Consider the following 247,006-nt stretch of genomic DNA (forward strand, 5'->3'; position numbering starts at 1 on the left):
GGGGGGGGGGGGGGGGGGGGGGGAGGTGGGCGGTGGGGGTGGGGGGGGGGGAAGAATGGGAAGGGATGGTAAGGGGAAACAAAGGAGGAGGCAACAATGCTTGATAAGAAATGTACTCATTACCTTGCCCATGTAATTGTATAGTATTTTCACAATAAAAATTTAAAAAAAACAAAAAACAAAAAACAAAAAATATCAACAAGAAGAAAAGAATGGGAATATGGCTCAAATGGTCCAGTGCCTACCTAGCAAAGGTGACTCTTTGAGCTCAAACCCCAGTACCTCTTCCCCACCCAAAAAAAATAAACTAAAAAGCAAAAGAGAGGCATTCATAGTCTCAATATCTGTGCAAGCTGCTAATAGGAAAGAAGGCCAGCAGTTAGTACGTGGCCCCCGTTGTAGTGAGAAAAGAGGAGACCAGCAAGGTGGGAAATGCTCTCTTTCAAAAATGGTGATGACTGGTTCAGCTACCTGAGTCTACCTATCCCTCAAGATACAGCTCATGTACCATCTCATGGTGGAAGATCTGAGGTCAGATGATCAGGGTGGACACTGTGCTGCGCAACCAAGGACAGGGCCCTGCAGAGGTATGATGGGCTAGGCACCTGCTTTCTGCCTCAATGACCTGCTGCTGCTTCTTCCTTCAGTGTCACCTGAGACTATTAAGGAGACAGCCCAACTTTCCCACTGCCCACACTTGCCTTCCTTTCTGTATGCTTATCCAGCCCATCTCTGCAACAGCTATCCTTCCCTTAGAGATACTGCAAGGTTCTGTCTGTGTCTCATCACCAGTAAGATACTATAAGAGGGGGCCTCCTGCAATAAAGCTATTATTTTCCATTTTAAAAGGGGGCTGTGAACGTTGATCTGCCTTGTGCAAAGGCCTGGTACATCCTGCTGCGGCTACCAAGGACCTTCCTCTGTAAGCTGCTGAAAGAGCCTCCTGGAACTCACCATTTCACTCAAGGCTTGGAGTGCCACCCAACTGCATGGATGCTTACAGTAGCCCATGTGTACAAGCTGGAGGGGAAGCAGGAGAAATAAAGACTATGGTCCTTGGCTGAGAAGAATGCTGGCTCCTCTAAAGGATCAGCAGTCCTTCAGCAGGGGGCAGTGTTGTCACTGCCTGGGTAAAGAACAAGAAGGCTCACCTGGTGTGTTTGCAGATGACATGCAGCCAGCCCATCCAGCTTGGCCCATGTCACAAGATGTGTTCCTTACTGCATCATCATCCATAAAGCCAGGCTGACACACATCACGACAGGAGGATGGGTCCCACCTGTTATCTTCACTCAAATTAACAAGGAGCTCTGATTAAGCCAGTGGGAGCTTACAGGACCAGTTACAATGAGAGCTGTGATGAGACCCACTTCCATGGGGGAGGCAACTTTCTGAATCCAAAACCTGTAGATCACATTGACAAGTTGGAAAAGGGCAGAGGCCAGAAGAGCTTGCCACTACACGGCATCAAGTGTGCAACCTTGATTTCTTTGTACATGATGATCAGGAAAACTATTCCCCTGCCCAACTCCAAAGCCAGCCCTACAGGACTGAGATCATCTAGCTCACCTGCAGTAGGAGAGAATACTCCTTTGGCTGAGCTGTCTAGAATAGGCCAATGAATGTGGGGAGTCATAGAGAAGGTCAGTTCTTTTGTAGAATTTTAAGAAATCATGTCCATTCTAGTGAACACCTGTGCCGTTCCTCAATTCTACTGCCTTTATGCGGTTTCATCTGACAAATCATCCACTGCTGTTGATTGTGGGGCATCTATCTTTGCTTTTAATGGAAGAGTTTTGGAACACTGGGGAGCTCCATGCAAAGTCCCTGGTGTGCAAGTCCCCAGAGATACTGGTTTGGTTGGTCTGGGGTGTGGCCATCTTAAGTTTTTAAAGCTCAGCCCCATCGCCAGGTGATACAAATGGGCCGCTGTACAGACAACCTCCTTACTCCACTGCTCAGGATGTTTTCTCTGAATGCAAGAATTTTACATTAGGGCGGGGAGTCCTTGTCTCTACTGCAGCACTTTTCCTGACTTGGAAGGAAGAAAATGCAGCCCAATAGGCAAATCCTGGCTGATTTGGCAGTTTGGGTGTGTTTAGCATTTTTCATGGGAAAACACATTTTCACGGTATCCACCTAGACAAAGCTGTGGAACAGCCCTGTCTGCTATGACACAGACTACCAACTGGAACCACTTGGGACATGCTACATGTCCTAATAGCTCCAGTAAATGAGCAAACAGGAAGAAGTGAATGCAATTTTCATCATAGCTCTTATTAACCTGACATACTACAAATATTACCACTTCAGCATGTCATCCAATGGACAAGTTATCCCTAATGTACTTCCATTCACTTCTGTAGTATGTTTTCCAAATCTGGCGTGTGTTTTATACCCATACCACATTTGGCTTCAGGATAGGTTACAGTTCATATGCTCCGTGGTCCCAGTGTTGGTGTAGCATTAGTGGCATGCATTAGTATTAACACTATCTCAGGGGATGACAATGTAGCATAAAATTTATTTCCCACTGGCAGCATGGAAATAATATCAAAGCCCTGAGAATGTATTATTTGTTTTCTCCTGTAATCCCAGGTAACTCTGTCAGGGTACAAATAGTCCTGTAATAGCTGAGTAGTTCTTTGGGACTTAATAGAAACCTTGCTTATCTCTTTTTCCCTTCAGAGAAAGGAGAGGATAAATTCAGTGTAGGAGGTGGCAAATAGAATATAAAGTATTGGCAATAAAACCTAGGAAAGCAGACCTACCTTCAGTTAGACCAATTAAGATTATTATTGTTCTTTTGTAACCCACTGTACTAGGTAAACTGTATGATCTTGATGACTAAAGAAGACACCTCTACTTCTTAACACAGTTACCAGACACTTTTCTGTAGTTCAAGAAGGAAAATTCCACACTCAGTTGATTAGACTTCAGTGTCATTAGACCTTTTATAGATGAATGATATACCTGCACATGCACAGGCCATTTATGTTGTAATTCCAAATACTGACAGTGAGAAGAAATATGTAGATGATACTTAGGTCCACTGTTTTCTTCTCCTCTCACAATGTGGAGCCCAATCACTTCTCTAGTCACCTCTCTTTCCCATGTTCCAGCAATACTGGGGTGTTGTCTGGGCTGTTCTTTGAATGAAAATATCCTTCTCACAAACGTCAGGCTTTGGTACATGCTGTTCCTTTTGCTAGGAACACTCTTCTCAGTGCAGGTACAGAGCCAGTCCCTACTCATGCACCCAGTCTCCAGGCAGAGGAATTTATTGATATTTTTCTGGCTCCATCGGGAATCACCTCAATCAAAACCTCTTGTTAAATTGACAGCCTATTGTTTATGCCATTTTTTCAACTGGTGTACTACAAATTGTAGTATTTTTTTTCCTGGTACCACAGTTTGAGGGTTTGAACTCAAAGCTATGTGCTTTCATTTGGCTTTCTAGCATTTTGCTGGCCAACTGGAGATGGAGACTCACACACTTTTCTGCCTGGGCTGGCTTCAAATTATGATTCTCAGATCTCAGCTTCCTGAGGAGCTCAGAAGAGATCTGGCTGTCTTGGGTCTGGCTAGTATTACAAGCATGAGTCACCTGCACCTAGCTACACACTGATGTAATTTCTAATATGGCCAAGAGGCAAATTGAGAGCTGAATTGAAGTTTGTAGAAATTGCTTTATTTTTATGGTTATGGGAATAATATGTATTTACCAATACTCTGAAAATGAAAATGCATTTCACCTTGAAGACATAGCCAGTCAATGTATTGTTTGAATGTAGCATAGTCACAGCGCACTTTGAAAATACAAATATTTCCGCATCTGGAATTAAACTGGAAATGAAAGATTTCTGTATGCACCACTTCATTTTAAAAGAAAGTATATTTTAAGTACACAGGAGAGTTTATTCCAACAGAGAAAAGGCCTCCTAGAGCAGTAGCTCCTCCACTACTTTGTTTCAATTACAGAAGAGGTCCATGATAGTGGTTGCATTTAATTTTTAATATTTACTTTTTATTACCCATAAGTGGTTATTCAAATGGGTTTCAATTCAATGCTTTGTTTATGGTAGACGGTAGGAGAATACTGACAAGGTTACTTTGACTACAGTGACAGTTTTCTGTGATCCTGCTCTATAATTTACAACATTCTCATTACTTTGAAAAGCAATTGCCTGACAGACACTTGTTACTGGAGAGAACGGCAATACCTGTCCAATGCTCAGAGGCCTGAAACCTTACAGCTGGGTACCATTGTTCTGAATAGTTGGGCCACATTCCATTAAAAGGTCCCCTTCCCTGGAGGTGATAACAGGAAGCCTTTCTTCCTGCTGCAGTGGTAAGGATGGTCTTGGAGCACCACTCCAAAATAGGAATTGTTCCACCCTGTTTTGTTTCTGTGAGTGTTATTGCTCCTGAAAACCTGACTCATTAACTGTGGAGTTGAGGTAATTAAGATCAGAAGCAAACTGATAAGAAATTAAACCAGTATGCATAATGCAGATGTCTAAGTGGGATGGTATTTCCGGGGCTGTAGGAAGCAGGCTAATCAAGTTTCAATCAGGAACTCATCATTCAGAGAGAGAAAATTAATTCAGGACAGAGGCAGGCAGGCAGGCAGGCAAGCAGGGAGCAAAAGTATAGGCAGAATCTCCAAGTCTGTCTGGATAAATATGCCTTCCTTACAAAGAGCAAACTCTGCAGCAACCCTATATGAGATAGATGGTGACTTACCATCTGAGTTGGAGCACAGTCTGGGTGGAAGTTTTATGAGTACCTGCTATTGAGATACTGTTGTGTGCTGCTATAGACTCATTGAAGGTGCTCTGAGTTCTGAAATAGGCTTAAACCAGCACTGTCTGAGATTTCCTCAGCTGCCATACTAAGGGACCAGAAGTGAAGGCATTCTGCAAAGCAAGTTTCTGTAAGGCAGCAGATTCACCATTTTAGCATATCCTGGGGCTAGTCTACTAGGGATGGTCTGTACTGGAAAAGAAGAGATTGGGTCTGCTGAATTTCCAGCTCTACTCCAATCTCTGCTGCTATGAAGTACCTTTTTCTTGGGAAAAAAATAGGTCCTTCACTTATTTGTAATGTATAATCAATCATTTCAGAGTGCTTTTTCAGCTATGCTGATGTTCATAGAAGATATATTTTTCTTCTAAATTACTGTTAGTTTAGGAGGGGCTAGTGTGTTAGAGCACAGTAGGGTGTCTGTATTGCATTTCAAAAAGGCTAGAAGAATGTTGAATGTTTTCACATACAGCAATGATAAATACTTGAAGAGATAGATTATATTTACTCTGATTTGAACACTACACCTTGGGTACATAGATCAAAACAAAACATGAATGATTTTTATGTGTCAATCAGAATTTTTTAAAATGTACAATCTCCTGGAAAATGGAAACTCTGAGAAACACTATCATAAAGAAATAAGATCTATCTACCTCCCTCATCCATGCAGTGTAAACAGCTGACATAGGAAATAGAAGGAAACTACAGGCCCAAATATTCATTAGGAAGTATTTGAGCCTAAAATGGATATCCATGAAAAGGAATGACACACTTTTCCAGCAAACATTTCAAATTTATGTTATTAAGCTATTACTCAGTACTAATATCATGTACAGTTTTTTTTCTCAGATAAATGTTTCAGAAGCTGCTGTAGTTCACCCAGCATTCATGGAGAACTTAAAACTTATAATTTTAAATAAGGAGAAGCCCATAGAAGAGACTTGACCTCATTCAAATGGCTGAGGAAGCTCTGTGAAAACAAATGAAGTGTTGGGTACAATTGTTAAATGTTAAAAGAATCCTTGGTTAGCTACAAGTATTATATTGATGCTAAATACCCTGAATTTGATCATTATATGAAGGCCATATAAGACCTTAGAAAAAATATACAACATATATAGACAAAAGGGTTGTGATGGCTTAGTATAATCTCAAACATTGAAAGAGAGAGAATAAGTTCTTGTTGTTCATAGCTGTGTTTTACATAGAAACCAGTGGTAGAAACCATGAGGGAGAGGGAAAGAAGGTGATGGGGTCAAAATTATTAAAAAGTTAAAGTACAATATATATGTATGAAAACAGCATAACAAACCTCATTAAAAAAACAGTAAAAGAGAGGTGGAGAAGGGAGGTCGGGAAGGAGTGATATCAATGGGGTGAATTTTATCAAAGCACATTGTATGAATGTCATATTGCAATGAAACACCTCTATACAATTAATTTATGCTAATTTAAAAGGTAAAAGAGACAAATGAATTCAGGGAAAAGTAAAAACTTTTACACAGAAAATGTACTTTTCCATGATCATGGGAAAAGGCATCCATATATTTCAGTGTTCTTTGATTATTCTACAGAACCATGGGGGCGGGGGGAACACTGATCAACACACAAATGAACATGTTGAATTGAAGCCCTTTTATACAACATGTAAAGAAATTTTTAAAAAGAATCAAACACTTAAAATTATTACAATACCTCTGCAGCATGTAAAAACAAAGGATGAAATTTCTTCATGTATTTTGTTCTTCATAAGAAAAGATATCACCTCACACTTGCTAAGATGATTACTACTACAAAAGATAAATGTTAGTGGGAATGTGGAGAAATCAGGACACTTGTATACTGTTGCTAGGGATGTAAAATGGTGTACCTACTATGCAAAATAGTGTAGGCTTCTCATAAAACTAAACATAGAATGATCATATGAATTTTCTGGGAATGTATCCAAAAGAGAATCAGATCACAGACTTCTGCACTAACATGTTCACTGAAGCATTAATCAGAACAGCTCTGATATGAAAAGAATATAAATGAATAAAGAAAACATGATGTAGATGCATATATATTTATTTACAACCCCATAGGATATTAATATTTCACAAAAGAAGGAAATCCTGTTTGTGCCTACATGGATGCATCTGGAGATTATTATGTATTATACTAAATGAAATAAGCCAGGTATAGAAGGACATGCTGTCTGGTGCTATACGAGGTATCTGAAATAGTGAAGCTCATAAAAAAAAGGAAGTAGACTGGTGGTTACCAGAGGCTTAAGGTAAGGTAAATCAACAGTTGCTATTTATTGGGTTTAAAAGTTCAGCTGTACAAGATTAATAAAATCTAAACATCTTCTTTACAGTATGGTACCTATAGTTGATAATATTTTATTGCACAAATTTGCTATGTGCCTTTTTTCATATCAATTATACCTCAATAAAGCTGTTTTTTTTTAAAGAGTTACCCTATAGCTATGTCTTTGCAGATTGGAAGACTACCTTGAGAAGCAAAGGAGGTGTTGAAAGAGAATGTCTCATACTCTGAAATGATTCATTGAGTCATATTTTTTTCTAAAATGGGCAGGCATTTGATTGTTTACATTACTGCAATGACATACACTGGTGTGTACTTAGCAGTCAATCTTGAACAAATGGGAGTAAATTCTTATAAAAACAATCCATATGATTGGACAGTTGCTATTTGGTAAAGCTGATTCCTAGAATTCTCAAATATCTTATTCTACAGAAGAATTCTATGGTGATGTTACTAAACTCCAATCATAATAAAAATCATTTACAAATTTATCTTTAAAATAGTCTTTTTCATTTCAATGAAAAGACCATGTAGGATTGTATAAGGAATGAAATGCAAGAAAAAATTGAAAAATTAATTTATTATATGGAAAACATACATAACATTTGAGTCAAGGACTTGGAGAAGCATTCTATAAAAGCTCACATCCACAACACACAGGCTGAGGAGTATTGGTACATGCACTCATAACCATAGCACTAAAATTCTAAGGTTGTTTCCAAGGAAATGCTGTATCCAACAAACAATTTCAATACTTATTTTCCCATTTACAAGGCTGAAAAGATTATACTCACATCCAATAAATGATTTCAAACAGCCATTCAAGTTGTAATACACAATTATCAAAAGATGTCATATCCTTTATGAAAGACAATATAAGATAAATTCATCTGCCATACTTTCTCAAATTCATTGGGTCCTTTTTCTTCACATATCATGGATTTGTGTGTTAATTTTTGTAAACGACTGGTTTTTAAAGGGTAACTGCCATGAAGGCCAGAAACACACCTGTTTCATGTGTGTGGATAACTCTACACATTTTCAAACAACAAGAAAGTAACAATAACCTGCTACAGGTTTGAATAATATAACTATGCATGGCACTTTAAAATATTTTCAAAGCATTTTCACATCTATTATATAGTTTGATCTTTCTGATAATATCATGAGGTAGGTTGGACAAGTATATCATCCTAATTTGGTGGATGAAAAAACTAAGGCATAAAGCAATTAAGTAAACTTGTGGGGCTGGATAGGGAGATGCCAATCTCTATACTGGGTTGTCTTTAGTAATGACGAGAGAAAGTCTGAACACGTTTAGTGATCTTATTTCAACATGTTTTGAGGAAATACTTCACACCATCCAACTAAATGACAGTGATTCTGTTGGAGTAGCTACAGGACAAGTTATGGCATGTAATTCACTATACAAAACACTGAGAGTCTTACAAACTTGAATTATAACTGAAAAGCACAATTAACTCCTAATACGTAGGAAAATGTGCTGGTTTCTTTTATGTCTTTAATACAATCCAGCTTCACAGTGTGAAATACACATTTTTTTTGGCTCTTGCAGAGATAAAATGAAAAATTTCAGTTCACCATGCAAAAAAAGAAAGTTGAGTTCTCTCTCCCAGAGTGAATGGACATACATGTCAAAAGTTGGTTCACCTTTCTATCAAGAGCTAATATTGAGAGAAAGTCCAGTTTAGTTACCACACATGTGTCTTTATAAAAAGGTGAAGTGGGCTTGGGAGTCTGACACTGTTAGTTTGATTTTGGGTCATTCAAAATGCTTAGCTATCTCATAAATTATAGATTTACAATATGTTTTGAAAGTAATACTTTGTAATTCTTTTGGAGACAGGCTTCTAAACTGAAGCTAGAAAGTAGTCTCTGAATCCTTGTACAAGTCTGAACATTCCTAGTCAGAGGCAGTCTGGTGGTTGCTCCAAGGCCTTGCTTCCAAGGCATGACCTGAATAAGGCATTTCAGATGGAAAAGGGGCTCCATCATCTCTACCCTTAGCCACTGCAAGGCTTCAAAGCAGCAATTTCTATTTTTTGTTCTACTTGGAAAACTTAGCAAGTCTTAATATGTTAGTGTTTGATATATGGCCTTAAAGTTCTATCCAAGCCAGCTAAATTGCATAGCGGAACAAATTTTATTTATTTATTTTTGTTGGTCGTGGGGCTTGAACTTTGGGCCTGGGCGCTGTCCCTCAGCTCAAGGCGAGTGCTCTACCACTTGAGCCACCGCATCACTTCCAGCAATTTCTTTCTCATGAAAGATCTTGAAAATATCTGGTGTCAAGAAACATAATGAACTGGTTTGACAGAAATACTGGAATGACTTGAGTGACCTTGCTTCTCTCCTAACCATTACAGAACCTCTCTGTTAATTAGGAAACAACCAAGAAAGGATGTGTTAACATCTTGTCTATTTTAGCTGTGGCTTTTAGCATCATTATGTTTTTCATTATTACAATTTTGTATATATGCACATAGAGAGTTCATGAAAATGCATGTCATATAAAAGAATCCTTTTGGTTATGCATGCTCACTGTTCATTGAGGCTTCTTAAACATAGGGCAAGTGGTAGTTAATGGGATAACAAGAAAAGCATAGACAATATTAAGTGTTATTGTTATTTGATTATAAATATGCAAAAATATGATCTATTTATTGCCTAGTCATTCCCAAAAAATTAAACCACAGATATCGATAAACCAGGAGAAATTTAAATGAGGAAAAACATTTCATAAAACTAAAATTTAGGGGGGCTGGGAAGGTGGCTCAGTGGTAGAGTGCTTGCCTTGCATGCCTGAGGCCCTGGGTTCGATTCCTCAGCACCACATAAGCAAAAAGAAAAAAAGCCGGAAGTGGTGTTGTGGCTCAAGTGGTAGAGCGCTAGCCTTGAGCTGAAGAGCTGAGGGACAGCACCCAGGCCCAGAGTTCAGGCCCCATGACTGGCAAAAAACAAAAACAAAAACAAAAAAAGAAACCCACTAAAATTTAGGATCTATAGTTTAGGACCATATTGATGTCTATACTGGCATATATGAAACTGTATAAATATTAATATTAAACTGTATAAAATATTAATAACTCTTTCACTGGAGACCATGTGAAAGAATATTTAGTTTTATGGATCCCTGTATTTACCAAATCATGTTTTTACCTTTGTGTTTGAAATTACTTATAAATTTGTTATCAGTAACTATTTAAAAAATTATTAGAAATGTTACAACCAGTTAATTATGCTTTGTGTGTGTGTGGGGGGGGGGGTCCATACATTTAAAGATGTGGATCCCTGTTCCCTCTGGTAGATTTCATAAATAGAGCCTTCTTTGGAAGTTTCTCAGATTAGTGTGATTTTTTTTTTTGATCATCTGCTTCCAGGTATTTCACTATTAAGATTTTAGTGGTTGTAGTCATTTTACTTTAGTTGATTCTAGTCATTTCCCAGAATGATTGAAAATATGCTATCCATTCCTCTTTAATGAAACAAATAGAATTCTTCTATTTTCACATTAATGGAGAAATTATACAGAAGATAAAAGAGTATAAGAAAATCATGATGGAGATTTTGTTCAAATTAATTCACAATTCTGCTATTCAAAATACATTTCAAAAAAGAAAGAAATCTGGTCATCTCAACTCTTTATACAATTTAAAAATTTTATGAAGGCAATCTCTAAGAGTGCTGATGAGGAAAACCTTTTCATGTCAAATAATAAAAATTAAAATGCTTTATATGCCTATGCTGAGAGATTTCTGTAGAGTTTTGTTGAAAGTTTTAAATTGAGGTAAATCGTGTCTAAAACTCTCCTAGCAGGCAATCAATGAGGATGGAAGAGGGAAGACTGAACTTTATTTAGCTCTTTCCTCAAAAGGTGAATCCTAGGGGCTGGGAAGGTGGCTCAGTGGTAGAGCGCTTGCCTTGCATGCCTGAGGCCCTGGGTTCGATTCCTCAGCACCACATAAAGCAAAAAGGAAAAAGCCGGAAGTGGTGCTGTGGCTCAAGTGGTAGAGCGCTAGCCTTGAGCTGAAGAGCTGAGGGACAGTGCCCAGGCCCAGAGTTCAGGCCCCACGACCGGACCCAAAAAAAAAAAAAAAAAAAGGTGAATCCTAGTAAATTCTACTAGAAATTTCCCAGAATCCTAACATAAGAATAAACTTTGAAGAGGTTTAAGTCTACCTTCTAACTAGTTCACAGCTTTGAACTGAGTAGGTAAGAATTCTACCTATATAACCTTCAGTCATTTCAGTAACAATTCTCTTGTTCTAAATTTCTTCACCATACAGGAGGATCACGCCTATCAAAATTCTAGGGCTTCTTTAACTACATTTAAAATTCAATTTTACAGCTATGGATCCCAGGAAATAGTCTCCAAATCAATTCCAGATAGCATGCCACAGTAACTACAGTTGGCTATGTACAAAAAGACATAACAAGATGAAAATAGAACGTATGTTTATTTAAAAATCAAATTTGAGCAGTCCTCTTTGTAAGCAGTGACAAGAATGATGTTGCTGATAGCAGAACTCCAATAACTTTCTCTGGTCAACAGGATGATACTTCGATGAAAATAATGTTCAGGGATAAAAAATCATCAGGTTACTAGACTAATAGTCCAGAAAACTATAAAATTAGTAAGCTCTTCACATTCTGCCTGATGGATCTAAACAACCCAGTTCAGACTTTAGGGGTGAGTGAAAAAAACAACACAAAAACAAAACGTAAGACCCACAAGAATGTACCATGGTTACTTGTGAACTGTGGTTAGGATACCAATTCATCTCTTCACCCCTCGAATTTCAGGTTTCTCTATCCCAGTTCCCACATACTCAAAGGCCCTATAAAGAGCAACAGCTCACAAGGAGTTGACAGCTAACGTCCTGCCTTGTTCCCAGTGCAGGGCTCATTACTTACAAAGAACAGGTATGAACTAAAAAACAAAAAAAAGCCTGTGGACTGGGAAACTTCAAGGTTCATTAAGCAGAGCATATATCATCAGCACTCAAGGTCTGAGTGGGATCAGGACTCATTTTGCTGCTAGAAGGTGTTTCATCTTGATCTGTGGATGACTTTACTTCTGTTTTTTCTGCTGACTCACAAGATTCCTGCTTCCTGCAGGCCCAGCAGAAACACCTGAGCCATGCCCGAAAGCTTTCAGAAACACTGGATGAGAAGAGCTTTTTGCAAGGGTGGAAGAACTGATAAAATACGAGCATGAAGAGAATGGCTGCACAGTATCCAATGAGCAGCTGCAGAATCAACAGAGGTGCACACACATATATGTAGATGTCAGTCTTGAAGAGATACCACAGGAGCAGGAGGATGGAATTCTCAATGAACCTCATCATGTAGTATACCAGCAGCCGGTACCAATTCTGGGATTTGCTGATGAGTTCAGGGTTGTCAAGCTTCAACTGAACAGCTGACCAGCAGAACATGTTGATACCAGAATAGAGTAATGTGAGGAAGCACAGTGCGATGGTTGTGCCCACCCGGCTGAAGGCCTTCTCTATATTCTCTGGAAATGGAGAGCCACTGAACCAGAAAAGGATCCAGGGATACAAGAAGAAGCTGAAGAAGTTGACAAGTACGACAAGTACCACCCAGGTCTTCATGACAGAAGCAAAGAGGACCAGAACAATGACACGAATGGCAATCTCAAAGCTCCTCCAGAGGAAGATACAGACATAGGCTAGAGGTTTTACTTTAACCTCGTACTCATCGTATTTGATTTTGATGGCTAGGATGTTGCAGCGCAAGGCTCCATACACAATGGACAGCAGGGACAAAGTCATGAACACACCTGGGGAGAGAAGAGAAAGAACATGTGAACTCTCAGCTCTCTTTGGATATTCCTGTGGCAGATAGACACTCTGTCAGTCCTCTTCACATAGATCTGGATCCTTTCATTTTACATGCTCAGGCTGATTTTCAACTACCTATATTTCCTTCCTGATGACTTTCTCTAGAACTATAGGCTAGGCTGCCTACATTCCTGTAGCCCTGAAAGAGTTCCCAGTACCTGAAAGCCATCCCTGATACAAGCTGGAATACAAGTAGCCTAGCTTCCCCACACCTTAGATATAATGATTCTGAGGCATATATCATGCACCATTTCCAAGGGTCTCTTTGTATGATTTAACCTCTAGTTTCCTACTGTGATACTTGTCTAATGTTATAATCTCTTTACTATCTTTCCTTCTCTACCTCATTTTCTTCTCTCTTGTTCCTTACATCTTTCCCTTTAAAACGCAGGGACTCAAATGATTCTCCCATAACCTGCTTCAGAGACAACTTAAACTAAAACACTTTTCTGATCTCTTCCCTTCCCGTCTCCCTTGGTCAGTGTGAATATGTAGTCTTTTACATGGTATGCTTTTTATTTCTTTTTATTTTTTCAGTTGACCTATAAGCATCAAGGAATTGAGACCATATCTGATACTTACTTGCAAACTGAAGGCACTCGACAATACATTTCTGAGTATGTTCCTTGACTTGACTACAAGTATGTTTCTTCAAACTTGACTACAAAATGTTCATTTCACTTGTATTCCTAAATTTTGCAGAGATCTGAAGATGTGAGACTCTGTGACTGAGAGTTGATCTGTGTTGGACGGAAAGGCCTTAGCATTTCGAGGAATCTCAATTCTAGCTGTTTATTGTTTAAAATGATGTATGGCTAATGGATTGATCAAGAGTGTACAAACAGTAGTAGTTTGGAGGCAATAAGATGTGCCCCATTTTACTGAAAGATGGTATTATGTTCCAGTTAACTACTATGGCCTTGAGTTCTATTATCCAAGAAGTATCCACCATAAGCAGAGACTGTATGTTAAAAACAGAAATTTAATCACTTCCTACAGGCTGCTACATTCTCCAGAAATTTGCACAAGGAGGGATGAGAGGCAGTGATTTGAGTCAGAAACCAAGAGTCTGGCTCTGATTTGGTTTTTGGCCATACCAGTCCATATTTAGCCCAGAGTGCTAGCCTTGAGCAAAAAGGCTAAAGGATATTTTGCAGCAAGCACCCAACCATAGAGTGATGTGATTGAAGTCATTTTTTGATGTAGATATCTAGGAATTTTATCACTAATTTTTAAAAAGATCAAAAATTTCCATTATATTGCCTTTTCCTCCTTGTTGAAGATCAAAAATAGTTGATTATATTTAGGTGTGCCTATTTCTACGCTCTCTATTCCACTGATCTACTTTTTTAATTCTTTTGCCAGCACTGTACTGTCTAAATTAGTATAGCTTCTTAAAATGCACTTCCATATAATTCTATCCATGTAACAATATTATTTCTAACCTGACTTATAATACATCAGAATAAAATATTTTTTTAATTCAAAATTAGTAGGGGAAAAAATCTTGTGTTTGGGAGCTGAGAAGGTGGCTCAGTGGTAGAGTGCTTGCCTTGCATGCCTGAGGCCCTGGGTTCGATTCCTTAGCACCATATACGCAGAAAAAAAATCTTGTGTTTATGAGAAGTACAAGTTGTCATGTCCAAAACGAGCTTTACAACGTTGGTGCGGGGGGGGGGGGGAGGGGGGGAAAGGGGGGAAGGGGAAGGATTGGGATTGGGATTGGGGGGGGAGGGGGGAGGCTGGGAAGGGATGTGAAGGGTAAACAAAGGAGGAGGCTGCAATGTTTGGTAAGAAATGTACGCATTATCCTGCCCATGTAATTGTAACTCCTCTGTACAGTATGTTCACAAATAAAATTAAATTAAATTTAAAAAAATCTTTTGTTTGGCAAGTATAAAACCTCTGAAGCCTTGGTATTGATTTACCTGGAAAAAGCTCAATTTTACTGATAACATCAACTTTTCTCTTAGTGTTTGGCACTGATTTCAATGACCAATATCATTCACAGGAAAGATGGATACTTATTAATCAAATTTTAAAAACAGAAACATTATCACCAGAGTAGACTGCAAAGTAATTGGCCTAAAATACTTTTTCCTGAGGGGCCAGTTCAATGGAACATTGTCAAGCAGAACATATTAATGATGTACTTTTTTTATGTGATGTACTTTTGAAAGTGTGGTTATGAATTCTCATACCCTAAGGATCCTACCAAATATACACAGAACAAAATTAAGACACTAAGAATAGCCTATTACATTCCCTCTAGCATTCCATGACACCGGCAGTCCAAATCATCCTATCCACAAATGTCCGCATCAGCTAGGTGCCTACCTTCTCTCATCATACCCAGATAGATCTCTAAGTTCCTGCTACTCTGTGTAGCTCACGGGCCAACAGCATTGGCATTGATGTTAGAAGTACAAGCACATGCTGCCCAAGTCAGAATCTGAATTTTTACAAGATGTTCTAGGTTATTTGTATGCTTGAAGTTATTTTTCCCTTTTCCTTTCTGGTTCTATCATGTTTCTCTGATGCTATCCATCTTCTTTCTTCCTTTTCATTTGCCTGGTTAAACCCACTTTTTTTTGTCAGTCATGGGGCTTGAACTCTGGGCTTGATGCTATCCCTCAGCTCTTCAGCTCAAGGCTAGTGCTCTACTACTTGAGCCACAGCACCACTTTCTGGTTTTCCGGTGGTTTATTGGAGTCTCATGGACTTTCCTGCTCGGGCTGGCTTCTAACTGTGATCCTCAGATCTCAGCCTCCTGAGTAGCTAGGATTACAGGCGTGAGCCACCGGGGCCCAGCTTAACCCACTTGTTCTCTAAGGCTTAGTTAGTGCCCCCTCATCAAGGGATTCTTTCCACAGCCATTATTTATTCCTTCAGCTTTGCTAAAAGCTCCCATGACTCTCTCAAATCTAACTTAACTGGCACTGTACTGGGATCTCACATTTATCTTTATATCATCATTTGAAACCTTTGGGTTACTTTTTTCCCCAGTAGAATATAATCTCCTTGAGGTGCCTACTATTTCACGCAGACATTTTGTGCGTGTGCTTGTCCTGGGGTTTAAACTGAGGGCCTGAATGCCGTCCTTGAGCTTTTGTGCTTAAGGCTAGAGCTCTACTACTTGAGCCACAGCTCTCTTTCCAGGTTTTTTGGTAGTTAATTGGAGATCAGAGTCTCACGGACTTCCTGCCCAGTCTGGCTCTGAACTGTGATCCTTAGTTTTCCTCAGCTTCCTGAGTAGCTAGCATTCCAAAGAAGCAGAATGCTAATTATTGAATGTTAACTCCTTTGTACAACTACTTAAAGATAATAACGGTAATAAAATATACTTTTTAAAAGTTTCTTCATGTAGAGAAAAATAAAAGAAAACATCTTTAAGATTTTTTCAGTATCCAATCTAAAAATATTCTTTGAGGTATATAAGAGGTCTGCTAAATGGGGACACAGCATCAAGACAATATTCTCTGATCTCAAGAGCACAAAGGAAGCCAAGTGCTGTTTCAGAAGTTAAGACAAATTAAATTATCTTGGAAGTGTTGTGCTTTCCTGGACAGTTAACAAGATTATGGTTAGCTGGATTCTATGGCTTTCTCTTTGAGGTTAGACTTCAATACTCATTCTAGAACCTATTGGTATTCTGCCTTCATTCTACCCCAGGCCCAGACAACTAGTCAGCAAGTTGTTGATGAAGTTTAGTGATATCATCATCATGTGCTTATACTTAACCATCTGCCAGTCAATCCTCCTGGTTACTATCACAAATACTGCAAAGGGTTCTTAACTTTAACAGCTTTAGTGAGATACAATTCATAAATTTAAAGTAAATGATAAGGATTAGATTATTTACACATTATTTACCACTATCACCTGTTAATTTTTGTACATTTTGATTACATCACAAAGAAATCTTATGCCCCTTCAATGATGCATGATCCCTCTTCTAGCCATAAGCAGCAACTAATCTACTTTCCATTTCTATAGATTTCTCTAGTCTGAACTTTTAAATGAAAAATATTAATGTAACATACACATTATGACTGATTTCTTCCTCTTAGCACAGTGTTTTTGGGGGTCATCCAAATTATTAGATGTATCAGTCCTTCACTTGGTTTTTATGACCAAACACTATTCCAACGTATGAATATGAAAGACTTTGTTTATACTCATCAGTTGCTAGACATTAAAGTTGCTTTCAAGTTCTACCTATTGTGACTAATGCTGCTATAAATATCTATGTACAAAGGGTAGTGTGCACATACTTTTCTTTTCTAGGAGTGGTTGCTAGGTCACATGGTAACTTTATGTTTAACTAAGGAACTGCCTGACTATTTTTCAAAGCAGTTGTAGCATTTCACATGACAAAAAACAATATATGAAGATCCCAATTTCTCTGCATCCTCATTAACACTTTTATTATCCAACTTTTGATTTTAGTCATTCTATTTGGTGAGAAGGCTTTAAAATTGTGATTTTTATTTGTGTTTTCCTGATGACTTGAGGATTTACAGCATGTTTTCATGTGTTTATTGGCCATTTTTATATCTTCCTTTTCTTTCTTTCTTTTTTTGCTGGTCCTGGAGCTTGAACTCAGGACCTGGGCATTGTCTTTAAGCCTCTCTGTGTTCAAGGAAAGCGCTCTACCACTGGAGCCACAGCACCACTTCTGGCTTTATCTGTTTATGTGGTACTAAGGAAATGAACCCAAGGGTTTCATGCATGCTAGGCAAGCACTCTACAGCTAAACCACATTGCCAGTCCCTCCCTTTTATTTCTTAACTATGGATCAAAGTCATGGTAGATTTTACATTTTTCTGTAAGTATCCCAAAGTTTGCCAGAATTCAAAGGTTAGATCTCAACAGACTACTACTGAATAAAATACTATACGTACAGCTGGCAATAAGCATTTAAAATGAAAAAAAAAGACACCAAAAAGAAAAAAGAGGTTATATTCTGGCAGTAGCAGACCAGCTGGTTTTTATCTAATATTCCTTCAAGGAGCTGGACAAATAGCTGTTCAATCTCATCAGAAATCTGTCAAAACAATGAGTAGTTTGGGGGTTAAAATCTCAGGTGGGAGAAAAACCCTCAGGGAGTAGTTTGAAGCTAGTTTTCACATCCAGATATTTGACCAAATGAAAGCAGGTACTAAGAGACTAAGAATCTAAACAAAACTTTTCAGCAATCTCTTAAACTTCTGGGTGTGGGAGCAAATATTGACACTCAACCTCTATATACCTAAACCTTTCTGGTAGCAACCCAAAGGACACTAGAACCAAAGGTGAGTAGAAATGAACTAAACCCCCACAAAGATTATAGTACAGATTTCAAGCAACTCAAATTGTAATTCAAACAATTTTATCTACATCTAATTTAATTGCTTCCATAAGTAAAAGTGAAATGTTCTGGGAGGAAGTGACTTCATCCAGAGTCTCAATCATGTTTCCTTTTCTCAGAAAAGTATTTGTTAGTGAATTAAGTATGATAGGTTATTCCAACAACAAAAACAAAATACTACTGAAATCCAAGAAAAAACAGACAATAAAGAGACCTATATAGGTACAGATTTTGGAATTTTGATATATATTTAAAAACTATAATATGTGAATTGAGTTATAGAGTAACATGGATACTTTATTAGATATTAAAATTATTTTAAAATTCAAATGAAAATTCTAGATCAAAAAATACACAATTAAGAAATCAACAGACGGGTTTAATAGAAGATTAGAGAGAACTATAAAGATAATACCAATGAGAAGAAAAGTCAGAAGGAAATACTCAAATGGAAAAACAAAAAGCATGAAAGACCAGTGAAAATGATAGCATGAGAGAAGAGAGAGAGAAACAGAGAGAGAACAAGAAAGAAATTGAAAGAAACAGATTTCAAAGTAAAGCAATACTTCAAGCAATGGAAGTTGGAAATTTCTTATATTGCTAGAATATCAAACCAAAAATTCAAGAACTACTGTAATAGCAGATAGGATGAATACAAACAAAATCTTTAACTAAGCATATCATATTAAAGTTACTGAACATCAAAGACAAAGAGAGGGCTTTTAAAATCAATAAGAAACAAGCAAATATATATGAATATATGTTAACTTCAAAGGAACAACAATAGCTGACAGCATATTTCAATAGCAATTACAGAAATGATGAAACCTTGAAAACAAAGGAATGATATACATGAAGTAGGAAGTAAATAACTTCTAACACAATCCACATCCAAAGATGAAAGGGAAAGAACGCCATTTTCTGGGAAAACAAAAATGAGACAAGGGAATGTGTCACTAACAGATCTGCTCCAAAAGAGATATTAAAGATAGTACTTCAGATCCATGGGAAATTGTTGCACATGGAAATATGGTGACACAAAAATGTGCAAATCAGGATCAAGAGGGCATTTACAATTCAATGTTTTTTTAAAATTTAATCCTATTTTTGTGCTAGTACTGGAGCCTGAACTCAGGGCCTGTAACTTTTATTTATATTTTTTTGAGGCTGGTGCTCTACTATTTAAGCCACACATTTAGTTCTGGCTTTTTTTTTTTATTGGATAATTGGAGGTAAGAATCTCTTCAGGGGCTGGGAAGGTGGCTCAGTGGTAGAGCGCTTGCCTTGCATGCCTGAGTCCCTGGGTTCGATTCCTCAGCACCACATAAGAAAAAAGCCAGAAGTGGCACTGTGGCTCAAGTGTAGAGCGCTAGCCTTGAGCTGAAGAGCTGAGGGACAGTGCCCAGGCCCAGAGTTCAGGCCCCATGACCGGACCAAAACAAAACAAAACAAAACAAAAGAATCTCTTCAGGGCTGGGAAGGTGGCTCAGTGGTAGAGCGCTTGCCTTGCACGCATGAGGCCCTGGGTTCGATTCCTCAGCACCACATAAGCAAAAAGCCGGAAGTGGTGCTGTGACTCAGGTGGTAGAGTGCTAGCCCTGAGCTGAAGAGCTGAGAGACAGCACCCAGGCCCAGAGTTCAGGCCCCACAACCGGACCCAAAAAAAAAAGAGTGTTTTTTGGGGCTGAGAAGGTGGCTCAGTGGTAGAGTGTTTGCCTTGCATGCCAGAGGCCCTGGGTTCAAGTCCTCAGCACCACATAAGCAAAAAGAAAAAAGCCAGAAGTGGCGCTGTGGCTCAAGTGGTAGAGCGCTAGACTTGAGCTGAAGAGCTGAAGGACAGTGCCAAGGCCCAGAGTTCAGGCCCCACGACCGGACCCAAAAAAAAAAAATCTCTTCAATTTCTCTGCCTGGGCTGGCTTGAAACCATGATCCTCAGTTCTCAGTCTCCTGAGTAGCCAGAATAACAAGTATGACCCTCCAGCAGAAACAAGAATGGCTTTCTAAAGAACATCGTGAATACAGAGAAATAATCTAGTGAGACTTTTTTCAAGAAGTCAAAGAGAAAAAAACACTTTGCCATTTCTACAGAGACTCTACATTCAGGTGGGTGCAAAATACTAGACAGACATTTGGTGATACTGTCCAAGAAACATCTTGAGACCGAATTTTTAAAGCTGAAAGTAGAAAAAAGCACCTTTCCTTTGGGAGAGACTGCATATCAAAGTCATTCCCACAACTAACACTGGTAAAAGACAGGAAGACATAAGATTATGTGGTTGGATTTCCTGACCTAGGAAATACAGATGACTTCACCACAGAAACTTTAGAATGAGGGATGGTAGGGGGAAAACAAAGGAGGAGGCAACAATGCTTGATAGAAAATGTACTCATTACCTTGCCCATGTAACTGTAACCCCTCTATACAGCATTTTCACAATAAAAAAAACTTATTAAAAAAAGAAACTTTTGAATGGAGGCTTGGCTGTCCTGATATTCTTAATTACAGTGGAAATTCAATGGAGCCAACATTTTAGAGCCAAAAGAAATTTGGGACAAACTTCACAAAGATCTCAAAGAAAACTATTCAAGGAAAGAAATAAGATTCAGACTCTGATGATGACTAGAGCTCAATTACAAATTGTCTGGTTATTTCTATCTACATGTAAATGTGTTTTTGTAAATTCCATTAATTTCAATACACTGACCATCAAATACTAGTGTTCTACAATATATATTTTAAAATGAGATATTTTAATCTGTAGTTTTGAATCTGTAGTGTTAAAAGTCTGCTGTCTGGGCTGGGAAGGTAGGTTAGTAGTAGAGTACTTGCCTTGCATGCATGCATGAGGCCCTGGGTTCGATTTCTCAGCACCACATAAGCAGAAAAAGCCAGAAGTGGTGCTGTGGCTCAAGTGGTAGAGTGCTAGCCTTGAGCTGAAGAGCTGAGGGACAGCGCCTAAGCCTAGAGTTCAGGCCCATGACTGACAAAATAAAAAAAAGTCTGGCTTCTGAAGTGGCTGAAATACTTAGGAGGCTAAGGTCCATAGGTTGGCAGTTTGAAGCCACCCCAGTAAGAAAAATACATGAGACCTTGTCTCCAGAATAAACAGCAAAAAGGCCTTAGGGATGGTTCATGTGGCAGAGTGCCAGACAAGCAAACAAGCTGAGTGAGCATAAGACCCTGAGTTCAAACTCCAGTACCATAAATAATAAAAAAAAGTCTGCCTTCTGCTGAACTGTTACCATTTGGGGCAGAATGGTAAGGAAAATGCCTGAAAGGAGGCACAAAGAAATGCTTTCTAAGGGTGTGGGTATTCTTTTCTTTCTCAACCAAAACAGAGTGTTCACTCTGATAATTCATCAAGCATTGCCCTTATGATTATATTCTATATGCATTTTAAACCTCAATAAAATATCTAGTAAAAAAAAAAAAAACCCTGAATCCATTGTTATACTTACTTGCCACTGAAAAATGTTTATTAGATTGTATTTTGTCGGTGGTGGTGGTGGGGCTTGAACTCAGGGTCTGGGTACTCTCTCTGAACTTTTTGCTCAAGGCTAGCTCTCTACTACTTCGAACCACAGCACCACTTCTGGTTTTCTGGTGGTCAATTGGAGATAAGAGTCCAACGGACTTTCCTGCCTGGGCTGGCTTTGAATCGTGATCCTCAGATCTCAGCCTGCTGAGTCGCTAGGATTACAGGTGTGAGCCACTGGCATCAGGTTTAAGATTGCATCTTTAAAAACAAAAGACCTACTCTATTTCATTATTACAATGATTTTGTAGAGTCATAGTCCTTTTCATCCTGGCAAAATATAAAGTAGAAAATGAACAGCATAAACCACACCTAGATCATTAGAGATAAATTCACTCTACAAATGTAAAAAATATAACACCTTAGTGTCATAAAAACTTTCTCCAAGTCTTTGTGACTAAGATATTACTTCTACAAAGTCTCTCTTGAACATCTTCCTGTTTATCAGATGTTCAGTCCAAACTTGGAAACTTTTCTCAAAATATTTATACTTTGTTGAAGTCTCACAACTACCAGAACAAATATCTTGGCTCATTATTCAAAACCCACGTGAGGTGAATATATTCTCCACTCCCTTAAGTAATTTTTTTTGGTCAGTTGTGGGGCTTGAACTCTGGGCCTGGGTGCTGTCCCTCAGCTCTTCAGCTCAAGGCAAGCACTCTACCACTTGAGCCACAGCGCCACTTCTGGTTTTGGTGGTTTACTTGAGGTAAGAGTCTTCAGAAGTGGCACTGTAGCTCAAGTGGTAGAGTGCTAGCCTTGAACTGAAGAGCTGAGCGCCCAGGCCCAGAGTTCAAGCCCCATGACCGACAAAAAGAAGTCTCACGGAGTTTCCTACCTGGGCTGGCTTTGAACCATAATACTCAGATCTCAGCCTCCTGAGTAGCTAGGATTACAGGTGTGAACCACTGGCACCTGGCAATTCCCCTCAGTTCTTATGTGAGTTTGCACCTTTTTTCCCCAGATATATGAATTTTTTTTGTCTAAGGATCTAGATGAGAAGATACTCCCCAGCTCACCTTTTTAATTTGCTTATTTCATGCCAACAGATTATTCTAAGAATTTTATAGGCAATAATCACTTGATAGAGTAACAATGCTATAAAACAGATAATATTAATATCCTCATACTACCAATGAGGACAGAGACATGTGTTAAATAACTTTTTCAAAGATCACTCACTTAGCAGAACTGAGAGTCAATCCTAAGAAGTCTTGCTCTGGAATTTTGGGTTTAATCCTTAGGACTTTCTGTCTGGGTAAATATAATTAGGTCTATTTTCATAGAAGTAAGGTTAATCCACTATTTTTTTGTCTGAAACCGGGACTCGAGCTTAGTACTTGCCAGTTTCACTTATTGTCTGGCATTCTACTGAGCCACACCTCTAACCCCTCAATTCATTATTTAAGGATCGCTTTTATCAATGGGAGGCATGAGGTATGGAGAAATTCCCCCAGATTATTTTGGGGATTTTGTAAAATTGTTTCCACTGAGCTCACGTTTCCTGTTTGCCTTCTCATATATGAGCATTCAAAATATAAAAATATCTTCAAATCATACTGGTGAGGCACATGAGAGTATATAAGCCTCACTATGCTAAGCTATTTTCTGAGAATCACCTCTGAGAACACAATCAATGAGCAGAAAGAAGCAGGGTAGGGGCAGACCTATCTATCTGCCCTACCAACTTGTCCCCCTCCTTCCTTATCATCCTTCTTCAGGCAGTGAGAAAGGAGAATCAGAGAGTTGAACTAGACTAGTAAACCCTTTGACTTTGATAGCCAGACAAAGTACCTGGACTTGAGAGGGGCCCTCGTGCAGGTTAACTCATAACCACCCATTACCCCAAGGCAGAGAGAAGTTCTCTATTCTGCTCCAGATCCACAGCCTATGCTAAGACATAGCAAACTATTAAAATACAGTTTCCCATGCACAATGAACTTAGTAAATAATCAGGCACAGCCACAGATCCTCTATGACTAAAATAGTCACTTGTATTTTCTCTTTGGCAACACTTAGACCACACACACACATCCTTAACACCACTATATTTTCAACTTCTACAATATTCATCAATATATTTCCCCCTATTATCTCTCTTTCCTTCCTTCTTTGCAAATGCTTTGCTCTCTTTTCCTTACTGTAGAGACTTATATGTATATATGATTGTGGGCAACATGAAAATGTATAGAAATAAGTAGAATATAAAAAATACAAGTGGCCAGGTGCCAGGGCTCACACTTGTAATCCTAGCTACTCAGGAGGCAGAGTTCTGAGGATCGCAGTTCAAAGCCAGCCTGGACAGGAAAGTCCATGAGACTCTTATCTCCGATAAACCACCAGAAAACTGGAAGTGGTGCTGGCATAAATACAGTGTCTGGCACATAGTAGGTGTGTTAACCAGCATTGCATGCCATAAGAAAATATGTGAAATAATTAGCTTTAGAGAAGGAAAAGTTTATTTTATTTTGACTCACAGTTTTGGTTGTTTTTTTTTTTTTTTTACTTGAAGATATTGGGGTTTGAAGTAAAGGCCTTGTACTTGCTAATCAAATATTTACTTAATAACTTAACAAGGATTTATTACTAAAGAGAAAAATAAACTACAGGCAAACTGGTATTTCATGTCTTTTTCATTTACCAATAAAATCTAGAAATATATGAAAATGGTGCATTACTCCCAATCTCTGAAATTATTTCTAATATTTGCGTGAACTTCATCAAAGAGGGTTAGAAAGATAACAACTATAAGCCAGGCCCAAAGAAACACAGGTCCCATGGTTTCCCTTATTTGCAATATCTAGTATAGGTATGAGTCAAGCGGAAAAAGTCAGATAATGTGATGTTAGGAAAATGAACCCTTAAATATGTATTTTAATGTTTTCGTTTCTTTCAGGCATGTGTTTCTAACGCATTTATAAGATTATTTCTTTGTTGCTTTGTATGTCCCTCCCCCACAGTGTAACCCCCGCTTTCACTATATTTGATGTCAGTATAACATGTGGAGGAGATGGGGACAAACAAGTCGTTTAAGGATTCAGGTGGACCTGTTTAAGGATTCAGGTGGGCCTGTTGCAACAATGAGAAGTACAAAATGTCATGTCAAAACCAGCTTTACAATGTCGGTGTGTGGGGGGGGTATGATTGGGTGGGGGGGAGGGGGGAGGCTGGGAAGGGAGGTGAAGGGTAAACAAAGGAGGAGGCTGCAATGCTTGGTAAGAAATGTATGCATTATCCTGCCCATGTAATTGTAACCCCTCTGTACAGTATGTTCTCAAATAAAATAAAATTAAATTAAAAAAAAAAGAAAGATAACAACTATGTCTTCAAAAAGATTTTCAGAGCCAAGCACCAGTGGCTAATGCCTGTAACTCTAGCTACTCAGAAGGCTAAAATCTGAGGATCATGGTCCAAAGCCAGCTCAGGCAGGAAAGTCGATGAGACTCTTATCGCCAATTAAGGAACAAATAAGCTAGAAGTGGAGCTATAACTCAGTGGTACAGCGCTAACCTTCGTTAAAAAAAAGCTCAGGGACAGTGTCCAGGCCCTGAGTTCATGCCCCAAGACTCACCCCCCCACCCCCCCACACAAAGATTTTTAAGAGTAAAAAATGAAAATTACACAAGCAAAATACTGGTTTGGGTTGTCTCAGGATCACCAAAGAATCAAATGTCCAGAAATATCTATTCCTTCCTTTTAAACTGTTCAACTGAGTTTCATGGCAAATTTGGTAAATGGTTCTGTTTATTTATTTATTTATTTTTTGTCGGTCGTGGGGCTTGAATTCTGGGCCTGGGTGCTGTCCCTCAGCTCTTCAGCTCAAGGCAAGTGCTCTACCACTAGAGCTACAGCGCCACTTCCAGTTTTCTGGTGGTTTATTGGAGATAGGAGTCTCACGGTCTTTCCTGCCCGGGCTGTCTTTGAACCACGATCTTCAGATCTCAGCCTCCTGAGTAGCTAGGATTACAGGCCTGAGCCACCAGCGCCCAGTTTATGGTTCTGTTTCTTAAGGCTTACTTAGAAATACAAGAAGTTGAAGTGGTACTGTGGCTCAAGTGATAGAGCACTCACTTTAAGCTGAAGAGCTTAGGGACAGGACCCAGGCCCAGAGTTTAAGCCCCATGACCAAAAAAAAAAAAAAAAAAAAAAAAAAGAAACAAGAAATAAAAGGGATACAGATTGACCCATTGCAACAATGAGATATACAAGACACTATGTCGAAAAAGAAACTTTACAATTTAGGCGGGGGTGGGGAGGTGGGGGGTATAGTTGAGGAGGTGGGAAGGACCGGATGGTAGGGGAAAAACAAAGGAGGCGGCACAACGCTGGATAAGAAATGTACTCAGCCAGGTGCTGGTAGCTCATGCCTGTAATCCTAGCTACTCAGGAGGCGGAGATCTGAGGATCACGGTTCAAAGCCAGCCCTGGCAGAAAAGTCCGTGAGACTCCTCTCCAATAAACCACTAGAAAACCGGAAGTAGTGCTGTGGCTCAAGCGGTAGAGCGCTCTCCTTGAGCTGAAGAGTGCAGGGACAGCGCCCAGGCCCAGAGTTCAAGCCCCATGACCGATCAAAAAAAAAAATGTACTCATTACCTTGCTCATGTAACTGTAACCCCTCTGTACAGTATTTTCACAGTAAAAAAACTTATTAAAAAATAAATGGGTTAACAAATTCACTGTTCAATGTATCATCTTTTTAAAATAAGTATTAATTAAAATAATTCAAAAACTCATACCTTAATAAAAAAACTTTAATATTAGAGCTTCTATCATTCTTTCTAAATACTTATCACTGTGTGCTTATTAACCCACAGACCTTTGCTTTAATTAACCTTTGCTATTTGGGTCCCAGTCTACATGTACAAGATCAACTCAGAAAACATTCACATAATCAGATGACAATTGCATGAACTGAAATTTATCTCATAGTCACCAATTTCCAGAGATAATAAAGACACGTATTTTATTCTTAGTTTTTTTCTAAACATAATGTATAGGATGTATCATTCTAATAACCCTAGTATAAGAATCACTGGTTGTATGTTTCATATTTTTCTTAGAAAAAAAATCAATTCTATTCTGCTTATTGAGTCTATATTACTGTTAGCTCTCTTGAGGCCCAATTAGAAATGCCAGAAATAGCTTCTAATCTGAAACAAGCAGTAAAAACTACTTATGTGTGGAAATGTAAGGATTGGCTCTCTAAGTCTTCTTTCTTAGTCTTGCACATGCTGATTAACTGCAGAATCAGCCTTAATGAGGGAGACTTGTAACACCAATGACTATAATCGCCTTTATTACATCTATGGGATGGCCGTGGGTATAACTTGGTAGTAGGGCTCTTGCCTAGTATGCACAACTGGGTTCCATCCCCTGCACTGGAAAAAACACTGAAAAAATTACAGCTATGTTAGTTAGTCTAAACCTTCCCACCTGTGATCCCTCACCCATTATCCAGCCTTTCATGCTCCTGCTTGGCAGCCAGGGTGATCTTTGGTTGCACAGGGCTCAAATGAGCATGGCTCATTTGTGAAATAGTATGTCTACATGTCTGATATGAGACAAGGTATTACCATACATCCACTTAAAGTGTTAAAAAAAAAAGATGCTTAGAGTAATGCATGAAGGGTATAATTTATGTAAAAGCCCAAATGTGGGGCCAACCATCAAAGTATAATGCATGCCTGTTATCATAAAAGGTATTCCTTGAAAAGCTCCAAAAAACTGATAACTTCCACACCTGACTGGAGTGATCAGGAAAGTAAAGGTAAAATATGAGTTACTAATATCATAAATGAAACAAGGGAAGATATCATTATAGTCCTACAGATATAAAATGTGCAAGGAAACGTTGTTAATGATTTTGTCAACAAATTGAACTACTTAGGTGAAATAGGCAAATTGCTGAAAAAAATGCAATTTACCAGAAGTGATACAGGATGAGATTAAAAATCTTAAGATGTCAATCAACTTTTTCAAAAATTATCAAAAACCTTTTCACAAAAAAATCCATCACTGTTTCATATTAAGCCCAAAGAAGGAGGCAAATACAGAATCTAAGTTCACTTTAATCACATTTTTAGGGTTAAAAATCATTGAAATCCACCAAAATTACCAGTACTATGAATGTAGGTACATATTCCTTACAGATTCATTGTCTATGAAGTTAGCTTAGTCACACATCTAGTCAGTGGCAGAATAGACCATCAGTCGAAATCACCAAACTTAGGTCCACAGCATTTAAGCAAAGTAACAGCTGTAATTCTAAGCAAGTAATCATTTCTTAGGAAGAAGATACTTTGAAAGCAACCTGATATGTGAAAATTTGACAAAGTAAGCAAAAAGTATGTTCTTGTTATGTTATTCTTTAGCTTATTTAATGTCACAGTACCAACATTTTGAATAAATTTATAAAACTGTTTCTGTAATTAATAAGTAAGTGAATATTGTAGCTATTGCTATGTGGTTATCAGGAAGGCCTCCAGTAAACAAACAAAAAAAACTTAAAAAAATACTCCTGATATCCTCAGGGATAAATCAGAGAAATAAGGGGAATATGCTAATATAAGTACAGATAAATGGGATCACAATTGGCTTAGCAATCTGTCCTATACTCTTCAGGTTAATATATTTCAAGGAGTGAGCAAGACTGTGGTCTTTGGGCTTTTCTAGTGTCACAGTTGTCAACTATAGCATTAAGACAAAACTGATAGCTGGGACAAATCTGGGAAGAAATCCTAAAATTCCAAAACTTTATCTCAACAGGCTACTACCTTGGGCTTGAATTACCATAAAAAGAAGAAATATACCAAGAATAATATCAAGTCCTCCCATTAGATATTTTTAAATACCATGGATTAGTACAGCTATGATAGAAAACAGTATTGAAGTGCCTCAAAAAAAAAAAGTTTGTGAGACTCTTATCTCCAATAAACCACCTAAAAAAAACCCCAAAACCCAGAAGTAGTTCTGTGGCTCGAGTGGTAGAGCACTTGCCTTGAGATGAAGAGCTCAGGGACAGCGCCCAGGCCCAGAGTTCAAGCCCCATCACTAACAAAAATAAATAAATAAATAATAGAATTATTATATCCAAAAGAAATGCAATCAATATGTAGAAGAGAAATCTGAAGTCTTAGTTCATTTTAGTACTATTCACAATAGTAAAAACATGAAAACAATCTTAAATTTTGTCAACTGATGGATATATGAAGAAAATGGAATACATACATGCAATGAAATATTATTCATTTATAATATCCTATAATTTATGGTAACACAGATAAAACTGGATATTTTTAAGTAACATAAGCCAGACACAAAAAGACAAGTATAACAGGTACCTACGTGGAATCTAAGAAAATCAATCTCTCAGAAGGGTTAGCAGAAGTTGGGGAAGAATAGAGTGGGAGGAAGGGATGGGGAAAGATGGGCCACAGTTTATAAACCAAGTTACAGTCGATAGGAATAATAAGTTCCAGAGTCTTACTGCATAGCAGGGTAAGTATAGCTAACATAAGAGATATTTGAAAATGCAAGAAGAAAAAGATTTTGAGTGTTTTTACCATAAGAAATGGTAAGTGCTGTGAGTAGGGAGGAAAGGGAGAAAATGTGGGAGAATGATGGAAGGTGTGACACTGGCCAAGAAGTATTGCAGTCATAATCTGATTTATTGAATTATATCCCTTCGTACAAGTACTTACTAATAACAATTTTAAAATGCAAAAAAGGACAAGTATTTTAGGATAAATATGTTGGCTGTGATATGAACATTATATGATGTAACTTGCATGGAATTTCACATGATATCTCACAAACATGTAGAGTTTTATGTTTTATGCATTACTTAAATAATAAATAAACAGTTACTATGGTCTTAGTATAAGATAAGAAGACTTGGGTTTGAGAGAGTTTTTTCGGTATTAGGGCTTGAACTCAGTGCCTGGGTGCTATCTCTTAGCTTTTGTTGCTCCAAGCTGGCACTAAAGCACTTGAGCCACAGCTCCACTTCTAGATTTTTGGTGGTTAATAAGAGATAAGAATATCATGAACTTTCCTATCAGGGCTGGCTTCAAGCCACAATCCTCAGATCTCAGTCTCCTAAGTGGCTAGGATTACAGGCATGAACAACCAGCACCTGGCTAGGTTTGGGAGAATTTACTAGACCATCCTTCAATATAAACTAATTGTGACACAGCTTCTCCAGAAGCTACCACCTTGGGGTACATAAATAAAATCACAGGGTTCTGGGTCAAGAGAAAATAAAACACATCCCTCAATGCTTTTTGTTTTGCCATATCCCATTCAATTATGACTATGGTGTTTTATGAAAAAGGTGATGTCAGATTTTACAGTACTTGCTGTACAGTACTTCAGGCACAATAGCCTTGATAGTGAAGTCAATGAAGTATACTACTGAAGAAATGACTGGAAGATCTGGAGAACAGAAAAGTAATAGAGACAAGATAGCTGTTTGTGAATATTTAAGAGATATCCAAGTGGCAAGGGGTAGTGGATATATTAGTATTTCTTTTTTTGTGTGCTGGTCCTGGGGCTTGAAGTAAGGGTCTAGGTACTAGCCCTGAGCTTTTTTTTTGCTCAAGGTTCTGCCACTTGGGCCACAGCTCCACTTCCAGCTTTTTGATAGTTTATTGAAGATAAGAATCTCATAGCCTTTCCTTCCTGGGCTTGCTTCCAACAGCAATCTTCAGAGCTCAGCCTTCTGAGTAGCTGGGATTATGGGTGTGCACCACCTGCACCCAGCTTTCATGACATTTTCTTTTGAAAATTCAAGTCTAACTATCAGGCTGGTAATTAAATGAGGCTATATTCTATGTAATAAAAATGAAAATATTCTAATGTTAACTCAGTGCAGGTATTATCATGAAAAGGATTTTTTCAATATCTACTCAGTTTGTGCTTTGTGGAAATAGAATATTGAACAAGTGATGGTGCCCCTATTCTGAGTGTAGACCAAAGAAACTTGGCAGGCTTCCATGCTTTGGGCCTCTCAGAGCCATGCCACAACCAGGCTAGCCCACATAGAGGACAGCCATTTCAGGCACGGCCATGCTAAAGCACTCATTCCCAATCGGCCCACAAGATAACTGGGTACTACTGATCAAGCTTAAGCAAAATCACTCTAGCTTAGCAACAACCCATGAGTGAAATTCTTAGATATTTTGATGTTACCACTCACTCTTCATATTGAAATCTTACTTTAAATGACTTCTAGGAAAAAGAATAACTTGTCATCATGAATACAAAGATGACAGATGTTCTTATTCTATTCCATTCACTCCTTCCAAGGTATTTCCTCAAAGAATCTGGAACTTGAGGTGTGGGGAATAATTATGGTAAGGGTAATACGTCAGTCTTGTGGAATCCTGAAAGGATTCTGAAACTGATGTAATTTTTGAAGGAAAAGGAAAGTCTTCCTTATATAAGGAAGAATTTTCTAGTAACAAGAGTGCTTCACCAAATATGAGATTTCGTATGAGTGTGCACATGCACACCTGTGTGTGAGAACAAGAGCTTGAGCTCAGGGCTTGATGCTCTTATCCAGCCTTTTCTGCTCAAGGCTGTTACTCTTAACACTTGAGCTACACCAAAAGTCTTGGGGATTTGTCTACACAGGCTGGCTTCAAACCATAATCCTCAGATCTCAGCCTCTAGAGTAACTAGTATTACAGGCCTGAGTCACTGGAGCTGGGCAAAAAGTCAAATACAGTCACCTCTAACATTATCTAAGCTCTTGAGAAGCAATGTTTGTTAGTCAAACACTCAAAATTCGGTCTTGGTTTCGGCTTTGGTCCTTAAACTTCCTGTGCTTTAGTGTGACAAATACTATGTGCCTTTTCATTAACTGGATCCGTCCTCCTTCTTTAAAGAAGAGAAATAATTCATTGTGTGCAGACACACATGCTTGAGGTAGGATATCAGCAATGCACAGAATCTTTCACTATGTCTACATGGACATGTGGCTAAGAGTGGTCCAGTGCCTGATATTTGTCCCAAATTAAGCCCTACAGCCTATATAGCCATTCCTACTTCAACAGAAAATCTTCAAAATATTTATGTGTATCTCTTTTAGATGTCCAATAGATGGTCCAGCTAAAAATTCTGAAGAAGAGTTCAAAGCACACTCACAGATTTAAAGTCTCTGATAGCATTTACTGATGGCAACAGCACAGAGCTCACTAAACTGGGGAGTAGCTTTGTCAGTGGATAAGTTTGTGAGGACATCTTCCAGGCTCTAGAACCCAAGCATCCCCAATTATTCCTGGAGTGCGATATGTCACTAAGTATACTATCATTTCCACACTCTACAGGCTATACATTTTTTGTAGTTCTCACAGACCTTGTTGCTTGCCATCTAGGTTACAGACTGTCAGGTCATTAACATACATACAAAACTCATTTTCCTGTAGAAGTTCAATTGTCTGTCCTCACAAAATATGCTAAAATGAGAGCTGTTTCTAATCACATACTTATTTCAACATTCATCATCATTCATTTGTTCTCTTTTAAACTGGCTATAACATCTGTCCTTTCCCTCATGAATAAATAACATAGATAGATTTTCATGTACATGAATGACATAAGTTTGCCCTTTTCAGAAAATATCTTTAAATCACTTTGGAACACATGGGAAGATTCCCCACAGATTCATGTGTCTGAGGTAGGTAGACAACTGAGACAGAGAAGTACATCTCATACACAGTAAAAGGCCAAGAGCATCTTTTCTTGACTCTGTTAGGTGAATCCAGAGTGCAATAGGATTTTCAAAGTTTTAATTGTCTCTCTACTTATTTGGTGTTTCTGTCTTGTTTTAATTCATTAATTTATGGCATTAACTTATTTCATATGATTGGGAGAAATGGTTGGGAATTTCATTTTAGGGCCTGAACATCTGGAGAGCTCTAAAATTTGGGGTTCTGAATATTTGGAGATCTCTAAATGCATTCATGGTTTATAAAAATTGGGTCCTCGTTGGGTGAGAAGCAACAAAGAATCTGGCTTGTCCATCTTCTTCACTAGACATTTAGTTTATTTAAGTTAAAAATCTATTAAGCATTTCATGTCATTTGGAAAGAGAGCATTTATTTGAAATCTAGATGGAGGAAGTTTTCTGATTTTGTGTTAAAATTTGACCCATGACTGAAATCACAGGATTCGAGTTGGAAGCTCTACTCTGTGCCTATGTATCTCTGGGTCTAATTCAGAAGTCCTTACACCTTGATGGCACTGATGTATTAGTTTATAAAATCTCTTAACTAAAGGATCTTCTATTGGCATATCTAGATAAGTAATTGCTTATGTAAGTTAAATAAAACATAAAATTTCCTAAAATATTAAAACGGAACCATGGAACTACTGAATACTCCAAGTATGCTAGCTTAAAAGCATATGTGCCCTTAGAAGTGAATATAAAATTTTTTAAGAATTCAGATTTACATAATTTATGTAAATCTTTAGCAAGTAAAAACTCAGAGTTTTAGTTTAATGTAAACAAGTATGTCTTTTCTGATTTATCAGTGTTAAACATAATATAAGCATACATTTTTATGCTCCTTCAGGATGTTTTTTCTCTTTTTTTTTTTTTTTTTTTTTGGGTCCGGTCGTGGGGCCTGAACTCTGGGCCTGGGCGCTGTCCCTCAGCTCTTCAGCTCAAGGCTAGCGCTCTACCACTTGAGCCACAGTGCCACTTCCGGCTTTTTTTTTTTTTTTGCTTATGTGGTGCTGAGGAATCGAACCCAGGGCCTTGAGCATGCAAGGCAAGCGCTCTACCACTGAGCCACCTTCCCAGCCCCTCAGGATGTTTTTTCTAAACTTTTACAGGATTCTGATGAATTACCATAATGAGTGTATAAGATTATAAAAAATTTAATTTATGTTGAAGGAAATTGAATCATTTTTCTGATAATAGTGATGCGATTTTATAGTGTGTTAACCTTGAAAAATGTCCAAGATTCTTGGAAAACTGAGTTTAGATATGCAACGATCCTTTATATCACTTCTAACTAAGATAGAATATTGAAAATTTGATTAATAAGCATATTAGTTCATATACTTTTGCTTGTTAATTTGTACATGCTACAAAGAGGTCCTATCTTTGTATCTCTAAGTTACTAGGAGTATTTCTATCACATTATGAAACTAGATAAGGGAACTATGTGGTTGTATAGGGATGAACTAGTGGTTTCTGTAAGACCTGCTAGTGTGCTAAATGACTGAAATTCAATTATCTTCTAATTTTTCTTTATAAACTAAATTAATTAAGCAACAAGAGGTTGGGCTTGAGGTGTATGGCTCAAATGGTAGAATGCTGTTGTGAAAAAGTGAGCCAAGTGAGCACTGTCCCTGAGTTCAAGCGTCAATATCAGAAAAAGAGGAAAAAAAGCACAATATATGCGAATGAAATTCATGAGATTCTCTGAAGAATCTCAAGGGATTTACTGGAGAAAAATGAGGAAAGGGGTAACAAGGTTGACAAGAAACGTACTTATTACCTTACTTATGTAACTCTAATCCCTCTGTACATCACCTTGACAATAAAAAATAGTATGAAAAAACAAAACAAAACAAAAAAGAAGACATAATAAGATAATAAGCCACATAATAAGATTTATAATTTCTTTTTTTAGCATTGAAGCTTGAACTTGGGGCATGGATACTGTCCCTGAGCTCTTTGCTCAAGGCTAGTGCTCTATCACTTTGAGCCTCAGCTCCACTTCTGGTTTTCTGGTAGTTAACTGGGGATAAGAATCTCATGGACTTTGCTGGCTGGGCTGGCTTCAAACAGTGATCCTCAGATCTCAGCCTCCTGAGTAGCTAGGATTACAGATGTGAACCACCAGCACCTGGACAGATTTATAGTTTTTAAGGGCATACAAAAAAGGGAATGTTTCTGTCCTAAAGTATAATGACTTTTTGTTCTAGAATAGGAAAGAGAAAGAATGGTGAAATGGTGAATGAGTAAAGGAAACTGGAGAAGATTCACAGAAAGAAAATCTGAATAGGAACACGAAATAAATGTGAAAATCTATAAATTGGGCTCTGTTTTATTAGTTTATTTGTAAGACTGCCCAAAAGAGCCTATAGTTCCTCTGGAATCAAATGTTATATTGAAACAAATAAAAAGTTCAGGTTGTTCCCTATGCAAATGACAATTTGTACAGTATTGTTCTGCTCTTAATACTAGATGGTAAAAAGATTTTATATTTCTTATTGGTTTCCTATGACTACTAAAAGAAATTACCCAAATTTGGTGGTTTAAAACAATGTACATTTATTCTATTACACTTTCTGAATCAAGCTCCCTCTTAAGGCTCTAGTGGAGAACTCATTCCCTTATTTTCCAGCTCCTACAACTGTGTTCCTTGGTTCCTGGTTCCTTTCTCTATTTCCAAAGCCAGCAGTAAAGTATCTTGCTTCAGACCTCACCTCACCTTCTTCCTCAGCAATCTTAAGAGGCACTGGAGTAGCCACAATAATCTTATCTCAATCACTTTATCTGCAAAGTCCCCTTGGACATAACAAGTGACCTTCATATAGGGATTAGAATGTGAGTATCTTGGTAAGGTGTTATTCAATCTATCATATAATCTCAATCATCATTGCTCAAGAATAGAAATAATACATGTTATCACAATAACACTTTTTCTCTGACATTGCCATGCCTTTGATTATTCTCTTTACAATAAAAGGAACAACACATATGCCTCAATCATCAATATGTTAAGGACTTTTGTATGTTTACTTACATTTTGTACTGCCATTTTAACTAATAGCCAAGTTACACCATTCATGTACTACACTTGGGAAACCATGATCCTAGAATACATGTTTTGAAGATTAAAATCCTCAAATCTCATGGTAACTTTTCCATTTTACTTTCCAAACTAAAAACTTCACACTATCATTTGCATACAAAATTATCTTTGTGATTTTTCCAAATAAACCTTGAAATTTTTTTTTACCTCATAAAAAGTGATGTTAGAAAAATTAGCATTATTTTCTATGTTAGTATTGATAAGTTGCATGGGAAAAATACAATCTAAAGAAATGTTTACCCTTCTCTAGAATAATTCCAATAGGAAAACTATTACTATTATTATTGTTATCATTTTTATTACAGTCAGCTCTCCATATCCATAGATTCTACATCTGCAATTCAACTAACTTTAAAACAAAAAGATTAGAAGAATGTCCAGGCTACAGTGGCTCATGCCTTTGATCCTAGCTACTCAGGAAGCTGAAATATGAGGATTGAAGTTCAATGTCAACCCAGGGAAGAAAAGTCTGTAAGGTTCTTTTCTCCAATTAAGCAGTAAAAAGCCAGTAGATCTGCGGCTCAAGTGGCAGAACAACAATCTTGAACAAAAAAAATCTAAGGAACTGGCCTAGTCCTTCAGTTCAAACTCTAGTACCAGCGCACGTACGCACGCACACATGCGCGCGCGGCGCACACACACACACACACACACACACACAATTAGAAAAATGTATCATTATTGTATATATACTGACTCTTTTGTCATTATTCTCTATATTATCCAGGATAAGAACTATTTACATAACATTTATTAGGTATGAGAAGTCATCTAGATATGATTTGAAGCATAGGGGAAAGTCAGGTGTGGTAATGCCCACCTGTAGTCATAGCTACTTATGAAGCTGAGTTGAGATCACGTAAGCTCACAATTTTAAAACCAGCCTAGGGAAAATAGCAAGACCCCATTTGAAAGAAAAAAAATAAAAATTAAAAATTAAAAAATTGTTTAAAAAACTTATAGAGGAGGATGTATGTAGGTTATAGACCAACATAACTCTATTTTACACAAGGAATTTTGGCATCTGTGTGAGGCCCTAAAATCAATCTTCCTTAGATATTAAGGGACAAAATCTTTACAAAAATTCTAGGCTACATGGGAAGACCTAGATATTTGTCAGTGACCTCATATCATTATATTTTTCCAATTATCAGGGTCATGCTGATGCTTTCCTTCTCGACATCGCAGCAAAATTATAGTGTTATTAGTCAGAATTTCGGTATATTAAAAATGTTGGCCAAGCTGGATGCCAGGGGCTCATGCCTGTAATCCTAGCTACTCAGGAGGCTTACATCTGAGAATTGCGGTTCAAAGCCAGCCCAGGCAGGAAAGTCTGTGAGACTCTTATCTCCAATAAAAAAACAAAAACACCACCAGAAAACAGGAAGTGGTGCTGTGGCTCAGGTGGTGGAGTGCTTGCCTTGAGCTGAAGAGCTGAGGGACAGCACTCAGGCCCAGAGTTCAAGCCCCACAACAGACCCCAAAAAAATGTTGGTCAAAATCTTCCTTTTAAAATTTCATCAAGTACTTTCTATTGGTAACTTTTGATCATGGGCTCACATCAAACATTTTTATGGCTCTGGAATCTATTTTTGGCTTCTTTAAAAATAATCTTAATCATGGAAGTGGCGCTGTAGCTCAAGTGGTAGAGCTCTCGCCTTGAGCTGAAGAGCTGAGGGACAGCGCCCAGGCCCAGAGTTCAGGCCCCACGACCAGACCCAAAAAAACCAAAAAAAACAAAAAAAAAATAAACAAAAAAATAATCTTAATCATTATATTTATAGACATTTTGTCCAAAACACTTTCTATTGGTTTTGGCATGTTTTACATGTGACTATAAAGTTTCCTCTTCAGCTGCAGTCAATCCAACTGTCCACTTGTGAAAATTAGCACAAGTAATCAGTGAATCATAGGAATCATAGCTTCCATCTCCAGCTAGTTTTAGATATACACTGAAATGTTTCTGAAAGTCTACAATTAGCTACAGGACAGCAGTTTTGTCCTCAATCAAATATGATGACTGTCTTGGGGCCCTGTGAAGAAGGACCTGAGCTCAAGTACTTCAGAGAATAGGTGCTTGAACACAGGCTTGCTTGTGTCCTTATGTAACCACAGCTGTCTCAGTGGCAAGCCCAGAACAAATGAACTGAGAAGTTGTACACAACATTCAGAAAAATAAAACTTTGGCTTACAAAGTCCAACTCAGTCTTTTCTTTTCCTATTTTGTCTGGCTTTCCCCAAATAAAACACAAATGAAAGCTATTGAAAGTGAATTGTTGAGTACATCTCTAGAAATCGGAGAGACTGTAACACCTCAGTATTGAAGAACTTCATTTTCCCAGGGGAGGAGATCAAATATGTTCTCTCTGAAGGCTCTTTTTCAAGATAGAGAGCTTCAACAATGCGTGTGAAGGCCAAGCTCTTGCCCTAGCTCTGCCACCCACTGACATGGTACCTTCAATAAGCTAATTACCATCTCTAGACCTCAGAGGCTTCTAAGTGGAAACCTGACCTCTGACCCCCACTTACTCATTTCCAGTATAAAATATGTGATATTTTCAATAGAAAAGACCATAGCTTTGTAATTGGCTATGCAACATTTGACTGGGCCCATCTTAAATAGCATATATACCAATCTGAGTATTAAACTCAATGTCAAGTCAAACATGAGCTGAAACCACATACTAGTTCACAATCAACTAGAACCAGAAAAACAATAAAATCTTCTAGTAGTGGTCATATACCAATGGCAATTTGAAAAAAAAACTGCACTAGGGGCTGGGAAGGTGGCTCAGTGGTAGAGCGCTTGCCTTGCATGCCTGAGACCCTAGGTTGGATTCCTCAGTACCACATAAGCAAAAAGAAAAAAGCCGGAAGTGGCACTGTGGCTCAAGTGGTAGAGCGCTAGCCTTGAGCTGAAGAGCTGAGGGACAGCGCCCAGGCCCAGAGTTCAGGCCCCATGACCAGACCCCCCACCCCTCCAAAAAAAGAAAAACACTGTACTATTTCATGAAATAACATGATTGATTCTCCTGAACACTGATGGGGGTAACAAAACTCCAGTACTGTACTAGTCAGACAATTAATATAAATGAATGAAATGAGTCATATACAGGACCCTATAGAGAGGAGTGAGGACAGTAGCAAATCAGAGGCCTAGACTTAAGGAAGCAGCCTTGAGTACAGCCCCCTTTAGTACCAGCATATTTTAGAGGCTCCTAGCCACCTTCCTGGCCTTCTGAGGTACCCATGCAAGTTGTTCCCCTGAAATCACTGATTCAAATGTCCCCTGCTGAACACAGCTTCTCCATCTCCAACCCACTACTTCCAACTCGAAGTCATGAACTGAAATGATTCAGAACTGCTGACATTGGTTTAAACACTTAATAAGCATGGCTGGTGTGCATTTCAGAGGATGGTTGAGGCTGTTGAAATTCCACCAGTCTTGAGACCCAGATATTACTTTTTATAAGAAGAAACATCTTATAATAGAATATCTTACCATGTGAGTTGGGACATCTCACCACCTAGAAATTTGATATCATCTTGGAAGAAAGTGACTAGTTGTTTCTGGGTTTTTACAAACTCCTCAAATTTCTGGGGTGATACACATCCTGCCAGGATCTACTTGCCAGCCAGCTCCAGGATGTTAGAAGTCAGATACTTGAAAATGCCAGCCAAGAAAACAGGTATAGTAGGAGCTTCCTCACCAGCAGTAGTTACCCTCTCATAAGCGCTAGTGCACATGGCTAACTACAGCTAAGCTTTTATAGAGCCTAGGGCTCCAGAGGAGCCCTAGGGCTCTTTTCCTCCTTCCATGGTCTTACTAGGTTTTCCTCATCATCCCTAATTGATTTTCCCACCAATCTGGGCCTGTTAAGATCCCATCTTTACATCCACCAGTAAACTATATATAATGCTCCAGCCCTTCAATGATCAGCTGCTTTTATGACAACTTGGATCATGTTGTTATCAGTCTCCACTGACCCTTAGTCAGACCTTGCCTAGAAATGTCTGTGACTCAAATCTATTCAGCCTCAAGATTGGATCCTCCTTTTAAGGAAACTAACTTTCCACGTAAGTTTGACATTCTACCTTTTTTTTTTTTCTTAAAAAGAACATGTTTAATGGAAAGACTGTTGTCATCCAGACACCATTCCAGGTGTGGGTACTCTGGTTGTAGTCTTGACACTGTTTATGAGCTCTTTGATATCCCTTTGTAGCTTGTACATCATGGATAGATATATTCAATGTCTTCTACAATAGAAGTTCAATTGTTCACCTTTTCGTGATGTAATAAAATCAGTTTTATCTCCATTTATGCACTCATTTCAATATCTACTGTGAATATTCCTGTGTTTATACTATACATTCAACTTTGAACTAGTTTTAACAACTACATCTTCTCTCTGGAGCTAAAAAGAATCTTTAAAAATCTTTTAAATCTTTCATTGTTGCAACAGGTCCAATGTATAAATTTGAAAGCAAATAACAAAACAACAATACACAAACCTTCTCCTCCAGAATACTGTACCAGTACAAATATATCAGTATGTGGCTAGAGCTGCTCATATCTGGGACCTAGGAACCACTCTTTCCTTCACTTTCCTATCCAGTTAATTAGCAAAGCCATTACTCCGCCACAGTCATAGTATTCCTCAGTAATCCATTTGACTATTCCAGTCTAGGCCATTACCACTGTAACCTGAGCAACTGTAGCAGACAAGTTATTGACCTCCCTACTTCTCTCCTCACACTTCCAATCTTTTTTCCAGAATAATTAATTTCTAAAATGAAACAAGCTCGTGACATTGTGTTACCTAAAACTTACCAGTGCCTTCCAATACACCTAGAATAAGGCTTAAAATCCTGGACACTTTGTTCTATTTTTCCTTCACTGGGCTTTCCTGCCTCATGGGCCAGTTTTAAATATAAATCTATGTTCTGGGAATCTTTGCCTCACCTTACAGGCTTGGTTAGATCGCCCCAATATCCCTCTTACAAAGGCTCCCCAACTTACACTTTGAAGGATTTATCAGAAATAACATGAACATTTTATTAATATTTATGTCTTCATGTCTCTCTCTTCTATTTTAAGACAATAGAGAATTGTCTACCTTATTAACTACTTTATCTCCCGTAGGCCATCCCAGGGTCTTCAACATAGAGAATACTCAATAAATCCTCATTGTATCCATGAATGATGTCATACAAATCTAACCTTAAATCTTGGCTCCTCTGTGGACTCTTTCTAGTAGGAAGAAATGCTTATGATGTCCATTAGTGTGCCTGGTACAAAGGAAGCATCTGTAAAACAGTAGTAACTACTACCAATGTTCCAACCACAGTGGGAGAGAAAAGAGAGGTCACTGTGAGGTTCAGGTAGGCCAAATAGCAGGCTCCAAGATACTTCCTAGTGAAGAGTACCTCCAATGTCTTCTGGACTTCATTTTTACACAGCTTCACTGGATTTGATGAGTTCAGTGACTTGACCAAGGCCATACTGAGAACTGATTCAACTCAAGGAACCTCAGAGTCGACAAACTCATTCAACACTGAAGCTTACCAACACATTGTCCATTTTTTGTTGACTATAAGGAAGAAAACTTTCCAAAAGTGCAAGATACCATTTATATGAAATATATACAATAGGACAATCCATTGACAGAATGTATATTTGTAGTTGCCAGGAGTTAGAAGCAGGGGCAATAAAGAATGACTAATAGTGGGTAAGAGATTTCTTTGGGGCATAATGAAAATGTTCTAAAATTAGACAGTGGTAATGATGGTATATTTACAACACTGAACATACTAGAAGCTATGAATTTATACTTAAACAGTGAACGTTTCATTATATAAATCATATTACCATTAAAAAAACTGGCCAGTGACCCTGGCTCCACCTTTTTTTGTCCCCAAGGTTAAATTTATTAGTGCTGTGCAATAAGTGCAAATTAAGTGTTGAGGGTTATAGAATTTGAATTCTGAATAGGGTCACATTCTGATGGACTTTATAAATTTTGACTATCAAGAAGACAGACAGTTCTGTTGGTCTAGCCTGCATTTAGATGGCAAGACAGACAACTGTTAGGTACCTAATCAATCATCATTCCTACAAATGCCTTTTAAGAAAACTCAGTTTTGTTCTAGGTGACAACTCCAAGCAGGGAATAGCTACTCTAATTCAATGTTCCCCAACGTTGCTGATAACAAAATGATTGGCATTCCTTGTTTATATAATAAAACAGAAATAAAATAAAAAGATACACTCTGCATCCTCATCTCATATCCAATAAATCACAATTTCCAGACATGAGTCTTGTAAATTTTTCTATATAACAAGGCCCTAGGTAACTCTAATTACCATCAGGGAAGTTTGAGGAATACTGATCGAACACATGGGTGACAATCTTTTTTATGTCTAGCTATCCAAACATTCCTTGCAGCTGGGTGACCATGTGATCATTTTTGGCTAATGAGAACAAAAGTTAAGTCTAGTAAGGACATTTCTAGTAAGAAAATGTATACTTAATAAAAGGAGAAGAACATCTGCTTTCCCACTTCAGTCCCTATCCCTTCCTTGAATGCAGCTCTGATGACTGGAGCTGCAGTAACAACTCAAACAAAAGGCCAGCCAATGTGCAGGAACACAAATTTGAAATAATGCCAGCAACTGTGAGCCCTCAATTTCCTGCTAGATGATCAAAATAAGCTCTGAGTTGTTTAATCCTGTCATCAGATGTTTGTACCATGTACCAAATACAATCTTAAAGCATGTTCTAAACACAACATTTGCCTCTATGATGCACTCTAGCTCATGCTGTATTTATGAAGGCCTTGCCCCTTCCTAGGTGAGGAGATCAGATAGATTAGGGCAGTGATTAGAGTTGATCAAGACCTGCACAAACAGCAGTCATGTGTCTATATAACAAGATCATGGCTACTTATTGTTTAGAGGTCTATCACTTAACACGTACAGGCTTTATATTTTTCCAAATTTAGGGAGATATCTCACAGAATCTCTTGTGATATTGATATTTTACTAAATAGATTTTATTTTCTGAATGGAATTCTGTCAGAGAAACAATAACGAGGATTGGTAAACTTTTTATGAGGAATTAGATATTAAATATTGTTGGCTTTGTGGGTTATATAGTATCTGTTATATAGTATTCCACTCTGTTACTACAACCCTAAAACAGCCATGTTTTTCAAATTCGGTCTTTTAAATAATTTTGCATATCTGTAGTACAAATTACAAGAGTACCTTATCTAGTCTTCAAGTATACCTAACACATATTTAGGAGAGTTTTTTCCTCCTTTTTATATGAAGGTTTTTCACTATGTCCAATGTAGATAGAGGTTTGGGGGGAAACTTGAATTAACTAGAAGCTGCCCTTAAATTGGTAATCAAGACTAGTTCAAATGGGTTGGAGCTTTTTAAAGCCATGCCCAAAATGCAGAATTATAAGCAAAAAAAAAAAAAAAAAAAAAAAAAAAAAACCTGTTATCATTAAGTTTTAGGCTTAGTGACTATAACACAGAGACTAAATATTGAATGCACATAGAAATGAATTTCACTTGAAACAAATGCTTCTATGTTTTGCTTTCTACTTTGAGCTCCAAATACAGGCAAGAAACTTATTTGTTCAAAAAAAATATATACATACATCTTCCAGTATGGAGTTTCTGCTGTATGACGCTTATATACAATTGCAGGGTGAGTTGTGGGGCAGAGCCAAGGAAAGCTTGAATCACTGAGGCCCGACTGAATGCTGACCGGTGGGTGAATAGCTTGCCTTCTGCCTGGCCCACTTCCTTTTCGATCTCTTCCGATAAGCCATTTTTTGGCATTTGCCTCTTCTTGGTGATGCTGACATAAGGCTCTTCATTGTGGCCTGACTGACAGTACAGGCAGAAGACTTCAAAACACCTGTTAACAAATCAGCAAGTCATTAGGACCTCTCTAGAACAAAAGAACTGCTGATTTTTAAATTTGGATTTCTGCTCTGGGTAATGGTATGGATGCTGATGGGATGCGGATGCCCGTTATTCACTTTGAATTAGGCACATGTACATACAAGTTGATGGACAGAAGTATGAAACAAAATGATCTCTGTAAAATCAAGGTGGTAGGTACTTTGGTGTTCACTGCACATTATTTATTTATTTTTAATGATTTATATTTATATTTATTTATATTTAATTATCTATTTTTGCAGTCCTGGCCTCACACGTGCTAGGCAAGCACTCTACTATTTGAGCAAGATCCCCAGACATCACTGTAGTATTCTTTTAAAGGTGTTTTTCCCTGTATGACTGAAAATTTTCAGAATAAAAGGCTGTGAACAAATGGGTTTTCCTTGGAGTAACAAAAGTGCTCAAGCTTCAGATTTAAAAAGTGTTGAACAAGCTGGGTGCTGGTGGCTCAGCCTATAATCCTAGCTACTCAGAAGGCTGAGATCTGAGGATCATGGTTCAAAGCCAGACCAGGCAGAAAAGTTTCTGTGAGACTCTTATCTCCATTTAACCACTCAAAAACCAGAAGTGGCCCTGTGGCTCAAGTGGTAGAGCACTAGCCTTGAGACAAAGAGGCTCAGGAACAGCACCCAGGCCCTGAGTTCAACCTCCCTCCCCTTCCCTACCTCCCCGCCCCCACCGCCATGACTCATAACCAAAAAAAAGTGTTGAAGGGACATTTCCTGAACCATGTACTTGCACAGCAACCTTATAATGCTACTAGAAGCTTATATGGATTCATCTACTTTATGGACTCTTGTTAACTTTATACCCTTGCCCTGAGGTAACTATACATTTATGATTTGTCATAATAAAACAAAATCATGATGTAATAAAGAAAAAGCCAGAACCTTTTTAGTGAGGACAAAGTGGACCTATTTTTTTATTGTGAAAATACCATACAGATGGCTTACAATTACATGGGCATAAAGTGGACCTATTTCGTGTTCTTGCCTTTGTTCATTTGCTCCCAGAAGAAAGGAGTGTGTGTGTGTGTGTGTGTGTGTGTGTGTGTGTGTGTGTGTGTGTGTGTAAAGAGAGAGAGTTTAATATAGTATTACATGAAGACATGTCAAACAGCATGGGCCAGTTGGTTTAGAAGAAAATAGTACTAATCAAGTAAACGAAGATCAGGTGAGTTCAAGTTCAGGGAGTGCAAAACTCAGATCTATGACTGAGGACAGAAGAAGCCTAACCCCTTCAGGCTGTTGGACAGCTGAAAATAATGGAGTAGAAGGTAGAAAAAAAGATTGCCATGTTTATTTTTAATAATGTGGTGAATGCAGATATGCTTACAAAGTGTTCTGGAGAAAGCAAAGACAGCAGGCTACTGCTCATATAGAGGTGCTTGACAAATGGAGTAATGGGGCATATACAGAAAAAAGATCATATGTAACAAAACTACTAATATTGACATCGAAATTTTAATCTATAAAATGTCTTTCATCTATCATCTCAAAAAGAAGCTACTGCAAAAATTTGGAATCATAATATTTTTATAGCAAAACTGGAATACTCTAAAGGCCTTCCAAATGAAAGATTACATAAATCATAATATACCCATCTAATAAAAATTTATACAGTCCTTACAACTGGCATCTTAGAAGTACATCAGTTAATATTATGTGGGTATCTCTGTGTGTGTGTGTGTGTGTGTGAAAATGGAACTAGAAAAATTGAGGTGATGGGTGTGGTTAGGAGAGATGAGGGAGAATGATGAAAGAAGTGACTGATAAAGATGAATTGTACTCATAAACTGACATGTTGAATTGAAACCCTTTTGGACAACTACTTAAAAATAATAAAGAAGGGCTGGGAAGGTAGCTCAGTGGTAGAGTGCTTGCCTTGCATGCCTGGGCCCTGGGTTCGATTCCTCAGCACCACATAAACAGAAAAAGCCGGAAGTGGCGCTGTGGCTCAAGTGGTAGAGCGTTAGCCTTGAGCAGAAAAGCTGAGGGACAGCGCCCAGGCCCAGAATTCAGGCCCCAGGACCGGACCCAAAAACAAACAAACAAAAAAAATAAAGAAAGAAATAATGGAAAAGAAATAGTAATAATAAAGAAATGTGTCCACTAATAAGAAATTATTGGGTAGGGGATATATCTCATCAGTAAGAGTACCTGCCCAGCATGCATGAGGCCTGGGTTTGATCCTCAGTACAAAATAAATAAATGAACAAACAAAACTAGATTTTTTTTTTGTTGGTGGTAGGGCCTGATCTCTGAGCCTAGGCACTGTCCCTCAGCTCTTCAGCTAAAGACTAGAGCTCTGCCACTTGAGCCACAGTGCCACTTCCAGCTTTTTCTGCTTATGTGATGCTGAGGAATCGAACCCAGGGCCTCATGTATGCAAGCCAAGCACTCTACCACTGAGCCACCTTCCCAGCCCAAAACTAGAAATGTTTTTGCCATGTTTGATAAGTGAAACACCATACAATGGAATAGAGAAAAGTTTATCATTTGTGTAATCATATATATGTATATATAAACACACTACACAACTCATAAGTAAATAGTAGAATGATAGAACTGGCCCATACTTACTCAAAACAGCCTACTGTTAAAACACAAACTTTGTAAGCCAGGGTGATAGCTTGATCAGACTTGGTGGGGATAAATACATTATGGAAATCATTAAACACAAAACCAGGGCTCATTTTCCCTAAGAGGCAGTTTATAAGTATATTACTGTAGAAATATTAGTTTCATTGTCTTCATTGTGCAAATGTTTTCTGCTCTTCTGTAAATTCAACAACAAATATGCTGTAATTACATAATAAAATCAAGCTTAGACTTTGCAAAGAACAAAACAAACAAATGAAACACTAGTGCATGCTAAAAACAGGAGGAATGAAATGATAGCTTGGAGAAGACTGAGAGTCTCTTGTTGCTGATGAGAGGACTGTGTGAAATGGGAATCATATAGAATTGTTGACAAAATGAAACTTCAGTGATCAGTCAATGGAAATGAAAAAAAGATCCAGAGAGAATTAATGACAAAGGTAGCCCTAAAGGCCAGATGGAGCCTCTCAGAATTCACTGCATTTTTCAGGTAATACATTTGTCATAACATAGGTTAGTATGAGTGTTTGAGGGCAGGGAGAGAGTGCTAGCGAGGCTACCACTATAACACTTGAGCAGCACTTCCAGTCCAGCTTTTGGCTGGTTATTTTGGAGATGGAATCTAGCAAACTTTTCTGCCCAGGCTAGCCTTGAACTTATGACTAGCTGGAGCTCAGCCTACTGAGTAGCTAGGAATATAAGCATGATCCAGTAGTGCCTATCTTAATACTTTTATACATAGTAGGTAATAAATAAATCTGTGAACAGCTTCAAGTCCTTTTAACACTACTGTTTTAGGAAACTAAAAAAAAAGGTACATTTACTAAGTGCTTTTTTGTTGTTGTATTCTTAAATTTTGCAAGATCTACATAACTACTCTAATTCTGTTTCAGGGGATTGTGTTTCATTGTTTTGTTGTTTAAGAGGTTATCTAAAGAACCCACAAATTAAGCTGGGCACTGGCAGCTCCCACCTGTAATCTTAGCTACTCAGGATGGTAAGACCTGGAAGATTGGTGTTTGAATCCAGCTGTGTAGGAAAATCCTCAAGACTCCACTTCTAATGAGCAAAAAAGTTGGGCTGGAGGCATGGCTCAAGTGGTAGAGTGCCATCTGTGAGCTAGAAAGCTCAATGGAATATGGGGCTCTGAGTTCAAGCCAAAGTACTTGCAAAAAAAAGCCACAAATTAAATGTTTCCATCAAGTATGGGCTTAAGATGCAGCTCAGTTTTAATCTGCTTAATAAATGTGAGGCTCCATGCCCAGCACACACACACACACACACACACACACACACACACACACACACACACACACACACACACACACACACACACACACACACACACACACACACACACACACACACAGTAGTTTTTCAGTAACATATGGACCAGGGATCAGGAAACTTTATCCATACAATGTTTATAGTGAACATGTATTTTAGACTTTACAGACCATGTTTTTTTTGTTGTTGTTTGTTGTTTTTAGTTTTTGCTGAACTCTGCTTCTATAATGCCTCTGTGTTTGAATAATACTTAATTTGAAAAACAGGTGGTAGGGGCACTTGACAATGAGGCACAGTTTGGTGACCCCCTAATGCAGGTTATTATCAATAATTTGATCCATTCTTTTATACTTTATCTCATTTGAAATATATATATATATATATATATATATATATATATATATATACTTTGTCTCATTTGAATAGCTGAAAACAATGCAAGTGGGTGCCAGCATAAATAATGCATTGTACCAAGGACATTAATAAAAATACTTTTTCCCAAAGAAATACTATGATTTCCTATAAGCTATGTTATCTTTGTATGGCACACATGCTCAGAGAAGCTACACTAGAACCAAACTTGTTAAATATAAAATGGTGAGAGACCTTTGAAGAGCTGTTCGCTTAATCTCTCTGAGCCTCAATTCCTGGACTGTAAAAATAAGATAATGAAAGTTCACAGTGTTTTACTTTGGATGAATTAAATACAGTATATAAAAGCACTCTGCGAATAATATAAATGCTCTTCAAATGGATACTGCTATGTCTTTTGAAAGTTTACTATAGAAAGAAATAATTTGACGAATACTTTTGAAATGGTCTATAAAGACTTTTGGACCTTCTTAAAGTGTATTTTGTAAATTCAGATATTTTTATGTAATTTTTGTCATGATACTAGCAATATAAGTGGAAGATTTCTTCAAGCTTATAACTCATTTATATTTACTTCAAATTTATGAAAATTAAGTAAAATAATTATAAGTAGAAATATTTTAGGTTTTTTTCTGTAAGAGATAGCCATCCTCTGTTTTTCTGGACTATCTATTATAATTCAGAGGTTATCTTTAAAATTGAAATTAATAAATTCAGGCATTATCCATAGTTCATACTTAAATCTAGCCCTGATATAGAAACAACTGTATGAACTATAAGAACTACAGATTTTAATATAAGGCTAAAATACAACATACAATAAAATAAAATGCTAATGTATTACAAGAGGTTATTTTGCTTTTTTTGTAGTGCTGGAGATCAAATTCCAGGTCTTGAGTACGCTAGGCAGATGTTCTACTACTGAGCTAAACCCCAACCTTGAATACACTCCAAAATTGCATCTACTTAGAAAGAAAAGGAGTTTGGCAAATGCCCATCCAACGTTAAACAGAGCTAAACTATCCCCAAACAACTTAGAAATGTCACTAAGTTCAAGGGTAAGAGGTAAAGAGGAGAAACACTGTGACTCTTCTTTGTATTGTTTGGGGAAATAATTCTATTAATGTAAAGATGAAAAAATCCTGCAAGGTATTAAGTCACACTAATCTATAATAACAAAATGTTTTTCTTTTCATCTGGAAGCTGACTTTGAACCACATTTTAGATGTCTCAGTTCTAACATCATGGGTCCAATATCACCCTGAATTAAATTAGCTGCATCAGAATGACAGACTCTTTAATGATGGAAGAAAATGGCTTGTTATTTTGTTCTTCTACTGAGAAAACAATGACTCATTCAGAATTTTTGGAAATGGATTTTTTAATAGTGTTAAAAACCTTCTATATAACTGTAAAGGCAGCTCTTCAATGCATCAAACTATTTTTCTTAAATAGGTGAAAATATTTTTTGCTTTATGGAAAATACAGAAAAGTATATATAACAAAGGAGAAAAATGATATACTTTTCTGTTTTTCTGAATACTAAAATCACACTCTACCATCTAGAGACTATTGCTCTTAATACATTACCTTGAATTCAGGGTTATACTTGCCATCCAGTTTTTGTACATAATATTATTTTGTTAGCTTTGAGTTGCTCAATGTTTAGAAACATTTTAAATAACAGCAATTACAGAATATTCTCATTTATTCAGATGGTTATTTAGGTGGTGTTTAATATTTTAAATCTTCCTAAATGGATAAACTTTGACAGTTTAAAAAGAAAATACTGTTAAAATGTCCTGCATAATCCACTTTTTCTTCTACAGAACACAGGGAACCTACATAATCCAATTTTATTTTTTAAGATGTCTTGGGAACATGTTCTGAGTCTTCACTTTCCTTATCTAGGAAATAGGGACAAGGGCTAGGGGTGTATCTCAGCGGTAGAGTGCTGTTTCAGCATGGCACTAGGTTTAATCCCCAGTGTGGAGGGTATCCTGAGGACAATTGCATTTACCTTGTGGTAAAGTAACTGGGGCCAAACAGTAGCACAAGTAGCTTTTTTTTTTTTGCCAGTCCTGGGCCTTGAACTCTGAGACTAGGTGCTGTCTCTTAGCTCCTTTTGCTCAAGGCTAGCACTCTACCACTTGAGCTACAGCACTACTTCCAGCTTTTTCTGCGATTAATTGAAGAGTCTCATGGACTTTCCTGTCTGGCTAGCTCTGAACAGAGATCCTAAGCTCTCAGCCTCCTGAGTAGCTAGTGCTACATTCATAAGCCACCAGCACAAGCTCACAGGTAGCTTTTAAAAAATGTCATTTCCCAGTCCAGTGCCACTGGCTCATTCCTATAATCCTAGCAACTTAGGAGAGTTGAGATCTGAGGCCATTTGACGCCAGTCCCAACAGGAAAGTCTGTGAGACTCTTATCTAGGGGGGGAAAAAGCCAGTTGTGGCTCCATTGGTAGAATGCTAGCCTTGAGCAAAAAAGCTCAGGGCAAAAATGCCCTTGAGTAAAAAAGCCCAGGCCCTGAGTTCAAGCCCCAGGATTGGCACCAAAAAAAAAAAAGTCAATTCCCCATATCCCCCACTTTCTTTTCACAGAGGTAATCATGGAATGATGACATGTACCTTGCTCACATTTATTTATTTATTTCAGGCCCATAAGTCCTGCTTGGTTAGATGGACTCTTTACTAAATGGCTCCAGGTTGCAGTGCTATGTAAATTTCCCTCACTCTCTTTGTTTTGCATTTTTCTGATTCTTCCCTATCAAGACATAAATAGCAACTTCTCACTGCTGTCAGCATACCTGTTTCTCTGCCTTCTAGGATTATCTGCAGGATTGGAAACTTGTTTACCAAGTTTCCTGTGACTGTATAAATGACAAGTCAATATTATGAGTTTCAGCTAGAATAGATGTCTTTAATATTGAGACATAAAAGTTCATAGAAATGCTTTGTAAAAGGTATCTTACTATTGTTGGACTTTGTGTGTGTGGGTGAGGTTGAGTTCCTAGTTGGAAAGGTTGCTGGTTAGCTACATTTCTGGCAACTGAGGTTTGTCTCTGTTCAAACTCCTCTATCATCCATATCTAAACTTAAGTATTTTAAATATATTTTAAATGTAAAGAGATCTCTCTTTGCCTTGCTTTTTAGTAAAGGCATTAAAGATAGGAGAGTCATTCATTTAAAATTCCCTTTAAGGTCCTTAGATGAGTCAAAGTCGGCTTCGTTACCATATATTTCTACTTGCTTTGTGTTTTAAAACATCAATTTCCAGAAATGCCAGCAAGAGTCTTTCTTAACACACAGCACAATCGTGTCTTCCCGGCCTATGCCGAAGTTTATATAGTCTACGTTATAGAGACTATATTTATGGTTTTCGTGACTATGTGTTTATAGATAGGTCTGGTAGACATTTCTACTGCTAGAAATACATTCCATGTTTTTCACGCCCCAAAGAGAAAGGAACGGTGCATGGGTTTCTAGAATTCTGTATAAGAATTAAACAGATTAATATTTACAAAGCACTTAGGACTGTGCCTGATGCGCACAGTAAGCTCCCACGTGTGTGATAAATGACCAGTGTATGCTTTGGCTGTAACCATGGTTTAAGAACACACTTTGCAACCGTCTATGACCGCACAAGCCGAACGTGCTGGAGCTCATCCACTTGACCACAGAGGAAGCCATCTGTTTTATGAGACCCAACAACTGCCAGTGTTATTGGTCAAATTCAAGTGGAGGTGGCCAATGTAATATGATGGCTCTGAACAGCACTGCAGGGCACCCCAACTTTAGGATCCTTATGATAGATCCTGAGCTATTCCTGTGACTAGATTGGTGAAGCTAGAGGAGGGGGAGGGCAGGGCAGGCCTGCCATGGGCCCAGCCTTGTGGTCCAGCCACCAGTCCCAACCAGAAAGCCTCCCCTCCCCTCCACCTCCACCCTTGTCCTCTCTGGGGAAGATGGGGGAGCCAGCCAAGGGGCTGGGGCCTAGGGCTGGCTCTGGGCTTCAGCACGCACCTGAAGAGCGGCCCGAGTTGGAGCAGGTGCAACAGCAGCACTAGTGGGCGATCACGGCTGAGGTCGCGGTGCACGAAGAGGAGTGTGAGCTGCACCAGCGCGCAGGGCATCAGGGAGAAAAGCAGGGTCAGCGCTTGCCAAATGCGGTCCCCGCCCGAGAGGTACGTGCTGCTCAGGTAGAGCGCCGCCGTCGTCTCGGCTACAAACAGGAACACGGACGCTAGTACAGAGGCTGGGAATTTCATCTCCCCGCGTCACCGGTTTTCACCGGGGCCAAACAGGACAGGCGGCGACGGCGGCGGCGGTGGCGGCGGCGGTTAGCTGAGGGGCTCCGGGCATTCCCGGCCCTGAAAGGCTCTCGCGCTCAGCGCAGCCCGCGGAGGGCACGCGGGCCCCGCCGAGCAGCCCGAGCGCCGGAGCGGAGCCTAGGGGCAAAGGACCTGGCTGGGGTGGGGCGGGCAGCGTGGCCGCTGGGACACGCCCACACGCACTGTGCGCCACCCGCGCGCCAGAATGCTGGTGGCGTCTCAAAGGCGACAGTATCCAGGCGGGCCCCGAACCTGTACCGTGAGTTCCACCGTTGCCAGGGCTCCAGCTAGCAAGCTGCCTGCCTTGGGCACGGGACCTCTGGGTCCTAGAGTCCCTCGTTCGGTGCTGTCTTTTGGAAAACCTACAACATCCTTGAAAACTTGGAACTAATAGGGGTTCCAGATTGGGATCTGGATGCTTTTCACCCCAGTTTTTCTTTTCTGGGCCAATAAAACGCCGGTTTCTTCAAAAGGTCAATTTCCTGTCATTTAAAAATAAATGTGCCACACAGATTCTTTTCAACTTTCCAGTGTATTGTTATGTACCTATCATCATAATGAATATTTTTCTTATTTCTCACTGTGACTTGTCCCTTCATCTTTCAACTACAAGGCTGGGAAGCAATGCTGGCAATGGGGAAAGATCATTGGTAGGAGCTAAATAAAGTCTTCCCCTCCCAGAAAAACTGCCTACAGAATTTATTCTTCTCTTAAGTGTGACTAACTCAGGCAGGTCAAAGACTAGGGCCTAATAAGGAAGCAGTTTTGTAGCCCAAGGCATAACTCTGCTTGTTGCTGTGCCAATCCTAAGAGGAACACAATTACTTTTTACCTACTGAACTTTCAACCATGTTCTAGACCTCAAGAAGGACTTAACACTCTCCTTCACATCATGATCAAATCTGAAACCTCTCTGAAACTCCGTTTTTATCCTGTCTACACAGGGATTACACTTTTATAATTATAACATCCTCTTCCCTGCTTGGGTGATTTTAATTTTCAGGCATCACAGGGCCTTTTTCTATTTAGGAACATTAGCACAAATTCTATGTGAAGTTTCTGAAGGGATCAAGACAAGAATGAAGAATGGGGAGAGGGGGTGGAGAACAAGATAGGCTGTTTTCCTTGGTTGGTGCACCACATGGGAAAATCTATTTATAAGGGCTGAGGAGAGAGTTCAGGCAACAGCTGAGAGATACCAGGCCCTTTCTCCAAAAGAATTGCTAATGTCTATTTATAAAACCCAGCAGGCCACATGTCCTGGATCAAGATACAAACACTGTCACAAACACTAAATCAGCAGCAGCACTCGAGAGTATTTATATTATATTTTATTTGACACAGTGGTGAACTTTAAAAGGAAAATTAATTAGTAGCTTAAAATTAAGTGGAACTCTTAATTATTTAGCATTAGATTTTATTTTAAGGCAAAGGATTATCACAGGTTTTACATGATTAAGTGGACCATGTTGTGGAGCAGTAATAAGCCAATAAATAGCATCACTTTAAATACTACAAAGTCTAGTTTACGGCAACTTATTTCTACAGTACAAAAAGAATACAGAAAACGCGTTGGAAAGATCACAGTGTTTAGAATATTGTAACAGCAGGCTTATAAACAGTAAAGTGCATCTCTAAGCTTCTGACCCAATCTTGTTTCTTAAGAGATTTCATTATACCATCCCCCTCCAGGAAGAGGAAGCTTTATCAACAGACTGTAGTCTTCTTTCCAGGAACAACCGATACCAAAGGCTAAAATTTGATCAACATTTGTAAGTTGATTCTTGGTTGATCTATACACCAACTAACAATTCACTAATCATATTTTTCTGTATAATTCCTTAAGAATCATGTGTAAATTATAGCTTATGATAGTTTCCCTGTCAAACATCTAAGTGGATTTTCACAAGAGATCAGTGTAATATCATCTATTTTATTACACTTTCTCACTTGGACCTAAATACTCAATACTTTAAAAAAATATTATATACACAATAAACTTATAGAAAGTGATACTTTGGTTCAATCACATGTAACATATCAGAAATTTGAGAATTTGGTTTTATTATAAAATACAGTAGTAGCATTTTTTGTAATATAATAAAATATCTGGCAGAATGTTCTGCCCTAAATTTAGAACTAATTGCTACTGATATGTCTTTCAGTGTGCCTCAAAGGAAAAACAATAATTAACAAGAGGTCAATGAACTTGTTTTGGCAAAAGGCATTGTTTTGTTTTGTCTTTTTAAAAAAGCCTCTCATCTTGTATGTTTTCCAAAATTTTAGTTATATACAGTACATAATTGGTGTTTATGTTTACACAAGTTAAAAGGAACTTAAGATTGTAATAACTAATTTCATTTTTTGGTATATTTTCAAATAATTTTATACTTTTGACTACATTTGTACTGAGTTGGCTGTATTGCAAAGTATAATTTTATTAATAATACGAATTTATTGAGTAATTACTCAAAATTCAATAGTACTTTAAATAAGAGTGTTTATTTACTCCTAGATACAATTAGGAATGAGCAACACTGGCAGATTATTCTTGTGTCACCCTTTCCCAAATAAGGAATTGTACTAATTTGCTTCTTGTGAAATGCATCATTGGGAAGATGAATTTTTTTCTAATGATACAATCATATTTCTAAAGATATTGTAAATTGTGCAAAAAATGTTTTAGCAAAGTAAATTACTTTCTCTTGGGAAATGCACATTTCAAATCTAATCCATTGACCATTCCCCAGTTATATGTGGCTTTAAAATGTATTTTTACTAATAATTGAATTCTACAAAATATACTTTTTAAGTTTTGTTGATGTAGTGTCAACAAATCCAAGAGATTAAAATTTAAACATCCTTTCTAAACAGAGCTCCCCTAGATGTTTAAAGCTGGGAAACCTGTCACCTTGCTAAGAGAATAGGCTACCATTCCATTATCAGATTCTAAAGCCAAACTTTTTCACTTAGAATGTTCCACTTCTGCTCCTGGAGCGTCTATAGAAATACATGTTACATTGTATTTGTCAAGAGCAGAGCAATTCTACTGCTGTTACAGTCTTCAAAAGACAAACTTTAATATTGAAACACTAAAATCCTAAAAAAATACAGAGACAAAACATTATTTAAATCAATCTACTTATTTTAATACATCCACATATGTGGGTTACTAAACTCTACTTGAACCAAATTTAGCTACCAGCAGAATCCATTTTATTAACAATTGACACTTAAACACAGATTGTAAAACAATACTTGCAGGAACAATACTATAGGCCCCATTGAAACCATAGTGCCAAAAGATCATTTGCTAAAGATTGACAGAAGACAAATATAAAGTATTGCTGCTTTAAACAGATTGCTATGTCACAGCTACTTCACACGCAATGCAAGAAGAATACAAGTTAAAGCATAACACCACACATAGAATATAAAAACAAAGCATCATTAGAATGATATTACTCTACATGTATGAATTCTGTGTTTACACATCTACACATTCAGATATTTCTTCCATCATCATTTTAGAGTGTTGATATTTTTTTGGTGGGGGGAGGGTTGAACTCAGGGCCTGACACTTGTTAGGCTGGTGTTCTACCCCTTTAGCCATGCCTTCAGCCCTAAATATACTGCAGGCTCTGGAGGCAATAGTCTTTGATTTTTGTGGGTTGATGTTACTGGAGTTTGAACTAAGCACTTGATAGACATCAGAAACTCTACTTCTTGAACAATGTCCCCAAACCTGACCAGTCATCATTTCTGAAACTGTAAGAAGAAGGTGCATATTTGGGACCTTTCTGAAGATATTTGTCTATGTGTAAAACTTAAAACTATCTGCTGATTTTAACTCAGTAAGAGGTTGCTCTAAAACAAAAGATAATTGTGAATTTTGGATGATCCAAATACAAAGCTAAGTAGAAATGAATTCCTAAAAGAGTAAAGAGAGTAAAAAGAAAACAAAAATGTTCTCACCTAGAAACATCTAGGTACATTTTTAGAATTCTTATAGATGCAGAACTCAGTAATTCAGAGTTCTTCACTGGAGTTGAGTTTACTCAGAGTCTGTAATGTAATCTTCATAAGAGGGTAAAGAACAGAATTATACTAACTTATATAATCATAGAATCTGTTTTCTCACAGGGCAGAGTTTGGTACTACTGTGCTGCAGCTGGGAAATATTGCATACTCATATAACCTGGAGTGTTCTGTTTCCATTTTCTTTCAGAATAATAAAAATGATAGAAGCTGTAGGAAGATCTTATCCAGACTGGGAAGAAGAATGTGATGACAGCTCTGCCCTTTCCAATCCACTAGTCGACCTACATGTAGCTCCTGTACACTCAAATATATCTAAGCTATAGAATATACACTGGAATTCGAAGGTTTACAGACAAAAAGGAAAAGTGTCTCAATATTTATAGTGATTGCAAACTGAAATGATGACATTTTGGGTATACTGGGTTCACTCAACTCTATTAATTCCACCCTTTATGCTTTTTCAATTCAGCTACTAGAAGCTATAAAATTACATTTGTGGTTCACGTTTATGGCTCACAATACGGTTCTATCAAACATTGCTTCTATGCTTGTGAGACCCCTGACTTTTATCTTCTATACATGATTACTAATGGCTTTAACTTGGCAGAAGTGATAATAAAAAAGAAAGCTTAAGACAGAAAACTTGAAGTACCTTCATAAATTATATGCTAATCTGTTAGAAAGCAGTTATCATACAGTTAACACCTATCCATTAATGGATTCATGCTTGAACATACCTGTTCACTCAGGTACATTCCCCAAAGTTAAACACTGGGTTTTTTATTTCATATGACACTCTCCTTAAGTCAGCCTCTTTTTCCCTGTACTGCTTATACACACATCTCTCTCTCTCTCTCTCTCTCTCTCTCTCTCTCTCTCTCTCTCGCTCTCTCTCTCTCTCTCTCTCTCTCTCTCTCTCTCTCTCTCTCTCTCTCTCTCTCTCTCTCTCACACACACACACACACACACACACACACACACACACACACTATTTTCTACAGAAACTGAAAAGGAAACAAGTAGGAAGCATACAGGAAGTACTTGCAAACTGTTTTCACAATCCTGGACAGTAAAGCTTTTACACATCTTTTGCTTTCTCTTTCTCTTTCTACCTCTGCATTCTTCAGGGAAGAGAAAGGCAAGGAATGAGAGGATAAACAGAGGAAGTTAGTTTCAGTGTTCTATACTACAGAAAGGTCACTATGGTTTAAAATAATTTATGATCTATTTAAAAATAACTAGAATGCAGAAATGTTTTCTAGCACATAGATATGGCACTGTTTGAGATGGATATGCGAATTACCCTGATTTGATCACTTCCTGTTGTATAGTGTACTCCCTCAATACAAACAAATGTTTCAACTCAAAATAAAAATATTGAAAAGCGAACTCTTCATTCTTTTTTAATCTGTACAATTCACCTGCCAACTCCCATCTCAGCCAAGAACAAAAATAAGTCAGATTTGGTTTTTGTTACAATTGTTTTTTTCAATTTCAGGCATAAGACACAGGGAGTTCCTTAACTAAGGGACTTTGCCATTTGTTAAGGAATCTAGGCGAAATTGAAAATGTCAATAACTTAAGAAAATAAAACAAATGTTTGTTCATATCCTAAAGGCATTATTCATTTGGCTTCAACTCATTAACAATTTCAACTAAAGAAATAGAGTCTGTACATAAAGTATAAAGTTTATACTCATGGACAAAGCCCAAATATTTAATTTAAAATCAACTTCACTTTTCTTTTCTTCTTTTGATGACAGTAAAAATATGATGAGGAAGTAAGGATCAATGCAGCCACCATCTCATTCTTACATGCAGGAACACCAGTGGCCAACCGTCCTGGACTTGTGATCCAGCTAGATAACAGACCCACTTCTGCTATTGCCGACCTTCAGGTCAGCCTTTGTGTTCTGAGGGGAATGTAGCCATATAGAGTCATAGCTAAGAACCAGTGTGGACAGAGGAGATAAGGAGAAAAACCTGCTCTTCCAGAAGAGTGGAAGTCACTTGTTTAAACATACAAAGGAAAAAAAAAACCCAAACATCAGAATGTGCTATTTAAAGAGAAGGAAGTGAAGAGTTGCTGAATAGAGCTAGTTCAGGATTAGAGGTTCCAGGAAGTAATAAAACCCACAGGTAAGACCATACTGGTTCTTAGCTCTATTAAATGTGCATCCACACCTCAATTTAAGATGCTGAGCTTTGACAAGCTTCCTCTGTCCACTCCTTTGCCTGAGTTTTCATTTCTTTTCTTTTACCAAGTCTAAACCAAGATTACATGACTTTGGCAAATTTGAGGCTTAGTCTTTTTAAATATTAATTTGAGACAATGTTGAAAAAAATAACTCAAGTCCCCAAAGGAAGGCATCAAATCCATTAGAAGACATTTCTATTCTTATATGTCACATAGCTCTGAGGCCTGAACTAAAAAGTGCAGATCAAACTCACTTCAAAATTACTCTATTTTCCAGTTCATTTTGCTCTGTAGATCTGAACTTCCTTCCCCTTTTCTCCAGGTGTTGGTACCATAAAATCTATTGGGTTTTAGCAAGATAAACAAATATTTGCATTAAAAAATAACTTCCAGACAATAACAGTCTACCCCTACTTAGTAATAGTGAACCCTGGTAAATCAGACTTTTTGAGGCACAGATATTATAGTCGGGACTGGTGGTAAAATATAAAAAACATACAATTGGTTCTTATCTATGTAGTCATTCATACTTCAAAAACTGCATCCACATATACAGATCCATTTGGCTGAATTGTTTTTGGAAAGTCATAAGTGAGCGTGATTGTCTATCCATTTTGTCGTCAATAATCCCCATGACAACCTTGTGAAGCTGACAGGGTGATTATTATGGTCTAGTAGTCCATAGAAGACAAAGGCTTTGAAATCTCCAACACAGGGCTCTTTGACCTTTTTCTATGTATTTCCTTCCTTTTTATGAAGTGCTAGGGATGGAAGTTAGGTCTATACTCATGGTAGGCTAGATTCACTAATACTGAGATACACCCACAGCTGTGTGTTTTCTTAACATGGTTTTGAATCACAATCTCATATTTGTTTTACTGAAATTACTTAGGTTCCCTACAGAAATTAAAACCATATTTGATTAAAATCTTAATATGTCAAAGGAAGTTACAGAAGTAGGTTGCCATTGGAAGAAATATGATTCAGTTCAGAGCAAGCAAATGACTATTTTTCTGAGTTATCAGTAAATGAATACTATTATCTTAACAACATAGTAAATTACCTAATAAGTATATAGAAATAAATGCTGAAAAGCATCTGTTCTCCTTCTAAGAGGATAAAAAGAGGCAGAAACAGGTGACTGAAATGAGGTTGAATAAAATAAGTGAAAGAATGTAGGAATGTGTGGAAGAAAAATTATGTAATTGTATTCATGAAACATAATTCCTGCTATCGAAGTGAAATGCTATCTCCCTGCTGTTGCATGGACTTTGCTTGGATTGGAGACCCCAAAAGTGTTAACTGTTCACAATGATTAGCACAATGTTATTACTAAATCTTCAAAGGTAGGCAAGAAAGATGTCTAGTTTTCTACAGTTGCTAGAAATGGAGCTGATATAATGAGCTGACATCTCAATTCTTCAGCCTTTAAGTTTTTGCTCTCTAGTATAAATGGAGGAAGGATCAGAAAATTGAAACAAACTTTGAAGAAAGGGGTAATTTGTTTTTTACTGTCCCTCTTTTCCAGATTATAACGTAGAATACTGATTATGTAAAGCTGAAAAATGAAACTTTGAGTTTGACTTTGGTTTGAGTCATTGTTCTGTCCCTTCCTAAACATGCATCTACATAGCAATTACCCAACATAACTTCTAGTGTTGCTGAATGACGAAAATTAGCAGGTATTCCTTTAATATGTCCTTATATTGAATGGTTATTATTCTCTGCATACAGGGGCCATGAGAAATAAATTTAAACTGAGATGATGAAAAGTAGGCATCACTCTCATTTAAAAAGGAGACCACTGTGTAGACATCTTGCCTTAAGCCTTCCACTTGGCAGGCACTTGCCTGTTCAGAAAAATATTTCTAGAACCCAACTTTGGGGGGCATCAGAAAGCTTCTATTCATGCAGTACTGCCCCAAGCTGAGTATTTTCACAGATGAACAACTGAAGCCAATTTTTATGCTTGTATCATGAGGCTGAGTAAATGGAGCAATAAGTCAAAAGGTGCATGATTTCCCAAATCATTCTGTGCTGTTTTGTCTTGATCAGCGAAAACATATAGAGTCATAAAATATACTAAGATCATTCTTACCTTTCTTTGGTAAGACTCTGAATATCTTAGAAATAGTAGAGGTCCTCTTCCTCAAAAAGTACTCAGGAACACAAATTCACATATACAAACCCACATAAACCTACTGGTGTATGCACCCACACACATCAACATACATACAAATGATTTTAGATAACAGTATTTCCTGAATTCTTACCAAATCAAATTAGGCACTACTGAACTAAAAAAGAAATACTTCCGTTTCTATGAGGATAGATGTAGCATATACATAGGTACAGGTGTATGCATATAGCCAAAATACCTAATGATTAAGTCTCATACAGTACAGCTTCCTGTCACGTGATATATGAAGTTGTCAGTGATTAAACTCTAGGAAAGGGGAAAATTCATGTTGTATGTATTCTAGATGACAGATGCACCTATACTTGTTCTCCAGTCCACTGTTTTCTGAGGCCTTTTACAACTTCTATGTGTTTACAGCAGAATTCAATGTGGTATGATAATGGCTCAATGGATATTATAGGCAATTTCTAGAAGACCCTGTGTCTTGGAAGGTATACTGACCATCCTGGAAGTTTACTCATCTCTTAATCTAATAGTATAAAATTAATCGATAATGCTTTCCTCAATTACTGGTGCTTTTCTGGGCCAGTGACTGTCTATCCCAAGTGACACAGTACTCACCAATGACAAGAAATGACATATCTTTGTAGTGATTACCCTGATCTTTGAGATGAGTAATTTTCACCAAGAGCTTATTTTACAGTTTCACTAAAAGCTTATAGATATTACATATATAAAGGTATTTTTTAAATTGCTAGCATAGACAATATACAGATCACACTTCAAATTGAGAAAAACACTTGACAGTAACACATGCTAGAGTATTTGCTCAACTACTATATTTTTAGTGCTGAGGAAGGAGCCCAGGGCCTGGTGCATACTAGGCACACAGCCTACCACTGAGCCATATCCCCACCCACCCTGAAATGTACTATTCTAATTGAGCTTTAGGAGAAAAATAAATTAGGAAAAGAGATATTCTAAGGCCCAAGGAAGTTTCCAATTTTGGTGTTTAAATAAAGTTATGGTGTCTTTAAAGTGCTCAGGGTAATGATAAAAAATAAATGCATCTGCAAATATCCCCATTCAGTAAAAATCATGAATTTTAATAAGCAAAGGCCTAGGACAACCAAGGGTTTCCTTTGTGTCCTTCATCCTGACAGTTCATCCCTGCTAACAGTTTATAGTGGGCAAATGTACTTTAGTTTCTGATTGTCTTTATGCTTGAATTTAGGGGTGGAGGGCAACCACCGATAGTAAAATTCACTCTCCTATTATGAAGATATTACCATTTTATTGCTATTGTCCCCATTTCAGTTTTGCTTTCTACACCATTAACTGAAAAACAGATCATTTCTTTTCCTTTCCCTCTGAGATCTGGTTTTATGTCTACCCCTTGAAATATTAAATTTTTAGTTTTCACATGAGTTGTGGTGTCTTTATTTTGCCGGTTCTCCCTCCAGCATGGTATCATACTGCCTTTACTTGCCTGTTCCTATCCTTCTGGTGGCAATGTTAAGGCTCATGGTTATGATACCATTGGATGTGTCTTATTTGGAAACTGCCTAATGGGGGCTCAGGAAATCTCAGGGCCACAAATGGAGGATGGAACCTTTTAAACAAAGACACTGAACAGAGGAAATTCAGCCTGATTGGGCTGCAGCAGATCAATCAGAAAGCACACCGTCCCGGAGAAGCCTTCATACAAGCTGTATATGCTTTCAAGGACCCGTGAACCAGCTTTGAATTCCTCGGTAAATAAGAATTGAGCAAACCTGAAGAAGAAGAAAAAACGAGCAGTTTTTAACATGTGTATTTCCATATTACTTGCCTTCAGTTGCTTCTTTCTCTCCACTAAGTAAACATTTTAACATCATTTTTTCAAAGAAAAGAAAACAACATCCCCTATTTAACTGAGTATGTTTTACAATAAATTTTGTTGGCAAGCAAATCCAAGTACTTTTCAGAGTCAGCAAAGCAAGTATTTTCATGTGCCAGATATATTACAGACACATGACTGCAATCTCAGCACTAGGGAGGCTAAGGTAGGAGAACCAAACATTTATGTCCTGTCTGGATGACATTACACAGTTAGTTTGAGTCTATCCTGGGCTTCATGGAAAGAATGAGGGGGGGGGAGGCAAGAGGGAGGCAGAGAGGAAGAGAGAAAGAGATGAGGGAAGGATTGGGGAGATGGGTTGTGAGAGATATTAGGGATGGAAGGAGAGAGAAAAGGAACTTTGCTATTTTCTGAGGATTTCGTTCTTTCCACTGTCTCGTAACTAAGAGTGAAAAAGACCTTGTCCTACTTTTATTTATCTTGAATAGAAGTAAACTGATATATCATGATTCCTTTTTTAAAAAGTAAATATGCTGTGTTTTTGCAGGCATATTACTTCTGAACTAACTATGTGACAAAGGACAGCAACCAAGAAAATAGATGGACAAGATTTCACTCAAACTGCTTTGGACAAACAAAGAAATAAGATGAATGGGAAAAGCAAACAATCTTTTATAATGATATCAAACAGCAAACTTAGGTACAAGATAGATTATTTTAAAGATATCTACTCTAACAAAGCTCATTGACTTCTAAGTTCTCTATGAAAGACCTTTTGTCTTTTTTATTATTATTATTTTATTTTATTTGAGAACATACTGTACAGAGGGGCTACAATTACATGGGCAGGATAATGCATACATTTCTTACCAAGCATTGCAGCCTCCTCCTTTGTTTACCCTTCACCTCCCTTCCCAGCCTCCCCCCTCCCCCCACCCAATTATACTCCCCTCCCCCCCCTCCGACATTGTAAAGCTGGTTTTGACATGACATTTTGTACTTCTCATTGTTGCAACAGGTCCACCTGAATCCTTAAACGACTTGTTTGCCCCCATCTCCTCCACATGTTATACTGACATCAAATATAGTGAAAGCGGGGGTTACACTGTGGGGGAGGGACATACAAAGCAACAAAGAAATAATCTTATAAATGCGTTAGAAACATATGCATGAAAGAAACGAAAACATTAAAATACATATTTAAGGGTTCATTTTCCTAACATCACATTATCTGACCTTTTCTGCTTGACTCATACCTATACTAGATATTGCAAATAAGGGAAACCATGGGACCTATGCTTCTTTGGGCCTGGCTTACTTCACTTAATATAATTTTTTCCAAGCCTTTCCATTTCCTAACAAATGGGGAAATGTCATTCTTTCTGATGGAGGCATAGAATTCCATTGTGTATATATACCACATTTTCTTGATCCATTCATCTACTGAGGGGCATCTGGGTTGGTTCCATATCTTAGCTATGGTAAATAATGCTGCAATAAACATAGTTGTGCTGGTAGCTTTAGTGTGGTCTTGTTTGTAAACATTTGGGTAAATGCCCAAAAGTGGGATTGCTGGATCATAGGGGAGATCTATGTGAAGTCTTTTGAGGAACCTCCATACTGCTTTCCAAAGTGGTTGAACAAGTTTACATTCCCACCAACAATGAAGTAAGGTTCCTTTCTGTCCACATCCCCTCCAGCATCTGTTGTTGTTAGAGTTCTTGATTTTTGCTGTTCTAACTGGAGTGAGGTGATATCTCAATGTTGTTTTGATTTGCATTTCTTTTATGGCTAGGGATGTTGAACATTTCTTCATGTGTCTATTGGCCATCCTTCTTTCTTCTTCAGAGAAGCTTCTCTTTAAGTCTTTCGCCCACTTATTTATTGGGCAGTTGTTTCTTTGAGGATTTGTTGTTGGGTGGTTTAATTTTTTGAGTTCCAAGTATATTTTAGATATGAGACCCTTGTCCGTTTATGGCTAGTAAAGATCTTCTCCCAATCGGTGGGCTTTCTATTGATCTTGCTAGCTATGTCATTTGCCCTGCAGAAGCTCTGCAACCGTATGCAATCCCATTTGTCCAACCTTTCTTTGATTTGTTGTGCTAGACCTTTTGTCTTTTACCTTTATTTGCCACACATGCTATTCAGATTATTTATAACATTTTTATAGTAGTCTACGGCTTTTGGTATGCTGTTAACTGATGCAATTTTACCTTTACTGACTTACACTACTCACTCTCATTAACATCAAAAATAATTCAGAGGCTAGAAGACACAGCTTGCTGAAGCCTGAACAGTGATACTGATGCTAATTTAGACTACTGCTTTGACACAGGGGGTAGGGTGTCCTATGAAATAATTACTTATTTTTATCTTTTTCAAGCTCTTAGAATTGTTGGTGACAGCTTAAAATAAATCAACGGGAAACAGATTGCAATTCTGTTTGGTAAAATCTCTCTATCAACTGCTTTCTCAAAAAAATGTAATAATTGAAACACAATTTTACATTTTAAACATGAGAAGAATGCGGCATCTTTAGAATTAATTCAAAAATTTTAAGTATCCAATGAAGTCAGCATTATGGAATAGCTTCTGATGGATCTTTTTAGTCCTATAGATCATTTGACAGTCTGGACTCCTCAAAAATGTTTTCAAATGCAAAAAAAGAAAATACATAGAATCCCAAAGGAAATCAACTATATACCACAGTTAAATTCATTCTTTCTTATTAAGAAAGTTTTTACCTGTGCCAAGGAGCCCTAGTGTTTCTCTTATTTTTTCTTGTAATATTTTCAAGGTATCTGCTTTTAACTCGAGGTCTTTGACCCATTTGGAGTTGATTCTGGTGCAGGGTGATATATAGAGATCCAATTTTAGGTTTCTACATGTGCCTAGCCAATTCTGCCAGTACCATTTATTGAAGAGGCTATCTTTCTTCCATCCTATTTTTTTTTTGGCTCCCTTGTCAAAGATTAGGTAGCCATAGGTCTGCAGGTTCATTTCTGAGTCTTCAAATCTATTCCATTGGTCCTCAGGCCTGTTTTTGTGCCAGTACCAAGCTGTTTTGATTATTATGGCTTTGTAATAGAGTTTGAGGTTGGGTATTGAAATTCCTCCAGCACTGTTCTTCCTGCAAGAATTGTTTTTGCTATTCAGGGTCTTTTGTTGTTTCATATGAATTTTTGGGTTGCTTCTATTTCATTGAAGAAAGAAGTTGGGATATTGATGGGTATTGCATTGAATTTGTATATGGCCTTTGGCAGTATTGCCATTTTCACAATGTTAATCTTCCCAATCCAGGAACATGGAAGGTTATTCCACCTCCTGAGGTCTGCTTTAATTTCCTTTTTCAGATTTTTGAAGTTTTCATTGTAGAGGTCTTTCACTCCTTTGGTAAGTTGATTCCTAGGTATTTTTTTTTTTTGAGGATATTGCAAATGGAGTTGTTTTCCTAATCAGCCTCTCTCTTCTCATTGTTGGAGTAGAGGAAAGCTACTGATTTTTGTGGATTGATTTTATACCCTGCTATTTTGCCAAAGTTTTGGATCAGCTCAAGTAACTTGGTGGTGGAGTCTATGGGGTTCTCTATGTATAGGATAGTGCCATCTGCAAAGAGGAAGAGTTTTACTTCTTCTTTTCCTATTTGGATCCCCTTTATGTTTCCCTCTTGCCTTATTGCTCTACCTAGGAATTCTAATACCATATTGAAAAGGAGTGGAGAGAGTGGACAGTCTTGTCTCATTCCTGATTTTAGAGGAAATGGCTTTAACTTTTCACCATTGAGTATTCTACTGGCTGTAGGCTTGTCATATACAGCCTGATTATATTGCTTTCTCATTTTCTTTCTGTCTCTCTCTTGCTCTTGTCCTCTCTCTCTCTCTCTTTTGAAACTAAATATTATAATTAAAATAATATATAGTAATATTCTTCACTAACACTAGTCATGAGTTTTTAAATAATTGCTTACATTTCTAAGTACAAATGAAAATATAATATAGTTTACAATATCGGCAACTTGAGTAGTTTAATATGAGAATATCTATTACTTCAGTTGCAGAGTCATTGTGACTACTAATAATTTTGTGACTTATTGTCTACATCGAGAATTTAAGAAAATTATACATATCAGTTTGAAATATAATCTTTTTGAAAGCATGTTCTTCAACACCACACTAAAACCTTCTAGCACTGTAGAAAGAGCTTTAGAATTAATATAGCCAAATTTGATAATTGCATGTAATATAACCTTTGGCACATTACACAATTTAACCCTAAGATGTTGACATTGCAAAAGTGTATAAAATTAGCTGGGTGTCGGTGGCTCCTAGCTACAAGGAGGCTGAGATCTGAAGATCAAAGTTCAAAGCCAGCCCGGGCAGGAAAGTCTGTGAGACTCTTATCTCCAATTAACCACCAGAAGACTGGAAGTGGTGCTGTGGCTCATGTGGTAGAGTGCTCGTCTTGAGCTGAAGAGCTCAGGGACAGTGCCCAAGCCGAGTTCAAGTCCCACTACCAACCAAAAAAAGTGCATAAAATTAACTAAAAAGATTTTTTTTTTGGTCGTGGGGCTTGAACTCTGTGCTTGGGAGCTGTCCCTCAGCTCTTCAGCTCAAGGCAAGTGCTCTACCGTTTGAGCCACAGCACCACTTCCACTAAAAAGATTTTTTTTAATGTATATGTTTGGCTCTGAACATACAGAAAGTATAATGTAAATGGAACATACTATTTTTTACATAAACATACTATAGCAGAACACTTATAAACCAGAAAAACATTCTACCACATTGAAAAAGAAACCAGAAGTTAATTTTGTTTCTATTTCTGTCATTTTCTTGCTAAGCATTGATTAATTTTGTCATATTATTGAAACATATATGACTTGGTTTCCTGTGTTTTTCATTAAATTATCAAATAAGCATTTTTGTGCTTTCTAATATAATTTCTAAAGAATGTGTGTAGTAATTCAGAATAATACCGGCAACATTTATGAGTAGCAGTTTCCTTCCATATCATACCTGTGTACTGTTATTTGTCTTATAAAGAAGGAAAAGCACTACGAATAGAACCACAGATATGGGAAATTAAAAATTTTACAGAGCTATACTAAGAAGCGGGATATTGAGAGACTTGTATTGCAAGAGCAACCCAGTCAAGATGTTTGCCAGACTCCATCTCAAACAATGGTTTAAGCACAGTTGAGCTGTCATCCTAACTACCCGAGACTGAGTTTGTGAAAGTTATATTCTCTCAGCCTACTTACTGGGAGAAGTTTAAAAAAGGAAGATTGAGCTTCATTCAGGCTCCAGGAAAAAAAGCAAATCCTTATTTTAAAAATAGGAAGACATTGAGATTTTTATTCTACTACAAACAGAATGGGCAACATAAAACACACAAATGTTGTCAAGGATGCGGGAGGCAAAGGAACACTTCTGTGTTACCAGTGAGATTGTAAATGTGTACAATCACTTCAGCAATCAGTATGGCAGCTCCTTGAAAAATGAAAAATAGTGATACCACTTTTGGGCATATATCCAAAAGAATTTAAGTGAGGATATAATAGAGGCGCTAGCACACCTTTGTTAATTGCAGCACTATCCACAATAACTGAGCTATAGAATCAGCACAGATGCCTAATGGATAAAGTAAATGTGGTACTTACAACTAATGGATAAAGTAAATGTGGTACTTATATTCAAAGGTGTATGATTTAGCCATATAGAAAATGAAATTATGTTGTTTGCAGGAAATTGTATGGAGGGAAAGCATTATATTAATTGAAGTAAGCCAGGTCCAGAAGGACAAAGGTCATGTTTCCTTTCATATGTGGATGTCAGGCCTAAAATATAAATATATATAGATAGATATACATGATTATATGTATGTATATACATATATATGTATGTATATATTTATATATGTATGGAGGCAGTGGAGCTGTGGTTCAAGTGATAGAGAACTAGCCTTGAGCCAAACAGCTCAAGGACAGCACTCAGACCCTGAGTTCCAGTCCCAGGACTGACAGACCAAAATTTTCTCATTCAAAATTGTAAGCTAAAAGCAGTGCATATAGTACTGTTATACATTACATAATAGTAGGTGCCTATTAAAATCTACATTGGCTGGGGTTAGTTTGGCAGAGTCTGTGCTTACTATTTCAAACCCATACACACATATGAACTTGCACTTACATAGGGAGAAGTTTTGAATGATAGGTCAAATGTACAACTGTAATAACACTGAACACTTACATTGAAGTTACAATATGTCCAGCATGTGTTTTAAGTTCTTTTTATATTAACTCACTCAAGTTACCCAATAGCCTCTATTTTCCTCATGTATGTATGAGGAAATTGAAGCCCAGAACACATTAATTAAAGGTTACACAGATAATATGATAATCTTGATGTATATCAAGATCTCATTCCTTCTATGGGAATGCTCACAACAGTTGCAGGGGATATTCTTTAGCTTCTGCCAGGTGACAGCTTAGATACAAGGGAATTAGATCACAGGGCTTAGAGGACTTCAATGCAGCACAGAAAACAAATACACCTTACAGACATGGGTAGCTTCCATATCCCCTCAAAGGGATTGCCAGCTTCATGCTACTTGGCATTCAGGGAAGCAATCTCTTGTTCTTCCTACCAGATTATTTATACTGCATTCTTAGTCTTCCTGGACTAGTTTACTCTTACCAGTAAAAGGTTGTTGCTATTAAAAACAATGGTGACTGCTATATAGCTAATGTTCTTTGTCAGGATTCCACAGAATAAACTAATGCAGCCAATTTAGTGTTAATTGACAAAATAACAAATATATAAATCCTCTGGCAACCTAACACTTCTACTGCTAGCAATCTGCCTTCCAGGTATACCCACATATGTGGGAAAGTTATATTCATCTGGAAATAATCAGAAGGAAGGTTTTCTAATTTTTAATTTCAATTTTATTAAAAACAAAAATGGGGGCTGGGAGGGTAGCTCAGTGGTAGGGTTCTTGCCTTGCATGCTTGAGGTCCTGGGGTCGATTCCTCATTAACACAAAAGCAGATCATTTTGTATTTAAAAAGAAGACAACATTTTGTAAGTGGTGCTGTGGCTCAAAGTGGTAGAGCACTAGTCGTGAACAGAAGAGCTCAGGGATATCACCCAGACCCCAAGTTCAAGCCCTATGACTATCAAAAAAAAGAGACAAAATTATACACACACACACACACACACACACACACACACACACACACACACACACACACACACACACACACATACATATACTGCAATTTGCTTGTATGTACATAGAATAGCCTAAGGAAGATAACCAAGAAACTGGTGACAATATCTCCAGGGAAGTTAATTAAATAGTTGTAGGGCACTGTTGATGTTCTTTTTTTGCTTTTTAAAACACGCAAGTATATTACCTATTCAAGAAATTAGTTCAATTGAAATAAAAAAATATATATATGTGAATATGTGTGTGTGTGTGTGTGAGAGAGAGAGAGAGAGAGAGAGAGAGAGAGAGAAGAATGACTGACCTTTGGGCTCTGTAGATGTATTTTGAGTTTCCTGTGAGCCGATACAGCAGCAGGAAGACATAGGCACTGCCAGCTACACCGTGACAAATCCCTGGCCCCTTCTTCAGCAGCCCCTTCTGCCATGTGAGCTCCCCACACCGGATACATGTGTCCAGGTACTGTGGTTTCTTGGAAACCAGATAAGCTTTAGCAAACAGATAAGCAATTCCTGTGAAAACATCAAAGGCAGTGGAAGTGAGTTTCAGAGCTTAATACTCTAAAGCTTCTCATACTGTAAAAAGCCTCAGGAGAAATCACCCAGATTCTACTATGTTAGCTCTAGATATTGCTCTAGATATTTAGGTGTTAGGTCTAGATACTTCATTTTTAAAAGTCATATTTTGTGGTATCTAGGATGGAGCTCAAGACCTCACTTCTTCTAGGGAAGTGTTCTACCATGGGTTTCCATCCTCAGATGTAAATACTACATTCCTAAAAAGTGGGTTTTTTTTTCCCATCCCAGAGACAGGAACACATTTTGAACAGCAAGACTGTAGAATGTTCTGCAAAGAAGTCTTCTTTCCCCTGTGGAATTTAGTTTCAGTCATTTTAATTGCATCATAAGGTTGGATGCTAGAGACAAAACATTTTAATTGAAGTACATGGACTAATAAAATCCATAATTTAATTTACAAATGGGTTAATATTTAATAATGCATATACTCTAGTAAGCAGTATGCACATGTGGCTACTTGGAAGGATTAACTATTTATACAGCTTGCTCATTCACCCACAAATTGTAAAGCTTAAGTGCTTATAACAATATACCCTTTTGTAAGAGCTTTTCAAGAACTATAATGATCCCAAATGACCTCACCAAGACTTTTCCAGCTGTAAAGTCAATCCTCCATTGTTCCAAGGTAAGAAATGTTCCTTTAAAACTTGTCAACAAAGGTTGTATCATTACAAAGACAGGAACAGAGACAAAGGAATCAATATTGATTAATAGAAGTGATTTCCCCTAAATTCTAACTTCATAATTAGAAAGGAGGTTAGTAAAGCAAGATCATTCTTCCTCCTACATTGCCTAGTTTCCTCCTAAACTTAAAAAAAAGCAAAACAGGGAAAGGATTGAGAATGTAACTCAGTAGTAGAAAACTTGCCTAACACTGAGGCCCAAAAAATTATATAAGAAATGGGAAAAAAGAAACATGAGATAAGTATCTCATCCACCATAGCTCATCCACCAAGATCCTCTCTTCCTTTCATTGCTTTGACTAACCCATTTCATGTCTTGATAGAAATAGAAATTCCTTTGTTGAAAACCAAAAGTAATGTAAATAATTCCTGGTCCTAGAGGCTTTCATTCTTGGTATGGATGTCTTGAGTTCTTCCTACCTCTGTGGGAGAACTGTTTTCATCTATGAAGAAAATCCATTTCTGCATTTGCAATCACCTATAGACATGTCTGCTCTTCCCATATACTTCAGAATCAGTTTTAGTACCTTTTGGTTCTCCCATCATTTAATGAGCTAAGTAGAATTGTTGACATTTATATTCATATAAGACCTATGACTTCATCCTCTCAAACTACACCCATTAACATTCCCTGTGATTAATACTTACACAACAAGCTCTTTGTGAAAACAATGCTTTCCAGTTAAGCACTGACTGACAAATTGTATCTCTATTATTGCTTTCTTTTAGTTTTAGGAACAAAAACTTTCACAAATTAAAAGATGACTCTAAGAAAATTGAACTTACTTCAATTCTCATTCATTCACAGTATCCACAGATCTCTAAGAAAAAAACTCCTACCTTCATGAATCTAAATAGTGCATAACTAGAGGTATTAAATAATTAGGCTATGTGTGATACAGATGTCATGAGAGGACATAGGTCAGTCCCTGCACAATAGCTGGTGGTATGAAAGGCCTACTAGAAAGAAAGATTGTCACCATCTAACTTGAATAGTGGAAGATGAAGAGGAATTAGCTAGGTGTTCCAGATGTTGTTGGTGCCCTGATCAGATATCCTTTACTTTACCATCAGAGGCATCTCTCTCAATTCCTGTAAAAGTTGACTGATTGCTAAATAGAACTTACAGATGCTACTTTCATGAGAGATTTCCCCCACAGTCAGATGAAAGATTATATTGTGCACCCACTCCTCGGCAAGTTTTAGCCATACAGGACTGCAAAAGGAGGCTTGCTTGCCTCAAGACAGAATACTGGGGTGGTTTTTGTACTGTTTCTTTTGTTCATGTGTATAATCTATGTCACTTAATGTCTATGCAGAGTTGAGACAAAACTATGCTCCAGGCAGGCCATAATCTTTGGTTTTCCTCCTTTTCCATATCCTACTTTTCTGTGGCCTTATGTGGTCCACCTGATAGCAGGCTCTGCTTTCAGACACCCAGCATAGAGTGTGTTGAAAAGGGAGGTGTTCCAAGCAAGGAATGGCTAAATTGCTCTCTCACCTAGGTGCCCTAGTATGAAACAGAAAGTCCTTTGTGATCCAGCACCTGCTTTGTTCTCTCACTCTTCTCTTTCATGCCCTGACTGAAGCATTTTACTTGAGTAAAACTTTACCGCCCACAGTGCTTTCATGCTTCTAAATGCTCCCGTTGTTCACTTCTCCTAGAAAAAGATTCCTATCTTTCTTGGCCCAACTTACCCCAGGCATCACCTTCACTGAACTTGGAATCAGCACCAGAAATCTCTCCTCTGGGCTTCCACCACTCCCTATACAAATTGTTGTACTTCTACAAAATAACATTAAAATAATCTATTTCCATATCTGCCTCCTCTAGTATAATGCCCCCAAAGGGAGGAATTGTATCTTATTTATTTATTCTGTTCCCCTTCCCTGTGGTATGGTGTTTGGCCATGCCAAAGGGCTCCTCCATATGTGTGTGTATGTATATGTACGTATGTATGTATGTATACACATATGTATATATGCATATGTATAGATATGTGTAAACATATCTATATCTCTGATATAGATATAGATGCCTAATTTCTCATCCCAGCAAGGCCCCATAATTGGAGTAAATTGAGAGATGTGGAGAGAACAAGTGCTGAGACAGTGTAATTGCTACACCAGGCCATTAGCCTGGACAACTTAAAAGCTATTGATCCTGTGGTTCTGGGACAAAATGAAACAGCCTCTTCCCGCAGCCTAGATCATAGAATGGTAGGCTAAAGGGCCTTTGAAAAACTTTTAAATTTATTTGGCCTTGCCAAATGCCACTGAGGAATTGCATGATTACTTAATAAAGATGGTCTGAGAATAAATATTGGAAACCATAAGATGTAGTTTAAAAAACAAAAAACAAACAAACAAACAAAAAAACAAGCAAACTGTGTCAGCCAGATTTGGAACGTGTACTCCACCTAGGTCCATTTTGGGAAAGTGCAACTTTGCTGAAGTATTGCAAAGCTTAGTGATCAATCTGTGCTTCAAAAGCTGTTCTTTATTCAAAGTCACTGAAGTCAAGAGCCTTATCAAGTGACTTTTTGAAACTACTCACACTTGTGTTTCACACAGAGTACAGGAAATGCAATGTCAGTGTTGCCACAGTAATGATGTAACCTGATGCATCCAGGAGGTTATTTTAACCACAGAATTTATTTTAATGATTTTGTAAATGACTTCCATCCTGTATTTCAGAATCATCAAGGCTATGAAGGTATCATATGAATTTTCCTGCAATACTTTACTGCACTGAGTGGAGAAAAAGCTCTATGCCACTATAGGCCTTATAAATGTGGGTATTTGCAAAGCATTTGGGATATTCCCTTAGGAGCAGCAAGGGTCCAAGTACCAAAGGGGTTTATGGTGTTAAGAAGATTGAGTTGCTCTACTCCATCTTGACATGCGTATTTCACAGAAGAGAATGACTTTCTCAAGGTTATTTAGCTGGAAAGTGGTAGAGCTGCAATTAGAACCCAGAATTATTAACCTAAAATCAAGAACTATTTCTAAATTGCATAAATGATACCTCAGGCTATTGCCTTAGGTAGGCTGAAGATAAGTCAATAGGAAACAAAAGGGGAGATAAGGTAGCATTAATGAAGTTCAATGCTGTGGATTATTTCTGGCAGGTTTTTAATCACAGGATTGCTCTGCCACCCAAAACCATCTGTGCTGCTCATCAATCTACTCTTAATTTTTTTTCTTCAGACAAATGAAATGATTTTTCTAGGTTATTTCCTATTTTAGAATTTTGGAGGGATTTCTTGTCACCTTCAGCAAGGTCTTGATTTTCTTTGACCTGCTTCAATTTATAATCACTCTTGATGTTGTTTTTGTAGCACTCTATAAAAGGAAGACCAAAACCTTTGAGGTGGAGATCGGAGTTGGCAAAAATGATGGAACCCATTTCACTTTTTATCCATTTATAAATTGATTTACTTTTGGTAGTGGGAGTCCATGGATTGAATGATTTTGCTTTGGAACATATGGTTAATCTTCTCAAAATACTTATTAAAATGATGAAGGAAAATAAATAGAGCCTCCAATGTGATGATGAGTGCTGTGCTGCAACTGTTACAGTACATGATTTGCAGACAGATGGTAATTGGTATATAGAAAGGACAGACTAACTGCCCATCAAAGACACACACATCAATTAACTGGCTCATTCATTCATTTTAGTAGATCATCTTCCCTCTCTATTAAGGGAGTTTTACTAGCACAGTGAGTTCTCTAAAATATTCTGTATTTAATTTGGGACATTTCCAATATTCAAGAGTACTAGGATGCTTGGAGGATATCCAGAGACTATAATTGATAATGATGAAAGGGAGTGGGAAATGGAAATATCAAGTATAACAAGAAAAAAAATAAAATGTCCAGGATGGTAAATAACTTCTATGTTTTCCCCCCCAAAAAAGATTAAAACAAGAAGTAATGGGCCGGGCACTAGTGGCTCACGCCTGTAATCCTAGCTACTCAGGAGGCTGACATCTGAAGATCACGGTTCAAAGCCAGCCCAGGCAGAAAAGTCTGTGAGACTCTGATCTTCAATAAACCACTAGAAAACCGGAAGTAGCACTGTGGCTCAAGAGGCAAAGCGCTCACCTTGAGCTGAAGAGCGCAAGAACAGCGCCCAAGCCCAGAGTTCAAGCCCCAAGACTGACAGAAAAAAAAAAGAAGTATAATTGGCAGTAGTTAGCCTGGACATATAATGTGCAAGCCCATAGCTTGAAGCTCTTTCGGCAAGTAAATATGGCAGTCAGAGAAATATGCCAATAGACTATGGTCTATATTACACATCTACTCAAATTATACTAAGAAAAAAAATAATTCTTGTTAGATTTAATGACATTAAATAAAGGGGGTGAATGAGGCAATAAAAATCAGGTAACAAAATGAAGAGAAATCAAATACAGTCTGAAGTTTTACTCTTATGATTCAAACATGCATAGCCTTGAAAGTAAATCCACTCCTAATCTAAAATTTTGTGTTATTTTGATATCTCAGTCTCTCCCCTGGACATTAACCAAAATTAATTGATTTGTTTGAATTTGACTCCTTTCAAATTGCCAGTCTCCAAAGACTTAATTAGCAGTGTAATGGGATTAAATAAAGGTGGAGTAGGGAGAAGCCGGTGGGTAATGGAGTTTGATAAGTGTCTAGGCTCAATTCCAGGAAGTTCACTGGGGATGGCTTCTCATTTCTCTAGACTTTTTATTAGCTATTATTGGAAACATTAGTTGAAAAAAGTTGAAAGCTTGTACCTCATACTTAAAGCACATACAGATTGCCTAAGTTATTATTTAAATGCTGATTCTGATTTAGTGAGGCAAGGCAGGACTGAGATTAGGGATTTTTAACAAGCTATCATTTGCCTATGCTACATACCAAGTAAGTGTCTCCGAAAGATTTACTAGATTTCCAATCTGCACCTTTCAATGTGGCTACAAAGCTTTTGAAATGTAGCTAGTTTGAATTGTAGAATTATGTAAATGTAAAATATACACAGGGTTTTAAAAGTGTACATTGGATATTTAAAAATATGAACTATTTCAATTTTTAGATTGGTTGACCATTGAGTTATGTAATATATTATCAAAATTAATTTCCTCCATTTCTTTCTACTTTTTTTGTGCCATTCCTGGGGCTTGAACTCAGGGCCTGGGTACTGTCCTTAAGCTTTTTTGCTCAAGGTTAGGACTGTACCATTTGCTACAGATCCACTAAGGGCTTCTTGTTGATTAATCGGAGAGAAGAGTGTCTACGTCTGGGCTGGTTTTGAACCACAGTCTTCAGATCTCAGGCTTCTGAGTAGCTAGGATTACAGGTGTGAGCCACCACCAGGACCTATCTTCATTTACTTTTTTTAAAATAAGCTCTGAAAACTGTTTTGGGGCTGAGAATCAAACCATAGCTTTGCGCATGGTAAGCACTCACTAAGCTACCCCTCCCAAGGTTTTAAAGATTGTGATTACATATATTTTTCTGCCTCCTCCTCCTCCACCTCCTCCCCCTCTTCCTCCTCCTTCCCCTCTTCTTCTTTCTCTCTCTCTATACATATACATATACATATAATGTCAGAGATTTAAAAAAATCTAGACATTTTTGCTTGTAAGTTATCATCTTAGTCTTGTTATTTTATGTAGTAATGCCCTAGAATGGTGTAAGGAACCTCCCTTTGTCTAAACTAGAAAAAAGGCCCTTTTTCAGACAACAATGTGCATGAGACCTGGAGCTCCATGGCACCAGTGGACCAGCTCGTTTTCTCTCTCAATGGTTTCGCCAAGCTCAGGTGGCCAGTTACAATTCTGTTCCTGTTCCATGAGGAAGTCCACACTCTGCCACACCAGCTCCCGATCTGAAGGCTTGAGGTGCTCATGGTAAGAAAGAAGCATTTGGAGAATGGATGACAGTCCATGAGCTGCCCCTGTATAGAAAAATAAAGCATAATTCACACAGATAATTAGACAGAAGAGCCAGCTTAATTTAGTGAAAAAGTATCATAGGATAAAATGAATGACTCAGGTGATAAATGAACAAAGAAAATGTGGTATGTGTATACAATGGATATTATTCAGCCATAAAGAAGAGAAGTAGGCTCTGCTGATGAGTGGGTACAGATGGGAGGGGGTTGGGCTAACAATGAAGACAAAATGAAGAATATAGTCATAATACATTGTCTGCAACTGTGAAAATCAAACAATAAAACCTGTTGAAATTATTTTGGGAAGTAGGGAAAGAAGGAAGGGAGAGTGAAACAAGGAAGAGACTGATTGGAATATACTGTTAACACGTATAGAAATATTATAATAAAATACCTACCTGTTTAACAAATGTAAGATAATTTTAAAAAGAAAATTAAATGATTCCATTTTCAGGAAAATGGATGAACTTGGAGATCATCATATTAAGGGAAATAAGGCAGATTCAGAAAGACAAATATATGTCTAGTGTCATATGAAGTATCAAGAAGTAAAACAAAACAGGACAGGAATGTTCAAGGGGGACTATTTTAGGGGGGCCAGCAGAAATGGAGAAAAGGATGATTGGGGTTGAATATGATTGGTGTGCATTTTATGCACACATATGAAAATTCCGTAATAAACCCATTAAAATTATTTTTTTTCAAAGGAGGAATGAGAGGGAATAAGAAATAAAGGGAGTGAAAATGACCTAAGTATCTTATATGCAGGCAAGGAAATGTCACAATGAAACACCTTCCTTTATGCAATTAACCTGCACTGATTTTAAAAAGAGTTAAGACAGGGCTGGGAAGGTGGCTTAGTGGAAGAGTGCTTGCCTTGCATGCATGAGTCCCTGGGCTCAATTCCTCAGCACCACATAAGCAGAAAAGGCCAGAAGTGGCACTGTGGTTCAAGGGGTAGAGCGCTAGCCTTGAGCTGAACAGTTGAGGGACAGCACACAGGTCCAGAGTTCAGGCCCCATGACTGGCAAAAAAAGAGTAAGACAAAATAGGATGGTGTAATATATTTTTAAATATATGGTCATGGTGGCTCATGATTGTAGTTTTACCTATTTTGAAAGCCCAGGGGAAATGTTCATGAGATTCTATCTTCACCAATAAAAAACTGTGTGCAGTGGCACACACTTATCATTCCAGCTAAGTGCAAAGTGTAAATAGGAGGATCACAACCCATATAGGACAAGGCATCAATGTGATATCCTATTTGAAAAACAACAAAAGCAAAAAAGGCTGAAAGTATGACTCAGGTGGTAAAGTGCCTGTTTAGCAAGAACAATGCCCTGAGTTAAAACCCCAATACTGCCAAAAAAGATGTGACAATATTACTTGAAAGCATGTATAGTACTTTCACACATAAGTTACCAAAGATCTAGGCTACTAGTAGACAAAAATCTAGCCTACTGCCTATTTTTGTAAACAAAGTTCTTTTGGAACATTGCCAAGTCATTCATTTGCACATGATCTGTTGCTGCTTTTATGCTATAACAGCACAATTATATTTGTAAGAGATCATGGCCCAACCCATAAAGAATAAACAAAATATTTTACTGTTAAACTTTTCAGAGAAAAAGAGACTTATATAACTGTAAACCCTCTGTAATCACCTTTACAACAACACTTTTCAAAAAGAAAGAAACTGAAACCTGTTTTGTGTGAGGGAGGTGGGACCTAATGGGAGAGGAAGGGACAAATGGAGAGAGGAAAGGTGGTTGAATACAGTCACAGTACTCACTGTACATATGTTCAAATGGAGCCAAGTAACTCGAGAGAATGGGAGGGTTGGAATAGATAGAAATGATGGAAGGCATGGCATTGATCAAGACTCAATGTACTCATAAATTAATATTATTAACTGATACCCACTTGTACAAATAATCAAAGAAAATAAAATAAGAAAAGTTTGCTGACAATTCTTACTTTAGAGATTTTTTTTAAATAACACCATGAAATTTGAAAGTACTTTTCTCTCACTGGATTTGGGATTGTTAGAAGTTTGCTTTTCAGGAAAATGTGTATACAGTCAATAGAAGTTTGGCATTTACTACGTATGTCAATAGCTAGAATGCTAATTCCTCTAAAAATCTTCAGAATGTAAAGAATAGTCCCATCAGAGGACTCAGGCAGACACTGTCAGTGCCTTGTCACACTCACCATTCAGGTGTACCTGTGCTCCCCATTTCTACCTCAAGTGCCTATCATTCTGCCTGAGGCCTTGTCTGGGTATAGAAATGTGCTCAGTTCACAGAGATAGGTCAAGATTACTAGGGAATTAACACTCCTGGAACAGCAGATTAATAAAGCAGGGAGATGGTGGAGTCACATCTGAGTTTTCTCAGTCCTTGGATGAGACAATTCTGAGGCATGTTCTATGATCTCAGTAAAACAGCCTCAGTTCTCCAAAATTGCTTTTTATTACACACTCAATTATCATTTTTCTCTTCCCTATCTCATTTCCTTACTCCTCTATAAATACTTTCTGGGATCACCTTTTAAATAAAAACTTTACATGCAATTCCTTAGCTCAAGGTCTGATTCCAGGGAAATTTAAACAGGAACTAAAAGGGTTTCTTGGGGGTTTTTTGGAAAAAAAAAAACTTTCATTAATCATTAGCTATTCACTCATTCATTTGGGCACCTTCATTATGGGCAGGCTCTGTGGCAAAGGTCCAAGGGATCACAAAGCTGAATGACTATAACTCTCCATCCTGAAGGTGCATGTAATCTCCTAAGGTGGTTGACAGGTAAACTACTAATTATAGTGTTATGTGAAGAGGGCTTCAAATAACATTATGGGCAGAGAGACATGACACTACCCAAATTGCTACAGGGGAAAACCTGAAACATGTGAGTAGGTTCACCCAGAAAAGGTTCGATGATTCATTTGCTTAAAGCATAGAAAATGCATTAGTAGACCTCATGACTTTGTTGCAGTCTGGAGGTCTGCGTCTTATAATTAGATGAGGGCATGCAAGAAGGTAGGCATTCTAGGAAAAAAAGAAGTTGCACAGTGATATAAAGACATAAAGTGAATTTGTGTGTGGGAAACTATGCTGGACAGAACCTATGTGGAAAAGATAGTTTTGAATCTGGAGAAAGAGGTATGTGGTCTACAAAGGGCCTTGCAAATCTTGCTCAGGCATGCAAGGACTCAGATGGGGGAATGAATTTACCCCTTGCACGGATCAGAGTTTGAAATTAGTCACTGCATTTCAGTAGTTGTTGCTCATTCACTACTATTACAAACTGAAAAATATCAGTGACTAAATCCTGTTCCCCTATGTAGAGGCACTACCTTCAACCATATGTGAAAATTGTTCAAAATCTTTCAGCAAAATTAAGCCTGGCACAGCAGTGCATGACCATAGTCCCAGCTATTTAGAAAGCCAAGACAAGATGATGACTTGAGCCAAGGAGGTCAAGGGCAGCTTGGGAAACACAGTGAGACATCTTAAGTAAAAAAATAAAAATAGGATGATGAGTTTTCAAGTAGTAGTAAGGATTTTAGTCTTTAGTGGAAAGTATTAAAAGCGCTACATTTCTGCCAGGCAGCTTATAAAAACAAATAATAAATTATCAATTAAAATGCTTTTCAATATTTGCTTCTAAATGATATTTTAATATTTCTTGCAAATGAATAGTAATGGCCTATAGCAATAACAAAAGCTTCTATTCTTGAGCTGGGAAGGTGGCTCAGTGGTAGAGTGCTTGCCTTGCATGCATGAGGTCCTGGGTTCGATTCCTGAGCACCACATAGGCAGAAAAAGCTGGAAGTGGTGCTATGGTTCAAGTGGTAGAAAGCTAGCTTTGAGCTGAATTGCTGAGGGACAGCACCCAGGTCCAGAGTTTAGGCCACACAATCAACAACAACGACAACAACAAAAAGCTTATATTCTTTACCTAAGGTTAACATTAGAGATTGCCCCCAGCTACTGGCCTGTATCAACACTTTCACTCACCCAAGTATTCAGTTCCATAGTAAGAATACATCAGAGGGAATGGTTTCCTCTTCTTAATAGCATACTGCTTCCCGGAGTCCAGAATTGCCTGGCAAATTGATTTGATCTGTGCTGGAGTCAGCACCTGGATAAAGAAATTAAGAAGCAAAAGTCAAAGTAGAATCCATCATCTGCCTCTAGACATTATGTATTTTCTTGCTTAAAAAGTCTATCAGCAGCTGGAAGCCAATAGCTCATACTTATAATTTTAGCCACTCAGGAGGCTGAGATCTGAGGACCACAGTTCAAATCCAGCCCAGGAAGGGAAGTCCATAAGACTCTTATCTCTAATTAACCATACAAAAGCCAGAAGTGGAGCTGTGGCTCAAGGGGTAGAGTGCTAGCCTTGAGTGGAAAAAGCTCAGGTACAGCTCCCAGGCCCTGAATTCAAGTCTTAGCACTGGAACAACAAAAAAGTGCATTAGCCATGTTCCTAGCATCTTTTCTTATATGTACATTAATGCAACTAACTATAATTTCATTGTTTTTTGCCACTGACTTGTTCTTTGATGTCAAGTTTACGTATCCATTTCAGAAAATTTGTTAGTTTTGAGGTGAAGCACAGATCTTTAATGTTATAGGGTGGTACAAAATGTAAAGGCCACCTTATAGCTGCTAGATCATTAATCCCTGTCACAAGAACAGGAATTTACCCAGAAAAGAACAAGAAGTGGTGCTAATGGATTATACTTAACAAAGCTGTTATTTCTGATACATGCTACAGTACAAGTATGGCCCAGACACCAGACCTTCAATTTATGTCATTTAGACTGTGCTTATGAAGCCATAATTCTTTGACAAGCTGCAGCATGACAAATTCACAACAGCCATTTGCATTCCCTGAAACTCACCGCACTCTAGTAGAGGCAAGAAAAAACTACTTCTAACATCAAATGACTCTGAATAGAGAGCAGCTAAAATGCAAGAATATGCAGTCTTCCACATTTAGTTCAATCTATCCTCAGTTTTAGGAGTATAGATATTAAAATGTTCTCAAGTCTTTAAAGCATGATAGAGTTTATTAAGATTCGGCTCGGGTTTGCACTGTTTTCTGCTTCCTGTCTTTCCTCAGGGCAGATTGAATGCTCCTTCTGGCATGCTCAGGGTAACACCAGGCCCCATGCCCAAGTGAAGGATTTACCTCCTGCTATGTTAGGTTTTTATCTCACTAGAGACCTAGCTGTCAGTTAAGTCTATCTGATAGACCTAACCAGATAAATCTATTGTTTTTAGAAAGTAAAGACTGTGAGATCTCATCATTTTGGAATCTCTCCTGCCTAGCACAGAACATGAGGTTCTGAGGTCACCCTTGGAAATAAAAGAGTGACTAAATAAGTGCAGGTTAACTGGTGTGAAAAGCAAGGGAGGGGGTAAGATTGTCCAAAAAGAAATGTTCTCTTTATCTGACTTACATTACAGTAACCCTTCCATACATTACCTTTTTAATAATAATAAAAAAATTAAAAAATGAAGCTCTCCCCATTCTTTTCTCTTTTTTTGTCAGTCATGGGGCTTGAACTCTGGGCCTGGGCATTGTCCTTCAGCTTTTCAGCTCAAGGCGAGTGCCCTACCACTTGAGCCACAGCACCACTTCTGGGTTTCTGATGCTTAATTGGTGATGAGTCTCATGGACTTTTCCTGCCCAGGCTGGCTTCGAACCATGATCCTCAGATCTCAGCTTCCTAAGTAGTTAGGATTACAGGCACGAACCCGGCACCTGGCCCCATTCTTTTCCTTTATTCTCTACCCCCCTCCCTTTCTTTCCTCCACACCTATTTCTTAAGATACTACTCCATTCCAGACCAGCCTTAAACATCTGTTGTAGATGCTGAAAATATGGCAATGAATATGATAGACAAAACCTCTGCTGTCTTCCCCAATGTCCACTAGATTTTGGTTTCTCTCTGAAATTGCATAGACCTCATTTTCCTGGCAAGAACTGGCATTAGACCCACCAATTCCTTTTGAAATTAGGTCCTAATTAGTTAAGTCATAACTCAATCCTCTGATGATTTATATAATACTAGAAAGTTATGTCCTCAAATCTAACACTAATTTAAAACAATGATTACTTCAATAGGAAATTGTTGGTAGGTGTGGTCTTTCAGTCCTATAAATCAGCTCAGGCAGGAGGACTGTGAGTTCAAGGCCAGCCTAGAGTATTTAGTGACTCCTTGTCTAAAAGAAAGAAGAAAATTAATTCTGCTAATTATCATAAGGCCCTATACTAGGTAGTGTAGGAAAATTCTGGAAGGAACAGGATGCATTTGCCTTCTATGGGTAATTGACTATCTAGTGATGGAGTTGTTAACAAAAGTTAACAACTGAACAATAAAAATTCAGGAACCTGAGTTGGAAAGAAACAGTAATATTGATTATCAAATATGGACAACAAAGCACCGCTCAGTTTTCACTAAGATTTTACTTTCTCCTCAGTTTTTAGCTATTCAGAAACAATTATGCCATGACCTTCCATTTAAAAATTTCCATTTATGAACAACCTATATCTGTCTCTTGAATTTATTTCTTCTTTTCTGCTTGTTGTCCCTGAACACCCTGTGTTTCTTTGCATCTTCTCTGTCACATCAAATTTGCCCCAGGTACTTCTTTAGTCTAATGGCTACCCCACACCAATTCAAATTGCTACTAAAATTTCATTTACGATCAAAAATACTCTCTCTGCCTTTATTGGAGCAACTTATTTAATAATAGTCCTACTCTAGGAAATCTTGTATCAGTAATCTGAAATCCACTCCTCCATCCTGAATCTCTCCCCCAAATCTAAGAGCTTTGAAAGGCATGTACTTAATAGGATGATATTCTGCCTCCATTCCACATGTTTTTGGAAATATACTTTGCTATTTGGCTATATACAGGTCCTGTCTTCCCAATATTGACTTTGAATCCATATAACAGAAGCAATTTTTGTGGTAGGAAACTAGTCACTGAATTTTCAGGGCTCATTTGAATTATTAACATGTTTGCTATCTGACTTTTGTATCCATAATTGAAAATTCACTTATTCTTTCCTTTGGTTGAACATTTATTCATGTTTTTATGCTCATATGTATTTGCCTGCTTGTTTTTTAACCCAGGGGGAAAAAATCAGCTTGTGCAATATGCAGCACCCTCCTCATTCTTTCCACTCCTAATCCACAGCTCAAATGAGGAATGAGTTTATGAAATATTATTTTAAAACCTCCTCTGGTCATGCATCACATCTTCATGGCTTCCTCTTATCTCTCAAAAACACTGTGAAAAACAAAGAGAAAGCGGCACTTGTTCGCCTGGATAGAGACTGGTTATGCATGCAGTTCTTTATCTCTGGAAACAGACAAGACCTACCCTTGAGTGTATTGATCAGAAAATAAGAATGGAAAATAGTACTTATTAAATGTCTGTTGCAGGGGTGAACAATGTGCCCTTCTTTTTCTCTCTAAACAGAGTGGAGAGAAAAAAAAAAAGAAAGGAGGTGAGACGCTGGGATACTAGATGGATTTTGTTCTTGTCTGCTTTCTCCATTTTCTGTGGCAAGCTCTCAGGGACGCAGGGCATGAGCACACTCCCTCCTTCCAAGAACATGGCCTCTTTGCTTTCAAAACACTCTGAAGTCACAGTACTAGGAAGGAGGCAGCAGCTTTACCAATACGTGTAGGGGAGGAAAACTGGCTAGAGGTAGCAGAGGGACTTCCTGACCAGCAGGTCTTTACCAAAACAAGTCCAAATTCCATCTCCTGTATTTGCAGCACCAAAAACCTGTAATATGTTGGTCTTTTGGCTTCATTAGGTTCTTTAAATGTTTCTTTCTACTGAATTAAAATGAAATAAGTGAAAATACAAAGAAGGTCTGTGAGAAGGCTTGCTTTAAATGGTTTTATTAGTTTAATGGAGTCCCTTCACTGATCCTGTGAAATATTTCTAGTGGAATGGTCTCTGAGTATGAAGAAATGAAAAAGCATTATTATAAAGCAAATGCTATGTTTATTGGTCCTGCCTGAAGGTCATGCTATGACTGAATCATCGCCATGTAGAGAAGAGATGACTTTTACTAAGGGATTGAATACAATGGACCAAGTCACAAAATACTGGTATCTGTTGTAGACCCCTTCCTGGGGCAAGTGTCTCTGTGCACAAGGCCTCTGAAATGGCAGTCATTGCTACCTACATTTCCTTTTCTAGGTTTCTCTGCCCTTCCCCCATCAGTACTGATTGATTCTACTGATAATGGCAAGCAAGTCCTGGGTGTACCAGTGTTCCAAGGCATACAGTTGCTGATCAAATTCCTTTTTGCAGCAATCTGAAATTCATGTTCAAAATAATTGAAGCTGTCAACAATCACCACTGATGCTAATGGAAGGTAAGGTCTGGTGCAAACTGGAGTTTAGTGGTAGTTAGCAGGAAATGTGAAGGAGAATGACTGAACAAGCCACCCAAGAATGAGAGTTTAAGATGACTGAGGCAGAAATACTATGAGCAACAACGATATTGAAATAAATTTAGAGACAGGTAGCTTGCTGGTCCTTACAGCTCTCTTATTTTCTAGCAGCTTGGGGCTACTCCCTTAGGAGTTCCTGTCAAATTTCTACAAGACACATTCTTATTCCTCCTGCCTTCTCTTTCTTTCACTCACTTGAGAAAGTCTCAGAGATTTTTTCTTTTCTTTTCTTCTCTCTTTTTTTTGTCAAAAAGCCTAACTAGAACAGGCATAGAGATAAAACTATACCTATTTTCATTCCTACACCATCCACATAAACCCACCAACTTCGCTACATACCATGCTAGATCTTTTCAGCCCTAAAATAATAAAGATATCTGCACCTAAGGTACATGATAAAGACTCTAGAAAGATCTGTCCTCAAATGTCTGTGAAAATCCCATTAGAAATATCTGAGATCTGTTCCTCAAAGTGTACTCTGTGGACCAGAAGCCCGAGCATCCCCTAGGAGTCTGGTAGAAATGTAAATTCCTAGGATTTAACACAGACCTACTGATTTAGAAATAGAATTTTCACAAGACCACCAGGAGTGTGCACGTATATTAAAGTTTGAGAAACACTAGTTTAAAATTATCATTCATAAATTCTTGAAATTTCCTAATCTTAGGTGGAGCCGAACAACACTGCATATTTGAACTATATGAATCTGACTTTCCACATATTTTTTCCACTTAGGATTTTACCATATTTTTAGCTTCTATAGGAAGGACATACTAGAAGGAACAAAATTTCTACAAGGTTGCTATTGAAGATACCACTCACAGTTTGCTAACATCAATATACGAAAGCCTGAGAGATCAGCTCCTCTGATAGTCTACTTCACAAATTAACATTTGTTTGTTTTTATGATAAAGGAACATCTAGAATTTTAACTTAAACTTGAAAGCAAATGAACAATTATTTAGTTGCAGCAACTCTGGCTATTCTAGACGGTTTTACTTCTTATATTTCTTCTTTCTTTAATTTCTTTATTTTTTTATTTCCTGCTTCCTATTACCCCTTCCTTCCTTCCTTCCTTCCTTCCTTCCTTCCTTCCTTCCTTCCTTTTCTTTCTTTCTTTCTTTCTTTCTTTCTTTCTTTCTTTCTTTCTTTCTTTCTTTCTTTCTTTGTTTTCTAGTTTCTTTCTTTCTTTCCTTCTTTCCTTCTTTCTTTCCTTCTTTCCTTCTTTCCTTCTTTCTTTCTTTCTTTCTTTCTTTCTTTCTTTCTTTCTTTCTTTCTTTCTTTCTTTCTTTCTTTCTTTCTTTCTTTCTTTCTTTCTTTTTCTTTCTTTTCCTCTTTTTATTTTATTTTTGAGATAGCATCTCACTATGTAGCCCAGACTGACACTGAGCTCTTTCTGCCTCTCAATTGCTATGTCCATGCCTGTATTACTCTAGAGGATTTTTCTCTTGCATATTTGTTGTAAACCACCCCAATTATTTTTAAGTAGGTAGGATAAATGGGAAGATTTTTTTTTACAATATATGGAGTAAGTTTCTTAGAGCGGCAGTTCACTGAATATGAGTTATTAATGTTGTATTACAGCTCCCAATCTAAACTGACAGCCAGTCCTTCCTGAATTTGTAACAACTTTAAGTTGTCTATATTACCCAACTACCAATCACACTAACATGTCCTAAGTGCCCATCTGCATAAAATGCAGAGACATACTATTGTCACACCAAACTCAGATGTAGTAAAGTAAGAATCTGATCTTAATTAGTCATTTTCCTACCAAATTTATTTCATCTCAACTCCTTTTTCTTTCAATTTGGTGGTAGCACAGGCTTTTGCTCAAAAAAAAAAAAAGAAACAAGCTATTTGACTATCAAAGGACATCAAAACAACTTTTGATTTCCATGGACTATAGTTTTGAGCTACAAAAGGGTTATATTTAGGATTTAAATTTAATACAGTATAACAGTATACTTGGAAGATATATAGACTCAGAATGGAGATATGAACTATTTTGTTGCTACTGTTTTGTTTTATTTGGGAGTGTTTTTTTGTTTTAGTCCTGGGGTTAAAATTTATGGGCTTATGGTTGCTAAGGTTGTACTCTACCATATGAGTCACACCTCTAGCTCTGTTTTTGCTGGTTATTTCTGAGATAAGGTCTTACTTTTCTGCCTCTCTTAGCTTCAAACCATGATCCTTCTGCTGCCAGCCTCTTGAGTAGCTAGGTGTGAGCCACAAACTGATTTCAAACCCTAGTCCCACCAAAATAATAAATAAAATAAAATACACACGATGTTTAAAGTGGGAAGAGTTGATTTGGAAAGGAGAGTAAAAGTGAAAAGGCAGTATAGAGTTCCCGGCACCTACTTGTCTACCTTGGGGCAAGTCTCACGTATGACTGTTTACAAGTAGTTAGGATTTGTGCACTTTCCTTCCTAGAACTCAGGAAGATGGTAGCCACAGTGGTGTGTCTCTTGCCTCAGAGTATTTATACCAATAAAAGAGATACCAACAAATAGCATGTCCTACAATCTAGGAAACAAATCTTGAGTTACCAGTGGGCACTGAAATAGAGTAAATAACTGTCTTTCAAAATAAATTTCTTTTTAAAATTCCCTATGTATTCAAATTTAAAACACTAGAAGCTTTTTTTTGTACAAGATCAAATTCGCAAGTGGTTAAAAATTTTTTTCCTCTTTTTGGAGTTATAGTTCTCTTCAGGCTTACTGGGAAGAGCCACGCCTTTCAGGAAGGAAATTTGCTAAGACCTTGAGAAGACATTAACTTGGAGGAGCAGATTTGAGGAGGAACTTCAGGAAGCAGCAAAAGAACTAAGGAAACAAAATAGGGAAAGTTCCAAGCAAGAACAATTCTTGAGTATTAGGGGTAATGCCGGTGTTGGCATTTTGGGGAAAAAAGTGTACTCTTAATAATTAGATGGCTTGGTGCTGGTGGCTCATGACTATTATCCTATCTACTCAGGAGGCTCAGATCTGAGTGGGGACCACAGTTTGAAGCCAGCCTAGGCAAGAAAGCCCACGAGAAGACTCTTATCTTCAATTAACTACCAAAAATTCAGAAGTAGAGCTGTGGCTGAAAGTCGTGGACTGCTAGCCTTGAACCTGAAAGCTCAGAGACAGTGCCCAGGCCCTGAGTTCAAACCCCAGGAACAGTAAAAAATATGGACATGTGACTCATTTAAGTAATGAAATACGAATAATTTGTTCAAATACTAACAGTAATGAATTATAGGAGTAAGATGCTAGCAGCAAATATTGGAGATTTCACAAAGGAAAAGGAATATGCATTGTGCTTTGAAGGGTAAAATAGGAAGAAGATATAGTACAGCAGTGGGAAGAGGGCATTTAAAGCTACATAATGTTGGGAAATAGCACCGTGTGTAATAGCAGTGCTTCTCAAACCACAATGTACACACAAATGACTTGAGCCTCTTGATAAAAGTTAAGATTCTAATTTTGTATGTCTAGGATGGAGCCAAGATTCTGCTTTTAACAAGCCCCAGATGATACTGAGGTGTATATTGCTGACCATGGACCACATTTGAAGCAGCAAAGGATTATGGTAACAGTAACACAGAAGCTAATTTCAGTAGCATATTTCTCTTGGGAAAAGTGAGAAATTAGACTGAAGGAGCTAGAAGAAGTTCCTAAACACAGTTAAGGGGACTATCAGGCAATGCTACGCCACACTGTAATTTAAATTATTGGGTTATCCAGCTCAGAAAGCAGCAACAATGGGACATATTCTACCAATACATTGTATACAGGAAAATATGTCCCAAATTATACACCCCAGTGGGGAGCTGTCTAAGCCAATGTGGCCAGGCTTTGTTATATTCTTAGTCTTCAAATGGGGCATGTATGCTGGTATAGAATGAACAAGTCATTCCATCTGGTTTTTCTTGATGCTCCCGTATCATTATGTACTGGGCAATGAGAAATGGAAGCAGGTTCCCCAAGTTGACGATCATCCTCCAGCCATTAAAGGAGCTCAACAGGGAATTAAAGTTATGTACATTTGATCCCTGATACCATTTCACTGCTGTTTCTTTCTTCTTCTCATGTCAAGAAACACAAGCCAAGAAAATACTGAGAGCAAAAAATGAAAAACAGGTTTTACCTCATTCTTGCAGACTGACTTCTGGCTTTCAAAACTCCTTAAAAATGACTTGTCACCTACTTTACATCAAGGATCACTAGATGGTTTCATTTTTTTTCCCTCTGAGACATCAAAGGTTTCAGAGCCTTAACTTTCCTACAAAAAGAAGATGACAATACTTGTCCCTACCTATATCTTCAGACAAAAAAAGCAGTTCTCAGCATGTGGTTCTCGTGCACACGGAAGTCACCAGGGGAGCTTTGAACAATTCCAAAACACTGACCACATCCAAACCAAACACACGTTGGCATCTGGACTACTTCAAAACTCCGTTGGTGAAATTACAAAGTAGTCAAGGTTGATGATTACAGGCATGAATTTGTGAATAGACTCAATTTTAAAAGGGAAGTAAAATAATAATATGAGAAGGGGGAGGAAGAGGAGGAAGAAGAGGAAGAAAGGGGGACTTGGATATACATAAATGCCTTTCGTGTGAGTCACAAAGGAGTGGAAAGAGAACACCTAATGTATATGTACACCCTTGTGTGAATGGACATGCTGTCAAGCCAGAGGTCCATTGAACATTATTCAGTGTTTTTAATCCGAGGCATCAGTGCTGGAATAAGAATCAGGAGATCTGGTCTCCCAGATTCCATTTTGACACCACAAGCATAATGAAGTCATCAAACTTCAGTCACCTCATCTGTAAAATAAAGGAGCTATAGTAGAGTCTGCCCACTAAATTAGTGCTTCTTACTAAACACAGTGCCTAAAAAATCACCTAGTAAGCTTGCTAACATAGCTTTCTAGGTCTGGTTCTAAGACATTCTAACTCTGTAACTGTGGAAAGGAATCTGAGGTTTTGCATTTCTAACATGCTCTCAGGTGACTGTGATGCTATTAGTCAAGAAGACACCTAGAAGAAGTAGCTCTGTACTAGGTAATTACTAAGGTCCTTCTGAACTTGAAATACTTTGGTATTCTGAGGCATCAGGACAGTATGGCTTTTGAACATAGGGAATATGCACAATATTTCTTTTTAAAAAACATGGAGTTTAGAGTCAGAGACTTGGGTCCTAATCTTGGCCTTCCCACTTTCTAATAGAGCAGATTTGAGCAAGTTACTTTTCTTTTCCATATGTCTTGGATATTGGCCCCCAAAAAAACTTGGTTCCAAGATGATAGTGTTATTTTGAGGATTCTCAAAAATTTAGGAGTCAGGGCCGAGAAGGAAGAAGTAGGTCATTTGAGGGGCCTGCATTTGGGGACTGTAACATATCCTGTACTCTCAGTCTCTCTCTCTCTCTCTCTCTCTCTCTCTCTCTCAGTCTCTCTCTCTCTCTCTCTCTCTCTCTCTCTCTCTCTCTCTCTCTCTCTCTCTCTCTCTCTCTCTCTCTCTCTCTTTGCTTCTTGGTCATCATGATGTGACCAACTTTATGACTCTACACCCTCCCTGCCATAATGCTCTGCCACCATGGTCAAGAAGCAATGGAGCCAAGCAAATGATTGAAGCCCTTGGAAAAAATAACTCTTTCCTTTTCCAAGTTGTTCTATCAAGTGTGTTATAAAAAGAAGTTTGACTAAGAAAATTATTACTAGAAGAGTAAGACCATTACTGTGATTAAATATGACCATGTCTTTTAAAAGCCTTTAAAAGTGGTAAGTGGGAGGATTTTGGAAGTGTTCAGAGATGGGAGATAGAGAAAGCCTGGAATGCTTCAAGTAGAGCATAATGGATGATTCTGGTAGGAGTTCAGAAGACCTGAATGCCAAAAGAAATGCAGATAGTAAAGATTTTACTCATAAAGTTTCAGATAGGAACAAGGACTCTATCAGGAAATGGACTCGAGGTCATTCATGTTACATTCTGGCAAAGAATTTGTCCTCATTTTGTTCATGCCCTAATACTTTGTGTGAGACTGAGTGTAAAGGTGATTAATTAATTTGGTAGAGAAAATTTCAAGGCAGCCCAGTATTCAGATAGTGTCATGGTTATTGCTGGCTACCGTCAGTGAGATTTTCAGCGAGAATCAACAGCCGAATGTAGAGTAGAAATAACTTGAAAAACTTACAACTTGATCTAAAAGCCTATGTAATGTTGAGACTAAGGAAGATATAGTTTCTGAAGATATAAATGTTATTTAAAAAGTCAAGTATTTTCCATCAGAGTAAAAGGAAAAGTTTATTGAGGTCCCCACAAGAATTGGCCAGAATCCACCCACTGTAGGCTCAAGGCTATGAAAGGGTAAACCTCATTTAAAGGGCATTACTTCCTAGCTAGTCAGGAGGCTGAGATTTGAGGATCACAGAAGCCAGTCCTGGGCAGAAAAGGCCATAAAACTCTTATCTCCATTAATTACCATAAAAGCTAGAAGTGGAGCTGTGGCTCAAATAATAGAGCTCTAACCTTGAGTAAAAAGGCTCAGGGACAGTGTATAGGCCCTGAGTTCAAGCCCTAAGATCAGCATGACAACCCCAAAACAACAAACAGAAGACATTAAGAAAGGAGCTGAGTGTGGAAAGTAAGGTATGTGGCGAGGACATGCTCACACAAGGACACCTGGGATAATGGCTCCCCATGTTCAACTTTTCAGGCAACTAAAAAGGCCTAGCTTTTGACTGAGATGGTAGTCCATTTTGGTGCCATTCACATGATGTTGAGTTTTCAAGCATGTGGAATGCAAGAATTATGGGTTACCACACAGATTTCAAGGAAGGACCTGGAGACTAGGCAGTATGTGGCAGGGTCAGAATCCCTACAGGTAGTCCATGAGTAAGCAATACAAGTACATGGATGTAAGTTCCACACTCAAAAATCCTAGGACAAACAGGTGCCTTTGGCTCACACCTATAAATCCTCACTACTCAGGAGGCTGAGATCTGAACAACAGAATCTGAAGCCAGTCCATGCAGGGAAGTCCATGAAATTTTACCTGTAATTAAACATGAACAAGTCAGAAGTGGAACTGTGGTTCAAGTGGTAGAGCACTACTAGCCTTTAGCAAAAAACTCAGGAACAGCAAGTAAACTCTGAGTTCAGAACCTGACATTAAAAAAATAAAACTATGGAAGGGATAAATGAAAACACTGGGACTTGTGGAAATCATTGAGTATCTCTATCATAAACAGGACCACCTGTCTTTGAACTCTTGCTATCAGAGAAAATTAATTCCTTTTTAAAAAAAATCACTGTTGGGGGGGCTATTACGAACAAAATTGTTTTCCTGATTTCAGTCTCTCTTTTTTCATTGTTGGCATACAGAAAAGCTATTGATTATTGTGGATTAATTTTTTTCCTTTTTTATTGTGAAAATACTGTACAGAGGGGTTACAATTACATGGGCAAGATAATGAGTACATTTCTTACAAGCATTGTAGCCTCCTCCTTTGTTTCCCCTTCCCATCCCTTCCCATCCTCCCCCCACCCCCCACCAAAGTTGTACAGTTCGTTTTCGACATAATGACTTGTACATCTCATTGCTGCAATGGGTCTACCTGTATCCTTATTTAAACGATTTGTTTTTTCCCTTCCCCTCCACAGATTATACTGAGATCAAATACATTGAAAGCAGAGGTTATACCGTGGGGGGGGGGGACATACAAAGTAACAAAGAAATCATCTTATAAATGTGTTAGAAACAATGGTATGAAAGAAAAAAAACATTTGAATAGATATCTTAGGGTTCATTTGTGGGTTAATTTCATACCCTGCTACTTTGCCAACATTTCAAATCAGCTCAAGTAACTTGTGAGAGGAATCTAATGGGTTTTTTAAATACAGGATCATGTCATCTGCAAAAAGGGATAGTTTTACTTCTTCTTTCCCTATTTGGATCCCCTTCATGTTTATCTCTTGCCTTATTTTTCTTGCTAGGAATTCCAGTATTATATTGAAGAGAAGTAAAGAGAATGGACATCCTTGTCTCTCTGGTGGGAATGTAAACATGTTCACCCACTCTGGAAAGCAGTGTGTAGGTTCCTCAAAAGACTAAACACAGGCTGGGTGCCGGTGGCTCATGCCTGTAATCCTAGCTACTCAGGAGGCTGAGATCTGAGGATCACAGTTCAAAACCAGCCTGGGCAGGAAACTCAGTGGTGCTCTGGCTCAAGTGGTAGAGTGCTCTCCTTGAGCTGAAGAGCACAGGGGGAGAGCCCAAGCCCAGAGTTCAAGCCCCATAACCAACTAACTAATTAAATAACTAACTAATTAACTAACTAACTAATTAACTAACTAACTAACTAAGACTAAACATAAGAGCTTCCGTATGATCCAGAAATCCCACTCCTGGGCATTTACCCAAATTACCACACACCAGCCATCAGCTCAACCATGCTCATTACTGCATTGTTTACCATAGCTAAGATATGGAATCAACCCAGATGCCCCTCAATGTATGAATGGATCAAGAAAATGTGATATATAAACACAATGGAATTCTTCTATCCTTCCATCAGAAAAAGTGACATTGCCCTATTTATAAGGAAATAGAAAGACGTGGACAAAATTACATTAAGCAAAGTAAGCCAGACCCAGAAAAATACAAGTTTTCTAGTTTCCCGCATTTGAAGTAAATAGAATGTACCTACAAATCTATAAGTAAACCCAATGGGTAGTAAAAGACAAATAATTACACTTGTGTAAGGTCCATTCCTGGACGGCGAACAGACCTTGCCCAGTACCTGCGTTACCTAGGCAACTGGGACACCTGGAGGAGGTCACATCCGCATCCGCTGAGGTCACATCTTAACCTGATGTGGCCACACCTTTCTCCCACCTGATCCCACTTCCCTTTACCTGGACACACCCTTCCCCGCCCCCTACCCTATATAAGGCCTAATCAGGGGCCAGACGCTCTCTTTCTTTTGCCAGCCTCATGGAGTGCCAACCTTGCCTGGTCCCAGCAGGTCTACTGAATAAACCTACCCCTTACCTGAATACCACGTGCGTGCTGGTGCTGTTCTTACTCGGCTACCTCTTTTTAAAAACCTAACAACTTGGACATGACTAATTAAACAGGACTCTAAATATTCACACAGTGAGACCAAAGGAGGATATTCTTAGGAGAGGATCACCAGGGCTCAATAGCTATGTGCATATGACCATATAAAATGATGCATATTGAAATGGAGATGAGAGGTTTTTATTGTGGTATTTGAGGTTCTTTTTCTGTTGTGCTGTTGCTGGTTGTAGGGCTTGAACTTAAGGCCTGAGTGCTGTCCCTAAGCCTCTTTGTGCTCAAGGCTAACATTCTACCACTTGAGCCACAGCGCCACTTCCAGTTATTGAATGGTTAATTGCAGATAAGAGTCTCACAGGGACATTTCTGCCTGAACCACGATCTTCCCAGCATCCAGAGTAGCTAGGATTACAGGCATGAGCCACAGGCGCCCAGCTTGCAGTTTTTTTTCCTCTTCTGTTTCCCCCCCCCTTTTGTTGTTTTTGATTTCTGTACCCTTTGTCTTGTATGTAAGTTTATCTGATTTGGAGAGAGGAAGCACAGAAATGGTGGGACAAAAGGTGAACTAATCCAGCAGTCATACTCACTAGACACTATGTTGGAAACAAATATACTACTTGGGGGGAGGAAGAGGGTGAAACTGGGAGAAAATGCGGGAGAGTAAGACACTGTTCAAAAAGCAACGTACTCATTACATGACTTATGTAATAATGACCCCTTTGTACACCACCTTTACAAGTTTTTAAGAAGTCACTGTTCATAAGGTTACTAACAGCCTAACTCCCATCAAATGGGCAGACATAATAAAGTACTAACCTAACAACACTGCAAGCATTCATCTCCCTATCAAGCAATTTTTGCCCATGTGTACCTCTGTTTCCACAGAAACCTCTAGCTCTGGTGCTCTTTAATGTGAAGCTGCCTGCCTGAGTGGGCAAATTCAAATGCAGTTTTTCTAGTTCTGTCTGTATTTGTGATTGATTTGTCTCATTAATTGCTATCCCAGAGCCCAGGGAGAAAGAATGGAAAACACAATGTCACCATTGCTTCCATTGTCCACAGTGACACATGTAGTCAGGGACAATGGACACCGTCCAATCTGCCACCATGATAGTGGATCCTCAAATCCTGAAAGCCACTTTGGGAAGACAGAAAGGAGACGCAGTGGGAGGCTTAGCAACACATGCTGAGAAGCAATTATCTTGTTTTCCAGGAAATGCTGTCCCCTCAACTTCAGAGACTGTATTATGTGCAACCTATTCTGTCATCTTAGAGAACTATTCACAAAAGAAAATGGTCTTAGATGAACAATACCTGAACAATTTGCAACATTTTAAAGCTCAATAGCACTTTTGCCTGGATGTTTTGAACAAAGCCCACTGAAAGGGTTTCTTTTGCTATGCTTTTGATGTGTGCCTGTGGGAGTGATAGATTCCCTAAAGGTCAGGAGGGGAGGGTAGAGTCTTTAAAACTGCTTAGGTTTTTGTTCTTTTTTTCATCTAGTACCTTAATATACATTTGAATAAATGCTTATCCTTCATTAGAAGTGTTATGTAATTGTTTAGCAGTGAATGATGGTTTTACTATGCAAAATGAAACCCAAAGCCACCAGAAAGGAGGAGTGTGAGGGCACCTCCTAAATATAGTTGGGAGATTTATTTTGGGCTTTTAATTGTATCCCCCTGAGCCAATCATTTAATCTCTTCACTATATTGTCTTCATCTATAAAATGAAGTGGCTGACCTTGTAATTTCTCAGGGTCAAGATAACACACACACACATACACACACACACACACACACATTTCATTCCTCCTTGTTTATTGATTTAAGAAGTGTAAGAATTCCATTCTTTGTGATAATAGACAAAGTACTTTTATTATGCTGATATTCTATATTCCATTATTTGTTTTTTCCTTTCATGCGATTGTTTCTAACATATTTATAAGATATTTCTTTGTTGCTTTGTATGTCCCTCCCCCATGGTATAACCCCTGCTTTCACTGTATTTGATGTTGCTATAATTTGTGGAGGGGAAGGTAAAAAACAAATCGTTTAACTAGCGATACAGGTGGACCCATTGCAACAATGAGATGTACAAGTCGTTATGTCGAAAAATGAACTTTACAACTTTGGTGGGGGGTCAGGGGAGGATTGGGTGTGGGGAGGGGGGGTGTATGGGAAGGGATGGGAAGGGGAAACAAAGAGGAGGCAACAATGCTTGATAAGAAATGTACTCATTATCTTGCCCATGTAATTGTAACTCCTCTGTACGGTATTCTCACAATATAAATAAATAAATAAATAAATAAATAAATAAATAAATAAATAAATAAATAAATAAATAAATGGATCTTTAACTGGATCTTTAGGATCAGATAGCATCACTTTTTTGCATGTGTTCCAGTACTGGAGCTTGAACTCAGGGCTTCACTCTGTCACTTAGCTTTAGTTGCTCAAGGGTGAAGCTCTACCACATAAGCCATAGCTCCACTGCTGGCTTTTTGATCATTAATTTGAGATGAGTGTCACAGACTTTTCTGCCTGGGTTGGCTTCAAACCAATATCCTCAGACCTCAGTCTTCTGAGTTGCTAGGACGACAGGTGTGAACCCAGCTTTCTATATAAATGACACATTGAAAAAGGAGATTTGACATGACCTGAGCTTGAAGATGCATTGATGTCTCTGCCACCATTAACCCTTAACGGGGGAAGGGGGGAGGGGAAGGGCAGCAATTATGAACAATAGTACCATTGAGGTTGGTTTCAGTTTTCAGGTTTGCCTAAAAGAGAAAGGAGTAGAAAATCCCAAGAAGCTATCTCTGGCTGCAGAAAAGAAGTTTGGAATTAGTTGATACCTTCACTTTGTTAAAGGCAGGAAGCTCTCCAAAGTTTACACCTTAGATTTGAGTTTTTGCAAAGTCCAAGTGGTTACTTTGAATGAAATTATCTTGGAAGGCTCTGGTCCTTAGAAAAATCAGGATTTATAGGTCTGTAAATGATTTAGACAAAGGTTTATTGTATGAATGCTTACTAAGCCCTGCTATGGCTACCTAAGGAACATCAATGAGCAAAAGAAAGAAAAATCCCTACTATCATGAATAAATTAATGTTCTGAATAAATTAATATTCCACCCCATATTTTATTTCCCCAAACATCATATTTTCCTAGTCTTTAATAAGTTATTATTATTTTGATGGGGCTGTCTCTATAACGAAATCAATTTTAAGTGAATCTCATTTTGCCCAGGCAAAGATTAACAGGAAATGAAACTCATTTTTGAATGAGTTTGAATGAAGACTCCAATGTTTGAATGAAGGCATTCACTAGAATTTTAAGTATGTCCATAAGAAATAAGTAAACAGCTGCTATAGTCACAATTAAGTGGAAAGTTAATACAATGGAGTCCTGCTGAGAGACCAAAATTTGGGATAGGAGTGGTAGGACTGAATACTCACCCAAAAAAATCTCCATTTGTGATGCTGGAACACAGACATTGCTTTACAGAGCTTTGCATTGCAAATTTAGTGCTATTTGGTATTGCAAATAGCACAGGTGGTCAGAAGAAGGAACACAATATTATTATGTGGTTCACATAGCATGGTTGGATTTATTCCTGGTCACAGATTATACTTGTAATTATAAGCCTAATATTCAGGTACCCTCTTTGTAAATTTGCCTTGTTATTGTTACGTTACACAAGATACTACTGACCACTTACTACATTTTAAATGAGCAAAAAGATGCTTCTCTGATACTGAGAGGGTAGCATCAGGCTTAATATGTAAAGGGTATTAAATATGTAAATCGTTAAGATAGTTGCATGTAAGTAGTTATGAAGAAGCATTTGCAAAAATAACTCTTAATTTATTCTATGAAGGAACAACTCAAGACAAAATTTATCTAGGTATATGTGTGTGGGGGCACTCCTGTAATCCTAGCTACTTAGGAAACTGAGATTTGAGGATCATGGCTCAAAGACAGCCAGACTTTTCATAAGAGTCTTGTCTCCAATTAACCACCAAAAACGTCAGAAGTGGACCTGTGGTTCAAGTGGTAGAGTGCTAGCTTTGAGCACAAAAGCTCAGGGACAGCACTCAGGCTCTGCATTCAAGCCCCATGACCTACACACACACACACACACACACACACACACACACACACATGAAGAAAACTCCCAAAAGCTACACACTACACACACACACACACACACACACACACACACACACACACACACACACACACACACACACACACACACACACACACACACACACACACACACACACACACACACACACACACACACACAAAGAAAACTCCCAAAAGCTCCCAATGTCCATCAATGGGAAAGGGTCTAAGTAAATTGTGGTGTATTCATACAATATATTGTTGCTTAGCAATACAAACAGCATGAATTTCTGATAATGCAACAATATAGGTGGATTTTAAGTATATATTGAGAAAAAGAAGCCAGACACAAAAAAGCACTTGCTATATGGTTCTATTTATATGAAGTTCAAAGAACAGGGAAAATCAAACTATGCTAAATGATGTCAGAAAACTTACTTCATTGAGTCTGTGTGTGGGTATTTGTGTGAATGGTACTGATTGGGATAAAGGAAACTTATGGATTAACGGAAATGTTCAGTTTTCTTTTTTTTTGTAATCTGAGAAATGTAATGAATACATGAACTGTGCAGTTAAATCATTAAGGATTTTATATTTTTGCTAAGTATAAATTATACTTCAACTTTAAGCAAACAAAAATAAATCAGGGGGCGCTGGGAAGGTGGCTCAGTGGTAGAGCGCTTGCCTTGCATGCCTGAGGCCCTGGGTTCAATTCCTCAGCACCACATAAGCAAAAAGAAAAATGCCGTAAGTGGCGCTGTGGCTCAAGTGGTAGAGCGCTAACCTTGAGCTGAAGAGCTGAGGGACAGCGCCCAGGACCAGAGTTCAGGCCACATAACCGGACCCCCCCACCCAAAAAAAATCAGGGTATTGAATAGCATATCTATCAATGGTAGAACAAATTCTTTGCCTGTTAATGCATTTTGTTTAAGTGTGAAAGTAAATTGGCTGTAAGCAGGAGGCACCAACTTTACCAGCTAACCCAAGGAGGACACTTCCTATAACTTTGTGTGAGATAGAAAATGCTGTGCTCTCTTCTAACCAGATGAATCACATTAAAATGTACATTGTTTACCTGCTTAGCAAGCAAAAGGCCCTGAGTTCAAACCCCAGTTCCATAAAAAATATGTACTTTACTTTTTGGCTAAAGCAGGCCTAGGCTGGGGCTTAGTGACCAGAACATAGGAAGTAAGACTTCATTTCCCTTGCCCTTTTTACTCTTAATGCATGGCCCAACCTTGCCATCCACTCAGGGCCACCCTGATCTCTGAAAAGAAGTTAAAAAAGGTTTTCATTTCCTAAAAACTTGTTTTTTTTCTCTTCTTTTCTGTGGCTGAAGGAGACCTATCTTTATACTATAACATATATATAAGATATATAGTATATATAACATATATACTATATATAACACATACATAGTATATATAACATATACTATAACGTGTACACACACACATACACACACACACACACACACACACACACACACACACACACACACACACATCTCCCAACATTTAACATGTCCCTCAGTTGAGCTACATTGAAGACCAACTAGAATCACTAAAACACAATTTAAATTTCCTTATAAATCTGATTGGTTAACCTAAATCATGGATTTAGCCGACTGCTAAACAGAGATTGGTTCAACCCAACAGAGATTCCAAGATCCAGAGAAGGTGTAGGGCAATATTCACCGAGAAATGGGGTTATTTTTAGTTGCACACTCAACCTCAGAAAGGTTTAGTATATTTGTATCAGGAGCATTTAGAAAACCTGACTTTCAGGGACTTATTCAAATAACACATCATTTGTTTTGTTATATAGAAAGGTATCTATAAGAGACTACTGATATTATTTAGTGACTTGTGATATCAGAATCAGTATGATGAAATTCTTTTTTCCTTCCCTCATCTTAAGTATCAGACACAAAATAGTTGCTTCAGTTCCAGATAAACAAGAGCATCTACACAAAAGCACGAAGAAATAAAGAAGGGCAGCACAAGCCATATGTATTCTCTTATTGGCAAAAGCAAAAAGTTTCCCAGAAGTCTCAAGCTGACTTACACTGGCACCTCATTGACAGATCTGTTCAATATGGCTACATATGTCAAAGATTAGGCATTGAATAATCGGGTAATCATCAGAATGTCTTACTAGGCCAGATACAGTTTAGATTCCTTCAGTAAGGACAATATAGAAAATAGAGCTATGGTCAGTACTCAACAATGTTCACAGGGAACTTTAGAAATTCATATTCTCTGAAAATTTATATTAGACATTCATAATCATTGAACACAGGTGATAGAAGGCACATTTAATTATTTTTATTGATTTCTTCTCATCACACACTAAGCCACCATATATTCAATTTTGCACTCCACTACTTAGGATCTTTTGACAAGGATTTGCACTCTATTTCAAAAGCCATCCAGCAGGTAATTGATCAAGGTAGATTATCTAACTAAATGCATTTTCAACCAAATAATACAGGATTACAGGGAGCATGTATAAAAGATGCTCAGCTTTCTCCAAATATAATGCTACTTCAGAAGTGATCTGATGTTCATTATTTCAATATATTCCAGTAGATTACCATTCCTTTTAAAATCTGTGCTTGAAGTGCTATACAGGTGCAAGAGATGGAGTTTTTAAGTTGTCAGGTACAGATAGTCTTCACCTTTAAAAGGAAATAAGTGGAACTAGATGGCTTCTAGGCACCCCTTCATGCCTGATATTATACTCTAAATGGACTGCAATCACAGTCTATCCCAATCATGAGGAACATTTTCAAGAATTGAGTCTAGATTAGTGTTGCTTTGAAATCAAGAATCGCTGCATTCTATGTGATGAGAAAAAAATACCCTGGGAAAAAAAAAGAATGTGCCCACTCGTATGGTAATGGAGAAATTCAAATCATTTACCTGGCTTTTATCTATAATAAATAAGATTGTGTTGAAATACAATTACTGATCCTCTTATATATTTAAACATTTACCATTGGCATATTAAAGAGGGCAAGCCATGATAGTGTTTGGGGAGGTTTAGATATTTGTTTTCAGAACATGTATTAATATTATAGCTGACTTATTATGCATGTTAATCTTGTTCTTACTTTAACTCATAGTCTAACTTAAAAGTCTAATAAAAAAAAGAGACTGTGGGGATCCATTTTTATGAGCACAATGTACTCAATGTAGTCAGTCGATGACAACTGGAGCTCCTGGAGATCTATTTATAAGTCAGTATGAAATGAAGTCCTAAATGTCTGAAGTTAAAAGCTATATTAATTAGTTCTTGGACAAGATACTTTTCCCATCTGGATCTCCATTTTCTCATGCATAACAAATGGAGACATTCAAGGACCTTAAAGTCTTTTACTTGCTTTAAAGTTCTAAGTTTTTGCTATTCTTAAAGAAGATGAAAGTCTGTTCTGATGATATAAAGCCTTTGTTTCCAGCTCCGAAAGTCTTCACGTGCATAAGACTCTGACACATCTTTTAATTTTATGAGGGTTCCCAGTATTTTACTAACAAATCCCTGCATGTGTGTGTGTGTGTGTGTGTGTGTGTGTGTGTGTGTGTGTGTGTGTGTGTGTGTGTGTGTGTGTGTGTGTGTGCGCACTGTCAATTAGTTTTTCATTCAGGGCTGGCTTTCTACTACTTGCTTGACCACAGCTCCACTTCCAGTTTTTCTGTGGTTAATCAAAGATAAGAGTCTCATGGGCTTTCCTGTTTGGGTTGGCCTTGAGCTGAATCCTCAGATCTCATACTCCTGAGGAGCTAGGATTATAAGCATGAGCCACTAATGCCCTTTTAATTTTTATGTGATTTATTATTAAATCCTAGAGTTACAAGATCAGTACAAAATTCTATATATAATTTCTTATAATCAATTTTAGGCACATTTTGCCACCTTTGGATTATCACTCTCTTTGAGAAGAAGAAGCATTTTAGGGTAAATTTTAAATTACCTGGATATACTTCAATGTATAGTTCCCATAAACAAGAGAACATTCTCTTACCTAATTACACTGCAACTATCAAAATTAAGAAATTTCCCATTGGTATAATATTATTACCCAATTGACAGTTTATCTTTAAATTGTTTCAATAATTTCGCTAGTATCCCTTAAAGCTATTTCATTTTCCGCCATAGGAACCAGTCCAGGACCACACATTTAATTTAATTGTCATGTCTCTTTAGACTTACTAACTTGGAACGGATCCTAAGTTCTTTTTCCTTTGACTTTGAAATTTCTGAAGAGTACAAGCAATTTTATTTATAAGAGGCTCCTTGGTTTGGATGTTCCTCATAATGAGATTCGGCTTACACATTTGAGGCATGAAGACCCTAAAGTGATGTCCTGTTCTTTACAGAATGTGATATTGAGAAGGTCATGATATTTGATATTTGAGCCATATTGGTGACATTTTTGTTTTTAAAGGAAAAGGCTAGTTTTTAAGTTGAATATAGCTTGAGCTAGAGTTATAACTATTCTGCATCTGCCACAGCTGAAGATTCACTGCATTCCCCGCCCCCCGCCACTGGTTCAGCAGAGTTGTTGTGTCATCAAGTTGAGCCTGGACACATCACAGCTGGGAGGGACTGGAATTTAGGATTTGGGGCCAAAGATAACCAGTTATCCATTCAGAATACTACAAAAAGCAAATAAGTCAGCCAAGTCAGTGGAGGGGCAGACAGGTAAGTGCCGGAAGTCAAAGTCCATGAGGTCAAAGACAGACTGCACTAGTCAATAAGATCTTAAGTTCTGATTTCAGGGCAGGGGTTGTGGGCTCAGTGCCCAGTGCTATAAAGCCAATGGGTGGAGCTGGCCCTCAACCCATGGGTGTTAGTCACAGACAGTGGAATATAAGAGTTCCCAGCTATGGCACAGTCTCAGGAGCTAGCACTATCACACATGCCTTGGGGTTGGCATTACCATATGGTTTCCCCTTGTCTAAATCACTGCTGCTCAAATTGTCATGTACATACCAATTTTTTTCTTGTTGAAGTGCAGTATCTGATCCAGTAGGCCTTGTTTGTAGCTGAAAATGAGTGCATTACTAAAAAGTCCCTGGGTGATGCCAGTGGTACTGTTTGAGGCCAGTCTTTGAGTTTCAAGGCTGTAGAAGAGGATCATTTTGGATTGAAAGCATCACCATCACGTACACTAGAGTCTGGATTTCTATGAGACCTATCTATGCCATCACATAGATGGATGCATCTTTGAATCTCAATTCAGAATTCAGTGAGTACCCTACTAAAACATTTACATCTAAAATGTGACACTAAAAGGATGGAAAAGTAGGCAAAGAGCAGACAGACATGGCATACTGCCAAGCCATAAGCGAAACTCCATAAATTTTAAGCAATTAATAATGCAGTTATTTTTACAATTCACATGATACCTTGTTTCTATAGTCTTGAGAATGAACATTTCCTGAGTGGCTTCCTGTAACGGGAAGTGTTGGATTTGCAACCACCTTCATTTTTTCTATGGGAAATTATAGTCTATGTAGAAAACAACAAACCTAGTGACTCAGGATAATTTTCCTTTAGCAAGCACCTCTAAATAGGCCCATCACAACCTTCCCATAATACTCCCAGATATTCTAAAAGTGCAAGGGCATTACTCATAGGAAACAAGAACCTGGTTGTTATGAACAATTCCCATTCTGGCAAATTCTTTAAAATCTGTGCTCTTTGTAAAGCCCTGTTTTGAAAGAAAGTAAGACTGATGTACCTCCATGACAGGCAAATTCAGGACACAAAAGCAGAAACACTATATGAAAAGGCAGTCCAGCAATGCAGCAAATTGTTCAATACACTCACTTGCAGTTAATAGGAAGCTATCTTTAAGGCTTGAGAACAAAGATATTGTCTTATTCCAGCAGAGGGAGCCTGTGAAGCAGGCAAAATCAGCCCTAAAATATCAGTATTCATAGGATCTTGCCAGAATGAATCACGGTCATTTTCCCCCATGCCAAGAAAAGAAAAAAAAATATGGAAGCTTGAAAGCATGACAATGACCTTAAACTAATAATTTTTCATTGTGGAGGTTCTCAAAGGATGTTAGCTTCTGTCAATTTTGTAAGTCTACAGTTGAACTACTACAAGTAGTCATAATGAACATTAGCACTTGAATAATTAAATTAGGAAGGCTTGTGGCATGATTATATATACTATTTTAATAAATTTCCATATTGAAATTCCAGTATATAGAGTATATCTAACCCATCAAAGCAAGATACCATTCATTGGGCCTTTTCACTGCCATCTGTCACTCTACCACTTGAGCCATAACTCCTTATTCACATTTTTGAAAATAAAAACTGCAGTATAAAAGCAAAACATGCTGAAATAAATCTATCTTATTGACCCTGCTATACACACACACACACATACACACACACACACATACTCACATACACATGCATACACACATATATAAATAGATATATAAAGAGGGACACCTGCACACCTATATTTACTGAAACACGATCCACAATAGTCAAACAATAGAATCATACTAAGTGCTCAACAATGAATGAATGAATAAAGAAAATATGGTATACACACACACAATGAGATATTACTCAACAATAAAGAAGAATGAAATTATGCCATTTGTAGGAAATTGGGTGGAACTGGAGATCATGATATTGAGTGAAATAAGCCAAGCTCTAAAAGCCATATTTTGCATATCTTCCCTCACAGGTGGTCTAAAGTGATATAAATAACAATAGTGGGACTTGGGTGCCAAAAAGGGTATTATTAGAGGGCAGGAAAATGGAGAGGGTACAGGGTGGTGTAGGGGCTCAAGATATGTTACATTTTCACATGCAGAAATTTCATAGAGAACCTATCGAATATTGTGAGAGCTTTTTGAGGTGTGTGTGTGTGAGTGTGTGTGTGTGTGTGTGTGTGTGTGTGTGTGTGTGTGTGTGTGTGTGTAAGGGTTTGAACTCAAGGCTTCAAGCTCTTACTCAGCTTTCTTGCTTATGGCTGGTGCTCTACCACTTGAGCTATACCTCCAGTCTGACTTTCTGCTGGTTAACTGGTAATCCCCCAGGCTGGCCTCCTGAGTAGCTTAAGATGACAGGTGTGCCCTATATGCCTGGCTCCAAATTTGTTTGTAAACGAGAAGGAGGAAGAAGGAGGCTAAGGAAATATATAGTGCTATGGTTTGGCTCATCTCTTGGAGCCTCTGCCTCATTCCTGAGAAGAATATGATTAACAATGAACAATGGTCCAAGGAGAAAACACACAAGGAGGTACTTGAATCCACACAAAATCTGCGCATAAATGAAGAAAATAAATCATTGTTGTTATAATAAAACCCCTTAGATTTAGAGATATTTCTTGTGTATTTTCAAAGAACTAATGAAGATGTTTTGAAGTTCACTTAGTTCCACTTAGCTATTAATTGCAGTCTCCAAATGAATGAAACAGTACAGGAAAACTTCCATTCAGAACCTCTCAGGGATTCCTGCACATGATACTGCATGTTAGCTACTACAGCCAAAAAGCTCTTCTAAGAGTTTTCTATGACATGCCTCTCTCTCTTCTTCCCTAAGCCTGACTGGTATAAGATATAGCAGGGTATGGAAGCAGCTGAATGATGGTGAAATCTCACATGCAAATTTCAGGAAAGTGTGAACATGAGCTGATACACTTGTTGGGGTTACTCTCGACATTTAGCACAGTAAAGACATAAAAAGGGTGCTCCTTAACACCACTGTGACCCCCACCATTGGTACCCAACTGCTGCTGTTGCAGTAAAGTGCAGTATGATTGTTATCCCTCACAAGCAGCATGTCAGAGAATCTTTTGGAAGAGTGAAGCATATACTACACGTACTGCTAAGTAAAGATATATAAATAATGCATCTAAATGAGTATCTAAAGAAATACTAACTAAATGTATCTAAAATTAGATGTACAATGACTGATGGGATACTTGTCTCTTGTTCTCATGGAATTTAAAGTAATTTCAATGGTATTATTTCTAGAATAGTGTACTAGAATGAAATTATTCACAGATAAATAAAATATTTAAGCTTTAAATGAGTAATCTTAAAAATGTACTTATTACATTACTTATGTAACTGTAACCCCTTGGTACATCACCTTGAAAAAAATAGATTGTAGTAGAAGAGAACCAAGGAAAGGATTCAGGCACTAGAAAATATGTAATAGATTATATTAATTAAACTTTTACAAACTAATTAGACAAAGCAACAATTCAGTGGAAAATGGAAAAGAACTAGAGCAACAGATTTCATATAATGATATGTAAAATACTTAAACATATGCAGTGATTATCTCCATTCATAATTAGAAAATGCAAATTAAAATAAGATATTGTTATTTGAGCAGAATAACAGAAATGAACAAGTTAAATTGATAACAAAGGCAATTGGTAGGGAAATAGGAGCTTTGTTGAGGAAGGTCACAAATGGCCTTAATAATTCCCAGTAATATTTTTTTTCCCAGATACAAAAAGATGCTGTCTAACTCACTTCAGTGTTTTATGTCACAGAAAACTAGAAGCAATTCAAATGACCATTAATGCAATTCTCTTTCAATGAAATATGTTGCATTTGTATGCAAAGAAATATTGTTTAGCCACGAAAGGAATAAAGTAGATCTGTATCTTTGGATATGGAAAGTTCCCCAACATATATAACCAAATAAAAATAAGACAAGGTGTATACAGGGTATCTTTCATGCTCCATTCATTCACACATGAATGCATATAGATATTTTTAGAATGTTCCTGGGAAGATTCAGAAGAGCAGATAAAATGGGTTGCCTATGCAAATAAGAACTAGAGACTGGGATTCTAAGCCAGAGGAAGATTACCTTTCATTGTTTGTATTTCTGTACACTTGGATGTGTCTTTAATTTCTGCTTTTACCAAGTGCATGCAATACTTTTTTTGTTGCTGAAACCCAGGAACAAAACATGCAATACTTTAAAAAATAAAAATCTATTTAATTAAATAAGTCATATAATAAACAAATGACTGAACAGTCCAAAAGGTTCTAAGAAAGAATAAAACCAAATCTAATAGACTTCATATTATTCTTGAAAAAATCAATGCTTTTAAAAGAAGCCAAAAAATAAATTAAATAACAACTTGTTTTAAATAATGATCTAGTGAGTAGACTGTGGAAGACAGAATTTTCAAGGACTATTGAATTTCACACAGTAGACAGAGAATGACCTGAAAAGCAAACTAATGTCAGTTTTTCAATTTGTAAAGGAAGTAGGGCTATTTACATAACTCTGAGGACACAGGAAAGAAAATGTCTGCATTATTTTCATGGCTCATAAAGAGAGAAGACCCTCAATTCACCCCTATGGCATGAGTAATTCAGGAGAATTAAAGTATTTCTCAGGCACTGAGCCATTATGAAATTTCAAAGCAGTAACTTCTTGTTGAATTAGAAAATAAATAAATAAACCCACAACATTCATGCTGTCCTTCAAATAAAGTGGAAATAAACGTACTGGGCTTTCATGGGGGTGAAATGAACATTTTCATTACCCATCAATCAATGAAAGGCATGCAATGAATTTTTTTGTCCTTGAACAAACTAATGGATGGAGAAGCACTGTTGTTGATGGTATATGGGTATGCCTTATGTACAGTTTTGGGGACAGCATTAGGATTTAATCTGGTGCTGTACTGAAGTTAAAGTATAGGCAGTTGCAGAAGGGAGAAACTAGAGAAGGCTTTCACAAGACTTATTTCCACAAGATTTGCTTTAGAAGGGTATCCAAGAAGGTAAAATATCATGAGCAAAAGCCATTATTTCTGGTGGATCACTAGCAAGCTGAGCAAATGGGCATCAGTGAAAGACCTAATAATGTTGTGAAGGACTGAAAATAATATCTAGGTTGAATGAAATAACTCAGTTCAGTTTACAGCATGCTTCAAATGCATGGAAAAGTGTGCAATGTTTGTATTTGCTTATAAAATTCCATCCTATCAGATGACAAAAGACAGTAGGAGTGGGAGGATAGGGAGGTTCCTGAGGCTAAATATTTAAGATATATTAGATTAAAATAATTAGTTTTTTAATTGTTTGATTTCTCAGTGTAGTCTGAATCTCCAAGAACGAGTTAAGAGTTTGCAAAGAAAATACAACAAAAGGCCCTCTTCTTTCAAAATCTCCATTAACATGTTATTCTTGTTTTGAAAATGGCCGAGAACAAATTCAATCCCTATGAATTGGAGAGAACAGAAGTGACTAGCACAGATCTATAAGCTGTGGATTTCAAAATGAGTTAAAGTAGCAACATGATAGTCTTGGAAACTTCCTTTATATGAAGTTTTTCCTCAATTTGAGCTCCTCATATGTAAATGTTGGCACTTTTTCATCACTAAAAATTATGATTCCAGGAAATGCCAAGATGCAGTAGGCAGTTGTGTGTGTGTGTGTGTGTGTGTGTGTGTGTGTGTGTGTGTGTGTGTGTGTGTGTGTGTGTGTGTGTGTGTGTGTGTGTGTTTGGTAGGTGGCTCTTAGAAAAAGGAGCTGAGAATTAGGGTATAAAACAGATAGTAAAGAGAGAGCAGAGCTTGAAGAGTCAGCTGAGTCTTCAGAATTCTCAAGGGGCCACATGAGAACCATGCCTGAGAAGAACCAACACTAGGTGTTTTGGCCTCAAAGGGCCAAGGATATACTACACCATGTAAGTGGGGACAAGAAGGGCTAAGTTGAATCAAAATCCACAGAACTTTATCCACCTCAAACTTCTATGTGCTTTCATATCCTTAGGGTATAGTGGTTTGTGAAGCTGTCCACTTGGAGGTCAAGGTCAACTATTTCATCTCATAAACCCAGAATGACTCTGAACATTTGGATATAGGACCAGATACACTCCACAATTATCTGCTACCAAAATGAACAGGAAAGAAGACATAATTTTCCAGTAGCTTGGGAAAATAGGAAAAAATCCCCAACCATTATTAATTTAAGGTAGTAAAATGTTATTGATGTTTTCTTTATTTAGCATGCTACTTTTAATGTTTTATTTCTGTGGATGTGAAATACCTGTAATGGGTTATCATTGACCCATCAACACTTATTTTCACCACAAAAGTGACCTTCAACTAAAATTTTCTTTAGAAACTTAATGGAGCTTAATGCTTGCAACTACAGGAAGATTACAGAAATCAATGACCTTCAGAATAAACCAAATATCTTGAATTTTCCTGCTAACCAATAGTATTTAAGTGGCTACAGATATTGTATCCATCTCTGAAAAATATAAAAGACACACATGATGTCAAGGCATAAACAATGGGACAAGAAGAAATATAACCACATAAATATTACTTCCAAAGGTGTAATGACAGAAGGACAAGAGAGTTTGTTACTGAAATGTCTAAATATGGCATGATCTTAGCTGGAAAAAAATGAAATATTGTATTAAAGAGTTCCTTAATTTAGATGTAAATGAGATAGGGATGTTATTGGTATATGGAAAACAAGTCTGCTATCTGTGAGGATCTGTATTGAAAAATTGTAAGATAAAAGTCCACAGTCACACTGGGCACTAGTGGCTGATGCCTGTAATCCTAGCTACTCAGGAGACTGATATCTGAGGATCTTAGTTCAAAGCCAGCCCGGGCTGGAAAGTCCATGAGACTCTTTATCTCCAATAAACCACCAGAAAACCAGAAGTGATGCTTTGGCTCAAGGGGTAGAGTGCTTGCCTTGAGCTGAAGAGCTGAGGGACAGAGCCCAGTTCCAGAGTTCAAGCCTCATGACCGCCCCCCCCCAAAAAAAAGTCCATAGTCACTCCATCAATCCTTTGGGTTATTCTAGAAGTGATTTTGAGGGTTTCTCAGCTTTGGAAGGGACTTCCCTCTAAGTGTGTCACATAGAGTTCAAGGTTGACTAACAAACAGGAAGCCAGACAATTGTTTGAAAGTTAAGATTTTATTACTGACTTCCAAGTGGTTGTCTTCTCTGAGATGAAGTCTCAAGAAAAGTAGCTGACATCTTTGGTCCTAGTTATCATCCCATGTTGAGTCCTACAGTCTTGACCCTCTTTTCAAGTTCCCTGAGGCACTGAGAAGATAGTCATAGTAGTGCTGGGAATTCTGGCTCCAGAAGTGGAGCCTCAGCAATTAAGAACTGCATGGAGCAGGGATGAGTTTTACTGAAACAGTGCCCTAAATCTAGGCTCTCTATTCTACTGAAAAAGTCTTTTAGAACTTCTCAGCAATTTGTCCTAGCTTCTGTAAGACCATATGGACTCTGAAGATGGTACCAATTTCCCCAGATCTAATGGGCACTCAGTAGTTAGTAATCAATGACTCTATCATAGGCCTGAATATCAGCCTATTTTTGTTAACAGGGGTTTCATTCTCCAGCGCTCAAATAGTGTTAACTTTCTCAGTCTCACATTCCAAAAGTAACCTGTTCTTTTGACTTGGTGCCTCAACTGAAAACTGGAGACTTCCACACTCTGTATTTTACACTAGAAGTCTGAAAATGTATGGTTCAGAAAATTACTACTGGTCAATAGTGGTGAACACTTCAACTATGTCAGACTAGGAGGGTAACTGAGAAGAAAGAGAAAAGCACGCCATGTCAACTGAAGTTTTGTTTATCTGCGTTCCTGGGAGCATCCCCATTTTAGGCCTTCCCATCTGTGCTCCAGAACGCCAATGTATGCAACCGCTGACTGTTATGCTTCTGTGAGCCACACCACAGGAGGAAAATTCTCTGAAGAGAAATGAATGGAGCGTATTGATACATTGAGATAAAGGAAAGTGAAGAGCTGATGATGCACACACAGAGTTGAATGGAGGTTCTGTGCAGCTGTTTTCGATTGCCAAGGAAGGATAAGAGGAAATTTCCACTGAAAGGAAACAGTGTTAAGAACTGACAACAGAATTTAATATAAGGAAGTGGATACTACCACATACACAGTAAATTCTCCTTTTGGTTTTCTTGATTAAGAGAAGACTGTGTTACTGAGAAATAGGATTTATTTAATTAGCAACTTTCAAAGTTTAATAATAAGATAGATTTCCAATTTATAGCCACATAATCTAAAAATTCTTAAATATATTGTATGATGATTATGGAGGCCAGAAGTCAAGTTCAAAGTATCAGCAGGGCTCTTTCCTCCTCTGAGCTGTAAGAGGAATTCGTTCCCTGCCTATCCCCTTGATCCTGGTAGTTTACTGACCATCTTTAGCATTTTTTGGTTTTATAGCTCTCTGCTTTTAACTTGACATGATGTATTCCCTGTGTATATTATGTCTCTCTCCTAATCCTTAATCCACATTTTTGTGCCAGTACAGAGGCTTTAACTCAAGGCCTTGAGCTCTTGCTCAGCTTTATTGCTTATAGCTGGCTCTCTACCACTTAGGCCATGGATTCATTCTGGTATTTTTGCTTATTAATTGGAGATGGAGCATTATAGACTTTTTTGCGTGGGCTTACTTCCTGAGCAGCTAGAATTATAGGTGTGAGCCACTGGTACCTGGCTCCAATCCATCCACTTTTTTACAAAATAAGAAACAGTCATATTGGTTTAAGACCTGCCTTAAAGATTTCATTTTGACTTGATAATCCATTTCCCAATAAAGTTATACTCACAAATACTGTTAGAACTAAACTATCTCTTTTTGAAAGTTTACATTTCAACCTATATATACATTCCTTTCTCTGGAATCTTACATCTCACTCTTGATCCTAGTCATTAACTCTTCTTGCAGTAAACTTCAGTGGGGAAGTGGGCAATTTCAGAGAATGTTTTATCTTCAGTCTTCTGTTTGAAGAGATAATTGTGTGGAGTAGTATATGAGAAAAAACATTGAAGACTAAATTATACACCAAAATTCAGTCTTGTACGTGAGATCCTGAGTTTCATATAAAAGAGGATGTTTTCTGGCAATGTCACCTGTAGAAACTCCTTTAAAAATTTTTTTTTATTGTGAAAATACTGTACAGAGGGGTTACAATTACATGGACAAGATAATGAGTACATTTCTTACCAAGCATTGTAGCCTCCTCCTTTGCTTCCCCTTCCCATCCTTTCCCATCCTGCCCTCGCCGCCCCTCCCCCCCCCCAAACTCCTTTATGTAGAACAATAACCAGGATCTTCCCAAATTTTACAACTGCTTAAACCTGAGTGAGAATGTAGAAAGGAATTGACATACTGAAGAAGTATAAAATGGAATTTAAAACTTTAAAATTTATAATTTGGAAGGCTAGGCCACTTACAGATGTGGATCAAAATTTGGCTAAGCTTTGATGTTTAAAACAATCAGTCTATAACACTTTCTTAAAGAAACTGGGAAATGAATAGAGTAGCAAGGGCTGGAGGACAAGAGGCAAGCCATTTACCACCATGAATAGAAACTCTCTTCATCTTGTTGTTTCCCCAGCATGCTCTCCTCAATTCTTAGCAATTCCCTGTCAGGAATAGAAACAAAGAACAAGGCCATATGCAGTATTTGCAATGAGTAGCACCATAAAAACAAATACTAGGCTTGGATCATTAGACTTGGCATACATATCTGTGAAGTTATATTTCAGTGCCAAATGGGTGACATTCATAAATTCCTCATGACCTCTTCCAGGGAGAGTATAGATAGCAAGGTAACACAAACAAATTTCTGGGATATTCATTGTTCTTTAGTTTGATCTTCGAGTCCTTGGACCTAAGTTAGGCCTATCAAAAGCACCCAGACATTCCACTCTACTTCTGACCAGAACAGTTAATTCCTTTTTGAACTGGGTTACCACATGAGATTCCAAATAAATAAAAGTTTCCTTTTTTAATATTTTCTTTTATGTTTACTTTTTTATTTTGTCAGTCATTGGGCTTGAACTCTGGGCCTGTGCTCTGTCCCTCAGCTCTTCAGCTCAAGGCGAGCACTCTACCACTTGAGCCACAATGCCACTTCCAGTTTTCTGGTGTTTTTTTTTTTTTTTTTACAGATAAGAGTTTCATGGACTTTACTGCCAGACTGGCTTTGAAGAGTGATCCTCAGATCTCAGCCTCCTGAGTAGCTGGGATTACAGGCGTGAGCCACTGGTGCCCTGTATATATTTACTTTTTTTTTTTTTTACAGTGCTAAGGATAAAGCCCTGGACCTTGCCCATGCTAGGCAGAAAAATCTACCACCAAGCTTTATTTCCACTGAACTGTATTTCTACCCAGAGATTTATTAATGTCTGAGAATTCCTTTGTAAGACTATTGTGCTTCAGACAAAGGATCTCATAACTATTTTTCCACATGCTTCATGCTACATGGATCTGTTCATGACTTTCCTTCTCCTTGTAACACCCTTACCCTTCTTATCCTTGACTTTGCCTGCTGACGCATACTGTGTGATATGATATTGATGACTTATCTTAAAATTTTGTCACTTAATAATACTTCTTGTTAACAGGTCAATTATCCTTCAGTAAGGGTTGAGATGCTTAGAAGTCATGGAAGGTAGACCATATCCTAGTCTGCTGAAGATCATATGTTCTGCTTCTAGTAAATGAGATATAGGGAAGATTTTCTGAGAGGTCTGTGGAAATTAGTCTCCTGCTTGATAGGAAAGCAGAAGAACTCTTTGCTATGTCTATCTACTCCTTGCATTGAATATAGTGGAATGAAGATGTGATTCTTAGAACTACAGAAGTCATCTTGTCATACGAAGGGATAAGGGAGAAAACTATATAGACACTGCCCAGAACCCAGATACCCTTTATCTGAAGCATCACTGGAGACAACTTACCTCCAGACAAGTTGTTATGTTAGAAAAATAATTCTTATGTCACTCTCTGACAGAGTTTTGGATACAGTCAAATGCATTCTGAACTGATTATATTTCCCATCCTCCAAGGCCCCCTTGAGGAAACATGTAGAGAGTTCTACTAGGCAAAAAATTCTCTCTACTTCCCTCCTTCTCCTTAGTTCTACAATCAGATTTGTTAATATTCATGATTACATTTGATTATTTGTATTTAAATTTCACTTTTTTTCTTTCCAGCTATAAGCCCTTTCGGACAAGATCTAAATGTATTACTTCTCTGAGAGAAGTGATCTTTCAAAAGTGTGCTTGTAAAATTTTAATGTATATATACAAACCAACTCAGGATCTCATAAAATGAAAAGCCATGGGCTCTATCTACAGTTCTTCTGATTCAGTGGCTCTAAGGTTCATCTTTAGGATCTAAATCTTAATTCCTCAGAGGATGCTGATATCCTGGTCACTTGTTGATGAAATATTCCTGTTAGATACTCTGTACCATTATATCGTCTTTGCCATACACTGGCTTTTACTGGTAACCACTTTCCTATTTATGTTTTATTCTCAGTAATGTGTGACCTCTCTGAGGACAGAAAACATAGTGTACACTTCCCTAGCATAACAGCAACCCACACAAACATACACACACACACACACACACACACACACACACACACACACACACACACACACACACACACACACACACACACACACACACCTTTACTGAGTAACTAAATGAATGAATGGGTAAAGTCAAAACAGCCACTAATCTACAGGTCAGGTTTGTTATTTCTAGTCGTGACAAATGAGACAAGCCAGTATGTCACTGATATTTCTGCAGAGAAAGTAACAGCCTCAAAGAGATAGCCAGTAAAATGCAACTAAGAGCCTTTCCTTAACATTGGACCACATTATATTATATAAACCCTCGTGTTTCGCCCCGATTTTTGTTGTGTAAATTCACACAACAGAATCACATACTTTAATATTACATACTTCATTACCTTCAGTTCTCTGAGCTAAGAAGTGCCTCTTAAAATAATCTAATAAGTAAACTTTCTTCCAGGCAAAGATACTTGGTCATATATCTACATTATCTATTTGGAGCACATTAGCCAGAGGGGTGGGAGTGGGTAGAGACTTCTTCCTGGAACATTAAGAGTTGAATTGTTACAAAGAATATGCAATTTGATTCTTATTTGTTTCATGGAGGAAATTTGCAATCTCATTGAGGGTGAGTCAAGGCTCCTGATGGAAATATTCCTTTTTTCCAAAAAGTAGAAAATAATCTGTTTGTTAAAGACAAAACCTTAAGCATTGACATCTTTTTTGAATGGCTATTGCTTCCATATCGGCTGACATTGCTGTTCTGACGATTTTATAATAATACTTATATCAGCAGGGTGCCAGGTCTGGGTTATGCTTTCAAAATGGCAATGGTTAAAAGACTCACAGAAGAATATCCCCAACAAAATCTCCTTTTTGGAAGTGTTAAGCAACTTGTTTGTGCTATGAAAAGGAACTATAGTAACAATAATGGCTATATTTGTTTCCAAAATAAAAAGTATAGATGAAAGATACATAATTACGTGGCTCTATTCATTCTATTCCAACCCTTGACTATATACATAATGGTGATCCGTTGGACCCAAAACTGAATGTCAGTTTAGTTATTCATTCCATAGCAATTTACTACGCACTTAACCATAGTAGTTAAGCAATCACATTTGAGCTTCAACCACCAGAATTCTAAGTACAGCTTCACTGTGTATTTTCTGAGCCTCAAGAATATTCACCTAAAAATGGGGACAATAGTAGAAATAATCTCATAAGGTAGATCCTTACTCTGAAAATGTAGTCCCTGAATCTACAGCTGCAATGCCATGTGGGTGCTGGATAGCAATGAGAACTCTTAAGTCCAACTTTACACATATTGATTGTGAATCTGCATTGTAACAAGATCCTGAGGAAACTGTTATCCACATTAAAATCTGAGAAGCATGGGTTAGATGAAAAGTAAGCAGGCTTTGAGGCCAAACTGCTTGAATCCTAACTACCACTGATCTTTTGGGAGATCTTGGCACGATATTTAACTAATTTGTGTCTCGGTTTCTTAACCTATAAAGTAGGGGTGATCATAATAAAATTTATCTCAGCTGGGCACTGATGCTCATACCTGTAATCCTAGCTACTCAGAAGGCTGAGATCTGAGGATCATAGTTTGAAGCCAGCCCAGGCAAGAAAGTCCATGATACTGTAATCTCCAATTAATCATTTAAAAATTCCAGAAGTGGAGCTATGGCTCAAGTGATAGAGTGCTAGCCTTGAACAAAAATTCTCAGGGACAGTGCCCGGCCCTGAGTTCAAGCTCTGGGACCGGCACAAAAAAAATTAGCTCATAGAGTTGTTGAGAAGGAATAAATGAATTGGTAGGTTTAAATAGCTCAGTCAGACTGTTATAGTGATGATTAGGTTGTAAAGGCAGTACAATAAATCACAAAAATAGAAACTACTGTGTAAATAGTACTTGCAGCATACAGAATAGTGTTGGGTGTTGTCAGGAAGTTGAGGATTAAAAAAATTAAAGCCAGGTGTAGAAGCACAGACCTGTATTCACAATAGTGTAGCAGCTCAAGGAAATGGAGTATGAGTTCAAGGCTAGCTTGGGCTATATAGTGGAGATTATCTCTATCAAAAAAATAGGATCTGATCTATTGAAACTGGTAACCTACTAGAGCTAATTTTGTTTATATATGGTCCCCACTCTAGAAAATTCACAATAGTCTTTCAGTAGTACCCACTCAAGGGTAGTCAAGGGATCATACCATAATCTGGAATTTAAATGATGACTTTATATTGTTATTTGTGAGCCATATTTAAAAAAAATGGAATTCCGATTCTTTTTACTTTAATTTGTGAGCCACATTTTAACTAATGCTGCTCTAGACACCGCAAAATGACTAATATGGTAGGGTAAACATAACCTTGACTTGTCCATTTTAAGAAGTTCTAATATAAATTATTCTCTGAGATTTATAGAGCTGACAGCATTCGAAAGAAAAGTCCCATTTGGTAAGTTATATGGGAAAATTGGTTTTGCTTCTGAGGGTTAGGAGGGGAGCAGGTTGACTTTAAACATCTGCACTTTTTCTAAGATAAGTTGTATAATGCAATGGACCTCAAACTTGGCTGCCCATTAGAACTGCTGAATACCTTTTCAAAAATAGTAATGCCAGGGTCCCACCCCCAGAGAAGTAGATTTAATTGCCTTGGAGTGGGGCCCAGGCCTGAGTATTGTATTAAAGTTCCCCAAGTGATCATAATGTGCAGTCATGGTTGGGAACTGCTGCTATAAAACACATTAGTGCCCCCAACTAGTGAAGGAAATTATCAGAAAGCAAATGACTCTGTACATCACCTTTATAATAACAATAAAAAATAAAAATTAAAAATGAAAGCAAATGAGAATCAAGGACAAAAGAGGAAGCAAGGAGAAATGATATAAAAAAGGATTTCTAATGAGCATTCTGTTTCTATGTCCTGGGATGAATCACAAAGAATATGTGGTAGTTTGTAAATGTGATTTAGTTTTAGACAGACATCACAAGTCCAAATATAAATCAGAACTCAAAGTAGCAGGATGAAAGGGCACAGTTCTAGAAATGTAGAACAGACAAAATGGCTATTGAGGAAAACCACCCAAAATAGTCGCCATCCAATTCATGCAATTAACTCATTCTAGTTACAGAATATAGAGCTGTGTTAAACAGACACATCCTCTTCCCTCCTGACCCTTGCACTATAAATGGAGAAGGCAGTCTATAGCTCAGAAATAAATATATGTACTACAATATCTGGTAGTAACAAGTGCCACACAGAAAACCCAACTAGTATTTGTGTTTAGATAACAATGTCAGAGAAGTCTTTTTGAGAGCTTCCAACAAATTCAGAATATTTAGTTTCCAGCCCACAGCAGATTAGAAGTGGTGCATTAGATGAGAATGGGAATGTCATTTGAAGTCAGACAAATTGACAAAAGCAAGGCATGCCAACAGACAGCAAGGGGGCAGCAAGTGCTACAGACTAGCAGGCCTAGGCACTCTGGAGCCCAGCATGAAGGTCTTCCCACTTTAACAGCCTTTAGAGCATTTCTGTGACAAAGCTAAAAACATCATGTTCTCTCATTTCCTTTACTGTTTCATTATCATCATTTCTTGGCATCTCCAACACAATGATCTCTTAAAAACAGGTATTTGATCCGGTTCATCTTTGTATTATTAGAACCTTCCAGAATGAGACCTATCAAGGCAGTCAATAAATATCTGCCTGACTGATAATGATGATGAGTCAAAATATTGTTATAACATTAGTATTTCCAGAACTCTTTATATATGAATATAACAGCATTTAGAATTAAGAATAGATAATACATTGCTTTAACTGCTCAGACTGGGTATTTAAAACAAGAGGAGAATCATGGCATTCAAAAGAACTCATTTACAGGAAACTCCTCATTCCCAAAGTTGTGGCAGAAAGGTGGTATTACTGTGCTAGTTGATATTGTCCTGACATCACCTGATTTCTCTCCCTGACTCTCAGCCTGGAGCAGTGATCAAACTTCAGAATGTATATGAATCACATGGAGAGTGAAGCTAATCAGGAATTTGGATCCAGGCTACATCTTCAGCGATTATGATTCACTAGGTCCAAGCTACAGTCTAGGAATAAAAATAAAAACAGCTAACATTAATCAACACTTGATAATTACCAGACATCATTCTAAATTCATATTCTAGCTCATCTTATCAAAAATAATAAGTAGTTTGGCATAGTTGCTTTTAATAGATAAGGAAAACAAGGCTCAGATCAATGAGTGAGGAATCTGGAATTCAAACACTCAGATTCTATAGCCTATTCTCTGAAGCTCATCAAGTCTGTCACCTTTTTAAAAATTGTTGTTGTTGTTGTTGTTGTTGTTAGTAGTAGTAGTAGTAGTATGTAGTATGTAGTATGTAGTTGTACAAAGGGGTTACAATTTCATAGGACATGAGTACAACACTTCTTGGTCAATGTCACCCCTTCCTTCATTCGCGTCTGTTACCTTTTGGTACATAACTTCACCAAACATTGAGCTGAAGAAACATGCAAATTGGCCTGGTGACCTGGGAGCTTGATTTGTTTAAAAGAAAGTCTGGCCTATATTACTCCTTTCTTTCATTGCTTGCATATCCCTAACCTATAACTTCAATTTCCTAGATTCTGGCCATTCAAGATAACTCTTCTCAGAAAGGTTCCTACCTTCCTTGTTTAAAAAGTGAAAGATGATTGGGTATACTTTCATGGCAAGAATGGATAAAATACAAATCTTGATAACTTAGGTAAGCATAGGTCCCTAATGGTTTGGAATGGGAAACAGAAAAAGGAACCACCACAACGGTAAAGCAAAGTAGATGGTCCAAGGGTGTGTCCATGTGAAAAGAGGAAGAGAGAGAGAGCTCATCAGTGTTCTGTTTCTGTGTTTTGGCCTGCTTATCAGAAGCATCTGAGAGATAACAAGAAGATTGGCATTCTGTCTGGAAACTTCCTCTCGCTTTAACTTCGTGCTTGGCCTGGATTTGGGGCATGCCAGAGGAGTTAGAGTTAGTGTCCCTAAGTAATAGCGAACAAGAAGTGATAAATACTCTATCTTCCTCATTCCTTGTAGCAGTCAACTGTAAGTGTGTTTGCATCATCTAACAAAGGGTCCTACAGTATTTAGCCCCTGTTACCAACAGGTATGTGATAACCTACTTCATTGGCTTTCCTCCCTGCCCTACCTTGTTTTCTACTCCCCCACTGGGCCTCCTTCTGGAGTTAATTAATCTCAAATCCTTGTCAAAAGTTGTTCTTTGGGTGAGCCCAATTTAAGTAAAGGAGTTCATATAATAATTCTTGGGGCAACTGCAGGTCAAGTTCTAATCTACTACAGATGAATCTCTTAGTATATAGCAAGGAGAGCCACAGCTAGATGGAAGGGTAAACGGTTGACACTTAGAACTTTTGATTCTCTTGTGCTTGTTTATCTGCCTACCTGCTCCCAAGATATGTGATCTAAAAGGGTTTTCAATAGCCAAAATTGGTCTGTTAAATAAAGGTGGAAAAATATTAGGATTGCTTCTAGAATTGGCATTTTAGTAAGGGCAAAACATTCGGTCTGCAGGGATGAAAGGAGACAAAAGAGCAAGATGAACACTGAGACATCTCTTTGATGTCTGTTGTAAACATTAATTTAAAATATAACTGAGGGCAAAGGAACATGCCTGTAGTCCCAGCAACTCAGAAGTTCAGGATGGAGTATCACTGAAACACAGAAGAGTTCAATGCCAACTTGGACAACATAGCAAGAACCCATCTTTTAATAATAAATTTAAAAATAATAAACCTAAAATATGCTTTAGGTTCTCTGATGTGGCAGAACATATTATACAAATATTTTCATAAGAAAGCTGGGTGCTGGTGGCTCATGCCTGTAATCCTAGCTGCTCAGGAGGCTGAGATCTGAGGACCGTGGTTCAAAGCCAGCCCGGGCAGAAAAGTCTAGAAACTTCTCACTCCTCCTGCCATTTGAGCTTCCATGGCCATTGTGACTGCTCTGAGCATAGAGTGTAGCAGAAGTTAAGGCTTTACAGTCACAAACTGAGATGTACTTTTTCCATATTCTCTTTGGATACTCACTTAATTCTACTACTACGCTAAAATGTAGTTCAAATAATTCAGAAAAGGGTCAATATAGAGACAAACCAAGGCCCAACCCCAGCTGGGCTATCCATAGACAGTCTGTACAAGCTTGCCACCTGTGTGAATGAATATCTTGAAAATGTTGCCTCTGGTTTAAAGTTGAGCCCGTGTGGTCCACAATACAAGAAGCAGAGGCCAGTCTTCCTGCAGAGCCCTGCCAAAATTCCATATTTTTAAGCAAAATAAATAAAGATGATGATGATGATGATGATGATGATGATATAGTACTACATTTTGACAGTTATTTTTCATGTAGCTGTGAATAACTGGTACATTTGGCCTTCAAGGATAGAAAGCTAATTCAGATTCCACCTAAACCTTTGGTTTTAAAATCACTGGGCATTTTCTCCTTTATAAAAGTCCATAGTCTCAAGCTTTCCCCTGAATCTTCATGCTTGTTCCTCTTTCTCTAATTTTGCTGTAGAAAGAGCAAAAGTTGCTCATCTCACCAACAGCAAGAGCTTTCAGGTAACTATAAATACTCGTTAGTTGATAGGCACAGTGTTCCTCTTATCCACTTCAGTTTCTTAGAAACTTAATTTTCCATGAACGTCCCTGATTCTCTCTGAACAACAAATTTTATTAAAGCAGATATTGTTCTTTTAGTACTTTGAGTAAGCTGAGTAAATCCAAGGACCCATGTGGTTCAATCTTGAAGCAATATCTCTTTTAGAAGCCACAGATAATAATAATAATAATAATAATAATAATAATAATAATAATAATAAAACCCAGCTCCTTTCTTTACTTGTCTTCTAAAATAGAATAACAGGAATCCATTCACAGTCCACAATAGCACTCTGTAGCCCCTTCCCCATTCTCCAATTCTTTTGTCTGACACAGCTGTTTCAGAAGCTTTCACATACTTACTCAAGTCCCAGAATGCACCTGCATTCCTTTTTTCCTCTTATTTTCTCTTTGCTTCTTTCAAAACCTCAGATTTGCCTCCACACCAACAAGGTTTCATCTTCCTTAGAAAGATGAAAGGGATCATGAAGTGGGGTTCCAAGCAAGTAAATATAGGTTTTATTTTAGCCAATGTTAGTTTGCTGTGAGGACACAGGATGGAAGGTTCCTGTTGTAGTTTTAGAAAGTGTACCTCCCCAAGGCTCATGTGTTAAAGGCTTGGTTGCCAGGTGAATACTTTTGGGAAGTGATTGGATCATGAAGGCTCTAACCTAACCAATGGATTAATCCACTTATGAATTCCTATTAGTGGGGATGCAATGGAAGATATAGAAGTTAGTGTCTTTTTTGGGGGGAGGGCGGTCGTGGGGCCTGAACTCTGGGTCTGGGCACTGTCCCTCAGCTCTTCAGCTCAAGGCTAGTGCTCTACCACTTGAGCCACAGCACCACTTCTGGCTTTTTTCTTTTTCTTATGTGGTGCTGAGGAATCGAACCCAGGGCCTCATGAATGCAAGGCAAGCGCTCTACCACTGAGCCACCTTCCCAGCCCAAGAAGTTAGTGTCTTAATAGAACACATCAGTCCCTGTGGGCATTTGTTTGAAGGATATATCTCTTTCCCCAGGTCTCTTTCTTTGTCTTCCTCTCTACCACCTGATTCCCATGAGGTAAGCCACTTCAATCCACCATGGGTTCCTATACCCTCATATTCTGGCTCACCAAGAACCTAGAAGCAACTATGGACTAAACTCTATGAAACTGTGAGCCAAAATAAATCTTTCCTCCCTTACATTGTTTTTTGGTGGTGTTTTGTCAGAGTGACTATTATTATCACAGTTGCTATCATTAATTTCCTTACAGATTTCTGTCTCAGTATATTGTTGCCTTGGAATCAAACTACGGAATGAATAGTGGCCAAAGAGAAAAATAAGAAATAAGAGAATAAAATTTTCAGGTTAATAACAAGATGTGCTCACACTTCACTGGGACAGAACCACCACTATGTAACTTGGAAACCTGATAGAAATGCAAATTTGCTGACCATATCCCAGATCTTCAGAAACATAACCTCTAGGGTAGGGCCCAGAAATGTGTACCAACAAGTGTTCCAGGTGATTCCAATGCCTGCTGGATGGTCAGAGCCATTACTTTAGAATGGAAAATTAGATCCAAATTGAAAGTCAGAAGAAGACCTGAGTTCTGTTTTATGCTCTGCCATTAGTTTATTATGAGGCCTCCAATTCACTACATCTCTCTGGACCTGTTTTTCCATATATAAAATGAAGGAATTGGGACTGGAATTCTTTATGGTCTTCTTTATCAGTTCTAGAAAGAAAACCACTGCCCTTAAGAATACTGAGTGAGTACTGTAATATTCTTGGCATATGGTTACATGTTTTTCATGTCAGAATTTTTTAAGGCTTCAGGAAAGGCTAACCCAATCTTGTCAAAATGACTAAATGCCTTAAACAGCTAAAAGCTGTATTTAAAACGTTTCTGTCAAGACCAAGTAATTTGTTCAAGTTGCTGCCAAATATTCTCTGACAGTTTGTCTCTCCCAGAATTTATCATATCTCATCTACAAATATCAATTCCTCTGATAAGTTCAGGAATCTTAAAGTGTAATTATTTTTTATTTGACTGAAAAATAGATTCGTAATTCTCAATTTTTCATTCATAAAAATATTTTCCCTACACAAAATGACTCAACATTTGTTACAACTGTTTGAAAGATGCCAATGAGCATATTCTATTGGTAGTAGTGCTTCAATAAAAATTGTAATAATATTAAAATTAATTTTGATCACAAATGTTGTATAAGATTGCAAGGTGGTAACATGATCATCATTTTGGAAACCATTTACCTTTTCCTGCTGATAAATTCAATTCAGTATATTTTCCACTAGGCCAATCTTAAGCAATGGCACAGAACACAGATTGGGAGTTCTTTGTCAAATTTCACAAATGATTCCTTCTCTCAATTTGTCAACACTCAAACTGTGACAGACAATCCAGTGATGAAATAGACTTCACAGATAGGATGAACTCCTGACACAAGTAGTTTTGAAATTATCTTAATCTTTCTACTCCTGAAGGAGGAGAGGATGACAAATGAGTTTTTACCCTAAAAGTCACTGATAGTAGGTAAACGGAAAAGCTTACATAGTCACAGTAAAAAATGGTTCAGGATCAGGAAACAGAGAAAAAGGAGAAAATGTACTTGTGTAGGGGGCAATCCATTAACATGACACTTTTACCTTTAAAATAAACATGAAAAGAAGAAACTGAATGTCACAACTAGCCTCAGGTAAAGTCATATGGTACACCCAGGCCAGTCTTCAGTCCAAACCAGTTAAGGGATGTTTAAAGGCAATCAATATAACCCTTATTAAGCTCTATGCCAGGTGCCATACATTAAAAACAAGAAGCCAAACATAGTAATGAGGAAAAAAACAAAACTTGGATCTTTGCTAAGAAACTAACAAGGTTACTCTGGCCACGTTGCTCTGGAACAAATCGATTCAAATAGGAAGAAACTTCACAGCTCCTGTGTTCCATGATACCATTATATGAGTTTGAAATTTTCTTGAAGAAATAGATTTTCATGGGAAACAATGGAGAAAAAAAAAATCAGATTAGGGTGTGAAGGCTGGATGGTTTTAAGTTCCTTCGGCAGAGATGCTTGATTGGAAGATGAGCCTGCTGGCAAAAGTAAATCTTTGTGAAGGGTAAATTAGAGATTTTTTTTCCCTTTCACTATATTTCTGTCATGGAGAAAGTACTCAAAGGTTTAGGTTCTACCTATTCATTCAACAAGTATTTAATGAACATCTACTACATACTCAGCACTGTTTTAAAACAAAACAATGATCTCTTTTCTCAAAGAGTTGATAGTCTTTCATGCTATGACAAAAAATGGTTAACATAGCAGACTCCAGAATGCTATTCTTAGCATGACTTGCTTGCAAGGTGGGCTTCTGTCTGGCACTTGGGAACTTGGGTTTAAGGCTGCCCATTTTCAGGATTGGCAAATTGACTCACTGAGCCTAACCTGTTTTCGTACACAAGGTGGTAGATGCCAAACTCTTGCTTAATCCAGAATATGGAGGGCAGGGGTGTTTATATGATCATCCTCCCAAAGAAACACTGGACTCTGAGTCTCTAAAGAATTTCCCTGGTAGACAACATTGCACTGGTGTTCTCATAATTCATTGTGGAGGCAAGAAAGAGTATCATTTTTTTCTCTACTTGGAAAAAATCCTTCAAGATTGCATCTGTTTTCCTCCAGGCTTCATTCCATACATTTTTTCTCTTAGATTTTTCTTTGTATCTTTCTGCTGAAATATCACAGAAGGTGATAATTATTAAGTAAAAAAGGAAAATGTGTAGCACTGATGACAGATTAGGATATAGGGGGTGAAGAGGTGTGGTAGTAACTCACATATAATAGGAAAGTCAGTTTAGGTCTTGCCAGGTGATTAGAGATCTGAAAGGAAGTGAGGAGAGTAGTCAAAGTAATATGGCTGGTTTTCTTCCTTTCTTTGTATTGGTCTGAAGGAGAAATACCCTAGTTGTTGAATCATATTATTTCACCCTTAAAATTGGAACTACATAAAAATAACATTACAGTACTAGTTTTATTATTGGGTTGAATAAATGCTTTCATTTTTTGCTTTCCACATTTGCAAATAGCAGATGTCCTTACTGAACAATAGCACATCCATTCTGGTTCTATGAAGAAGCAGTGGTAAAAGTAGTCCATGATTCCTGTTCAGTAAAGAAAGCAGTTTGCTATTATTCATAGTAGCCCCAAGGATATATGGTAGATGTAAAGTGGATGTGTAGTTGTGGTGCAATATTCTTCAACATCTGCTACATTCTTTCTCCAGAAGATGTATCATTCCACATTTCCTAGAAGTCTAGAATTCTGAGACCATATATCTACATATCTATTCTCAACCAACTACTTCTTGCCAACACAGATTTTAACAGAGTACAAAACTTGCCATAAAAATTTCCCCCATCTACCTCTATGACCTTGTAATTTTACTTTATAGTTTCTCCTGTCAAGAAGTGATGCCCAACTGACACCTTTTGATATTGAACTAGTCAAATGACTTGCTTTGTTTGATAAATGCAATCTTAAGGCATCGTGAATGTTTTTATTCTTGTCCTTTTTTGTTTTCAGAAGAGAAATTTACATACTTCTAAGTACATCAATAGCCAAAAGATGGCTACTGTATTCCATACTCTTAAAATTCTGTCATGCCTATCCTAACTCAGCAACTAAGACCAACAAAAATGCCAGCCAGTGTCAGCTGACTTCTCAGTTTACTGCAGACATATAAGCAAATCCAGCCAAAATAAGCCAAGCCTGACCCAGATCAGCAGACCTAGTGATTGACCTGTAGAATTGTGAGCAATAACAATAATCATAGATCCACCAAGTTTTTAGATAGTTGTGTTAAAATTCTCCAGATAGCTCATAACAGGAGGTCTAAATGTTAATACCACTGCAGAATGTCTCACACATCTCTTAGGATAAAGGTAGATCTGACTAATGATTCAAAGCCAGGAGGACTTGGAGAGAAGTCACTTACTTCAAAGACTGGATGCTGAACTTCAGAAGAGCCCTTACGTTTTGGTTTGAGACTCCACCAACACCGATCAGACTGCTTTATTCTCTCTCCAGCTCACCAGGAGAACAGCAATTGAAATATAGGAAATATTCTCTGCTCAAGTACAACAAAGGGTAGATTCTCATATAGCTCAGGGAAGCTAAGCTGTTGGCAAAGTGGGGAAAAGCAGGAAGGGCACAGATGTCAGAACAGCAGAGAAAGGAGTTGGTGCCTGGGTGATATGTGGGCAGGCTGCCCAGCAGGGAAGCTGGCATCATCCCAATATCACAGTGTCATTTCACAGAGCTGAGATAATATTTTCATTTCTCAAGAATCACAGAGTTGTCCATTTCCTTGTTTGTTCCTCAGGCAACAATGTGTAAAAATAATTTAAAACTTAAATGTATCTGGTAATTGTTTAGCCTCTAGCATTCTTTACCTCCCACTCCCAGTTCCCTTATACAGTCCCACAAAGATGGCAAAACAAAACTCACTGAAAGCTACTGAATAATGGAGGCAGAGGGTGGGAAAAATAAAGGTAAACTAGGGAATACGAGAAAAATACTGTCTATTTATGTGTGAAATATTATGGTGAAACCCCCTTGAGCAATTAACATACACTAAAAAAAAGAAGAAGAATATAAAAAACGTCCTAGTTTAGGTGTAGGTACCTGTGGAAGATGGGAGGGTAAATGGAGAGAATGATGGAGGGTAAATATGGTTAAAAATCACCTTTATGTACATGTATGAAAATGGAACAGTGAAGCTTGTTGCGATTGGTTTAAAAAGGGGGAAGAGGTATGCCAGAGAGAGTGAGTCTTATCAAGGGGTATTTTAAGAATGTGTGGATGCATCAAAATGAAACCTCCTTGTACAATTAATTGATGCTAATAAAAATGTGAAAAGAAAACCTGAATGTGCTCATGGCCATCAAATTCAACATATATATTTTTTCTTTTTCCCCATTTTACTCTTTATATAAAATGTATCCCTTTTAATCATTGTTCTCTGACTATATAAGATTAGCTAGTTTAAAAACATTTCATAGTCATAACTTTCAACACAAGTCGACAATAAACAGTGAAAAGAAGGCACAAGTTTACAATAAAAATATAATGTTACATTGAGATACAAACTCCAATCTAAGAATTGCACCAATATTCTCCAGCAAAAAAATGTGGTGAATGAGACAGAACATACTACTTGTTCCTTGGAGCTTGAGGTCTTGGGTATGCCCTCAAAGAACTCTTAGCCCTGGCAGTAGTCAAGACCCAAAGTGCCAAGTGCTGTGGCCAAAGCAAGTTGCAATTTCTGGGCAGACAGAAAAGAAGGAGCAGTGTTCAGATATGTGTCAACAAGAGCAGGGAACGATGTGGAGTTAGCACATATTGTTCCATTTTAATGCCTAAATTTCTCAGGGAATTGGAGTTCAGTTCATTCACTCTAAGGTCTTCATGAAATCCCCCAATATTCTAACTCTGATATCTCTGCCACTCTATCCCACCAAGACTATGTTCAACCTTTAGGTCACAGCAAAAAGTATTTTACACTCTCTTTTGGAAGCAGTAAAGTGGATTCTCTAGAAAAGATTAATCTGATGGCATTATCAGAAGCCTACCCATATGTTTTCACAGTCACCAGACATTCTATAGGACTCTGTGAAACACTTCTATTTCTTTTAGATAAGTGAAACAAAATTAAAATTTGACTTCTATTCCATTTTCTCCCCCAATTCTAAAATATGTTCAATACAGACATTATTCCTTTTCACGTGGTGACTAGACACAGATAAGAATATATGAGCTAATTCAGAGCCAGGAAGCACAGAGAAAGAAGATTAAACAAGGCAATCACCTTTGAAATGCTACAAAGCCAAGCTGAAAAGCCTGATTTTGACTATACATCCTGTGTTTCTAAATGAGAAAAGGAAAAAAATCCCCTTCCAACAAAAATTGTATTTTTTTTCCATTCTAAAAGAAGAGTTAACTCCGAGTACAGTAATATCTAAATTATTTTAATGACATTAAATGAGAGAGACAAATCAGTTATTAAGGCTCAACAGTGTAGAAACCCTAGTCTAACATAGATCTAATTAACTGTAGTTGATGCAGAAGGTCGTGTAAAAATTAAAAGCAAAAAGATACTAGCATTCTCAGAAATACTTTTAACTGAAGAATTTATGCACAAAGGAAATTTTAAAGAAGACTATATCACCAAGATTTTCTTCATGTTCCACGCTGCTTTGTTCTTTATCAAAAGACCTTATTGATTGCTCTTTATCAAGAACTAAATCTTGAAGTACCCAAGTGACATTCAAATTATAATTAATCATACAGGGTTTTCTTTCAAAACCATTAGAGATTCATTAAGCTGACAACACAAGCTGCTTAGTACTTGAACTTTCTAAAAAAGACTGCAGGATAAGGGGAGCCACTATAATTATGACTTTGGGCATTCTGCTGTTGAATTTACAAACTGCTTTGTATGCACAACATGAGATCCATTTGCTTTTCTTTTTGAATTCAGGTAGAATTTGTGCCTTCAGAACCCCTTGTGTGTAAGTATCTCACTTGGAAAGAAAAGAAGTTTGGATGTTGAAAGACTGTTTGACCTTTGCATCCTCTCTCTACCAAACCTCTCCTGACCATACACTCACTGTATTCTCAGTAATGAAGGTTACGTTTTGCAAAGAAAAGAACAAAGTCGAATCACAGCAGGCAAGAAAATTTTGCTTTGAGTTTCTTTTGGTGTGGCACACAGTTGTATACCCAAAAGCAATTTCTCCTTTTTGCTTGCTAATAGTTTTCAAGGTAACCCAGAAAAATGCAAGCTCTACCAGTCTCCCTTGTGTGACTATGTAAACAGTTCAGGTAGGAGAAATCTGATGAAGTTTCCTTGGAAAGCTTTTGCTGTATCAGCTCAAACATGCTTGACACATTTAAGCTTTCCCACTTCTTCTTGCCTTGAATAGAGATGTGATACTTGGGGCATCTATACAAATCCTGCAACCACGAGGCATGAGCGGCAAAGAAGTATGGAAAATAGAACTAATGTCATCAATTCATTGAGCAAGTGCCAGCAGTTATCTACTTCTACACTTGTCTAGATGTTAAAAAAATCACTCTATTTTGAGTCACTGTTAAGTCAAGTTTTCTATCATTGCTTATACATTCATCCAGGGAAATAATCCAGTATTCATCCTCAGATCTGGGATTTCATTGTCTAAAATAATCTTTGTTGCTTTACTGTAATACATATGCCTTGGTAATAGAAGTGTGTCAGGGTCTCACAGTGGGTGATGGCCCCCACAATCTCATTATTATCTCTTACTTCTGTTACAGTCAAGACCAAAGCAAACACCTGACCATTTTATTGAAATGATAATCATCTCATGCACCATTGGTCATGCATCGCCATCAAGTTGAAGAGTACAAGAAGGAGCTGTAGCCTTCTGAGGACATAATTAAGTAGCATGTCCCAGGGCTGAACATTCTGTCATTCCTTAGGGTATGGAAAGTTTTTTTAAATAGTCAACTATGGGATTACCTTCAATAGGACATTCATGAAAAACTTTCACCTCAATAACTTTTGTGCTGGTACTGGGGCTTGAACTCAGGGTTTTATGCTTTTGCTTAGCTGTTGCCACTCAAGGAAATCCACACCTCCACCTCTGGCTTTTTGGTAGTTAATTGGAGATAAGAGTCTCAGGGACTGTTCTATCCAAGCTGGCCTTGTACAGTGATCCTCAGATCTCAGCTTCCTGACTAGACAGAATTACAGGCAGGAGCCAGTAGCACCCAGCTTAGCATTTTCTGATGAGACTAAATTTTACCATTTCTGTTCTCTGGCATTATGGATTGAACACAAGGCTTTGCACATATTGAACACGTGCTCTACCCCTGAGCTCTACCTCCTAGATCCAAAATTTAATGATTTTAATGACCAAGGTTAAAAAAAAGTCACAGGATATAGGCATAAAAGAATGGTTTACAACATGAATGCTACTCATAGAGTAAGCCAAATGTGTACTTGTTTATTGTATGAGAACATACATATTAAGACAAAGACTATTATGGATGATCCACTTGCTAGCTCACAAGTGGAGGAACCGTATGAAAGGTGTCTTGCCACTCCAACATGTGGTCCTTGGAGCAGGAACACTAGTAACAATAGTATCTTAAAACAGGCACAGAATCTTACACCCCACTTCAGAACTCTAATACTTTTTGGGGGCCATGTAAAATGTAATAGAGTTGTAGAAGCATTGGTTTGGAATGATTAAGAATGTCTCTATCAAGTTATAACACCTAGAATGTGGAGATGTTAATTACTCTGACCTATAAGTGACATTGTTTAATATCCAGAGGAGTGCAGACACTGCAAAAATTTGCAACATTTGTCATAAGGGGAAGAAGAAAAGTTACTCTGCCTTCAGTACCAATAATTAATATATTTGTAAGTCCAAAGATAAATTTTCCCCTAAATGTCATTTTATCAAAGTGTCAAGGTTAATATAAATTCTCCTTGATGACATAACAGACATTGCTGGGAAGCATGCCATGGAAATGCAATGCAGGTTTTTCATAAAGTGCCTACTGTCATCTCTAGGAGGCAGCAGATTACTTCAAAAATCTGGTATACTGTCTGGTTTAAACTATTAGACAGGATTACCTGAAGTGTTCCTGCTACTTGAACTGTAAGAAAGTCTAGAATGCCATCTACAGCTTTTCCACAACATTCTCAGAAGTGAGAGTATATTTATACCAGATGATAGTACCAATTCATTTGAGAAGAAAAGCACATAGTTTACATAGTGGTTGTTGTGCTAAATACAATTAAATACAATCACATATACTCGGCAGCCTACACTGCTAGTTCTGGCTCTGAAAGTCAGTGATGCTCTCAACAACACTCTAAGGAAAGACTAAACAGAGGCTGAGAGAAGTTATTCTAACTTTCCTGAAACTAACAGTAGTCCCTGTATACAGAACCTTCAAAGAGAGCATCAGGATTTCTCTGTTTCCCAAATCAAGCTGAAAATTCTTGTCTATAAAATGTCTGTAGACAGAAGTATGATGGCCTTGAGCAGAGGTTCTTAGGGCAGTCTCTGGACCAGCAGCATCAATATCTCCTGGGAACTTGGAAGATATGCAAATTCTCCCACCCCAAGCCACACTTATATAAGGCACAGTAACCAGTGTTTTACTAAGCCCTCCTTGTGATTCTGATGAATGCCAGCTTTAAGAATGACTAGGATCTCAGGCCCCACGACAGGACCCAAAAAGAAAAAAAAGAAAAAAAAAAAGAATGACTAGGATCAATACAACTCAAATGATCACTGAGGGTAGCTTAGTCTTATTTTGATGGTTTTGTTTCTAATCTATCATGAATTGCTACTTTTATCAAAGAATATACTGATACATTGCCAGAAAAAAATGAAATGAATGATACATACACAATACCAGGTCTAATTTTGTATTGTTAGATTCAATTGATAAAAAGATTACTCAAATTACTCAAAACGTTCTGAACTGCATGCTTTCAGTTTTTGTACTTATATCCTAACAGATCAGTAATATTTTACAGAATGGTACAAGCCTTAAAGTTACACTCTGAATAGCACTGTTCAAGATATTCAGAAAGGCCTTTTTCAAAAAAACAAAAACAAAAAAACTAAGTACACAATTTTATTGATTCTAAAATATGCTTCTTTTTCACATCTTAACATCTCTGAAATTGGAATGCATCTCAAAATTCTTACCATTCAGGAGGACTTAGCATCGACAGCCCGTGTGTGCATCAAAACCCCCTATATAAGTGCCAACCATGTAAGGAAACATTGCCAGAGTGAAATAATTTTATTTTATAAAAAATGATCCATCATCAGTCTTTTTGATGCCACCAAGGATGATACTTTGTGGAAAATCATGACCCTACATGACTCCTAGGTAAGAGTATTTCAGGAGAATGTTTTGTAAATATTTTAGCAATTTATTGAGCTTATACTTTTCCATTAGGTATGCTAAAATACGTGTTGTCTAAAAGACCCTAAGGACTCTTTTAATGAGTATAAAATCCTAAATGATATGAAAATATTGCATCTGTTTAACTGAGATGCTTTTTTCTCTTTCTTAATAGTACAAATGACAGAAAGCATAATTGATTGAATACTGCGAATCTTTAAAAAACTTATTTAAGAATAAGTAGCTAAGCTATAAGAAAGTAGACCCCTTAATGTACCATGCAAAAGAGAAGGGAAAAAAAGCCAGGTACAATGGTTCAACTCTATAATCCTAGCTACTTGAGAAGTAGAGATTGGGAGTTTGTAGTTCAAGGCCAGCCACACAGGAGGAAGTTCGAAAGACTCCTCCTGTGGTGACTGTCATCTCAGTTATAGGGGAAACAATGGCTGGACACAATGGCACTGGCCTGTCATCCCCAATAACAAAACTTGACCAGGAGGATCAGATCATTACCAAGTCCCACCTTGACATAAAACAGGTCCTTAACTTGAAAATAATCAACACAAAAAGAGACTGGATATGTGATTCAAGTGGTAGTATGACTTCCTATCAAGCATGAAGCCCTGAGTTGTTCAATCTCCAGTGTTGAAAAAGAAAAGGAAGCAAACAAAAGACTTTAAGCTAAAATGTATATGTGATAAGCAAAGCCAGGCAACCTGGAGAACAAATGTTGATATCCCTTGCATCAATCTGAGAAAAGAAGATTGTTAGAATGATCCAAAGCCAGCAACATGTCTGGCTCCCAGAAGCAACAAAACAAGAACTCAATCAAACGCGTGTGTACAGTGAAAGACTCAAGGAAAGAAACCAGTATGGGTGACAAAACACAACAGACAAGAAAATTAGATTAAGAAGGAATTCCAGTATTGAAATAACTAGATATGAGATTTCTTTAAAGCACTAAATACTTTAAGAAATAAGGTAAAAGAACAAAACTTGGCAAGTAACAGGAAACCATGACAAAATGGTTATATAGAACTTACACAAAGCTGCAATTAATAAAAACAAGTCACAATGATATGTCAAACAGAATAAATACTGCTCAAGAGAGACCTGGAAGACAAATCTGAAGAAGTTACCTAGAATATCACACTGAGATGACAATAAATGAAAAATGTTAAAGAATAAGCAACATAAAGTTCACACACACACACACACACACACACACACACACACACACACACACACACACACATCCATTTAGAACCACAGAAGGATATCAAGCAGAATACTCATAATTTTATTTGCCAAAGAAAATCACCTGCTGAATTTAAAAACTATTGATGCCTATAATCTAGCCTAGAAAATTCTGATTTAATTGGTCTTATAGCTGACGCTTCAGAAAAATTTAAAGCTTCTTAGGTGATTCTATGTGTAGCCAAAGTAGAAAAGCACCAATATAAAAAGAAAATAGGGAGGATTGTGAACTTGGTGTAGATAAAGTCTTATATAGGACATCAAAAGTGCAAGTTGCAGAGCCCAAGCTATAAGCTGACTGGAGTAATGGCAGTTCAACTCTATGAACATATTGAAACATATTGAATTATATGCTTAAAACAAGTTAATTGTGTGGTATATGAATTATATCTCAAAACTGTAAAAAATAGAGGAGAGGTAGTATTTGAAAGGACATTTGTTTTATGCTTTTTTTCTGAGCTGATTAAAGATACAGAACTACAAATACAATGAGTACAACATACAGCAAATAGTGTCTTTTGACTTACATCTACACTGGGAACACTGTAATAAACTGGAGAGGTCCAAAGTCAAAAATGCCTAGCAATAACTATTCAGAGGGCATTGTAAACACATCAAAAGCAACACCATATCTTAAGTGCCAAAGAAGAGAACTTAATAGCAAGGATCTACTAAGTATCATGTTGGGTTGAAGTCTTTAGAAAAAAAACACTAGGAGTAACAGAAATCACAACAATATTGTTTGTTGACACACATTTATTTTGCAAAGACAAGAACATGGGGAAATATAAAGTTTCTCAAGCTTGAAAGCTAAATGTAAAAAGCCATTGACACAGCACTTTTAGTTAGAATCTCTACAAAGACACCTGCTCCAAGGGAAGATCAGGGACTTTTCTATGGTGAAATACTGGTGAGGGGTTACCTGTTGGTCAATATCCAACAGCATAAATCAGAAACATTTGTGGCAAACAAGAGTGGCACCTTGCTCCACTCAAAGCTCAAGCTATAAGCCAGGCATTGATGGGTCAAGACTGTAATCCTAGCTACACAGGAGGCTGAGATCTGAGGACTGGGATTGGAAGCCAGCCTGGGCAGGAAAGTCCATGACACTCTTATCCCCAGTGATCTCCCAAAAGGTTGGAAGAAGAGTTGTGGTTCAAGTGGTAGAGTACTAGCTTTGAGCAGAAAAGCTCAGGCACAGCACCCAGGCCCTTGGTGCAAAACCAATCTGAAGGCCCATTTTTTCCTTCCAGCTTTTGATTTAATAATCTTTAGGGGTCTGTTTATTCACAAGGAAAGGAGATGGTGATATATTCATTTTTGGTTGTAATAAAAATAAAATGAATGGCAAAACAGCTTTCACACTTCTGTGCACATGTGATTCATAAATGAACACCTGGAGATTGCACTTTAATATTAGGGTATCCTTTCTTCTTTGCAGAAAAACCATGAGTACTTAAAATAAACAATTAAAACAAACAAAAGTTAATTCTAATAGCTGATAAAATGCTTAGGTCTCATATTTCAGTTTATGAAGAGTGAATGCAAGCTCCAAACAGAACAAGATAAAGGGCCAAAAACATACAAAAGGTTTTTTCGCCCATATGAATATAAAGTAATGGAGATAACTATTAAAAGCAAAATAAAAAAAAACTTTTAGTTGTCAGGTATTTTAAAGTTCAAAATTGTAGTTCCTTAAAGGTTATCTTTAATGTTAATAATCATAGTTCAACATGCCATCTTAGAAAGGCATAAATGGATCATTTTGACCTGTCACAAGCTAGGCACATTTCCCATTTTATACTGTAAAAGTGGTAGAATTTTACCATCTATTGGCTGTCAAAAGGCTGATTTATCCTGAGTGGAAATATGACAATATTCATGACTAACCAAGTATCCTGTTCATCAAATACTTAATCCTGAGTGGCTCTGCTAGCAGATTCATAAAAGTGGAAACACACACACACACACACACACACACACACACACACACACACACACACACACACACACACATTTAGGAACTTGTAAGGGCTTTAAAATATGGGCTGTCCCTTCTTAGATTCTATACTTGAGCCTCAAGTAAAGGGAGTTATTTGGTTTCATGAAATTAAAAACATTTCATCTGCCTCCATGCCTTCCTTCAGTAAATATGTACTGAAGAATCTACTGTTTGCCAGGAGGGCATCCATTATTCAGCTCAGTAGCAGTAAAAAGGCTGCGGTGATCAAGAGCAAGGAATTTTCCCAGTTATGCCATAGGAAATTCTCTGTAGGAAACATGTAGCCTGAAAAAAAAATGTGATATGTGTAGTGAGCAACTGTAGTAGGGATTCCAGAAAGAAGGGATTGAGAAAGCAACCCAGAAAAAAATGTTTGTGAGAAAAATAGTGAAAGAAAATCATGGAACAATTGTGGTATGGAAACCTTTCTGTTTGATGATCGATCTCACCATTTGTCTTCAATCCACACAATTGATCATCCACACTGTCCCCTTCATTATACTACTGGGTCTATATTTTATGGAAGAATTTTCTCATCTGTATTCAATGCCTACCAGATACCTCTCCTCTATTCTCTATATGAGTTTTCAAATATGTGGTAAAAGTAAACATCTAATTCTGTCATGAATCCCCAGGTCTGCTTTAGAAGCTCTGCACAGTCCCCTGGGGGTGGCTCTCAATTCACAGAAAAAAATATAATTGTTTGTTATTTAGTTAACATTTATTGCTATATTTAAGAGATGGGATTATATATTTAACACTATTTTCAACCACCAGCCCAAAGCAACAGATCACAACTTCAGATGAACACTTGGGTTGTAGACTAGGCTCAGACTTGACTAGTTATGGTAAACCTTGGCTTATATCTTTAGTCTTAGATTTGCAAAAGTATCCTGAGTGAGCAATAAGTTCTATTGTTATCCTTTCTCCTGCTTTCCTTACCCTTTGGCATTAATATCCAGCTGCTTTCCTAAACTGTCCTTTACCATCACTCTGAAAATTTCCTGTGATGTCATCTATATTCCTTCCCTATTTCTTGATGCTTTTTCTCTTTTAGATGAGCAAAACATGTGTGAATACTTTTTAGACACTTTCCATATCTAAGCTGTTTTTCCTTTTTCCCCCTTAGGTCCGAGACAGGGACTTGAACTCTGTACCTGACACTTTCACTCAGTGGCTAGCTTCCAAACCAAAGGTATTTTTTTTCTACTCTCATACATGACTGATAATTTTTTCTGTTATAAATTCTATTTAAGAAACAGTTTTATCTAAGAATTTATGGGATGCCTCAATGCATTTTACCTTGTTAAGTTGCTATGAAAAGCAGAGTGTAAACCTTACATAGAACCAATTTTGATTTTGTTTTTCTATTGGGTGAGAGGAGTGGAAGTTGAACTTAGGGACTTCTATTTGCTAAGCAGGCATACTACCACTTGAACCCACCTCAGCTCTTTATGTGATGGGTATTTTGGAGATAGGGTCTTATTCTACACCTCAGTTTGCCTGAGCTGAAATCCTCCTGTCCTTCCCCACATCACTGGAATGAATTTATTTTAACCAGTCATTGGTTGAAATAGGTCTCATGATTTTTTTGTCCTGTCTGGCTTCAAACTAGGTTCCCCTATTATTTTTCTAAAAATCAGATTATTAATTTCTGAGAATCCTTTTCTCTTCTCAGGAGATTCCTTTCAATAATATTCTGCTGTTATATACATGTGATCATAATTTGCTTCTCTGACAATATCAAATTAGACATTTAGCAGGGTTTCTTATGCTTTGTATAAATCAGTTCCTGTTATTGTAACAAAATACTCCAGATGATTGGTCTAAAAAGAGGAAAATTTTGATGCACAGATTCAGAGGTTTCAATCTATGATCAGTTGGCCCAAAGTTTTTTGGCCTGTTGTGACTCAGTGCATCATGGTAGGAGTGGGCACCAGGAAGTGAGACCCTCTAATAAAAATAACCAGTACATATTGGCAGGTGGTTTGGAAATACCTCAAAAGGCTAACCACAGAATTTCCCTATGACTCAGTCATGCTACTCCTGGGCATCTACCCAGAATGTTACAAGTCAGATTACCATAAAGACAGACACTTGCATAGCCATGTTCATTACTTCACTATTCACAATAGCCAAGTTATGGAAACAGCCCAGATACCTTAGATGTCAGAATCAAAGGAAAGAAAATGAGACTTCCTCCTACAACCTTTTTTGAAGGCATGCTCCCAATAACCTGAACTTTACCACTAGGCCCCATCTCTGAAATGTTCTATCATCTTCCAATGTCACCAGCTGGAGACATGGACCATGGGAGATATTTTAGTCTAAACTATGCCATGTTCCCAACATTATCTGCTCCTTGAAAGTTCAGTTTCTCTATTTGTTTGTTTGGTTAGAATCCCTACTTTTCGCATCAAATGTTCTCTTTTGAGTGACAGTGCCTATTTTAGAGGTGCATTATAAAAACTTCCGTTGGAACTCTGAATGTGGGAAAACTAGCAAATTAGTGGGATTTGCTACAAGATGACAAGGCAGTGTACCTGCTATTATTTTGGGATAGAGCACTACTGCAAACATCAGTATCTGTTGCTCTATTTTCTTAACTCCATCTGAATAACAAACTTTCTAATCTACTCCTTTGTGAAAGTTAAGTTGAAAAAAATGGCCAAGTGTGTCTGTGTTTTATGAGGTGGAGGGCTCACAATTCGGCAGGTAAACTTGCATGTCATGTTGCTATTTTTTGTTATCCTGAACCTTTTTTTTGGGGGGTCCGGTCGTGGGGCCTGAAGTCTGGGCCTGGGCACTGTCCCTCAGCTCTTCAGCTCAAGGCTAGCGCTCTACCACTTGAGCCACAGCGCCACTTCTGGCTTTTTTCTTTTTGCTTATGTGGTGCTGAGGAATCGAACTCAGGGCCTCTGGCATGCAAAGCATGCACTCTACCACTGAGCCACCTTCCCAGCCCCGTCATGTTGCTATTTTTGATGAACTACTTGATGTCGATCTTTTTGCTTTGCTTTGTTTATTTGGTAGTATTGAGGTTACAGATTTATATTTTTGTACCATTTTTATTTATTTCTAATATAATTTTATTGTTATTATTAAGGTGTTATACAGAAGGGTTACCATTTCATAATTCAGGTAATGGGTACACTTTTCTTTTGGAGAGTGCCATCCCTTCCTTCACTTTCCTCCTCTGTTCACTGCCCACAAGTTGCACACTTAATTTTCTACATAGTACATATTGAATACCATGATTTCATTTGTTTTTTTTTATTTTTTTATTGTGAGAATACCATACAGAGGAGTTACTTCTTATCAAGCATTGTTGCCTCCTTTTTGTTTCCCCTTCCCATACTCCCCCCACCTCCATCTTCCTTATTCCACCCCCACCAAAGTTGTGAAGTTCTTTTTTCGACATAACGACTTGTACATCTCATTGTTGCAATGGGTCCAACTGAATCCCTAGTTAAACGATTTGTTTTTGCCGTTCCCCTCCACAAATTATATCAACATCAAATACAGTGAAAGCAGGGGTTATACCGTGGGGGAGGGACATACAAAGCAACATAGAAATAATCTTATAAATATGTTAGAAACAATTGCATGAAAGAAAAAAACACTTGAATACTTATCTTGGGGTTCATTCCCCTAACATCAACTTATCTGACCTTTTCTGCTTGTCTCAGACATATACTAGTTATTGCAAATAAGGGAAACCATGGGACCTATGTTTCTTTGGGCCTGGCTTACTTCACTTCATATAATTTGTTCCAAGTCTTTCCATTTCCTAACAAATGAGGCAATGTCATTCTTTCTGATGGAGGCATAGAATTCCATTGTGTATATATACCACATTTTCTTGATCCATTCATCTACTGAGGGGCATCTGGGTTGGTTCCATATCTTAGCTATGGTAAATAATGCTGCAATAAACATAGTTGTGCTGGTAGCTTTAGTATGGTCTTGTTTGTGATCATTTGGGGAAATGTCCAAAAGTGGGATTGCTGGGTCATAGGGGAGCTCTATGTGAAGTCTTTTGAAGAACATCCATACTGCTTTCCAAAGTGGTTGAACAAGTTTTCACTCCCACCAACAATGCAGTCGGGTTCCCTTCTGGCCACATCCCCTCCAGCATCTATTGTTATTAGAGTTCTTGACTATAGCCATTCTAACTGGGGTGAGGTTTTTGATTTGCATTTCTTTTATAGCTAGAGAGGTTGAGCATTTCTTCATGTGTCTATTGGCCATCCTTCTTTCCTCTTCAGAGAAGTTTCTCTTTAAGTCTTTAGCCCACTTATTTATTGGGCAATTGTTTCTTTGAAGATTTGTTTTTGGGGATCTATGATTTCATTTGTTTATCCTTCTTCCCTCCCTTTCTGTGCTCCCTCTTTACCCCCTCCTCCAAGAAGCAGAAAATGAAAAAGAAAAAACACACACAAACAACAACCACACTACCACCACCAATAATATAAGTAACCCATGTTTCCAGTTCCTGGAATTTGTTTCAATAAATACTATTTTACATGTTCAAGAGAATTATACCTTTGAATTCCTCCTCTACTGGTATCTTCCTTTAGTCTGCTTGTTTGTGTGGGACTGCTTGAAGTCATATATAGGTTACCATGTTCATTTATATTTTAGATCTACCTTCCATTTAAGAGAGGAAATATGCACTGTTTGTCTTTTTGAGCTTGGCCTGCCTCACTTAATATGATTGGTTCTAGGTCCATCTATTTCCCTGCAATGACTTATTATTCTTTTAAATGGTTGATACAAATTCCATTGTGTATATGTACCACACTTTTTGGATCCACTTATCTACTTTAGGGCATCTGAGCTGTTTCCATATTTTTTTTATTGGGAATAGGAATGAACATGGCTACGCAAGTGTCTTTATGGTATCCTGACTTGTAACATTCTGGGTAGATGACCAAGAGTGGCATGGCTGGATCCTTGGGAAGTTCTAAGCTTAGTTTTGTGAGGAACCTCCAAACCACCTGCCAGAGTGGTTTTACTAGTTTATATTCATACCAACATGTTCTGGTTATTTTTAAGAGAGGGCTTCACTTCCTCCCCAGGCATGCACCTGGACCTCAATTCACCTATTTTGGGCTTTCCATCATTGCTGGGATCACAAGTCTGCACCAATGCATCCAGCTTCCATCCATGGAGATAGAATCTTGTAGACTTTTCTGCTAGGTGCGGGTCTGGAACTGTGATCCTCTTGATCTCTCATTTTTCTATGAAACTACCCTAACAGATTCATGTCCTTGTGCCAGTTATGTGTTGTCACGGGATGAACTTTTTGCTCAGAATGTCCTTAATCTTCCATCCCTCCATTTTCAATCTCCTCAGTAGCTAGGATTAGAGGTATGAGTCACTTACAACAACACTGGGCAGCTCTCTATATCTGTCTTTAAGCCTCACATGTAATTTCTCTGATTCATGAAGGGAGGGAATGGTGTAGGGAGGGAGGAAAGGAGGAAGGAAGAAAGGAGAAGAGTGAGGGAAAAAAGAAAGGAAGGAGGGGAGGGGAAAATGTGAGCCTCTAGGCTTCTTCAAAGATTTTCAGTGTCCTAGTGAAGAACAAATGGGAAGTGCTTTTGCCAACTCTTTTGAAGTGTTTCTTGTTGGATCTGAATCCCTCTCCAAATGTTGCTTCTCCTGCAGCCTTCTTCAATAGCACTACTTATGTGCTAAAACAGTTACTTTACAGGGGCTGGGAAGGTGGCTCAGTGGTAGAGTGCTTGCCATGTATGCGTGAGGCCCTGGGTTCTATTCCTCAGCACCACATAAGCAGAAAAAGCCAGAAGTGGTGCTGTGGCTCAAGTGATAGAGCACTAGCCTTGAGCTGAAGAGCTGAGGGACAGCACCCAGACCCAGAGTTCAAGCCCCACGACCGACCGCTCCCCTCCCCCAAATAAAAGACAGTCACTTTACCAGTCAGAAGAACTCACAGTGCCTAGAAGTTTACATACCCTGCCCCTCCACACCTAGAGCTAATTACTAGTATAACAGTGTATTTCTAATTTAAGGTATAATTGTTATACTCCATAGTTTCTTCCCCTCCAGACTGAAATAAAGGCTAAAAATTAGCCTAAAACTGCTTGACTTCCTACTCTTCACTGTTTCCTTCTTCTAATATCACTCTTCTACTGATTAACAAAAAACTGCCATATGAGTCCACACTCTCACAGTCAGCTTTCAGGAAGCCTAGCCTAAGATCTTCATCTGGTTACTTGGATTTGGGAAAGAATTTAGGAGTCTAACTATTCTACCAAACTTGCAACTAGTTCTGCTCTCAGACCTGACTCACACTCATACTCCTACCAGAGGGATCAATTTCTAAATCTTCATAGTATCACAGATTTCTGGAAGTTTGTGGTAAATATAAAGTATTTTTGTATTACCATTGTTATTTGATTTTAAGTAAAATGTTTTAAATACTTTGACTTTGATTATTTTCGTTCAGCTAACCTTTTCTTCATATGTCTTAAGGTACAAGCTCAGTTTTCTTGGAAGTGAGTAACTTAGTAAAAATAAAATCATAGGGAGGGGTACCTGACTTAATTTTATAGCAGTTCCGAAGTTTCATAGTCAGGCAAAAATGTAAGTTCATCTGTTTTACCAGACGTGTGGTGATGGGGAAGGTACCAAATCGCTGTTACAATTTTCTCATCTGTAATGGAAATAATGTTACCACATTGTTTACTATACAGTTAGTCCTCTGCTTTACCATGTTTTGTGATGATGATGATGATGATGATGATGATGATGATGATAGTAAGATTATACTCCACAGCCCCTTCCCCATAAACTGTACTTCTTAGATTTCAGAGTATAGTCTGAGAAAGTAGTTCCCAAAATGTATTCTCCAGAACAGTAGACACTTTGGGGATACAAATGTGAAAATTCTCAGGCTCACCCCCAGACACACTGAGTCAGAAAATTTGGGAGTTAATCCAGCCATGTGTGTTTGACAAGCCCTCCAGGGATTCTGATGCATACTCAAGTGTGAAAATCACTGACTTGAGAGAAAAATATAACAGATCAATATGGAAATTAAAGCCAAGTCCCGGACTCAGTGTATGTGGCATTCAATATGATAAATACAACTAATGAATACACATACTCACTGATTAGGGATAAGAATAGTCATAAGTATAGATTATTATCCTCATATAGTTGCTAATGTTAAAAGCACTGTTAGAAATGAATAAAAATAGTATCTGTAAGCTAAAGAGTGAAGTGCAGATTTAAGTTTGTAAAATTGGCAATGAACTTCTACCACATAGTTTTCAAATATAAATAAGAAAGTGCATTCATGCAAGAAAAAATAATTTCTGTGCCCTGAAGCTGAAGAAACATTTGAAAACAGTCATCAATTGCTGGGTGCCGGTGGCTCATGCCTGTAATCCTAGCTACTCAGGAGGCTGAGATCTGAAGACTGCAATTCAAAGCCAGCCAGGGAGGAAGTCCATGAGACTCTTATTTCCAATTAACCACCAGAAAAATGGAATTGATGCTATGGCTCAAGTGGTAGAACACTAGCCTTGAGCTGCAGAGTTCAGCAACAGCACCCAGGCCCAGAGTTCAAGCCTCACGACGGACAAAACAAAAAAGTCATCAACTGTATTCATCCTTTTCTGAAACATACTACCAAGTACACATGATCTGGGACACCTGCTGAGGAGAACTCATTTGTCACTCTAACAGAGTCACAATTATTGATTTTCATCTGAAATTCTGAGTTAATGTCATGCATGCAAATAATCTTCAGGAGTGAAGAAGAGAATAGAAACAAGGTCATCACTTGAAATATAGGAGGAAGAAATAGCAAAAAAAATACATATATATTCCAACATCATCAATATAACAATTTACAGTAGCTTTAAGCCAATTGGATGGTTGCTGAGGAGTACAAATCACAGACACAGGAAAGGGAATTTCTATATTAATTTTGCAAAGAGTCTAAATTTTAAAAACAGAACAAAACAAAATAAAAACCAAAAGGTCTCCTTTCCGTGGAGGAAGGGCAGAGAGTCTCTCACACTGGATCCTCTTTCTGGGGTGAAGCCCAGACACTCAATTTACTTTAACACATAATCTGTCTGAGCAGCTCAACTTAATCTCCTTTGTGGCAGAGCAGAGGATATTTCCCTACAGCCCTTTCTGGCCTCTGTGTGAAAATCTCAAAGCTCTGCTGTTGCCATCTGGATACAGCTGTGAAAAACACCCTGGGGACTATCATACAGACTGAGGATCTGAAAAAAAATATTTGTACTATTTATTTGGTCAAGATAGAGTTTCACTACACATCAATAATAATATTCAAAATAGTGATAATGTGAACAGCTGACATACATACAGAATCCTTACTCTGGACCTAGAGAATCCTCTGCTAAACATAATCTCATTCTCAACGGCTCTTCCTAGCATGCCTAAAAGGTAGGTGTAGCTGCCTGGATTGCATTTTGAAGAGGAAGAAATTAAGCCTCGGAGATGCTATGGAACTTGTTCAAGCTCAATCAGTGACTGCAATCTGATGCCAGGATTCAATCCCAAGGCTACTTAAATCTGGACTTTGTGTTCTTAACTACTCTGTTTTAATGTCTTAACAGATACACGTCTATTTCAATTGGCATCTTCGAAACATGTGTATTCTCTTTGTCTCACAAGGAAACAAAACAATTTAAAAACAAAATTGTGTGTTGTTGAAATGCACATGAGGACAATACGTCATTTTTGGTCTGGCATTGGATCTCTTGGGTCCTGAATAGCTACAAAGTCTGTTAGCAATGTGACTCCTTCCTAAAATCACTGTGGATAGCAGTTCAGCTGTTCCCCATAGTGTTTGCTTGAGATGGGCAATGCTTTGGTTGCCATGGACACTGGGTTTCAACACACCACTGAGCATGAGAAATCCATCCCATGCAAAGCAACAGAGCCAGCAAATGGACACAGTTAACATCTACCTGCCCATTAATGTGATGGCCAATATTTCTTTTGCCATCTTTCATTTAGATGATGTTCTCACCAGTGAAATATGTAAGACTTTTATCTTTCATCTGTGATGCAGCTTCTTTATGGCCCAGATAGCAGTACTCACACTTCAGTGTGTCAAAGTCATTCATTTTGTCTGAGTTGTTGAATGGAAAAGCTATTCATAAAAAGTCTAATCTTATATAAAACACTCCTTTGTTTTGCTTGAAAAAAAGAGAAAGAAAGATAAAGTGTGTTGTGGAAAATTAAGTTTGTCTATGTAGCTAGCATCTCAGGTATAAGGGATTTGCTAACTTGTAGGTTTCCCTAGTAACTAAATCCATAAAGAAAATACTTGGAAGAGAAGAGTGGGAGGAAGATATACATAGATATGCACAAGAATAACATGTTTTATTTTTCTTGGTGCAAACTAAATTGCTAAGGCACTGTTCTTAACTAAAGACAACTATAGGTTAGAGGTCAAGTCGAATGAAGAGAAACACTTGGGACACATCAGAGACTGTTGAGCCAAATTACTAAGAGACTGTCCATACTCCTGTGGGGACTTGAAAGGATATCCCTGCCTCTTGGAAGAAAACTACTATGTATTGTATAGCAGCCAGTCACTTGATAAATGTCATTCATTAATTTAACCAGTAAAAGTGAAAGTAGCCAAAAAGTTAATAAGAAATTAATAGGAATATGTTAATAAGAAATTAGTTCAATCTGTCATTTTTACACTTAGAGGTTAATAAACACAATAAAATTCCACAAATAACCTCTTATAGCACAGTGGGAGCTTATGGTATTGGCAAAATAATTAAAATTCAGTACATTTCAACAAGTTTTACTATGTTTATTTCAACAACTTATACAGTAGTAAGGAAATTTTGAATCACATCTTCTTCAAAAAAATGACAACACCAAGAACATTTGAGTTTTTATGAAATGTACATTAAGAGATGAAAATATATACATATATTATATCTAAAACTAAATAGTCTTGAGTATGTCTGTTAAAATCATCCCATAAGAAAATATTTAAAAATAAAAAGGAAAATGTTTGATCATTTTCAATTAAAATTAATTTAGAGTTGATGCAGAAGAACGATTTTATGGCATTACTAGAATATTTTGAAAGTGAGAGTGGGATCTAGCTCATGTTTTCTACCTGATCTGAGAATGTTATAATAAATTTTCTTTCATTGTTTTGTGAAATAATTTTTAAACTAGTGGAAAGTGGTTTATTTGTGCTTTTAAATAAAATGTAAAAACTGGCTTACATAATACAAAATTATATTTATTAAGAAAAAGAAATTAATTCACTCTCTTATTCAACATGAAAACAAAATTCCCAAACCTGCCAGGATATGTACCAAGCAGTGACTCTTTCCTACTTCATGAACTGCAAACCAAAAAGCTAATATTCTAGAACCTGTGAAAAAAGTCATTCTCATAAAAGGGACAAATGATAAAAATCATGATGTTTGAGTTCCATTAAACTGTTAATAGGAAATCTATAAAAGGAAAAATAAGCCTGGCATCAGTGGCTGATGCCTAACTACTCAGGAGGCTAACATCTGAGGATCACAGCTAAAAGCCAGCTCAGGCAGGAAAGTCTGTAAAACTCTTATCTCCAATTAACCACCAAAAAGCTGGAAGTATAGCTGTGGCTCAAATAGTAGAGTGCTAGTCTTGAGCACAAAACTTCAGGGACAGTGGCCAGGCTCTGAGTTCAAGCCCCACAACTGGCAAAACTAAAGGTGGGAAAAACAGGGAGCTAGAGCTTTAGTACTAAGTCTTCTCAATGGATCAGCAGCAGCAACCTTACCTAGAAGCTCATTAGGGAAGTAGAATCTTAGTTCTCCCCCTAGGACCACTGAGCCCAAACTGAATTCTGAGCAAGTCTCAGAGTTTGGATATTAAACCATGAGGAACACCAACTGAAAACATAAATTTAATGTGAAGGGCAAAATTCTATTTCTACCACTTACCAAGTGTGTGATCTGGAACAAGTTCCTCACTCTCTTTGTGCTTCAATTTCCTCATAAATATTGTGAAGAAAGCATTGGTTTATAGTAAGTGAAGTAAGCCAGGCCCAAACAAACATAGGCACCATGGTTTCCCTTATTTGCAATAACTAGTATACGTCTGAGAAAAGCAGAAAAGGTCAGATAAGTTAATGTTGGGTGAAATGAATCCCAAGATAAGTATTTAAATGTTTTTCTTTAATTTCATGGGATTGTTTCTAACGTATTTATAAGATGATTTCTTTGTTGCTTTGGATGTCCCTCCCCCACAATATAACCCCTGCTTTCACTGTATTTGATGTTGGTATAATTTGTGGAGGTGAAGGGACAAAACAAATCATTTAAATAGGGATACAGGTAGACCCATTGCAATAATGAGAAGTACAATTGTTATGTTGAAAAATGAACTTTACAACTTTGGGGGAGGCGGGGATGGGGGATCGGGGAGAGGGAGATGGGAAGGGATAGGAAGGGGAAACAAAGGAGGAGGCAACAATGCTTGGTAAGAAATGTACTCATTATCTTGCCCATGTAATTGTAACCCCTCTGTACAGTATTTTCACACAAAAAAGATAGCATTGATGCTCATGTCATAAGGTTGTTAATAGTATTAACTGATAGACATATAGAATCTTGTTCTTAAAGAAGAATGCTACTTCTTACAGAAGTAGACAGGAGAACTGTAGCTAACAGAGGGGCAGGACTGAGGTGGAAGGAAGGGAAATAAATCCTGATAATCTGCTCCACAACAAGGTGATTACAGTTAATTATTAATATTCTCATCATTAAAAGTAAGTATGTGAGTCAAGTGCAGGCAGGTCACCTCTGTAATTCACCTACTTGGAATACTGAGAATGGGAGAAAAGAAGTGTGAGGCCAGTTGGGCAGAAAACTTGTTGAAATTACTTCTCAACTCATAGCTGGATGCAGTGGAGCATGCCTATCATGTTGTTGTTGCTGTTGCTTTTGCTGTTGTTGTTTGTTCTGTGGAGGGAATCTGGACACAATGATATGTGCCTGTCATCCTAACAATGGCAGGAAGCCAAATATAATCACATAGTAGTCCAGGTGAATACCCAGTCAGGAAGCAAGACCTTATCTCAAAAATAATCAGTGAAAAACAAGGTTGGAACTGTGGATCACCTGCCTAGCAACTGTGGGGCCATGAGTTCAAACCGCAGTACCACCAAAAAAGAACTATATAAAATGATGGGTATGTTAATTGACCTAATTTACTTATTCCAGAATGTAAAAATGTATTGAAATATCACACTGCAGCCCATAGGTATATATAATTTCTTCTTTTTTTGTACTGGTGCTTGAATTTAGGATCTCACAATCTCATTTTTTTTTTTGCTCTAGGCTGTCACTCTACCACTTGAGCCATACCTCCTCTTTTGGCATTTTGCTAGTTAATTGGGGGAGAAGAGTCTCATAGACCATTCTACTCCAGTTGGTTTGGAACCTTAGTCCTCAGATCTCAGCCTCATAACTAGATAGGATTATATGTGTGAACTACCAACACCTGGCATATAATTATTCCTATCGAGTAAAAATAAAAATGTAAAATAAATGAAGTTACACTTAAGTGCCTAAAAAGTGATATAATACCACAAAATGCTTATTATAATTATAGAAATAAATGATCTGTCATTGTTAATTCCTATTACATTCTTTCAGCATTCACAACATTCTCAGTTGTGTGTGACAAAGGATCTATGCTGAAGCCTGTAACTGTGTCTCACTTTCTGGTAAATGTATAATCAGGCAATTACAAATTGTACCTGGCCAACAAAAATCAAACTTCTGCAATGGTGTTGCTATTTCAAGCTAGTCATCAGGGTTTTTGTACACAGTATGCAACATATATGTGCTTTGAAAATGGGGACATCTCAAATCAAACTACAGAGCAAAATCCTGCACAAGCATTTTGTTTGGTAGAATGAAATGACCAATAAGGAAACTCATTCTTTATCCTAAAGACATCCATCCTCATTTTCTTCTTATCTGTTAGACATATATTGAAGTCCAGTGAAATCTAGTGCTGGAAAGAGCACAGATAATGCTCAAACACTAACAGAGAAAATGGAAATTGATATAGCATTTTTGCAAAATAATTTGATCATCCCTACCAAAGGAAAAAAATACGTAAACTCTGATTCAGCAGTTTTGTCTTTAATAATGTACCCTATATATAAACTTGTAAAACATAAATATACATACATATCTATATGCTGCATACACATATATGTGTGTTCTTTATAGCATTATTTATGATAGCAGAAAAGGAAAAAAAGCTGAAGCATTCTAAATGTCCATCAATAAGGGTTAAATAATGTTATATCCATTAAATGGAATCAATATAAAGAGACATCTATGCAGAATGTACAAAGATGCTCAAGATACACTTAAGAAAGCAATCTGTAGCATATATGTATAATATGATGACTTGTGTAAGTGGATAAAAATGTAAGTAGTTTCTAGAAGGCTTATTCTGGTCTTTTAATTTCTTTGCATTTTTTTCTTTTTTGGTGTCAGTACTGTAGTTTTTGAATTTAGTACCTGGGCACTGTCCCTTAGTTTTTTCACTCAAGGCTGGTGCTCTACCACTTAAGCCACAGCTCCACTTCACTTCTTGTTTTTGGTGGTTAATTGGAAATAATAGTCTTAGACTTTTCTGCTAGGGCTGAGTTTAAACTGTGACCCTCAGATCAAAGTTCAGTTACTGGTATGAGCCACCCACACCCCGAAGATATTTTTTTTTAAAGAATAAACTTAACAATTATTAGTTCAAAGGAGGCTAACTTATATCCTTTGAGATTTTCTGAATCTGAGGGCAGTAATAACATTTTGGGATTTGTGGAGGGGGGGGGGGCAATCCCAGGGCTTGAACTTGGAGCCTGGACAGTATCCTTAAGGGTCTTTTTGCTCCAGGCTAGCACTCTACCACTTGAGCCATGGTTCCACTTGTGGATTTTTTTGATAGTTTACTGGAGATAAGAGTCTCATGGACTTTCCTGCCCGGGCTCTCGTCGAAGCATGATCCTCAGATCTCAGCCTCCTTCCTGAGTAGCCTGGCATGAAGGCAGCAGTAATTTTTAAGGATAGCAGACAAAGTGCAAATATTTCCTATCATAATATATTCCCAATATTTGCTTTCTTTAATTTTAGTTAATAGTTAATTGCTTCTGTTTGACAGCTAGCTGACACAAAAACACCTTGTAGTTGCCATTGTATATGAAGATGACCTAAGGGAAGAAAAACACCAAAGAGAAACAAGTGAATAGATACAAGAGGTCATTTTACGAAGCGCGCATGCACACACACACACACACACACACACACACACACACACACACACACACACACACACACACACCACCACTACCACCACCACTAATACCACCACCATCACAAAGTTCTGTACTAGGTTTAAACACACATTGCATTTTATATATATATATATATATATATATATATATATATATATATATATATATATATATATATATTTAAAAAATCAAGAAATATGCATAAGGAGACAGTGTTTCTCCTGGTGTTGAGGTTTTCACTGGTGGCTTATCTTCACTTTCACTATGGAATTTTCCTAGCTGTATCTCCACCCCCACCCCATTGCAATGGGAGGTCACAGATCTTATCAAAGAAGCCAAAAGACAGACAGTTCCTCTCGACAACTATTTCCTTCTCTCTTCTTTCTGATCAGAACTTGTGTCGAATTTTAGAGGTTAGAAATCAAAGACACTTAGCTTTCCCTGAAACTAGAACTGGCCAGGGATCAAGTACTGGGCAATGAGTCAGAGGGAAATTCTTCTAGGATAAAACGTTCTACATGATTAAAAAGGCAGACAAATGCTTCGAACCCTCCCCCTTTCTACATCACTTGTAAAGTAATATGATGTTTGCAATGGCAGCAGCCTTGTTGAATACTGAGGGTGGATACAACTAAACCACAACAATGGCAAAGAAAGCAACTAGAAAGTGTTTGAGTCTGTTAACTCTTCGGGGTCACTGAACCAATCATGGTATGTATGGTCTAGCTCTAGATTCCTTGTCAAGTGAGGTAATAAACATTCCCATGGTCTCAATCACAGTTTTATTTTTTGAGACAAGGACTCATTATGCTGCCCAGTTTACTCTCAAATTCCTGGGTTCAAGTGTTTTTCTTAACCCAATGTTGGAACTACAGGCATATGCCACCATGTATGATTCCAATCACTTCTTTTTGGATATTCTGTTATTTTCAGCTAAAAGTTTCTCTTCTTCTACAGTTGCTCATCATTTGCCTTAAGAAATACATTGAGGATCCAATTAACAGCTTCACAGTTTTTAAATCACAGCAGGAACATAGGTATCTTGTATTGAGTATAATTTTTATCTGATAATCATAATTACCTAGGGTTTTCTGTCAGTGGAGCAGAAAGGGCTGTGATTGATTTATTAGTTACTACATGACAAGCACTATGCTAGGCCCTTTAGCTAGTCATCACAGAAACTTTCAAAATGAACCACATCCATGTTTCTTACCTTACTTAAACAACAGAGCATTTCTCTTTATTTCAAATGTAGTCCACAACCACCAGTATTACTTCCCTACACAAATCGCAAGTACATTCATATCACACTGTAGTTGTTGGAGAGATCTCAAAATATCATTGTCTGTCATCACAGTTTCGGAAGTACTATAATCATAGGCTCATTGCAACATCTTATTTTAATGTGTTAATAAAAACGTGCGTATGCTACTGAATCACATATTTTAATATTTTAGTGGTCTAATTGTAATATAATTGTCTTCCTCTATAATCCTTTGGATTTTATTTTACACACATAAAAATGTTTTTCTAAGAAGCCCTGAAGGTTTCATCAGACTGGAAAAGGAGTCCGTGTCAAAGAAAAAAGAGGGGGATTAGAGTCACAAAACAAGTCCTCCTTGTGATTAGATAGACAGACAGACAGACAGACAGACAAGCAGACAGGCAGATAGGTGTTGGGGATCAAACCCAGGGCTTCCACATGCTAAGGACATGTTCTACCACTGAACTACATCCCCAGCATCTCATAATTCTTAATACTGTTGATCCATTTTCTGTACAGAAAACTAGGGTAATGTTCTTTAAAGGTAAATAAGATCCATATATCCCTGTGTTAAAACATGAAACAAATTCCTGACATTTACTGACTTGGCCATATAAGATCTTATTTTAGCCTGTTCACAGCTCTGAACTTTCCACGGCATGTGTGGGATATATATCCCCACTCATGCTCCAGTTATTCTGACCTTCTTCCATTTCTTTGCAATTTCTAAGCTGTTTCCTACCTCGTCCCCTCTTTCTTGGAATGGCAGCTTTCGGAGCAACCACTGCATTCTCATGCTATAGTGATGAGACTTGACATCTCTTCCACAGAAAAAAACCTTCCTGCCAACCCATCTCAAGTAGCAGCTCAGCCTTCTTTCACCTTTCCCCAGATAGTTCCTGTTTACTTCCTTCAGATCACATATTACAACCAAATTATATTTTTTTTAAATTTTACTTTCTACTGAATCCTAGGATCTAGTGAAATACATGGTATGACAGAGAAACCCAAAATTCACTGAATGAATGAATAAAATGTATGATAGTCCAATGAAGAATCATTGTTAAAGCCCCAGAATCCTAAAGCTTTCAGAATTCTTATTACTCAATTTACAGGTGAGAAAACTGAGGCCTAAAGGTCTAAGATCACTCAGAGACAGTTGTTTTAACCGATGTACTAGGCCTCCCCTTAGTCCTTCCACTATTTCTTTTTTTTTTTAATATTATTTTATTTTATTTGAGAACATACTGTACAGAGGGGCTACAATTACATGGGCAGGATAATGCATACATTTCTTACCAAGCATTGCAGCCTCCTCCTTTGTTTACCCTTCACCTCCCTTCCCAGCCTCCCGCCTCCCCCCACCCAATTATACCCCCCTCCCCACCCCACCGACTTTGTAAAGCTGGTTTTGACATGACATTTTGTACTTCTCATTGTTGCAACAGGTCCACCTGAATCCTTAAAAGACTTGTTTGCCCCCTCCACTATTTCTTGCCACATTTCCACCCATCAGTGGAATGTAGAACACATCTAGTACAAACTTTTATGGCATGATTATTTGGGGGCTTTGGAGGTCCTACTGCTCAAAGATATCTGCCTGACAAACTCTCAAAGCTATTTCCTTTATTTCCAAGAAGGCTGAATTAAAATGTAAATGTATTATAAAGATGGGTGATTCTCTCTATATGTCTATCTCTGTCTCCCTACACACACACACACACACACACACACACACACACACACACACACACACACACACACACACACACACACACCCTTTGAACGTGTCTGAAACTTATAAACATAAGTAGAAACAAAAAAATCAAATTGAAGGAAGAAAATATAGAAAATTAGGGTAAATAGGGGTAAATGCTGATTTATGTAAACACATGTGATAAGGCACTGCCTGCAAGGTTGTGTGGCCCATAATTCTGGTGATTATTATCCTTGTACCCAACACAAAATGAGAAACATAATCAATTGCATGACATATTTTAAAGACTGAAGTAATTTAGTCAAATAATTCTGTCTTGAGATAAATTCCTCTTAGCATGCTAGAACATAGCAATAGGCCTTTATAGAATTAAACCTGGCAGCATGTCTCAATAGATAGGGCTGATATTGTACCAAAACCCATGCAGCATCATATTGTCTTGCTATTGAAATCATGGTCCAAAGATCAAGGACATCAGCATCATGTAGGTACTTGTTAGCAACACAGAAGCTCAGACCTTATCTCAAGACTGAATCAAAATCTGTATATTAATTAAGAAGACGCTGTGATTCCTACCCACATTAGTTTCTAAGTACTGATATAATGGTTCAACTTGATCTGAGGAAACATTTGTTTAAAAAAAATGAAACAAACTATAATTCATTGGATTCATTCAAAAACTAATGACTGAGGCCCCGGCAGTAGTAAAGAATTTCTTTAAATATGACACCATTATGGAAAGAGTCCAGATGCCCTACAATAGATGAGTGGATCCAAAAATTGTGGTACCTATACACAATAGAGTTTTACACAGCCACAAGAAAGAATAAATATAACACCAGAAGCACCATCATAAAGGAAAATATTGATCAGTGGGACACCATTAAAGATAAAATATACATTAAGCCATGCCATAGACAGTATTTGAAACAAGAAAAGTTAGGCACCTAAATATGAGCCAGATACTGTGTTAACAATGAAACAAAAAACCTCTATGCTTATAGAATTTACATCTAATAGTGAAGAGAGAAATAAACGGAGTGAAACAAAACAAGTGAGAAAGGAAAAGACAAGGGTTGGGATTACAATTTTAAATAGGGCAGACAGGAGAGACTTCACCGAAGAGGTAAAGACCTGTACAAGGTCATGGAGCTAGCTATAAAAATACCAAGGGGAAGTGTTCCAGGGAGAGAGAACAGAGAGTACAAACACCTTGAGACAGGAAAATGCCTAAAACAGCAAGAAGGCCAATGTGGTTGAAGAGTGAGTGAGAAATGAAGTAGGAATGAAGGAGGCTAGATCATGTGGGGCCTCGCCAGCCATTTTAAGAAGCATAACTTCAGCTATGAGATGGGAAATCATTAGAGATAAAGTCATAGGGAGCTAGTGCAGGATGCTGAGCAGGGAAATGACATAATAAAAAGTGTTTTAAAGAAGATTTCTTAACGGTGAATAGAATGGCTTAGTGGGATAACCCAGCTGAAAGTGATTCACCCCTTCTATTATGAATCTGGTGGAAAAGATGTGCCAAGTATTGTGGAGAAGATATTAACTAGTGTGATAGCTAAGGGAACTGCCAGGGGAAGGTGAATACAAATGACATTGGAAGGACAGAAACCTGGACTCTATGACAGATTATTCAGAGAAATGACACATGGGAGAAATCCTTTTTAATCAAGGCTTAAGGATCTGGTGCTGGGGGAAAAGCTGTATGCTAGCAAGGACTTTGAGGCCGGGATGGCAATGCCTAGCCTGGCCTGATGTACACCTTTCAAGTCTGAATTTCTTGAATCGGTAAAGCTGAGACTAGCACTGGGAATAGCTGATCTAAAAGATTATGAGCTGTTTCATTTTGTTTCCAATCTTGAGAGCTTCTTCCATCTCCTGGGAGCAGGGGCCAAAGCACCTCAACTTGATTAGTACAAAAAGACAGATCTGGTTTGGCAGGAAGGCAGAAGAAAGCTCTTAATAAATGTCTTTGTGGATAAGTGCTGTAAACTGGCACTGAACACCAGGTTTTGTGCAGCGTCCTTGGGCTCTGTTTTCCACGTGCATGCTTTGGTGGGTCTCCCAACTCTGCCATTTCATTCTAGAGAAAAGCCCCCAAGGCCTGAAAAGGGGAAAGAAGCAAGGTTAAAGAAAACAAAATGGAAAAAAAAAAGAATTTGAAAATTGCCTACCACCAGACTGCAAGGTCTAGGAAGCAGACGCAAATGCAATGCAAATGATATGCAAATGGATCTGTGGCCTTCTAAAAGGTTTTTATACAACTGGAAGGGCCCTTGGGAAACTGCTAGCAGACAACAGTGACTCAGAAGCTGAGTGAACTATTTCAAGACAACTTTGTCACACAGACCTTTGCTGCCCAACAGGGCACTGTATGCATTCTTTAGTAATCTTTTTTATTCTCACTTGAATCAACCTCATCTGATACAAACTAAAAAAAATACCAAGTCTACTTTGGTTGAGGTTATCTAAGTTAATTACAGTTTTAAAATGTACTGTATCCCTTTAATTTTTCTTCAAGAGCTTTTCTCACCCAAATAGAATCAAGCTAAATGTGTCATTTCCTCCCTAGAACAATATGTGGCTCCAGTGGATTATGAATGAAAGTGCTTTTCTCTCAGTGCTAGTTACTATGATCCTTTAGAGTCCCCCCTCCCACTCCACAGGAAGTGGCACAGTGTCTTCTAATATCCACCCTTGATATTCAAAGTGAATCCAGAATAAAACCCTGCGTTTGTATGTGTGCATGGATTTGTGAAATTCAATTCCTTTCAAGAAGCTACCGAACTATTCATTTAGAAAAGCTGCCATTAAGGATGGTGTGGCCTTGAGAGCCATTAAACACACACAAAGGAAAGATATACATTTGACCCCATGGGCACATTTCTAACTACGTGTGTGCATTCAAATGCAAAATTTGAGAGAATTTATGAGATAAATAGAATTATAAGCACATCCGACCTACATCTGGGTAGTTATTCTTGATTAGAGACTCCAGAGAGCCAGGAACAACTTACCTCTACATTCACCCCTACAAGTTCTATTACTTTTCCAGTACTCTGTTGCAGGTGCCACAAATTTTGACAGCAGGGTCAAAGGAAAGGAAATTCTTTCTTTCTTTTTTTGGTTTGTTTCCCCCACTTCCTCCTGCTTTTTCAAATCTCTCTTGACAGGCCAGCTGTCATCGCCCCAAAAGCTAGCTGTCAAAGAAGCATCTACAGGAGAATGCTACATTCATTATAAAACAGGAATGGGCAAAGATACAGAATCTCAACAAATGAGTGACCGAACAAAAGAGAGGGAAAGAAGAGCCAGACCAAAGCAGAGGATAAAGCTCAAGAAAAGGAAGAAATGACAGTGCTAGACAAAGAGTAACAAAGAGATGAGGGAGAACCAACCAGAGGCCATCCTGTGGGAGTCTGGGAAGCACACAATGACCACCCGGGGCCAGTGGCGGGGCAGGGCAGGGCAGGGTATGCGGCGAGCGCCCTCTGGCGGCTGGGGTTGTCTCTTACCTCCTGGGCGAGTTTCTGCTTGAGCACCAGCGCTGCACACAGGTAACCCGCCCGGCCCACGAAGAGCTCGTCCGAGCCGCACTCCAGGAAGGAGACTGGCGCGCAGATGGCACACAGAGCCCGGAACTTGCCCAGGGGCTGCACATAGTCAGACCGGCCCAGGGCGTGGTACACGAGCGTGGCTACGGCATACACGCCCGCACCCCCGAGCAGAAAAGCAGCCCGAGTATCGGCGTCCGGTTCGCCCCATTCCTCAGCGCGGGCGCACGCGTCTATGAGGCGCTTGGCCGAGCGCAAGTAGCGCTCGCGGGCTGAGGCGAAGAGTGGGCTCTGAGAGACGTGGTACAGCATGTAGGCCACCCCAGCTACACCGCTGTACAGCCCACCCTGACAGCTGCTCGCTGCAGCTGTCGCCCCCCGGGCCTCAGCGCCGCCCCCAAGTGGGGGCAGCTCCTGGAGGATGCGCTCTATGGTGGCGGTGACCAAGGGCGCCACCGCTTCCTCGCACTGACCCACCAGCAGGCTCCCCTGGTAGTCATCGAAGCGGTTGGCGAAGCAGCGCTTGGTGTCCATGCTGTTGCCCGTGTCCCCCCACCCACCCACCCCCACAAGGTCCAGATAGGGATCGCTTAAGGGTGCGTCCTGCAGCCCGGAGTCCCACCTCTGACTGTCTGTGGCACTCCGATGGCGATGTAGGCAGCGGGGATGGCGCGAGAAGAGTGAGACGGGGAGGTGACAAGAGGAGGCGGGCGCGAGGAAGAAGCACGGAGCGGATGGCCAAGTGGGGCAGCGCTCTGCCGCCAGGCTCCTGACTGGCCCGGACGAGCGCGAGCGATGCGCGTCGGGAGCCCCCCTCCCCTCCCAGAGGCCGCGCCCTCCCCGAACCCGCCCCCTCCTGGGCTGTCGCAGCTCCGCCGCTTCTTTCTCCAACGGGCCGGGGTGATCTCGGGCAGGACCTGTGCGGAGCCGCGCCACTCCTCCCGCCCCGCCCTCCTCTCCCCCCCCTCCCGGCAGAAGCCCAGGGACGTGCGGGACACGGTGAGACTGGACTTGAGCACACCTGGCAGTGGAGGTGACTACCACGAGTCTTGTGGATAATCAGTGCGCAGATCGAGTCAGCATCACCTAGGAACATAGTGAAAAATGAAGCACCTCAAGCTCCATTTCCAGACTCATTGAATCAAAAAATCTGAATATGAAGCAAGATCCCTAAAGTGATCAACATGCACCTAAAAGTTTGAAAAGCCACTGAACTAGGCTAAAGTACCAGAAAAAGGTGTGTGTGTGTGTGTGTGTGTGTGTGTGTGTGTGTGTGTGTGTGTGTGTGTGTGTGTGTGTGGTTGGGGGTTGGGGGTGGAGGGGAGAGAACTCTGTGCTCTACCACGCTTGGTTGTTATCTTGGTCAGGTAGGAGTAAGGCACAAAAAAAGTGACTCAGAGAAATGTTTCTGGTACTTTGTTGAGAGCAACTCTTTCACTTACTTAAGAGACAAATTCTGTGTGGAAGGACTTTTTTCCTTCAGAAGTGTTCTTTCTGAAGGAAAGATGAGGAAGATGAAATAGTTTAGCCATTCATCCTTGCCTGATGTCTAAGTAAAAAGCCCCGTTTTGCCAAGACTATTGCCAGAACTGAAACATCCAGATACTTTTGGGGGGGCAGTATGGGCCATCATCTTCCTACAATGCTACCAAAATGGGTTGACAATCCACTTTTAGGCAGGGAGCTTGATAAATAAGAAAAGGAAAGGCATCAAAAAGAACACCAGGAATATTTAGTTTTGAGACTTCCTTCCTCATCTCTCCTGTAATAGACATTAAGAATGAGTTAGTTTTGTAGGTGAGCAAGATGGCTTACACCTATAATACTACCTACTAAAAGGATGGGATTTGGAGAATCCAAATTTGAAGCTAGCCCAGGAAGAAAATTCTACGAGAATCCAACTCCAAAATTACCAACAAGAATTATAGCTGAAGGCATAACTCAAGGGGTTGTCACCCATCTGAACAAATAAGCCAAGCAAGTTGAAGGCCTTGAGTTCACTTCAGATAGGGAGACATTGAGATACAAGCTTTCACAGTCAGAAAAGAAATCTTCTGTATCTCCACACTTTACCCTGCCATGAATGGAGAAGCAACTCTGTTAATTCAGACTCTGATTATCCTTCCATACTGCTCGCTAGCTCAGAGACAGCACCAGCAGAAATAATAGGAACCTGTACTGACTGATTTCCAAACAATATGTCACCAAGAGAGTAGAGAACTTTTACTAATTGTGACACCTTCCTTTCACTCTAAATGCTGTATTACAAGGGACCATGAAGTCTTGTAGCATCTAACACGTTTATTATTCATGCAATTTGGAATCTGGGTTGAACTCATTCATACATCTGAATGGGGGCTATCTCCTTTTGTGGGGGATGGAGGCTACTAAGCTCTGATTCTCATGTCCCTACCTTCAAACAGACCCACCCAAACATGCTTGCTTGCTTTCATGTCAATGGTGGAGAGGCAAAAGCAGAAACACAATACCTCTCATGCCTAGTTTCAGAACTGACATACTCTTTTCTAGCTAACTCTATTGGAAAATCATGTTAGGAAATATAAAATTTCTTTATGGAACTCCAAATTTATGTGCCTGAAGATACGAACACTGGTCAGAGACTACTAGAGATTTCTTTTTGGAAATTGATGCTGACAAATTAGAACTAGAGTCACAAGGTACATACAAAACATTACTTGGGAGAAGAGGTTAATAGTACCCAGAAGCCTTTTTGAACTCACAGAACCAGTGGACTGTGGGCTGTAATCTATAAAATATTTTCCCCCAAACCTCATTGCTCTGCCTACTATACCATCACCTAATAAAACTCCAACCCTGGGCTGGGAAGTTGGCTCAGTGGTAGAGCGCTTGCCATGCATGCATGAAGCCCTGGGTTCAATTCCTCAGCACCACATAAGCAGAAAAAAAGCCAGAAATGGTGCTGTGGCTCAAGTGGTAGGGTGCTAGTCTTGAGCTGAATAGCTAAAGGAACAGCACCCAGGCCCAGAGTTCAGGCCCCACGACCAACAAAACAAAACAAAAACAAAACTCCAACCCAAATGTTCTAGGGTTAGAGAGAGCTTTTTAACCAAACAAAATCCCACCTCTAAATGTGGAGGTTTGATTTGCAAGAAGGTTTATTTATTTTTATATCATTACTCCATTAGAATAATACACTGTTCATTTGGGAGAGTAAGAGGGGAGGCACAGAACTTTTGGAACAAAGGGTGGACAAATGCAGCAGTAATACTCACTAGACACTATGTAGAAAATGAACTATGTAGCTTGTGGATGGAGACAGGAGGAAAAAACTAGGAGAAAGCTAGGGAAGGAGTGACATTATTCAAAAAGAAATGTGCTCTTTATTTAATTTATGTAATTGTAACCCCTCTATGTATCACCTGTATAATAGCAATAAAGAAATTTAAATATAAATACAAATATAATTTATTCTTTATACAAAACTTGGACCTTTTAATTCCCTTGGAGTTTATAGGAAATAATAAACTTTACTCTTTAAACAAAAAAAAGAATAAACTCTTCTTGAGGGTAGGACATTTTGTTACATTTATTTGCTGATATACACAAAAAGTTTAGAACAGTACCTGGTCTTCTACAACTACTCCTTGTAGTAGATAATTATTACAAGTTTGTGAATGAATGAGTTGCTATGAAAATGCTATTGTTAAGGTACCCTGGAGTATAGAATGCAAGGTGAGGCATTTCTTGAAACTTCAGCTTGACTGATTTAAGCTCTTCCATTTTTTCTTGCATCCTTTTGCTCTTGTATTGTTTGGGTTTTTTTTTAACTGTATTTTTTTGGTCTTTTCTTTTTTCCTACTGGGGATCAAACCCAGGACGTTGCACTTGCTAGGGAAGCGCTTTGCCACTGAGCTACATCCCAGCCCCCTTTTGCTCTTGTAAATGCAAAGATTTTGCAATTTTGCCTCATCTCTTCATTTCTCCACAAGATCTGGTGACCTCTGTACTTTTGAGTTCAGTGACTTCACACATTCTATTTTTACTAACTAACCCTGTGTGACAGCTATATTTGCCAAATACAGCCACAATATCTTCTATACCACATGTTCTTCTACAATCAATGTGACCTTGACATTCCTCTCATCAGAAGTAGGCACATGTCACCTCCTCTTGAGTTTGGGTAGGTTTTGTTATAGGCAGTCAATAGATTGTGATGGAAATGTCACTGCATGGTGTTGGAAGCTGTCACTACGTGTGATGCAGCTTCTATCTTCCATGCTGGAGCGCTCATATTTGGAATCTGGAACTATCCTACAAAAACTTTACTACTCTAACATTGCTTTATTGTGAGGGAACCTGAACAAAATGAAGATGTGTGAGTCCACAACCTAGCTAACAGAATTAACTGAAAGCTTTTTGAGTGAACCACCTTGGTCAACAATTTGGAACATTGAAGTGACAAGTAAGAACCATTATTCCAATCACATCTGGAACTTGTCAGCCATAAAATTATGAGTAAAATAAAATAATTTTTGTATGCCAGTCGTGAGGTTTGAACTCATGGCCTGGGTGCTAAGATTTTTTTTTTTTGCTCAAGAAGATCACTTGAACCACAACTCTATTTCCAGCTTTTTGGTGGACCTAAGAGTCTCACAGATTTTCCTACCCAGGCTGGCTTTAAGCCATGATCCTCAGACCTCAGCTTCTTGAGGAGCTAGGATTACATATGTGAACCACGGGTGCTTGGCTAAATTAGTTATTTTAAGCTTCTGAGTTTAGGGCACTGGTTATGCAACAATACTAACTGGAATAACCTTCTAGCTTCCCATCATACAAAGCTACAGAAGTACCTGTAGTCAATAGCATCAACTCAACAAAGCAACAAGCGGTTAGGGAACAAAATATTCCAGAGGAACGGAGAAGACAGGGAAGTAGGCCTACACTCAGAAAATTGTGTTCCAAAATTCTAAATTAGTTTTTTATGTAGCAATGACCTAACAAGAAATATGCAACTTATACAAAATCTTGCCAAGGCCATTTATTTTACCTTTATCTGCAAGATTTGTCCTGATAGTCACAGAATTTCTAGCAGCATTTGCTGACAGGCAGCTCCTAACACATGGCTTCTGGGATCTTGCTGAATTGCCCACTTTCTAGTTCTTCCACAGTATTTCCTTATCATGCAGATTATATAGAAAACTATGCATGGAAAATTATTTTAGTAGTTTCATCAAGTAAATTCTACAAAATTATGCAAAACTGCCAAAGCAAAAAGAATATTACACTTCTCTTCTTGAGCAAATCATTACTATCTAAGGGTAAAAATGAAAAAAACTCAAATTTGGGCAACAATCAAACCCCACACTGTGAAGTTTAATAAATGTTATGGGATATTCCATCATAAAAATGTTTTTAGACAGAAAGTTTTCCAGAGTTTTTCACCAAAGGCTACATCCTGGGAACAGTTGTACATAGCTGAATTTTGCAATGTCCAGTCCTCTAGCATATCCTCTAAGGACCATCATTCTTAATTGGAAATGTCTTCCTTCTTTACACTCACACACTTCCAGTTCTTCTCAAAACAACAGGCATAGTGATGTAAATCACGTGTGTGTGTGTGTGTGTGTGTGTATGTGTGTGTGTGTGTGTGTGTGTGTGTGTGTGTGTGTGTGTGTGTGATAATGGGGTTTGAACTCAGAGCTTCAGGCTTACAAGGTAGATGCTCTTATGCTGGACTACATTTTCAACCCTTTTTGGTCCTGGTCCAAAATCTGTCCAATTTAGCTTCTCGTATAGTCACTGTGCCCAGCTTTTGATTGAGAAGGGATCTCTCAAACTTTTCTGCACAGGCTAGTCTTGAACTACAATCTTCCTCATCTCAGCTTCCCAAATAGAATTACAGAAGAAGTAGGTCACTGGCACATGGTTCATATTCTGTCTTCTGACATAGCAATGTTTCTCATGTCCCTCAAAGAAAAATCTAAAATCCATAAAACAGCATACATCGTAGGCTTGCAGTCATCTAGCCTCCAGTCATCTAGACCACTCCACCTACTTCTGATCCTCTTCCCCTGGCTCTATCAGCCCCAGCATGCTGAATACCTTGAGGTTTCTCCAATATACAAGCTCATAAGCTTAACTCAGAGGGTTTCCTTTGCCATTTCCTCTTTGTTGAGAACTCTTCAAACACTGCCTGAAGAGTTGGAGAGCTAGCTGATGAACAAAAGCACAGGTACAGAACTCAAGTATGGGGTTTCCAACCTGAAAACAGAGCAAAACACTGTTCTTGGCTTGCCGCTACATCTCTTTCAGTGATGGTTTTCCAAGTTATAGTTAAAATATAAGTACCCCCCGTCAATCTTCAGTGTTAGAGATATCCTTGGATATTGGAGGTATTATGTAGGAATGTGGATTCCAGCTCAACAAAACGAAACAAAGCAACAACAACAACAACAAAAAAACCTCCACAAGGCCAAATTCACTTATGCACAGAAGGGCACATGAACACTCCAAAAGGGTGTAAAGCTGAACACAGGAGTGGAAAGTGCTGCAATGCCATTTATACTCACACAGTGAGTCCTGCCCCCTTACCTCAGAGCTCATAGTCTTTTTAAAAAATTTTTATTTTTTTATTGTGAATATACTGTATAGAGGGGTTACAATTACATGGGCAAGATAGTGAGTACATTTCTTATCAAGCACTGTAGCCTCCTCCTTTGTTTACCCTTCCCATCCCTTGACTGACCAACACCCATCATTTAAACCCAAAGCATGAGGAGTCTTTGACGGACTTTTAAAGAACAAAGGTTCTTCCTGGACGGCTGAGCTAGACTCTCTGTCTTAAGTTTCAGAAAGGAAGGGGGGGCTTAGCACAGCAAGGATCCATAAAAAGAACTAAGAACAGGACAAGTAAAACTGGAGTCTTACAAAGAAATGTAACACAGTTTGATAGAAAAGAGTATGTCCTACAATTACTAACCCCAATATTAGTATTTAACAACTATAAATTTTAGTTTATTTTTTTGTATAAACTCTCCTTCCACTAGAATATAATCTTGCAAGGATAGGAATTTTGGTCTGTGTTGAGTCGTGCTATATCTTTAGTATCTAGGTTGATGCCTAGCATATATATTCAATGTATATAGTTAGGTATCTTTGTGATATCTTTCAGAATAACCAAATCTGCCCACTGATGACTGAACTTCATTACCTGCTTTCTTGACCAGTTTCTGGATTGTAATCTTCAGCCACAGAGGATCTAACAGAACTGCTACTTCGCTGGGTGCTGGTGGTTCATGCCTATAATCCTAGATACTCAGGAAGCTGAGATGTGGAGGATCATGGTTAAAGCCAGCCTGGGCAGAAAAGTTCTTGAGATTCTAGTTTTAAAATAAGCAACAAAAAGCTAGGCTAGAAATACAGTTCAAGTGGAAGAGCATTAGTTGAGCAAGCCAAGCAATTGTAAGGGCCTCAGTTCAAGTCCTGGTACTAGTCAAAGAAAAACACTGCAATTTAAACACAGGATTTGATACTTAAATTTTTTTTTTTATTTTAGGGGGCTGGGAAGGTGGCTCAGTGGTAGAGTGCTTGCCTTGCATGCATGAGGCTCTGAGTTCGATTCCTCAGCACCACATAAGCAAAAAGAAAAAAGCTGGAAGTGGTGCAGTGGCTCAAGTGGTAGAGTGTTAGCCTTGAGCTGAAGAACTGAGGGACAGCGCCCAGGCCCAGAGTTCAGCCCCCACAACCGGACCCCCCCAAAAAATTTATTTTATTGTGAAAATACCGTACAGAGGGGTTGCAATTACATGGGCAAGGTAATGAGTACATTTCTTATCAAGCATTGTTACCTCATCCTTTGTTTCCCCTTCCCATCCCTTCCCATTCCCCCCACCCCCACCCCTACCAAAGTTGCAAAGTTCTTTTTCAACATAACAACTTGTACATCTCATTGTTGCAATGGGTCCACCTGTATCTCTTTTTAAACAATTGTTTTTTTTCCCTTCCCCTCCACAAATTATACCAACATCAAATACAGTGAAAGCAGGGGTTATACTGTGGGGGAGGGACATAAAAAGCAACAAAGAAATAATCTTATAAATATGTTAGAAACAATCACATGAAAGAAAAAACATTTGAATACTTATCTTGGCGTTCATTTCACCTAACATCAACTCTTCTGACCTTTTCTGCTTGTCTCAGACATATACTAGTTATTGCAAATAAGGGAAACCATGGGACCTATGTTTCTTTGGGCCTGGCTTACTTATTTGATACTTTTTCTTGTATCTTTTCTCTGTCTCCAAAGTTTTAAGCTTTTTGTTAGCTATTATAAGACAATCATAATTACTATGCACAATGTAACGACAGAATTAGAAATCAGGTGTGATAGGCAAGCAAACTGACACCATCCATCAGAAGGAGGGGCAACCAAATTTTACTGAATGGTTATAAAGTGTCCAAGGGCAAGCATATATCTCAGGCTTGCCCAAGGAGAAACAATCTTGAGTTTCTTTGGCTTGCATCATTGAGAAAGATGGGATTGCTAAAGTAGAGAAATTAAAACTTCAGCTACATTTAACACCATGTGACTTGTCAAGAAAAAGAAAAAAACAAGTTGATAAAGTCAAACAGAAGAAAGCAGAACCAGAGAACAAAAACATATGATAAGAAGTGTGGCCTGATGACTTTAGAATGCCAGAACCTGGCCTTACCTGAGTGTACAGGGCTTTGTACATTCCTTTCTAGGAGACTGTCTGTCATTTCAATAAAGTGTGGACTATTTCAGGTTTTTAATAATTTGAAATTGTTTGATGTCATTTGTTTTAGGACGCTAGGTAGCCATGGACAGAAGGAAAGGAAATATTGGGAAAGGTTGCCAATGTCAAATTTGGGTGAATGATTGAGAATAAACAATCTCCAAATGCTCTTGAACAAAGGATGAGTGGGGCATTAGACATGCTGCCAAAGTCCTGTTCTACTAACCCTACCTGTGTGACTTTGTGAAAATTATTCTTTAGTTTTCCTAAGCCTCAGTTGTTCATCTTGAAATTGGCTGTTATAATAGAGAATTTTTCATATACAATTTCTAGGATAATGTCTATAATGGTTTAACTTGGTGTGTGCCTCAGAATAAATGTTACTTTTTGTCCAAAATATTATTTTACATGTAATTGCTTCAAGAAGTAGATTATCATGACCTACTTACCACCTAACCTCTGCTATTTTCCTAAATTGGTTTTCATTGTAAAAAAGAGTCATGGTGTTCTTTTGGTTTGGTTTTGCTTTGTTTTGCTTATTCTTTCTCAACGATTCCTAAATTAAATGTGTTCCATTTGCAAGCCTAAAGATTTTTTTCTTTTGCTGTGACAAATTCAACTTCTAAGGAGAAAAAAAGAAACCATGCTGTGCTTTTCAGCTTTTATATGATCACTCGTAATAAAGATTCAAGTTGACAAATTTTGTTGTTGATGCATGAGACAGAATAAAATTAATCTTTTTTCCAGGCTATCTGGTTGTGCAGCAGTAGAGTAGGCAAGGAAGTCAAAACATGTGACAGAAAGCTATGTGGGTGAGCAGATCTGTAGAGAGGATAAGCAGACAATGCATGAGGGAGAACTCTTGATTTAGTTGTTTTCAGTCTTTTAAGTACCATAGAAGCATTCCAATTTTATCAAAGTCTCACAGTTTTGATAAAAGATCCTAAAATATGTCCTTGGGTTTTGATTATTTAATTGTTCCTAAAAGAAATTAAAGAAAAATTTGGTTAGAAGTTATACAAGGCAAACAGTTTAAAAGAAAAATAAACTCAGTTTCTTCAGTTTCTCTTTCAATGAAAAATTTCCAGAAAATCATGAATGCTGTCTATTTAATATACAGAAGAGTGGCTTATCATTTGTACTTGAAATTCATAGTTAGAATCCAGAACTGAATCTCCATATCAGTACTACTGGGTAAAATCAGTTTTTATTCAGACAGTAACTCTTAGCTTCCCACTCTGTCTTTTTTGTTAAGAAAAGTATGAATTTTGATTTGAGTTTTGCATAAGATATATGAAATTGGAATTGAGAGAGTACTAACAGACACAGAGGAGCTGTGTAGATAAGTACAATTTAAGTAAGAAATATAAAAGCATTAAATTTAAAAAAAACCCAAAACTATGGGCCTTCTATAGAGGCTAGCCTGGAAATATGTGATGAAATAGACCAACAAATCATCTTCCACTGCTAGATAAATGCCATGGAAATATGGACCTATTTATCTCCCCAATATTTGGTTTGTAATCTGAGTTTTCTTATCTCTTCTGATACCTTTGTTTCATTTACCCAATGACTATATATATAATAGGGCCATTTAGTACAAGTAAACTCTAGTTTCTGACCTGGATTGAGTCTCCAGTCCAAAGAAAGATACGGAATATTAGGTTGAGTAATTAATTAACATCCAAATCTCTCTTCTTAGTCAACAACAACAGAAAAATCTATTATTTCTTAAAAATTTTATTGTGAAGGTGATGTATAGAGGGGTTACAATTACATAAGTAAGATAATGAGTATATTTTTTTGAACACTGTTATCCCTTCCCGCAATTTCTCCTGTTTTGCTTCTCCCAATACACCTCTCCCTAAATTGTCAAGATCGTTTCTAACATAGTGTCTAGTGAGTATCACTGATGCATTGGTTCACCCTTTGTCCCACCATTTCCTTGATTCCCCTTCCCTTCCCCAAATCAGATAAGCTTGTATACAAGACAAAAGGTAGAGAAACCAAAAGCAGTGACAACAGGGAAAAAAGAAAAGGAGAAAAAGAAAGAAAAAAGAAATGATTGCAAACAGTACATTAAATAATACCTCTTGCTTCCATTTCTTGGAGTTCATTTTGATAAGAATTATTTTATATGGTCATATGCACACAGCTATTGATCTATTGTGATCCTATGCTAAGAATATCCTAGACCTATTCTAGTTACTAGAAATGAGGGAAACCATGCAGCCTATATTTCTTTGGGTCTGGCTTGTTTTGTTTAATGTAATTTTTTTCTAAGTCTTTCCATTCCTTAACAAATAGGGCAATGTCATTCTTTCTGATGGAAGCATACAATTCCATTGTGTATATATACCACATTTTCTTGATCCATTCATCTACTGAGGGGCATCTGGGTTGATTCCTTATCATAGCTGTGGTAAATAATGCTGCAATGAACATGACTCTGCTGGTAGCTTTAGTGTGGCCTTGTTTGTGATCATTTGGGTAAATGCCTAGGAGTGGGATTTCTGGGTCATAGGGGAGCTCTATGTTTAGTCTTTTGAGGAACTTCCATACTGCTTTCCAGAGTAGCTGAAATAAGTTTGCATTCCCTCCAATAGTATAGTAGTATTCTCTTTTGACCATATTCCCTCCAGCATCTGGTATTATTAGTTTTCTTGATAATGGCCATTCTAACTTGAGGTGGAATCTCAATGTTGGTTTGATTTGCATTTATTTTCTGGTATTTTTTCTACTAATCAAAATGAAAATCAAGAGGAAGATTTGCATGAGTGGGAAACATTTGTGTATATTATATCTTTTTTCATAAAATATTTGGGAGAAGAAAACCACATTGGATATTAGCTTTATAGGTACCAGATTTGTGAAGCTTCAGGCTTCATCTGTTATTTTATATCACCCAAAGCAGGCATCTCTATTTATACATTAGAATAATATTTAACTACACTAAAAAGTACCAAAAAATCCTGTAAACACAATGTAACTTTTTCTCTCTCTCCTATTAAAAAAAGTCCATGATACAGAGAGAAAGTGGCATTATTAAGATGGCAGGATAAGAATTAGACCTTTTATGGCCAAAGATGTTGAATTTTTTTTCATGTGTCTATTGGCCATTTTTGTTTCCTCTCTAGAGAAGTCTCTTTTTAATTCTTTAGCTCACTTATTAATGGGATGGTTGTTTCTTTGGGGATTTGTTATTGGGTGATTTTATTTTCTGAGCTCTAGGTATATCTTTGATATGAAACCCTTGTCTGTTGTATGGTTAGTGGAGATCTTCTCCCAATCTGTGGGCTTTCTATTGATCTTGCTAGCTATGCCATTTGCCATGCAGAAGCTCTGTAGCTTAATGTGATCCCATTATTCCAGCCTTTCTTTGATCTGTTGTGTTTCTGGATCTTTATTTAGGAAATTTCAACCTGGGCCCAGGAGCCCTAGAGTATCCCCTATCCCTTCCTGTAATATTTTCAGGGTGTCTGCTTTTACCTTGAGATCTTTGATCCATTTGCAGTTGATTCTGGTGCAGGGTGATATATAAGGATCTAACTTCAGTTTTATATGTGTGTCTAGTCAATTCTGCCAGCACCATTTGTTGAAGAGGCTGGTTTTCTTCCATCTGATAATTTTGGTTACCTTATTGAAGATTAGGTGGCCATAGGTCTGTGGGATCATGTCTGGGTCTTCAATTCTATTCCATTGGTCCTCAGGCCTGTTCCTGTGCTAGTACCAAGCTGTTTTTATAACTACAGCTTTATAATAGAGTTTGAAATTTGGTATTGATATTCCTCCAGCACTGTTCTTCCTGCTAAGGATTGTTTGTGATATTCAGGATCTTCTATTGTTCCATATGAATTTTTGGATTGCTTCTTCTATTTCATTAAAGAATGCTGTTGGCATATTGATAGGTATTACATTGAATTTGAAATGCAAATCAAAACCACATTGATATTCCACCTCACCCCAGTTAGAATGGCCATTATCAAACAAAACAAAATGAAACAATTACAGATGCTGGTGGGAATGTGGCCAAAAGGGAACACTACTACACTGTTGGTGGGAATGTAAGCTGGTTCAACCAGTCTGGAAAGCAGTACAGAGGTTCCTCAAAAGACTAAACATAGAATTCTGTATGATCCAGCAATCCCACTCCTAGGCATTTATCCAAATGATCACAAGCAAGGCCGTACTAAAGCTACCAGCACAGCTATGTTCATTGCAGCTATGTTCATTATTTTTTTTAGTTTTTTTTTGATTGTGAAAACACTGTACAGAGTGGTTACAATCACATGAACAAGGTAATGAGTACATTTCTTATCAAGCATTGTTGCCTCCTCCTTTGTTTCCCCTTACCATCCCTTCCGATCCACCCGGCCCCCCTCCCACCCTGCTAAAGTTGTAAAGTTCGTTTTTCTTTTTCTTTTTTTTTTTGGGGGGGGTCCAGTCGTGGGGCCTGAACTCTGGGCCTTGGAGCTGTCCCTCAGCTCTTCAGCTCAAGGCTAGCGCTCTACCACTTGAGTCACAGCGCCACTTCCGGCTTTTTTCTTTTTGTTTATGTGGTGCTGAGGAATCGAACCCAGGGCCTCAGGCATGCAAGGCAAGCGCTCTACCACTGAGCCACCTTCCCAGCCCCTAAACTTCGTTTTTCTTGTACATCTCATTGTTGCAATTTGCAATAACTAGTATATGTCACTGCAGCATTATTTACCGTAGCTAAGATATGGAACCAGTGCAGATGCCCTTCAATAGATGAATAGATTAAGAAAATGTGGTATATATAATCCATGGGAATTTATGCTTCTCTCAGAAGGAATGGCATCGCCCCTTCATAAGGAAATGGAAAGACTTGGAAAAAATCATATTAAGTGAAGTAAGCCAAGCCCAAAGAAACATAGGTTCTATGGGTTCCCTCATTTGCAATAATTAGTATATGCCTAGGACAGTCCTGACAGAGAATCAGAATAGTTCAATAGCTATGTACATATGACCATATAAAATGATACTAGTTGAAATGAACTCCAAAAATGATACTAGTTGAAATGAACTCCAAGACAGAAACAACAGGTGGTTTTTTTTTTTTTTTTTTGGTTGTTGACCTTGTTTTTGCCAATGTACTGTATCAAGTTCTTTCTTCTTATTTTATTTCATTTTTCTTTTTCCATTGGGTTATCCCTGGCAGTCACTGGCAATCACAGAATCTTTGATTCTGGTACCCTGCGTATACATTTATCTGATTTGGGGAAGGGAAGGGGAATAACAAAATGCTGAAAGAATGAGAAAGGACGACCAATTACACAACAATACTCACAAGCTGCTATGTTGGAAATGAACTTTACAACTTCAGGGTGTGTGGGGGGGAAGTGGGGGAAGGAAGGGATAGTGGGAGAAAAACAAAGTAGTGGTAAAAATGTTCGACAAGAAGTGTACTCATTACCTTACTCATGTAACTGTAGCCCCTCTGTATAGCATCTTTACAATAAAAATAAATTCAGATTCACCAACAATATATGGATACATTTCCTGTGTAAGAAATCCAGAATATAGTTAATGGACCCCTGTAGACAAAGCAAGCACAAAGAAAAGCCACATGAACACCTGTGGGGAGAAAAATATGATACCATATATCATAGTCCATTTCTCAGTTCAAATGCAGTGTAATTGGGAGGAAACTCCCAGTCCCTAGTTCTAGCTTTATTATCCCTTGGAAGGAACAAAATAACTGATATTTACCAAAAGTTTTGACTTTCTGGGGACTGATGATGGAACTGACTTGTGCCTTGCCCATCTGAAAATACTGATGGGAATCAACAAACTCTGGATACTTAAGGGCCCTTGAGAACAACAAAGAATGAGTGGCATGCTATTGCTACATGGGACACAGTACAGCAGATAGGCTGATAGAGTTTGGCAGCCTTTTTCTTCAGGGAAAAGAGATGAACAGAGCTTGTGTGTGACATCTAGCTTTTCAGGGGTCTGCCTAAGAGACTAGTTTCTGACAAGCTTGACTCAGAGATCATAAGACACAGCAAACTCTAAATGCCTTGGGCTTCTGAGAACAATAAAGGGTTGAATGGCATGCTGTTGTTTTAGACCTGTAATATAGCAGATAAGACAAAAAAAGAATATGAGGTTATGTGTTCCTGAACACAAAGAAACGGGCAAATTCCTCAAATTAGGAATCCATACACATACATTTAGAGATGACACGTTTACAAAAAAATTTTGAAGAGATTCCTAGGACAGCCATGCTGTCTCGTTAAGGTTTTTCCTGCATAAAATTGATAGTTAGGCAAGAAATTAGGAAACCTGATGCCTGAGAATGATCATAAAGTATTGCTGAGGAGTTACAATCTAGACCAGCAATTCTACCTGTGACATACAGCTAGTTCTTGCTGACCTATAGCCTCCACAGTCTGTGGAAACTAACAGCCCTAATATGACCATACAAGTCTAAGAACTCCCCTGCCTGACTTGTGGGAGAAATTAATGATGAATAACCGAGTATGAGAAAGTTAATGATTCATTAGCACGTTTTTTTCGAGACTCACCATGTCAGCTGACTCATAAAAACTTGAGGAAGTAGCATCTCAAGTGTGAGATCTCAAGTGTGAGAGTGAACCTGCCTACTCTCTCAGCTGGAACGTACACTTTTGTTTGATTTTTCACCTTGCTTTGCATTACTCACCTTCTCCTGGCTTGAGTCTTCTCTGTGCCTGTCCTTGTCTCTGAATTCTTTCTCTGACAAGGCTTTCTATCCCTAGATCCAATAACTCAAATCTGGTGATTAAACCAATTCGTAAGGACCAAGATATGTGGGTATTCTTTCAGAGTCCAAAGTGCTAACCATTACACTATAGAAACATATATTTCAAATATACAAATACCAATACATAATTGCAACATCCCATATCTATGGGGGAAATGAAAGAATCATGAATTTTTTTAATCCACTGGCAATTTGACCCTAAAGAAAATAGAGCTAAATCAATTACCTGAAAAGAAATAAAAAGCGATGGACATAAAAATGATGATCTCAGGAAAATGATGTATGAAAAATTTAAAATTTCAAAAAAGAGATTAAAATATAAAACAGAATTAAGCAGAAAATCTTAGAGCTGAAGAATGCAATAACTAAAATGAAAAACTCACTAGAAAATTTCAACAGCAGACTTGATCAAGCAGAATAAAAGTCAGTGACTTCAATCATGGGTCATCTGGAATCATTCAGTAAGAGGATTATGAAAGAAAATAAAAATGAATGAACAAAACCTGAGTAATTTATGGGACAACATCAAGTAGACCAATGTATATATCACAAAAGTTTTAGAAGAGAGAAAATGAACAATGACAGAAAATTTCCTAAATCTCTGGAAGTAATAAATACCCAGATTCTAAAACCCAACAAATCCATAAGAAGGTAAGTCCAAACAAAAATATGGTTCATTGTAATCAAATTATCAAAAGTCAAAGAGAAATTTTAGAGCATTAAGAGAAAAGTAATTTGCCATATACAGGACAATCTCCATAGACTATCAATAGTAGAAATATTTTCAAATACATAAATGAAAACAAAATACACTTAAACTAATAGGATGCAGCAAAACAGTAGTAACAGCAACGTTTATAGTGATAAATACCCATGTTATAAATGAAGAATGAATTGAAGTCTACATGTCAAGGAACTTGGAAGAGGACCAAACTAATCCCAAAGTTAGCTGAAATGAAGACATCATAGAGGTTAGAGCTGCAATAAATGACGTAGAGAACAAAAAGACAAAAGAAAAATAATCAGTGAACTTAGATTTGGTCTTTGAAAAGATTGACAAAATTGATAAACCTTTAGCTAGAGTAAGGAAGAGAAAATGAGTAGGAGTATGACTCAAATGGTAAGGGCACCTGGTTAACAAACATGAACCCCTGAATTTTAACCTTAGTACTGCCAAAAAGATAGAGAGAAGAAAACAGAAATGACCCCAAAAAAGTTTTAGGGAAAACTAAACAACAGAAAATTAGAAAACCTACAAGTAGATAAATTCCTAGTAACATATAACATCTAACCTGAATCATGAAGAAATACAAAATTTGTACAAATTTATATAAAGGATATTGAATCAATAATCAAAAGCCTCCAAACAAAGTAAAACCCATGATCAGATATTTTACTGTAGTTCAGAAGTTGGTTGTAGGCTGAAGTCTGATATTAAATAATATATAAAACAATATAATATAATATATAAAATATAATACAATAATTTGCAAATAATAGACCATAATATCTTGATGGTATTTATTAGAATGTTTTAGCACACAAAAGACAGGAATCTAAATCAAACAAATTCTGTCAATGAATTCAGGCAATTTGTTGGTCCAAAATAAACTGGAAGATTTCTAGAATCTTAGGGACATGAGTGTTGCTAGCCCAACTTACTCTGACTCTATCCAAACATGTATCCTCTTCATGGTTCACAATGCTCTCCATCAAAGGAACACTGAGAAGCATTCTCTTAGGACAGTTGAAAAAGCACCTCCAGACACAGCAGTATCTGAGATGTTACAAATACAACAAAAAAACAAAACAAAGTTCCTCACTGCTGTATAGCTTCCAATCCGGAAGCCCCATATTTAAAGTTTTAAGAACACTTAGTGACTCTTTCTAAGTAATATGCTTTTTTTTTTTTTTTACAGAAAAACTATCTTTTGTTTTTGCCATTTGGTTTAGAAAGTCACACCTTTTTCCAGATGCACTAATGTTGAGATATGGTCTCCTTAAGCAAGACTTTTTAGTCCATTGACAATGAGAAGCAATCATGACAGTGAATGAGCAGTTATAGAATAAACATAACAATAGCCACATTGAAATAACTGTAGACTTTGGTAAAGGGCTAACAATATAATTACTTGACAGGGAAGTTCATGGAAAATCGACTTTCCCAATATGTGACTAGTGGTGTAAAATATTTTAAGTCTGAAATTCATGCCACAGTTTGTTTTTCTGTAGGCTACATGTTTAGCTAAGCCTAATTTGCATGGAAATTGATTGAAGGCAGAAATCAATTTTATCGCTGATAGTAGGACTTCTTAAATTTAATATACAAGATCCTGATGAGAAGAACAGTCCAAGGCATTCTAGGTAACTGAATTATTGTAGAGACTTAGGAAAAACCACTTTTTTTGGCTGGTTCTGGAGTCTTCTTATTGGGTTAATGCCCCCAAGTGTCCTTTTTGCAGGTAGGGAAGTTATCAAGCTTATTTGCTTGTGTGAGCATATGTCTTAAATGCATCTGGGCTGAAGGAATGTTAGGGAAAGAGAATTCAAAAAAAGCAACTGGATCAGACTGCTTTGGAAGGGAAAAAGACTTGATGAAACCTCCTAGATCCCCTTTCATTTCTAATTATGGAGTTTTGAAAAATATATGACAGATTATACTTGAGTAGTTTTAGCAGGCATTAATCATAAAATGATCCAAAAGACAGCTTCTGTAGTGCTATAATTATTTTCCCCATTTCTTACTCTAAAATCTGTGTTGATGATGAATTAATTTTACAGAAAAAAAATCATTGGTTTTGCTTAATCATACATTTTTTAAAAATGTATGCTTCGCTTGGCCAGAAAAATAACCCTTTAATAATACATGGTTTAATTCCTTTAAATATCACATTTGAGTGTACTTGATAATATGTGTGTCTATAAAGATGTATATATATATATAATATAAGTACATATTATATATATATATATATATATATATATATATATATATATATATATATATATATAGCCTGTCTGGTTTGAAAATAGAAACGTTCCTGAGCATTTTTTATATATGGGAGTCTATGAGGTTACATGGTTAGGGGAGAGAAAAGAACAGAGAATACAAAGGTAATGAAACATTTCTCTTTTGTAAGATCTCCTTAATCCAGCAGGAAATCGAGACATAAGTAATATAAATGACTAATCAATTAGTCAGTCATGGTGGAATCAATGATCAATAATGGTGAAATAAAATAAAATAAGGATTAAAATGCTGGGTGGGTAAGTTTCTGTGTATGTTTATATACTTACAGGGAAATACAGTATTAGAAAAGTAAACCTTGTAAAGAGGATTTGCATGCAGCTGATTTATTATTAGTATGGTGATGGGGGCTGGTGACAGAAATGGGAAAAGCAGAGAGAAAACAAGCCAAGGAAGGATACCATTTTAGGTCAAGCCTCAGAAAGGCTACCTTTGGCATGATCCAATGAGGGAACCCTGACATGTAAGATATAATTCAGAATTATCCCAATATGAGAGGTAGTCACAATCTCAATTAGAAGTTGTGTTTTCATACTTCTGCTTTCATTCCATGTGGATTTCATGTCCCAAATCATTGTAAAACAGTTCCAGTAGCCAAGGAAAGTCTTAGTTCTTCTAGAAGTAAGTTCAAGAACTAAGATTGGCCTGGCTGTTGTAAACACACCAAACATGAGTAGGGACACACAAAAATTCTTAGAAAGAGATCCTGTGTTTTCTATAGTAAGTGGGGAATTTTTTCCTAATTACAAATGTACATACACTATCTATTATTGCAAGACATTAGGATATGATGATGCTATTTCTACTTAGTCCTGCAAAGGGATGTGAAAAATGCCTTCGCATTCTCATACCCTACTTAATGCATTTAAATGTACAATGCCTTAGAGCTACCTGAATGATTTGCTGTTGAATAAATCAGTGAATACATGTATTGATACATAAGAGAGATAAAAGTCAAATGATCATATTATAAAATTTCCCTGGAAAAATATAAATGAAATAACAGAATCCATAGTTTAGGACTTTAAAAAGTAAATTATTTTAAAATGCTCCTTCAAAAGTACTTCACAAAACTTGCATCTCAGAGCTATGATTTTCAAAGCCAGATGCTTTTGAATAGTTTCTTTTTCTGCCTGAGTAGAACCTCTGCCATGCACCTAGCAAATCTCCATCAGAGGAGATGGCTCTTTGTTTAAATCATTGATTCCTTATATACACATTTTATGAGGGCCTTTGAGCTCTAGGATGTCAAAGACATCTGGTCTCTCTCCTGGAGGAGTACATAAAGGAGGAGAGGCCTTAACCTTCATATTAATTCTAATTAATTCTAATCAGAGCTGATGACACAAGGATTGATCCCCTCAGGTGAGAGTAGGTAGAATGAGGCCGCAAAAAGAGTCAGTATTTGAATGCCAGGTTTTCATTTGCCAAGTGATGAAGTAAAAAAGGACATTCTAGTCAGAGAGTTTTCTCAACTGAAAGCAGGATCTTTGGGCTGGGGGGTGTAGTGCAGAAGTAGACCACATGCTTAGCTTAGATGCATGAGCTTAGATTTAACTCCCAGCAACAAAGAAATAATAAAGATGCCCAGTGGCTCACCTGTAATCCTAGCTACTCAGGAAGCTGAGAGGAGAAGGATCACTGTACAAAGCCAAAAATTTCTCAAGACCCTATCTAAGAAATAGCGAGGAAAAAACAAGACTGGAGGCCTGGGGTGCCGGGAGGTGGTGGGGGGGGAAGCGGGGGCACGGGGGTGGGGGGGAAGATGAGAAGGAATGGGAAGGGGAAACAAAGAAGAGGCAACAATGCTTGATAAGAAATGTACTCATTACCTTGCCCATGTAATTGTAACCCCTCTGTACGGTATTTTCACAATAAAAAAGAAAAAACAAGACTGGAGGCATGGCTCAACTGATAGAGCACCAGCCTACCAAGCACAAGGCCCTGAGTTAAAATTCAGTACTGCAGAGAGTAATAACAATAATAACAGTTATAATAATAACAATATCAACAGTAACTAGCATTTATTGGGGGCTTTCTCTGTGTCTTTCACTATGAAATATGAATCAAATATGGTGTTTATCGTTAAAAGGATTAAAGTAGGTGGTCTGATGAGAAAAGGCCTTATGGGATAAAGTTATAAATATCATTACAGTAAGCCAAGCATTGGTGGCTCACGCCTGTAATCCTAGCTACTCAGGAGGCTGAGAGAAGAAAGATCATAGTTCAAAGCCAGCCCAGGCAGGAAAGTCCATGAGACTCTTAAGTCCAATAAACCACCAGAAAACTGGAAGTGGTGCTGTGTTTCATATGCTAGAGCACTCACTTTGAGCTGAAGAGCTGAGGGACAGCACCCAGGCCCAGAGTTCAAGCCCCATGACTGACAAAAATAAAATAAAAAACTACTAACAAGCAGCAGAAGCATTGCTTGCCTTTGGTAAATCATTACAAGCATGCCTCTGCCTGGGAACACAAGACCATCCAAATATGTGACTGTAAAATCATAAATTCTACTTACTACCTGCCTCAAGCAAAGTAAAGCTACTCGATGGTACAATGTCACACTTATAACCTTGATTTTATATTTGAACATTGTCCAATAGCACTTCTCATTTATTCACATGAATTCAACAAATCATCTAGGATGTTGTTAAAATGTAGATTTTAATTTAGTATGTTTGGAGTGAGGCCTAAAATTCTATACTTTTAATAAGTTCCTGAAAGACCTCAATGCTTCTGATCTATGGACTATATTTTGAGCAACAAGCCTACCTACATCATTGTCTCTTAGTACTAGATGTATTAGTATAGGATTAACTTAGGGAGCATTACAAACTACGAGCAACTTGATTCCATTCAAATAAACTTAGACTTGATATATCAGAGCTGTGTCCTGAACATTGGACTTTTTCCAGTAGTTCTAAAAAACAACAAAGGCTGATAACCTTTATATGTTAGTTATATATATGCAGATAGATAATTGACTATGTCAGCAAAGCACAGCTGACAAAACAAAGAATTTTATTGAAAAGATGATTTTGGAAAACAGAAGGCCTATCACTTCTGATTAAAATAGAATGCCTAACAAATTTAAACAAGAATTACCAGTCATGCAAATGATGTTTCATATTGCAGGCTTTCTATTAATAATTCAGCAATCAAGACTAAAGTGTGTCCTTTAAAGACTTTTATTCAATCTTTTTAGTGAAGATATTTTTCTATTTAGAAAAATAATTGTTCCATATCTTAGCTATAGTAAATAATGCTGCAATAAACATAGTTGTCCTGGTAGCTTTAGTGTGGTCTTGTTTGTGAACATTTGGGTAAATGCCCAAAAGTGGGATTGCTGGGTCATAGGGGAGCTCTATGTGGAGCTTTCACTGTATTTGATGTTGGTATAATTTGTGGAGGGGAAGGGGAAAAACAAATCGTTTAAATAGGGATACAAGTGGACCCATTGCAACAATGAGATGTATAAGTCGTTATGTCGAAAACGAACTTTACAACTTTGGTGGGGGGCGGGGAGGACTGAGTGGAGGGGAGAGGCTGGGAAGGGATGGGAAGGGGAAACAAAGGAGGAGGCTACAATGCTTGATAAGAAATGTACTCATTATCTTGCCCATGTAATTGTAACCCTTCTGTACAGTATTTTCACAATAAAAAAAAGAAAAATAATTGTTGTCTACTGTAGAAAATTTGGAAAATATAACTCTATAATTCCAACACCTAGAGAACAGTAACCGTTTTTTGCATTTCTTTCCTATTGTTTACACAGAAAATCTTCAATTTAATAAATCTGTAAACATTCTGTATTTTATTCAGAGTACCTTCATGTATAATTGTAATGACTTTAGAGTTGTTTAATTAGTTGAATTATTTGGTTATTTGTATAAGTCAATGTGGAACATCATATCCTTTAGGCTTTTATAGCAGAGTGATTCATCATAGCACATGTCACAGAATATAAAATAAAATAATTTAGTTAAATAAAGAACTAACTAGACTGAAAGCCTCAATATGAAAACTACAACTATAAATGTGCTCTAAAACAAGAAGATATTTTGTATTAGTGAGTTGAATTTTACTTTCCATTTGGACAAATGATGCTTAAATTAAAAGCACACAGTGACTTATCTTGCTTGGTTATTCAAACATCTAGTTGCTAATTTGGATGTTGGAACTTGCCAAAGGAAGAACTCCTCTATGACCCAGCAATCCCACTTTTGGGCATTTACCCAAATGTTTACAAACAAGACCACACTAAAGCTACCAGCACAACTATGTTTATTGCAGCATTATTTACCATAGCTAAGATATGGAACCAACCCAGATGCCCCTCAGTAGATGAATGGATCAAGAAAATGTGGTATATATACACAATGGAATTCTATGCCTCCATCAGAAAGAATGACATTGCCCCATTTGTTAGGAAATGGAAAAACTTGGAAAAAATTATATTAAGTGAAGTAAGCCAGGCCCAAAGAAACATAGGTCCCATGGCTTCCCTTATTTGTAATATCTAGTATATGTATGAGTCAAGCAGAAAAGGTCAGATAATGTGATGTCAGGAAAATGAACCCTTAGATGTGTATTTTAATGTTTTTTTTCTTTCATGCATGTGTTTCTAATGCATTTATAAGATTCTCTCTCTGTTGCTTTGTATATCCCTCCCCCACAGTATAACCCCTGCTTTCACTATATTTGATGTCAGTATAACTTGTGGAGGAGATGGGGAAAAACCAGTTGTTTAAGGATACAGGTGGACCTGTTGCAACAATGAGAAGTACAAGTTGTCGTGTCCAAAACTAGCTTTACAACGTCGGTGCGGGGGGGGGGGGGGGGGGGAAGGAGAAGGATTGGGATTGGGGGAGGGGGGAGGCTGGGAAGGGATGTGAAGGATAAACAAAGGAGGAGGCTGCAATGCTTGGTAAGAAATGTACGCATTATCCTGACCACGTAATTGTAACTCTTCTGTACAGTATGTTCACAAATAAAATAAAATTAAATTTTAAAAAAAACTGCTCAAGATCTGACATGTACTTAAAATAGTTTAAGCCAAGCTATGAAAATAGCCTTTGGCAAAGAGTACCATCAGCTTTGCCTAAGTTGTCTAAGGAAGAGTCTTTCTTATTGGTAGCAATAATTGAACAGCAACTCTCATTAGTTAGTTTAATAGGCTTTTTTTCAAATTTACACATGGTAGTAGTTAGGGGCTTTATCATTTCATTAAAACTATCTGAATAATTCATGTACATGAAGCAATCAGTGATGAGACTATAAAAATGATGTATTCATTTCCTTACTATTACTTTTAGTTGAATGGTTTTAAGGTTATTTCCTTATCAGATCTTATGCATTCGCCCTCTTTAGAAATTTCTACAGTCCTAAATTTACTGCTTATTATTTCTATTCAAGTGTTTATACTACATGTATATATATGTAAATGTATACATAATATCTTATGTATGCTTATATTGTATATACATATATTGCATATAAATATATATTGTATGTACATATATTTATATTGTATATATAATATATTTAGGGTATTGCTAAACTATGTATGAGCAATATCACACTTTACATATCTTCTGCAAATTACTTTTTAAAAAAATCAATACAGGCTTTTGATATCCATTTCTACTGATGTGTAATCATACTATAGAACAGTATACTTACGTATGTGTATGGGTGAATCTTAAGAGCTACTTTAGTTATTTTCCTAGAGAAAGAAGGGTGTAAACATCCAGTCATTTTCATGTATGAATGTTTCTTTAGGGAGTGTGTTAGTCAGCTTTGTGTTGATATACAAAATGCTTGGGAAAAATCAACTTAAAAAGGAAAAATTGCTTTTGGCTCACAGCCCATGGTCACTTGACTCTCTTGTTTCTGGGCCTGTAATGATGCAGAACATCACAGCAGGGAACATATGGCTGAGTAAAGCTGCTTACCTCATGCTGGCCAACTGGGAACAGAGGTGGGGGAGGGACTGGGGAAAAATATACCCTTCAAGTGCCTTTTCCCAATGACATACTACTTCCAACTAGACTGCCTCCCAGTAGCCAATGGAATTGTGAATTCATAAGCTATTGATAAGGTAAGAGCCCTCAGGATCCAGCCACCTTCCAAAGGCCCCTACCTCTGAATACTCATACATTGGGAACCAAGCTTCCAATATATGAGCATTTAGAATCCAAACCCTACCAGGGAATAAGATCAGAAATTGTTGGGCTGAAGATAGTCACATCATTTTATTAGAAATTGCCCAAATTCAAGCCAAATCATGTAGACAGTTTACAATCAATTATTACCAACTGAAGCAGAGAGGTTTAAATGCTTTACATCTTCACCCAATCCCGTGGTATTGCCAAATGTTTTTTGCCAATCTGATGGATGTAAAATAGTATTGAATGGTTAATTTAATATTCAAAATCTAGATTGTGGTAGATGAGTTGGCTCAAGCCTACAATCCTACCCGCTTGGAGGATAGAGATTGAGGAGGAATCCTAGTTGGAGACTAGCTAGGTTATAACAGTTCACAAGTCTCCATCTCAACCAAGAGGTGAATATAGTATAGCTTATTTGTTATCTCAGCTATAGGGGAAGCATAATGACTGTGTGCAGTGGTGTATGCCTGTCATCCCCACAACACTGGGAAACCCTATTAAGTAGATAGTGGCTCAGGCAGTCCAGGCATGAAGTAAGACCCTACCTTGAAAATAACCAATGGAATGGTTAGTGGTAGAGCACCTGCTCAGCAAGAGCAAGGCTCTAAATTCGATACACAGTACTGCTAAAAATGAAAGACTCCCAAATAGATTGTTGCACATTAACTCTCTTAATTGGATTTCTCCTAGTCTGAATTATACCTCTTATATTTTTACCTATTTTTATTGGGTTGTTTGTCTTCTTTACATTGATTTGTAATAGCTATTAATACAGTCTGATAACTTGTCAGTTTCCTCTTGTTAAAATTTTCTCCCAGTGTATGTCTTATTATTTTTTAATTTTATTTTATTGTGAAGATGCTGTAGAGAGGGGTTACAGTTACATGAATAATGAGTACATTTCTTGTTGAGCATTGTTGATTTATTATTTTTTGTGATGTCTTTGGATGAATAAATATTTGAATTTCAATCTAGTTAAATTGATCAATCTTTTTCCATTATGGTTTAAGAATCCCTCCCTACCTCAAATCATAAACAGAACTTAAAATGACTATTGTCTAGTTTCTTTCTAAGATGTTTAAAGTTTAGAAATGTTACCATATTTCCCAAGTTGCATGCCAACTGCCTGATGCCATTTATTGAATTATTCACCCTTCCCTTAATTAAGTTGTTTATAGGTAGATTCCATGCTTTCATCATAGAGTGTCTAGCTTTGTTGTTCTCTGTGAAATTAACAGACCAAATGTGTTCTGGTCAAAGTCTTCTCCCTTGGTTACCTGAGAGAATGGGCTTTTACACGGGCAGAGTATCCCATTAACTCAGCTCCTGGTCTCACCTCTTCATGGAAAGCAGTTTGGTGGAGGTGCAAGGTGTCGAGTAAATCCAAGAAAGTATGTCTGAATCTGGCTGAAACATCAAACGTATGAAAGTAATCTCTTTGACACTAACATATGTTTTAATAAGGAAAACCTCTATTTCCTAAACTGGATTTCACTTCTTTAAAAATCACCTTAGCTCACTGTCACCAGAATCCTCCAGCTATTTCACCTTCACTGGGATCTTGAAATGACTAGGGTCTACCAAGTTCTATAAAATTAACTAATTTCCATGCCTTTGCTCAGGTTGGAAAAAAATATCCATTCTTTGGGTTCCAATCCCAGATGGAGAATCTGGTCATCTAGGCTCCTTGTGAAGTTTTGGCTGCTCATATTCGACTGGGTCTCGTGGGTCCAACCATAGTCTACTTCCATAGCTCACTTCCACCTTGAGCTGGCCCGGCATATCCAGTTGTTATTATAGCTCACGAAGTCCATTCATGTTTATACAAGCCAGAAGGCATCCCTTGAGCCCAGCTATGGAGGGAGATGCCTAAAATGGAAACCATAGACCTTGAGTGGACATCATGGCTAGACCCAACAGTGCCTGCATACATTATCCCTAGGGGATCATCAAGTTGTAATATTCTAACTCCTATTCATTCCTCATTCATTGTTGGAATACCTCTAAAAGCAGAAAACTTCCTTCATTAATTTTGATTCAATTATTTGGTTACTTTAACATATAGTATATGTAGGAAAGTCAGGATACATGATTGGTGCTTTCTCTTTATTAATAGCTTTCAAAACTGAATTGTTTTGCTGGCATAGATTGAATACATTTTTTATGTTTAGCCAGGTGTTGGTGTCTCATACCTGTAATCTTAGCAACTCAGGAGGCTGAGAGGATCACAATGCAAAGCCAGCTTAGGCAGAAAAGTCTGTGCAACTTTATCTCCAAAATAACCAACAAAAAGTATGTCTAGAAGCATGACTCAAGTGGTAGAATGTGAGCCATGAGCAAGCCAAGCATAGATGAGGAGACGGAGTTCAAGCCAGCCCTAGCACACCAATATTTGGTTTATTTCATTTATCATTATTGTTATTGATGTCCTTTTTTTCTTACAATTGAATTTTAATTTTATATCATAGGTATCTGTGGTGTGATTGTCCTTATGCAGCCATGTGTCTTAACTCTAGAGGCATATTATCATTGTTGAGGCAGTTGGCTTTATCCAGCTAGTCCACCTTATGCTGTGAGACGTATTTACGCTTTGCTAATAAGTCACTCTTTATTAGAGAAAATCTATATTTGCACAGTGTCTAGTCAAATATTTTCCCCACTTCATACTTTCCAAAGGCGATTTTTAAGTTCTATCAGCTAATTAGGTTGATGCTGTATTTTGTTTTACGTTTTCAGCATTCTTTTTATTTATTTTTTTTTCAAGCAGGAAGAAACTCGTTTATTAACACAGAGCAGCCCTTTTTAAAGCAAAAAAGGAGTGGGTGGCATGGCAGGGGAGGAAGAGGAACCAATCACTCTCAAAGTCACACCCTATCATGCACCTAAGCTTCCACGGGCTGGTTACGCACTGAATGTAAAGCAAATTGGGCTCTGCCCGCTCAACTCCCTCTCAGCGCCATCTTTGCTGTCCATGTGCTCTGCAGATTCCTCCCGTTTTTGTTTTAATGGCAGACCCACCTCCCAGTTAGTTATCCTTTTCTCTCCTCTGTAAAGGTTGTTTTAACAGGATTACATTGGTAAGGATAGCATTGGCTACACAGGGGGTTCCAGGCAAGACTGGGGCGTAAGATTGGCCAGACAAGGATAGGGAGGACCCTTGTGCATGATCCAAGAGCCCGTCCCAGTTACCTCACATCCCCACCTAGCACAGTAATAAACATCAGTCCCACCACAGTTAGAAATGTCCGAAGCAGTTCAATTAATTCCTGGGCATATATAAAAGTCAGTATCTTGTAAGGTCGTCCTCTTCAGAACATGGGAGCAGCCTGGGTATTGGGAGTTCCACACATGCAGCACGGTGCATCCTCATGAGCCCCCACACTCAGGCCGTTCTATTATAGTCCAGAAAAACAAGGAAAATTTAAAACAAACTGCAGACATAGCAAAACAATTCTGAGATGTTGGGAGCTGTTGGGAGCTGACAGTAAAGCTCAAAGGTCATCTTGACCCCTGTGCTAGCTTAAAGGCACGTACAAGGAACTGGCTTACTTAAAAGACACCAGGTGCCCAGGATTATTTTTATTTTTATTTTTATTTTTGGGTCCAGTCGTGGGGCCTGAACTCTGGGCCTGGGTGCTGTCCCTAAGCTCTTCAGCTCAAGGCTAGCGTTCTACCACTTGAGCCACAGCACCACTTCCGGCTTTTTTCTTTTTGCTTATGTGGTGCTGGGGAATTGAACCCAGGGCCTCAGGCATGCAAGGCAAGCGCTCTACCACTGAGCCATCTTCCCAGCTCCTCAGCATTATTGCTGTCTTATTTTTTTGATTACTGACCATGAGAATTTATCTTGCTTTCACCCTCTCAGTCCCCACTACACTCACTCAAATAGAGTATAATTAATACTAGTTTAATATTAAGTGCTTTTATTGTCTACACAAATTTTTCTCACAAGTAAGGTCCATATGATACTATGGTAATTATTCTAATTAGGCACAACTTTTCTTTTACCTGGAATTAATGATTTCCACTGGTGTTTCTCTCAATTTTATACAGTCTTAATATCAATTCAATCTCCAACTCTGCATTAGTTGCACAAATCTCTTCTAATGTGTCATATGATACATTATCTTCATATCTTGAGTAAGTGTTGTGGTTTTTATATTGTATTCAATTTAGTCTTCTGATTTCTTTCCCATGTTAGCCTGTGAATTTCTGTGACTCACTGTTCTCTGGTTCTCTTACCTCCTTTTCTTTCTTTATTCCCTCATTGTGAAAGGTCATCTTTTAGCACATTTCTGGGTAAAAACACAGAGAAAATAAATTTTGTGCCTTGTATGAAAGTATTTTCATTCCACTCTCACACTTAGCTGATAATTCTAGCTTGGGAATGAGTTTCCCTTTGAGTTTGAAGCATTGCTTCATTACCTTCTATTTATTGGGCTACTGAGAAAAGGACTGAAGCCATTCTAATCCTGGTCTTTTGAATATGAATAGTTTTATTTTCTTCTCTAGAAAAAAGGAAGAGCATCTCTTTTCTGTAAGGCCCAAAACTGCAGTAATATGTCTATTTATCAATTTTGCTAGAAATGTGACATGTCCTTCATTTGAAAATGCATATGCTTCAATTATAGGACAGTTAATTCCCAGCTCTTCAATAATCTCTTCACCTCCATTTTCTGTTTTCTGTACTTGATATTAATTGCATATTGAACTTTAATTTTCTTATATTTTCTATACTATCTATTTAGTTCTTTAGCCATACTGGGAACTGGATATTGTTCTTGTTGGGTGAACACTCATTGCTTGAATTACATTCCTAGCCCACTTTTTTGTACTATCTTTTTGTCTTTTTGCTGTACTCAGGAAGACTTTCTCCACTTTATATTCTAAGCTTTCAATTTCCTTCTCATAATTTAATCTCCAAAAGACTGATTTTGGTTCCTGGATTGTTCCTTTTACCATTAACCTTTCTTATTTCATGATCAAAATTTCTCTTTTCTATCTGAGGATATCCATGAAATCCTTTTTGTGAAAAATTTCTTCACTTTACAAACTTGGTTTTCTCCAGGTTCTCCTTTTTTCTGTTTGATTTTCATTTTTTTCTTCTTTTTGTGCTATCATCTTTCAGACTCAATTGAGGCTTTTCTCAGAAGATTACTGTCTTTGATTTGTGAGTTTATGATTAAGAATAAAGTATTTAGTGTGGATATGTTGTCACACACCTATAAGATGGAAGCAGAAGGCTGGCTGTGTAAGAATGTGAGATCCTGGGCCGGGAAAGTGGCTCAGTGGTAGAGTGTTTGCCTTGCATGCATGAGGCCCTGGGTTCCATTCCTCAGCACCACATAAGCAGAAAAAGCCGGAAGTGGTACTGTGGCTCTAGTGGTAGAGTGCTAGCCTTGAGCTGAAGAGTTGAGGGACAGCACCCAGGCCCAGAGTTCAGGCCCCACGACCAACAAAAAACAAACAACAACCACGGTATAACCCCTGCTTACACTGTATTTGAGGTTGGTATAATGTGTGGAGGGGAAGGGCAAAAACAAATTGTTTAAATAGGGATACAGGTGGACCCATTGCAACAATGAGATGTACAAGTCGTTATGTGGAAAAACAAATTTCACAACTTTGGCTGGGGGGGCGGGGGGCGGTGGGCGGGGGAGATGGGAAGGGATGGAAAGGGGAAACAGAGGAGGAGGCAACAATGCTTGATAAGAAATATACTCATTACCTTGCCCATGTATTTGTAACCCCTCTGTACGGTATTTTCACAACAAAACAAACAAACAAAGAAACAAACTGAGACAGTCACCAGTGGCTCAAACCTGTAATCCTAGTCAATCAGGGGGCTGAATTCTGAGGACCACGGTTCAAAGCGAACCCAGTTAAGAAAGTCTGAGACTCATCTTTCCAATTGGCTACCAAGAAAGCTGGGAATTGAGCTGTGGTTCAAATGGTAGAACGTTACCCTGGAGCAAAAAAGCTCAAGGACAATGGCAAGGCCCTGGATTCATGCCCCAGGACTGGCAAACAAATGTGAGACCCTATCCAAAAACAAATTAAACGCAAATGGAAGGATATGTGGCTCAAGTTATAGAGTGCTTACCTAGAAAGCATGAGGCACTGAGTTCCTTCCCTAGTACTAAAAATATTTAGTATTTAAAAGCTGACTGGATGGGAGCAAGTGGGTTATATTGAATGAGGTGATGTGACTGGCCAGGAGGGCATACAGTCTGCCATTTCTTTTTCTTTTTTTTTTTTTTTTTTGTTTGTTTTTTTGGGTCCGGTCGTGGGGCCTGAACTCTGGGCCTGGGCGCTGTCCCTCAGCTCTTCAGCTCAAGGCTAGCGCTCTACCACTTGAGCCACAGCGCCACTTCCGGCTTTTTTCTTTTTGCTTATGTGGTGCTGAGGAATCCAACCCAGGGCCTCAAGCATGCAAGGCAAGCACTCTACCACTGAGCCCAGTCTGCCATTTCTATAGGAGCCAAGTTTGAGGAAGGAAAAGGGTTCGGAGAAGTAGCTGCTCAAATTCAGTAAATAAATGCTCATTGAATTTCCTAATTTTCTCTTAGTTGCTTTGACCACAACTGTACCTGGGGTTTTCCAATCCAGAAGTTCCCTGTCATTTCCTGTCCAAAGGACCAACCTTTTATTGTCCCTAGAGTTCAGGCAGGATAGTGAAAATGGTGTGCATAGACAACTAAGGGATCTAGGCTGTAAATGCTAACCCGATCTTTCTGGTTTCAGCCTTATGCTCATTCCAACTTCCACGGTTCATGTTTACTATCAATTTCTAAAGCCTTTTAGGATGCTGTTGTGTATGTCACATTGGTTCTTAGCTTTCCCTCTCTGACAGTTTGGGGTTCAGATTTATTGCTTTCCAGTTTTCCATTGGTATTACTCTTGTCTTATCTTCCATTTTCCTTAATCTTCTAGGCTTCCACCTTAAAAAAAATTCCCTTTGGGAGTATTTATGACTACATTGGATTTCTCATAGCAAAAGTAGTGTATTTCAAAATAACTATTGCTTAGTGTAAGAGAGTCTTTAGTATTTTTAAGCTTCAAAACAGTATCTGTAACAATACTTATTTATTCTGGCATTTTACAATATGTGAGATGATTTCAGTTCTGAGACCATCATTAAAATCTACTCAGACATTAAAAATGCCTTTTGTTGCAATTTCAGAAGAGATGAGAAAGACTAGGAGAAAGTATCAAACATTTCTTGATTCACAAGTTTTGCTCTGTTCTTTTTGTGTGTTCTCTTCATTTAGTCACTGATGTTCAAGAAACAATATTATATCCCCATTTTCTGTACAATTTTAGAAGCAAAAGAAACCAAGTCATTTTTCCAAGATTACAATGTTGGGAGTGGCTTAATAGCTCAGTGAATTTGTGTGGAAGGGAAGAAAAATGCTGTAAGGTTATGCTGTTACATTCCTGGCATTAGTTACCTTAACCTTCCTGCCTGTAGCTTTGCATTTGACTTCTATGAATGTCACAGCTAAGTAATAAAAGCCAGAGTTCATTGCTGAATACAAAATGACCTCACTAACCATTTATGCATTAGTTTTTTCTGCAAAGGAAAAAAAAAGGAACTAACATGACCTAGTATTTTTCATGATAATGACTATAATTAACAAACTGAGCTGAACCTGAAAGAGCCTTGGAATTTGTGTGAGAACAGACTACCAGTGCCAGCTTTCGGAAACTGGAGGCATGACAAATTTGTGAGTTAGGTCCTTTATAGACAGGAAAAAAAAAAAAAGCTGAGATCATGTAAAATTTAATTTAGCATCTGAAACTAGTTCTTAAAATGAAAATGATGTTTTACCCTTTAGAAGCAATTTTCTGCATTTTTACGCCCCCTGAAGTGATTTGCTGCATGGATTTCTTGTGGGTCAGCAAGATGCTTCCTCTATGTTTGAGACAAGAACAGTTCACAATCAGTTTTTACTCAGATTCATTACTCTTGCAGCTGGCTGTCAGCCTTTATTGCATCACTAAGAATGAGACTAATAATGCCAGCAGATAATGACACAATTTGTTGATGAAACTATTCATTATCAGTTTTGCCCTTTCATTATTTCAGATATCATCTGTAGTTCCTATAAGGGAGCTGAGATATAAGGCTCAGATGAACTGGTATTCTAAGTAGTTCAGTTGCCTTATGGATGAAATGAACTGATATCAAAAACCCAGGATTCGTCCTAAGAATGCCTCTAAATTCATTATGCCTCCTTTTAGCACAAACTAGATTCTGAAACTCATCAAATTGTATTTGCAGAAATTTATATTGAAGTTGATTATTGTCACTAACATGCAGATTTGCTCTCAGGAAGAAGTCTACTATTCCTAAATGAATCAATGAAAAATAAATACCCTTGAAAAACAATTTATGGCTTTAACATAAACCATAAAACCATACTTCTTAGTGTGAAGATATGAAAAGAAACTGAAAAGTATGAGAACAAGAACTAATCTGAGAGATTATCTAGACTAGCCTTTTCATTTTATAGAATCTCTGAGTGACAGGGATTTATCATGCAACACAGTTCATTGATAAAGTACCTAGGAGTAAGCATAGATAATCCAAGTTCACTCACTTTCCATTTTATATGAGCAGCAAGGTCATTAGGAAATATTTTTCTCCATTTTATTTATATGTGTGCTGGTACAAGGGTTTGAACTCAAGGCCTCACAATCTTGCTCAGTTTACTTGCTTATGGCTAGTCCTCTACCACTTCAACTATCCTACCACAGTTGGCCTTCTTTTCTGGTTAATTAGAGATAGAGGTTTCTCAGATTTGCTTGTCTGGGCTGGCTACAAACTACAATTCTTATATATCAATCTCCTGAGCAGCTAGGATTAAAGGTGTGAGATACCATAATCTCCAGATAATTTATTCCTTCCTGAAATATGTAACCTGGAGATCAGGGTGCCATCATGGTTGATTCTCTTCCTGGCTTAAAGATGGAAGTTGTCTTGCTCTGTTCTCACATGACACAGGAGAGATGCAGGAGGTGGGAGGGGTGAATTCTTTCTTATGTTACCTTATAGGCACACATTAATGCCATAAGGACTTGACGATCATTGATTAACTACCTTCCAAAGACCCCCATCTCTAAACACCATCATACTAGGGTTTAGGGTCCAACATAAGAATTTGATTGTGACATAGCTATACACATCATATCAGAAGCAGAGGGGGATAAAATAGATGGAAAAAGGAGAAAATTCAGCGAGTTACAGTAAAAAGTGGGTTATTGCTAGGAGGCTCAATACATTAAGTACTCTCTGAAAGAGTTGTGTATCATGCTGCAGAATTTTCTCCCCAAGATAGTAAAGAAATTGGGGATGCTTTCATTAATTCATGTACTTTACTGACTAGAAGTCACTCCTAAAGCATTAAATTTCCCAGCACTTCCTGGTTTTGCCCACAAGTGAGCCCAGTATATTTTCATAGTCTAGTGAAATGTTTAAATCAGAGTAAGAGGTGATTGAGGTAAGAAATCTATGGTAGTATAAGAACAAGTAACTGACCACCAAAGCTGCAGATGATCTCCAAGGTGAGAGTCTAAGGATGGAAAATTAATAGTAAGCGATGCTATCACTAGGCACCTAAGGCAAGCTGGGTATCTGAGAAGGAAAAAAGAAAGAATACTTCGGACAATTTTTCAGTGATGCTTTTATTCAAAACAGTTCCCAATGAGATATCTTATGATACTGGTACCCTAAAGCTTGTCTGCTAGAAGACCTTTCCAATAACCTGAATTAGGCCAATAAATGTCTCCATTGAGCATTTATACACATACTTTCTAGGAAAGCCTCAGGCTCATAGCCTGAGGCTTTCATCTTTTATCATCAAGGAATCCAGAGATACATTTACAGAAGTAATTATTGCAAAGGTTTCTTTATTAATCAAATTCTATTGCTCTGCTCCGTTTTTTATGACCTTTTAAGATCATGCTTTTGATTAATCTTTTAAAAATGAAATCATTACAAAAGTACAGAGGATATGCCCTATGTGGCCTATGAAAAATCATTCAAGCATTCCAAGTTATGTGTAAAATTTTCTTTTCCTATTCATACTGGGGTTAAAAAGACAAAAATCACCCCTTTTTTCCTATGGAATCACAAGCTAATTGACACATAAAACATAAGGGGAAAAAAGTATAGGTGTTAGCGCTATACGAATGAGCTGTAGAATAAAACTGGACAAGCCATACTGAGTACCCCCAAAACTTCCATCCCTAAAAATATAGCCAAAAACACAGCTTGACACTTTCCCACTTTCAGTGAGAAATCAGTCCCTAGGAAATTCAGTACATGAAGGTTCTAAGAGAGGATGAATATGTGTGCATGTGTGTGTGTGTGTGTGTGTGTGTGTGTGTGTGTGAGAGAGAGAGAGAGAGAGAGAGAGAGAGAGAGAGAGAGAGACAGAGACAGAGAGAGAGAGAGAGAGAGAGAGAGAGAGAGAGAGAGAGAGAGAGAGAGAGAGAGAGAGGGAGGGAGGGAGGGAGGGAGAGGGAGAGAGGGAGAGGGAGAGGGAGAGATTGAGAGAACTGTAGGGACATAATGAAAGTAGATCTTCAGAAAGCAGACTCTGAGAGGGTTAGGAATGCAAGCAGCTTATGGTCAGGAGTACAGCTTATGAAAAACAAAAGTGGGAGGAAGCAAATTGTGCAGGGAAAGTCTTCAGAGGATGCAGTGATCTAACATCTATCAAAGGAAAAGAAAAGGAAGGTGTAATTAGCAAAGAGAGCATAGGATCTCAATAGGAGAGATTAGAATCTCAGTGCAGATTCAACAATGTTTTAGACAACCCACTTCAGAATTTCAGAGTAAACAATATATACACTAGAGTCTCACACGGGCAGCAATGGCCAAATCTTGGCACTTTTGTTTGGTCACTGGTTAGGCTGATAAGAGGAATATGACCTTCAAAGTTTGGAGGATATCAACTTAATTGCAGCCTTTGAAACTGAATGACAAGTTCTTTCTTGATGGGTGATCTGTGCATCATACCTTGTGGCTACTACAGCACTTGGCACTATTTGTTTTCTGACTGCCTTTCATCCAAAAAGTTGCTTCTTCACCCCCTGAAAATGGGCACAGAGAAAAACTATAGGTACTGCTCCAATATGTGGCTCAGCCAATGAAGTGGGGACACACACACACGCACACACACACACACACACACACACACACACACACACACACACACACACACACGGACTGAGGAAAGAATTCACTACAGCAATAGGAGACATAAGCAATAAAAATCTTTGTCACAAATAAACCTCTCCTTTACCTTCCTAAGGAGAATGAGTCTTGCCAACTGGAGAATCCATCACGGATTCGTACGGAGCTGGAGAGCTAGAAGAAGCTCAACATCAAGATGGAAGAAAAAGTAAGTAAGTAAGAAGAAGAGAAGGAATGATGTTGGGCACTGTTAGGAAGGAAAGGAAGAAAATTAGTGTCATTAAGGCAAACAGGAAAATATAAATATTAAATCCAAAGTTAATTGTTTTGCGGAGCATGATGTAAATTTCTTCTTAGTTTCTCTTCTGAAATAGAGGCAGAGTTCTCCATTAACATCAAGTGCTTTCATGAGAATAGATTCCTCATAGAAAACTTTAGGAGGGGGCTGGGAGGGTGGCTTAGTGGTAGAGTGCTTGCCCCGCATGCATGAGGCCCTGGGTTCGATTCCTCAGCACCACATAAGCAGAAAAAACTAGAAGTGGCACTGTGCCTCAAGTGGTAGAGCACTAGCCTTGAGCTGAAGGATTCAGGGACAGTGCCCAGGCCCAGAGTTCAAGCCCCACAACTGACAAAAATAAGAAAGAAAACTTTAGGAGATATTAATATTTTGATCTAAATAAATATGCCTTGAAGTAGAACTAAGTGGCTCAAATAGTACTGTACCTCAGGTCTGTAGGATGATAAAATCCATACTTTGAACTACTAGGCATATACTGCTGCTCCATAGCAGTGGTTCCAAAAGTCAATGAAACAGATTAAGAATATTTCCTGTGAGCATGACAGCACTGAGGAATTTCGTCTTATGAGATTGTGTCCTATAAGTGAGGTGTGCAACTAGAGAATACACACTCACTCTTGCTTTCCATATATTCTCTGAAAGTAACTCAGCCTATGTAGCCAAACTGAAAGGGTCCACATAACCAGGACAGGGACAAGTATAACTTCCTGTTCTTATATTCTGATGTAAACATGAAGCTTATTCTGGGTTCCTCTGGAACACATTGGAGGTGAGCAGCAGCATTCTTCATCTTTCTGTGGAAATACAAAACCAAGAAGCTAAACCAAAAGAAAGAAAAAAAGAAAACACAGTCTCTGTTGAAGAGCAATAAAGAAAAGCTAAAGGAAAAAGTGCATTTCTTTCTACATCTTCTTTTTCTGAGAGGTTGCAATGATTACTTCATACCCCATTTCTCTATTCATTGCTCCCGCTTACGCCATGCACTCTCATTCACATGTCTCATTGTCAGTCTTTCCTTTTATGCTGCTAATCTATTTTCTCTTTTCCATATGTTGACCTCTGGCCTTCTGTAACAGTAACATGGCAACCTAGGACACATAGTGTGCGATGAATCAGCATAGGCCCAGGCTAAGCAAGAGTGAGGCGAGCAGTTTACTTCTGGTCAGCAAACCTCATAGTTCCTAAATCTCAAAAACAGAAATGGTTAAACAAAATGTTAACCAATAAAAAAGGCAAAATCATGACCATTTAAAAATGCTCCATGTTCAGATTTTATATATATAATATAATATATATTATATGTATATATATTATGGTTGGCTGTATGTGTCTATCTAACACTAGGAGTAGAAAGATTGTTGGTTTCAACGTCCCAGTTTCCATTTATTCAGAAAATTCTTAAAATAGAAATATTACTCATTAAGTTATATTACCTTGTTAATATCATTTGGAAAAAAAGAATGTAACAGATGCTGCTGGTGCTCCAGTCACACTCGCTTGCCATTCACCATCTGCATGCATGCTGTCCAACTTCCAGCTGTCAGCAACTAATGCTTTTACCTGATGCCTTTCTCTAGACTCTGTAGCTCTCTTTGTCCCTTCCAGAAAGCAACCTTCAATCAATAACTGTATTTTCCAGCTCCTTCTCCTCTTTAGTAAGATAAATCAAAGGCCTGTTATCACAGTCAGATTATGTTCTAGTTGACTTAAGTCATCTTGCTCAAACAACATAATTTTTCTAGAGTTTGAATGCAGTGCACAGGCACTGATTCTGAGTTTATTTTGCTCAAGGCTAACAGTTTGCCACAGCTCCACTTCCAGCTTTTTGGTGGTTAACTGTATGTAAGTGTCTCACAGACTTTCCTGCCGTGGCTTTGAACCATGATCATCAAGATCTCAGCCTCCTGAGTAGCTGGGGTCACAGGAAGTGACCCACCAGCACTTAGCAAACAACAAAAATTTTATTGTTCTTTTTCCTTCTGAACTTTGCTTCTCGATTTTCATATGGCTTTTTGATTTTTCCAGAAGCTACCTGCTAAATAAACGCTTGCATTTCAATCGTTCCAATCATTGTCTCAAGGTCTTTTCTAAAAGAACATAAACTTTAAAATATGTAATTTTGTTTATGTTTTGTTGCTTGCTAAGAAAGTTTGTGGTTGATAGATCACATTTCTTCAGTGGCCAGTTTCTAAATAAACCTTCTGTACTGGATATATATATATATATATATATATATATATATATATATATATATATATACATATATAACATAATATTATGAATAGTTATTAGTTGGATAGAGAAAGAAGATACATGTGTATATATACATACATATGTATGAATACATATGTATGTATATATACACATATATATACTTTCTATCTCTATCCAACTAATAACTATTCATAATATTATTGATATCCATTTACTAGAATAGGGATTGGGCAAGCTACAACCCAACAGCCAAATCTGGCCCACCACTTGCTTTTGTAAATAAAGTTTTATTGTAACATGGACACATCTACATATTGTCTATGGTTGGTTTTACACTACAAAAGCAGAACTTAATTGTTATAACAAAGACTATACAGGGTACACATTCTGAAATATTACAATTTACATGCAAATATCACTGATGTTCAACCTTGGGGTCATTATAGAAAGAGAAATCCACAAATCTATAAATATGATGGCCAGAACTTGGATGGATGGCATAATTGAGTGGTAGCCCAGTGAGACATTCAGCTTAACATAGGGAATGGTCACTGTTTGCTCAATTCCTTCTGGTATTTGATTATGGCATGTTTAGAACAATGACTTTGGAATTCTAGAGGAAAATTAAGAAGGCATTGTCTAGGTAGCAATATTGACAAAGTATCTTTTAAAATGAGGTTACTTGAGGAAAGCTTCGCTCCAAAAAGACCTTCCTTTATTAACCTAGATTTTGCTAATCAGTCCATCATGCAATACTTTCTTGGTCCTTACTGGCTCCACATTAATTTTTAATTAATTTGAAATTGGGTTGATGAAATCTTCTATCAGTGAGCCTAACCTATGCTGTGGTTCTAGTTAGCTCAGTCTCCTGAAACATAGAGCTTCTGTTTTTTTTTTTTTCTTGTCAGCCTCACAACCCACAACAAGCAATAGCAATGTGTCCTGCATATGTAATACATGCTCAGTAAAATTGATAATAGTCCCATATTCATCACCCAGACTCTCATTGATGAGGTAACATGTAAGAATGGTTGCCAAATTAACTTTTCACACATGAAATAATTGTGTACAATATCTCTTGAGTGAGAAGGAATATAGGCTTCCCAATCAAAACATATGTGATATCTTTAGTCATGTCTATGCTGTCATATTTTAAGACATTCATATGGAATAAATCATTAAGTAACAAATTTTAAAACTGAACCATTCCTGATCAAGTAATAATGAAACTAGTAAAGAAAAAAAAAAGAATATATGTGACTGACTTGGGAAATGAATCAGATTGTATAAACTTTATATCTTGTAAGAAGTCCTCTGAACAGAAACTAATGATAAAAACTTGAGGTCTATTACCCACAATCTAGATGGGAGGTAAGATAGATAATAATAATAATAGTTCAGGACACATTTAGACATTGCAATGAGCAGCCCACTTGTGTTTTTTTTGTTCACTACCTACCTCTTCTACTTATGATTTTACTTTTTTTGTTGAGACTGTCTCAGCATTTTAAAGTACATATTTTCATATGTGGGAGGGCTTAAGGAGAGAATAAGGTACATTCCCTGCACTTAAAGATTCCATTCCAATTAAGAGTATAAAGAGGGGTTTATTTTCTCCATTCACCTTCAGTCTGTAGCCCTGGCATAGAATCATATTCTTAATTTGCTATGCTTTCTGTGTTTTCATATATAACCCTAGTATCCTTTATTTTTATTTTAACGGTGATGTGCAGAGGGATTATACTTACATAAGTAAGGTAATGGATAGATTTCTTTTTTAACAGTTACCCGCTCCTTTGTTTTCTCCCACTACCCCCTGACTTCCCCTACAAGTTATAACGCTCATTTCCAACATAGTGTCCAGTGAGTGCATTGGTTCACCCTTTGTCCCACCATTTCAGTGATTCCCCTTTTCTTCCCCAAATGAGATAAACTTGTATACAAGACAAAGGGTACAGAAATCAAAAACAATGACAACAGGGAATAAACCAAAGGAGAAAAAGAATGAAAAAAGAAATAACAGCAATCAGAACACTAAAAAATCCTTTGTTTCTATTTCTTACTGTTCATTTCTATAAGCATCATTTTATATGGTCATATGCACTTAGCTATTGAGCTATTGTGATCTTTTGCTAAGAATATCCTAGACATATTCTAGTTATTACAAATGAGGGAATCCAAGAGACCTATGTTTCTTTGGGTCTGGTTTACTTCACTTAGTATAATTTTTTTCCAAGTCTTTCCACTTCCTAACAAATGGGGCAATGTCATTCTTTCTGATGGAGGCATAGAATTCCATTGTGTAGATATCCCACATTTTCTTGATCCATTCATCTACTGAGGGGCATCTGGGTTTATTCCATATCTTAGCTATATTAAATGTCACTGGGCTTATAGCCTAGTAGTTACAAATCTAAATTCTGGATTCCAACTATTGAATGTGAATCTCAGATCTGTCACTTAATAGCTGTATGGCCTCTGGTGTCATTTCTTTTTTTATTTTTGTATTTTCTCTAAGTAATTCTACCAAGGGATTTCACACATATCAGTTTTTGCATACAGTGCATCTTGATCATTGCCACCCCTTTCATCATTCTCCATTATCTCTTCCAACTCCACTTTGGGCTTAGTCTCTTTGTGTCTTACTTCTACCACTTATAACAAGGATTATAACAGTATTCACTTGTTAAAATTGTAACAAGGGGCTGGGCCATGGTGACTCATGCCTGTAATCCTAGCTACTCAGGAGGCTGTGATCTGGGGACTGCAGTTCTAAGCCAGCATGGGTAGGAAAGTCTATGAGGCTCTTATCTCCAAATAACTACCAGAAAACCTGAAGTGGTGCTGTGGCTCAAGTGGTAGAGTGCTGGCCTTGAGCTGAAGAGCACAGGGACAATGCCCAAGCCCAGAGTTCAAGCCCCATGACCAACAAAAAATATGTATAATAAAGGCTAATCAAGTTAAATACAACAACTCAACATAATAAAAAAAGAATGTGAAGAAAAATATCATACGGAGGCAAATGGCATTAACAAGGAATGAAGTAGGAAGCGTGATAAAACAAAGAACAAAAAGCGATCAACTTTTGTGAGAGGGAAAAATCCTGGAAGCAGAGCCAGATACAAAGATTTATTGGAAAGATTGTACTCAGACAAAACCCATATATTAAGATAGGACGTGGGAAGGAGAAAAAGCAGAATCTAACCCTGCTTTGATACAAGACAGATTCTAGAGCACAAATCTCACTGCTTTTCTTAGAATATTTTCACTTAGGGTCATCTCTTGATAGTTCTAAAATGTATTTTAATTAGGACTTTTAGTCGTCAATTAACTTTATAGAAATATCAAGCTTTAGAGGGAAATCATCCACAGAAAAGTATCCTATGGGGGGAAAATGATTGGTGCTTGTGGCATAATTAATATCATATATAATAAATTATAAACCACAAGCAACATTTAAAACATAAGCATGGGAATACAAATAAAATGGAAGAGGTCTATTCTTCCTTATGCAAAGCAGTTGCTTTGCATATTAACAAAATTTAAATGCCTCACAGCAAGAAAAATGATTGGAATAGATTGCAATGATTTAAAAAAGAGTACACTTTAAACAGCTACTGTGATGAATATGTAATTATGGAGAATCAGTCAAAAAAAGCTAGTCAAGCATTGTTCCACTCTGATGTTCGCAGAAACAGGATGACTGATGGTTCTCAATTAACAAAAGCATAATGAGAGACAGGCTAAACTGAAGATACAAAGAAAGCTGATAGGTTGACTCTGAAATACACAACAAATGTTAGTCTGGAGAGTGACAATTGCAAATTTGGAAAGTATGACTATTAGAGACACGGATAATATGTTTAAAATAGCCAAGTCACTGCAGAATATTTATTGAGAGTAAACAAAATGAAAGGGAAAAAAGACAATGCAAATAGATACATAAAGGTGAAAATCTTAAAATATTTGGTGTCTTTGGATAAATGAAAATGGGGGACAAAATAGAGGCTTTTTGTTTTGTCTGTTGAGGGGCTTGAACTCTGGGCCTGGGCACTGTCCTGAGCACTTCAAGTAGTGTTCTGCCACTTGAGCCACAGCACCACTTCCAGTTTTCTGGTGGCTTATTGGAGATAAGAGTCTCATGGCCTTTCCTATCCAGGCTGGCTTTGAACCTCGATCCTCAGATCTCAGCTTCCTGAGTAGCTATGATTACAGGCATGAGCCACTGGTCCCCAGCCAAAATATAGGTTTCAGTAGAGGAAGATATAGCAAATATCTTAGGCTTTGTATGTTATGTGGTCTCTGCAAATTCATAGCTCTCCAGTTATGTAAAAGCAGCCAAAGAAATAAGCAAATTGAAGGTATGGTTTTGTTCTACTCCAACTTTCTTTATATTTGATTGCAGGATGTAGGACAACAACTCGTAGTATAAAACAAACAATATGCTAAACAAAATGTATGGTTAAAATTGTATGTGTATTTGATTAGAACTATTGACTCAATAATAACTGCTGAGGGTTGGGAAGGTGGCTCAGTGGTAGAGCGCTTGCCTTGCATGCATGAAGCCCTGGGTTCCATTCCTCAGCAACATATAAGCAGAAAATGCTGGAAGTAGTGCTGTGGTTCAAGTGGTAGAGTGCTAGCCTTGAGCTGAAGAGCTTAGGGAAAGCACCCAGGACCAGAATTCAGGCCCCACGACCGGCAATAATAATAATAATAATAATAATAATAACTGCTGAAATTGAGTAAGGCTTTCACTGTATTTGTCTAATATTTATGGAAAAGTATAGCTGAGCAATGTTTGTAAAACTAGGCATTTGTCCTATTTTCAAGATCTTTAGATGATTTCAAAGTGTGCTCTGCTTTGACCACCAAAGTTAGTAAAGTAGAGCTTCCCAAATTCAACATGCAAATTGATTGTCTTAAATTTCCTTAAAAGATAGATTCTGAAATCAGGCTCTGTTGGCTTACATTTCTAATCCTAGCTACTCAAGAACTACTTGGAGGATCACTGTGATTGGAAGTCAGCCCAGGAAGAAAAGCCTGCAAGATGCCAGGCATGGCTCCGGTGGTAGAGCACTAGCTATGACCAATCAAGCCAAGTGAGAATGAAAGGCCCAAAGACTCAGTACCTAAGAAAAAGCAAGCAAGAGGAAAAGAATGAAAGGAAGCCAAGGATGAAGGGTGGGAGAGAGAGAGAGAGAAAGGAAGGAAAGAAGAAAAGAAAAAGAAAGGAGAGAAAGGAAAGAAAGGAGAGAAGAAAAATGAAGAAAGAAGGAAAGGAGAGAGAGAGAGACAGAGAGACAGAGAGACAGAGAGACAGAGAGAGAGAGAGAGACAGAGAGAGAGAGAGAGAGAGAGAGAGAGAGAGAGAGAGAGAGAGAGAGAGAGAGAGAGAGAGAGAGAGAGAGAGAGAGGCCATTACCAGGGGCTCAGGACTATAATCCAACTACTCAGTGGGCTGAGATCCAGAAGATGGAGTTTTGAAGCCAGCCTAGACAGAGTGGTCTTCAACACGTCACTGCTAAAATAACCAGCCAAAAGCCAAGCAGGGATGGAAGTGTGGCTCAAGTGACGAAGCACTAACCAAGCCAAAAACAAACAAGTAGAGCAAGTGCAGGCCTTCAGTACACACCCTGGTACAAGTAACAAATAATGTAGATTCTGCCTCAGGAAGAATGAGGGGGGGCTTGAGATTGTGCCTTGCCTTACAGCTCTCAAGTGAGTACAAGCTGATGGTCTATAGACCACTCTCTGAGATACATGATAATAGTGTTAGTTCAAAATAAAAACAACCACCTGAGCTATGTAAGTCTCACCCCAAAGGCTCACACATTTGGTCTGGGAGGAGCCCACGTATGGAGATTTTCAAAAGGGCTGCAGGTGACTCCAATGTACAACAAAACTTGATCAAGTGCTAAATTCATAGTAAGTTGTCGATTGCCGTTATGATGTTATCCATTTGCTTGCCCATTTCCCTCACTTAACACCCACTCCTGACCCGTTCAGCTCTTAACATCTGATGAAGGTGGGGATCAGAGGTACACCCCAACCTTCTGCTCTTGTTTAATACTGAGAATCAGGGGAAAATTTGGAATGAAAGCAGAAGCTTAGACGGCCAGAGTTGGGAAACATAAGCACAAACTGTTCAGGGGTGATTTCAAAGGAAAGCACGTAAAGACAGAATGGTAGAGCTTAGTATGGAAATTTGACAGCAAAACTCACCTGGAGTCTTGAGCTCAGGTGTGGGGCTGTGAAAGCAACAAGCTAACCCCAAAACAGTAACTAAGGATTTTCCCTTCTCCTAATGCAGGATGAAGTGGTTGGTAGCAATGCACGAGCGACCTCTAGTGGCAAAGTACAGACATGAACTCTTTCCCTGCAAAGCATCAACAACACAGAAGAATCTGAGAGTGTAAAATGATGATGGCAATGAGGATGATGAAGAATGGATAAAACAAATTACAGTGTGCCAGCAGTGTAAATGATTTTCATATGTTAATTAATTTCATCACAGCAACCTAGTGAGGTTGATGCTTGTATTATCCCTATTTGACCATCTGAGGAAATAGGCTAATTGAATTTTAACCCAAATCCAATCTGGAGATAAGAAATAACTACATATAGGTATCAGTGGCTCATGCCTGTAATCATAGTTACTCAGAAGACTGAGATCTGAAAAATGTGGTTCAGTGCTAGCCCAAGCAAGAAAGTCTGTGAAACTCTGATCTCCAATTAACCACCAAAAGGCTAGAAGTAGAGCTATGGCTCAAATGGTAGAGTGCTAGACTTGAGCAAAAAAGCTCACGGACAGCATCCGGGTCCTAAGCACAAACCCCAGGACTGGCACAAAAAGAAAAGAAAGAAATCACTGAAGCAAAAAAGGAAGTTGAGAAGAACTATCAGTAAATTTAATGTTCAAAACATTAAAAACTTAGACTTTCACTCTGTTTTCTCACATCTAGAAGAGAGTAATTAATGGACATATATTACAATAGTTAATTTCTGAGTCAACAATTAGAGATCCGCAAAGCAGGTGAGAAATAAATATAGTGAGATCATGTAGGACTAAAAAGTATAAGGAGGCAACCACATTTTCTGTCAATTTAATTCTAATTTTTAAGAACATGTTAAAGTACAGTCATGGGGAAATGTGGAAGATAATTACTGCACAACTACACTTATTGATGTTTATAAATATGCAAACAACCTTCTACTTTAAAAATAGAACAGCAATCAAATTTTCTTTGAGTGCAGGTTTTATCTGTGAAGTTTTACTTTTTTTATTTTTCATCACCCATGTGTGATACAGAAGAAAGAAAATGTTTCAAGAGTATTTTTTAACAAATATCAGTCTTACAGGTTTACAAGGGGTAGGAGTGGGAAGGGGAAAGGGAACATAGAGAAACAAGCATTTATTCCATTGTGGAATAAATTGCAATAATTGTCATTAAAGTAAAATGAAAACTCAGCAGTACATCTTGAAAAGAAGAACCAGAGGACACCATGGCACATGCCAGTAACAGGCTGACTTTGAGCTAAACATGGAGTAGGCCCTGGGCCACAGTCTACAATTCAGCAGTGGTTAAGATAGGAATAATCACTCTGTAGATGGTTCAGTGCATCAACTGCCCTCTCAATGTCAGCTGCCCTGGGCGTGGTCTGCCATACTGTCTCTCCACTCTCTTTCTGGCTTCAGGAATTCTGTTGTGCTCTCGTTTCTTTTTGTGATATTTTGTAGTATTTACTCACACACTCCCTTCTTGTGCTAGCCATGACTTCATTAGTGGTAGTAATTTGCATGGCTGGCTTGACTACAGTTCCTTCTCCTCCTCCTCCTCCTCCTCCTCCTCCTGCTTCTTCCGCTTCTCCGCTTCTCCTCCTCCTTCTGCTTCTCCTCCTCCTCTTTCCTCTTCTTTTTAATGGTACTGTAGCTTGAACTCAAGAGCCTCACTCTGCCATTTGAGTCATGTCCCCAGTCCACTTTGCTTTTAGTTTTTCAGGGAGGGTCTCACCCTTTTTCCCCCCTAGATTTTTCTTCCAACAATGATTCCCCTACTTCTGCCTTCCTGGGCTTAGCCTGTTACATTTCTTGTATCTACTATTTAAAGGATGTGTGATGGTCATGTCACGCAATGAGGAGACAGGTAGAACAAACCTCTACCCGATCCTACCTAATTTAATCCATGTCTAAGCCTAAATGACATCCACTGAGTTCTATGGAAGTCTAGTGACCTGTGAATGTGATTTGGAGGCTGAATGTTAAATATCTTTACTGCAGGAAAACTGCCTAAGGCAATGCTCTAAAACACAAATTTATACCTAATTATTTTATGAAAGCGCTTCACTTAAATGAATAGCAGCAGATTTTGGTTGCTCAGTTATAAATAGAAAATGGCTATATTTAATTGCAATTTGCAATGGGTAGGACATCTATTTTGATGTTCTAATTCACTTTAATAAGTACTAAAACCTTGTCAAAGAGGAAAATTCTAACTTCATGCGGATTCTAATGTTTAGCTTTAAAATTAGTTCTCTTCAAGAATGGGACCAACATGATATTTTAAAAATAAATACCAAGGAAAAATCCATCCTAATATATGGCTTGGTTCTTGTAAAATTAGTTTCTTTTAAAAGAGGAATAAAGTCTCCAACCAAAAGTTGGCTATACTCTAATCCTCAGTATTTGTGAATATACATAATAAACGTGATTTTTCAGATACGATTAAAGACCTGAACATAGAGACACTATAGATTACCTGAGTGGGCCCAATTTAATAATACAGGTTATTTGAATAGGAGACATTTTCCCAGTTATGGTATGGGAAGATGTGACTTACTGTTTTATGTGTGTGGTGGGATGGGGTCCTGGGGCTTGAACTTAAGGTCTGGGCACTGTCCCTCAGTTATTTTGCTGAAGGCTGGGTCTCTACTATTTGAGCCACAGTTTTACTTCCAGCTTTTTGGTGGTTAATTGTAGATAAAAGAAGTCTCATGGGCTGGCTTTGAACCAAGAACCTCAGATCTCAACCTCCTCAATAGCTAGGATTACAGGTCTGAGCTACCAGCACCAGTGATGCGACTTACTTTAAGACTGATCAGGTGTGCCACAAGTCAAGGAATGTGAGCAACCTCTAAACATGGAGAAGAAAAATAGATTCTATCCTAGAAGTGCAGGGAAAAGAAAGACTTGCTAACACTTTTGATTTTAGCCCAGTAATAAACATGTTAGGCTACCGACATGGAAACTAAATTTGTGATGTTTTTCACCATTAAGTTTGTGGTTGTTTTAGCAGCAATTAGAAACTAAGTAATATACAGCCAATTTCCTCTCAAAAGACAAGGGAATAAGTTTAGTTTAAAATGGGAATGTCTTTTAACTTCAAAAAGACATTATAATATAGACATCTGATTATGGAGATTTCTCCAGGAATTATTTTTGCTGTTGTCCATAAATTCACAGTGAGAGATAGAATGGTATATAATAAATCAGGTTTCTTGAAGCAGAACATTATTAAACCAGGTCTTGAGTTATTTCTTCCTATTAAATTCAATTTTCTCCTACTTTTTATTGTAATAAAACAAACAGGGAAGCTGGGCGCCTGGGGATCATATCTATAATCCTAGCTATTCAGGAGGCTGAGATTTGAAGGTCATGGTTCAAAGCCAGCTGTGGTAGGCAAATCCATAAGACATATATTGATATGTTATTGAAATAAATATATTACATGATAATATAAGATTACATATAATGTATATAATATATAATGTATATATAACTAAGTATATATTAGTTGTTAAAATACTATTAATTATTGGATTAATTCATATATTACTATTGGCATATTATAAATATTTAATTAAATATAATTAAATAATGTATGACTGTATAGTTATATTTAATAGAATACTTTAAATATAAAATATGTAATATTAACATACTTATTTAAGTATATTAATACATATTTAACATGTACAGTTATATAATATATACTACATTATTTATCAAATATTATCTATACAATATTTCATATATGCACCAACATGTTAGTTTCTTCCACATGGTTTGGACACTGTTTTTCATGTTTTCTAGGAAAGTGGCTTCAACTCCAGAGAAGATTTCATTTTGCAAACTTAATTTGAACAGTAGTCTATAGTCAGATTTTAGAGTGCTTCAGAGGTAACACCCATGATTTCCTCCTCAATTTAAAGCTGACTGAAAACTAGTAAGAGGAAGAGTATGAGGCCTGAGATGGTTTTTGTTTGTTTGTTTTTTAAGGAATTGCTGGCACTGTTGGCTCATGCCTGTAATCCCAGCTCCTTAGGAGGCTGAGATCTGAGGACTGAGTTTTGAAGCCAGCCTGTTCAGACAAATCTCACAGATTCGCATCTCCAATTAACCAGCAAAAAGCCAGAAGTGGAGGTGTGGCTCAAGTGATACCATACCAGTCGAGAAAAAAAAGCTAAGCAAGAGCATGAGCCCCTGAGTTCAAGCCCCTCTACCAAAACTGGGGGGTAGGGGGAAGCTTTGTTCATTGCCACATGGAATAGCTAATACTTTCAAATTCCTTGAGTTAGAAAAAACACTTATGGTAGAGTAAGATTATGAAACCTCAAGTACTTTTACTCTTCATCACAAAACCTGTTTTTCTAACACCCTTGTGATTTTTGTGGGATCATATAAAGACTTCTAAATGATGGAATATGGGTAGAAGTGATTCACTCTATAGACAGGCCTAGTTCAGAAAACCCTCTCTGCAATCCATGGAGATCCAACAAGATGGCTTCCAAGGGTAAAGGAATCTGGGACTTTGAATGACATATAGAGAATAACCCTTCATTACTGCTACCACCAACCTACACTGGAACTTCAGAAGAACAAGAACCATTTTTTAAACAAACTAAAGAGATGGAAAATATTCATTATAGAGAATAATGTCTCTGACAAAGCTCATCATACAAAGAAAGTGCTGGGTAATACAAGCTGTGCCTCCTAAGGCCTCTGTAGGTTTATTATATTTTCACTCAGCCAAAATGCAGATCCAACAAAAGAAAAGTCTAGACAAAGCTGAATCATCACACTTTTTTGTCCTTTTGCTAAATTCACTACTAATATGTAGTAATACTCAACTTCCTTTGTCCCCTGCAGGAAGGTGGAATGAAAAACTCCCTCAGGGACGTATGAGGAGTGAGGGAAAGGTTTTTTTCCTTCTTGTTCACTGTCTAGAAATAAGATGAAGCTGGCCCTCAGATCTCTAACCTTAAGCCAACAAGAGAAGACACAAGGTTTGGGGGTTAGAACTGTTGGATCTCTGATCCCACTGAGGAAAATGAATCCCTGTAAGAGCCATGTAATTGGTATCTGTGGGTTGTGATAATACTTTTTCCAGAATGGTCATGAGGTGGGGCGAAACAGATGACACATCAGATGATGCAATTTAGTTCTTTCCACCAACTGTGAGGCTTGCAGAGTTGATGTCTCAGTCACATCTGTTTTCCTTCTGTACTGCAGACTACGTGGGGGCACTGCTCACCCTCAGACTTGTATAAAGAGAAAGGAGCAATAGAAGTGGGGTCAGAAAGCAAAACAACCGTTTGACTCATCTGTGAGGAATGAAAATGGCTTCAACTCCAAAGAGCATTAGGAAATGCCTTGGGGGCAGAGTGGTCTGTAAGGGCTGCTGGAATCCCAAGGTTCACGAACCTGACTACAGTGAACAATTACATGAGCCACCCTCAACTTTGTCATCAGATATGTGGAAGATTTAAGTACCAGACTCAATTTCCTACATTCTCCCTAATACATAGTTTGGTGAGGTTGAAATTCTTCTTGATTTTATCATCACAAAGATAAAGAAGTCAATCAAGAATATAAATTACTTACCCAAGATAATATGCAACCTGAATTCAAAATCATGTCTGATATGCAACCGAAACCATGGGACCCCAGTGATTTCTTTAATAAAAAGAAGTATAGGGCTGGGAAGGTGGCTCAGTGGTAGAGCGCTTGCCTTGCATGCATGAGGCCCTGGGTTCAATTCCTCAGCACCACATAAGCAAAAAGAAAAAAGCCAGAAGTGGCGCTGTGGCTCAAGTGGTAGAGCGCTAGCCTTGAGCTGAAGAGCTGCGGGCCAGTGCCCAGGCCCAGAGTTCAGGCCCACGACTGGACCCCCCCCCCCCAAAAAAAAAAGAAGTATAATTAGGACCTTGGATGATAAAATTTCTTTTTTTAAGTAAGTTTTTTTATTGTGAAAATACTGTACAGAGGGGTTACAATCACATGAGCAAGGTAATGAGTACATTTCTTATCAAGCATTGTTGCCTCTAACATCCCTTCCCTCCCATCTCCACAACTACTTGGCTCTTAACAAGGTGCTGACAAGGACTGTTGACACAAGCAGCAAGTCACTCTTATGGTTCCAAAGCAGCACAGGTACTTACTCCTGGCCCAGGCTTCATGGGACAAGCCTGTTTTTTTTGGCAAGGCCAATTTTCTCCTACTTTAGCTACACAAAATAAATACTCTTTGTACAATTTCCACCTGGAAATAGTTCAAAGTAGATTCTTTTTTTAAAATACATCATGGCCAGGTGCTGGGGACTCAGGACTGTAATCCTAGCTACTCAGAGAGGCTGAGATCTGAGGATTGAGGTTCCTGCCTGGTCAGGAAAGTCTGTAAGACTCTTATCTCCAATTAACACCCAAAAGCCAGAAGTGGAGCTGTGGCTCAAGTGGTAGAGTATTGGCCTTGAGAGAAAAAGCTTAAGGACAGCACCTAGGCCTTGAGTTCAAGCCCCAGTGCTGGCACAAATATATATATATATATATATATATATGCATATATGTATATAAACATATTTAATGTATTTATGAGATATATTTTAATATAAGTATACATTATATGTATAAATATATTTATAATCTATATTATATGTACATGTGTGTAATCAAGGGATATAGTATAAATATAAACAACATTCTTCCCTAGTCAACTACCAAGCCTCTGACCATGGATGGAATTGAAAAGTTTTAGGTTGTGCCTAACACTTTTGTTGTCCTGACTAAAACAGCATCTTTCTTGATTTCCCTATAATTCTTATTGTTGGATAGTATTTCCTTATATGGAGACAGTTTTTAGTCTTTAATGGGAAGGAAAGACAGTTTATTGTCAGAGATTTTTGGATTGTTTTTTCCTTGAGGGGCTAAAACTAGTTCTCTTGATAATTATTTTCCCCTTTATCCCAGCCTAAAGGTCCTTGATGAGTTCAACTCATATTCACTCTCTACTTCTCTATGATTACTTCTAGCTAGGACTATAATTCAATGAGGTCTGGGCAATATTTTCTTATCTCTTCCCTCTTTCAACTATTTGTTACTCGTACTGCATCTTCAATAATTACTTTTGAGATGCATGCACTTTTTGTTTAAAAAGCTCTTCTCAGAATGTGATCCCCAACTGTTCACTTTCATTTCTGAGTCTGCAGGTGAGTGAGGAGATGGTATGAATGACAATTTTCAGGGCCTACTATTCAAATTTACTGGCCATGAACACACTCAAGCTCAATTCTTGCAGAAGGCAGCTCAAAGAGCAATGGAAAGATTGCACTTTTATGTTACCCTGACAGTTATTTTATATATGGTCAACCATATATAGTTAAAAAATGCAGTATCTTGGCTAACCTTTTTGTCTTCAAAAGGCATTCACTGGCTCCACTGTCAATTGTGGGAAGGACTGTAATGATTGGGAAAAGTTCTGGTCTAACAAGGAGCATAATGCCACTTTTCTGCTTGTCACATCATAATGAACAGCCTGGAGAAACAGCTGCAAGATGAAGGTGAGCAGCGGAAGCCTTGGTAGTGTGAACTGATTGCTGTCCATCAGTATTCACATTTTATGTCACATCCTCTATTGCAGGGATTAATTGCCAAAGTGTATAAGGCGCATTTCAGATGCCAAATCCCTATTATCTTGGAGCCTTTTCTGAGGGCTGAATAATGGCTCATAGTGTACTACTATTTTCAGAAGTATGTAAGAGTTCTTTGATTAAGAAAAGCCAAAATTATTGTAAGAAATGGTATGTTGTTGGTCTATGCTGGGATCAAGTGAAGAGAGTTCCTATTCTTTGTGCCTAAAGGTTTTCTCAATGCCTACATGTGATTCAAGGCCATACCTGCAGGGCAAGGGTGCTGAAAAGTTCATGACCATAGGAACAACCTTTAAACAATGAGCAGCAGGAGTCATTGCGGAAGTATTCCAGCTTTTTTTACATGGCAGTAAAGACTACTCTGAGATGAGCGCTTCATACATCCTCTGATGGCATTGAACCAGTTCCTGCATCCACCATGTGCTAATTAACCTGTACTTTATGAAATTTTATTCCTATTTTGCATCACCTCTTCTCTTCTCTCTATTTTTGTTTATTGGATCACTTCCTATATGAACAAAATGTTATTTGAAATCCAGTCCTGGTTTTTAAGTGTCTGTTTGGGGAAATTTTAACTAGTAACTACACATTACTAGTATTTTTTCTTATTGTGAATGTTTTTTAACTTATTATTAAGAATATTACTAGTTATTACACTCTATGTGTGCAAGTTATGAATCTTATTATTAAAAAGAATCCTTGAACATGGTAGTATTGGGAACACTGTCTTTATTATTATTCTTGCACTAAAATCAGCTTGTGAAAAATCCTTTAATAAAATTTAATATGCCTAAAAAAACCTTAGGCAATGCTAAAAAAAACCTTATTCTTCCTCTTCCTCTTGATTTTTGGCTATGCATTTTCAAATATACTTCTAAGATAATTTTTGTAATGCCCAATAAAATTTTCTTTTGAAAGAGGTGTATAACTACCTCAAATATAAAAGCCATTGCATTATCAGTATTCAGAATGTCATGACACATAATTACAGCTCAATACATATCAGAATAAGAATTAATTAAGAAGTTAACTAACAGAAAATCACTCACAAATGAAATCAGATGCCCTAGACTTGATATCAAAATATCATGGCACCTAGAGGAAATATACATTGATTTTTCTCCAGATAGGTTTTGTTGCTCATATCGGGTCAAACCTTTCAGGTAAGGCATTGGAAGTGCTAGAAACATCTCCAATAATAGCAATTATTATAAAATTTAAAGGTTGAAGAATTTTATTCCAGAAGACTGTTTAAATAAGAGCTTTTCAATCCTCCAAGACAGACAGAAAAGAGAATGAAATTGGAGCTTCTAAACTCTGAATATCTATGATGAAAATTTATTTGGTCTTACAAATTCTAGAAAAGAAATCCATAGTTTGTAGCCGGAAAAAGATAATGCAATTAAAATTAAAGACAGCGGTGTACTCCTTATACAGTGAGTACAGTAGACAGTATATGTGAATCATATATATTCCCAAGAAAAGGTATAGCTTCAAAGATATATGCATTTAACCAACTATTAGCTTAAATTATGGAAGATGGCAAATTATTAAAATAAGCAATGGATATTTCAGGCATTATCTTAGCTTTTATAGTCAACAAAGAAAAAATTAGTAAAGAGAATAAAACATTAATGTAGTCCTATTAATGTCATCTGGAAATAGTTGGACATCATATAGATATTATATATCATGTTGTTCTGTTCTGATTAAAGTGATTATCAATGCATACTTTTTGTTTTGTTTTGTTTTGTTTTGTTTTTGTTTTTGTTTTTTGTTTTTGTAGGTCGTGGGGCTTGAACTCTGGGCCTGGGCGCTGTCCCTCAGCTCTTCAGCTCAAGGCAAGCGCTCTACCACTTGCGCTACAGCGCCACTTCCATCAATGCATACTTTTTGGTAGACATGCCCAAAGGATGTGGCTGGTGTTTAAAAAATGATATCATTCAGAGTATGTGAGAAAGTAGTTCTAAGTTTGAGGGTCCATTTGGCAGAAGGGAGTCATATTATTGCATCATACACCAATCTCCTGGTATTAACGGCTCTCACTGTCTTCAATTATTACCATCTAACTATGCCACAAAATTCAACTTGCTGGTCTGAGGTTGCACAAGAATATCATATGACTGCCCTGTTAGGACAGAGAGGAAGGGAGGGAGAGGATGGGGGTGAAGGTGATGGTTGAATGGCACTGTTGTCTCTGGGGACAGAAGAAAACTTTTACGCAGGCGAAAAAGCTCCTTTGGATTTAAAGCTACAATGAACATGTTATCAGCTGAATTTCTTTCTTGTGTTTATAAATTTAGAAGCCAAAACATATTCTAGACTCTTCCATGTTAGGCAACAAGCTTCAAATCATATTTCATTGGTTTCAAATTGAGAGCTAAACCTTTTAGTGATTGCTGAGCAAAATCATTGCTTTGCAGAACTGAGAAGAAGTTTAAGTGGCTATAACCTACATACTAGATTGATTGTCAGAGGAAATAACTTGCAAAGCTACTTTCTGTAAGCAGGGTAACAAAGCATTGTTTTTTTTTTATCTGCTTCTGAAGGCTTAATTGCCAAGAGGTATTGTCATAAAGTGAAATCTAAATCATTTTTGTATCATCCATCAACAGTTCTGAAAAAAGCAAAATGATATGTTTCTTACACATAAAAACAAAACTAAATGTTTTTCTATTTTTCTCAAACCCAAATGGTGGCTTTGTTATTCAATAGAATATTTGTGTGCTACTGCTTTGTTAAGAGTGAGAAAATATTTTCTCAAAGTTAAATTAAATGATAGTGATATTTAAATAATAAAAATGTTAACAGTGAAGGTTCTGGCATATACTATAATAATTAGTATAAATACTAGAAACATGTTTATCATGAGACCTTTAAGTGTGAAAGAGAACTATGTTTTTTTCACAAATTGTTTCCATTATTAGTACAAATAAGACCTAACTGTCTTTAAAATAGTGCTATGTAATAAACTCAATGGTATATTTAAGGCAAAGCTATTTTTTGCTGCAACCTGTAAAGTTTATTTCTAGGGAGCCTTGTATATATGTTTATCTGAATTGGGGAAGGGAAGAGAAATCACAAAATGGTGAAACAAAGGACAAAGGGTGAACCAATACAATAGCGATACCCACAAGACAATATGTTGGAAATGAATTTTACAGCTTGGGGGAGGGTTGCGAGGAGGGAAAGTGGGAGAAAAATGAAGGAGGGTGTAACAATGTTTGACAAGAAGTGTATTCATCACCCTACGTATCTAACTGTAACCCCTCTCTACATCACTTTGAAAATAAAATTAAATCAAAAAAATATAAACCAGAAGTCTTAGAAAGTTGTCTCTAACAGGAGATCTGTGAAATGGATCATTTGTCAGATACTGTAATGAGAACCCATGCACTACTGGTAAATGAAGCGTTGCTAGCTGCTGGTGCGTGGTAATGATGAAATTCAAAGCTATTAGTTTTATAATACTTTGTGACAAAACTGTTTGTGTGAAATAATATGTATATTGCAGTCTACCTAAATATTTTGGAGGGTTGAATTATCTCTTGATTATGGATCATTTCAAATGCATACAAAAGTAAAGTATTGGAATGAATTCTTGTGTTCGCATCTATACATTAATAATAGTTAGGGAACTCTGGAGCCAAGCTGTGAGATCAGCCTCCTCAGTACTCAGAAGGCTGAGAAGGACCCTGGAATGGTCAAAATAGACAAGGCAAGATAAATGTGTAAGTCACAATTAACTGGACCTGATGATGTCTAAGTCACAGTTGATTGGACCCTATGACACTTGAGACAATGGGAATAAGATGAATGTTTGTGTTACGGTCACTGCTTCTCACTGCTCCCTAGCTATAGGGAGTTAGTTATTACTATGTGCACAAACTATGCCTTATATTAATGATTGTAATTACCTGCAGTAACCTTCCTTGTACTGAACGAAATACATGAACTTGCTTATGAGAGCTCTGGGTTCAGAAGCTGATGAGCTCTGGCCCCCCTGGTACCTTGCTTTTCTATTCGGCCTTTTTTCTTATTTATTCATCTCCTGTATCCCATCTTGTTGTCCCTGGTTGTGGTTAGCAACAATTCCCTTCTACTTCCACATTGTTTCGAAGATAATATAAGACATTGAATCAGTTCACTCATAAATATTTCCAGGTGCAATTCTAAAATTGAGAACTCTTTGTGATATAAAATATTGCTTGGAATCTTCTTTTACAGGTGTTATATTTATAACTAGGAAGTCAAAGCCGTCACTTTCATATAACATTTTGCTGTCAGAAGGAGTGCAACTTTTACTCCAGATGACTGATTGTTGCTGAGAGACCATTTTATGTAAATTGGCGGTTACATGAGAAATGGCTCTAAAAAGCATTTCTTCATTTACTAGTAAGTTAAAAAAACTGTCTCCTAAAAGCTTTTCAAAGGCTATATAATTAAAAGCAAAAAAATTGCAATTTTGAATTTAAGAAGTGTCAGTCTAGATGAGAATTCAGAGACTCATTGCGCAGATTATTGTGAATTGCCCCCCAATATTTTTTCCCAACTCTCCTCTCTGCTTAATGGAAGTGCCAATATTTAGCTGGCACATGGAAGACTTGCTGAATGGAAGTGCCAATTTAGCTGGCAACACAAACGCTTGTATATGTGTATCCCTTGCAGTTATTCAGGCCAGATATTAAATTCTGACTGAGGAAATATAAGCAGAAGTACCCTTTTCCTCCCCTTTCTGTTATCCCTTTCTGCTGGATGGGATGCAAATGTGGTAGGGGTATACCATTTGGAGCCATGCAGATAGATAACACAGTATAATGGGAAACAATGAAATGACAGGAACATAGGAACCTTACTTTTCTGAAGCCCCAACAGCATCCTGGATCGCTTACACCCAGACTTGTGTATGAGAGAGAACTACTTTATGTCCCAATGCACTAGCTCGATGCTCTTAGTGTACAAGCAACAAAACAAAGATCCAGACGAATGAGCATATCCCAAATTACTCAGTAAGATGCATTGAGTCTAACTCAGGCCTTCTAGTTCTATACTCATTTCTTATTTCTACTGTGAAGGAGATATTGTTAAAAAGTTACTTTGAAATTTGAAATAATGTTTTTATTTTTTGTGATTATTGTTCTTTAACTAGGAATAGAGTTATGAACCAAGTTAGAATATGATTTTGCTCAATGAACCATTAGACATTAAAAGCTTAAACTTTATTGTCATGTGTAAAATTCATTTTATAAAGGTCCCTCTCAAACTTAGGATATTGCATTTAAGATTTCTTACAAAACTAGAAGAAATCTAGAAGAGAATCTAGAACAAAGCTAGAATATCCCTGTAGAGGCCAAGTGTTAGTGGCTCATGCCTTTAATCTTAGTTCCTCAGGAGGCCAAGATCTGAGGATCAGGGTTCAAAGCCAGCCCAGACAGAGAAATCTGAAAGGCTCTTATCACCAATTAACCAGCAAACCAAAACAGAAATAGAGCTGTGGTGCAAGTGTGAGAATGGCAGCCTTGAGCAAAAACAAACAAACAAACAAAAGCACAAAGCTCTGTGTTCAAATCTTGGTATTCCTAACAAAAATATTAGCATTTTTAGCTTTGTAAATATTTTGGTTTTCTCTGAGCAGCCCACTAACATCATGATAAAAGTTTTCTGCTAATTTGGGGTTTGGGTTGAATGAATTGTTCAACTTCCTCTCCAAAAGGTGATATTGTCTCTGGATTTAGTAAACTGAGGTAGTCAACTGTTCCTTGTCTGTGTTCTGTTCAGTTACAAATGAATATGCATGCATTAGTCTCTAAATAATAATATTTAGTTGATAGTCATAACTAACTTGAAAGTCTCGATAGTCATAACTAGAAATTTACATATAAGAGTAATGCTTTATTTACTCTATTATGATCCAAAGCTGCATTAGTGTTTACTATTACCACACACAGAAGTCTAGGACTTAGCAAAACATTGCTAGAACCATACCAAATTTTCACTGAGGCATAACATACATACAGAAAAGTACGTAAGTCGTAAGAGTCAGTACATTAAGAAATAAATATATTTTATAATAATAAAAAATTAAAAATAAAAAGAAATAAATATACTTGTAAGACTAGAACAGAATCAGTGTTCAAGAATATTCCTGTACCACTTTGCAGGCATTATCTGCAAAGGTATGTATTCTCTTGACTTCTAACACCAGAGATTAGCCTCTCCAGTCTTTGAAGCTCATATAAATGGAATTATGTGGCATCTATTGTCCTTTTTTATATTGGTGTCATTTATTTCTTGTTTTAAATTTGTTATATGTTTTTTATTGTATAAAGACAGTACAGAGGGGTTACAGTTACATGTGTACATTTCCTATCAAGCATTGTTAACTCCTCCTGTATCTATTCCTTTTACTATGTCTTTGGCTTGACAGCAAAATTCAACTAAACTTTTGAGTATATTTCTAGGTTTCTTTTCATAAAAATAGAATATACATTGTGTGACTGTATTGATTTATTCATTCATATCACTGTTGTTTGTGTAGCATAGTTTTAAGTCTAACTTTTTAAGTACAAGGGTATGAGCTTGGGACCTACCCATGAAACATTGAGGTACATTTTCTTTTAATTTTAGATTTTGTGAATATAGGCTTTCATGTTTGTTATACTGGGGCTAGCCAGGACTATGAGCCTCCTACCTAGGTCTGCCGTATAGCTAGGATTACAAGCTTGAACCACTATGCCCATGTCTCATTTTTTGCTTAGGCTGGCCTTGAATCTTGATCCTATGGATGTCTTCCTCTCAAGGAACTAGCATTACCTATGTGAGCCATAGGGCCTGGCCTGAATTATTTTTATTAAATAAGAATTTGTGGTTTTTTTTCCTGCTAATGATCATTCTGTATTCTATACTATGATTTGTGAACCATATTTATAGAGTGTTTTCTTTTTGTGAAAAGTACTGATTAAAAAAATACCTCTATTCTCTTGTAATTTAAATACTTACTGGCAAAGAGCAGATAACAGGATTAAGAAGAAAGACTAAAGGTATCTAATGCTAGGCACTCTGGGAAAGTGACCAAGAGCAATATTACATCAGCCAACCTTTCAGGTAAGTAAGGTCAGAAAAGCACTGAAGAGTGAACAGCAAACAGATGTAACAATCCTTAAGAAAGAAAAGTAGCCCACTCCCCTCCTGCACAGGCGAAGAATCCAGTGCCAGAGTTTAAGTGGGGCTGTGTAGTTGTCTAGTGTGTGTGTGTGTTGGGGGAGGTATTTGAGGCAAAAGGAGCAAAACTGGCACTTTAAAGATAAACAAAGGTTGTAACAATGAGATGTACAAAAATGAACTTTACAACTTTGGCAGGGAAGGGAGGCAGGGGATGGGAAGGGATAGGAAGGAGAAACAAAAGAGGAGGCAACAATGGTTGATAAGAAATGTACTCATTACCTTGCCCATGTAATTGTAACACCTCTGTACAGTATTTTCACAATAAAAAAGATAAACAAAGATCATAAATGCTTAGCTAAATGAACTAGAAAGAAGAGAAAGGAGACCCACAATAATAAAATTAGAAATGTAAATTGGGACAACGGACATCAATGAAATTCAGAGGATTATTAGGGAACACTTCAGATATTTATTCTAATACATTAGAAAATCTGGAATAAAAGGTTACATTTCTAGATGCATTGGACCCAAAGCTAAAGCAATAAAATACAAACTACTTAAGCATATCTATAACATACAACAAGACTGTTTTAAAGTAGTTTTAAAGAGTCCTCAACTAAAGAAAAGCACAGAACCAGCCTCTGATGAAGAACTAACATCAAGATTCCTCAAACTAGTCCATGAAATAGAAAAAGAAAGAATGTCATCATTCATTTTATGCAGCCAGTGTTACTGTGATACCCACACTGGACAAAAACACACATGAAAATCGCATAATGAAAACCACTAAATAGTTTTTTAAGGAAACGAGAAAAGACAGGTGTTAGGAGAATGGAGAGGAGATGAATTCAATCAAGAAATGTGATACATGTATATGGAAATATGACAATCACATAGATCTCTTTATACAATCTACTTAGGCTAAGCAAAACTTACTTAAAAACAAAACAGAAACAATTTGATAACTTCAGGTGGCAAATTACACTATTGTGATCAAATATATGTCTAAAAGTTTGCTGGCAACTTGGTGATTCTCAAATTTCCAAACTTTTGTCAGCATTTATGCCCTTTGGCCTCTTTAAGGTTATCACTTTAGTCTTTTTTACCCTCTCTGTTGGTGACAATCAACAAGGAAAAATGTGGCAAATATTCTAGCATTCCCGGGTGACATAAGAGGGTTTAGAAGAACCTAGGTATCCATGATCTCTTGTGGGTAAAATGGCCCTCATAGCATGCTTGAGCTTGCTAATGTCCTTTCTAGACTCTCTCAACAAAGTAAAATGATGAGAATTAAGGTAAATCCCTACAGGGATTATATTTTCATACAGTACCTCCAGAATTAAAGTCATACATTTATTTGTAAGAAGCCAGTTTTACTGGATAGGCAATAAATATGTGTGTTGTAAACATCTCACTCATTATCAAACAATGCTAAGTGTGTATAAAATATACTTTAATTTCTAAATGAATTCAAGATTGGAGGCAAGGGCCTGAAATTATAATTTAGTGGTGTGTGTGTGTGTGTGTGTGTGTGTGTGTGTGTGTGTGTGTGTGAGAGAGAGAGAGAGAGAGAGAGAGAGAGAGAGAGAGAGAGAGAGAGAGAGAGAGAGAGAGAGAGAGACCCATAGGATCCATTTTTATAAGAAGTGCTTTTATGTGAATGATCCAGAAGATAAAAGAAGACAATTTAACTTATAATCAGATGTCCAAAACCCTGGACATACTTTAGATACTTTAGATCATGGCTTCATATGTCATTTTAGGAGTAAGAAAGCAGACACAAACAATGTAGGCCCTCCCTGTTGTACTGTTTACTGATAGGCAGGCCTGTAAATCTCTTACCCTTCACTAAATTGAACTAAAGTTTACTTGATTTGAATTAAACACACACTGTAACATGAGGTTTCTTTAAAAGCATTCACAACAAAATTTACAAATCACTTCTTTACAAGATAGAATTGTAGAGATACAGACACAGCCTTAAGAAGTTTCATGGCAGGATTGGGAATTATCCAAATATATGCAGTGCAGGACAGAAATTGAAATTCTGGGCTGGGCGGGGTGGGGTGGGGGGTAAGTCTGGTATACGCAGCAGGTAGTAGAATTCAAAAGGTGGTGATGATAAGGTCTTTTTGGTCGTCTTAGAGCAATATGCGGGGAAAAGAGCCACACTTTTGATTGTTTCAGCCTGGGTATTGTGCCACTAACCAGGAGAAAAGCATTTGTGTGAATATTACAGCTAGATCTAGGAGGAACTCTCATTGTCCTCTGTACATAAAACAGCAGGCTGCTCAAAACAATTCAGTCTCCTGGTTGCAGAAGATCCTCAGGTTGTCTTATGCATTGAAAGAAGCAAAACAAATTTCAGGGTGAGAATATTCAAATTTTCATCTGGCAGAATAAACACTAATGAGTAAAAGTTCCACGTGCTTCCCACTTCCACGTAAGGAAGTCATTATCAAATCCACCAAATACAGAATTTTGTCCCTGAATTTTTCCAGACAGTTGCTTAGTGATGGGTTATATGCTGTGAATAGTACATCAAAAATATTTCTATTTATTTTGTTTTTGTTTCTGGTAAGAATTGGTTTTTTTCTTCCTTCCTTCCTTCCTTCCTTCCTTCCTTCCTTCCTTCCTTCCTTCCTTTCTTTCTTTCTTTCTTTCTTTCTTTCTTTCTTTCTTTCCAGTGCCAGCCCTGGGGCTTCCTCAGGGGCCAGGCTCTGTCTCAGAGGTTTTTTGTTTGTATATATGTTTGTTTGTATGTTGCTTAAGGCTAGAAGACTACCACTTGCGCCACAGCTCCACTTCCAGTATTTTGGTGGTTAATTGGAGATGAGTTTCAAGGACTCTCCTGCCCAGGCTGGCTTTGAACCTCAGGCCTCATATTTTAGCCTCCTGAGTAGCTAGGATTACAGGTATAAACCATTGTTCCTGTCTAAGAGTAATGTTTACTTAGTTAAATTTAAAATATAAGCAGCAAAACTCTAAGTTTGAAACTCACTACAAATTATAATTGATTATGTAGGCATGTAATTAATTTTGATGATAGGAATTTTAAAATCACCTGCTCTGTCATCTGCTATGCTTCTGACAGTATTTCTCTTAGTAAAGTAAGCCAACTGAATTACATACCACAAATAGGTAAGGATGAAGTGTTCCATAAAGAACATTTTTCTTTCTTTATATTTTGACCAGTCCTGGGGCTCCACAGTGCCACTTCCAGCTTTTTCTGAGTACTTTATTGGAGATAACAATCTCACAGACCTTCGTGCCTGCTCAGGCTGGCTTCTAACTGCAATCCTCAGATCTCAGCCTCCTGGGTAATTAGGATTACAGGCATGAGCCACTGGAACGCGCGCGCGCACGCACACACACACACACACACACACACACACACACACACACACACACACACACCATTTTCAAAAAGCTGGACATAAAGATGAGTGTTTATGATCCTAACATTCATGAGGCTGAAGCAGGAGGATTGTGATTTTGTGATTTGCATGCAAGCCTGAGTTACATAAGGAGTTCCAGGCTGGCCTGAGCTATATAGTAATGCCTTGTCTTAAAATAATATGTATTTGGAGTTGGAGGCATGGCTCAAGTGTTAGGGCAGCTGCCTATGAGTGTAAAGCAAGTTCCAGTTCCAGTCCCATCTCGTATCAAAATAAAAACAAAACATAGTTGATTCTCATTGCTAATTACCTGGACCAAATTTAGTATTATTGTAAAAAACTATTTTTAATAAATAAAAATAATACATTAGATGGTAAGTGTTAAATTGAATAAAAGAAACAGATGCCAAGGTATAAAGTACACTGGGGTGCTAATGGCTCATGCATATGATCTTAGCTTCTCAGTAGGTGGAGATTTTGAGGATCATGCTTCAAAGCCTTCCTGGGCAGAAGAGTCTGCAAGATTCAATGTCCAAAAGAAAAAATAAACAGCAAAATCCAGGCTAGCAACATAGTGAGGTGTTAGAGTACCAGCAGAAAAATCAAAGAGAGCAAGCTCAAGGCCCTGGGTTCAAAGCCCAGAACTGGCAAAGAGATAGATAATAGATAGATAGATAAATAGATAGATAGACAGACAGACAGACAGACAGACAGACAGACAGACAGACAGACAGACAGACAGACAGATAGATAGATAGATAGATAGATAGATAGATAGATAGATAGATAGATAGATAGATAGATAGATATAGGGAATTACATGAGTCCATTTGTCCATTTTCCTCAACTTGCAATTGAGAAAGTCAAATCCCAGTGTGCTTTGCCATTTTTATTGTATGAATTGTTAGCCTATGACTTTGAACCTCAACTCCAGTGAGTGAACTCCAGTGAGTGAATTAGACTTATTGGTAGTCAAGCTCCAAGATGGCCCGAACAATCCTCACCTCCTGATATTCCTGCTCTTGTACACTCTCATCCCACAGTAAACACTGGCTGAATCTGTGTGCCAAATGGAATGTGGTAGAGGTGATGCATTGGAACTTCAAATCTGAGACCAAGATCTTAAGAGGTCTAGAAGCTTTCATCTATGCCTCTTAAAATACTCAAGTATCCACACAGCTGTGTGGCACTCCAAGCCTTGAGTGAAGTGGTGAGTTCCAGGAAGCTCTTTCAGCATCTTACAGAGGAAGGTCCTTTGTAGCCGCAGCAGGAAGTAGTGGGGCCTTTTCATGAGGCAGATCAGTTTTCTTTTGGATTGATGTCCTGTCCAATGTCAAAGCTTGTAGCCCTTTCTCAAAGAGAGGATTTACCATGTTGTTTGCCTCCTGCTTCTTAACAACAACAGGAACCATCTACTTCCACTAGGCCTTCTTTCTTTTAAGTAGCCTGCACAGACGAAGAGATTACTCTCAGTCTCTCCCCACCCCTCTTCCTTTCTCTCTCATTGGGGTTTGAGCTGAGAGCTTCACCATTGCCAGCTTCACCAGTGACCATTGGACCACTTGAACCATACCCTCATCCCCCCATTTTCTTTGTTTAGTTTTGAAATAGGTTCTCACTTTTTGCCTAGAGCCAGCCTGGACCACAATTCTCCTATTTATACTTTCCAAGTGTGAGGGCAATGATAGATGTGAACCACTATGCCCAGATATTTCTGATGTTGCAAGGAATTTTTGCTGGCCTGGCCTCAAATGACATTCCTATCAATTTTAACTTCCCTAGTAGCTGGACTTACAGGTATAGGCCACCATCCCTTATTTAGGATTGCCTTTTGATGTGGTAAGGGAAAGACAAGGGGGCATGGAGAAATGTTTTCTCATACAAACAAGCCTGGCTTTCAAGATCCAGACTTCAATTTTTTTAAAAAAATTCCTGCTTTGCTTTTCCAATCCCAAATAGAAACACTCTGCTTTCTTTCTAATTTTCATTCTTTGTCCTAGGCAGATGATGACTCAAAATGACTAGGATCAGGACTCAGTGGTGCAAAAAGAAATGTTCAGTGATATATATTTAATCATATGATGTTTTGTTTATTACAATTATATAAAAAGCTTTACATGAATTGTCAGAAACCTTCTAAGAAAGTAGTCACAGAGAAATTAAAAATTTATAAGAAGTCAGTTGGTGGCTCATACCTGTAATCCCAGCTAATCAGGAGGCTGAGATCTGACAATCACACTTTGAAGACAGCTTACGCTGGCTAACCAGCTACAAAGCCAGATGTGGAGGTGTAGCTCATGTGGGAGAGTACCTCCATGAATAAAAAAGCCAAGCAAAGGTGTGAGGCTCTTGAGTTCCAGCCCCAGTATTGGCACACAGATACAGTAAAACTGAATACACCCACCCATCTGTCCAGGCCAACCAGGGTCTTGAATGTAGCTACCTCCAAAGTTCATGCTCTTACCCACAATGTCTTCTCTGGACCTATGTGGCCCTTTATCCACTGCATTCCACCACATCTCTCAAGCCACACTAAGATGAAGAGCATTGGGAAAGCAATGCTTTGGTCTGAGACAGCTAGGAAATTCATTCCCAGTATGTATTTTGGAAGGAGCTGGAAAATAATATCCAAAAAGTCAACGAATGTGTAGGAAGATTACTCCAAGGGTATTTACTATCCATCCTTAAATTTCCTCCTGCTGTAACAGGGATTTTTCTGCCTCTGTGAAGTCTAAGTTTGCTCTAGGCTCTTTGGAATCCCAGACTCTTCCCTGAAGGCAGCACTGTTTATGCTCTATTTCTCCAGTGCAAGCCTCCCACATGGCTGACTCCTGGTTCCCTGGGCACCTTCACTGCGCTTGCGTGGTTCAGTCCCTGCTGCCTTCTGATGTTTCTTCATGTGCTTTTTATTCCCTCAGCTTGATTATGCCCTCCTCTACTTTGGGGACAACACCCTTTACCAGGTTTGCAGGTCCTCTGTGCCCAGCACAGCAAGGAACGCACAGTGGTTGCTCAGTAGATGTTTACACATTGATTCACTTGGGAAAAATAACCTCACAGCTTCTCCACTTGAGCCCTTTCCTTACTTAATCACTCTGGGTGAATCTTTAAAACTTACATCCAATCTCTTGCTTCCTTTACGTTTCAAACATGTGCCTTAGGCTCTAGGCTAAGCCATCTGTGTTGAAATTTGAGCACCCCCAGTTCCCTGCTGAGTGAGTTTGGGCGAGGTGTCCATACTGCTTTGTGACTGGTTCCACAAATGGGAGCCCCAGGGTCTCAGCCAATGGATGTGAGAAGTCCAGGAGATACTGAATGTATATGCAACCGGCAGATTCATGCCAGGCACCCCGTCCACAATCAGTAAGTACCTGTCAGCTACTAAGAAACGGAAGGTGCTTGCGAGACGCCTGCTCCCTGTAGTCCCAGCTACTTAGGAGGCTTTGGTGGGAGCATGGGTGGAAGCCAGGAGTGCCAGGTGGGGCTGAGCAACAGCCAAACCCCACCTCACGGCAAGCACCCCACAACCAAAAGTGAATGCATGCTTCTTATTATCCGATAAGCACCCTTCTCCCGCTGCATTGTTTCTGTGCATCACGTACGGATGTGTCCATGTTAAAACGTATCACTTTTCCCTCTGCCCACCCATTACATCACGGTTTCCTGACTTCACAGTGATTTCCCAACGGATCCGGGCAGTCCTATTCCATGTGGCCACCAGGTGGCTGTGTCGGCCCAGCCAGACGCCGACTCTGGCTGGTTCCCTAAAGGCCAAGGCTGCTGGGTTGACAGTTGGTCTGGGTCCCAGAGGTATTGGTCACGTGGCTTACCCGGGCGGGGCTCCCTTGACTCCACTGCCCTGGGCTTCTGCTGCTCTGGGCTCTGCCTGGAGCGCCTTCCACCCGGGGCGCCCCAGGCACCAGGGCGTTCCCGCGGCTGAGGCGGCTTAGCCACCGCCCTGCCCACCTGCTGCCCAGAAATCATGGCTTGAAAAGAGCCGTCTGGGATTGCTGGGTCATAGGGGAGCTCTATGTGGAGTCTTTTGAGGAACCTCCATACTGCTTTCCAAAGTGGTTGAACAAGTTTACACTCCCACCAACAATACAGTAGGGTTCCCTTCTGTCCACATCCCCTCCAGCATCTGTTGTTATTAGAGTTCTTGATTTTAGCCATTCTAACTGGGTGAGGTGGAATCTCAATGTTGTTTTGATTTGCATTTCTTTTATGGCTAGGGAGGTTGAGCATTTCTTCATGTGTCTATTGGCCATCCTTCTTTCCTCTGCAGATAAGATTTTCTTTATCCCACTTATTTATTGGGCAGTTGTTTCTTTGAGGATTTGTTGTTGGGGGATCCAAACGATCACAAACAAGACCACACTAAAGCTACCAGCACAACTATGTTTACTGCAGCATTATTTACCATAGCTAAGATATGGAACCAACCCAGATGCTCCTCGGTAGATGAATGGATCAAGAAAATGTGGTATATATACACAATGGAATTCTATGCCTCCATCAGAAAGAATGACATTGCCCCATTTGTTAGGAAATGGAAAAACTTGGAAAAAATTAGATTAAGTGAAGTAAGTCAGGCCCAATAAGCATAGGTCCCATGGTTTCCCTTATTTGCAACAACTAGTATAAGTCGAGGACAAGTAGAAAAGGTCAAAAGCTATGTACATATGACCATATAAGATGATGTTAAGTGAATGAACCCCAAGATCAGGACACAACTTGTTTTTTTTCTTTCTTGCTATTGTTTTTAATGTATCTAAAATGTACTATGTCATTTTTTTTGTTTCTCTTGTATGTTCTTCCCCCACCATATAACCCCTGTTGTCACTGTATTTGATGTCAGTGCCCTGCATCTTGAATATGCATTTTTCTAATTTGGGGAGAGGAAGGGAAATAACAAAATGCTGAAACAAGGATACAGGTTGACCTATTGTAACAATGACATGTACAAGACACTATGTTGAAAATGAAGTTTACAACTGGGGGGGGGAGTTGGGGAGGTGGGGAGGGAAGGGATGGATGGTAGGGGAAAAACAAAGGAGGGGGTGACAATGCTTGATAGGAAATGTACTCATTACCTTACTCATGAACCTGTAATCCCTCTGCACACTATTTTTACAATAAAAAACATAAAGAGTCATCTGGTCTGGCGCAGCTGCCTCATACAGTTGGCTACTCAGGAGGCTGAGATCTGACGATCACGGTTCAAACCCAGCCTGGGCTGGAAAGTCCGTGAGCCTCTTCAGTTAAATACCGGAAAGTATGGCCATGGAACCTTGACCAAAAGAGCGTGGGACAGCTCCCAGCCCCAAGGTCAAGCGCCAGCGGATACCAGCACGAAAGAAAAGGGAAAAGAAGGCCATCTGGAAAGGCCTAGAAAACTGAAGCACAAGTCGCTCAGCACTGGTTCCTGAAGAGACAGGAGAGGGCGGGCGGTGTGCAGGGCGGTCCACGGCGGCCAGGTCCACGGCGGCCAGCGCCATGGCGGCCAGCACCACGCAGCGTGGCTTCCGAGTCAGCGCAGGGGGCCACACAGCATGCAGGGAACAATGGGCAGGCGAAAGCGAGGCCTTTGTCCGTTCTGGGTTAGGGCCCCCAAGTGTGCAGCCCCCCGAGGCCCACCCTGCGTGTAGGCCACTGTGGGGTCCGTCACAGAACGCGACTCCTCTTCCCCACGTGGACGGGACAAGCCCCGCCACCAGCAGCGGCGGCTGCAGCAGCCCAGCTCCCCGCCAGGGCTCTAGGGATCCCCGGGCATCACCCCACTTGCCCCTCTGACCAGGACACGCGGAGACCCCAGGGGAGGCCACACAGTGCGCAGGGCACACAGGCTGCGCGTGGAGAAGAGCTGGCCCTGTGCGGAGGCTTCCCGCCTTCAAGCCCTCACCCAGCCTCCAATGCTCTGAGCTGCTGGAGGCCGTCCACGCCCGACTTCAGCAGCTGGAGGAGGGCTCAGTCAGCCTGCACTCCCCCAGCCCAGGCGCACCCCATCTGGTCATCCCAGCTCACAGTCACGGAGAACCCAGGCCTGACAACTCGGCCTTCCACGCTGGGAAGGTTGGGGTGTTCTAAGCTAGGCTCCATCAGAAGCCACCCCAGGAAAGAGGCTCCACCCCGCCCAGGCAGGCATGTCATCCCAGAGACCAGGCCATGTGGCCCGGAGTAGACGCCATGTTTGGGGCTTAGGAGCAGCCTGTACTCCGATGCAGGGCTGGGGTGCCGTTCCCATGGGTCCTCAGTAACCCTCCACTGTGAATGGCCAGCTCGGCAAATGGTCCAGGAAGAAATAGATATTCTCACCTGAAAACAGACAGCAGAGAACAGGGACGGCTCTTCTGCAAGGGGTGGGGGGAGGTGGACATGCTATTTATGGGACATGAGTGCCCCACAAAGTCTGGCTTTGATCCTCAGACAGCAGTGTCCACAGATTCTCCGTTCCTGCTGCTGCCACTGTAAGCTTCAACCCAAGTTCTGAGGAAGAAGAGACAGGAGCACACTGTGGTGATAGTTCCATGTTACTGCATGGTTTGCAGCAGTGAAAGCAGCAATTGGCCCTCCAGAATGGCCATATTTTTGTTGCTCACATCAACTAGGGACATCAAATAACTGATTATTAGTTGAATAATACCTGGGTGACAGCTTTTATTACAGGTCTTCAGGTTGGGCTATGATTGCTTCATTAGGCTTTCAGGTTCCCAGCTTGTTGGACTGAGCAGCTACTGATTTCTCCAGCTCACCAGCTTCCAGATGACCATTTTGGCACCATCCAACCTCTGACCTTACAAACCAATCTAGTCAATGTCCTCTTATATCACTCCTAAATGGTTCTCCCCTTCAACTGTCTTTACCTGTCCACATGATTGAAAGCAAGCAAGTCATGTGCGATAATTCATTCTTTTATGTTCACAATTACAAATATGAATATTGCCCCAAAGCTTCATGTTTTCCAATCGTTCTAGTAAGATAATGTAGTTTTTATGTGTAACTAATGGGCAAAAATCACACATTTAGCAAAAGTAGAAACAGAAGTATTGTGAAGGCAATGTGCATGTCCTCAGTCACCGTGAGCACCCTAGGTCACTCTGTGTCTGTGGGGAAAAACTAGCTAAAGCTCAGTGGCATTATCATTGTGGCCCATGCCACCTGACAAAAAAGGTTCTGTGCTGTGCTATATACACATTCACATTTTTGTAAACTAAAAGTTCTAATATGCTTGAAGGAACTTTTAACTATGTTGTGTGTTGGGGATTCATGGACTCACATGTCAGACAGCACCCTATCACTAAGCTCTACAGGCAGCCAATGATCCCTTTGCTTCAATTCTGCCCAATGGACTTTCCTCTCCAGGGCTCTTAGAGACACATTATGGTTTGGCAGTTTTACCATGCAGATACCAGAGCCCCAGACCACCTACCCCATCATCCCCCTTTATCTCTCACCACCCATAACTATCTTGATTATAAGGAAGGAGTACTCTAATTTTGTATATCCAGGGGCCCATGCATTGCCTCCCCACTCCTCTTGCTGGGGAGGCTGAGTCCCAAGAATGTGGGACATAGGTGTGGAGAGACTCCTGGATACTCATTTTTAAAGATACCTGAGGCAGTGCCATCATTCATTAAAGGTTATAGTTTTGTCCATGAGTCAAGAAGAGACAGTGGTTTTGCTCAGAACCAAGTAACTTTATTGGAAGTAGTGTTAAACAGAAAGGAAAAGGTAGTGAGCATCAGGCCAGAATAAAGCAAGTGTCTGGCCTTGTGGCTAGGGAAGACCCTCCTCCTTGGCATTAAGAAGAGTCCCACAGTTCAACCTTTCTGGTCTTTGTCACCCAGGGTGAGGCGGTCAAATAGATACTCGCCAATCTTATCTCCAAGAGAGCAGGCCTTACGCAGGTTGATCAGGAAATGCTCCAGCTTCAAGAGCATGTCCTGCTGCTGGTTCAGGAAATTTTCCTTAATGAAGCTGCACAGATGCTTGTCACCTCTGCCATCGGCCACATGGTACAGATCGAGGAGGCTCTCCGCGATGGTCATCTCCAGATGGAAGGAACTCTCCAAGGTCTGGAGGCCACCATGCCAGTTGTCGCGATCCGGCTGGGCGATGTCGCGCAGATTCATGCGGCCACCACGATTATTTTGCATTTTCAGGAGCTTCTCCGCGCTTGCCTTCCATCTGTGTGACTGGCGCAGGAAGAAAGAGCTAAAATGTTCCAGAGCCACGTCGTCGCGGCCACAGTAGAAAGCCATGGACAGATAGACGTAAGAGGCGTAGAGCTGCAGCTGGATCTGGTTGTTGACCGCCAATTCACAGTCAGAGTGGTAATTCTGTCGCATCAGCACAGGGCTCGATGACCCTGAGGTGGCCATGGGAGTTGGAAGGAGGACAGCGAGGAAGAAGGCAAAGGGGTCCTAAGCTCTGTGGCCCTAGAATGAAGTTTTGAACAGCAGCTGGAGGAGCTGGTGGTGGTTGCGCCAGAGAGCGGTTGGAGAAGGAATGGAATGCGTCACAAGCCCAACCAGAAGTACGTAATTCCATCCGGGCATTTGGCAAACATGGCGGTCTGGGATTTCGTGTTACTGGCGTTCGTAGGCTCAGCCTTGGGTTCTGATTTCCATGCACAACCTTTACAGTCTAACCTATTTAATAAATGGAAAGACTTGGAAAAAGTATTTTTGGAAGTTTTTAATTAGAGCTGGGAGCCATTGCCTCACATCTGGAATCCTAGCCATTCAGGAAGCTGAGATCTGACAATAGCCTTTCAAAGCCATTCTGAGCAGGAAAGTCCTTGAGACGCTTTATCTCCAATTAACCAGCAAAACGCTGGAAGTGGCGCTGTGGCTCAAGTGTTAAAGCTCTAGCCTGGAGCACAAAAAGCTCAAGGACAGCACCCAGGCCCTGAGTTTAAGCCCCAGAACCAGCAAAAGAAAATTATTTTGAATAATCACTTGTTTGATTTCGTTAACTAGCGTATTGGAATACTGATCAAATGTGATGATTTTATTAACTGATGATATTAGCTCTATTTTATACCATAAAACTTTTCTTTTAAAAATGATAGCTCTGTTCTGTAACTTCTATGAGAAAACTAATGACATTTCTGACGGAGGGGTCAGGGTCAGAGATAAGGGTTATTGGCAAAAGTGTTGAGTTCCATTAGTAACCCAGGTCAGTCTTGGCTGAACTTCTGAACTTTCTGATATTTAAAAGTTATTCATGAGAATAAATAAAACCTCCTCCTTGGTTCCTCTGAAAGCTTTTGATGTATTAGTAGAGAAAATACCATCAACCATGTGGATAAATAAATCACCTCCAACCTCCATTTTACTTGCAGTATTCCACAAGACTTTTTTTCTTGTGCCAGTTCTGGGGTTTGGACTTAGGGCCTGGACACTGTCCCTGAACTTGTTTGTTCAAGACTAGTGCTCTATCACTTGAGCCACAATTTCACTTACAGATTTTTGATAGTTAATTGGAGATAAGAGTTTCATGGTCATTCCTGACTGGGCTGATTTCAAAGTGTGATCCTCAGATCTCAGCCTCCTGAATACTAGCATTACAGGCATGAGCTACTGGCATCCAACTATATTTTTGTCTTTTAAAACTTTATATGCATTCTATAAATTATATCAGCATTAGTTATCTAGATACTACATTAATAGAATAGGGCAAGTTTAGTACAAAACATTGTTAAGCTATGATCAAAGAGCAAGTACACCATGTATATACAACTTGATTGGGTGCTTGATTGGGCTAAGGGAAAGAAATGAAGCTGGCTTCTTTCTCCCAGTCTGAGAGTCAAACCTCAATGAAAAACAGATACAGCCGACTGCATGGCAGAGCTGTTCAGAGTTGCTTAGTTCAGAGATGATTCTCAGGGAAAACAGGAAGCAATCCTTTGGGACACAAACAAGATTCAGGTTGTTTTTATCCCAATATTTTGTGTGTGCGTGTCAGTCATGGAGCTTGAACTCTGGGCCTGAGCACTGTCCCTGAGCTCTTCAGGCTAGCACTCTACCACTTGAGCCACAGTACCACACCCGGTTTTCTGGTGGTTAATTGGAGATAAGAGCTTTTCCTGCCTGGGCTGGCTTTGAATCATGATCATCAGATCTCAGCGTCCTGAGTAGCTACAGTTACAGGCGTGAGCCACAATCATCCAGCCCCAATGTTTTTTTTATTAACACACATTAGTTGCACAAAGGGACTTCCACTGTGAGATTTCCATAGATGCAGATGATAGACCCCATAAACCTCCCCCTCTATCATTTTTTCTTATCCCTCTCCCCTTTCTTCAAACAATTTCAACATGTTTCATTGTTCTATTTTCATAAATGCACAAAAACTACTTCGGCCATATTCACCGTTACCTTCTCCATTCACCCTTGCCCCTCCTGTTGATACCCGCTTCCCCCAGATCCTGCTCTCCTTTCCTGTCATTTTTAATGTATATTTAATGTATCAAGAAATTTCACACAAAAAAGAAATTTCATCATGAAGAATCTAGGTAACTATCATATTATGAGCATATCTATACATATATAACATATGCTATGTTAAGCTGAGGCTAATATTGTACTTGTTCATTGTACTTTGTTCATTGATTGATAACAAAAACAATAGACATACTTTTTACAAGTAGGCTGTCCCTGAGAAATTGTCTACTCATTATGTAAAACTCAGCTTATTTTATTTATTTTTAATGTTTTCCTTTTGATGGTTGTGGGGCTTGAACTCAGGGCCTGAGCGCTGTCCCTGAAAACTCAGAGCAAGAGCTCTACAACTTGAGCCACAGTGCACTCCCAATTTTTGAGTGGTTAATGGGAGATAAGATTCTCATGGTGACTTTTCTGCCTGAGGCCAACTTTGAAACTTGATCTTCACATCTCAGCCTCCTGAGTAACTAGGATTACAGGCATGATCCACAGGCACCAACTAGTTTATTTTATTTTTAATTGAGACTTTTATAATTCTGGAGGCACAATGAAACACACATTTTCTCCCTTCTGATTCTGAACTGTTTGATTTTCAGCTTACTGAAATCTCTCATGTGATGATGCAGTTTTAAAATTACAAGTAGCTTTCATAATCAGAAAATTCCAAGATTTGTCTGAGAAAAATAACTGAACTTCAAAATACATCTAGTAACATGCTAGAGATTATATGAGAGGATTTAAATGGTAGGTATTTTTTCTATGTAAGAATTTATTTTCCATAGAAAATAAGTCAAATTTGTTAGGAAAATGGAGGAGAATGGAAAAGGAATAGGCTAGACTTGATAGTCAACAGACTAGGACTTTTTATTGCCAGCAAGGAGGACAGACCTTCCTGAGGGTTTGGAGGTTGTGCAAGGGACTAGATTTTGGGGTGGACTTATATAGGGTTTAACAAGGAAGCAGAAAATAAAAAATGAGCTGTGGTCTCTTGGAGGCCCAGGGAGGTATCCTTGGGCAGGCCTAGAGTGGAATGCTTTATCTGGAGTGAGGGGCATTTTCGGCCAGGCCTAGGTTGGAATAACCTGGCTGCAGACAGGCATATGGTCAAGCCTGTTCATGTGTACCTGGGGTCTTGCTTGTCCTGGGAGAATAAGGCAGGAATCAGTCCTTCAAAATTGACATATTGGGGCTGGGAAGGTGGATCAGTGGTAGAGCGCTTGCCTTGCATGCCTGAGGCACCACATAAGCAGAAAGCAAAAAGCCGGAAGTGGTGCTGTGGCTCAAGTGGTAGAGTGCTAGCCTTGAGCTGAAGAGCTGAGGGACATCGCCCAGGCCCAGAGTTCAGGCCCCACGACCAGACCCCCCCCCCAAAAAAAAGAAACACAAACAAAATTGACATATCTTTCTGATGCTATTAGTAAAAATATGTTTTGGTATACATTTTGATCCAATTGCTTTTTCTGCATGATTTTATGCCCTATATTTTCATGACTGTAACTAATCGATAAATAATTTATAAACACAATTTGTTAGTGTGTGTGTATGTGCATGTGTGTGTGTGTATGTGTGTGTGTGTGTGTGTGTATGTATGTGTGTGTGTATGTATGTATATTCCAGTCCTGGGCCTTGAACTCAGACTGGACACTGTCCCTTAACTTTGTTGCTCAGATCTTGCACTCTACCACTTGAGCCACAGCTCCACTTCTGACTGTTTAGGTGCTTAATTGGAGAGTTTCATGTACTTTCTTGCCAGGGCTGGCTTCTTACCTCAATCATCAGATCTCAGCCTTCTGAGTAGCTAGGGTTACCAGCTTGAGCCACTGGTGCCTTGCCACAATTTGTTATTATCTTTCTTGTCACAGTCAAAAGAAGAAATGTACTCACTGTCTTACTTATATAATTGTAACCCCTTTGTACATCACCTTGACAATAAAATAAAAAAGAATTTGAATATATATAGTGTATAATTATTTTCAAATTACAAGAACATAGGATTATGATTATGTCTTTCTAGGCCACTCCCTATGGATATGTGTTAGTGGATACTGTAAAGGAATATATTTCTCATACCATTGGTCTTCTGATGTTTATTAAGACAATTTTTATCAAGGTCTTATAGAGCTGAAAAAATCTATCTTATATTGCAAAGTACTATATTCTCCTGAATTCTTGGGAACAATTTTAGTTCTAATTTTCTATCTGGTCTAAGCTAATTTTATTTGAGAAATGACTGAATGGAAGGGGGAATATTCTATTCTTGAACATTCCTACTTAATTCAGCATTTCTTTTATCATATACACTCAATCTAGAATTAGAGAAATCAGTCTTTTCATAATGCATTTTTATGTTTTCTTTTTAAACCACAGAAGTATTAAACATTTTCAAAGTGTCACTATCAACTGACAATGTGAAAAATGTGAGATTCATTGATGATCAAAAGTTTAATAAGCATCTGGCTTGATATAATCCATAAAGCCCCAGTGAAGTGAACACTGTTGTAAATTCATATAAGGAAACCATATCTGGAGCAATTTACCTCAGCCCCAGGATGAGAACATGGCAGTTCTTGGGTACCAACTCACTTCTAACTTGCTCCACAGGCCACACTCTTAATGTGCTTCCTAGACTCTCAGAAATAAAATATAATTCTCTTTGTCTGATAAAGAAAATAATTCATCTTACGTGCCCCTAGAACAGAGTTCTAACAGAGATGTTGTTAGTCTTAGAGGCACTATAATCCAATTGAATATTACAGCGGAATAAATAATCAGTTCTAGCATCTGGCTGATCAGAGGTTTTCACAGCCATGAATATTCCCATAGGAAAATAGCAGAAAGTTTATTATGGACAATTTTAAATTAATTCATGGTCCAAACACATGTTTCTTTAAAACAATCTTAATAAGGACATGAGGAGCCTGTTTAGATGTGTTTAAAAATGTGTTTTTTTTTAAAAACAAATCAGAATTGTTGTAAATACAAAATGCCAAACCCTCTCCAAACATAGAAAAAGCTGACATATAATAATTTTCTTCTTTTTTTGGGGGGGGGGAGGTCTGGTCATGGGGCCTGAACTCTGGGCCTGGGCGCTGTCCTTCAGCTCTTCAGCTCAAGGTTAGTGCTCTACTCCTTGAGCCATAGCTCCACTTCTGGCTTTTTTCTTTTTGCTTATGTGGTGCTGTGGAATCGAACCCAGGGCCTCAGGCATGCAAGGCAAGCGCTCTACCACTGAGCCACAGTGAGCCACCTTCCCAGCCCCTTCTTCTTTAGAAGAATATGATGTAACTAAAAAAGTGATGTTGTTGGCATGGATTACAAAAGAAAAAGTAGGAGTCCAGGTGGAGGACATCTGAAATCCCAGCACTCCAAAGGTTGAGTCAGGAGCATAGTGTGGGCCACATAGCAAGAGCCTGTCTCAAACAAACAAAAAAGCAACAGAAAAGAATAATTAGGAAAAAATTACAGATTTCTCCTTTTTATAAAATATTAATCAGGTGTTGTTATTTCATTCTATTTTAATTCTTCCATGTGTTATCAAATTCTTCTTGATATAACTCTGCTGGATAAATAGGGCTGTAAATATTTTTCTGCTATGAAGGCACAGTTTTCATTATGAACAGTAGAGATTACTTAGCTAATCTCCCAGTAGATTTAAAAGATGATAATTGGGGCTGGAAGGTGCCTCAGTGCCTTGCATGCATGAGGCCATGGGCTCAATTCCTCAGTACCACATGAACAGAAAAAGCCAGAAGTGGCACTGTGGCTCAAGTGGTAGAGTGCTAGATTTGAGCTAAAGAGCTCAGGGACAGCATCCAGGCCCAGAGTTCAGACCCCATGACTGACAAAAAAAATTATAATCTCTGTTCAACTGATATCAGAATCACATTACTTAGATATGTCCATTCAAACCAATTCCATTTGGTTCCAGGCTTTTATCTCCTTCCAGGGCTGAATTTATTCTCATTCCTACCATATGAAGTTACTATTCCAGGTAAATTGGAAAAGTCAAGCTCCAAACACATGCAGCTATCTATGTTTTCTTTATTAGAAGCACCAGGGTATTCTAGTTTCAGTGGAAGCTTATGAAGCCCAAAGTTTTAAAGTCAATAGTTCATTATTCATACTGCTTAATGTCAGTGTGGAAATATGAGAACAGAATGAGATGTTTAACTCCAGACCTCATTCCTAATCCTAAGGAACTTAGTTCTTTGAGATTGTCTCAACAATGAGATGCAGGTAATCATGTTTTTCAGTCTTTTCTGTTTTGTAAAGCATCAATCAGAAAGAAAGACCATAACATAAATAACAGGAGTAGGCTTTTGAAATCTTCATGGTCTAGACACACAATTAATTTAGCTTTCTTGAATTATCTCTCCTTTCAAAAGGAATATATTTGAGCCCATGTCATTTGAAATATCCAAATAGGCAAAATGCTGTGTGTGTGTGTGTGTATGTGTGTGTGTGTGTGTGTGTGTGTGTGTGTGTGTGTGTGTGTGTGTGTGTAGGTGTAGGTGTAAATACATGTCAATGTGGCTAATGATAGCATAAAAATTCCCAGATAAACCAGATGCTGGTGGCTTATGCCTATAAACCTCAGAAGGCTGAGATCTGAAAACATTCAGTCTTCCCCCCCCCCGTTTTCTTATTTTTAAAATAATTTTTGAATATTTTTATTATCTTTGAGGAATTGTACAAAGGACTTACCATTCACCAAAGCAGTTTATGAATATAGTGCATCTTGATCAATGTCACTCCTTTCAACATTTTTACTACCTCTCCCAACCCTCTCCTCCTTCCCTTATTTATTTTAATGTTAGGTTATGTACTGAATTTTTTGTTTCATGTAGTCTCATTATACATATACAAAGAAAATGAATTAAAAATTCATTGCTTGAAAACATGCTTTAAAAATAAATAAAATAATCCTGTAAACACTGAAAAGATTTTGAAACTAAAAATTTTAACGCTAGTACATTTAGGAAGAATAAAAAGTGCAAGAGAAGAAAGCGAACTCATTATTTTGGCTAGACTTCCAACTTTTTGTCAACATTGGTTAACAAAATAATGACTATAACCATTCCATTAAAATTTTAACCTAAGTTGAGCTACATGTTTCCTTTTCTTCAGCAAAATTGTGGTATTTTGAGATTCATCCCAGGTTGTAAATGACATCACTAGATCTCATTAAGAGTACTTTTGCTTTTATTAATTGCTTATCTCTAATTAGTTGTTATAAGATTATGGTATTCTCAATGCTACAAAGATGTGAAAAAGTCTATATGAATGTTGATCTCACAGTTGAAAAAAATCCAAAATATGAACACAAAGCAAAAGTTCATTGAGAAATGTTTATAAACATTAGGTGTTTAAGTACATATGCTACCCACCAAAGATGTACATTTATAGTAGGAATCTTATCATATATTCTGATGTTTAAAATGAGGACAAGAAATTACCAAGCAGTGAATAGGAAAAACCATCTAGTTGTTATAAATTATAATAGCCGTAGTCATCAAAATCATCGAAGTCTTCATCATCGTCCTCATCTGCCTCCGCATATTTCAGTTCATGAGCTCTTACTACTCTCGGGATAGGAGTATTAACATCATGGTAATCCCATCCCTTCCTGAAGAAAAACTTCTCAAGGATAGCTGGCATATTGTAGCCTTTGCTCATGATGTAATCCTTAAATGCAATTGTTCCATAAAGTTCATCAATGATATCTGGGGGATAAGGTTTCTCAATGAAGGCCTTGGGGTCAATCAGAGGCTCATCATTCACTAGCTTTTTCCACAAACAAGGTTTCAGGTACCAAGCTCCATACCTTATCTTCTCCCAGTGGATTTTATACGGATCAGGTGGCTTCCGGAATTTCTTCTCAAAATTGCTTTCCTGGATGGAAAATCTTATCTGTTTCACTCTGCTTAATTTCCTACACTGCCTAGCCTCTAAAGGAATTCTATTTATTTTCTTGATGCGACAATCTGTATAGATTGGTTTGCACTCATATCCAAGGTCAAAGTGATCCGCCACTAAGTCTTCATCAATGTCCACGTCTCCAAGTGTCTGAACCCAGTCGCAGAACTTATAGACTGTTTTGGGTATGTATCTCCGCATGACCGCCTCAAATAATGCCTTTGGGACCTTGGTTTTTTTCAGAGGCACAAGATCTACACGGGTGCCAGGAATTGGGGGAGGATTCAGGCATATTTTCATGGCTTTCGACTGTTTAGATGTCTTGATGGGTTTCTTGGACTTTTTTACTTTCTTGCTATGCTCACAATAATCCCAGGTACTCTCCAGCTTCCTTTCAGGGTCTAGCAATTCCAGCACCTCCAGTAAGAGGTCTTTGGATATACCGTCTTCCAGATTCGGGTAGAGAGCCAACGGATGCTTCCGTGTCATTTTGGCTTCGAGGTTTTCCACAAATGCCCTGCGTGCTTGCTGGGATTGCGAAAGTGAAGAATACACATTTGCATTGTTGGGCATCTTTGTGGGACTCATGGGGGAAGATTTGTGAGAAATCGTCGGCAGAAAGGGCCCCTTGGATCCTTCAGTGGTCAAATTTTCAGAAGGTGGTGAGGTTTTCTGAAAGTGTTCCAGTCCTTCCTTCACAAATACCCATTTTCGGCCATCTAGCGAAGTGGGGATCTTGAAAGTCTCCTTGTCGGGTGTGATCATACACTTAGCAGGCTTATTGTCGTTGCGCCAGGGCTTGCACGGCACTTGTGCCGGCGTTGCCCTCAGTACCCATGGCTGCAAGGAACATCTCTGTCTCCGGTCTCCCATAGTGGCCTTGGCTGAGAGACCACTGGGCCACTAAGAGATCCAAATACGTCCTAAAGCGTTGGAATTCTCTCCTTTTCTATTCCATTCGGAGAGATTAGGAATGCCCCACCCCCCACCCTCTTCCATTCTATGACCCATTGTGTGGACATAACTCACTCATTCTTTTTTTTTTTTTTTTTGTGAAAATACCGTACAGAGGGGTTACAATTACATGGGCAAGATATTGAGTACATTTCTTATCAAGCATTGTTGCCTCTTCCTTTGTTTCCCCTTCTCATCCCTTCCCATAACTCACTCATACTTTAGTTCCCTATTTACCCTCTTGTCTTTTGAGAACTTTGAGTTGCTTCCTGGTTTGCACTATCACAGAGAATTTTTTTATGAGTATCTATATTCACATCTTTGTGTGCATATATGCTACCATTTCTCCTGGGTAAACTTCACCTAGGAGTCTAATGCGGGGGAGGGATCAGGAGAGATGCGTGATTAACCTTTTTAAGCAACCACCAAAACCTGACCCAAGAGGTTGTAGTATTTTTAAATAAATTTGTGTTCATCATATTAACATGATACGTTGAGGTGCATTTGTGTGTGTAAATATTAGTGAAATGATTAAATATAGGTGTTTTGCGTATGGATTTCCTCATGAAGAGTTAGCATTATTTAATTGTACTGGGATTTAAAATCTAGCAAGCTCTCTTAATATTTTTCAAATATATGTTAGCAAGTGTCATCATTTTAGTCAACAGATCTGTTAAACATATTCCTACTACCTACTTGAAATTTTATAATTTTTGACCATATAATTTTACTACTTTGTATTCCCTGTGGAAGTGTATGACAATTTTAATTTCTCTACATACAGTACTTAGTAAGTTTACTCATCTTAATTTAGGCCAGTATAATAGGTGTGTAGTGGTACCTAACTGTTATTTTAATTTCTTACATGACTAGTGATGCAGGTTGGACACCTAGATCTCTCCAATTATGCAGTATGCTTTCAAAGATTTGTACATGTTCAAAGTATATTGCTTGATATATAGGATACTGGGTTTTTAGTTATTTTGTTCTGCTTTTGAGTCCATTATCAGCTATATCTTTTGAAAAAACTCCTCTCTATCTCTTGTTCTCTTATTGACTTATCATAGTTCAAAAATAAGATTTATAAGTGATAGACTAATGTGTTAATTTTATTCTTTCATGGAGTGCTCTTATTATATTGTTTTTCACAGATTTGTATTCTTCCAGAATGTAGAATTTCAGATGGTACATCTGGACAAACAATAACTCTTGACCTTTTTGTTTGGAAGTGAGCTGTTTTTTCACTGAATGAATTACTTTTTCATTCAATAGAAAACTAGTTATCTGTATTTCACTAGATTCTTTTCTGATCATTGATTTGTCTTTTTAGTAACTGTATACTTCACTGTACATTGTAGTAAATCTTGACATTAGGATATATTAGTCATTCAATTCTCCAATTCTGTTCTTCTTTCACAAAGATTATTTGGCTTTACCACATTATTTGAATTTTTATAGGAATTTCAGCATCAGTTAGTGAAGTTATATACAAAAGTATGATAGGACATTAATGGGATTTCTGAACACTAAGGATTGATTTGAGGATTAATTGGCACGATTATAATGAGATTTTTTTTCTGTGAGAGTACCATATCTTGGAACTTAGGGCTTTGGGTTCTCACTCAGCTTTTCTCTGCTAACAGTTGGCACTCTCCCACATAAGCCAAGCCTCCAGCCAAATATTGTTGATGCATATTTGGGGAAGAAATTGCTTACTGGGATAACTTTGAGCAGTGATTCTGAGATCTCAGCCTTCAGAGTAGCTAGGATTATGGACATGAACCACCAGTGTTTCTTGTAATACTGAGTTTTTTAACCCATGAAAAACTTACATGTCCATTTGCCTACATGTTCTTTCATTTATGTTTGTCATTTTGGTGTATGTCTGCCACATCTTTTTGCTGGGTTTCCCTACATATCTCATGCTTTTAAAATTAGTATGTGAGTGACATTGAGTGTATATTTGAGAGAAGGAAAATGCACTTAGTGTACCACATGGTTGCTGCTGATATTGTTTTGGTAGTACTAGTGTTTCAACTCAGGGCCTTGAGCCTGTTAAGCAAGTGATCTATCACTGAGCTGTGCTTCTGAGCAGTTTTTCAGATGTTGTCTCAAGATATTTGGAGTGACATGAAATTTTTCATCCTCTTTCCTCAGCATCCAAGTACTAGGATTATAGGAATATACCCCATACCTAGCTGGTGTTCTTCAACTTAGGGCAGAAACTGTATCTTTAAGCCACACCACAGCCTATTTTACTTCATATACTTTTTGGATAGTCTCGTTTTTCTGCTTGGGGTTGTTTTCGTACCATGATCCTCCTCCATATGCCTCTTTTTACCTAGGATAGCAAACATAAGTCAACACAACTAGCTTGATTGTTGAGATGGTTTTTGGTAACTTTTTTCCTGGGTTTGTTTTGAACTGTGAATCTCCTGAGCTCCACCTCCCAAGTAGCTAGAATTATAGATATGTACCACCATGTACAGCTGTTTTGTTCTTTATATATCTACAGATCTTCATTGTTTTCATGATTTTTAAGCAGTACTGAGTTTTGAAATCAGAACCTCACATTTACTACGCAAATACTCTACCACAAGCCTTTCTTCTAGTCCTTGACTTGATTTTTGAAAGATATTTCTCTGCATATAAAATTTTAGGTTAAGACTTTTTCTCTATTTGTAATTGAAAGAAGTGAAAGAGGTTTTCTCATTTGTAATTATTAGATGAGAAATCTTATGTCCCCTTGACCTTTGTTTCTTTGCATTGAGTAAAATAGTCACTTTTACAGCTCCTGCGTGAGTGTCAGGTATATGCTATCTGTAATCTTTCTAGGGGTTCTTTTCATGGACCAAGTTGCTTGATTTAATATCCTAACCATAGTGAGACAGATTAGAGGTTTCTGACTGAGCTCCCCTCTTTTAGTCTGGGAACTCCTTAAGCAATTTGGGGGCAATACTAGGATTCAAATAATTTGTTTCTCATTTCTAAGGAATCAGTATTTGCTGCCTAATGTGTCTTGAAAACTATTGTCTGATATATCCCCTCTCTCACTTTGTTGTTACCTCAAAGAATAAAATTGATCTGTTTATTTTGGCCTAAACAGGAATATAATTTACTTTTTTCTGTTTCTTTTTTGTGGGGATATTAGTTACTTTTATTGGATAATGTCAGTTATATGGAAGGGGGATTTCTTTGTTACATGTCCACATATGTTTATACTCCCCCATCACATTCTGAAACCCTCTTTCTAAAAATAGCGTTTCCAACAGGTTTCCTTATTCCATCTTCATAGCTTTACTTTGTACTTCTCTGTGATCAAAAGTCCAGTGGATCTGCTTTCCTTAAGGTCCCTGGAAACTTGTTCATGGAATAGCTAAGCAAATGCTTATTGACTTGTTACTCAAAATTATGGATTATGCCCACAAACTATCTTATTTCTCAGATTTCTTGGATATGAGAATGATTCTAGTCATTATTGCCACTAAGTGATCCACTAGAAAAATGTCTGATTACTGTTTCTTATACTCTACTTGCCTAAAAGTCTTAGTACCAGATGGGAGAATGCTTTATTGGGAGACACAATAATGATATATGATTAAAGAGATTATGTGTCAGTACCAAGTTTACAAAGAGTGAACTTAGTATAGAGGAAATTATATAAGCTACAAATCAGAACCATTACATCCAGGGACTTGTCCTCAACCATTAGTATTACAGATAATGGGTCTTAGTAGTCAGTATAGTGCACTTATTTACATTATTTTAAATTGACAATAATTTTACACACTTTTAGGGCAGTATGTTAATCTGACACACATATGTAACATATAATTATCAATTTGAGTGATTAGCATCTTTTAATTTTTTTATCAGTCCCGGGGCTTGAAATCAGAACCTGATAGCTGTCCCTGAGCTCTTTTTGCTCAAGGCTAGCACTCTACTACTTGGAGCCGCATCTCCACTTCCCGTATATGTCTCATGGGAATTTTTCGGACCTGGATGGCTTTGAAACAAGCTCCTCAGATCTCAGACACCTGGTTAGCTAGAGTTACGGGAATGGTGTCTAGCTATCTGTGTGTGTGTGTGTGTGTGTGTGTGTGTGTGTGTGTTTTAACATGGATTATTTCTTTGTGTCTTTTCCTTCTACTCCCCCTAGAGTTTTGTACTTTCTTCCTCTTTCCTTCCTTCCTCTCCTCTTCCTCTCCCCTTTCCTTCTTTTTTCTCTCTCATTATTTTTTTCTTTTCTTATTGTTTCAAAAGACCTGTTTTCAAAATCAGAACATTTTTCTCCTGCTTGATGGAATCTTTTGTTTAGGCCATCTTTCTTTAAAATTTTTATTTTATTGTATTGTAAAAGTGCTATACAGAGGGATTACAGTTCCATAAGTAAGGTAAGGAGTACATTTCTTGTTGAACATTGTTAATCACTTCATTTTTCTCCCACTGTCCCTCCCCTGCCCACTCTGAAGTTGTAAAGTTCATTTCCAACATACTGTCTTGTGAGTATCATTGTTGCATTGGGTCATCCTTTGTCCTGTTTCACCAATTTGTTTTTCTCCTTTCCGTCCCCAAATCAGATAAAATGTATATACAAGATGCAGGGTACCAGACTCAAAGACAGTGATTGCCAGGGATAAATCAAGGGAAAAATGAAATAAAATAAAAAGAAAAAACTTGATATAGTACATTGATGAAAACAAGGTCAACAAACAAAAAAAGACTTGTTGTTTCCAGGTCTTGGAGTTCATTTTGATTTATATGGTCAAATATACATAGATTGGGTTATTGCGAACCACAACTAGGACTATCCTAGACATATACTAATTATTACAAATGAAGGAAACCATGGGACCTATGTTTCTTTGGGCCTGGCTTACTTCACTTAATATGATTTTTTTCCAAGTCTTTACATTTCCTAACAAATGGGGCAATGTCATTCTTTCTGATGGAAGCATAGAATTCCTTTGTGCATATATACCACATTTTCTTCATCCATTTATCTATTGAGGGGCATCTGGGTTGGTTCCATATGGTAGGGATGGTAAATAATTAGGCCATCTTTTATATTATTAAGTTTTCACTTATCAAACTCTTCAGTCCTAATATTTCTGTTGGGTTCTTTTGTGTGTGTGAGTCCTAGGGCTTGAACGTAGGCTATGGGTGCTCCCCCTAAGCATTTTATTCAAGGCTAGGGCTTTTCAACCATGCGCTTACTACTTGATAGGCTATGCATGGCCCATGGTCCCTACATCTGCTGTTATTTCCAGGTACACCATATATGCCTAGCTTAGCATAGCCTAGCCTAGCCTAGCTTAACCTCACTTCCAGCTTTTTAGTGGTTAGTTGGAGATGTGTCTCATGGATTTCCTGCCTGGGCTAGCTTTGAACCACAATCCTCAGATCTAAGCTTCCAGAATAGCTGGGATTAAAGGCAGAAGCTACTGACACCTGGCTATTGGGTTCTTTTTTTAGGTCCCTTAGTTGAATATTTTATTCAGAATATATATTTTTCAAATTGATTTTATTATTCACTTATTTTTGTTAGTTGTAGGACTTGAACTCAGGGCCTAAGAGCTGTCCTTGTGCTTTTTTTGCTCAGTGCTAGTGCTCTAGCACTTTGAGCCACAGTTCCACTTCCGGTTTTAGGTCGTTACGTGGAGATAGTGTCTCATGGACTTTCCTGCTCAAGCTGGTTTTGAACCGTGAGATCTCAGCCTCCTTGAGTAGCTAGGATTATAGGCATGAGCCACCAGCACCTGGCTACATTGTTCTAATTTTTCTGAATCATCTGTATTCTCTTATATGATATAGTTTCTTAAAAATAATTGTTTTGAATTATTTAGCAGGTATTTCCTTGATCTTTCTTTATGGTCTGTTGATGAAGAATTGTGTTTTGGGGGTAGTGTCACATTGCCTTTCCTTTTTATGCTTTTTGTGTTTCACAATTGTGGACCCATTGCAACAATGAGAAGTACAAGTCGTTATGTCGAAAAGGAACTTTATAACTTTGGTGGGGGGGGCGGGGAGGATTGGGGGGGGGATGGGAAGGGATGGGAAGGGGAAACAAAGGAGAAGGCTACAATGCTTCATAAGAGATGTACTCATTATCTTGCCCATGTAATTGTAACACCTCTGTACAGTATTTTCACAATAAAAAAATTGATATGTGCTCATCTGGTATATCAGTTGTCTCTACTAATTTTATAGTAAAAGACTTTCACATGGAGATATTTCTCAGGATGCCAGTTAGGGAGGTGAAATTACATTTAATCTCAGGTAAATGCTGTAGTATAGCATCATGTACTTTCTTCATCTGTAATGAATGGTAGCAAAGCTTATCAGGGCAGGTTTATATATAGTGTAGCACTTTCAGCTGCAGGCATGAGTTGTCCATCATTTTCTCTGAGTATTATAGAGGCAGGGATGCTTTGGCAGCCTAGGCAGTGGAGATGCAGTATGATAAACATATGAATGAAAAAGGTGCCTACATGCGTGGGGTCACTCCAGAGGGCTCAGGTAGGCATATATGGGGTACCTGGAAATGACAGTAGAACACCCATCACTATCTGTGAGTCATGCAGATGTAGAGACCAAGGACCATGCATAGCCTATCAAGAAGTAAGCACGTGGTACCCATCAATGTCTGAGAGACTTGTGGGGGACAAATGGTAACTGCAAAGCCAGTATACCCAGGTGGACTACCTATCAGTGTCAAAGAGGTGGGGCCCCTCCAGTAGACTTTGGGACGTTTAGTGTGATACAACCACTGGCAGTGGAGGGACACATATCCATGTCTAATAACTGTACACAGGTGGGATTGCTTTTGGACTTGGGGTGGAGTTATGGTTCATTTGTCAACTTCTGTAGGCTCAGTCTCAAAATGGTAGCATATAGTGCTGGCATACGTGGAAAAAGGTACAATGTGGATTGGGATCCTTCTATTGAACCATGCAGTACTCATATTCCCTTATAGCTCCTTAAACACAAGAGTTGCAGGATTCTCCAATAATAAAATCTTCAGCCATCCATGGTGTCAGTGGGGACTGCTGAGAGTTTTTAATTAACCATTTCCTCATTGTAGGAAGACTCACTCTGTTTCAAGCTCATCTTAACTGGGGAAAAATGGTAGTCACTGGGAAGTACTTTGTTCCTTTTCTTATAAGGCTTTCCCCAGGTGCCATATTTCATAGCTTCTTTGTTGCATCTGTTCTGCACACCATCACTCTCCCTCCAAAAGTCTAGCAGCTGTTGTTTTAGCTGTTGTTTGCAGGACAGGAGTATGTCTGTTATCTATAGTTAGTCATCTTGACAGAAACACTTTCTGGGCCTTTGGAGTTACCTTTGAAAAAAATGTGGAAGATACTTGCTAAATATGTTGTCATGTAATGGACATTTTACTCTATCAACTAAAATAAAAGACAAAGGAGGTTGCTGAAAAAAAGAAGTCCAAGTATAGTGTTAAAGTTGGGGATAACTGATCCAAAAATAGACCTTGCAACTCCAAATAGTTCATGGGTGGCAAAGACTGAGCAGACTTGTTTGGAGTGGCAAGATGAGGAAGTATGTAATTGGATATCAACAATTGTTTCATTATAATAGTTTTTCGGGTGTGTTCATAAATTTCATAAATTGCTGAGGTTACTTGGACTGACCTGAAGTCAAGAAGATGGATCACAAAGGGATTTAAGCCTCACACTTTTGCAGTCAAGCATAATTATTGTACTGGTTTAATATTCTAAGGTTCTGTGAGAAAATGTTTGAAGTTTACGTTCCATTGATGAAACTGATAAAAACTATACAAGGTTTGTATTAGTGTTATGCTCACTTTTGGTCCTCAGTTCCACTCAGACCTGGGCCACCCTCCCATTCATGGAGTTCCCTTCATACAGCTGGCCCCTCCCTCTCTCTGCCCAGACCCACCTGAACTCCCATCTACCTCCCTTCCTATCCCTCAGACCCTTCTGCTACCTGGATGGTGATGGAGGCCATGTGCTCCCTCTTGGGGGAAATATGGCTCCTCTAATAAACTTTATAATAATCTTTCTCCTGTGCCTGCCTGCCTCTGCGTGGTCCCCTGGAATGGATGTGTCCGATCCTCTTTCAGTTTGTATGATTTAATGATTATTTATATCATGTGACTGGGCAAGAGGAATCTCTGTGAGCTAGAGAAGGATTAGTGTTATAAACCTCTCTAGAAGATAATGATATTGTCATTTCTGTCAGGTTACAAAATTCACCAGATGAAAGCTATGGACATCATTACTTTCTAATGATGCCTTTAATGTCTCACACAAAGTAGGAATTTTGTTAATATCTATCATCTGAGCTATAGAAAGAAAAAAGGCTAGACAAGTTTGCAAGGTCTTATTATAATGGATTTGGGAGGCTATGAAAACCACAGGAATTGATTAAGTAAAGTTGCTGAGAACAAAATGTCACAGTACAAAGTTTAAGAAAAAGGTAAGAGGGCTGGGAAGATGGCTCAGTGGTAGAGCGCTTGCCTTGCATGCCTGAGGCCCTGGGTTCGATTCCTCAGCACCACATAAGCAAAAAGAAAAAAGCCGGAAGTGGCGCTGTGGCTCAAGTGGTAGAGCGCTAGCCTTGAGCTGAAGAGCTGAGGGACAGCACCCAGGCCCAGAGTTCAGGCCCCACGACCGGACCCAAAAAAAAAAAAAAAAAAAAAAAAAAAAAAAGAAAAAGGTAAGAAAATGTTAAGAGAAGAAGCATGGGGTGCAGCTCAATGGTAAAGCCTGTGCTCAGCACACACAAGGCCATGGCAACACTAAAAGCAAAAGAAAACAAAGAAAACCAAAATACTGTACTAGTAACAAGCAGAATGACAAAGCATTCTGTAGACCAGACAGAAAATGCTGATACTTTAGCAATTGAAAGGCTACAGAAAATGAATCTTCACTTTTAGAGCAATTGATTTACATAGGAGAGGGAGTTAAGAGGATTAAACAATTTTTAACTGTTAGAGCTTTAGGAATGTAAGAAGATTTAAAGATGGAAAGAAGTAGTTGATTCCAAGGAAGGCCAAGAGATAGAAGAAGAGCACTGAAACATCTAGCTTGAAGCTTTCTAAAGTGTCTTAAGAGCTTATACAAAACAAGGCAAGTCTGTATGGCAATAGCCAGGGATAAGCTTTACAAAAGCAATCTATTATGATAGATGAAAGAGGAGTGTTATCTTAAAGAAGGCATGAGATATTAAAAATATCTTGATATAGGAGTTGAGTCCCATGGCTGTGTTCATAAAGATGAATGTTTTATCTATGGAAGTTTAGAAATTGGCATATATTTTTAAAGTTTTTTTGGGGGGGTCTGGTCATGGGGCCTGAACTCTGGGCCTGGACACTGTCCCTCAGCTCTTCAGCTCAAGACTAGCGCTCTAGCACTTGAGCCACAGCACCACTTCCGGCCTTTTTCTTTTTGCTTATGTGGTGCTGAGGAATCGAACCCAGGGCCTCCTGCATGCAAGGTAAGCGCTCTACCACTGAGCCACCTTCCTAGCCCTTTCCCAGCCCCATTTTTAAAGTTTTTAATGCTTCATTAACTCTGAGGAGTTATCCTTTTAAAATGGATACTTATTTTAATTTTTGTTTAAAATTTCTCCCAGAATACAGTCATTTTAATTTTTGTGTCATAGAGATCAACTCAACATTATGTTTTGCTTGGTTAATGAAAAGATGAACCAGCTTTTATTCTAAGGTAACTAAAATTAGGGACATGCCCTCGGGTCACAATGCTTTCATCTCGTGCTTTCTTTTTTATCTTCAGAAATATCAAAAGCAAGCTGTTCTGCTAAGCAGGAACAAACAGCTCTTGGGTTTCTGCAGCCACCACTGCTCCCAAGATTTGACAAACTGCACTGAAGAAGGAGATTAATCCATTCCCCTGCAGAAATATTTCTGCTTTGTAAAACAAAAATCATGCCAGTGGCGGTTATAGTAGTAT

The 247,006-nt window shown here is 38.1% G+C and overlaps 4 protein-coding genes, 1 long non-coding RNA gene and 1 pseudogene across 5 annotated transcripts; 2 read left to right on the top strand and 4 right to left on the bottom strand.

Moving 5' to 3' along the window:
* Nucleotides 1-7,680: 7,680 nt before the first annotated feature.
* Xk (X-linked Kx blood group antigen, Kell and VPS13A binding protein) lies at nt 7,681-52,428 on the bottom strand. The gene is made up of 3 exons (XM_070040650.1): nt 51,990-52,428; nt 43,393-43,655; nt 7,681-12,943 (listed from the first exon to the last, which is right to left on the bottom strand). Exons 1-3 carry the CDS (start codon nt 52,232-52,234, stop codon nt 12,117-12,119), a joined length of 1,335 nt encoding a protein of 444 aa, XP_069896751.1. The 5' UTR covers nt 52,235-52,428; the 3' UTR covers nt 7,681-12,116.
* LOC138839269 (thioredoxin domain-containing protein 9 pseudogene) lies at nt 20,324-20,978 on the top strand (annotated as a pseudogene).
* LOC138840415 (uncharacterized) lies at nt 51,819-56,609 on the top strand. The gene is made up of 3 exons (XR_011376076.1): nt 51,819-52,150; nt 53,990-54,069; nt 56,526-56,609. It is a non-coding gene; the product is annotated as an uncharacterized lncRNA (long non-coding RNA).
* Nucleotides 56,610-57,250: 641 nt separating this feature from the next.
* Nucleotides 57,251-157,359, bottom strand: Lancl3 (LanC like family member 3). The gene is made up of 5 exons (XM_070040651.1): nt 156,787-157,359; nt 80,949-81,072; nt 76,738-76,935; nt 70,047-70,254; nt 57,251-62,450 (listed from the first exon to the last, which is right to left on the bottom strand). Exons 1-5 carry the CDS (start codon nt 157,357-157,359, stop codon nt 62,291-62,293), a joined length of 1,263 nt encoding a protein of 420 aa, XP_069896752.1. The 3' UTR covers nt 57,251-62,290.
* Nucleotides 157,360-227,549: 70,190 nt separating this feature from the next.
* LOC138839912 (ferritin heavy chain-like) lies at nt 227,550-228,110 on the bottom strand. Its single transcript, XM_070039388.1, has one exon. It carries the CDS (start codon nt 228,108-228,110, stop codon nt 227,550-227,552), a length of 561 nt encoding a protein of 186 aa, XP_069895489.1.
* A 7,446-nt stretch (nt 228,111-235,556) lies between these two features.
* Nucleotides 235,557-236,978, bottom strand: LOC138839665 (putative protein FAM47D). Its single transcript, XM_070039240.1, has one exon. The coding sequence runs from the start codon at nt 236,964-236,966 to the stop codon at nt 235,665-235,667; it is 1,302 nt and encodes a 433-aa protein (XP_069895341.1). The 5' UTR covers nt 236,967-236,978; the 3' UTR covers nt 235,557-235,664.
* Nucleotides 236,979-247,006: the final 10,028 nt, after the last annotated feature.

The sequence above is a fragment of the Dipodomys merriami genome, unplaced genomic scaffold (assembly GCF_024711535.1).
Source record: "Dipodomys merriami isolate MVZ:Mamm:240054 unplaced genomic scaffold, mDipMer1.0.p SCAF_3, whole genome shotgun sequence".
In the NCBI taxonomy this organism is placed as follows: Eukaryota; Metazoa; Chordata; class Mammalia; order Rodentia; family Heteromyidae; genus Dipodomys; species Dipodomys merriami.

Bases quoted from the DNA above. Each gene is read 5' to 3' on its own strand.
- LOC138839912 (XM_070039388.1), bottom strand. From the start codon at position 228,110: ATGGCCACCTCAGGGTCATCGAGCCCTGTGCTGATGCGACAGAATTAC.
- Lancl3 (XM_070040651.1), bottom strand. From the start codon at position 157,359: ATGGACACCAAGCGCTGCTTCGCCAACCGCTTCGATGACTACCAGGGG. The intron at 76,936-80,948 runs GTGAGTGAAAGT...TTTTCTATACAG, and splicing joins CTATGGAACTGAATACTTGG to GGGCAGCTCATGGACTGTCA. The intron at 70,255-76,737 runs GTCTCATGCACA...ATGTTTTCACAG, and splicing joins CTGGTGCCATGGAGCTCCAG to GAATTGCTTATCTGTTTGCT.
- Xk (XM_070040650.1), bottom strand. From the start codon at position 52,234: ATGAAATTCCCAGCCTCTGTACTAGCGTCCGTGTTCCTGTTTGTAGCC. The intron at 43,656-51,989 runs GTGCGTGCTGAA...ATTTGTTAACAG, and splicing joins CAACTCGGGCCGCTCTTCAG to GTGTTTTGAAGTCTTCTGCC. The intron at 12,944-43,392 runs GTATGTATATAT...TTCTCTCCCCAG, and splicing joins GAAACTCCATACTGGAAGAT to GTGTGTTCATGACTTTGTCC.
- LOC138839665 (XM_070039240.1), bottom strand. From the start codon at position 236,966: ATGGGAGACCGGAGACAGAGATGTTCCTTGCAGCCATGGGTACTGAGG.